Here is a 288,358-nt window from a genome sequence, read left to right on the forward strand (position 1 = left end):
GCCTAAAGGACACTTTAGTTAACACACGCCCTAAAGTGACAGTCCAAGCACAACAGACTACTGTCCTCAATGCGTGGGGTCTACCGGATATCACTGGACACTACAAATGTGGCAATTGTAGCGTCTGTCATCTTACAGACAACGCAAAAACTTTAGATCTAGAACCAGGCAAGGTATGGACCCTGAGAACACACACTAACTGCAACAGTACAAACGTAGTTTACAGGATTATCTGCCCCTGTAAACTTCAATATGTGGGCATGACGAGCAGAAAAATTAAACAGCGAATTTGTGAACATCGCAGCACTATCAGGTGCAAGAAATCAATGACGAAACTCACGGAACCCTTCCTTGTGAAGGGCCATACAACTAACGATCTGAGATGGACCGTCATTGAACAGATAAAGAAAGGAGAGAAAATGCAAGAACGATTGTTTGAAAAAGAACAACGCTGGGTGTATAGACTTTCCACTCACAGAAATGGATTGAATGATAACATTCCATGGAACTCTGTCCTTCCAAAATAGATTACCACTTATCTGGCTAATTGTTAACATCTTCTGTTTTGATTTACCCATGGGAACCTACCACCACTGCATTTGAGTGACTGTCCTGTTTGTCCGCTTTTTCCTTCTAATTATGAGTCCTTTTGTGCTGAATTAGGTTACTGGGTTACTATTACCATCACCTCATTTGAGTAATCAACTGGGATACCTGCCTTTGTTGTTCATTTCAATTTTCGATTTTATTTGCAGGTTTATTTGCTCGCTGTTCACCAACGCGCCCCATTTTTAATATATTCCTTTCATGTTACCGTGAGGTGAGCGTTAATTATTTACATCTCCCTCCCTTTCCCTATTGGTTTGATATCTGTAGTGTCCTTGGATACCAAGAGCGCTTCCCCTCTAATCACAGGGACTGATTGCGCGCTGTAACTACCATCACGCCCCCTTTTCCTAGTGAGCGTCTGCCATTGGCCCTTTCCCCGAGAGCTCGTCAGCATTGATTGGCTCCTTTCCCTCCCATGGCCATCAACCCGGATGTACTTTACTTCCGCATCGGCATACACTGTATCTCGTCCATTGACGGGATGCCGTTGCGGGTCGCGGTTTAGGCATAATAGCAGAGCCGTGTCTCCACGAAGTAAGTTCCTTCACTCTATGTGGGTGGGCACCACAGAGCTGGTCCCTTTGCCTTATGCTGCCCTACCTAACCACCTACCACGTATTTTTCATTTGTAGATTGTGGTAGGATTTTGCAACGTGACCTCGGCATCCTCGAGGCACGCTTCCATCGCAACGCTAGTAAGGCTGGCCCTTACGGCTTTTCTCACATCCTCAATTTCTCTCATGTTCTTCGCACGTATGTTCACGAGTGTGCTCTTTTATGTTGTTTAGTTTTGACTTATTCAGTTGTGATTACAGACACCCACGTCAGTACGAATCAGTTACAGGCAGAGTGTTTCTTATGTGGGACGAATGGCACCCGTGCGAGTCACTTGACCACTCGTCGCTTAAAATGTGCACCCCAGTATTTTTCTTGTGAGTGCACAAAATCACTTGTCTGTTTCATTGGGATAGATATAGTGATCACGGGTGAATGTAAGCCCAATATAGTGTTTGCGTTTTGTAAATCACAACGTAACACGATGATATCAATTCACTTAAGTTGATTAAATAGTATGACTGTATAGTTAGTCACCAGTACTCACGTTCTAATAATATTGGTTGACGACTGAGAGGAGCCTGAAACGAAAGTTGCTTACAGAACGGATCATGTTGTGTATATATTCTTTCCTTCTTTTTTCCCACAGGTACATTTCCTTAAGAAATTCAAGTAAGGATTACCCCACTGTAAGTACATGAGGGGATTTTTACTCTAACCAAGGGTAGGGTACACCTTAGCGTGTGTAGAACGCCCTGGTTAGGAACATCGGTCCGGACGAAAACCTGGATAGTTTTCCCTAAAGGTTGAAACATGTAGACCTACTTCACATTTTTTATTCACCTCACACTTTTTTGTCGATACCTCAGGTCAATCTAACCTCACATGGTATCCCCTGATCATTTTTAATATTGTTCAGTTGCTCCAGAATAAAAAACAAATTTTGATAGAGAGAATAATCTGACCAATTTTTAATTCACCTCCTGCACTTGCACCACAAAAAAAGAAAAAAATACCAGCTCCACTGTAATCAGGTGTCGCAGCACACCCGGATGGCACTCGGCTATCCGGGTGGGACCCCGATGATGAAGCATGTCACCAACTAGGTTGGTGAGTGAGGGGTCTTCTATAAGAAAGGAAAAATCTTCCCTTTCAGTGCACCTCTCTTTATCTCTGAGGTATTGAGTTACCTTTGAGGGTGTACTCCTCCTATTGTTTGTTTAGTTTGATCCAGGGGACTAGGAGTACCCCAAATCTGAAAACCCTTTCTCTCTCATTGTTTTACAAATTAAAACCACTCTATTTCTTTGTTGATGCAACAATCGTATTCACTACTCTTTTTTTATTTTATTTGTGCAACATTTAATCTCTGGGGCGCAAATTTTTGTTAATTTGGAATCGCTGCTGGCTCCGTGTTGGTGTTAGGAAAGGAACCGTACGCAGCACGATGGCTTCGGTTCAGTTAATCCCTTGGGGCATTTACTGAAATCGGGGCTCATGTTACACAGAGGAATGCAACCTTATGTGAAGGTGACCAGGTCATTAAATTAATCAGATAATTTAAGGAAGCCCTCGGCTCGCCTCACTGGCCAGGATACTTCTTTGGGCTGCTGGCTCGAGGCAAAGACAGCTGAAGCCCTAGTGCGTCTTGTGGGAGGTGCAACGTGATTCAGTGGTTAAAACTGGCTCAACATTTCAGCTGCTTATGCTCGTCCTGCGGTATGGATGGGTCCTTTTAGTTATGCATCGTGGGATCTGCATTTCAGCAGTCTATCTACGTCTTCCAGGAAAGCAAAGCATGTTTTAGTTGGTAATGGTTAGCTCAGCATTTCATCAATCATATGTACGTTTTACAAGAAGGAGGGTTTAACATGTTTGTTAATACTGGTTGGATCAGTATTTCAACATTCTTTGTATTTTGTTTTTATCCCCTGCCTCTCATATAAATAGAATGCAATATAAACCTCGCCTGTTTTTGCAGCGTGAATAAAAACCTGAGGTTAGGAAATATTAATAACGTGTGCAGTCAGAGCTTTGGTACATTTAAGTTGAGATCTGTACATTCTAAAGTACCTTGAGGCGTCCTCAGGGCCACAATAGCAGGTAGCCACATTGGCCTCAGAGTATACACACAAGCCAAACATACAAACACAGCAGGGAAGTGAATCCCTACTACAAAAAAATAATAAACACGCAAGTCAGAAAATAGGGGTGTAGTGCAACATATAAGCAAGTCACTTAGGCGAGCATTGTAACATCGAGGCACGTCACAAAAGGGAGTACCTCACAATATCCACGTAAATAACAATTGGGGGGTTAGTTGTGAAATATGGCCAGGTCATAACAGGAGTGCTAAACAATATGCTGGCAACCTCAAAAGAAGATCTTTATAACACGCAAGCAGAGCACAAAACTAGCTGTTTCATAGCTCAAGAGAAAACCTCAAAAGCGGCACATTCTATATAAGGGCACTGAAATGGGGTACATTCAAATATAGGGAAAGTCACAAAAGGGCCGCTTTATTGCTTACAGGAAGGGCATTATGGGGCAGGTGGCTGTCAAGCTGCAACTGTGGACCCATTTCATACGCACATTTTGCCTTTATGTACACAGTTTGGTTTCAAAATTCTGTCTCCTATGCTATCCCTTTGAGTGGTGCTGGGGGGTGGGGAGCACAAACCTTCCCTCTTCCTTTAACAGAGAGGTGGGTCAGTGCCTTTTAACAATTTTAAAATTAACAGCCTGGCTGCTCAGCACCACTTAGGAAGAAAGACCACAGCCCCGCCCCCACACATTTACATTTCCTTTAACTGCACTTGATAATTACCGAAGGCAAATCTCTCCAGAAAGCTGCATAAATAGGAGAGGGGAAGAAAGGTTGGTTCTGTGGGTGGGCTGGTTATGGGCCAAGCGGGCTAGTTTTTTGAAAGAGCACTTGCCACTTTCTGCCCCAAAGTAGCATTTCAGAATCCCCATCAAGTGGTTCTCACAAGGCCGCAGTGATAAAGCGTGTTGGGCATTACCTTTGGGGGATAGGGCCCCCAGCAGTAATAATGTTACTGCAATCAAGAGGTGAATTGAGAACTCGGGAGCAAATACATTTGGTAAAACATGCGCAAGAGATGTCGCTAGAGTAGGACAGCCGTATGGTGCTCACTGAGGGCCCCTCCTTGCCTCTGCTGTGGATGAACCCTTCCCATGTGCCCTGGTCTGAGCCATGATCTGGCCACAGCCTGCTGCGGCCCTGGTTTGATGGTTTGGAGCACATGCTCCTTCCTGTGAAACAATCGTGCATCCGTCAATGTTGAGAGGGCCTTTTCACAGAAAGAAGTTTACATGGGAAGGAAAGAGTGAGTGTGCATGACGAAAAGACTCACTGAAGAAGGTATTTTATGGTGTACTGGTTTGTAAAAATGTATTTGTACCTCACATACACTGTGCGTACACTTTCTATATGTCATGCATTATCAGTGCGGAAAGCAAGCAATAATAAAAGCAAAACGTTGCATAAACACCGGAAAAACACTGTTTCTGTTGTTTTTAATGGCGCGAAAATGGGTAATCACTGATAACCACTGTTTTTTAAGGTATTGAATTCACTGGAAAACACTGAAAAAACACCACCAGAATTTACCAAAAAGAGAAACTGAAAACAGGGAAGCCTACTTATACGGATATCCAGAGAGAGCGAGGATGAATGAGGTTGGGGGAAGATAACTTTATCTCCAGATGCAAAATTACCCAGTGTAGTTTCAATAAGGTGGCAAATGATATTCAGGAAATAGAACCCCTTCTACCCTAACACTACCCAATAATTTTATTTCATTTGGGGATGAGAGGGCCAGGAAGACAGGAAAATGTGTCTAACGTAGTCTGTGTGTCTTACTCTCTACAGGTGAGGGTGGGACGCGTATAACTGAGAGAGCAATCAGTGCACACAGTTGAGGAAGGGATAGCTGGGCAAAGGTTCCAGGAGGTTTTGCACTCACCAATTAATGGGAATTAGGTGCATAAATGTGAGTGTTGGCTTTGCTCCTGCAGGCGATAGGGTGCTATGTGTCCCTATTCAGGGGCTTGGTATGCAAACAGATGAGGGGGTGTTAGCACACAGGAGAAGAGATAAAGGGGTAGGTACAAATGGGATAGAGAGAGATTGGTGCATAAAGGTCAAAGAGCAGGTACCAAGTGCTAAAATGCCACACATAAGAAAATGTTAGGTATACAGAATTGATAGGGAACTACAGGTGTGCAGGTGAAAATGTGGTATGTACACACAGGGTGACCCCATAAATCTCACGCTGTCCAGTATATGTCTGAATAGCTGGGATGGTTCTGTGCATATAGGTGTGAGAGTCAAGGTGCACACAACTGAAAGCAATATAGGTGCAAGAAAGTGAAGGGTTACTGGGGGCACACAGAATTTATAGGTCCTGTGTGCATGCAGGTGATATGAATGTTTGCATACAGTTAAGAGGGGCAAGGTAAACATAGAGGATTTCTGTGCTCTGCTGCCTTTTGGCTAGGCTTGCGCTATAGAAATACCATATACATATACATACATCTTGTGTAGGTGCACACAAGCAAGATGTGGTAAGGTGCCCACAGGTGAGTGAATCATGTGTCCACCCACACAGGAGGTGGAGGCAAAACATTCACACAGGTGGCATGTGACTTAGTGAGGAAATGTGCTAAAGCACTAGGTACACACCAATGAGAAGTGTCTACATGTACACATTGGAGTGCACACAAGCATGAAGTGGCTACGTGCACACAGGTTTAAAATTCAAAAGGTGGTCTGTTGGGTGACACATATTAATAAGGTTCCAAGAGACAATTCAGTTTGAGGCGTGCACCATATATAAGGCAAACATAATTGGCCTTCATATGTCATGGGTGTACAAAGCAGGATTTTTATTATCTATATGAAATAAATTTAAATGGAATTAATCTAAATGCAACTTGATTTCAAAGTCTGTGATTATCCTAAAAATGTTGACTTGTGTTGGATTTTTCTGGTGTAAAAAATGAAATTTTTAGGATTCAAATATAGATAAATTCTACACCTATAAAGGGATTAAACTAAATGCTACTCCCAGAATAGGCACACAGATTTCCTGTGCATGGAGTCAGTTGTTAATGGGAGAAAAGCTAATACTGAAAATTGTGTGTGAGGCGAGTGACTGTGTTTTTTCGTGAGCATATTTGTCCATTTGGCTGAGTAGATGCATTCTGTGTGCAGATTGTCTCCTAGAAAGAAAGGTTTTATATGTGTAACTCAGAGTCAACCTTTGATCAATACTTATTTTATTATCACTTACCACCAGCATATTGGATTATATCTGGGCATCTACTGGTTTTGACTTGACATATGGAGTCTGCTTTGCTCTTTAAAACTGCATTTCGGTCGTTCAAGATAAGGCATATGATTCTGTACCTGAGCATTTGAAGCCTTGTGTCAAAGGAAGATGGCTGCAGCTGATATATGTTGGTTGTTTGTTCTATGCTGATGGCTTTTGTGGTTGTCCCCCTGGAACATCATCAAAGCAGTCTAGTCAATATGTGGCTGATAACTAAAGTACACTTTTTTGTACTTAGTATACTTTTGTTGTTTACTGCTATCACTTATTGTATAGGAATTTTACATTTCAGTGATGTCACTTTTGGTAATGACAACAGGGTCAATGATTGTGTGCCATTACTTCCTGTGACATTACTGGGGCGGGAAAGAGGTCTAGGAGCATGTGATGTCACTTCTTCTGGGACCTGTGCTCTCCAAAAACCAGGCAGTTCTAGCTGGACTGTTCCCATTGGGCGCAGGGTCAAGACTGATTTGCATGTGGCTGGGTTTAAACTGGAATGGCATGGGGAGCAAAAAAACGGTGGATTTAGACCCAGATCTTTGTAGTGGGGTGAATGTTTGATATTGATTAGCATTCTGTCCAACAATTGTTCTTTTTACTTTTGCTACCTGACATTTTGGTGAATCAATATCCATGCCAATGAATGATAGTTTTAAAAACATTTATGCCTCAATATTTTTGGCATGTGATAATATTGTTATGGATCTACAGGTATACAACCTTTTTCTGGGTTCTTCTCTGTCAGGTAAATGGGAGGCAGGAGTCTGAAAACATATACTGTCTAAAATACAGCCAGGGGTCCCCAAGTAACCCTCAGATAGACCAAGGAATAGTAAACCTGTGCATCTCCAACACCCTTGTGGTTCCAGTCATTACAAACACAAAATTAGTTACCTGGTAGGATAAGCAGGCAGCCTCCTAAATTGGAATGCTTGGTAAAAGACATTTACCTGTCAAGTAATATTACAGTGCGACCTATCTTTACTGGTTTCAAGTCCTAGACTTAGTAATGGTAGTAGTCATCCATTTTCCATGTTGAAATATGGACCACTTTGGGTGAAGCCAATCGCTGAGAAATTTACAGACTCTGATGATGAATAGTAACCTGTTCTGTAAAGTAGTGGAAGGCCTTTCGAGAGACTCAAGACATACGTTTACTGTGCATGAAAACATAGCAGTCAGAAATGTTGAAATAAGGAGCAGAGCAGCATAGGCTAATGCGCCTTGGGCATTTGACCTAACAATCTTCATGGTTCCATCAATAGTCAATAGGCCTGTCTCTTGTTCTGGTGCTGAAGCTGTGGAAGGTACTGAAATTGGTCTTGTTTCATCCCATTCTCTTCCTCTATTTTCTGCTCTTTATCAGTCACCAGCCCTATAATTTCAGGACAGATGATATGAAGGATGGACCTATAACCAAATCCATAAGTTTATCCCAAATGTTTGCATTCCATTCCTCAATAAGATTGTATTCTTGAATTTATTAAAGTAAACTAATACGCGGCAAAAAGCTTAGCTGCTATGCCTTTGGCCACGCTGGAACTGGGGACCATGCCACTCCTGACGATCATAAGACTGCTGGCAGGGACCATGCATATGGTGTGTCAGTAGTGTGCTTCTGCAAGTTACAGCAGCCTGATTAAGGACCTTAGTTAGAGTTTAATGTCGACAGACACTGTCACAAACATCTCCTGTCCAACGTATTACAAGTGAATTATAGTTTACGGCACTTAATACACCGGATGGGATATCCACCAGATTTTAACAGCGTATTCTATCTGCCAGACTCCTCATTAACCAATGCGCGAAACCAGACTTGGTTGTAGTGTCTCCCCCCCCCCCCCCCCCCGAACTCCTGGTGGTCCCTTGTGGTTTACAACTATTTGTTTTCAATCTTTTATGTAAGTGAATCACAAAAGAATAAACATTTTGACTAAATAATATTTGGAGTCCTTATCTTCTCAGTTTTATTGATCAATCTCTTATATAAATAATCTTCAATATTTCAATGTTTTATCTCTTGTAATCTTTCAAATCATAAATATAACATGATCCTCAAAAAATCCTCAATGCATTTCGGACCCCTGGTCCTTCTTCACGAGGTTATTTATGCTACAAAAGAATGCAATCAAATAGACACTTTTACACAAGTTGCAAGTTCAAAATAAACATTCATTCCTATATGTATATGTGACACCTAGCCATGTCTCAACACTCAACTCAAGTCTTCTCTTACTGCATGAACCTTTAAAGTTTGTGACCGGCTGGTATCCTTATCAATTGTATAATGGATTCGGCCAAAAAGACCTGCAAATCAGCGGAGTCAATTAATTTAAACATCCTAAGTACACGTCTATTTATATGTGCAGGGAATGGATTTGTAAGTGAATGCTCACTGGTTGCTTCTGGTGTACATATGGCACCCAATTGAATAAATCCCCAGTTCGTTAGTTAAAGACTCATACAGAGTCCATTTTGTATCCCCCATATGGTTCGATTTAGATGACCTGCGGGAACATTCATATGTGTTTACTCCTGAAATGAATGCTCCTCCAATGGGGAAGTGTCACATATACATATAGAAATTAATGTATATATAGAGCGTGCGACTTGCGAAAAAGGGTTATTCAATCACATTATTTTATTTTGTTTAGAGCATTGGCGGATATTTGGGTGCACCCGAGATCAGTGGATGCCACCAATCAATCAATCAATCAGGGGTTTATAAAGCGCGCTACTCACCTGTGAGGGTCTCAAGGCGCTGGCACCACCAGCACCCCACCAGCACCCTAAGCTTTTAAATTGTTGACTACATATATTCCAAAACAGGAGTGTATTGATTAGTTTACATTGACAAACTCCACATTAGGCCACAAGTTGTCTTTATAAACCGTGAGCAAAATACGCAATAGTATGGAAGATCATGTAGGTTGAAAACAAGGGGGCATATTTATAAGCCCCTAGCCCAGAGGTCTTCAAACCTTTTTTGCTCTGAGCCCCCCCCCCTCAGCAAAAGGTTTTGAGGTCTGGCCCCCTCCAAATCTTTATGGCAAGTATGGGGAAGTGGGAGGGACATGGCTGCGTGCAGGACTTATGAGATGATTTCAGGAGTAATTTTTCTATAGCTCATAAACTGCACCAAGTATGAGACTTATAAAACAGCAACTGCATCAAACAAAAACAAGTATTATCCCAAACATACTGCTCCCCATAATTGGGGTAGTGTGAGCCCCTCACTCTCCTGGACCCAATGCAACTACACCTGCTGCACTAATGATAACTGCAGTCCTGAGTAGCAGGCTATCTCCTCTCCATCTTTTATCTCTTACCCACCTGACGGACCATCACCTCGGTCCTAATGCTTGAAAGTAAAATAAGCTCCCATGCCCCTTTTTTAGAGGTAGACAGATATAATTGTGATGCAGTGGCTCCCTGAATCCCCTGGGAACCCAGTCCTGCTGCATCTGCTTCCTTAATGATATCCAGCAGTGGCCACTTATACACCTGGCAGCAGTACCTGCTGCACTGATGAATGGCCACTTATTCTGTCCCAGGGGCGGCTCCTCCATTAGGGCGGAGGAGAGTCACCACGCTGCTTTCTCGCAGTGCGAGAGGTAAAAACATAAAATGGGATAACTACCATTTTATGTTTCTGCTTCTTGCACTGCGAGAAAGCAGAAGGGTTTGGTTGGGGGTGGGTGGGTAGGTCTGCTCGAGGGCTGGGAAGGAGTGGCTTGCTCAATGCTGCGGGCCCTAACTGTTTGGTCGGCTCTCTGGGACCGTCCAAACCAGTCATGCGCACTCTCCCTTTTCTCCACGTAGGCTGCATGAAGCCTACATGGAGAAAATGGCCTCCCATAGACGCCTGGCTGGTCGGCGTCCCCACCAATCACAATGATGCCATTACAGCGTTGTGATTGGCTTATAGGAAGGGATGGAGGCTGCCTGCTTCCTGTTCCTGCGGGAGGCAGGAGAGCAAGAAAACGCGGAGCCTGGCCAGGAGCTGAGACGACGCGGGACCCGGGAATATAAATGTATTTTATTTTTTTAATTATCTCTCCCCCGCACGATCCCCCCCACCTGCGAGTCATTCTGGCCGCGACTGTTTTGTCTCATTCTTTGTGGCATCTCTCTGAAGAAGCTGTCTATGGCCATTTCCAACATACAAATGAGTCCCCATACAGTGCTCCCTATTCTGAGCCATTCTTGGACAATATCTATGAATCTCACTACTTTCCTCTGTCTCCTGGACCATTACTGCGAGGCCCCAGGGTTCAGGAGGATTAGGGCTCTGCATCTGAATGCAACCCTGCTGGCCTTCTACCTGCCACCCCATGGACTCAGCTTTTACACAAAAAACTGCCCTGACTGGTTAATGCTGACTTTGAGGGGCTTCTGCATGAAAGCAAAGGGTGTGGTGGTAGTGCGGAAAGTTATAAAAGAAAACAGCCTTCTTACCAGCTGTTAATTGATTGAGTCACTTAAAGCCAGGGCAACTGGAATTATGAGTTTCTGCAGCAGCAGTGTTTTCCACATAATTATAAATTTACCGCATTTGCTACATAATCCATAATCTGCTGCATAACCTGCAGATTTGAACAACAACAAACATTTTGTCTAGCTCAAATAGAACAAAAGTTACTTAAAACGTGGCAATGTTGTCCGGAGCAATGGAAGACCTTTTGCAAACATTCACTGATAATCTTGTAGTTGCTTACTGCTGTATTTGTGTGTTAAACTGGTACTAATGAGGTGAAATATTTTCCCTGACAGTTTTACCATGAGTTAAAATGACAGAATAATGAAGGAATGCTAACCACAAAATGTGCAGCATTGTGCCGCATAATTTACCTTTGAATGCTGCATAATTTAGTCAACACTGCCTCATAATGTGGCTCTCTCCTGCTGAATAGTTCCAGTGGGTCTGCTTAAAGCTTCATTGTAGCAAAGATGTATTCTTTTTGTGATGTAATGTAGGTGTGTTACCTGATATCTGGAATAATGGAGACACTTACAAAAGTTTTTGCATTAGATACAGTTTGATTACTTATTACTAATAAAACACATTTTGTAAGAACTTGTTTTACCTCTATCACTGCATCATTTTGCAGCAGCCTAGCTTAGACTATGTTTATACTATTTTAAAATAATGACTTACATATTCACAGTGCTTTCTGCTACAGACTGGGACCTCTTAGCACTATAAAGAGGGTTGCTAGAATTATGCTGCAGGAGAAGACCAAATTATGCAGCAGTGTTGACTAAATTATGCAGCAAGCAAAGGAGAATTATGCTGCATAATGCTGTATATTTTGTGATATGCAAAAGAAACAATTGATAGACGGAATGCTGGACAATGCAAACATTCACCCCCAGTCACAAGGATCTGGGTTTAATCCATCATTCTTTTGCTCACCACACCACCCCAGTTTGGACCCAGCCATATGCAAATCAGTCTAGACCCTGTTCCTTGTGGGAACAGTCCAGCCCAACTGCCAAGCCAGGTCCTCCCTGGACCGGAAACAAGCATCCTAGGACCGGTTTCGGGGTTTCACCCCTCTTCAGCCAGGATAGCTTGATTCCAGTGGTGTAGTTAGCACGGGACCCATGTCTGGGCACACCCTTCCCACTTAGGGCGACATATGTAAAAGAAATAATTGATGGACGGAATGCTGGACAATGCAAACATTCACCCCCAGTCACAAGGATCTGGGTTAAATCCATTATTCTTTTGCTCACCACACCATCCCAGTTTGGACCCAGTCATATGCAAATCATCATCATCATCTAACTTTATTTCGATCACAAAGATCTTGAAAAGTACACTGCACAGAAGGAATAAAAATACAAAATATAAAAAAAAACGATTTCATATTATTGTATTTGAAACGTAAGAACCATAAAATAGGTTAAAAAAACAGTGAGAGTAAAAACAGATAAAAAGTACATTGCTTCATACAGTACATTTAGCACGCTTAATCCACAGTGCATGCCAATATCTTGCAAGGCCGTAAACTAATACTCTGCGTGTATCAGTGCACAGTATTCTCAACACCTCGAGGTAGTGGCCAGGGCCAACCATTCTACATAATGGAATAATCAATTTTTTCCTCAAAGCGGTATAATATGGGCAAAAGAAAAGTAAATGCACAATAGATTCTGGACAAACTTTACACGTGGGGTAAAGATCATCATTATGTACATTACAGCGCCACTTAATATAAAATAGTTTTGAAGGTAGGGTCTTGTAGCGGAACTGTAAAAATTGTTTACGTGCCAGAGGGGGATCAATTTCATCAATGGTATCCTCGAAGCAAGAGACAAATTTAAAATTAAGGAAATCAAGAGTCAGGCTACCCTCAGATTTAGCCAGGTCCTTTTTGAGTTATTACTTCCCAGAACTGTGCTTTGAGCATGGCCCTCAGAATGAGAACCAGACTTTTCAGGTTTGACCAGAAAGCCTCTACCCCAAGCCTCCCCAATAGATCCCTCAGGGACCTAAACCAAAGAATCGAGGTTACCTGAGGGAGTTTCAGTAGGCCAGACGATGCCTCTGGAAAGGATGTGAGCTCTGCTACAGACCACAGCCTATACCAAAACATGAGTAGTTTGTAGTTCAGCTTATGGGCCAACTGTCTATGGGCGTGGTCCAAAAAGAGGGGGGTCAAAGGGGTTCTCGAGGGGAGGTCTACCAAGGATCCGAGAAAATGATTTTTAATAACAAATAACAGACAGACAATCTATATTGCCTGTGCCTCAAAGTTCTGCTCCATAAAGAGCCCCCCCTAGAACCTTGATGTTGTAGATTTCCAGAGCTGGGGCAACTTGCCTGGAAAGCGTTTTCATGAAAACTACTAATATGGGCAGTCTGTTGAATTAGTAACAATTTCACTTCCTCAATGTGGGCGGCCCAGTGAGTTGAGGAAGTCAGGCGAATACTTAGATAATCGAAAACATCAACTTGCTCGTTTGCTACTGCCAACGAGCACGGGTCTTTTGGAGGATTTAGCCACTCCCCTAGAGAAGATCATGTATTTATTTTTAGCCTTGTTTAACACCAGATCCTGCTCGTCGCAGATCCTTATAAAATCATTCAACAGTTGGTAAACCCTGTGGAGATTTAGAGATTAAAAGGGTATCGTAGGTGAAAAGAAGAGCAGGTGCTCTTGCGCTGATTTAAGGGGCATCACACCCGTCTCTATCTATAAATTCAACCACCCTGTTGATAAAAAGAGTAAAGAGAGTGGAAGCTAACACACATCCCTGTCTCACTCCGCGTTGGACTGGGAAGGTTTCCGTAACTTGTTTATTCTCCCCCCACCTCACCTGTGCTGTGTCAGATGAGTGTAGTCTAATTAAAACATCCAAAAGATTTTCCGGTAAACCCATCTCTTTTAAAAGTCTCCAATGGCTAGCTCGGGGGACTAGGTCAAACGCAGACCATAAATCAACAAAGGCCACGTAAAGCTTCCCTCCTTTAGCAGCAACTTCCTTCTAGTAGATACAGAGAAGGTGAAAGGCCTGGTCCAGAGTGCTAATTTTGGCTCGGAAGTCCGCTTGATAGTCACTCAGGATTCGAGTTTCTAAAATCCAGTCCAGTATCCTGCCTAAGATCTGTTTGCAAACGTTTTTCTGAAAGGTATCAATAAGGCTGATAGGCCTGTAGCTGGCCTGCTTTGTTCTATCTCCCTTCTTGTAGATGGGAACTATTTCAGCTATTTTCCACGAAGGGGGATTAGCGACACCAGACAAAATAAAGATAGTAAGCAAATGAATGTAGGAGTCCCAGAGAGTTATGTCCTCTCTGTACAAATCATTAGGAATTATGTCAGGAATGGGGGCACGTGCTGGGACACACAAGCGAAGTGCTGCTTGTGTTTCTTCAATAGAGAAGGCCAGATCATCGTCCGCCCCACCGGGAACCTCCCCCCCACCAGTCACTAGCTTCCTCTATTTCCGTGGGGCCTGAATTGTAAAGGGAACCGTAATGCACTATCCATTTCTCGGGCTTGACTGTAAATTCCAGGGCCGACTTATTACCCTTGAGCCAGTGCGCTGCTTTACTCCAAAACATCTTGGAGTCTTTGGCTGTCAACGCCCTCAGTAAGGAGGACCACAAGGAGCCCTCCCGCTTCTTCTTGACTGTCTCCATTACCTGCCTATACTTGGCTCTACAAGACGCTACCTCCAAGCGAGCTTTCAGTTTTAGTGCACGAACAAGCGCCTCCTTTGCATTTCTGCTGTCCCGCATATACAAAGCAACCTGGGGATCAGACCTCAAAAGTGTGTCATTCCCCCCTTTATTTTGGGTTTTACGTGGTTGGCTTAGCATACCCCTAATCTCATTGTAGGGGTATTAGGGGGGGTATTTGGCTAGCTCCTCTAGTTCCAACCGGACTTTGCTTTAACTGCATCAAGAGCCACTAGATGTAACTCCACCCAATCCCATCTGATTGATCTCTGATTATTCATACTAGAGAGGACACCCAGATCAGGATTGCTTCTAATGTCAGGTTCTTCAGTGCCCTGCTTGATAAGGGTAAGGGCAAGGGCATTATGATCACTGTCAGATCGTTTAACTACTATATGCAAATCAGTCTTGACCCTGTTCCTTGTGGGAACAGTCCAGCCCGAACTGCTAAGCCAGGTCCTCCCCAAACTCGAATGGCATGGTTAGCAAACAAATGATGGATTTAGGCCCAGGCCTCTATACAGGGGTGAATATATGACATTGTTCTGCATTCTATCCATCAATTGTTTTTTTTTGCATTTGTCACCCCGAGTGGGAAGGGTATGCCCAGACGTGTGTCCAGTGCTCTCCATGCCACTGGAGTCAAGCTATCCTGGCTGAAGAGGGGTGAAACCCCGAAACCGGTCCTAGGATGCTTGTTTCCAGTCCAGGGAGGACCTGACCTGGCAGTTCGGGCTGGACTGTTCCCAGTGGGTGCAGGGTCAAGACTGATTTGCATATGGCTGGGTTCAAACTGGAATGGCATGGTGAGCAACAAAATTATGGATTTAGGCCCAGACCTCTGTACTGGGGTGAATGTATGACATTGTTCTGCATTCTGTCCACCAATTGTTCTTTTTGCATATGTTGTGATAGCATTACTGCAATATTTTGTCATTTTTAACTTGTTAACACTGTCCTGGCATATATTGCCCCTCATAAATACTACTTTAACACCCACATATAGCAATAAGCAACAGAAAGGTGACCAGTCAACCTTTTCAAATGGCCTTTCACTGCAGAGTAACGTGTTGCTTCATTTTTAGTAACTTTTAAACTGTTTGAGCTAGAAACATTTTTGCTGCAAATTATGCAGCGAATGGTGGATTATGTGGCAAATGCAGGAAATCCATAACTATACACAAAAAGACAAAACCACACAACTGCATAATTCCAGTTGTGCTGACTGTAAATACAAAGGTCACTATTCCTCTGCACCAACTAGGGTTCAATTATGTGTCACTCAGCTTTAACACACACATACATCTGTAGTGATGGTAGTAACTAACTGAGGTTTCATAACCTAAAAGAGTCCATTTATCTCCAGTTAGTTTACCTTGCATTTATTTTTCAAGTAAGTTATTAATATGTTATTTTATACACACTTACATGACTGTGAAACCACAAAACACATACTTTTTTTTTTTTGAGCAACCTCTCTGACTCCTGCCCTCACATCACTCCGATCACACTTATCACTTCAAGGGTTCGGAGTAAATGAAGACAGCCTGGAAATGCAGCAAATAAATATCACTGCCCTTCCAGGCCATACTCATTTACATGTACTTGCAGAGGCATTTGCGCCCCCTGGGAACATATCCATGGCCCCCCAGGGGGGCGTGCCCCACAGTTTGAAGACCTCTGCCCTAGCGCCACCGGAGCATCACTTTTTTTGACACTCTGATGGCGCTTTATGCCTGCCCAAATTTACAAGGCCACGCAAAGCCACCCTGCATGGCTTTTCATGGCCTTGTAAATACAGCCCCTTTTCATGCATCACTTTGCATGAAAGAGACGTGCAATGGGTGTTGCTGTGGGCGTTCCACCCATTGCTTTTTGATGCTGCCCCAGATTTATAAGGATCTGTAAATCTGAGGCAGTGCCAAAACCTAATGCCATTGAAAAGCAGGAGTTAGAGTGGCGTAACGAGGAGAAATAAAACACTTTTATTTCTCCTCATTTTTTTGCTCTTTCTATGTGTGCTGAAAATCTCTTTTAATGCTTGTTTATGTGCAGAAAGTTGCCTCTTCCTGCACATAAACAATCATCCCTGCAACGCAGGCACCCTTGCACCATGGCACAAGGGTGTCTGCATTGGCGCTAGGCTGCTTTTTTAGCGCCGGAGCAAGGGAAAGCAGAGGGGCATCCTGTATTCTTGTGAATATGGCACATTCCTGCGTTTTTTTAATGATGCAGCTCTGCGCTGCTAAATTGCTTGCAGCGCCGTTTCTTTGTAAATATGCCCCACGATTTGCTAGATTTTCACCTGCCCTTACTAAATATAGGTTCTTATGAATCCCTGCCTTTGCAAGGGTTTATACTTCCTTAGCTAGAAAAAAGGCACATTTTTTTTTTTTACAGAGTTTTATATAGCGCGAACTTGACCCGAATCCAATCAGGTATCAGAGCGCTTTACATAGCACCAGTTACGTTACATGAGGACACAAATTCATTCTTTGTTAGGAACGGGGAGATTAAGTGATTTGCCCAGAATCACAGGATGTTCAGCGTCATTGCCGAGACTCGAGACCAGTGCCCCAGGTCCGAGGTCCAGCGCCCTAGCCGTTAGGCCAACTCCTCTCCACCACCTTGAAAAGGCACGCTGAAAATAGGATACATCTCACACGCTCAGTGCATCAAAACATGGATTTACCGCGCCTCTATATTTTATACTTCTTGGTGCAGAGAAGATGTTTTAATCGATACCAACATTCCATAATAAGCGTGAAAATTGTCAGCCATCTTGGACTTTGCACGTTATGGCGATTTTGCATTGGACCCCTTGCCTAGTGGGTTCTGTTGACATATTTAATGAGCCCTGCTCTAAATGCTCTGGGAATTCTGTGACTTCTGCTAACACTTATGCTTGATGGGCCCATGTACAGAAAATAATTATATAATAAATCTCCTTAATGCATGCATGTAATATTTATGAGAGCCTACATTAATAGGCTGTCTCTAAAGGGTCCACAGAGGACTGCTGGTGCTTACTAAGACATGCATTTCAAGGCCTTTGAAATGAACATTGTTTCTCTTGGTTATTCTTTTGTTTTTTCGTTTAAGAGTTTTGATAATAACCATATTTTTTTTTAATGTTAATGCTTTAATATTTGGAACTCAATTAAAATAGAAATGGCAATTAAATGAAAACATACATCTTGTGGCGGGATTTACACAAACACAAACGCAAATACAGCTTGTTGTGCCGGCGGTGGGCCTCCTGCTGCACGTTTTACTCACAACAACGAAGGAGCGCCACGCTTCTGGATTTCTAAGGCACCATTCGTAATTTCAGGTCAGATTGGAACACCTTTTTGTATCCATTACGTCATCAAATATAGTTCTCAACCTACCAAAGGTAGGTATAGTTCTCTTCGACCTCACCACATATTTTTCACAAATATCTTTTCAGAAAGCTAATCAAAAAATGGAATGTATTTTGAACAGAAAATGGTCAAATATAGAGGCAGATGAGGAGCACGTGTCGGACTAAACAATCGTGAAAATGGTGATAACCCCAAAAGAGTTGACAAGCTGGTGATGGTCTCACACAGAGGTGTGACTGAAGCATCTTTGACTTTAACTTGGGTCAATATAATTTTCGGATTGCATTACCAGCGGCTGTGGTTTGTTGGTGGTCAGTGTACTTCTGGTATTTTATTGGGCAGATTATGAAGATGTGACACTGACTGACATCACATGAGATTTGACCTTGATGACATCAAAGGAAATGTTACACATACACACACCCACTTCATCACCCAAATTGTTGACAGTACTCCCACTTCCTTGCTACTCAGTCACTGATCTAGTCAATTACAATTCTTTTCATCCTCGTCATCCAATCATGATACACACACAAATTGGTCTGTGCCCTCATTGGGTGAGTTCTGTCTAAAGTGGAATGAGATATAAAGCTGCAACAAGTAAGCATCCTGCAGACGTCCTTCACCCAGCCCAGTGTCAACGGCATCCTTATCCATTACATTCGGGTGAGTTTCGGGGCATATCATCAAGGCCAGGCGATAATTATCGCTCAGCGCTCTTAGCGTGAGGATAATTATCGCCGGCCAACGCTGAATTTTATCGCGGAGATAGCGTGCTATCAGCAACGCTTATCTCCAAAGCGATAACATTCAATGCGCAAGCTGCTAACTGTGCGATTATCGCTGGAAATCCAGCGATAATCGCACAACGTTTGGCGAAAGCTTGCTGATAGGGCAAGGCAGACTTAGCCAGGATATCCACCTTCCATAGGATATCATGGCTAAGTCAGTTGAAAAGCAGGCGTAAGGAAAGTAGCGATAACCGAGGTTATCGCTACTTTTCTTGTCGCTCTGCAGGTTAGCGTGTGGCTAGATAATAGGAGAAATGTCGCTTAGCGACATTTCTCCTGTTATCTTGGGGTGGAAAGCCCACTTTGCATCTCATTAGAGATGCGAAGATGGGTGTTGGGGGAAAGGGCGATAAGGCAAGGATCCACGCGATAGTGTGACCTTGCTGGTTAGGCGATAAAATTATCGCCGCTTTCCGTCCGAAAACGGACGCTAAAACAGCGATAATTTTATCACCTGTCCTTGATGATATGCCCCTTAGTTTCTTCTGCATCTCATATGCATCGTGAAGATACAAATTCACAGTCTCATTCCCTGTGCCTCTTATTTCCAAAAATGAATTAATCTCTCGGGATGTCACTTTCACTTCACTGCATCGAAGCTAGATGACCCTCGGTACTGAACGTTTCTTCGAGCACTTAATCACAGCAATATTTGTACTATCTTTAAGGCATCTCAAATAAAAGTCTTCTAGCACCTAAACAATCTTTGGGGTATTTTCACCAGCATATTAAGAACCAAGGTATCCAAGGTATCCAAGGCTTACTGAATACCAGACTCCTGTATTGAAATTAATACCGTCACCACAAGGTCACAATTTTGGACGTTGTGGTGGCGATAGGGGTTTTGCCTTATTTACAAGGCAGCATTAAGCCCCTTACGGTGGCTTAATGCTGCCTTGTATATAAGGCACCCTTTTAAGCTATACTTGGCGTGAAAGGGGAGGGCAATGGGTGTTGCGTTGGGCATAAATATGGGGCAGCGCCAATATTAAAACCAGGAAAAACATGGTCTGACCCTGGCAAAATGAGGAGAAATGTTTAATTTCTCCTCATTTTTGCTGTTTTCATGTGTGCTGCTTTTTGCAGCGCACATAGAAACAGCAAGATGCAATTGATTGTTTAAGTGCAGGAAGGTGTTCCTTCCTGCACATAAACAATCATTAAAAAAAATGACGTTTTGCAAATTCTATGTGTGCTGCATTAAGCAGGACACTTAGAAGTTACAAAATACAATTTAAAGATTGTTTATGAGCAGGATGAGACAGCTAAATTTAGAGCCAGCGCAAGGGGAAACGCAGGGCTGCACCATTTTGTTGTAAATATGGTGCAGCCCTGCGTTCCAGAAGTGGCAGGGCACGGCGTTAAGCCAAGAAGGCTAATGCCGCGTTCCGTCACTTCCATTGTAAATATGCCCCTAAATGTGTATTCATCACCTTCAAAGTTTCCAAGCAACTTCTAAGTGTCCTATCTAGAAACCTATTGAAACCCCACTACCAATGGTTTCTACTTACCTTGAGTTGAATCCCAGCAATCCTGGGCTGCTCTGTATGGGACGGATGCACCAACATTGATCCACACCCTTTTTGGGGTGATTCACTTTCTGTAATAATTCATTACTAACCCTCATTTCATCCCGTTCTACCCAATACGTTTGAGCCTCCACTCCTAAGCATTTTTGTATGTCCAGCCCAGCTGCAGGAAATCCTGTATTTACTTCAGAGCCACATCCTATTCCATCTGTTACTTGTACTCACCATTTCTATCTACTCCTTATTTTAAGCAAAAACGTGTTCTTCCATGTTCATTCCCTCATCTTCACCTACAACTGGCAATGCAGAGACACTTTGCTGTGATGTTTCTGGCTTCTGCAAACTATTCCATGATATTTCTGAGTTCTGAAAGTTACTTTGTGTTGTGTGCAGGCATTGGTGTGCTTGTGACTCATTCATAAACACTTGTGGAGACTGCAGCCGCCCCTTACATGTGGGTACCACTATCCACAGCTTGTTGTCCATTCATATTGTGAACATAGCACCCTACAGAATGAATTAAATGCTCGTACTGCCCACATGGCACCCAAAGCCTCCTTTCCAATGATGGAATATTGCATATCTGCCCCTTGAGCAGCCAGGAGGTAAAATCAAGAAACTCCTTATGCAATTCAATCTTCTGTTCATGTAATGCCCCAAAACCAAACTTGAAGGCACTGCAGCCACCCTCTATCTTGACCACTAAAGACAGCCACCTCAGAAATCGAGCATTGGTTAGACCAAGGTGGGGGTTCTTTGCTCCAAACTTCACCGGGCAACCACCATGCCCTGCAAACGTAATTCCTGTCATGAGCGACATATTTTCAAAGAAAGACATCAGGTTCTATCTGTGTTAGTGTGAAAACATGGAGCCTGGTTTGATGTCCTTATTTGTTTTTGTTGATTGGTTGATTCGAGTTGCATAACACGCCTTCTGTACTTCTGTGCCTTAGATATTATGGAGAACATAAGCAGGGATTATTGTAATGGTCCTTGAGACTAGTTACACCTTTGAACTCAATAAGGCTTTTGCAGATCCTTTCGATAAGTCCCAGTTTTCATCATTACTATATTGATAAACTCCATACGTGTCACTGCATCATGAGTTGGAGTCGGTATGATGTGTAATATAGAGAACATTAAAAGCAATAAATAATGGTGTGGCCACACACAAACAACAGTCATACAATAAAATGACAAGTGCCAACATTCCTCTTCAAGGTGGGAAACTCCTTCAGTGCAGGCCAGCAGAAACCAGCAGCACAAATGTAAGCCAATATCAGTGGACAATTGAACTTCATAGTACAAACAATTGTGTGGTCACAAACAGGCTCTCTACTGTTTCAGAGTGTTTGTACATGAGGGAGGTGAGTGAATAGTGTCCAGTTCATTACATGCTTCCAGTGGCAGCTGATTAACTTTAAAATTGTGGGGCGATGCAGACACGTTTTGGTGGGTTCATGGGTAGATTTCAAATACAAAGCAGAAGCTCAAATATGGGCATACTTTCACACACTCCCATTCTGGTACTGAACAATCATCCACAAAGGTGATACTACAAGCCATCTCCACCAAATGTACTGCTTTGGAAACAAAAATTGAAGAAGCTGGTAATGATATAGCTCTGTTGTGCCATGAACAGAATGTGTAACACCATGAATAAAGTCAACTTGGCTGAAAAGTGTCTGTCTGTTTTAGAGGACATGGTCAAGGACCTTCAGGCCACTGTCCTGAGCCTCTCAGGTATGTCTAAAATACTTGCAGAGTGGGTGGAGGATGCTGAGAGGAGGGCATGAGGCAACAATCTCAGATTGGTTTGCGTCACTCGAGGGGGCTGAAGGTGCTGAGCCAGAGCGGTTTCCTCAAAAGTGGCTGCACTGTAGGAACTCTCCAAGGCCTTATACGCATGCTTTGTGGTGAAGAAAGCACACTGGGCGTTGACACAATGCCCTCCCTTGGAATAACACTGAGGACAATGGAAGCATGACATTTTAATAATGAGGTCAGATAAATGATTTTGAGGCATGTCCTCATGCACTACTCCCCCGTTACTGCAGTACACCTTAATATGGTACAACAACAGAAGTCTTTTGAAAGTGTACAGTACAACGATGAGCCTCAAATGCATGCTGCTATTTCAAGCATGGGTGAAGGCGATTTGCATTTCCAGGTCTTCCTTCTTTGATGCCCCTGAGACTGCATGGAACTGAGTGGCCTAATGAATAAAACTGAAGACTGATTCCCAGCGAAATGTGATCACAACTCCCCACAGCCAATGGAAAAGAGACAAGGAGGGAATAAAAAATGTCACTCTGGGATAAGGAACTCCCAGCTTTGAGGCCAGGATCCAGACTAATCCTTTGCCTGACCATCCTAGTGATGCCTTGGACTTGGACTTCCCCTACTTGCATAATCACTGGGCCTTGGCCTTCAGGTGGTACTGTCCATCGCGTGTAATCACGCTGATGACTATTTCGTCCTTTTCTTTCCAGCTAGAGCGAGATGAGCCTGTACACCCATAGAATAATCCCACATCCTTGACCTTCTAACCTTGCTTTAGCAATGTTTATTATTTCAGATGATTACTAAGGCACATTTCTGTTGTCTACTTCACCATGCCATTGTCCTCCACCTCCAGTGTTCTCTGTTTTCTGACCCCTTCATGGGTGAGACCCGTTATTTGGGTATTTACGACAGATGATTCATTACCTGGAGAATGGAGTGGTAGGGTGGAGTTTGAGTGTTCTTTACTAATTTTGGCACTGTGCGATTACTAATGTCTCCTGCAACCAAAGAAGGCCAACTAGTGTCTTCCTTCCAGATGGCAACTGAGAATGATGTAATTATGTCACCTATGAATCCTATCATGGAATGCAAACAGGCTGCCTGATAAAGTGAACGGAAGGGAAATCTTGTGAAGCATCTTTCCCGATCCCTACTCTTCCAATAATCTCATCTCCTAGGCTCTCCCTTTGACTTCCTGGACAGATAAGGGTTTGTGCCTTCCATGCCACCTTCACCAGGGGTTGAGGGATATAGTTATTCAATTAAGGAAAACTTTCCTTTCATTCTCCACTGACCTTGGCAAGCTAATCAGGGCAGATACTTAATTGTCACTAGAATTCTGGGTGGCCTTACACTGACTTGCTCCAGCGTCTATATCTGACCACTTATTTTCTCCTCTTTTCTAGACACCTTGCGTTCTGCCCTGCTTCCAGCCCCCTCCGGTTTGCTAATTATAGGGTGTAGGTGTAATCGGATGAATGTGTGAACTCCTGACAGACAAATCTTCCAATGCACATCATGCACTGATTCCACTATACTCTATAATTTAGCTACTTGCCTGGTCCAGTTACACATGACGCCTCCACTACTCTACCTCACAAGACTACACTTACTTTGAACAGTGAAATCATTCTCACGACTTGAGCATTTTTCATACTGCTTTTCTATGGACATCTTTGATGCCATCCACCTTTTCACTACTCACCTAGAAATCACATTGGGACACATCAACAGTGTGGTAGGAAAATGTGGAGGTTAAACATCTGGTGGCTGATAAACAAAGCCTTTGTTAATCTGCCCCAAGCTGAGAGTGACTCCTGTTGGGACACATCTCGAGGATAAAGTTATACAGGCACACAGCAGTGGTGGTATATGGTTCAAATCTGTTTTATTGTTTTCACAGGGATGAGAAAAGTACACAACGTGTAGCGCTACAGCCAGAGGCCCAATCCGCTGGCGGGGGTCTGACAATGCAAGATTCAGAGTAGAAACAATTTTCTATATTGTTGTCAGGTGGTGCTGGTGTGGCATCATAGCTGGCACAAGATTAGTTAGGGGTTAAGAGGTTGATTGTTGAATCCAATGTTAATCCTACAGCTGTGCTGCTGCTTTCCTTCGTGGGACCAGCTTCAAAACAATGGGAATCTTGGGCTGCATGAATCCCTTGGGGTCTAGCTCCAGGGAGGCCTAAAAGAAAGAAAGGGTGAATTTGGAGAGGAGATACACTGCATGGGAATGATAGAAAGGGCTTTCCCTCACAACAAGAATGCACTGGCACACTCAGCATAACATCATAATGCTAATTACATTTTTCAGGCTTCCACTGACTTTTTAAATGTACATCATATGCATGGGTTTTCAACCTTAATATACACTCCACGATGTCGTAATACCAGGATATGGTGAACAAAATAAAATGGACCAAAATCTCATAAAGATAAATTTGCATAGGTAAATATAAGTTTATGTTATTTAACTCCATAAATGTGTACCTTGATGATATATATCTTCAGGGTACGTAAATGTGGAGTTGAAAAGAGTAAATCAATTCTTACCTCTAGGCATTTACCTTCTGGTTATTTTCACTACGATATTTTGGAGCACAATCTTTCTGTTTTTGATATTTCGACAATCAAGTGCTGGAGAGAGATCATTTGCTACAAAACTATGGGTTTCATTGAGGGTGCATTCTCACTTGGAAGGGGAGATTCCAGCTTATTGAAGTCTTTGCAGCTGAATGCTGGTCCTCGTGTCTACATACCCATATCACGTGTCCCATATTTGCCACTTATGTCTTATGTTTTTTCTTGTCTTCCAGTGATTATGTCTCGTTGTCCCAGATTTGGTGGATGTGTCTTCCTGAACCTGTATAAGTGCCTTGTTGAGGCGGGTACATTCTCTCTGTGTCCCACTATATACATCATCCAATGTCCCCAATACCCACATTTTTCTCTTCCACGTCTCATAGTCGCCAGACCCCAAGGTCATTGTCTTGCTGAATCCGGGCCTTCCTCTAAAGACTATAGTTTCCCACAATGTGTACATCTGTTATGCTGGACCTTCTTCTAGAGACCATAGTTTCCCGCAATGTGTACATCTGTTATGCCATTGCCCCCCTTTCCTTTATCTCTAGTGCAATTTTTGTTCTGGGTAACAGTTGTGGTGTTACTCATTCTGAGGGACCCTATAGCAACTTTCTTCTTCACTGACACTGTGCGCTGAAAGACAAGGGGCCCCCCACTGACTCCTCCTGACCACTTAATTCCACTTTATGAACTTTATTTTGTGATTTGTCACTTTGTTGCTTTTGGTTTAGCTGTATTCTGCATTTGTGGTAACCAGGTTAACGAACGGTAAAGGTTTGTGAACCTGAGATAAAGTTACCATTGTTTAGCAGTAGGACTGCAGTCCTCAACTTTACAATGCATCGCTTGTGACTGGGTAAGGATTATGGGGGCATATTATCAAGGAAAAGCGATAAACATCGCATTTCCCGCTTTGTGCGAATCTGTGTAACGCTGCGTATCGCAGGATTTAATCGCCGAGATATTGCGTTATTATCAACACATATCTCCATGGCGATAATAAATCCTGCGATAGCGGCGAATTCCACAGACATCGCTGGAAATCCAGCCTGGAAACGGAAGCGATAAGCCCCATCCTTGGTAGTAGGTAGATCTTGCCTCAGCCGTACAATCTACTTGCCGTTATAAGTATGGCTAAGTCAGTTTCAAACCAGGTGTTACAAACGTGCGATAAGCGCGGTTAACGCGGTTTGTTTTATCGCATCGCGGGTTTGCTCGAGGCTTGCTAATATTGCGCTGCCGTGTCAGCGTGGAATTCCATGGAGAAATGGAAAGGAACGCCTACTTTGCATGTCATTAGCGATATTCATCGCTGACATGCAAAGTGGAGTTAAAAGGGCTGTTTAGTCAAGGAAACACGCGTTAGCGTGTCCTTGATAATTGGGCGTGAACAATATCGCCGCTTTTCGGCTGAAAAGGGCTGATAAAGTGAAGGAATTCAGCTTGATAATATGCCCCAAGAATTAAACAAACATGCTTGTGAACAGTACATTAACCATTGCATTGCCTAACGGTGTGAATGCTCCACAGTGTTATATACAGGACTAATGTTAACACTGTATTGTCACTGCGTTAGTATTTTTAATGTGTTTCATGATTTGTGAGCATTTACCTGTTCTTACTGCACATACATTTATATAATAAGATATAACTAAAAATTATATATTTACAAAAACATTATCTGGATATTAATATCATTCATGCAACTGTGAGAATTGTGTTGCGCTACACCTAGTCGCAGCCCCACGCCACCTTGGAGTCAAGGCTTGATTGCCTGTCTACATCTACCTAGAGAGTGAAGGAGGCGATGGAGGCCAACTTTCTGCCACGGATCAAGTCCCTAGAGTTCTTGTTAGTGGGGAACACCACAACCATCACCTTTGAAGCATTGAGTAAAAGCCCGACACGCCCAGCCCGAAAACACAGTACAGTGATAGTTGATATCCTGCAATCGATACTGTTGCAGGTTGTTGTTAAAAAATCAATATTGTAGTCGAACACCCTTTTTGCAAGAGTAGGATAATATTGAGCAGGCGTAAGCTAGACAAGGATCATATCTGCCTTTTTTCTGGGTCATTTAAATCTAGACACATTCATAGCAAAGACTCTGCTTTACAGTTTTCTATTTCCACTCCTTTGTTAGGAGTAAAAGTGGAACACAAACATCACAGACGATAAGCCCTGCATGACCCATCCTTATAGATGTGTTACAATCACCCATATAGGTGGAGGATGCGAGTCCTGCTAACATCTGCAGAACCCTGTCCCTACAACCGGGAGGATCATGAGAACCAACCAGTTTTGGTGGAACGAAATGGGTTAACCTCACGAGTGATGAGTGACACTTGGCAGGGCTGCACTGGTCCCATTTGTTCTTTCAAGGGCCTGCTTGTCGTGCTGCCTGGTTGCACAGTGCTGTGTGAAAACTGCCCAGTGAAGTGAACGATTATCAGAACTGATTTCTCTGAGTGATTTATTTATCATAAGGCCCTGAAAGCAAAGATCGGGCACAGCTAACCTAACAGGTTACTTACAACACGAGTATGAGTAGTGATTTTTCATTAGTGATTGAAAAGGTTAGATATTAATTAATAAATTCCATTAATAGATATAAAAATGCATTTTTTTTTAATCATACTTCTCCCTTATTTGAGTAAATGGTTGTGTATTGTGACCTTGACAAAGGCCACGAAGGTGGAAGAAACATTGGTATGTGGGTGCTTGCCGTCTGACACTTTTACCTATTTGCACATGAGCACTTACACCTAATGAGATGCATTTTCAACAACCCATGTATATAGAAATATGAGACTTTTAGTTCTCATTTTTCTTTAATTTGGAAATATCTGACAGTGAAGCCGTGGTTGGTGTTATTCACACTGCATTTGGCAGCCACAGAGGTGTTTTGTGTTACTTACACTTGTTTGTTTAATACTTCAAGTCATGTAGCACGATCCAGGTCTCCTGGAGTCATTTATTTTCAAAAAGCAAAAACAGCGAGGCATTACTGCTCGAGCCCCTGCCTTCCCCAGCAGGAGTCCCCACATTGAGCGGCACGTTGCAGCCACACCTTTAGTTCTGGCTGTTCCGTCAACAAGATATAGGGTGAAATTATCACTGGCAGAACTAGTCGTACTTTAAAAAAAAAATTGTTAATCTCTGACAGGGTGATTTTTTATGGACACAGGGTCATGGAGGCTGAACCTATTGGCAGACATCTCCGTAGCCTCATAATGAACTTGAATTTGGACAAGATTACATTTTCTGTCCTAAGACTAAAAGTGAAGGGATACTGGGAATGAAATACATGAGAAGAAAGCCCCTGCCACCCAGACTGTTGCGGCACATTTGCTCTTTATTTACTGAGTCTTTATTTATTTACCACATGGGCCCAGACTGCAGTCTTTAAATCCATCCTCAGGTTGCCAACCTGCCAGTGCTTAATTTGTAAAATATGAAGTCCAGGTGCTCAAGTGTTTGTCAGAGGACACACCTACTTTCCCCCGGCTCCACCCACTTCCTCCACTGGCCCCACCCTCTTACTCTATTGGCTCCACCCACATCCTCAACTGGCACTGCTAAAAGTCAGATGTACTTTACACAGAAAGAAACATGCATAGAAAACATTCTTACTGACAGTCCAGTGCAAAAACAACTTGTGTCTGACAGTCGGGTACTAAAACAACGTTTACACAGGAAGGCCAGTGTAAAAACAAAATTTGCATGGACAGCCCCGTACAAAAACAAATTGTATATGATAGTCCAGTGCTAAAACAACATTTACACTGACTGTCCACTGCAAAATCAACTTGTGCACTGACAGCCCAATACAAAAACGTTCAAACATGAAGACCAGAGTAAAAACATCTGCACTTGCAGTCCATTGCAAAAACAACTTTAGTACTGACAGCCCAGTGTTAAAGCAACATTTTCACTTGCAGTTCAGTACTAAAACAACATTTATACAGAAACACCAGGGTAAAAACATTTATTTTCACTGCTGATCCAGTCCAAAAACAAAGGTTTTCACAGAAAGAGCAGTGTAAAAACAACATTGTCACTGACAGTCCAGTGCAAAAGAAACATGTGCATCGACTGTACATTGCGTAAACAAACACCTGCAGTAGTCTAAGCGTGGACACTCCTCTAACCAACTTCTATAAAAACAACATTGAGCCAGCATTTTTTTTTTACGTTTTAGCAGCAGTTGGCTTGTGCAAAAGTGCCATGAATCAGTGAAAATGGTGTTTTATCTGACCCCAGTGTTCAGTCTTTTCAGGAACAGCCTCAGTAACTACATTTTAAAGATACATACACATCGATGCCAACCTTCTCTCGAAACAGAATGTGAAAAATGTGCCTTAAATTACCTCATGATATCTGGGACCAATTACCGTTTTGAATATTAAAAACGATGAAGTAATAACATGTCAGTTCGGCAAGTTAAATGAGAACCAGGAGGTTCTCTTCTGCACCCACACGAGTTCATCAAATGAAAAGGCTTCCCCGTATTTTGTAAATTGTTTCCTACTTGAAAATAATGGCAGCTTTGCCTATACGGTGACGATTCTGGTAGAAATGCTGTTGTTACTGTATCTAAATATAATAGCAGCTTTCGTATTTCTTTTAGGTTTGTTTTACCTTTTCGCAAATGAAGACCCCATCAACTGTATTCTCTTTTAAACAGCTGGTTGGACCCAACTCTCCATTGCTCATTTTTATCGAATTGGTTGAAGATTGTTTTCTGGTTCTTAAATGAATGTGTGCAACAGTGAGTTTTAAAACTGTAGGTACTCAGGGCCTTCCAGGCTAAAGCACAATAAAAATATGTGCCCAAGATCACATACACACAGGTTTTCCCTGCAAAGGAATGGGGAGCTGCTCGGGGTATCTCGAGGTTACACCACAAGTGTGGCCTTTAACTCATCTAGCACCGCTAGCTTTAATCTCACAATGTCTGGACCCCCAAGCTGCGCGCACCTCAATGGGCACACATTTTGTATAAATGTCTGAAAGACGGACCTATGACATGGGACAGATTGACTGATGTGAAAAATTCTAGAACTGTCCTGTATTATAAAAAGTATGTAAAAAATGAAGCTCTATATATTTTGCGCAATTTTTGCTGCCACAGAATACATACATTCTTTGGTGGTCACCTTGCACAAACATTTTAAACGCAGAGAAAAATGGGACGCCGTGCAAATTCTTTTTTCAGTAACGTAGTGCAGAAAAAGATCAGAATAAAATCTGTATGCATGATGAGTAAGGTGTGATGCCGTCAACATAAATCATGCACTGTGGACTTGCTGTGCTTCTATAAAGACTACAAGTATTGTGCGTGTGAGGCAGCCCCCAATTTGTTTAAGACTAGGCCACGCAGCCGCGCTGCTAAAGTCTGGGGTTAAGTAAAGTTAAAGGCCCTGCATGGCCCCTGCCCTTCTTCCAGCCTTCTACTCCTGGCCTGGCCCAGACCGGGCAGAGGCATTATACTTGCACAAGCACACGGTGCCCGGCACCGGAGGCAGGATTGCTCAGGCCAGGTCTGGGAATCGTCACTCGGTATTTCACTCACTTCGGAGTTCATGCATATTAAGTGAACTGTTAAGTGAACAACCGAGTGACGAGTCCAAGGCCTGCCCTCAGCAATCATGCCTCCGGCATCAGGCACAGGGCACCTGACCACTACAATGCCACTGCCTGGCCCGGAGAAGGACAGACGGGAGAAGGCTGGAAGGAGGACAGGGGCCAGTGCCCTGCAGGGCTGCGCGGCCCGCTTTAACTTACTGAACCACGGACTTCATGTGAAACCGAAGCTACTGCCACCCGATGATGGTGACCGTCATGTCACGCCACCCACAAGGTCATGACCCCCCCAAAAAACAGCTTCGGTAATGTAATTTCTTATTATATTATTTAAGGCTGTTACTTACGGTTACTGCTCTGGTGGTGGGCGGCCGAGCATTGGCCTGCCTGCCTGCCTTTATATTCGATAGGCGGCCTAGGCCAGGCTGCAGCTGCTGCCTGCACTACGACGACGTCGGGGCCAGGCGGGCTAACCACCTCAACCCAGAACTGCCTCAACCACTGATGACTCGTGGCGGGGACCGGTGCGTGCGTGCGAGGCGTTTTGAAAAAAATCTAGCACGCTGCCTGCCACACAGCCTTACCTCCGCAGAACCAAAACCAGTCCCCTGTCTCTGCCCAATCAGTGTCCCGCCCACCGGAAAGGTCTGCCGCCTAACTAAAGAAAGCAATTTTAAAATATGGATTGTGATCATCACGTCACTCACAATCTGATCTGCATATTGGATTCATTCATGCAATAAGTAAGCGGACCAGTATGTGAGTCATTGAGGTAATTTAATTCTATATACTGTCATACACATTGCGATATGACGTGCAGAGTTGCAGACACGTAGTGTTATGTAGACCCGGCCCTGATAAATAAGTGCCGGTGCTAAGCACCGGCACAAATTAAGCCCTGCAACCTGCTCGTCCTTCCACCTCTGGTGCTTGAACCATCATGGCTGCCACATCCCATAGCTATTAGGATACTGGCTTATACATCATCACCAGCACCCACTGTGCCTTCTTTCCTTTACTCAATGTTCCAGGGCAGAAGCCTCAAGTCCATTTCCTTGCTCAGCCAACCAAGACAGGACCACTTTCATCATGTACACGGTGTGGAGAACATTCTGCAGTAGGACTTAGTTCATCAGACTGCGGCGTGGCGCTGTATAAAGTACTTATTTGTTTAGTTTCTCTAACCTTTTTCTTTCTCTAAGTACAATTAATTCCGAAGTGTGTATCTGTAGTTTATGTGTCTTAATTTGTGATTATGGGTTAGGTTAAAGGTATAATGGTAGGGTAATGTGTAGTTCCAGGCAGGAGCCTCTTTCCCACCACATTGCCCCACAGAGGTTCTGGAGTCCGGGACAATGCAAACACCCAACATCATGGTGGCAAACCCTGCCCCCCTTCCATGTAGGCATCTCACTACTGTTTCTTGCTACTACTGTTTCAGGTAATCTGTGCCTCTATGGATCAGACAACCTGAGTGAGGATGGTGAGTGAAGCCATGAGTTGCCCCCCTGTTTTGCACCAGGCACCCACAGTCTTGCTACAACTGAACAGTTGTTCATAGAGGCAGCTTTCCGGCCCTTTAGTAGGCTGCACTAAAAAGGTGCTAATCAAAACTTGCCTGTCTGAGCTCTGCTGGGTGAAAGCATTGCAGAATTCCCTTCCCATTACTTGCCAAATTCATATTGGGAGCTAAATGTAGCTCCTGGAAACCCACTTTTATCAACCTCATAGTGCACCAAGTGAGCATATGACACTCTTGGGTATCTTTGGAGGTTTTATAATATCCCGACGATGAGGTCAAATAATTAGTTTTTACCGTAGAAACTTCCATCTATATGAGCTTGAAAACACAAGATTTTCAGATAGTTATTAGGGAGGGGAGTAACTCAATATTCAAAGTATCCACTATCCAGATTGTCACAAGAAAACATTCTCCTGTAGGAGCAAGCCATGTGAGAGCATGCAACTAAACTGTATGTAAAGTATAAAACACTTGCGGGGCTTATATTATATAGCTACGGCACCTGACAACACCAGGATAACTAATGTGATCATAGGCAGGTTCAGCTCATGCATTTGAGGGGACTCATAATAATATATTGGCCAAAAAGCTAGCAGGGTAAGATTGATCAAGAATTGCAAATGTTGTATTATGTTCCATATTTCTCAGCACCATATGTAAATCACATTCTGCCTTATGAGCACAGTTTACCCTATTATATGCAAGTCACATGTTGTCCTAACAGTTCCAGTTCCCCATACCTCTGGAATTAAATGCATCATTTTCAAGACAGTTGTGAAAGGTCCTCAGTAGGTAAAGATCTTCTGTAATGCTCCACAGGATGTAAAATACCACGGCAATGTCAATTTCAACATTCCCATGATATGCAACAGTTTGTAGAAAGGTTTTGGATGATTGATGGGAAAATGGGTGGGTAACTGGAATGCCCATTCACTTTTCTGGCTGGGTACGAAGGGCTCAGTGCGGCAGGGTAACTTGCATTGGGAAACAGGAAGGAACAGAGTTGATGATAAGTGCCTCCAAGGTAGTCTTTACCAGGTTTCCTATGTGGGAGGTGTTGTGCCTTACATTGTTGCTCAAAATCACTACAGAGGCAAGAGCATGGGTAGTGGACTTGACAAAGACTGACAGTGAGCACTAAAGCAGCAACCCTGGCAATAACCAATAACATAAACAACAAACCTGCGCAGCATAAAGACCTGGGACCATAACAACCAACTGAACACATTTTAGACAGTAACCTTAGCAGAAACCCAATGGTTAGTGCAAGAAAGCCATTAAACTAGGGACCTTGATCTGCTAGGCAGTCCTTCCTGCAATGCCTGAGGCGAGCTGGAAATACATCTCAAGCCCACTGACCTCATTGGTGAAACTGAAGCAGATCTATAATCTAGTATTCCTCCCAAACATAGTGTATTAGGAAGCAATCCTGTGCAATTGTTCCTTGAGATGCAGTAGGCATGCACCAATGTGGAAACTTGGGGACTACGCCAGGTCTTCTCGTCGGACTTCCTAGTGCCCAGCAAGTCTGGCAGTGTCCTAGTAAAGCTCTGGAGTCCTGTGGTAATGTGTGGTTGCTATTAACTTCTTCATCTCTATCAATCCAAATGAACACTATCAACCTCCTTCCAAATTCTACCAATGTCTGTGCTCAGTAAGGCTGGTTTCCAATAGAGCACGACAGTTTCTCCCAGAGATGGTAGCTCATTTCTAGTTGTTGTGGGGACATGCCTCTGCAAACCAAGTTAAGTGCTCGATAATAATGAGGACGCTTTCACCCCCCCCCCGTGAAGTGACAATGACGTTAAGTCTATACAGACCACTGCTTTGCACTAGGACATCTCTCTGATGCAGCCTGTGCAGCTCTTGCAGTGCTCCCTGCCACAACTGGCTGGACAGATCCACTAGAATTATCTTGGATCAGGTGTGAGGTTTGAAGTCTCTAAGGTATTTGAGTTGGTAAAGGGCAGTCTAGTATTTTTGTCATATTTCCCTGGATTCACATTTCAGACATAAGAGATCTATGAGAGAATGAGGCTGGATGAATGCTGTGGTAAATAAAGAACCTTTACAAGGAAGGGCAGTTGGTTGGTCAGGACCCATGCAATATTCATGGTATTTTCTGTTTGAGTCCAATACTGCAGACAGTTTTGTGCATGGATATATTACAATCTTTTGTGCCTGATCTGTTCATTTAGCAGAAGGTCAATAAATCCAATGGATATTTTACATAAAGTCTATCACATATTTATCTATATACTTTTTAATAATGAAAGAATGATGTGTGTGAGCAGATGGATTAGTGATACCAGTATAGAGCTCTTACACAGACATAATAACCATCCCCCTAGAACCAAGCTAGTCTAGCTTTTGTTAAATATTTAGTGTGTGGAGAAACACAAATAAGACAAAAAACATCAGTGATTATAATGATTTTAGAGTGATTTGAGGTTACTTTCTAATAAGAGAGACTGCTATCTAATTAGGAAAACACACTCATGTTATCCTTAGGTTGTCTGCATATCAAATATAATGACCCACTTACCTGAGACTTAGGGCCTGATTTTGTATTTGGCGGGCGGAGTGCCATCCATAGGGGCAGCAGAGTACTTTACTCCACCACCCTGCCCAGACCACAGGCTACTAAATTTAGGGGCATATGTATCAAAGAATGGTTTTGCGATTCTCAAATAGCGATTTTTAGAGAATCGCTATTTGAGAATCGCAAAACGAGATGCAATTAAAAAATTAGCAAATAATTTGCGATTCCTTGGCATTCCTTAGTTGTGATTCGCAAATTGCGAGTTGTAATTAAGGAATGGCTTCCCATTCATTTCTATGGGCCAAGAGGCCCACAGGAATGAATGAGAATTACATGCGCAATTTGCGAGGACCCAATAGGTACTCGCAAATTGCACATGCAATTTCAAGGGTGTCAAAAGGACACCCTGTTGCACCCCTGAAATATGTATGTGTGCACATGTGGCACACATGTGCCTTAAGGGCATGTATGTGCGCCACATGGCACTTTAAAAAATGAAAAAAATTGCATTTTTCAAAGAAATCGCAAATTACCACCAACTTGAAGTTGGTGGTAATTTGCGATTTCTTATTCCAAAATCGCACAACTTGGGTGCTTTTCCGCATTTCATTTAAGGAATTGCAATTTGCAATTCCTTAAATGCAATTGCAAAATAGGGGATGGCAAATTTTGCTTTTCCCTATTTTGCAATGCCCTTTTGGGATGATACATCCCAAAAGTCCTTTTCACGTTGGCAAATGGGCCGATTCTGAGAATCGGCCCATTTGCGAATGGGAAAGGGACTTGATACATATGTCCCTTAGAGATCACCACTGGTCTATCGGTGATCTTGTTGGTGAAAAACAAATAACTAATGACCCACACACCAAGTGAGTTGTTCTGGTGTCTTTATTTTAGGTTTTCTGTTCACCACAAGTTTTGCCTGGCAGTGACCTTCAGAAAAAAGGACATAAAACCATCTGCCTGGAGGGTTAGGGAGGAAGACTTGATGCTCTAACTTCAACAGACAGCATTCCAACAGGCCGTCAGAGTAACCTTTCCATCGATGGAGCCAATGGGAGCACCTTTGATGGAAATCTGACAGTCTGCATGACTCTAAATAGAGTGGGCGGACGGAGAGTTTTGCAGACAAGTTAGCAACACATTTATGACAGAGAGCCCCGTTCGCCATACTGTAAACCAGGTCCTGACCAATGCAACTGTAAATGCACTAAAACATCATGTATGAAGGAAAATCTCCTTCCTGATTAAGAGAATAGAAAATGGCGGATATTTATACTCGTTTAATGGGATTTGCTCACACAGAAATTCTGCCAGAATGGAGAAATGTACATTTCAGCAAACCTAGTACTAGAATCAGGTTTGTGAGCATTCCTGGGAGGAAACAGCTTAAGTAGGTGAGCACCACTAGACCTGCAAGCTTGTGCATAGTCACCAACAGTTTGCCATTGTTATCCATCTCAAAAGCCATATAAAATTAGCCCTGTCAATTGCATGCATAATTATGTTTACAGGGAGGAAGATAGAGTGGAACACCCAGCCCTCCAAATTGCTGAGATTGCTGGGGAAGGGGTTCCTCCATGAGAAAAGTATTTTTGCTGTGGGGAAAAATTAATATTCTGGTGCAGTATCACTTTGGTGTCAGGTTTCTGCAAACTGAAATGCACACCAGTTAAATTGTTGACTTGTGAAGTGCCCTGTACACGTGAGCACTCAATGGAAACAGTGACAGCTTCCCAAAGGTGTTGTTAGCACTCGTACCATTTTTCATGACTTTCTAAGTAGGTGAAAATCCCACAGGAACAGATTTCTGCCTTCTTAAAACATTTGCGACTTGGACCAAAAGGCTGTAATTGCTCCAACTCACCACAAACAAAAGCTTATGGCTTAATTTCCTGTTCCACAAATCTAGAATTTTCAGTACAGATGTACATTCCTATTATTGGTAAGCCTGAGCACACATTTACCCCTTCAGACTAAAAAAAAAACTATGTTTGGGTCAGCAACACATATAATGCAGATATAAAAATATGGAATAAAGTCAGATTTACCCTGGAGCTGCACCATTCTCTGCATGTATAACTCTTTGTTTGCATTCTGGTTTCCTAGAGATGGCAAACAATGGAGTCATCCATGGAAATGTAAGCAAGATCAGGCAGGAGGTTTCTATGATACAAATATTTTCTTACAGTGTGGAGAACACTGGAATAGGAGGATAGGGCTAGCAACCCAAAGAAATGCATTCAATTGAGTGGTGGGCTTTGCCCCAACAACGGTTCATATGTTCAACCATTTTTGATACCATAAAAACAGGGCATCTAACTGGCTGAACTACCTTATGCCCCTACACACATACTCACTCATGTTTACATATTCATACGGAGAAAGTGCAAGTGTATCCATTATCACTTTAACAGATAGCACCCGAAACACATTACTTGCATAGCTAGCAATCGGGCGATTCACATCTTGACATTAGCTTAGGGTTTGGTCTCTCACCGGTGTCTCTTTGCACGGCTGGAAGGAGAAGTTCTGCAGCAGGATGGTCAAAGCGACCTTCATAGAGATCAGAGCCATTCTCATACCAATGCAGTTTCTGGGCCCTGCTCCAAAGGGAAGGAAGGTGTAAGGCTCCTGAGCCTCAATGTTCTCTTTAGAGAACCTAGAAATGAAGATGAAAAATGCCATTATCAAATGTATAGAGAACAAAGTACTTCAGTGGTCAGCAAATCTTCGCGGGCACTCCCTTGACGCATCCTCTACTACACAAAGTTGAAGGATATTGTGTTGCAATCCTCTTGTACACCTTAGCATGGGCGTGAAGATCTAACCAGTGTCACTAATCAAAGATATATGGGTTAATGTACCTGAGAAAGCCTTTAAGAAAATTAATTTGTCTCAAACTATGAAAAAGTAGGGCACTCCTCAGTGTGAACAGAGTTATTACGGACGTCCCAACACAGACCCCACATGAAAGGCACATCTGTACCCCACTGGGCAAAGCACTAGCAGATCAGCCAGCAATCGGCAGCTACTGTCATTAGGGACCCAGAGGTATGTGGCTGACTTTAGTAGACAGCAGAGCAGCAGTGTTAGTTTCCCTTAGGTGTAGTGCAAGTGACATCATGCACCCCTTCACACCCTAGTGACATCACAGGACATCTGAACCTGATTATATCACACAAAGTGAGTTTGGAAGGCAAACAGGTTCACTGTAATGTACTGAGTTATGCTTTTAGTTAATCAGGAACCTATTTGAGGAGACCGATTATCTTTAAAATGACCAATGTAGGCTGTAGGCGAATATATTTTTTAATGTGTTTAATTTTTCCTCATAGGGCGGATTAGAGGGAAACATCTTAGAAACAGCCTACATGTTAGTCAAGTTGTAAAGTTTACAAACAACAAAAACATTCTCAAGTCAAGAAATAAAATGCACATTTCTAACAGAAAGAGTTAAACTCAGGCGGCGGGTTGTGGAGTGTAGTGATATCGCTGTGATGTTAAAGTGCTTTAACTTACATATTTACAAGCATTTTATTGAGTAATTTTTTTTACATCACTGTGCAGTGTAGCTTACATAGAAACAATGAAGGATCTACTAAGTGCCTGCTAGGTCATGACATTAAAACATATTTGTTTGGTTGATTACAGTGCATTTGAGTCAATTTCCACCACTACAGAGCCCAGTTTTAAGATGATTCGTAAAGCTTTTTAACCAGCAGAGAGAAATGTTGATTGATCAGCAGGAAGCCTGGGGTCACTAGAAGAAGGACAGGGTTGCAAGCAGCAGCACAGGAGTAGAAGCTGCTATCTTGGTGACCCGTAATTGAACCAAATGGTAGGCAGGATAACACAAATCTCCCTGCTTACACAAACAAACATATGGTACCTAGAAACACAAACACACATATTTTCCCTAACGAGGATAAAACATCAGCACACAGGAGCAGGTGAACAAAGGCTGAGAAATCAACAGGGAATGGTACATAGTTTTTCTTTGCTCCACTTCACTCCTCCCTTCTCACTATATTCACCCACAATTTTCCTTCATCTCCCATCCTCTTGCAAAACGCCCATCGTTCCATATAGTACCATCCTCTCAACGCTCAAACTCTTGTCAGGCTATGGCCATCGTGTATCCGCGGACACTCCTCTGTTTTCTCTTGACTCAGTAGCTAATTTTATCAACCACAACTCTTCTTATCCTCTTTGTTCAACCAGGGCAGCATTTTACATTAGGCGTATATCTCCAGATGACACCAGGAAATAGTCTTGCATACCATGCTACTTCTTCCATAAAATTCCTTCATCTTTTAGGAGGCTTATTGGAATTTATTATCCTGCAACAAGGAAGTAGGATGGCAATCGCTGATGAATGCTCCTTCCATTGACTTAACCACAGAAGTATTTATATTGTTAAGAAACCATAGTCCAGGTTTATTAAGGGTATGTGCAGATGCTCAAGCAACACTAAGCGTCACAAAGTAGCGCAAACTCCAACGACGACTCAACTTTCACTTGGAAAAGCAATTTTGTGTTGAAAGTTAACTCAGGCACTGTGCCCAAACCCCTTTATGCCATGCCCTGCTAGTGTATGCAAGGGGGAGGGGTTGTTGTGCTGGTAGCGGGCTAGAACAAAAAAACGTAGGTTTCAATGCATAGCTAGGTTTATTAAATAGTATGATCTGGCTTTGCCACAATCCTAGTGACAAAGAAAGGCATGTAAAAGCAAGGGGGAAAGCAGGTATATCGCCTGATATCTGCATCTAACATTTGGCCCTTAACCGAAAGCAGACATCTTACATGTCCCACCTGTATGCTGGTGGGGATATATAGGAATTTGTAATGGAGGTAGTACCTCCAGATCAAAGCCCACACCAGTCAGTGCAAATTTGTCTTTGCACCACAGCGCAAGGTTCTGCATCATACATAACAGCCAGATTTAGCGTGAGTACCCATAACATCATCGTAACATAACTCCGATTAGATTGTGTGGTGCACTATTTTCTATCCTTCATGTAACGAAGCACTGCAATTTTTTGGGCAACAAGGGGCATATGTATCAACATCACCATTTGCGATTCTCAAATAGCGATTTTTAAGGAATCGCTATTTGAGAATTGCAAAACGGGATGTATTTAAAAAATTGCAAACTTTTTGCGATTTCTTAAAATTCCTTAATTGCGATTAGCAAATTGCGAAATCGCAATTAAGGAATACCTGCCCATTCATTTCTATGGGCCAGGAGACCCATAGGAATGAATGGGAAGTAATTCTCAAATAGCGAATCGCAATTTGCTAATCGCTATTTGAGAATAATTTCAAAGGTGCAAGGGTGTCAAGATGACACCCTGATACACCCCTGAAATTAGCATGTGTGGTCATATGGCGCACACACATGCCCTAAGGGCATGTATGTGCGTCACGTGGCACTTTGTAAAATTACAAAACATGCATTTTTAAAAGAAATCGCAAATTAACACCAACTAGTAGTTGGTGGTAATTTGCGATTTCTTAAGGATTAATCGCAATCCTTTGGTGAGTGTTACATTTCATTTAAGAAATCGCAATTTGCGATTTCTTAAATGCCTACGCAAACTTAAGAAATCGCTAAATTAGCGATTCCTTAAATTTGCGTTGGGATGTGGCTCATACATCCCGTTTTGCGAATTTTTAATCGCAAACGCTGTATTTTGCGAATCGCAGCGTTTGCGACTAAAAATTTGCTTGATACATATGCCCCCAAGTCCTTAAATAAGAGACAATAATCTAGGCCCACACCTCTTTCCATCCTGAAAAAATGGTTTACTAGCACCGAAAACAAACTTTAGAGTACTCCCACCTACACAAATGAGACCCAAGATATCCAATGCCATTTGATCACTGTACCACTCAGTGGCAGTGGCAGAACCGTGGGTGCCTCAATCACCTTTGGAAGTTTGCCGCCTTGCAAAGGTTTCAAGCGACATCTGACTGCCCTGACTACATACCAGTTCATACCTGTTGTTAAAAATGGGGTCTCTAGTATGCAGTGGATTACAACCTGCCCAAGTATGGACCCTAACTCTAGGCAGGGTAAGGGAGTCACAAAGCCAAGATTACCCCTGCTCATCCCCATGGTAGCTTGACATGAGTAGTCAGGCTTCTCTCAGAGGCAATGTGTAAAACATTTGCACATTCACACACTGTAACACAGTAGAAACACTACAAAAAAGAGTCCACACCAGTTTAGAAAAATTGCCAATCAGTGCTGCAGGGCCACAAGAAGCATTTGATTTACAGACCCTGGGCACACCTGGTGCACTTTAGTAGGGTTTTACTAGTATATCAAATATACCAATCATAGATAAACTAATACAATTTGCACAGTGAGCACTTTAGAACTGGTCAGCAGTGTTAAAGTGCCCAGAGTCCTAAAACCAGAAAAAAACGAAATGCAGCACACAGTAAAAAAACACAGGAAGTTAGAAGCAAAAACACTGGGGAAATAACGCCAAAGATGCAAGGTTTAACACCTGTCTACCAGTAGTCTTGTCTTATTGTCTGTTTCATCCTTGCAACCTCAGGACCCTTCTGAATGTCTTGTTAAATCAACCTCAATCTGCTACCCACAGTGGTGCATCCTGGTGCCAAATAGCTAGACTCTGGACAACAGTAAAGTGTGTTATTGAGTTAATGACCAGGTTTTAAGCTTCTCTCTGTACACAGATTCATAAGAGAGAGGAATGGCAAAAGTCTAAGGGAAGGATGTTCTAAAGCATAGGAGCCAGGAAGCTGAAATAGTGTCCCACTTGGAATCGTCTTGCTGAACCCAGAATCTTGGCCAGATTGCAATCAGATTACAGCTGGATAATAGCAGATGGGTTCATAGACGTCAATTGAATTACACAAATACCTGGGGCCTGTGTTGTGGAAGGCCATGTACACTGGGCGGAGAACCTTGAAACCTGCTTGATCTAGTGAAGCTCCACCAGATGACTAGTGATGGGGTGATTACAACAGATGTTGAGATAGCTGCTGCAGTCTGGAAATTTTGGGGGCACTTCAGGAGATATTTAGGTAGTCCAAAGTGCAATTAATTACTGTGGCCTAGGTAGGAAGTAATAAATTGTCAGGGACTCCGGTGCCCAAAGCTTTGCACAAAAGGCGGCAGCCGGAGCAATTAAAAGATGACAAGCTGAATACCAAGGTTTGTAGTCTTTAATCTACTACCAGACACTCCCTACCACTTTTTCTCTGACGGCTTTGCAGTCTTTCGGTTCCTCCATCTTTCCCTTTTACCCATTTGTGCGCCTTGTAAATACCTGATAGGGACCAATAGGTGCCAGTCCCCCAAAATAAGTGCTGGTTGTCCCCACCAGATACCACCAGCTCAAATTAAACACTGTGCCTAGTTTTCAAAAAGGCAATCACAATAGTGGGTGCAGATTTCACACAAGGTTTTGCGACTTACCTGTTATTTTGTGATGCACCCTATGTTCTACTAGAAACTTTTGTTTTTAAACAGCCTCGGTTCTGTTAATTAACAAGTGGTCCTTTAAAAAAATGTTGACCCTTTCAGGAGATGTCTCCTGACTCGATACACCCCGCTAGAATTCCCAAAGGAGAAGCGGCCCAACGACAACACCTTGTACTCATCTTAGGAAAATTAGGTCACTATCAAATTTATGTTCAGTGCATGCATCCTTCTGGTAACGATCAGTGTTAATTTTAGCCAGGCAAGCACAGCCAATTCTCGGGTTCATTAACTTGACTTACAATCTCCTATACTGTGCTGCAGCACATAATATAGCCTTACATCCCGCTGCGGAGTGATATACCAGTTGTTAAAGGCCCTGAAACCGAGTCATAGACCCCAGCAGCAGGCGGAGGGCTATAACGAGGGTGAGGGCCTTTAAACACCTGTACAGCCTGAGGCACAAGGGCTATAAGGCTATTAGAACATTTCACCCAATGTTCTGAATTAAAAAAAGAGAAACAAGAAGACAAACAATGGAATGTTGGTGCAGAAGGCTCATACTAGCCACTACAAGCCCGGAGCTACTCCATTGTCTTCAAAGGAGCTCTCAGCATTCCAGTGTTCTAATGATGGTTGAAGCAATATTTTTATTGGTGCTCCCTTTTGCACTTTGCTCTTAACAATTCTTCTTTACCCTCTGCAATTCTATCTTTCCCATTACTCCCCAGCCCCAAGGTTGGCGCTACCTTTCGGGCTTGAAAGCCTCAGGCTCTTCCCAGTAATCGGGGTCTCGGTGTAGTACATAGGCTGGGATTAATGTCACAGCGCCTTTTGGAATGGTTACTCCTTTGATCTCAATGGTGTTTTTGCAGACCCTTTCAATACGTCCTCCAGGGGGGTAGAGCCGCAGGTTTTCATTAATAACCATGTCGAGATACTCCATCTGCATTAGTGCATCATATGTGGGAGGAGCCTAGAAGTACATATAGAGAAAATGGTAAGTTATGGTGGTGCAATGTACAAACAATGTTTTGGCAACACTCAAAGTGTGTAATCCGAGTGAGCAAGCTAGGAGTCTTATTTTTATCCCATCATTACGTGTTTGTCATTTTGTTACATGTAATTAACTGTTTTTCATGTTTAAATGCTGTTTTCTGACACTTTTCTGGCAAATTTTCAGTACTCAGAGTCATTTTAGTCATTGTAAAGGCAAGTGCCACCAGTTTGTAATATGCTTCAAAAATTTCAAAAGGCAGTTGCCATAGTACTTCTGCTCTTCTGGTGAAGGATGCCGGGCCCCAGAATCACAAACGAATGGCAACACCAGAAGGAAGTGAGACTTTATAGTATGAAAAATGGTGGTGTGGCCGTATTTAAGTCTGCTTTGAGTGTTATTAATCCCAGTGAGGTGAGCTAGTAAGCAAGGTGTTACTTTTAGATTTGCTGTCTAGCATATGTACTTTTTAAATTCATACACAATATATAAGGGATAATGTCCTCCCTGCTGTTCATTGTAAGGATTTTGCAAGTCACAGAGGAGTTCCATAACCATATAGAGGACCGAGGCCGAAGGCTGAGTTTCTTCATAAGGTTATGGAATTCCAAGGTGACTTGCAATGTCCTTGTCATGTACAACAGGGCATACTTTATCCCATATAATATATGGTTACACCGTTACCTTTCCCACAAACCACTTAAAACCTTGGTTCTAAGTTATGAAAGTGAAAGCATGTTAGCAAAAATGAAGAGTAGAAATAGAACTTCTAGCACAAAATTAAACAGATCAAGAACCTGTTAGATCTTTGATGAACAAAGATATTAGACACAAGTCAATAAAAGTCAGTTTAAAAAAAATGCCACAGTAGCTTAGAATGTGTAGAAACTTACAGAAAGTTTCTAACATTTCTATAATTATCTAAGGAATGCAAAAAATAAACGTTCTTCCTGCTAGTCACTGTAAGCTAGAAATAGCTGAAGAAGAAAAGCAATGTTCCTTGTTGTTGCTTTAAACAGATGCTCCATGACCTGCTCTGACTTTCATCTGCGCTGCTGGCTCTAGTAGCAGGCATTGTGACGTCAGAACTCGACTGCAGTAACTTATTACAGTCGAGTTCCGACATTCTTTTCTTTATAATCGGCAACTGGGTGCATCACAAGTCGCCCATTACAAAGAAATTAGAGACAGACATTTATACTGGGATTGCAGAATCCTATGTACTATAAAGAAATCAGAGACATGTTTGTACAGGGAGTGCAGAATCCCATGTATTATATATGGGATAAAGTACCCCCTGCTGGACATTATAAGGCTATTTTAACTCACTGAGGAGCTCCATAGCCATAGAGAGGAACAAGGCGAAAGGCTGAGTTCCTTTATAAGGTTATAGAACTCTGAGGTGGCTTGCATGCAATATCCTTATCATGTAAGACAGGGGGTACTTTATCCCACATAATAGATGTTCACACTATCACCTTTCCCACAAACCACTTATATCCTTGGCGCATAGCTCTTTCATAGAAAGAGCGAGCATGTTTGCAAACATGAGGAATAAAAATAAAACCTGTAATGCAAAATTAAACAAATCAAAAACCTGTTACATATTTGTTGCAAGCAGATATTAGAAACAGTTCAATAGAAGTCTGTAAAAATAAAAGCTGTGGTAGTTCTAAATATGTCAAGATATGCAGAAAGATTCTGCCTTTTCTCCAACTATCTAATGAATGCAAAAAATAAACATGTTCTCTCTGCTTGTAAGCTAAAACAAATAGAGCAGAAGAGAGAAAAGCAAAATTCCATTGTTTTTTAGTTTAAACAGCTGTTTCGGCTATGCTCCTTGACTTGATCTGCCTTTCACCCCAGCTGCTGGCTCTGGCAGCAGCCACTGTGATGTTGGAAATCGACTGTACTAACTTATAACAGTGGAGTTATAACTATAACTTCTTTTCTTTATAATCGGCGACTGGGTGCGTCACAAGTCGGTGTTTATAAATAAATTAGAGACTGGTATTTATACATGGATTACAGAATCCTATGTAATATAAAATAATATTACACAGAGAGAGGCTTTAGATTAGCTATTTCTTGCTTGGAGCGTCATTTGTGTTTAGGAACAGCCCACAGAATAACAGACAGTGGGCAAAGAGTCAGGCCTCTTCGACCACTGGTGCTGCTGTCATTCACATTTTGATTCAGCCCACTGGACAGCCATTGGGTGTGAGAAGTGTCAAGCACTGGGAGTTAGTGCATTTAGCTACTTTGGGCCCGATTCCTATTTCGGCTGCAAGGGCTTCGAACGATGGTCGGAGCCCTTCCGACCGAATCGGAACGTGTCGGCCTGATTCCTTTCAGACCGAGTCATTCCGATGGGCTCGGTCGGAAAGGAATCTGACTCGGATTTCCGGATGGCTGATGACAGGCTCGGAAATCCCCCAGTACTCCCCCGGCCGCATTTTTACGACTGAGGGAGTACAATGGCAGTTTTTCACTGCCTTTTCGTGCCGGTCTTTCCGGCACGAAAAGGCAGTCGGAAACTGTCTTTGGGGCCCCCCAATAGGGCCCTCGTGGGTGCGAGGCTGCCGAAAGGCGGCCTGGGGGCACCTACGATGCCCCTCTGTGGATCCCTGCACCCGGTGGCAGGCACCTTGGGGTGCCGGCCACAGGGTGCAGGGATGAACTGCACCCCTGCTTTTCACAATGCAAGCATGCATTCCGCTCGGAATGCATGCTCCCATTCTGAAGTATACGAGTGCGACCGAACCCGTACTTGCAGGGCCGTAACCGACGACAGCAGGTCGGTCGGTTATGGCTCCTGACCGATGTTGGACGGACCTGAGTCCGTCCGACATCGTAATCGGCCCCTTTGTGTGAAGGTGCATTGGGAGATGCAGTTTCGACAGGCAAGGAAGTCTGTCTCTGGCCATCACCTCTGCACATTCCACACATGTCCTCCAGGCTGGAGCACAACAAGCACAAATGGAGGGCGAAAGCACCACAGCGATGGTGCTCAGCACTGGAACAACAGCCCTTAGCAATCTCTGGTACTGAGCACCGCCCGGCGTGTAGTTTCATCACTGCCCGGCTTCTGAGATTGCCTTAAGACTTTCTTCCGGCAACCTATGAGGTTGATTTTTTAGCTTGATTATACTTTAGGGAGACTATATTTGTGCCCCACCCATGAACTGAATGTTAATTAACATCTTCTGTCGCAGTTTAACATTGTCCAGCCCTGCAGCAGCCGGCAGAACACTCTGTGTTTCCTTGCAGAGGCCTGGGCCAACACTACACTCTCTCGGAGATAGGGCCTGCCCTGGGCTCACGCAGACCATCATTTCCACGGGCATGGGTTCTTCTGAGGGGCAGCAGCACACTTGGCAGATCTATGTAGGCTCTGGAGTCGCCTGCAATCCTTCTAACCAAGCACAGATGGCAGGATAAGCCTTGCTGTAGTCTCCCACACCACCACAGGTGTGACTGATTCTGTTGACAGGTGCCTGCGGTGGCGGGTTATGGGTAAACCATATTTTGAGGACTACTAATGTGAGACCATAGGCCATGTCCTGGCCAATATTAGTCAGGCTGCATCCTTCCTGAACATCACACCCTGCCACTCGCTTCGCAGGCCAGGAGTAGAAGGGCACCCCATCAGACCTCTTCATCCCCATGTGTCGCAAGCATCTAACTGGCTAGTGATGCCACGTCGAGCTGTCATTGTTTCTCAGAAAGCCGCGCAGTGGCAAAGCCCATAGGTCTGGCTTTTATGTTTAATGCATGCAGAGGCATGCACAAACACTGCGTGCATTAACACCTGAAAGCCAGACCTACTAGCTTTGGTAATGCTGGTTAACTTAGTATGCTGTTTCAATGATTTGAAAGAATAAGTACAAAAGTATACCTACAAGGGAGAGACCTACTAACCCCCAGCCCGCACTAAAGTGCAGGCTGGGCACCAGACTTTAAAAAAACAGATGAAACAAAAGTATCAGTTACGGTTTGCAATGATACAATGAATGAAAAGGAGTTTGATGAACTGCAAGTACCATAGTGCCAAGCATTAAACCAATCTCCCAGTTGAGGGCACACACTTATAAAATGAATGCATTGAAAACTGAGAGATATTGAGCGCCTTCACAACATTATTTTTTACGGTTGTATATTTATACGCATTGTTTATAAAAAACATTTTTAATTATGAACCTTAATGAGGTTAGTTCTGGAGCGTGTATTCACTAACATTATCTTGAATAAAGTGTGATGTATGATAGCTCAGCGAGACAATTGTTTTCTCCAGGTGCTTCTATGTAACCTCCAAGTCCGAGATAAAAACCCCAAAAAGACTGTCGCAATCCTTTATCCTTTCACAATCTCTCAATGGAGAAGTACTGATTTTGCAACAGTACAGCTGTTATGTTCAGTGTTACAACACAGTGCTAGGAAGTGCTCTATTAATATAACACTTGGCATTATTTAAGCAAAAGACTGTACATTTCTTTATGTATTCTACAACATGGACAGGTAGGCAGGAAATGTTGAGGGCACAGGTGCAGTACAAATCTGTATTGGATTTACTTTTAGGGCCCTATCTATATTATGAACTTTTTTGGCATTAAGGATCCTAAAAATCTGCTTTTTAATACAGTCTATATTAAATAGGTAAATAAAAGAAATATATCCCATGTAATATGTTTGAAGACAAATCCTACCAACATGTCCCCAGCGAGATTTCCGACATTGTTTTAGCACACTAATTCTCTTGCTTAACATGAATTTGTTGAAGTTCCTGAAAAAAGGTTACGTTTAGATCACCAGCATGATTTAGAGAACTGTGGTAAGGGACAATCTGCCAAACGTAGGGGGATATTTACAAGCAAGTGGCGGAGAGAGGCGTTAGCCTTCCTGGCTTAAAGCCTCACTCCGCCACTTCTGAAACGCAAGGCTGCAACATATTCACAACAAATGGTGTAGCCTTGCGATTCCCCCTGCGATGGTGCTACACTTAGCAGTGTAAGGCCAATGCAGGCACCCTTGCACCATAGTGCAAGGGTGTCTATGTTCAGGCGAGGATTGTTTATGTGTAGGAAGGTTTCCCTTCCTGCACATAAACAATCCTTAAATGCCATTTTGTCACTTTCTTGTGTGCTGCTTAATGCAGGACACATGAAAGTCAGTCAGTCAGTCAATTGCTTTATTTCTCTAATTTGTTTGCCCTGCCTCCTATGTACGCCACCCTTGTACATAGGGGGCAGCGTAAAAAAACAATGGGTGTTGTGGTGGAATGCCCACTGCAACACCCACTGCCCACCCCTTTCACGCTAACCAGAGCTTGAAAGGGGGACTTATTTACAAGGAAGCTTTAAGCCACATTAAGTGTCTTAATACTGCCTTGTTAATAAGGCTAAGCCTCTATTGCCACCACAACGTCAGTAAAAGTGACGTTGTGGTGGTGATAGGGGCTTGTACATATACCCCGTAGTGTCACTCCCGTTTGCACTTCCCATTTACACCTGTGTCAGTATAGCCACCCACTTTAACGCACGCCAGATGAAAGGCATACATCAACTGGTGGAAACAACTCCGCATTCGATTTCTCCTCCACCAAGGTCCTATTCTGAGGCAGCCAGACATAGACTGGAACATCTGCCAATTCTAGGATCACTCGTTTACGACCATGAAAGATTTACATGGAAATGGTGGGAAACTTACTGCGTTGCGTGAAACTTTAGTAAATCAGAGCTTAAACTTCTAGCACTCGCAGAGATTGTAACTCTGCCAGACTGAACATCTGCAGACCAAACTCAAAGTCAGGCAGGAAACATGAGGAAGACATAGCTACTGAGGTGGAGTTTTGCTGGGCTTCCCTCTTCTTCGCTGTGCCATCATCCAACGGGCACCTGGCTCTGATATGCAGCTGGCCAGTGAAGGCCGGTGGTCAAGCTCATTACTGCTGAGAGCATGGAAGCATATAAAGAAACAACACTGTTTCAAAATCTTAATTCAGTCGTAAAACATTCATACATCCCATTGAAATTCAATATTTGGAAGGGACACTCTAAACACGCCCCTTTCAAATATGTAATCGAAAACACAAATTGCGATTCTGTAACGTGTTACTGAATTGCATTTTGTGTTTCGTACATATGTAAAAACATTTTACATGCTTTTACCTATTTTAACTGTTCAGTCTCCTCCATCAAATTCTCTGTTCAATTCTCAGTGCTAATACTGTGATATGCCACCGTATGGTGAGATGGGGGCTTGGTAAACTTTGTTCTTAGTAAAATCAGAATCTACTCTATATATTCACAATGTTTTCTTATATGCTTATAGCTTGGAAATTGTCATAGATCATTCCTTTCCACATAGCTGCAGGTGTACACTGTACCTCTAAATTGCTCACAGAATTTCGCTTTTTATTCGATAATTCTTTTTTTCTTCTCTATCAATGTCCAGATTTACAGTCGCTACTTAATTGGACACTAACGAAGGGCCATAGATAGTTTTCACCCCATCACCAGGAGTACTGTACAGCTCTTTATTGCATAGGGCTAGTCACACACTCCTTGCTTATGAGGCAGGAACTTGACTTACCTTGTTTGGAAGCACCTTATCAATCTCTTCTTGTAACTTCTTCTGGATCTCTGGATAGGTTGCCAGGTGCCATGACAGGAAGTTAAGCGAAGTGCTGCTGGTCTCATATCCAGCAAATATAAAGATGATGGCCTGAGCCATTATCTCTGAATCTGTAAGCGCTGAGAAGACCAAAACATAGGTTAAAGGAGATGATTAAGTAATAATTTAAAATTGATGGGCAGGACAATGCCAGATGCATAACTTTGTGTAATAGTCGTGGAGGGTGACCTGTTGGGAAACATTCCTCCACCTGCCAAATAAACAAACTTAAAACATGTTAAATAATAAACACTCTGAAAAATTGTCTAGGAGCTCCTTTGAACAGATGAGCCTCAATCCAAGCATGGCACTAAGGCCTCGGTTGTTGTTCAATCACATCGAAGCAGCTTCCCACAAAAGCATCATGATTGGCTGATTATTATGAGCTCTATTGTGCTCCTAGAGACTAATTGTAAAGAGGGATCCCTTTTCGAAACAGCACATCAACAGGATGCAAATCTCGATGGTTTGGTTCCACATGAATCTCAGGACGTTTAATGGTCTTCACCTTCCTCCCGGCATCTCCCCAAAGGTTGCCAACAACTTAAGGGCTCACATTTAAAATCCTTCAGCCATTCCACTAACAATATATTTATGGCATGACTTACTTGACTAATAATATGGCTTGAAGTGGACCCTCATGCACATTACTTTTAAATGGCCCAATAAGGGTTTGTTTACTACTGTGAAGTGCCTGGAGGGGCGCTGTTGTACTTTTTTAATCTGTGAACCAAAAATGTGGAATTCAAAAGTTCATATCAAATTATCACATTCTCACCAATACTTGCAAATATGACGTTTGGAGTAGTTTAAAGAGTCCATCACCTCTATCTTCCGGCGCATTGTATAGCTGTGTAATACAAATTGAGAATCCTCTGGACAGATCATCTCACCAAGGAAAAAATATTGAGTGGTTCATCCAAAGGCTTTTTATTTTCTCAGATGACCCAGTATTCTTCTGATTGCGAAAAGAACAGTGCCACTTTGAGGAATCTCGCTTGCATAGTTCTTAACTCCTAGTATTTCCCATTAAATTCTTATTGGCGCTTGAACCAGGGTATGCTGTCTGTCCTGAAGCGAACCAATTCTTAGGAAGGCTTTGAATTATAATGGAAAGGAGCGGAGTAATATTACATAATATAAACAAATAAATGTTGTAGTACAACAAATGAATTTATATTATTTGTTTTTATTTCTCATTCTTTATATTTCTTAATATTGTTCCTTCCTGATTTTTTCAATTATTCAATCATTAAATAGTATTCCAATCAACTAATACATTGGTTTTCATCTAAACCTATACATGTACAACTGTTACATTAATTCCAACTAACAATATTCAAAATTTCAAACAATATAATAAATCCGTTGAGTGAATATTGCTCAATGTACATAGCCATACAGCCGACGCGTTTCGTCCTGTCTAGGACATCATCAGGGCTGTAATGAAGGAGAAAAGAAAAAAGAATATCGTATCACTCTCCATTATTCCATGTATGATTCTTACTAAGTACCCATACAAGGAAGAAATGTATCCCTAGTATACAGAATGTACCTATTGAACAATACAATCATTAAAATAAAAATCAAAAATATCCATTTATGATCGAACAGTGTTAACAATTATTTTCCATTCTAGTGATGAGCTAATCGCTACTTTGACCCCTGATTTTCCAGTTGTGCCCTTGGTCCCACCCATGGCCGTATTATTCCTTTCACGTGTTCCATTACAGAGAGGATAACCCACAACATCCTGCCTATAATATAACTGTTTACAAAATCAACATTCATTTAAGAACTCACAATTTATTATCAAACTTAAAGATATAAGCTCCAATTCAATTTAATATTTTCCAAAAATTGACCCTTTTGTCATAAAACCACTCTACCTCTCCCCTCCTGCTAATAATATCCAAAAGCTTGCATTTCTCTAATAATTATTTCTCACCTTCATATTACATGGAACAATCCTTGCACAACTATGCTTTCCTTTACTTTAATTCACCTCTTAGTTTTCCGTTGCTTTGTTTAATGTCACCCAATTTTTTTTTTATCCCAATCAATCCTTCTGTACACGATTGATTAATCTAAAATATATAACAAAAGATACATTAGTAATAACAATCCTTTCCATCCTTCCATTAGTAAGTTGACACGTCCAATTTCCTTATCGTACCTATAATCTTATGTCCTCACAACTCCCACATCTGATCCAATGATCCCGCTCAGTTGCTTATAATCGCCATTATCCGTTTGAAACCTCCAAGCTTCCATCAATATTATTGCAAATTCAACTTGTTTGTTATCCTCCTGTTCACTGACTATTTAACTGTGTAGAACAGTGGAGCTGGGTTTAAACAGCGATTCTGAGCTCCACTATTTTTTGGAATAAAATAATTCCAGTGGTATCCTCTGCAGTCAATTTTTGGAAAATATAAAATTGAATTGGAGCTTATATCTTTAAGTTTGATAATAAATTGTGAGTTCTTAAATGAATGTTGATTTTGTAAACAGTTATATTATAGGCAGGATGTTGTAGGTTATCCTCTCTGTAATGGAACACATGAAAGGAATAATATGGCCATGGGTGGGACCAAGGGCACAACTGGAAAATCAGGGGTCAAAGTAGCGATTAGCTCATCACTAGAATGGAAAATAATTGTTAACACTGTTCGATCATAAATGGATATTTTTGATTTTTATTTTAATGATTGTATTGTTCAGTAGGTATATTCTGTATACTAGGGATACATTTCTTCCTTGTATAGGTACTTAGTAAGAATCATACATGGAATAATGGAGAGTGATACGATATTCTTTTTTCTTTTCTCCTTCATTACAGCCCTGATGATGTCCTAGACAGGACGAAACGCATCGGCTGTATGGCTATGTACATTGAGCAATATTCACTCAACGGATTTATTATATTGTTTGAAATTTTGAATATTGTAAGTTGGAATTAATGTAACAGTTGTACATGTATAGGTTTAGATGAAAACCAATGTATTAGTTGATTGGAATACTATTTAATGATTGAATAATTGAAAAAATCAGGAAGGAACAATATTAAGAAATATAAAGAATGAGAAATAAAAACAAATAATATAAATTCATTTGTTGTACTACAACATTTATTTGTTTATATTATGTAATATTACTCCGCTCCTTTCCATTATAATTCAAAAGTTTTGTATTCAGGTGGCTTTAACGGTGGGCCACTAGGAAGTGAGCAGGAGACTATTAATTGCAAGTTAATAACTATCTACTAGATATTACTCTCTGGTGCACACATAGTTGTAACCCTCATCGTTACATTCGTTATATCCAATTCTTAGGAAGGGGTGTTTCTTTTTTTAGTGTTCATACAACTGTTGAACCTTTAACAGCCTAAGAATCTACTGGGTTTGAGAGTCAGGTCTATCAAGTGCTTTAAGTGGGATAAAAAAAACTGGGGGGGTCTCTCAAGACGGCGTGTCCGATGCAATTAAGGGCGTGGCTTAAAACAGTAAGCTAATTATCTGTGATTAATAAAGCGTGCCGCCCACCTGGGATTTTGCTGCTTCTGTCCCTGCATTCAAATATATAATACAACAAATTGCATAAGATAAGTAAGCAACAACTATGGCCTAGTTGAATATAATATTGAAAATGCTTCATTTCTACATGATGAGAATGTGGAAGAACTATAATGAGTCTACCTCAAAGGCAGTGAAGGATGCCACTGTTGCAGAGTAAAGATTTTTTTTTTCATTCTGAAGGTGAGGGCAAAAATAGAGAGCCTGATAAGGACTATGGGTGTAAATAAATGAACCCACGTCCATGATCGCATACTGGCAGGAAAACTCCAACTGACTCAAATTGGTTGAGGAGCGCTCCTTATAATAGCGCACTCGAACGTGGAACACCCAAATTAAACATTATTGAATGAATACCAGGCTATGCACACAGATGCACATAAGATCAACAGTAGTATGCACTTACAAAGAAACAACGGCACACAACAAGTTACCCGGCCACTCTAACATAGGAGAGACAGTAACATCATAATAATGACAAACCACGCGCGCATGCAAGCCTGCACGTGTTACCAATCTAAGGGGGATATTCTCAAGGACTTATCTCTGATCTATCTCCACCTTAACGCATCAAAAGTGAAGATAGATTTAACACCCATTCACAAGCTGGTGCAAACTGCAGACATCGCCAGTATTCCCGCGATAACTGCCCCAAAATTTATCTCCACGGTGGACACCACCAACTAACCCTAATGAGATGCAGAGTAAGCGTTCCTGTGCAAAAACAGACGTAAAAACCACAACACCACTTTCACAACGAACTGCCAGATCTGTGATGCGAAGCAAAAATAGGCGATAAGCCGCGGTAGCAGCAGGGAATTAACACCTGCCTTTTGCTGGTGTTAAGCAGGACGACTACCTACAGCATAAAAGGGAGCCCAGCAAAGAGCCACACCGGAAGACCCACAGATGCCATAGAGACAATGATCATGCAACGCGGATACCCATGAGTGCCACAACACCCACCGCAACCACCCCAGGCTCGCCACCGCCCCCCCCCCTCCCTGGGAACACCACAGAGGCAGCGTACACAAAGACAGTGGATCCACCTGAAACGCTCCTGCCGCCAAGATCCAACGCCAGAGGAGGACATTGCCCACTACAGGCCAAAAAGGACAACCATTCCCCGCATCCTGACCCAAATCCCCCACCTCCTGACGGTAAGAACCCAGCGTTCAACCAACATCCCTCCGCAGACAAAGCTGCCGGCTGTGCAGCACATGCCGGCCTCTGGTACCATCCAACCAACAACTGCCAGAGTCGGAGGAGTCACACAGCCAGCCACATCATCCAAGGTCATCAAACCTGTCCTGGATGCCAACATCAGCCTGGTACCCCAGCACCCCCACATCACCCACACTGCGCAGGAGCAGCTGGAGACCAAGCAAGGCCCCTACACCATAGCTGGATTCCCTCACGTGTCAGGGACAATCAAGTGCACACATGTACCCCTCGTGCCCCCTGCCCACACTGCACACAACTACCACAACAGAAAGCACACGCATACCATGAATGTGCCGGCAATAGTGGACTGCCCAGGACTCCTCAACAATGTCGTGGCCAACTCCCCAGGCAGACTGCATGAACCTCACATCTCCCGACAGTCCATCATCACCCAGCACTCCCAGGATGGCACACACGTAAATGCTGTGCCCGTTGGTAAGTCCTAAATAAACACACCACACACCTCCAGCCCACAGTAATGCAACTCACAACACTGCCAATGGGCATGCAGCACAACTACATTCAACATGACACACAATATGCCAACCGACCAGACACGACAACACAACTCCTTCGGGAATCCGGCCTTGCCATGCCCACAACCCAGCCACGGCATAGCACCACAGACACACAATAGCAGGATGTGAGGAGAGGCATGGAGCAGGCATGTGCGAGAGCGGCAAGTGACTAAGGAATGTGAACCTTCCCAATGCCAGGTGTGCCATGGAGGTGCCAGACAGACCACAGAGAGCAAACCACGGAAATGGCCATGTGGAGATCAACTGCTGGTGCTTGGAGTGTACTGGCCAGTGGACGCTACCATGTCCCCACAGGCTGTGGGGCAGAATGCGGAAATGTCGCACATTACGTTCGCCCCTGCATGCGCGTGCGTAAAGTGTTGGACCTGCATACGCCAGGCCTGCGTAGGGGGGTGAACAAAAAGCCCATCACACTGGTCATGGTTCTCATTCGGAATAGACAACGCCAGGACGGCGCCTCTCAGCTCACCACGAGTCCTGCGCTGAGCGCGGTGGGGCCTGCGTCTCTGTGCGACTGCTGCACCCCGGGCCGCTGGTCCCCAGACCCGTCATGCCTGCCCCAGCACACCTACGAGGCTCCGCTCACCTGCCTACACCAGCGTTTGTCAAAGAGGGCCCACTACGTGCCAGTGCAATTTCCAAGCACCAGACCCGTGGCCTCCGCAGACCATCGCTGCCCCCCCCGACGCTGGCCCACATTACTCCTTTCTCATTGACATACTTCACCGGTATCCGCTTTGGCCCAGTAGGTCCCACATGTGGAACTATGTCCTGAGTCCTGAATGGCACTGACTCCAAGTCCGTGGCAGCGGCCACAGCACCAGACTCCCTTCGATCAGTGAGGCATAATTGCACATCGCAGGCCTGCGACACGTGGTGCCACTAACCCTGTTCAACGCAAGCCGGCGACATGTGGTGCCACTAACCCTGTTCAACGCAAGCCGGCGTCACGTGGATGAGGGCTCATGCCTACCCTGAGGATCAGTAGATCCCACATCCAGCACATAGTCGTGAATCATGAATGGCAGAGTCCACACCAGTGAACGCACGGAGAGGAGTAAGAGGAAGATGCGGATCAGTCCGAACGAAAGCCGGATCAGAGTCATGGAGGTGATCGAACACTATCAACAACTGACCTGGTGCCATCAACCCTGTTCACCGCAAGTCTGCGTCCCGTGGTGCCAGTGAATCTGAACTACGCAGGCCGGTGGGGCCATCCAACCTAAGACGGAGACACTCGGTGAATGGCCCGTGCGGACCACTGCCTCAGGCCTACACTGTGGTCCAGTAGGTCACACATGTGGAACTGTGTCTTGGGTAAGATGTGGAGGAGTCTACACTATTGAACACGCCACATCGCAGGCGGCATCCCCTAACAGCACTAGTGCCACTAACTCTGTGCGCAATGAGTCATGGGCACCATATGGTTGGACCTTGGTGGAGTCAGAGTCCATGGCCTGGTGGTTTTCTGTATCTTCATCTGGCTGGATCGGATATGGACAGCACCAATAACCTCTGTTGTCTCCCGACGACGGACACAATGGAACCTTTCTGGTAAACTAGCAGTCATACGCTTGATAAGTACTGTACAGACACAACATATATGCAATACTGAAAAGCTTATTAATGGTAACATGTTCTGTTAATGACAAAATGCTAATAAAAATATTTACTGTCTGGCTGGATCGGACTTGGTGTCCGACATGTGTCAGTTCCATTCATCTCCACCATATTGCCCAGTGTGGTCCTGCCCTCTGCATCATGCCGTGGGGGCACACCTTCCTTTTTTTCTTTTTATTTGAAATCCATAGCAGCGAAATGCATAATACATAATTGAAAACATACATCAAAACATCAATCATTAATAAACTAAAACACAAAGAGGACCATAACAGCATATAGACTGTATTCCATATTGTACACATTGAAAAACTTAGCACGCTACATCTCGAAAGACGGGGCCTCTTGATGTAACCAAAGTGACACTATCGCTAATCGAGCCACCGCTGTAGCCATAAAAATGAAATAACGATATTTATACAATAGATTCCCCTGGCGGAGTTCTTCCCCAATTCCAAGCAACATCATAGATTGAGAGATTTTAACATGAACCCCCGTAATTTCTGTCAAAAACCTCTCTATAGATCGTATCAGAGAGTCCAATGCAGTACAGGCAAAAAACACATGCAAAATATCTGCACTATCTATTCCACAATGAAAACATTTCCCCTCATGCTGACCCCCCCACTTCATCATCTTAACAGGGGTACACCTTCCACTGTCCACCGAGGCACCCCGCGACAAGCCCCTTTCTCATCTACGGAAACCTGCTCTGCACTCGTGACCCTGCCCCAGTTCTCCGCAAGTCAGCGGCCCGTTGCGGTAGGCCTGTGCAGGACGCTGTGCATCCGGGGCCACTAACTCTGTGCAGCACAAGTCATGGGGCCTTTATGGTTGAATGGTTGTGTCCTTTACGATGTACACTGTTGTCAATTTCTGACTGCACCAGGCAGCCCTTGCCAGCTGGTGTGCACACACCCCACACACATCCAACACAGGTGTCACTCGGTATGTGTGCCTGCTAATAAATGTGGCCGTGCGCACGTGCCCGTAGCCATTCACACCATCTGAGCAGGTGTGTCCTTGTGGTCACTGTGTCAGCATGATGGGCACGGGCCCTGCAACATCACAGTGTGCTGTCTTCAGCCAACGTTACCATGTCACCCCAGCGTTGGCAGTGACCCTGGACATGTAGCCCCGCACGCACCCCCCTGCATGCACAAGCGGTAAGTGTGTCTCTGTGTTGGGGTGTTGTCGCCACCAGGGCCACAATAGTCGATGCTGCAATGTGTCATGCACCAGGAGGGGGGGGGCCCACACGTACAGGGTCATGTAGGAGCGCAAGACCGCTCGGGGTCTTGGCACATGCATGCAGAGTGTTATTTGTATCAGTCCTGTGGATGCATGAGTCAGTTGCCTGGCCTCATTCGCAGTGCGATCACAGCCAGCCATGGGCTGTACACCTGTGCCCGCCCTGTCCGGACCATTGGCCTACACTCACGTGGCCGCACACCTTCAAAGGTCAGCGTCACAGTGTTGTTGGCATGCCACTGGACATGCGCGGACAAGCATTACAATGGTGTGCCGTAGGTGTGCTCTTGATGCAACCGTGCAGCGCACACAAGTGTGGGGGCTAGTGGGAGGGAGGAGCAGCTGTGTGGCAATGCAACACAGTGAGGCCGCTCATGTGTCACGTGCTGGGTATATCATTAAGGATTCCCAGGGTCACAGACATCCCACCACACCCACGACAGGCCTCTGTACATCTCCTGTATGCATGCAGATGCTGAAGTTACTGTAGGGATGAAAGGTCCTTTGTCTGAACTATCAGGCGGTAGTACATCTGCAGCTCCGAGCAGGAACTTGCATGTGGCCAGCACCCCTGACAGATACAATAGCATTTGCTTGCGACTCCCATACTACGCACTGCCCGACGTGAGACCAACGTGTACACATCTCACACGCAAAAGTCCTTGGTCGTAGTTAGCATGTGTGAAATGGCCTTCACACGTACTCCCACCCCACCCCAGGCCTGCACCCATTGCACACAGACACTGCTCATTGCACCGAGCTGTACCATTTCATCCACAGGACTGGCGCAGGGCAAGCCAGTGCCGCTTCAAGCAGAGCCACTGACGCAATGGCAAACCATGCCGGACACATGCTCGACTCCGGTCACGTGGACCTGTACCATACATGTCTGCTGCATGTACTGGGGGTACTGCCGTTGGCAGTGCTGCGGATCAGTTACTGGCTGAGCTTCCACCTTGCGGATGTCACCTGCGTTCAGCCTGTGTTGCATTGTAGCACGTGCATATTCGAGTGGTCTATGGATGTCTGCCTCCCTAACGTAACGGTAGCCGACCTGGATTACGACATGTGTGTATGCCCCCTGTTGGCCCACGACCAGGAGTATCACTGTGATGCCCGTTTATGGCATGCATGGATGTTTCGCATGCAGGCTGGAAACTGGACCTGGGAGATTGCACGAGTCGTCGTGTACAGTGAGCACATTGAGCAACTACCCGATTGGGCTTTGGTGCACACTGGGTCCAGTGGTTGGAGTCAGCACATCTGTCCGGGTCAGCTGATGGATTACGTTGACGACATGTCTGATGTGGTGGACAACGATCGCTCATTGGAGATGTTGGCCTAAGTAGCTGCACTCGCGTTCATGGACTAGTGACAAGGTACCTGCAGACACAACTGGATGTAACCCCTTGCACGTGTCACGACGCCTGGTTGCATGTTGGAAATCTGGTCACATGTCCCAAGACGACAGTAGACATGGCTGCATTGGCCTGGACTCATGATCCAGGCGCGGACAACCAACGCACTGACTTGTGTTGGTGATGGACTCCCCTGAGGTGGACATGGGCGCTTTCCTATGTTCCTCATTCAAACATGCTGCTGCATTGGTCTGCATATCATGGCACTTCTCTTGGCCGTACTGACACGCACTTGTTGATAAAGTTTCCGCACTTTCACTTGTCTCTAACTGTGTTGTGTCTTGATTTGTATGCCAATGTGTGTGTCACGTACTCTCTGGCTCCCTGCCATATGTGCATTATTTGCTACCCCATCAGGACTGTGGGTGTGTTCTTGTGCATTATCATGTCACTGTTTCGTGCTTAGCCAGATGCGTATGGCCGTTTACCGGCCACAGGCGGGTGCCCTTGTGTCCTGTGTTCGGTTGTGCAAATGTTGGTGTTTGTACCACATTGTGTTTGATGTTGGGGTGCTCTGCTTCCTATGTGTGTGTGCTGCATTGTGTGTGAGATGTCCCTTCAGCTCTGATTTGGCTCACCCTTCTCCCTTTCAGGCAGTGTGGTTTTCACTTCTGTGCTTGTTCAGTGGTGTAATATTGCCGGGTTGTGTGACTTGTGCTCCTGGTTGGTGTTGTTACTCTTGGGCATGGTTCATCTGCAGTTGTGCTGTGCTTAATTGTGCATGTGTGCCATTGTGCCCATCTCCCCCTGCCCCTGCTAGTCCCTGCTGGTTCCTCTCCCTGTTGCTGTTGTTTGGGCAGTTTCCGGTCCCGAGTCCTGCCACCATCTCCAGACTGATGTGGTGGACACCATTTCCTCCATGTCACCCAGCTCCTGGTGTGGCGCGGGACTCACACCTCCGGTGTGCATTGCTGCCTTCTTGTTGGCGGGTTTCTGCTTGTTTCTGCCCTTCGCATCATTCCGGATGTTCTGGTTTTCTTCCATTATCCTCCTCCGCTCTCAGGCTGCATTCACCTTGTCCAAGATGGCCTGCCATGTACAATGTTTTGTTGCCAATGGGGCTTGTGGGGTTGTCTGCTGACTTGGGTTGCCTCTATTGTGCTTGGCTGTTGTTTTCTGTTTGGTTTGTCCTTCTTTTTCAGGCTTTTGTTGTGCTTATTCCTGCCTTCCATGTGTGTCGCGGGCCTGGCGGTGTTTATCCCTGCTTTCCTCATCGCGAATGGGCGCATCGCACGTTTTTGTGGTTTGTGTTTTTATCTCCGTCAAGATGATTGTATCGCGGACAATGGCCGCAGTTTCGGCAGACTATTGCATGGTATTGCCTTGTTGTGAATTCCACGTTGACACTGGGTTATTTTCCCACGATAGGTTGCGATCTGTAAAGTTGCATTAGCATTTTTTGGTGATGTTTAGCGCACGTTCTTGTGAATATCCCCCTAACAGTATTTCAATTTATATGCTAATCGATCAAAATCTACTCAAACAAAAATAATACAGTTAAGAAATAAAGAACGTAAACGGTCCAAATCAAAAGAATTAAAAAGACAAACATGCATTAAAAAAAGGCACAAAACTAAAGAAAAATGGACATAATGATCAAAGTTAAATAGAAAACAAAAACGCCCCACAGGAATGTATTGTTTCTTCTGATTTTCCTCTGAATGGGGAAGGCATTACTGAAACCAAGTAAAGCACTGCCCGAGTGTTAGGTCGACGGTCTTTTGAAATTGTAAGTAGCAGCTGGCAGACAGAGGCCAACAAAGACATGAATGAGGTATACTTATGCGTTTTGGAATGCCCATCAGATGAGTTGAGGTAGAATTGACTTAACTTCCATGCTCACTTTTTCAACTATAGAAATTAATAATTTGATGTTCAAAGGACTTTCTTATGTAAAGTTACTGTTGACATACACATTCTTCACTTCTACTCCCCATTTCTGTAATCTGTCTGAGCATGGATCCTCAAACTGTTTCCTCACCAAAGGGAACGTTGAGGGATTTAAGGAAAAAAACATCTGACTGGGCTTGTTCACAAGTCATCCAAACTGCAGATGTCGAAATGCTATGAGGCAGATTTACAAAGATATATCACACAATGCACCAGAGGGAGGGAGCAGGGCAGTGCCATATCTGCTAAGATATGGCACTGTTTGTCACTGTTCAGCTCCAGCCCTCGTGCAGGCACACAATCAAGTGCACGCACACACCTTTACACCATAGCTCAAAGGAATGTGAGTTATGTCTAGCATAGGTTTTGTACTGGAAGGTGCCATTCCCCCTCTAACATACTAAGCTGAGAACAATTTAAAAAGTTTTCCCAGTTTAAATATGTGCTATGCAATGAAGCACACATGCAAGTCCGAAATGTTTGGAGAAATAAACGCATTTCTCCAAGTTAAGGCTAATCTCAAAGAGGCATTATTATTTGGCGGAAAACCCTGTCTGCTATTGTTAGTAAATTGGACTTTGTGCAAGAAACCGTGGGTTGGCGAATGAGAATGCCCATGTACCGCTCTTGGAATGCCCCCTTGATCAAAGTAACTGGAGATGATGGTGGTTTAGGATAGGGTTGTCTGCTAAGAACTGTTGGCAAAATTCATGTTCACTCACATTTTATTTTTGCACAACATTTCTTTAAAATATTTCCATATTAAATAATCTCTTTTAAAAGCATATTTTCCAGGTACATTTGCAAAGCGCTATTAGTTTTCAAAGGCATTTGTAAATTGGCTGAATTATACTCATTCTTCCATGCAGCAAACTTGACAGATGCATTTTATCTGCTATTACCTTTGTATTCATGACTGTCCCCACTGGAGTTGGTGTCGTTTCCCACTTTCTGGGAATCAACCATCAGCTGCATAAAATCCACCCGGTCCTGGAACCACAAAAGGAGATCCAAGTAAGAGACATCTTGGGCTGTCAGCACAGTAGCTGACAGTCTTGATTGTTTAAGGCATTGATCTGAAAAAGTACAGGTGAGCTTTGGAAGTCAACGCTAAATGATAATCTTGTATACTTGGCAGGTGCAGCCAGCCAGCTACATATTTCTTGCAGCATAAATACTGTGAAGCCTCTACCCAGTAGGGGCTTCAGTATATTCAGTAAATATTCATATCAATCACTATTTAGATCAATTGCATTGAAGTTTATCTTATGAATATTCATTATGAAAATCTTGAGTATTGATATGTAGTTGGAGATCATGGACTATCAGCAGATACATATGTTAGGGTAACCTAGTTTACCAAGTGCAGAACAGTATTTAAAATTCGCTATCTTTTTCTGAGGATCCCTAAACGTCTGTGCTTCTAACAGATACACTCTCCCGGTTGTGCCTGAGAGCGCTCAGACAGAGCTGAGGGTGGTGTGCTGTGGAGCAAGCTTAGTTTAGTTTAGTTGTGGGTCTAAAAGCCAATTAGAATCCACTTCTACTACAAAATGTACAGCAGCTATGGGTTCTATACCCGCACATACACTATTGTTTATATAGTGTTAATCAAGAATTGCTTTTTGTATAGAATGATGGAAGCTGCTATGTCCAATGTAGCCTATATCTTTGTAGGCTACTAGAATGATCGAAAGACCCCTAACCCCCAAAAGCTAGAGGGGGAACCACAAAGGATATAAACTAAACCAAATATTTGGGTGGCACCACTCCCAAGTTTGTATGTTCAATAACAGTGCCAAGATCTGTGAGCAATAACTGCTTCTCAGATACTGATTTTGAGTATATGCATAACATATTTCCGAGCATATTTACAAATGCGAGAATAACACAACATATAGCGTTCATGCTTGCCATTTTTCTGAATTTACAACAAATTATTTACAATATCGATAGCACATGTATTTCATCACCCTAAAGGTGGAACTTTTTCTTCATCGAAGCTGCTGTCATGCTATCAATGGATGCGCCTTTCTAGTGCCAACGTTGTACAACATGCCCCAAGTGGCAACAAGCTTGCATGACGTTTGGGGTGAGTACTAAAGTGCTCCTCCACTTTTATACATCAAAGAGATATATGAAAAGCCTAGAAAGTGCACTCTGTGACACATCTCCTGCTGTTACTACAGTGCCCTGATAACTGCCAGTCAAAAAGGTGATACAATGAAAATAAGGCTTGGGCATGTGGCTAGAGTCAATTCTTTGGGTCTTGTATATAATAATCGGTGCAACTCTTGAATCAAATCATGTTTCAGCTGTCTGCTCCCTCTGTACTTGAGATATAGATCCTCCTCAATTTTGTACAGTAAAGTTATCCTAAGCCGAAAAATCCCCTCCTGCTGCCTTCTCCTCTTCCACTACAGCGCCAAAGTCCTCACCTTCTTCCAAGACCCACAGCATTAGTCACTGTTCATGGCAATATCACAAATGTAAACACTGACACTGACCTATCATGCATAAGTGCTAGACCAATTATGTATTGGAAGAGGTTGTGGTCTGTTCCTGAATTAGCTGATTACAGAGCAGAATTTTCTGAGATTTGGCCTATTCTTAAACATAAAACTATTCCATGGCTTCAGTATATTAGTAGAGTTAGTGCCCGGCTCGGTTTCTCTGGACTAGGGGACACTCCTGAGATCTGTTGCACTGGGATATCTAAGAATACACTCCTCTCTCAGTTACGCTCGTTAAACCATCAAGCATTAATGAGCTCTATATCGTTGGGTAGGTTGACCTCTGAGTTCCTCTCTGTAAAACCAGAACCTAAGGCTGAGGAATTCATGGATCTAATTGAACCCCCAGCTGCTCGAAAGCTGTATATTCAGCTAAGTCATGGTACCCTTCCTATAGGGTCTTTTACCTCCAAATGGTCCAAGTCTAGTATTGATACTTGCCCTGTATGCATCCATACAACCGAGAACATCTTTCATGTATTGTTTTTTTGCCCTGCCTATTCTGCAATTAGGAAACGTTGGCTGATTCCCATCTGCAAGAACTTGGGATTTTTGCATTTCACACAGGCTGGCAGAATATTGATCTATGACACCTATCCTCCTATTGTGTTTGCGGTTTCTCGCTATTTGCTTTATATGTGGCGTTTGAGGCAGAACCTTTTAAGATAATTCTTGTGATTAATGTTATTTTTAATGTTATGTGTTGTATTAACCTATAGGTGAACTTTTCCTTTCTTTTGTTTTGTTGATACAGTTTATATGTACTTTTTATGGTCTGTTGACCGAAATAAAGTTATTACAACAACAACAGCAATATCCAAACTGCATATTTTGGCTTTTTATGCTGGATCACATTATCCTATTCTCTGTGCAGATCATGCATTTGCCTGAATAGACTAAGACACAATTTGCAAGTTTCTAAAGAAAGAATTGAATTGAATTTGCAAGTGAGTGACACTGCTAATGCACGCCTCATAGATCCTGATATCAAAATATGCATACTCCAGTTGATGCCTTCCCAAGTTGATCAATTACTGGGGATTCCCACTGCTAACTTTGAATGCTGGTGCAGCTTTAGTGTTCTGGCAATATGAAGAAGAGTGTTTCATGAAGCTTGGCATGACCAATGCTTTGAACATCCAAAACTCACTCCTCTCCGCACTTGCACAAATTATAGCACCTCGTCCAATATGCAGGGGCGTAGCTTAAAAGCAGGTGGTTGCAATAAAAACATTATCCACCTGATAGTTGAATTTGGGATTCTTACATGGTCTGGCAGTGTCTCTGTTGGATTTCCTTTTTCATTAGCAGCATTGTTGGGAATGCAGGGATGGAAGTCTGCTGTCCCTCTCAAGCCGCCATCTTGTTTTAAAAAGTGACCTGCCTCATAATAATTAAAGATGAAGGAGGTTTTCTGACCCTCTACGAGTATACATTTTGTGAAACTACTGACTAGCATACCAGGCTCATCACAGAAGGTAGGGCAGCATGGTGACTAGTTGGAAATGCACATCATGGCTTGCGAACTGCCTGTAATGCATCGGGTTCTTTCTTCTTTGAAAGAACATGAGCCTATACATGCATATAGTGCTTCAGGGTCTCTCAGCCAGCTCATAGCCAGTTTAATGAGCAAGACTACTCAAAAGTGTAAAGATAAAGCAACACAAGTCACTGTCCACTTGTAGAATACCACCACCCCTCCAGGCATAGCAAAGGTACTGAATGTGTTGTATTAATACAAGAACCGAGGACTTAGCTCCAATTTAATTTTAAATGTATGCGGATTTGGGTCATTTCTTGGGTCAATTGCTCCATTTATTTCCATAAATGGTATTAAATATATAAGGTTATCACACACGTCTAAGATCTTTGAATTGAAAACTATATCACACTTTCTCTAATGTACCACAAATATTTGGACTGAAATTTCTAAGCCCTCCTTGAGAGCAATATAATGAGTGACGTATAAAGAGCATTACAATATTAGATACCACACTTCTTGAAGCAATTTATTCGTTTCTTCATTATTTGTTTATTGCAGAACAACTGAAGCCCTCACTTAAGAGTTGCTGATAACTATAGTGGTAATTCCAAGCTTGATAATACAGGAGCGGCTCCTCCATTTGAGCAGAGGAGCGTCGTCCCACAAGCCCCAAAGCTGAAAAATAAAATGGAAATAAAGTGTATTTATTACCATTTTCTTTTTTAGCAACCCATCTCGAACTAAGGAGCCGATTATGATGACGGTGGGATGGCCAACGACAGCCCATCTGTGGCGGTCCCACCACCATCAGACCCATCAAATCTGCCGGCCATATTTCAATGGCGGGCAGATGGTTGGCAGCCGGCAAGACCAACTGCACACACTCGACGGGCTCCTTGAGCCTGCCGGTGCATCGGAGGGGGATCAAATCCCTACAATGGTGGCAGTGCCTACCTGGCACTGCTGTAGGGATTATGATGTCCCTTTTTGCCTGCCTTTTCATGGCGTTTAACCCGCCATGAAAAGGCAGGCAGAAAAGGACTTTGGGAGCCCCCCTTCCCCTCTGGCCTTCTGATATGGGCACTAGGGGGCACTTATGGTGCCCCCTACATATCTCTGCACCATGTGGCAGGCACAGCGTGGTGCTTGCCACTTAGTGCAGGGATATGTGAAGTGTTCCTATTTTGCATTGCAGCGGGTGCAGCAGCCAGCAGCACCCGCTGCAATGCAAAGTATAGGCATTGCGAATGCTGTGGTGGCGGTCGCCTCATAATGCCTATGTCGGGACCGCCGACACCCTATCAGGAGGCCCTGATTCCTGATAGGGTTATGTCCGCCCGCCATTCTAATCAGCCCCTTAGTATTAGGACGAGGTGGGATAGCGTTGCCGGGAGGCAGCAGCAAGGAGCTGTGCACTTTAAAATGCTCATGTCTCTTTGGCCGGCCAACTTGGAATGGCCAGCCAGATATGCGCATTTTAAAGTTCTCTAACCTAGCTGTCTTAGACTGCTGGGTTAGAGAAAGCATGGCCTCCAGTGCTCTTAGGAGCGCTGAGAGAGTCCACTCTATCCAATCCTAACGCTGCTCTCATGCTGTGAGAGCAGCACCAGGATTGTGTAGTTCAGTTTCCTGCTTCTGGAGATTACTGAAGACACCTAAGGTAGGAGGATGTCACGCTACAAAGGTAAGTCAATTTATTTATTTATTTGTGTGTCCCCCCACCTCGCCCCATCACCCTCTGTACGAGCCAGTGCCACGGCCGTTATACCATTATAATAAGGCATTGCATCTTTCCTATGTTCTTTTCCAATAGCCTTTAACATACATTAAACATTGCCAGTAATTAGTGTGCATTGTCATTGTAATTACTTCCGGGATTCCTAGACATTTTCACAATTCCCCTGCTGCACTTTCATCAAATCCCACTGATAGATCAAGGGCAAGATGTATCATACATTCATGCAACACACCAAGAAACCTTGCTGCGTTGCGTGCAAAGGGAGAGGGCAGGAATGCAACATACTTACCATTATGTGACACATTCCTGTCCTCTCTTTGCACTGGAGAACAATGTGCTGATTGCGCCAATGCAGGCACCCTTGTGCCTGTGTTGTAGGCAGGATTGTTTTTGTGCACGAAGGGAAATGTTCCTGCACAAAAACATTTTTCAGAGCCATTTTCCTCTTTCTAAGTGTGCTTCAGACTACAGCACACTTAGAAAGAGAAAACAACAAGAGGAAATAAAAATAATTGTCCTTATTGCGCCTCCACTGGGAAGGCATAGAATTTTGACGCATTCTGAGGTTTACCATTGTTGGAAAATCAGGGAATGCATCAAAATCCATGGATGGATGCGTGGGAACACCCACGCTCCATCCATGGCATGCCTTTCCATGGCAGAATAACGCAGGGCAACGACTTGAGCTGCCTTGCGTTACTTCATATTTGCCAAGCAATGCAGGGCCACGCAAGGTGGCCTTGAGTTGCTTGGAGAATGTGTCTTAGGGTTGCGTTGCCCTTACAACATCCTGTGTGACTCAAGGGTAATGCAATCCCTGATTAAATCTGGACCCAAGTATGTACATTTATTCATTATATCTTAAAAATGCATTTGCATAGAACATTAGCCCCCTGAAACCAAACCTATCTGCATAGCCAATGCAACACCCCAATAACATATAGCCAAAATGTTGTAGCTACCTTGGCCCTGATTCTAAGTATGCCACTTTTTGGTCTGTGGATATCAGAGGTCAAGAGGTCCCAATTCAGGTTTGACTAATTTAGCTGCCTGCATCTGTATTTTTACACTTTGCACTTTATCAATCAGGAGCTCTGCTCCCTAGAGGCCATCTTGTTTGTGCCTCACGTGAGCTACAGGTAGCATTCTAGCTTTTGACTCTGCGTCACACCTCGGCTCACTATTTAACGAACCGAGAGCGGACGCGCAGCGCCGGTAGGCTCCTGCCAATCTATTTTCTGATTGCCACGCTGAATCTGTTTAGTGTTTTTAAAATTGCTTACTTGGAATATATGTACTGTCTGGTTTGCACTGAATTTGAATTTGACTAATTTAGCTGCCCGCATCTGTATTTTTACACTTTGCACTTTATCAATCAGGAGCTCTGCTCCCTAGAGGCCATCTTGTTTGTGCCTCAAGTTAGCTACAGGTAGCATTCTAGCTTTTGATGCTGCGTCACGCCTTGGCTCACTATTTCATGAACCGAGAGTGGACGCACCGATGGTGTGCCGAAGCCGCACCAAAGGCAAGCCCGTCTGCGCCTGTCCGTGACCTACCGGGACCAGGGGCCATAACTCCTGGCCAAACTAACTTTGGGAGGAATACTTACACTGCTAAACGCCTGTATGAGCTCTGTCCGGTCCTTTCTTCCAACTGTAGAACGCTTAATTTAGATGAAGATTCTTTGGACTGCATTGATTGCAATCTTTCCTTTACCTACCTTAGGGAAAACTATGAGACCAGCAGAAACACTTGTCATAAACAAAGTTTTAAAGAGATTCTCACCTCTGCTGCGCCATGCGTGAAAACTATAGCTAAAAGCTTACTTCCAAATCATCAGGATTTTACTTTTTATAACAGTAACTGTCGCTCGCTACCTAAACATAAGGAGAGCATTTTTGATCTTCTGTCTAGCAACCAACCAGATGTGGTACAGAAACCTGGCTACAAGACAGCTCAGGCTCTGATGTGGCAGCAGCACTTTCACCCAATTATTCCATTATCAGGAAGGACAGAAAGCAGAAAATAGGGGGTGGCATAGCGATTATTTATAAAAGCACCCTTGACTGCAGAACTGACGATTTCTTGGCCACTGACTGTGAAGCCCTATTATTCAAAATTATGCTTACACCTAAGTTCACTCTTTCTGGCATACTGCTTTACCGTCCCCCGGGCCCATCTGGGTCCTGGGTGGCATCCTTCCCTGACTCAGTAATCCCTCACATCCTGAAAGCAGCCAATTTTACCATCTTGGGTGATCTAAATTTACATCTAAACACCCCAAATGCTCTAAAAGTATGTGACTTATTGCTGACTTAGAAGCACTGAACGTTCAGCTCTGCAACTCAGGTACGACCCATGTGGCGGGCCATTTGCTTGATCCCTACTTCTCCAATTTGTCTGGTCTCAGCTGCCCCCCAGCTCTTCCCTAATGCTGGTACGATCATTTCACTGGAAGTCTAACCTTGTGCCCCTATAGTCTCTATGTGGCTTTTAATGGACAGAGGTAGGATTGCCATTAACAACAGATCTCGGCTCCTTTCAAACCTGGATCTTAATGGCACTCAACACCTGCCTCCCCCTGACTAATACATGCTCTAACAATCACCGTCCACCAGCCCCTTGGTTCACTAATAGACTCAAGGCTGGAAAATCCAAATGTAAAACCCTTGAAAGACACTGGAGGAAAGAATACCAGTTAGCTGCTAAAGTGACATATAAAAAAGTCTTAAAGGAATATCATACTCTATGTAGAGCTGCACGAGCCGAGTTTTTCTCAGATAAAATTTCTCAAGCACAAAACTGTTCCAAAACCCTCTTCAAGGTGGTAAAAGAGTAATCTGGTTCGGAAACTCAAACTACTCCACCTGCTCTCACTGGTACTCAATGGGAAGAACTCGCCCTGTATTTCGAGGACAAAGTCAGTAAAATACATTCTGCATTATCTAGCTCTAAACTACAAAGCCTTCCAGTTGATCCTGGGTTCTCCACCAATTCTACCAGTGTTGATAGGACTGAGACCTTTATTGACACTAAACCAGCCATCAAACTGGAAGCCTGGTTCCTTTTGCATTACAGTTCATTTAATCATCTTTTGACAAAAATTAAATCTGGATCTCCCCGTGATATACTCCCAATTGCTGTGAAGAAACAGCTTGACGCTCCTATCCTTGCCATAATTATGAACCTCTTGAATACCTCCCTGCAGGAGGGCCTAGTTCCATTGGAATGGAACATGCAATGGTGCTCCCTCTCCTAAAGAAAGCCAACGCCGACATGTCTAAGTTAGCTAATTTCCGTCCCATCTCGTTACTCCCGGCGTTCTCTAAAATCCTTGAAAAACATGTCAATACTCAGCTGACTTCTTTTGTTGAGTCCCAGAAATGTCTTCACGCTTCTCAACCTGGATTTAGAGCTGGTTTCTCTACAGAATCAACGCTCCTTGGAGTCACTGAAAGGTTGAGGCACCGACTGGATGAGGGAGACACAGCGGCTCTTGTCCTGTTGGACCTCAGCGCTGCGTTTGACACGGTGTCCCATGTTACCTTGCTGAAAGCCCTGAAGTCACTGGGCCTTGAGGGTTCGCCCTACAATGGCTTTGTTCTTTTCTAACCAATCGAACTTTCCAGGTCTTTTCTACAGAGGCCAGTTCCAAGTCCTATGCTTTACCTTATGGTGTACCTCAGGGCTCGGTCCTGAGCCCACTGTTGTTCAATATTTATGTCCGACCGTTGGCTGATGTTGCTGGGGAAGCAGGGTTGTCTCTTTTTTCCTATGCCGATGACACCCAGATCATCTTCTCCCTCTCCTCGTCTAAGGGATCGGAGATCTCGGCCCTCCAGTTGGGTTTGAGCAAAATCGCATCTTGGATGCAGCACAATTTATCATCCCCAAAATTAAATTGTCGCGTATGCGCGGACATTCTTTTTCTTATCTTGATCCCACTCTATGTAATTCTATGCCGCTAACTTTACGCGAGGAAACCACATATGGCAGATTCGGTAAAAATCTAAAGACTTGGCTGTTTAAATCTCTAATTTCCTAGTCTGCTCTCTCCTCCTACTGGTTGGCACTGGGAAACCTTTTGGGGTAGCTGAGCGCCTTACAAATTCAGTTTATTTATAATAATAATAATAATAATAATAATAATAATGAAAAAGAGGCTATTCTGAGTTTTCTCCCTAGAATGGGAATGACTGCATGAACCTAGAAATACCAGGGGCAGCATGTATGGACCTTTTTTAAGATCCCAAACGACCTATTTCGCAGAATCAGGATAATTGCTACCGGGAAAAAGGCTTTTCCTAAGTACCAAACCCTATATTGCGAGTCAGTAACCTATTACCGAATCGCAAAATGGGTTAGGGATTCTGTATTAGGAAGGGGAATGTTGAGGGCATCCCTTCTTAATACTGAATTGCAGCGGTAAGTAAGAATGTTTTGTGACCGAAATGCGAATATAGCATGCTACAACGCATGCAATTACATCGCGTTACTTAAAAACGCGGTCGTTAGAACTACAGCGTTGTTACAACGCGATGCCATTACTACGCAAGTCATTACATCGACTTGCAGTTGATGCTGCTCTAACATTAGATAATATAATTTACTATTCCAACTCCAGCCTACGCAACAGTAGGGAAGGTGTTGGGATAGTAAATTATACTATTCCTTATGTTAGAGCGCCATCTAGTGCAAGTCGATGTAATGACTTGGGTAGTAATGGCATCGCGTTGTAACAATGCGGTCATTGTAACGACCGCGTTGTAAAGGTATTGTGGTCTAATGACTGGATTGTAAAAGTTGTTTTCCCCGAAATGCAGTCGCAAAATATTTGCATTTTACCACTTACTTCAAGTAGGTGGTAATCGATTCACAAATGGCAAGGGGTGCCATAGGGACCCCTGCCCCTTTGGGAATGGTAGCAAAAACGTTTTTTCAGAGCCAGCAGTGGTCCCATGGATCACTTCTTGCTCTTAAAAAATGAAAAGCAAACTTTTCATTTTTCTTTTTTATGTTTAAAACGTTTTATTGAGACAAAAACAAACCATGGGGGAGGGGGATAGGAGGTCAGGATACATGGGATACAGTCAAAGAAAAAGAGTGCAACTCCAGAGGGTTGGCAATAGGTAGCGCAGTGAGTCAGGGGGAAAAACACAGTAAATGAAGGCTAGAAATGCAAGCTATGGAATCCCCCCCCGCGTATCCGACACCCCAAATCTCAGCAATGAAAGCCATCAGCAACTCAACAGAACACAATCCCCCCCCTCATCCCCCATCCTCCCAGTAACGAACCCCCCCCCCCCCCCCGTCCTATGGTCCCGCACCAGAGTAATCCTCACCAGGAAGCCCCGCACCCCCCCTCCCCCCTCCCCGGGAGGTCCCCGTCTCGCATGTAAACTAGTCCGCCGGGGTCACCGGCGGCGTCAGCCTGAGAAGCCTAAGATACCTCGGGCAGGTGAGCTCCCGGAATTCAGTGGACAGCAGCGCTAGAAAGGGTTGCCACAGCTCTTCAAATTGGTCTATCTCCCCCGCAACCGTAAGCGACAGCTTCTCCATCCCCAGCACATGCCAAAGCCTATGCAACCAACCGGTGATGGAGGGGACGGTGGCTGTGCGCCAGTGGATTAGAATGTTCTGAACCGCAGACCCCAGCGCAATTGCGATCTGCCTACCCCTACGGGACTTCAGTGGGTACATTAGGTCATTGGGGAGGCCCAACAGGACATACGCCGGGAGTCGCGGCAGCTCTATCCCAAAGTGCTTATCCACCTCGTCCAAAACTTCCTTCCAGTAGGCGGTCAGCACTGGGCAATCCCAAAGAATGTGTGAAAGGGTACCTTCCTGCCCGCAGCTCCGCCAGCACCCCCTGTCAGTGTGTTTATGCATTTCATACAGTCTCTCCGGGGTGTAGTACCAGTATGTGGACACCTTAGTAAAGGTCTCCGTAAGGCCCGTGTGATATGCAGAGTGCCGCGCCCGATACGCAATTTTGTCCCATTCCTTGTGGCTGAGTGTCCTACCCAATTCCCTGTGCCAGCTCTCCCTCCCCGGGTTGTAATAGTGAAACGGCGGGGGTTGTAGGTATTTATACAAATCGGTAATTAGCTTAGCGTCGGAGGTCCGAGTAGCCAACCACCTCTCATACGGTGTAATTGGACGGGCGGCGGTGGCACGCACCTGGGGCTGGAGGGCCCAATGCTGAACCTGCATGTAGCGCAATCTGTCCAGCCCCGTCAGGCCGAACTCCTGGCAGAGTTGCTGAAAAGGAACCACGCCTTCCGGGCCATAGATCTGGAAGAGTGCCCTGCAGCCCGCCTGCACCCAGTGGGAGAAAACCCCCGGCTCCATCCCTGGGGAGAAGTCCGGGTTGCCCACAATGGGCGTGAGCGGCGAAGGGAAGGTGGTAAGGCCCCGGGCCTCACAGACCGCGTCCCACACACGCAGGGGGACCCGCGTAACAAAGGAAGCGTAAAGATTAGGGGGGCGATGCGCGCGGCGCAGGAATGGAACCTCTTGTAAGGTGCGGCCCGCCACTGCCTGGTCTTGGAAGAGCCAATGTTTGTCGGACTCCCACCTGCTCCACTCCACCAGATAGCGTAGTTGTGCCGCCTGAAAGTACTTACGGAGGTCTGGAATGCCGAGACCCCCCGCCTCCGGGGCAAGCGTGGAGAGGACCCTCTTCATGCGTGGCCTGCGGCCCTGCCAGACAAAGCGGGAGATGTCAGCCTGCATTTGTCGTATCCAGCCCACCGGGGGTTGGAGCGGGAGGGCCCGGAAAAGATATAGTATCTGGGGCAACACCGTCATCTTGACCGCCGCGATTCGCCCCAGCCAGGACAGCAGGCCTTTGTTCCAGCGGCCAAGCTCATCCTTGATCTTCCTGCTGAGGGAGGCATAATTGGCCGTAACCATCTCCGGCAATGTAGGCGCCAGTAGGATCCCCAGGTACGGCACCGTGGACGAGGACCACTGCATGGGGAAGAGCCGCTGAAGATCCCTCCTGGTATCCGCAGCCAGGGACACGTCTAACGCCATCGACTTGCTCATATTCATTTTGAAGCCGGCCACCCCCGCAAAGGCGTCCAGCTCCCGGAGGCAAGCAGGCAGCGACCTCCTAGGGTCGTCCAAGGTCAACAGGACATCATCCGCGTAGAGACTGACGGTGTGGACGTACTGGCCCATCCGGACCCCGACAGCATCCGGATTATTACGAATCCTCTGAGCAAACGGCTCCATGTAGAGGGCAAACAAGAGCGGCGAAAGAGGGCAGCCCTGCCGCGTGCCGCGCTCGATGGCAAAGCCACCGGAGCTACACCCGTTGACCCGCACCGACGCTGAGGGATGCTTATAGCAGTTAAATACCATGGTGCGGAACTTATCGCCGATTCCCAATTTCTTGAGGACCAACTCAAGATACGGCCAGTGGACTCTGTCGAAGGCCTTCTCCGCATCTACGGACAGCAACATCCGCTCCCCCGAGATCCTTGAGGCCTTCTCCAGAACATGCGTCACCCGCTTGGTGTTGTCAACCGTCTGTCTGCCGGGCACAAAACCAGCCTGGTCCGCCTCCACCAGACCGGGGAGGTGTGGACTCAGCCTGGACGCGAGAATCCCCGTGTACAACTTGAGGTCGACATTTAAGAGCGAGATGGGTCGGTACGAGCCGCAGAGGGCCCGGTCCTTCCCAGGTTTCGGGATTACCGCGACCGTCGCCCTCAGGAGATCCGGAGGGATGGCTCCCGGTTCGGAGAAAGAGTTAAATAGCCGAGTAAGGACAGGGGCCACGACCGTGCAAAAAGTCTTGTAGAATAGCGACGTGTACCCGTCCGGGCCCGGGGCCTTGCCATGTTTCAGCCGCGCGATAGCTGAAATCACTTCCTCAACATGGATGTCCCGCTCCAGGTGGTCCGCCTGAGCCGGATCCAGTACCGGGAGGGTCACCGACTCCAAATAGCCGTCAGCATCCCGTGGCGAGGAGGGCTCCTCAGCATACAGCGCCTCGTAGAAGCCGCGGAAAGATTCCGCTACCTCCGCGTCCCCGGAGACAACCCCCCCGTCCGTGCCCACCAATTCTTTCACAACGCTACGCTGTTGCGCGACCCGGAGCCGGTGTGCTAGGAGCTTGCCACATCTGTCCCCCCCAGTGTAGTAGGCATGTTTCAAGCGTAGGGCGGCATACTCCGCCCTGTCAAGATCCAGAGCCGACAGGAGCTTCCTCGCTGCCTTCAACTGCCTCCACACCCTCGGCGCCCCCGTGCGGCGGTGGACCTGCTCAAGCTCCCGGACCTGAGCTGTCAGCTCATCCCTCTTCAGTTGCCGCTCCTTATTTTCAGCTGCAGAGATAGAGATAAATTCCCCCCGGAGGACTGCCTTCAACGCCGCCCACTGTGTCGCCTGCGAGGTGTCAGTGTTGCTATTGTGGGTGAGATAGTCCTGTATGACCTCCCCGATGCGTTGCACCACCGACTTCTTGTGTAGAAGGGTATCCCGGAGGCGCCACACCCCCCGAGAGGGGGAGGCCGCCGGCCACTGAAAAACGCCTGTGACTGGGGAGTGGTCAGACAGGGTCAGGACCCCGATGTCCGCCGCCGTGGCAGCGGCACGCATCGGTCCACTCACCAGGAGGTAGTCCAGCCGTGAGTAGGTTCGGTGTGCGTGCGAGAAATAAGAGTAGTCCCTATCCGTGGGGTGCATGGAGCGCCAGAGGTTGTGCAAGTCCATTTCCGCAATCCGGGCCCTCCCAGCCTGGGACAGTTCCCCCGTCTGCGGGAAGCGCTGCGCCGATCTGTCCATCACAGAATCGAAGACAATGTTAAGGTCCCCCCCCAAGATAATGTGACGGTCGGGGGAAGCAGTGACATCCACCAGCGCGGAGTCTAGGAAGCGCTCTTGGTGATCGTTTGGGCTATAAACGGAGCCGACCGTAAATGCTATGCCCCCCAGGCGCATGCGATACGCAAGGAGCCTCCCCTTCTGTTCAGCACACTTATGCAAAACCTCCCCCCGAAAGGAGCTCGCTAGGAGAATGGCTACCCCCGCCGTCTTGTTCGCTGCCGAGGAAAAGAACTGGGTAGGGAACTTAGCAGAACGCATCCTATGGCAATCTCGGGGCAATAAGTGTGTCTCCTGCAAAAGGCAAATGTCCGCCTGCGTCCCCTCCAGCAACGATAGGATCGCTCTGCGCTTCACCGGGTTATTCAGACCCTGAACATTAAGGGTCACTACCTTTAGGCCCGGCATTCCTCGCGGGGATCGGGGGCGCCATGCAATGGGCAGGGAATCAGCGGGTGGGGCGCGCGGGGCCGCCGCGCAGGACAAGCCGAAACAAAGCGGGCATAGACAACATCGGACGGGACCTTCCCAACCCCAAAACAACCCCCTCCCCCACCCCAAACACAACCCTGGCAACTAGCCACCCACAAACTCAAACACCCCATTGTCTCAGTCAAGCCCCAAGACGGGCAAGTCCGTAGAAAGGAACGAAGTGGACGTCCAGCCACTCACCTCCATCCACCCCCCCCCCAACCCCCCCGCCCCGTACCAAGCATGTCAAGAAGCTAAAGACTTCTCCCCCCGGAGTGTGTGTTAGGCCGTCAAGGCCACGCCAGAGGAGCCGGTCGAGTCCCCGGCCGCCGCCCTCAGAGCGTCGGCCATGTCCGCCCTGATGGTAGGGGAGTCCGGACGCCCCACGCTGGCCGCTGAGCGCCGCCTCGTTGACCTCCGCCGGTTCCGTCTCTCCGAGGACCTCCACGACGGCGTAGCTCCTTCTTCCTCCGCCGCCGTGAGCCCCAGGACGCCACAAATGTCTTGCAAGGAGCGTAGCTGGTGTAACACCCCATTCCACCGAAAAATCAGGCGGAAGGGGTGACCCCAAGAGTACGGCGTCTCGTGTTCGCGCAAAAAGTCAGTGGCAATCCTAAAGGACCTGCGTTTCTGCAGCGTGATGGAGGAGAGGTCCTGGTAAAGCGCCACCGGCCGATCCCGGAAAGTCAGGGGCTGTTTCCTGCGGGCCTCAGCCATGATGCGTTCCTTCAGTGGAAAGTCGGGCAGGAAGGCCAGGATGTCCGGTGGAGGTGCCGATGACTGGCGCTGCCGGCCGACCCTATGCGCCCTATCAATGCTGATGGGAAAGTCCGCAGCTTCCCCCAGGATCTCTCGGAACAGGGCCTGCAGGTAGCCCCTCAGATCGGACCCCTCATCCGCAGTCGGCACACCACGCACTCGGATGTTGTTCCTCCGAGATCTGTTCTCAAGGTCCTCAGAGTGGGCCTGGAGCTCCACACACTGCTCCCGGAGGCGGAGAACGCCCTGCTGTAGGTGGACTATCTCCTCCGCTCGATGTTGGCCCTCCGTCTCCACCGCTTCAACACGTTCGCCAAGGCCCTCCACCTCCCTGCGCACTTCTCGGACCTCGCTGGCCACCTCCCGCTTCAGTGTCTGGAAGTCCTCCCTGAGGGAGCTAAACAGTTCCTCCATAAAGGCCCTCGTGACGGGTGGCTCCCCCCCAGTCACATCCGCCGGAGCCCGGGAGGACCCCGGCGAGGGCTGCGCCCTGTCCCGCAGTTGCTGGGCCCTGCCAAGCATGTCCGGCAGGGTACGGTCCCCTTTCTTCGGGCCGCCTCTTCCAGACATCGCTAGCTCCGCAGTCGAGCACAGATCCAGGCGCCCCAGGGGTGCTCAGCCGCCGGCAAGCACTCGACGAGGGTATCCCCCACGAGCGAGGTCACTGCGTCACAGGTGACAAAATGGCGACCCAGTCCGGTCACCGTCGGCCGCGGGAGCCCGTGCGAGACAACCAAGGGGGCCGCAGTGGGGGGGTCTCATCAGCATATCCCTCCGAGAGTCAGCCCAGCAGCAGCGGGGGTCACTTGCATCCAGCAGCCAGGACTCCGGCGAAGGCTGCCACCACTGCTCCTTCGGGGACAAGATGGCGGCAGGGCGGAGCAGGCCAAAATGACCAGGCCCGACGACACCACCGGGGCCCCTGAAGCACCCCACAGTCAAATAAGTTCCTCCACCGGCCCCAGTCCGTCACGCACAGGGGCCCAGATGGTCCAACCCCGTCAGGGAGTCCGCTGTACCTCGGCTAGGGGTTAGGGGCCCCCGCAGTGCGAGGTGTCGCCGTCACAAGTCTGAGTGCCGGGGCGCCCGTCCCAAGCCTTCCGCACCGTCGGGTCCTCTCCCGCAAGGCTCCTTCAATCTCCGTCGAGCGGCGGGCCAGATCCCCTCCAAATCGCAACTTTCAGCACCAGGCCCAGCCGAGGTGCCCGGACAGCACTCCAATGCGCTCCGCCCCTCGGGCTCGCCGTCGTCCCTTGAACTCGATCGAACTTTTGGGGGGGTTCCCCCGAGGCGATCCGAACCAAAACAGCACCAATATGCACCCCTGATGCTCCGCCACTCCCCTCTCCCGCGCTGAGCCTCAGCAGGGGGGAGAAAAGCGTAAGAAAAGGGCTCAAGCTTGGCCGGGCCGGAGGAGCCACGGGAGGAAGCGTCCGCTCACCCCGCCATCTTGGCCACGCCCCCCATTTTTCTTTTTTAAACACATCTCATTTTCCTTTAGGGAAAATGGATAGAATTTAAAAAAAATTATTGCTATACTTAAAAGCAATCACGGACATGGTGGTCTACTGACCCCAGCAGGCCACCATCCCTGTGATGTTAGCGATTCCCAATTGGGCGCAAATTGCGACCTACCTCATTAATATGAGCTATAACATAAATGAGGTAGGTCGATTTGCGACCCACTAGGAATTGCTATATTAAACTCATGAAGTTTCATACATTAGGAATCGCGATTACCTATTTGTGATTCACAGAAAATTGCAATTAGAAAATCACTATTTCCAAAATTGATACATTTGGCCCCAGGTCCTTTAACAAGCATTTTTTCCATATTGCATGGAGAAAACCACTGGCATTTTCCACCTGTTTGCAGCAGGTGGAAAATGTCACCGGGAGCGTCGGTGTGGGGTTTTGGGAGTGGGGTTTAGGGCAGGATTTGATCTGTCATGGTAAGCAATGTCTACTCCTTCCCATGAGGGTGCCAGGCTGTGCTGCTGTCTGTGGCCAGTGCAGCATTTAAGTGAGGTCTGATGTCTTCGAACCTGCCCTCTTTGTGGACCTGTAACTGTAGACATAGCCCTCAAAGCATTCTGATTGGCCTGACAGCTCCCAACGTTACCTGGTTGTTCATAGTCTGAGATGTAGACCTTGGTGGGATGATGTGACCTCTCGCATCCCTTTATGTAACACCGCATCCTGTGGCACTTTTATGCATTACTAGTGCTTATCAGTCCCCATTTATTTTTTAGGACTTATGTCCTTCTCTTATATAGGGGCCAAGTGACAGGAGAAACAGATCATAAGGGAGGGTGTCGGACACATTAATAGTTTTTTATCAAATGTCCTCTGTGTTTAGGTTTTTAGGATTTGAACACAGTTTGGCCATACCAATGCAACAAAAAACGACTGCACATTATCACCTTCAGTGATCACACTCAATGTACCAGTGCCACAAGAGTTGTCAGGAGATGGAAAGAGCATTTTATTCGACATATAACCCCAAAAGTGTGTCTATTTTATGTTGGCAGTCACAGTTTTGAAGCTTTGCACACTCACCTCGTGGCTGCCTTTTTCCGCTTCGCCTTGATGCTGGTGACGGCACTGCTCAAAAACTCCATGGTGTCTCTTGGGAAAAAACTCAGGCCCATTTTTTCCGCAATTGGGACAAGGAAAGGTAAAGCCACTGAAAACCAATATAAAATAATGATGCCTAGTTCAGTAACAAGTAACATGGAGGCTGTAGTATTGTTTTCTTGGAAAATGCCTGCCCTGTGCACCCTAAGACTGTGCCCGTTACTGCTCTGTAAGCAAACCCCTTTGACTAACCATCACACGTTGTGCCCAAGTCTGCGGGCAATTATTTTATTGTTACTATTCCACAAACATGCAGTATTTCAATAAGTGGGGCTTCTGGTAGTAGCGGCTGATGTCTGCGCTGAGTGGCGAGGTGGAGGAGAGGGTGTGGGAGGGGGAGACTAAGACTAAGTAACAAAATAAAAAAAAACTCACCTGTTTGTCCTGCCGCATCAACGTTCTTCTCCTCATGAGTACAGACTCACAGAATCCCCGGCAGCCAATCCTGATGCTGCTCTCATTCATGAGAGCAGTATCAGGATTGTCAACAATTATAGAACAAAGCAGCTAGGTTAAAAGTGAATGCACTGCCTAGACATGTCACTATACAGTAGTGAGGGTATTGCCCACCTCAGATGGCCAGCTGCCTAAAAGACCATAAATTAAACATATATTCACAAATGTATGAGAGGCAACACAAAGCTGGATTCACTGTGTTAATACAGTTTGAAGCTGATTGGAGAGTCCACACAAAGCTTGTAAGATTCAAGTGTTCTTTAATCCACAATTCGTATCAGTATCGGGATTGGCCTGAGCGCTGAGGATTTGTGCTCCCAGGGAGACTGGGAGCCTGTGACTGCTGTCTCCAACCCAACGATACAGCTGGGATTGTTGAGAGCTTCAGTGCACATGACGCTTTGGCCGGCCTGAGACAGCCGGCCAAACTGCAATGCACGCTGATCACAGTGCCCAACACTCTCCCTCCGTGACTGCATCCCATCCCTGCGATGGCCACGCCCCCGAAACTCACTGGGGAGGGAAAAATATAATGATAATAAACCTGGTTTAATATCATTGTATTTTTCAATTTTTGACACTGCTGGTGGGGGGAGGGGCCGGGACGTACCTCTGCCTTAGCGGCTTCCGGACATAAAATGCAAGTACCTCTTAACTCCAAAATATCTTGGGTGGGCGCATCATCTTCTGTTCATTTGCTTCTCATGCCCAGATAATAAAATTATGAGTATATATGTTGACTTTCCTTAAAAACAGTATACAGTGGAAGTGATGAGTGTTGCTAGACTCACTGCTTCCTTTAACTGAATGACAGGTCTATCTTGTCGTGAGTCTGACGTTTCTAATTTGTTTTCAAGCAGCAGGTATTTTTTATGGAAAGCATGCCACTCAATTGGTGATTCAATGTCAGGAGGAGGGTGATATGACCAATATAGACACCACAGTGGCCACTATATAGGGCACTTAATTTCCAAAGGGCAAAAACATAAAAATAACATATTTATCTAATGGAGCAAAGCCACATTTCTTGGAAATACCCTACACAGTTTGGATTTTGACAGCATTGGCATTTATGCAACCTTGCACATGAACATCAAAACGCAAGTGTACAGTGGAGGCCTAGATCAGAGATAGCTTGTAATGAAAAATTCTCCAATTTCTGAAGAAAATGTTAAATCACTCATATAGTACATATGAATTTAATCATATTGATGAAACAACAGAATTTTTTTAATACTCGGGCCAGCAGTTCGGAAGAGAAGAAAACTGAGAAAATTGGAAACACCGGAAACCAGGAATATTAGTAGAAAATGATAGGTTTAAAATTTAGAATTAGAAAGAGAAATAAGGTTAAGAAAGACTCAACAAGTTTGAAATTAATAAAAATGTAAGCTTGATTTTAGCTCCAAAAACGGTGTAAAGAAGTAGGAGAAATGCAAAAAAATGCTTTTTTAGCAAAAAGTGGCAGTGTAGCAGGAAGATACAAGAATATTGAGCTATGAAATGTTTCTTATGGAAAAACAAGGCACGCATTTTGGGAACTCACACAAACTGCATGTTGTAGTACGTTTAGTAGTCTTACAGTACTACTACTCATGTACTACAAACTGCTAGTCACAAACCTACGAGCCGCGACCTCCGCTTCTCCTATCATTTCTATGCAGCGTCCTCTGGCAAAGGGGAAGACATATCCTCACGCATAAGCCTAGGATTTTGATGTACATGCCAAAAGAATTGGCTGGAAAAAGGTGGACACTTACTAAATTGGAGGAGTTTAGGGATAAGTAAGAAGGGTTTTAAGAAAAGGTAAGGAGTGGTTGAGGAGGGACGTACAAATACATATACTTATCCACAAAAGAGTATAACTTTTAATTAAATTTACGAAATAATATTCAAATAGGAAAATACCAGTGAGGGTGTTTTTTAAAAATTCTGTTCAAAACTAGCATTTATAAATTAAATTAATATATAGTAATTTTTTATTCAATGAACATTTAAGTCGATGAATGAACGTACTATAACATTCATTTTATTCGTTTTATGTTAAGATTCATTGTTTTAAATATTTCATAATAATATTTTTTCAATAATTTAATAAACTTTATTATTTCCTCCATACTGTAGGAAAATCTCAGTTTCTGTGTTAAAAGTTACTAGTAGTAACTTTATACTTGTTAATTCTGTCTTAGATAGCGCCACTCCCAGACCGAGTCAGTGGAGATATTTAAGTCTACACTAACGTGTAACTCTACACTCAGAAATAGTGAATAGTGAAAAACTGCAGACTTACATGTAGGTGTAGAAGTAGATTTACACTTGAGTAAATCTGCACATGTAAATTTGCCTATGTGACTGGGCCCTATGAGGTTGAAACACCTGATTCAGGTGAAAATGCTTGCTTCCATTTGAATTAGAAATATGAGTTAGCAGAAACTTCCCTGTCACTTTTTGTTTGTGAACAGGAGGCGCAATTGTGAGGGCAAATATGTTCAGAGTGGGGACAAAACCTGGAAATCACTGTGCAAACACTGATTTTCAAAGTTATGCCTCATTCCCTTCATCAGAACTTGAATTCAGTACACTCTTGCACTTGATAATGACCAGATAAAGGATTTCAGACCCATTTACTGAGGGCCCTGTAAAACGGAAGTAAGAACCTTGTCAAGAAATAAGGACATATCAATGTTTCTCGTGAAGGACAGAAGCAGAGTTCATATTGAACATAATCTAAAACTCCAGGATCTGACGGCTGTGCAATTATTCTGAGATTAAGAGGAAAGTCATACAAGAACTCAGAAGCCATATTCTGACTATGGCGGTCGGATCACCACAGAACCACTGCTACTGCCAGGGATCCGCAATCCCTGGCAGTCTTGCAGCAGTGTGAGGCTGGTAATATGCTGTAGGTACCCCCGGGGTACCGCCAAGCATATTACTAATTTTCTCACCGCCACACTTTTCATATTGGTGAGAACGCCATGAAAAGTGTAACGGTGAGGAAACAAAGGGATTACAACAGATCCCCCTGTTGCCTCCGCTCCATATTGTGCCCCCCTGTATGCATGCACCCCAGTTCCTGCAGGGTATGGACTTAACAGTCCATGCCCTGCAGGGACTTCCTTTGATACTCCCATTGCGGTGCTTATTTCAGAGGCACCACCGTGGGACTTTTGCGCTCTCGGAACGGGGGGACCTGCTCTGATACCGCCAAAGTTAAACAAAGGCCCATAAATTGTTTGTATAAATATTGTTAATATTTTTTAATACAGTGAGTTTTTAAATTTAATGTAATAGTGTTTTGTCATTTTTAGGACCGCAGCAGGTTGTGGGGCTTATAGTGGTACAGGGTGGGAAGTAAATTAATTGTAATTAATTAATCATTCATTTTTAATTAATATGAATTAGTTAATTGATACTTAATTGTGTAATTAATGTTTTTTAAATGTAAGTTTTAAGGGTGGGTTGTTGGTTTTGAAGAGGCATAGGGTGGGAAGTAAATTAATTATAACGAATTAATACCACCATTTTTATTATTATTAATTATTGAATTGATAATTATTTATGTTAATTATATGATTACATTTGGTTTTTAATTTAAGTTTTAGGTGTGGGCTTTGGGTTTTGTAAAGATATAGGATGGGAATAAATTATTTATAATTAATAAATTAATAATTCATATTTAATTAATATTACTTCTGGAACTTCATCAGGGCATGAAATAGTCTCTGGCAAGTATTTTCTGGTTTATATAAGACCTCTGATGATACGTATCAGGGTATTAAATAAAGTACTTCCGGAACTTCTTTGGCACTAGCCACTTACTACAAACTGGATTGATGAACTGTTGTGGTGATTTTTGAATTTACACCTCATGGATGGACGTTAGATGATTACAGAAATACTTGCCTGCGACAATTTCATGCCCTGATAAAGTTCCAGAAGTAATTGGAATGAAACTCATTGGCTGGATTTTATCTTGGTCTTACTGAAGAGAGATAATAAAGGAGACACTTGAATGTATATTGGAGCTTGACTATTCCCTGGTGCACCTTTTTATGTGCTATAATCCTCGATCTTCTGGACAGTGGCACCGAAAAGCGCAGGTGCCGGAAGAATATTGCACGACACACTAGATATTATTTACGAGATGATTGAGGTGCGGGCCTTTTAGTCCACAGTTATTTCTATTTTTTTTTTCTATTCAAATTTATATTATTACGTTTTTGTCTAGTTAAAATTATATTTCTAATTAGTAAGCTTTTTAATATGTAATATATTTTATGACATTTAATTTTTTATATTGTTTCTTTTTCATTTGTAGTTATATTGGTCTGTTTTTTAAATGTTTTATTTTATTGGTTATTGGGTATATGTATGTGTATGTATGCATATATGTGTATGTATATATATATTCACTGAAAAAACCATAGGTTTCACACATGTTATAGTTAGCTGGACATTTCACTCGTAAAAAACCATTGAAATTCCCCCGTTATAGTTAGTTCAGCTAAATATAACTCGCGCGACTGCAATCCACTGCTGATGACGTCACATATTACATCACTCATGACATGGTCAGTAACATCACTCATGACATCACTGATGACATCTCAAATGACATCACTGATGACATCACTGATGACATCACTGATGACATCATCCAGTGAATATGTGTCTTTCTGAAAAATAAATATTTTTTATATATGTATATCTAAAGGTTAATGGAAGAATAAATGGGTAAATAAGTGTCTAAATGGATGTTTTTTTTGGTAAAATTAATTGTATAACTGACTTATTAACAGTATCTTAGTGAATACAGTGATGTAATATGTGACATCATCAGCAGTGGATTGCGGTCGCGCGAGTTATATTTAGCTGAACTAACTATAATGGGGGAATTTCAATGGTTTTTTTACGAGTGAAATGTCCAGCTAACTATAACATGTGTGAAACCTATGGTTTTTTCAGTGAATTTGCAAGGTTTTTAAAATGCTAATTCCTAACTATAACGTGTGTGAAACCTATGTTTTTTTAAGTGAATTTGCAAGGTTTTTTAAATGCTAATTTATGTATGTAATATTATATTTTTACTATATTTATTTTACAATTAACTACCTATGTATATAGTTGTAGATTGACTGTATCCTATAATATGGAATGGCTCGTTTAAAATGTTTTTTTTTTTTTTAAGGGGTTTTCACTGTGCGCACCCCGCGATTTTTTGAAAAAAAAATAAAATGTTTTTTTCACCCTTCTGGGTCCTTCAGGGACCTCCTGACAAAGGCTAGGGGGTCAGGAACTCTCTACCCTGCCCCCTTTTCACGTTCTCCACCTTTGTTTTTCACTGCCACACACAAAATGGCGTCCGACACTTCCTGATTTCGACCGATTTGAACGTTGACTGACATCTAACCACCAATCAGAATTACGCTCGCGCACGGCACGGTGCGCGCACGGTGCGCGCACGGTCCGCGCATATAGATATTTATGTACTTTTAACTGCAATTTTCTCAGACACTACTGAACAGATTGACACCATATATGCAAAAGGCACATCCCTGACCTGAGGACTACCTCTTTGCCAAATTTCAAGTAATTCTGTTCAGCCGTTCGGGCTGTACCTTCGACTAAAGGTCCGATGGGAAAATGCATGGGGAAAACGCGTTTTGGGACCCCCCTTTTTTCTCAGCCCCCGCTTGACGAATCACCCCGAGACTTTCAGGGTAGGAGTTGAGCGGAGCGCCCCATTAGTTTTGAAAATTTCGCGAGGATTCGTCAACCGGCGCCAAAGTTATTCAAAATAGAATTTTCAGATTTCCTATAGGAACTCGGTCCTAACTATAACTATCTACTGGCGACTGCCAGTAGATAATATAAATATATATATGAATATATATATATATGTTGTCATATTATATTTAAAAAAATATTAATTAACATATAAATTAAAATGATTAGTTTAATATTTTAAAATAATTTATCTATAACTAAATGTGTATATTAATATATGTATTTAATTTATAAAAATAAGTATCAGTTATATATTTTCTTAAATTAATAAAATAATTGTAATTTTTATTATATCACTGTTACTTTAAAAATATAATGTTTAATATTTATGTTATATATATATATATATATATATATATATATATAAATATATATATATATATATATATATATAAACAAACAATATTTTGGACAACGATATTAGTGACATCGATATTTTCTTTCCGATAGTTTTGTCATTTATTTTAGCAGTATAGGATGCCAATGTTTTTGTAGCTGATATTCTGTCAGTGAACCAAAAATTGCAAGACCGATACATTTCGGAAGGTCAAACCTGTCAATATTATTTGTGGAAAAAAATAGCTGGTAAATTCTAGGATATGCAGGGTTTGGTACGGAAAGCACCATAATCTGCATGCAGTGCCCCAATTCAGGGACAAATCTTGCTGTAGGTGATGGTTATAGCACAGAATAAATTCCACACATCTCAGCGATAATTACCGCATATAGAACATCACCACTTGTAATGATACTCTATATAATAATGTAAGAAACAAGTCCAAAATGACTACTGCATTCCATTTCATGCGTCAAGATGGATTCTTCCTTTCAGGAATTGTGGGACCAGTCCATGTAAAACTTTACGGACTACTCACAGTGGCACAAACTGCAATGGGCAGCCAATGTAACAAAACAGAAGGCAGGAGTTCTACAACCAACCATTCCAGATTCCATAGGTTTGAGAATGAAAATGGTATGTCAATGTAGGCTAATATACAGTGCAATAGTTGATTGTAATAAAGCCTCAGTTGCCAAGGGGGCAAAGGAAAGATTTAACAACAATAGCCTAGCACTTAGTTTCCCATTCTAATGGGTGGAGCTGCTACAGGAGGTTAGAATGTACAAACATCTTCTCAATAGAGAAAGGATAACAAAAGATCCCTCCCAAATACGATGTCTCTTACTCTGAGAATTATATCACTCACAGTCGTAGAGCCTATGCTTGCTGCCATGGGAGAGGGGCAACATTTTAGATCAGTCTTCATTCTACACTCAGCACAGCACAGCCTTGGTCAACCTTTCTTGGCAGGGCTTTCCAGAAATCTTGCTGCACTATGAATTTGCTTGCTGGCTCCTAATTGTGCTTTCAGATTTTGCATTGTAATGTAACAGACTCAGGAGCATATTTATGAAGAAGTCACACAGTGCAGTGCGCCACCCTGCTATTCTGTGTTGCATAACAGCGAAAGAGCAGGAATGTGCCTTTTCCAGGTGCTGGAGTACAATGTGCTGCTGCCTAGCGCCAACGCAGGCCCTCTTGCTCCATGGTGCAAGGGTGCCTGCATTGTAAGGAGAATTGTTTTTGTGCAGGAAGGGATACCTTCCTGTACACAAAAAATTCCCGGGGCATTTACCTCTTTCTATGTGTGCTGCAAAATGAAGCAAACATAGAAAGATGAAAAAACGAACAGAAATAAAAATATTTCTCCTCAATACGCGACCCTGGGAAGGTGTAGCATTGTGGCGCATTCCAAGATCTGCCAGTAATAGTAAATCTGGGAATGTGTCATAATACATGGGTGTTGGGAGGGAACGCCCACGAACCACCCATGGAACGCCTCCCTGGGGCAGAGTAACACATAGGTGCCAATTACGATCCTGGAAAAACCGGGTACGAACCATCGGTCGGAGAGTTTTCTCCGTCCGACTCGTACCCGGTTGTAAAACTTTACAAACATGGAAGTACAATTCGCACGGAAACACCATTTCCGTACGAATCGTAAAAAACACCGACCGACGAAAATATACATACGAATGTGATCCGGGAATGCTCCGACGTGACGTCGGGACGCTTTCAGGCTGCGTTTCTCGACCCAGGAAGTACGATTCGAACCGACAGCAGTCCGGACGGCAATATTTTCACGGCACCCAAAAAGTGCCGGAAAAGCGAAGTACGCCGCGTAAACGACCAGATCAGGGGGCCCGGTACGTGCCGTACCCCCCCCCCCCAGCCCCCGTGAGTACGCACCGAACCCCCCCGTGTATGTACACCCGTGTACGTACGAGTCGAACCCCCCGTGTATGTACACCCGTGTACGTACGAGTCGAACCCCCGTGTATGTACACCCGTGTACGTACGAGTCGAACCCCCCCGTGTATGTACACCCGTGTACGTACGAGTCGAACCCCCCGTGTATGTACACCCGTGTACGTACGAGTCGAACCCCCCCGTGCATGTACACCCGTGTACGTACGAGTCGAACCCCCGTGGTGGGGGTACGCACCGTACATACACGGGTGGGGGTTCGACTCGTACACGGGTGTACATACATGGGGGGGTTCGACTCGTACGTACCCGGGTGTACATACACGGGGGTTTCGACTCGTACGCGGGTGTACATACACGGGGGGTTCGACTCGTACGCGGGTGTACATACACGGGTAGGGTTCGACTCGTACGCGGGTGTACATACATGGGTGGGGGTTCGACTCGTACGTACACGGGTGTACATACACGGGTGGGGGTTCGACTCGTACGTACACGGGTGTACATACACGGGGGGGTTCGACTCGTACGCGGGTGTACATACACGGGGGGTTCGGCACGTACTCACGGGGGCTAGGGGGGGTTCGGCGCGTATGCGGGCACATGTCTCCATGGTTGCCATGGGAGTTCGGTCCGTACGGTGCTTTTTCCATATGGTTGTAACATCGGACGCACGGGATGGATCGTACTTGCGCGCTCAGACTTCACTTTTCACATTTGTACGTAATATCGTCCGGGGATGTGTCAGACACTTTTTCCGACCCGAGGACGTGTGGGGAAATTTTCCGAATGCGATTCGTATGGACTTTTTCCCATACGAATCGTACTTGGCAGTTTGTACGCTACTTGTACGATTCGTACGGTAAAAAGACCGGATACGAGTCGTACGGTGAAAAAATTTCCAGGATCGTAATCGGCACCATAGTAGTGAAATGCACTGCGTTGCGTTACTCTGGATTTGTCAAGCAACCCAGGGTCACGCAAGGGGGCCTTGCCGGCTTGATAAATCGCATCTTAGGGGTTGCGTCGCTTTTGCACCATGCTGTGTTGTGCAAAAGTGATGCAACACCTTGATAAATATGGCCTACAATTGGGGAAGAAGCTTGGTGTAGACCACAAAAAATGTTTTAAAAAAATTTATCAAGGAGTCTGAACCTAATAAAAATAATGTAGTTACTACAATCACATCCTACTTCTGCATTTGTATTATTTGCCTAAAAGGTTGTGTCTCTCAAGAATCCCTGACCTGTAAATATCTCCCTTATCTATGAACATCAGAGACGCAGCCAGTTTTTCAGAAGCACGTGTACTCCCTAACTAGGCTTTTTACACCAGTTGACTACTAATGTCCAGGAGATCACAAGACTGAGTAGACACTTCAGTAACAGGATGGAGCTCTGCAAACCTCCCAAATCATAAAATCTAATTTTCAGATATTGAGAAAAAGATAGATCATAAAAACTGAAGATAATTGTCTGAACCAGCTCTAAAATATGGCCTGTGTAAGAGATGACCATCATTGAAAGGATTTCCCCACAATATTTGCCTTATTTGTTGTACTGGATTTAGAACTCTGTGCAGTGGAACTTGGTTAAACAGGAGTAAAGTGCCTGTTTTCCCCTTTTAAACATGGCCATATTGGCATATCTCTGATTGACATATTTAACCTGCCTACAAGTACACGGTGTAGAAAATGCACATAGGGCCTGAAAGTTAAATGCCACTTGTGGACAGCACCACAGAGTGAGCCTGTAAAACATTGCTTTAAGCCTACTACATGCAGCCTGACTGACTCATAAAACCTGTTGTCAAACCTCTCAAAATAAACTATTTTAACAGGCTGGAAATCCTCCTTTTACATATTAATATCACTCCCTAAGTACATCTAGTTGCCCACAAGATTGAGTGCCTGATATTTAAAAGTGGAACGTGTGTGAAATTAGAGTTGGCATGTTCTTCCAGTGGCTGGCCCACAAAAAATAAATTTTCACTGGTAGGGCTGTAGCTGAATACTAGACAATGTCAGAGTACAGATTATGAACATTAATCTGAAAACATTTGACTGGAAATTGCTAGAATAGTTATTCAAAGAATATATTTCTTATTGATTAAAAATCCAATTAATCAGTGAAGTTAGATTTGTAATAAATATTTCGGAAAAGCAACTTTTAAAACATTACCTTTTCCCTAGTTAAATCTCATAGAGGCTAAAGTGAATTAGCCTGCCAGCCTCCGCACACCCAGTTCATGAACTTAATGAGGTGTGAAAACTGTTTCCAGAACAATGACTTAGACCTGGTGGCAGGATGGGCTGGGTGTAGGGATGTGATCCCTCACAACTCGGAAGGGCAGTTGGGGTCGGCCCAGGAACTTCATTTTCTTCAAACAGCAGAAATTAAATATCATGCTACAAAAATATCTTAGCAAAATTATTGATGAGTTAAGTATTTACGAGTTTGTATAGATTTGTTCTTTTTAACTCCACATCTATGCACCTTGAATATATATATTGTCAAGATAAATACATGTAGAGTTAAGTATACTAATCCTATGCTTAGATATATTTATTATCTGTATAGATGTTTTGTTTTTCCATATTACAAAAGAACCACCAGCATAGACTACAGCACCAGGGGTGCACCAACACAGACAGTGTAAAGGTGAACGCCCTATGCAAATGTTTTCTAAAACCAAAGAGAGGAGAGCAAAGGTTCTTTGAGGATAGGATCCGTGATGGAGAATATTGATTCTTTCCTACCTGAAATCAGTATAAACAGGTTAAGAAAGCCAATTTTCAGCACTTTCTTGATGTGTATGACGAAAGGGTCATTGGGGTTGTTTAGCGAGTCAATATTCACACTGAAGGCGGTGCTTGTGATTACATCCAAGCTGTATGCTCCAAAGACGCTGAGAAGAGAATGGGAGAATTCAATGGATTTCCAAACTGTTTTAATGATGACAAATCATGCATGGATTTTGGGGTTCTACAGAGCATAAGATATGTCATTCACTGTAGAAATAAATAATATTTCAGGATGAGTTAATAAAAGCACTAGATATGCTGTTCTATGTGAACCTGAAATGAATAGTATTGCTTTGCCTACATAGACAAAATCATTAGCGTCACCTCAACATCCTGTGATTCTGGGTACATAACTTAATCTCCCTGTGCATAAAATATAAGAAAATGGTTCTGATTTGTATAATGCACTCTTGTTCCCACATTACATCTCTCTAATGCCCTTGAGCAAAGTTTGCACTATATAACACTGCAAAAAAGAAAAGAAAACAAGCGAGGAGCTTTCCCCCTCACTAATCCCATACAAACCCGACTTAACCAAGTGTTGCTCCATAGGCATACTCACTCCTTCATATTCACAGGTTCATCTTTTTCTATTTTCTTTTCGAAATTCTGCCTCAAAACGTCCCCACATTGTTTAATGATAGGAAACATCTGAAATGACAGGAATGCCAGGGTGTAAGTGCTTTATCAGTCCACTATGTCCCATTTTTGCCAGGTAAATATTGTTAATGATGGCAAGTATGCACACAACAAGTATTTCTAGTCTAGAATATTAACACGTTTCATTTTGTTTACACACATCAAGTCTGGTAGCTTTTAGGAGGGAAATACTTTAAAGCAGTTATTTTTTTTAAAGAGGGCAATTTGATTTAGCTGGCATACAAAGGAGGGTACTTCTGCTTGCGTGGAGGAGAAAATAGTGCAATGCTCTAGAAAAGTTACTGACAAAGTGGTGAGTCTGAACTGTGCAACTGCTGTTTGTTATTCTGGTATGGAGTTAGGTGTGCAAAAGTAAAAATCTTAGATGATTTGGGAAAAAGGAGCATTTGCCCTCTCAGCAGTACACTTTGCTTCTGAGGTAAAAAGAGTCACATCTCCAAAAAACAAGGCGAGAAAAATGCTGGCCATCAGAGGAAGTTGATAGCTGGCATATCTTGAAGGATGGGACTTCACAAAGAAAAGACTTGCAGAGACAGTTTAGATGAATCTGAACTTCAAAAACAGAACTAAATTGCCTTTTCTCACTAGGAACAATTTGAGCAACAGTGTTTGTGTGTGGGTGGGTTTGTGTCAAGGTTTTTGGGGTAGTGCAAAGACATGTAGATAAAGGAGCTCTACAGGAATCAAAGATGGAAAAGGGATGTTTGAATCCTTGGCAAAAAAGTGGAATCTGAGGACATCTGGAAACACAAACGTAGGACACCCTACTAGGAAATATTAGCTGTAATAAGGACTCCACTATGACCTAATTCACTGGATGGAATGTGTCTCTCATGCACTGGAGTCTAGAAATCCATTAAAATCATATTAAATTACAGTGAAAAGAAAATCAGGTAGCATACATTATAAAAGGAAACACAGATTAACATTACTGTCACAATGCTGATTTTAACAAAGATTATTCAAAGAAACACAGCTTTGCTTCAGTGAAAAGGCCCTTGAATGCATTACATTTTATTGGCTTTTCTTAACTGTTTAGGTCTAATTTACAGCTTTAGCACTCTGTTGTCAAATAATTTTTGTGACCAGTACCTTATGTACTGTGGGCTCTGGGTTGTTCCCCTACGCACAACTTCACTGGAATACATGTGTCTCTATTAAAGTAGGTGGTGGCTTATTTGTTGGGTTAAATATGTATCAATATTTGTTTTAGATAACTCAGAACTTTACCCAGTACTCTTAAGTAAATCATTTGGCCATGATTATGTAAAGAACCAATGGTGCCTTTTTTTGTCAAAAAATTACAAAAGAATTGTTGATCAGCTTAGGAATGCAACTTTTGGGAAAAATATGGGGCATGTATCAGTTTAAAAATGTTATCAAGGTAAAGGGTCATGAGTACTCCTTTGATGAGAAGCTCTTTAATTAAATGAACTTAGGAAAGCATACTTAAATTAGTGGGGATGAAGTATCCAGTTAGAACCATCAGTGAAGCTGAAGTCCCGACGACCTTCAGATCCAAGTTGACTGAATCTACTGCAGCAACAGCGTTTTCATCCTCAACATTGGAGGGAGCTAATGTCAAAAACCCCTCTCCTTGTTTGAAATGGAGTTTAATACAGCAGAGGTTGCTTTGAATGATAAAGTATCTGCCAATCATACACTGTAGAGTGCCTTGTGGTATCTTTCCATAAAGTCATGGGGGCTTTTTTTCTGCAGTGAATGACATCCTGCATAATGTCTTGATTGGTGGTCGGGATGGAGCGATCAGTGTTGTACTCAGTTAGTAACACCCCACTCAGGGAGAGGGGATTACTCTGGCTTTGGTATTGTCAAAGCATTGTTGTTGAATCTATAATTAAATAAAAGCCCCATTCTTCTCCCTTCTCGAGGCATATACTCTTTCAAGAGGAAAAGCAGTTTCATGTGAGACTTAATTAAGTCAGTCTCCTCAAGAATACGCCCCAGTGAAATGAAAAATAACTTACAGCTTTGTTCCAGAAAGCAGCCAGAAGGTCAAATGTTGAAATTTCCCGGAGTACAAGTTTCAGGAGGTAAAAATTAACAACCGCCTCCTAATTATGGCAATTCCACTCTGGAGCTAAAGGACCCATCCAGTTGTACACCACAATATTCCCCCCTGAATACTGCAATTCCTCAATCTCAGACACAGATTCATTCTGTGCTTAGTACAGAGTTTAACCTGGAGACCACCATTTTTACCCAAAATAAGGTAGAGGAAAGAGCAGCAAATCTCACTGATCCAACTACTGTGATTGGAACTCATGAATTAACAGTTGACTCTTCTAAACAAATATTTGAGTCCATTGGTTTCATCTAAGCAAATATTGTAAGCAGAGCAGCACCTCGTGATTTATACCCTCTGTTTCAGCCTCACAATCGTGCTTTGATGTCCAACTAAGAAGGTAGCATTCACAACTCTGATTATTCAATAAGTAAGTCGGGGAAGGAGGAAAACAATAATACAATCTGATAGCGCTTTTGTGTGCATGGAAGTGCATGATGCTGATCTTAAGTTTGAGGCTTCACAGTTTGAAGGATCTTTTAACTCTGATGGCTGACATTATAAGATGCATCCAAAAAATTACAAATATCTATTTTTATCAAAGGGCAAGAAATTATGTCTCTGCAAGGCTTACGCACTGCACAGATTCTCAATACAATTGCAAACAAACTCCAAAAGATCAAGCAGGCACACTCAATCCACAACATGTATTAAGGAGCAGTTAGAAAGACTGAATCAGACATTTGTCTTGTTTTCTAAATGAATGGAGAAACTCTAGTAGTGGGTCTCTGACCCAGAGGATAGTCCAAATCAGCAGCAAATCTCTATTTAGAACTATGAGTAATACACCATAGAATAGGGTGGTTTTCGAGATAGGATTTAAGATTCAGTCTTGAGGTGAAACAGGTTTAGACAAATTATGCCTCAATTTCAAGCCTTAGGTATTAAAGCTGCCTTGTTTCAGCAATCAAGTTCAGTTGATTTATGATGATGAATTGCAGTCATTTACCAACTTAAGTCTACACAGCAACCTTTGTAGGAACTAAGGGGCTTATTAATATGGCGGGCGGACCTGAGTCCGCCTGCCATCCGCACTGTGTTGGGACTGGCAGCCAGACAGGCGGCAGTCCCGCACCGCAAATTAAGATGCGACCACCACCTTGGCGGTCACATTCCGCATTTTAACATTGCGGCGGGTGCTGCTTATAGCAGCACCCGTCGCGATGTTAAAATCGCATGCCTGGCATTTCACTGCACTACATGGCAGGCACCACATGGTGCCTGCCACTTGGTGCAGAAAAATGTAGGGGGTAGCCCCCCAGGTGCACCCCCAATGGGGCCCCACAACGGGCCCCAAAAGCCAATCCCAGCCAGGCCTTTAACCATCGACATCCTAATATGGCTGTAGAATCGTAACAATTGCCTGCCAGCGGAAAAGCGGCAGACGGACTTTCCGTCCGCTGCGATACCCACCTCCATCGTAATATGGCGGTGGGTAATTCTCCTTACGACGGCGTAATGATTGCCACCGCCGGCCCAGCAGTGGCGGTCGTTACGCCATCGTAATGAGCCCCTATGTTCCAAAAAATCATATACTATTTTTTTTTGTTTTTATGAGTAGAAAAATCACAGGTAATGTGTTCTCTATATGATCAATATGATTGCCATATGATCTATAGTGGGAGTAAGGATCCCCCAATGCATGGTGGGGAGGAGGGTTGCAGGTGAATGAATGAACACTGGGCTAGATAAAAAGTACATGATTCTGTTTTGGCATCCAGCACCTTAGGAAGAAATTAGACACATTATTCTGGAGTAATTAATTTAAATAGGACTTTGCAATAATACATTTTAGTGTTAGATTGTGGCACTTTTGTTTCTGTCAAGATAATGTGGGCTTGATACTGACTGTTTACAATTTAAGCATTTTACTATTTGATTTATGCACTTTATTATCTGTTTAACTTAATTTGATACAGCGAAATGACAGGAAAGAATTTAGAACATGTATGGTTTAAGAATTGCTTCCTTTAGCAATGGTCTTAATAATGGATCAAAGTGTTTGGATGTTGAAGCCCGGTTTCTATTGAAAAATCTCACATTTATCCTTGGACAAGAAACTCATATTCCTTATAACAGATTGTAGAATTTCAATATAATAAAATCTTGGTAACCTGCTGTTTATGTGGGTGTGGACTACCACCCACCATATTTTGAGATCTCCGTTGGCCCTGCGGAGATCTTTGTGCCTTCATAGGAGCCGCTGTCATGTCGACTCCTCTGAAGGCACTGATAGTTTGGTGAGTACATGCCATGTTTCAGGCAGTAGCTCAGCAAAATATTTGTTTTTCAAAAACAAAATCACTAAGTGGCAGTTTGTTTTTGAAAAACAAGAAGGGAGTTTTTTCCCCAGAGTGTGGGGGAACACTATAATTTATTTCAGTTTGGTTCACAGAACATCAGACCATACACTTTAAAGAGTGCAGATGGTCTGATGCACCTACACCGATGATCCCAACTCTGTTGTGTCGTTGGCGGAGAGATTCCAACAGTTGGGTCATTAGGGAGCACTGCCATCAGGACATGATGGCCTGTTCGATTCAAAATACAACAGGTGGACAATCAGTTTGGCAGACAAGGTACTCCGCCACATTTGTGGTGGAGTACCATGCCCCCAAACTCTAAATCAGGCCCTGATTCCGAAGATTGAGATGAAGCAGTTTATTCTCCTAAACCTGAGCTCTAGAACTGTAAAATTGGCAGGAAGATAGTGAAGATCAATTGATTTGGGTAAACTGAATTTGCTCCTCAAAACAGTTAGTTTTGGTAAATATGTATGCTCAAATAATATTTCCCTTTTTATTAATCTTTTCTTACTGTTTATGCTGCAAAAAGTGGAAATTATCTTTGGGGGGAATACAACTTTTTTTCAGAGTCTATCTCCAGGCTCTTCAAGTCAAAAGACAAAGCAAAATAAATCAAAACTGGCAAATAATTCTTCACTCCTATTTGAGCGATTATGATCAGTTGGATGCCTTGACAATTAAATTCCCAGACAAAATGAAATATACATGCACTTCTTTAATATATAAGTCCCTTCCCAGTCTTTAGAATGTTTATTCAAGTGGATCCTCTGATCACTTTGCCATAGAACTACACTTTTGTTATCCATTGAAATGTCATCCGCCCATAAGACAGATTTTTAATAAATTGTTACAGGGGATTGAAATGTGGTTACAAAAGACAAATAGTTTTATAAGAGAATTTTTAGTTAGGGATGAAGGGACTGCTTTTTTTTCTATCATCTAGGGTGCCGTCAAAGGTCTCATAAAGCCCCAATAACCACTTATGATCAAGCTGGCAGGCTAAAAATGTGAAAATACAAATTGGATTTGCAAGCTCAGGTACATCGCTTATATGAAAACATTGTTTTACATAATGCTCCATAAAATAGGGCAATTTGGGAAATGAAAAACATGTTCTCTAATAATATTATTAAATGCAATATATTTGAGTGATGGGATGTGTCTCCAGAGAAGTTATGAAGAGAGTGAATATTCTGGTATATGGCGACCTTGGTCAGCAAGGGAGAAAGTTATGTGGAATGTCTTTAAATAAATCAGAAGTCTCCATACTAAGATCAGAACTCTTGAAATCAATGAAATAATTAAATGACCGTTTTGATCATTATAATTTTTTTTATAATAACTATCTTTTTATTGATCCTTAGTATTCAGAATTATTTCTCACTTCATTACTCATTGCTACTTTACATACCGAGGCAACATTTTAGTTGACTTCCCCCTCTAAACAGGAAGAAGTTTTGGAGATGATTTAGTGTATGTCAAATACGAAAGCTAGTACAGAGGATGAGTACCCAATCAAATTGTATTAAACATTTAAGAGGATTTTAAGTAATATGCAAAAGAAACAATTGATGGACGTAATGTTGGACAATGCAAACATTCACCCCCAGTCACAAGGATCTGAGTTAAATCCATCATTCTTTTGCTCACCACACCACCCCAGTTTGGTCCCAGCCATATGCAAATCAGTCTTGAACCTGTTCCTTGTGAGACCAGTCCAGCCCGAACTGCCAAGCCAGGTCCTCCCTGGACCGGAAACAAGCATCCTGAGACCGGTTTCGGGCTTTCAGCCCTCCTCAGCCAGGAAAGCTTGACTCCAGTGGCATGGAGAGCACGGGACCCACGTCTGGGCATCCCACAAGGAACAGGTTCAAGACTGATTTGTATATGGCTAGGTCCAAACTGGGGTGGCATGGTGAGCATAAAGTAGCAGACTGATTGATCCATATAAATAAAACTATTTTATTGCAGAGCATTGCATTTTCATACTAATTATTTAATTGATTTGTTAAATATTTTGTTTTCTTAAGAAATTTCAAGCTGTGGTAATGGTTCTTGACACCACAAAACCTTTTGATCTTGTGAACTGGAAAAGACTCTTAAAGATCATAGGTGCATTTGTTGTTCCTTCCCAGCCCACATGTCCTTATAAAAAATAAAGTTTCCCAAGCCAGCATGATTTTAAAATTAGGAGAAATCAGCTCCTTCAAGGTGAATCAGACAGTGATATAGGAATGCCCATTGCCACTTGTTTTATTTGCTTTTTTTTATAGTATCCTCAAACCCGCATTTCAAAATGACACAAACATATGGCCTGATTACAATGGCGGAAGGCCCGCCACCGACAGCCGGTCGGTGGCGGACCCTCTGCCATCGTACATCGCTTTTCCACCCGCCATATCATGGTGGCGGGGGAAGTGTTGGGTAAGCGTGGCGGTCAGAAAGAATGAACGCCATTGTTCCAACGGGTGTTCCTTTTCCGAACGCCTGTCAGAACAGCAACACTGCCCAGCATTGCGGCGGTGCCTGCAGGATCATGATATTTCTTTCCGCCCGCCTGTTCATGGCGGTTAACCCGCAAGGAACATGTTGGCAGAAAGGGAACTTGGAAGCCCATAGCGGGACTCCCTTCAGCCCGGGCACATTCTCTTGGGGGTTGGTGGGCACCTACGGTGCCCCCTACATTTCCATGCACCATGTGACTGCTTAGTGCATGTAAATGTAAACAGTGCCCTATTTCCATTGCAGTGAGTGCTGCAGCTAGCAGCACCCGTCGCAATGTAAAGTATGGCCAGTGCGACTGCCGCGGTGGCGTTTGCATCGTAATGCGGTAGGTGGGTAGGCTGCCTCGTAGGCAGCCGATCCCACTACTGAAGCAATTGCGGTCTGACGAAAAGCCGACCGCCATTGTAATGATCCCCATAGTTCCTATAATACATAATATATCAAAGAACAAGCTTTATGCAGATAATGTGTTTCTATTTTTGAAACTCGAAAGAATCAATTTTATTCATGTGCTTAAGGTTTTTCATGTTTCAAGAATTAGGCAGTTATAAATTAATCAGCTAGAGACAGATACTGTTCATTTTAATTGCTCCTCCAAAGTCATTCTTGATTCAGAAAGCACATAATGCTAATCACAAATGCTACGTAATGATATATGTTTCTTCAGATATAGCAGATTCATATTACCTAAATTGTGTCATTTTTTATTAAAAACAGGTTCAGTCCAAATTTCAGCGATAATGTCCCCCACTTTAAGATTTATGGGACAAGGAGCTTCAATCAAAATTGTGGTTTTACCATTTTTTTATTAGGTGTTATAAGGTGCTCCTTGTATGTTAGACAAATGTTTTTTAAAAAATCGAAGGAATGTTTCCATCTGCCATTTGGGGAAATAAATCTTCCAGTATAAAATACTCTGCTATAGTAGATTTGGTAATATGTTAAAATTTCCAGAGTCACTTTAAAAAGCTTGTTATTACAATGGTTCCTAAAAAGCAATGAACCTTTAAATATTTTTCTATTGCATATGTTAATTCTACATCTGGGTTAGAAGTTAATAGTGAATGAGCAGTATTTTCTCTCCAAAATTAAAGTATTCGAATGGCAAGATTGTGGTTTTTATAAACTACCGTATTTTATATTAAACAATGATTAGAAGACATGTTCCTTCATAGAACCATAGACTAGTTCCCTCATAGAACCATACACAAGAGGTCGTAAGATCTGGTCATGTGGTTGTATAATCGTATTCATAATTTTTTGTCTAAAATAGACTTTAATAATTTAAATGTGGGTGAAGATTTGGCCCTCAATGTAATAGAAAATAATAGTATAGGATCAGGTGACTCCTAAAAAAAACCCTGGAGTTCCTTTTTAAAAATCATACAGAAATGGGAAATTGAAACGCATGTTATTATGACATTCAACATGTGGAAAAAGATCAATGAGCTGAACTTCTCCATAGTGCGTGGAGCTAACTTTTGCAGAGTGCAGTTCTATGCTAAATGATTGATTTGTCAAATGCCTCCTTTTTTAAACAAGATTCATCAAAGTACTAACCCCCAGTGTTTGAGAATCTCTTCTGGAGAAATAGAAAACTGGCCTCATACAGTATGATCTTGTTCTTTGCTTGCACAATTCTGAGAAGATATGTTTCGGTATTTTGAAATCAATCCTCGTACTTCAAGAGATCCTAAGATAGCTTTACTTGTATGCACATCACAGTGAATATGTCTATCAAATAGAGGATCAAGACAATTTATATTTCAATGTTAATAGCCAGATGTTTGATCATTCAAAAATGGGAAACACATTTCAAATTTTTTTCAGAGTGGTTAGGAAAGATATACAGTTCAGGCAAAGCCTGTTTTGGCTAGAATTGGAACCAGTAACAAAATTGATAAGATGCGGGAACAATTTCTGTAATCCCAATTGTAACATTTCATTGATATCTACTATCTAAGTGTGATGCGTTTTATTGTTTTTGAGTAGCCTATTCTTCATCAATTGTGTGAATCATATTTCTGTCTCCTCTCTGTCAAAAAAAAAATAACGAAAGAGAGAAAGAAAGGAAGGAATGAATTTTACATAGTTTACTTACCTCTAACTTTAAGACAGCAGTGCATTAAACTGATCAAATTTAAATGTTGATGCTGCAAACTTTGTGGAGCAAATCCAGAATTAACATCTCAATTGTTATGTATCTTACCTGCACTCCTGAATGAGTGCAAAAGGTTTCTAAAACCTACGCTTCGAAATCGTGAGCTCTTAAGGGTTGAGCAAGGGACCCAGCACTGTCTGATTGGTTAGTAAAATGATATGATTTATACACATATTGTCAATCACAATTGAGTCCACAAAGTAAAAAATGCATTCTTGCACATGTCAGGTAGCTGTTACACAAAATTAAATTTTTTTTGTTCTTGAGCATTTAGATTACATCTAAAATCTGTCCCAGCAGGGCAATAGTACCATATTACACTTATTAAGTTGAATGTTCACTATAAACATTTGGCTGGGTCGTGGAGCTTGGCTAATTATCATTTTACTTCCTGCAATAAGGGCAGCCCTGACTCAAATCATTCGATGTTTGAATTGTGTTGAACTGTGCTAATGGTACATTGTCTTAAGTGAGTTTTATTTTAATGATTTTAATGATTAATATACAATAAATATATTTGTTGTTATTATTATTATTGTAAATGTGAGAATTGATAAAGTTTTCTGTGAATACCTAAATTCTTTCCTATAAACTAAGATTGATCATAAGGCCTGTGTTAATTTGGAATAGGAGATTAAAATGAACGCATTAAAATGGTGATTAGGGTTATTTATTGTTCCCAGAAAGAGGTAGGCAGGTGTATTCATCAAGTTATCTAGTATCTCCTTCAGAAGATCTGGAGTTCAATGGTGCTTCCTCCTTCAATATGTAGGCTACAGCTCCATTCGGCCTCAGACTCTTAGAGTGGTAGACAGCCAAAGCGAAGATTTGGTCCAAAGGTCACACACTCAGTGTGAATTACACCAATGCAACACAGCCAATCACCATGCTTTCAGTTAGTGTATACATATGAAAGCATGGCACCAGAAAAGAAGAATGCCAGGAATATCTGAATCAGCTTGAGTTGAGAACTGGAGGAGCCAGGATAGAGGTGTGTGAGCTCGATTTGATGCAGCCCAGTGGTGAAGGAGAGCCATAGCAGAGTAGGAGCTGAGACTTGTACAGACACCATCAGCTTGGCATAGCAGGATATATATGTGTGTGTGTGTAAGTTGTGTGAGCGAGTGTGGATTCTCTATGTGTCCCTTTCTGGCACCTGACATCTGGTTGTCCATCTGGCATCCGGGGATCATCTAAACCACAATACAGGCCATTCCTTGTATGTATGTTATATATGTCTGAGTAGGCATGGATCTGGTAGTTGTATTGCACAAACATAGATGAAATGAGGAGAAGTGATGTACAGGGTCAACGGCAAAGATACAGTCCAGGTAATTGGCGGGTAGCTGGTTTCTGAGAACAGAAGTTGACTATGTACTGCTATACAATGTCACAATCAAGTGTTCTTTTAAAGAGGTGTATCCTCACTTGTAGTAATGGTGGCCACTTGTTAGTGTCCAACCGTTGCATAAAGATTTTTCATGGATTAAAGATTTTGCTTGAAATTATTTACACTTTGGTGGACTAGTCATGGCCACATCTCTTCCAATGGTGCACATTTAGATAGCTCACATTCCTAGCCATAATGTGGTCAATTCGGACATAACAATGGCTATTCGTCATATATTTGTCATCTTCCTTGCATTTGAGGTGTCCAGTTCTGAAGGAATGAAAGGCATGAAATAATGTGGCCATTCTTGGCATATTGTGGACATCATTAGCTTATTCGTGGCAACCCCTGGCATAGGAGTACTGGCCACTCCTGGCACTTTTGGAATCATATGCATAATATGAGTTTCTCTGCTCTAATTGTGCCACCATTGGAGCAATAGGGGATACTCTTGGCATCATGTTGGCTATTTTTATATGTAACATATTCATCCTTGGCATTGTAGTGTTCAGCCCTAGCAGAGTCATGATTCTGCCATTTAGCTCTGGTTTACAAACTGTTGACATCCTTGTCATTTTTGTGTCCACTGCTGACCTAATGGTGTCTACATTGAAACGTTATTGGCATACTTTGCTTAACTAGTGACATACTTGCCATACGAAGTAATACATAAGCATGTGAATCAGAGCTTTCTATGTGAAGTCATTGTACATGTAGGTTTATGATGGAAAGAAGCTGATGTTAAAAACATGTTTATTATAAAAGGAAACTAGTATGTTAAGGCAAAAAGTGTATTTTTTCAGAAACTAACTTTATTTAGTTCATTGAATGGGTTTATTTTCAGAAACCTAAAATCTGCTGCTGAGAGACAAAACTGTTGAATTTCTAAAATATATTTACAGCTGATAGTTGCATGATAATTAATCCTGGTTTGAGGAGATCTACCACTGCTGATATTTCCTTCTTGCCTTGTGGCAGTGCTGCTATGTGATTATTCTTGAAGACGCATTCCACATTAACCAATCTCGGAGAGGAGACGGAGAGGAGACGTGGCCCAACAACCAGAGCTGCCGACTTTGGAACTGGGACAAAATTATATGTCCCCCTTTGCAATAGTTAGTCTGTATTTAAGTCTTCCAAACTGTTGTTTTCACATCCATTCACACACATTCATACCAAACTATAAGTCCTGTTTTTTGTAAAAAGTATCTCCTCCTTTATTAATTTTTTTTGTTTCTTTATAAGACAATAAAATACATTCAAAACATGAGCAATATTGTACCACGTTTGTCCCTGGCGTTGGCCTCAACATCTAGTGATCATGAGCAGCTCACTTAATCATTCGATGCCTTATAAAAATTTGACCATGTGTAAATCACTTAGGGTCTGATTATGATGCGTTTAGGAAATCTTCCCGACCGAATTGGTTTGGATATGGTTTCCGACCCACTCGGATCGGGAGAGTCTGACCGGCCGAGTACGATGCATCCGGATGCTTCCAGACACGATTTGGTTGGACTCCCATTGACTTCAATGGGAGCATATGTTACTACCCTTATCATAATCAGGCCCTCGGTTGGAAAGACCTGTTCCCGATCCAATTCAGAAAGAGCTAATGCCGTTAGGAGGCCTTCCTAACCGCATTGTAATCGGGCCCTAGGTGGGAATGCTTTCCTAACTGCATCATAATCGGGCCCTAAGTTTCTCTTTGCCTTAATAAAATTATCTGACCTTATGTTATAGACTGTTATGCTCATGTAAAGTGCTCTATGCCCTTGGGCACGGGATGAGGGACCGAAAGCTGGCAGCACTCGCTTTGGTTAGCAACAGGAGATTTACTTACTAAGGTTAAAATTGCTCACATGATGCTTCGACACCGTAACTGTGTATTCTACTATGCTGTCTGAGACTGTATGACATTATGCCACGTATGCTTATGATATTGTATCATGTTTCGTTGTTTATTTGATTGGTTGTGTAAAATCAATAAAAAACAGATATAAAAAAAAAAAAAAAAAAGTGCTCTATGCCCTTGGACCAAGTTTGCCCTAAATAAGAAACAAAACTACAAACTCCAAAGCTTTACTGCTGATGCACTGGGATGGTCATTGCTGTTAATCCTAATGAAGTGGCCATCATTTTAATCTTGCCTGGTGATGGTTAATATGATAAAACTAACATCACAAATAATACATGCTAGTAGTGATGACCATTAAACATAATGAGCTCCTACTATAGAAAAATTTGGAGAACCTTTACTTAGGACCTTCTGGTTTTATGAACTTCATTTTTTTAGCTACTGTAATTTCCAAAATGTAAAAAGGTTCCTATAGGTTGCCAGTGAGATAGCTGTGACTGGATATTGAGTTCATTGAGAGCAATTCCTTGTGTCACGCAGTATCTGAGTTCCACATCCTCTCCTGATTCCTTAGCAAGCCTTGACTGTGCCACTAGCTACCCTGGAAAAGTCAACTGTTCATTTGGAGTAACTTGGTTAAACAGTCATGCTGTTGTAGTATAGTGGTCCTGGAAAACCCATGATAAACAATGTATGCATCACGGATACCGCCCAGTGACCACTCACGGTGCCTGGAACTAGTAACATGGCCTTACAGATGTGCGACCATGGCAGAGTTCATAATCTTGTATTTTCAATTTGAATTTTCTTCTGGGGGCTTGGATCTGCACATAAATAATCATAATTGAATATATCTCGAATCAGTGCATAATCAATAATGACTTAATGCGAGGGGGAAAGATAGATGTTCCTAAAATTTGTTTGAAAGGAAAGTCACTATTCCACCAAAAGCACACATATTTAACTCTGAATAAATTCCTTCCAGTGTTTTCCTAAATACCTTTCTGTATAGACACACTATTGCTTCTCCTTAAAACCCTTGGCAAATATACAACATGCTTGCCAAAATAAGTCAAAACACCAAACCAAGGGCCTCGTTACGATGGCGGGCGGACATGGGTCCGCCCGCCATCGTTGCGGTGGTAGGGCCCGCCCGCCAGTCATGTAGCGGTCCCACCACTGCAATTATTGGCCGGCACATCCCGGCTATTTAATATTTCGGACGGTGCTGCTGGCTGCAGCACCGTACGCAATGTTTAACACTACTGTGCATTTCCATGCACTACGTGGCAGGCACCATGCGGTGCCTGCCAGGCAGTGCAGGGAAATACAGGGGCTACCATGGGTACCCCCCAGTGCAGGAACACCTCCCCCAGTACAAGGGGGGCCCGCAACGGGCCCCAAAACCCAATCCCCGCCAGCCTTTCCACGGTGGTTCTACCGCCATGAAAAGGCTGGCCGACTCCAGCATTGTAATGTGGCGGGCGGTGTCTGCTAGGCACCGCCACCATTTCCCCAGTCTTGTCCGCTCCGCCAGGCAATCCTAACGATTGCCTGTGGCGGAAGTGTGGCGGTGGTCTTTGCCTCCGCCACGCTTGCGGAATGATTCCCCCGCCATCCTAATGTGGCGGGGGAAATTGGCATTCCAATGGCGGAGGGTCCTCCACCGCACAGCTGGCGGTGGCGGTCCCTCTGCCATCGTAATGAGCCCCGAAGTTTTGCAATGCATAGTCACGATTGGTGAAGAGGGGCTACTGAGTGCTTTTAGATGTCCAGGCAAATTGAACCAATGTTAATACAAAAATCCAAATCTGTCTAAAACTGGTATTTTTATACAAATTATTTTGATGTCTTTTGAGTGTAGCCTCAAAAGACATTTGAGGGTAGCCAACGTTATAAAAATCAAATTCTATTTTTTCACTGTGGAGGTCATATGAAATATGGATGGATTTAAAAAAAATAGAAGTGCAGTCGGGAAAAGAGAATAAATCACCTCTTTCAATTTTCCACTTGTGAATGTTGGGGAAAGCACCGTACGAATCCTCTTCCATTGTTCATCCTTGGCAATAGTGAGTGCAGATTCCAGGGGTCCATTTAAGCCAAAGTTCTAAATGAAAACAAAATATAAATTCCAGTATATATTTAATATGGTTAAGATTAGTCATTTGCTAAAGTTCTAACACAATGCTGAATTTTAGAAATCCCTACAAAATAGCTGAATATAACTATTGAGATATATTTAATAGGGTTTGGTTATGCAAGTAACAAGCATTTTGGACACAGAGGCTCAGATTACCAAAGATTTTATTTACTTTACTTATTTTACACAGACCTGATGGACAATTCGTTTGGTATTCACAAAGCAATAAGAATATTTATTTGTGTTGCTTATAAAAAAGAAAAATAGCGCAATGCAGTGCGTTGCACCTGCCTTGCATTACTCTGCCTCATGGAGGCATTCTATACAGTCGCCGCATAATGAGCGCAAGGTAAGTGGTTTTTTGAATTCTTTTATTTTTCCTCGTCATTGTCTGTCGACTCACAACACGCCCCGTCCCACCCCACTGCCCCTCCGCACTTACCTTCACCGACCATGACTGAATCCATGGGTGGTGAATGGGTGTTCCTGTGCATCAACCTATGGATTTTGATGCAAACCCATATTTATAAAGAGTTGCAGACATGGGTTTGCACCAAAAAAGTGCACCTGCCTTTCTGCCCATAACAAAAGGAAAATGCCTCCAAGGATATTTTTTGTACAAGAAGGTACCCCTTTCTGCAGAAAACTATCCTGACCGTAAAGCAGGCCCTGGACTGTAATTACAAAAGTGCACCAGCTCAGAGAGAGAGCAGAACTGTGCCATCTCTGTGTGGCATTGAATGAAATGGTAGTACATCCTTGACCCCCCCAAGCAGACTCACATCACCCTCCAGCTCAGGACCCTCCACTGGCTCTCCCACCAAAAAAGATGCCAATTCAAATTCAAGATACTGATGCACGCCTTCATGGCTCTCCACAACCAACCAAGGGCCAGCATACATCAACCATCGCCTGAACTTCCACCAACCCTCCACATACCTACGCTCTGCCTCCCTCACCCTGGCTCACACTCCCCACATCTGCTGAAGCAACAGTGGAGGATGCTCCTTCTCCCACCTGAAGACTTGTCTGAATATTTTGCGAAGCCTGGGGCAAAAACTAAGGGGTTTATTAGCATGGCGGTCGGAAAATCACTCCGACCGCCCTGGTAGCGGGAAAACACCACCCGCTAGGACCACGGGAAAACCCCCGGTCCAATTATTATCCTCCGCAGTGGAAATCCGACCGCGGCGGTTGGATAGCAGCGGTTAACATTGTGGCGGGCGGTGCTGCCAGCAGCACCGCCACGATGTCCAAACAAGCATGCCCTGCATGTCCCTGCACTGTGTTGCAGGCACTGCAGAGTGCCTGCCACCTGGTACAGGGACATGTCCAGTGCACCCAAACACCCCCCCAACACATTGGGGGTCCGCAATGGACCCCCGGAGACATTCTCCGCATGCCTTTCCATGGCGGTTCCACCGCGGTGGAAAGCTGGATACCTCCGGCATCATAATCGTGCCGGCAGTGCTTGGCCCTGATCTGCCACAATTGTAGCGATCCAACTCCGCACGCCAGGCAAGTGGGCGGACTGCAACCGGTGGAAAAGTGGCGGGCGGAAAATCACACCGCTGCGGTCACGACCGCAATGCTAATCAGACCGGCAGTGTTCAGGGCTTCGATGGCGGGTGAATGTCCACTGAAGTAGTTCTGAGCATTTGTGACTACACGCTTTCGGGTGTTGTATCTCTTTATAACTTCATAGTTTTTTCCGACTTTCTACCACTGTTTGGTGACAATCTCGAGTGTCTTATTTAATGTTCACGTCTATGTGCACGCTGGTATTCACTTGTTTGGCCCTTACGAACACCCGATGTTTTTTAATGATTGAGGTTTCTTTCGACTTTTTTTCACTATGGACTTTCTAATTATTCTATAAGTAGTGCAGTAAGGTTTGCTACGGTGATTAAATAACAAAGTATTGATGATGTTCATTTAGGTTTGGTATTTAACTGTATAATTTGGTGATGCATCCATAAGCTCCTTGGGTATAGCTTGTGTATTTGTTTCTTTTAGGAAATGCCCCTGAAGAAGGGCTAGACCCTAAATGCATTGGGGAGTCTATGCTACTTGACATTCTGACTACAACATGATTGTGAAGTTATTTGAAATATGAAGAAGAAATATCGATAATTAATTAATTAAATCTTCCAACTGAAGTCTACATTCAATGGAATCTTTTGAGTACGTGATCTACAGGTTTTAAGCGCATTGATCGCTAATACAGAGTGCTTGTGTGAGCTCGTACTTTCCCTGTAGGAGGGCGTTACTGATTGACTATATATTTCACACCTCAGCGGATCAGGAGGTGGTACTCACTAGCACCTAAACAAACCATATGTTATAATTTTTGCTGACATTGGTTACATGTTGGAGTGCGACCGCTCCCCACTTATTTGTATTGTGTGAGAGTGTTGCCATATCAGTGATTGGTAATTTGTGGTTCTTGAAAGCTTGGCTGGAGTAAATTTCAGTCAGTTTCATCAGCAGTAGTAGTTTTAGAACTATGAGTTTCTTACTCTTATGTGGATCTGTGTTTTGTCTTGGCATGCCCCTCCCCAATGTCAAATTTTACATAACTAAACCTGTTTTGTAGTAATTATTCCCATTTTCCAACTACTCCCTCCTGTCCCTCCTGCATTTACCATTCCATCGTATGCCAGAAGCATAGATCTCCAGCCACAGGTTTGTAAATTACATTTTGGAGGATATAAAGGAGTACTACTTTATATATTCCAAAATAGTTTTTGTGCATAGAGCTTCTTAAGTTTTTCCACAAACAACTATCTAATGAGCCATGTTCATTTGCCAAACACACACACACGACACACACACACACACACACACACACACACACACACACACACATATATATATATATATATATATTCACTGAAAAAACCATAGGTTACACACATGTTATTGTTAGCAGGACATTTCACTCTTGAAAAACCAATGAAATTCCCCCGTTATAGTTAGTGCAGGCAACTATAACTCACGCGACCGCAATCCTCTGCTGATGATGTCAAATATTACATCACTGTATTTAGACACTTATTTACCCATGTCTTCTTCCATTAATTTTTAGCTATACATATATTACAAATATTTTTTTTTCAGAAAGACACATATGTCATCAGTGATGTAATATTTGACATCATCAGCAGAGGATTGCGGTCGCGTGAGTTATAGTTGCCTGCACTAACTATAACGGGGGAATTTCATTGCTTTTTCACGAGTGAAATGTCCTGCTAACTATAACATGTGTGAAACCTATGGTTTTTTCAGTGAATTTGCAAGGTTTTTTAAATGCTAATTCCTAACTATAACGTGTGTGAAACCTATGGTTTTTTCAGTGAATTTGTACGGTTTTTTAAATGCAAATTTTTTTTTGAGATTTTTGGTAAAAAATAATATCCAACCTATGTATAAAATAATATATGTACTATATCCTGCATTATGGAATGGTTAATTTTTTAAAAATTAATGTTTACATACAGTTGTACATCACAGTTATTATCTTCTACAACTCTTGAAACTTGTATTTTTTTTTTTTATGCATTTTTTGCCGTGCGCGTACGGTAAGCTAACGCTACGCGCTCCGTACGTCATAAGTACGGTGCGCTTACGTGATACGATGCGCGTACGGTAAGCTGACGCTACACGCTCCGTACGTCATAAGTACGGTGCGCTTATGTGATACGTACGTGACGTATGCGTACACGCATGCGCGTTGCGCAGAAGCAACGTCGCGGTTACGCTGGGGCGTGTAATGCGCATGCGCGAGTGCGTCCTACGTACGCGCTCCGTAAGCGCTCCGTAAGCGTCACGTTTGCACATGCGTACTTGTTTACGAGCGCGTACCGTAAGCTTACGGAGCGCGCACGGTAGGTCATGTGATCCACAAAGAACACTTTTCATTAGTTGAAACTACTTTCAGTTCCAGAAACTTCCCACACCACACCCATTCCCCTCATTACTGCTTGAGATCCCCTAGGAGAAGGAGCTGAATTGACATTGAGATACAATGGCAGAGCAGCAGACCTCTTCTGAGAGTGAGCCTAGCAGCACCATCATCAGACAGAGAAGGAGGAAACAAAAGGATTCTTTTGTGTGGGAGTATTTTACTTTTCCAGAGGGGCAGAAAAAGGTCAATGCTCCATTGGTCACTTGCAGACTTTGTGAGCGTGTTTTATCTAGAGGAGATCCAAGGAAGAAGTATTCCTTTGGAAATCACTCTATGATGAGACACCTTAGGGATAAACATCCCAGGACCTTTGCTCGACATACTGAAGAAAACTCTTCAGTAAGTCACCGGAGCCCAACCTCAGAAGCTCATCCGAGTACATCATCGGCAGCTCAGCTGAGCCCTTCCTCTGAGGTGGGAGCATCACCTTCTTCAGCTCCTCTGGACATTAACCCTCGATTTCGGAGGGTTTCAATGAGGTGTACAACGTGTTGTGGTCTTATTGTTTTTGGGGAGACCAGTGTTTCCCTTATTAACAATAAGATAGACCAGCACGTTTGTAGACGTTCATAATATTCCCATTCTTTCTTTCCTCTATCCCTGTATTAACCCAACGGCTCTTTTAAGAGCCAACCTTACCTCACAATTTTTTTTTTTTCTTTTTTGAAAATGTTTTTTTGCCGTGCGCGTACGGTACGCGTAATCGCGGAATAGTTACACGAAGTTCGCGGAATTTTTCTCGCTGAATTTTTCCGTTTACGCGTGCGTGTACGCTACGCGCATTCCGCGATTTTTCGCAAAAAATTTTAAATTAATTTTTGCCCTTGGGGGTCCTTCTGGGACCCCCTGCCAAAGGCTAGGGGGTCAGGAACTGTCCACCCTGCCCCCTTTTCACGTTTTCCACCTTTGTTTTTTACCCCCTCAGACTGCGAGAGACAAAATGGCGGCCGACACTTCCTGGTTTCGACCGATTCGAATGTTTACTAAGATCTAACAACCAATCAGAATCGCGCTCGTGCACGGCGGCGTGCGCCTACGGTAAGCTTATGGTACGTGCTCGGAGCGCGCCTATAGATATTTATATTGATTTAAATGCTATTTTCTCAGGAAATACTGAACAGATTTACATGAGACCTTCAAAAGGCACATCCCTGACCTGAGGGCTACCTCTCTGCCAAATTTCAAGTAATTCTGTTCAGCCGTTCGGGCTGTAGCTGTGTCTAAAGGTCCTATGGAAAAATGCATGGGCAAAACGCGTTTTGGGACCCCCCTTTTTTCTCAGCCCCTGCTTGACGAATCACCCCGAGACTTTCAAGGTAGGAGCTGAGCGGAGCGCCCCATTAGTTTTGAAAATTTCGCGAGGATTCGTCAACCGGCGCCAAAGTTATTCAAAATAGAATTTTCAGATTTCCTATGGAAACACGGTCCTAACTATAACTATCTACTGGCGACCGCCAGTAGATAATATATATATATATATATATAGAGAGAGAGAGAGAGAGAGAGAGAGGGAGAGAGGGAGGGAGATACGGAGATACTTGCATTAAACAGAGCAGAACCCAAATGGAAAGGACAAAAGCCACATTTTTAAAGAGCAGGATGAAGGTATAAGTCTCTTGGAAGCAGGGAGCTCTATCCACAACTGCATGTAACTGACTCTTACCATATTGGACCCATCAGAGACAGTCAGTTTATCTATCAAATAATGTTGAGTTACTAAAAGTTCAGCACTGTGTGAACAGTAATCCTAAATTGCACACAAGCCGGTAAAGATAACCACTATAATTCTTTTAGAACAATTGGGATGTGACTGAATGTATCTACTCCCTCTACTAGTACATACATGCCAACATTTTATGGAACAAATCTCTTAAATAAGATCAGTAAGGCTTTTACACAGCTCACGCCTACAACCATTGGCCGGCAGCAATTGTCATGCAAATAGCAGTACACAGCCTTATGCCTACAACCCTGGGGCTGGATGCCAACATTTTAGAACAGGAAAGTGGGAGACTTTTAAAACATAATCGGGAGAATGTATTTCTCTCATTGACTGCTATTGCAGCGGAGCCAATTTGAAGCTGAAGGCAGCTAAAATAAAGTTATTTTTTGCTTCAAAAATCAAAGCATCCCACCTGAATTAGGTCAATTGGCATGTTGTCTTGTCATGATCTTCATGAAACACTGACTTCAAAGGGGAAGAGTGGATTTAGACAATCCTGCCAAAATTCAGTTTCCAGAATCAAAGAGATTCAAAGCAAGCTTAAAGGCGATTATGATATTGGTGGTACCGGCACCGACATGCAATCGTGTCGGTTCCACCAACATCTCTAACCCCGGTCAGACCACAGCATTAGCATGCAGTCGGTCAGACCGCATTGGCCCATGGACCGACCGACAGCTTCCGATGGGTCAAGGAGCACGTCGGGCGGTCGGTCCGATCGCGTTCCCCACCATGGAGGAAGTGCTGTGGGGTTTACGATCCACCGTTCCGCCAGCTGTTTCACATTGGTTCTTCAGACGTGAAAAGGCTGGCGGAATGACTGTGGTGCTCCACTAAACTTCTCTGCATCTTGGGCAGGCACCGCATGGTGCCTGCCACGGGGTGCAGGGATATTTGAAACATGCCTTTTTGCATTGGGGCTTGTGCAGTGGCCCTTTTCTGGGCCGCAGCACAAGCCTGAATACAAATAGACATGTTTCCGACCGCCTCCACCGAGGTTGGATCCTAATTTGGCGGGCAGGACCACCGACTACCTGTCGGTTGGTCCCGTTCCCACAACGATGGCCATCATAATCGGCTCCTTAGTTGACACAGTAAGTGGTAAGTTTAGTAGACAAACACACCACATTATAGTATGTGTCAGTCTCCCATAAACCTCAATTAATTATGAAATCAATAGAAAGAATGGCGAATAAGGACCCAAGGGATTCAATGAAATAATTATCAATCTTATTACACTTACTCGGCGATTGGTAAAGTAAGTGTAGCACTCTTTCACCATTATGGTTTTAATAATCACGGGGTCCATGATGCTAAGCACAGGGACTGTGCCGTCATACGTCCTACAAAACAAGAATAAAAATATTAATTTAAACACCATTCAAATAGGCAATAATACAAAATCAGGAGGACAGCTTTCTTTCTAAGTGGATGCAAAGTGTATTATTATTATTATTATTATTATTACTATTATTTTTATTATTAATATTATTATATTTGAATTCCATCGGAAGAGCAACCTTCTGCAGCTGTATTTACCAGTTACCTCTATTTGCAAACTGAAGGTAATACTCTGACCATTTCTATAATGTCAAAAATAATTTTTAATATTTAGAAGTACCCTAAAGAATTCACACCATTGGGAACTGAGGGGTTCTAAAGTATATGACAAAACTGGGTCATGGCTTAATCTAAACTGTGGAAATTGTGATATTGGAGTGAGGCAAACATATCCTCAAACTGAGATTAATTTTACAGAACGGTCACATAAATAAAATAAAAAACAGATCTATCAACAGCATTATCCAGAAAATCCTTCTTCTATGTTATAGAATTTCCACCCTCTCTCCACTCATGAAGCAAAACCCACAACCTTATTAACCTTTTGAATACACTGTTTTGATTTTGTATCATACATTGCCAGAATTGCAATCGATTTTACATTAATGTTATCTTTTTTTTTAACTTCCATCTTCGTAGAGTATAATTAATATCAATAAATGAGCAAACTAAGTGAACCATTTCAAATATTATTGGCTTACTCATTCATGGTCCATTTTTTATTGTTAGCAGACAGGTGAGACATTATACTTTTCTATATGATATAGAGCCTGGGAACAAGTCTTGACCCTTTTATTGGTACAAAGTCTTGAGATTACCATACATCAACTTTTAGCATATGTTTTTTAAAATATCATTACCTGTGCTCCAGTGAGCTAGAAAGGTTATCAGTATTTTTTTTTTTGTGTGGGGTATTGAGCATGTAAGCCACAATCATGCATGACTGCAGTACAGTGTCTACCATTGTTATTACAACAACAGTGATTCCCTAAGATTTACTTTGCATGAACTTAATTTTGTACAAAGAACATGTAACATCCTTGTCTTTTTTTTTTTTTTTTAAATGTAAATTTTATTTATAGGTTATTGTAAGTAACAAACAAATTTTACATCTACACAAAGCAGAACAAGGGAATAGAGTATAGAGTAGTTCATATTACAAGCGTCTGTACCAAGAGCAGATCAACCAGTGCAAGGCTCAGCAAGTGTCTCAGCAGGCATTTAAACAGTATACAGTAGTATGAATCTTACTTTCATTGCTAAGTTTAAAACAATTTCATCCTGTAGCTTCACCCCAGCGGGGCCTCATGTGATGGTTTCCCGCCCGCTCCGGATGACGCAGACCCCTCCAACATGGCGGGATCTGAGCAGGAAATGGACTGTGCGGTCTAGTTGCTCAGAACGGAACTCAGAAGCCGGTAACTGAGAGTCCCGCAGGAGGGGCTAAAAGCGTGATACGGGAGCTGAGCAGGCGTGCAGAGGAGGAACCGGAGAGGAGGACAACGCGGACCAAGAAGGCGAGGAGAGAAGCCATGTACCGAAGACCACGGAAGAGGAGGGAGCACTACAGTTGCGGGACCTGTTCCAATTGGAGGAGAAGACCGAGAAAGACAACCGCTCTAGGAGCAGCGCCCTGGAGTCCGGTACTCCAGCAGGGAAAGTGGAGGCTGCGACTCCCCTCCCCGCAGCCCAGGAGGGCCGTGGGTTCAGACAAGTGCTGGGCTCCTTTTGGTTTCGGGGTTGGTGGGAGGGAATACGGGGCACGGCACGCTAGTACACAGATACCTTCCCTCACTTAGACACCCCACAAGGAGGATCCGGTGGCAGCAGCACAATACCTACCCTCTTTCCTAATCTACGGAGAGAGACCTGACACTCCTTCTGTTCTTGTTTTCTTCCGGTTCCCTGCTTGAGGAGACAGACACCTACACTACTGAACCCGACCAGACCCGGATCAACCCCACAACTAATATGACCCGAAGCAAACAGGAAGGATCCAGTGAGAGCCAAAAGGCATTCAAGGAACAAAGCCTACGTTCTGTTGTGTTCTTCTTTCTTTTTGTCCTTACCCTTGCTCTGAGCTGACAAAAGGAAGTTTGTCAAAGACGCATGAGAACTGCTGAGCATAAGAATCTAAAAACCGAAGCCCCTTTATTTTTTTTCCAAACCCAAGAGTCCTGTGCATTCTTTCACGAGTAAGGGACGGGAAAACGCTCCCGAACGAGGGGTACGGGTATACCTCACCTGGGCATCAATAGCATGAACCAGTGTCACCCTCTGTCCTCTTTCCCCTGACACACTTGACTCTCTTGTGGCTAGGTAGCTCTGGCAAAGGCTCCAAAAACTCTTGGGGTGACTCTGTGGGCGGAACAGCTCACTGTATACTTCTGACTGTGTATTGCAGTATAACATGTCCTTAGACCACTCAGCAATTGTGGGGCCGGGCCCCTAGCCCTCTCATTGCCACTCTGCGCTTCGCCATGAGCAAACCCATATCCACTAATTTACTCAAATCCTTCTGCAGCAGTATAGAATGTCCCAAGAGTGCCAGTAATGGGTTAATAGGGAGGGGGTGCCTATGATGTTGCTTAACTTCAGGAAAATCAGTCTCCAGAAGTTAGCTATGACTGGGAATGACCAGGCTCGGTGCATGAATCCCACTGGGTCAGGGTTGCATCTTTCACACTCAGCGGTGTCTCTAAGGTCATATCTATGTAGTCGGGCTGGGGTGTAGTAAGTTCTATTTAGGAATTTGAATTGTATAAGTCTGTGTCTACCATTGAGGGAAATGCGCCTCGTGGATTCACAGCAATACCGCCATGTGGTATCATCAAGGAACGTGTCTAGGTCACTCTGCCACTCCAGTATAGCCTTAGTGTGGGTGTTTTTGCGTTCATCTTGTACTAAACCATAAATGATAGATACTGTCTTATTAGGAGAGTCTGCGCATAGTATGTGAGATAGGGGGGCAAACTCAGGTGTGTCCTCACTGAGCAACCCATGAAGGAAATGTCGCACTCTGAAGAATTGAAACCTCGTCAGCGGGTAAGTAGTATGACCCTCTGCTTCTACTTCGGTCGAATTATGAGCTGTGCCAGCCGTAAATAGATCCCCAATTGTGGTTATATTGATTGTACCCATTGTCCTCACTACCTCTTTTTCCCTGCAGGTTGGCAACCATTGACACCATTCCAGAGGTGTCAAGGGGGAATACAAGATAGCTCACGCCTGCCTTTTCAGCAGATAATGCCACACATGCACTGTAGCATTGATCGTGTCTAAGATCCCAGCGCTTCTAGATGGATTGCGAAACAATGACACCACTAGGGGGTCAGGGGCAGCCGCCACTTTTTTGATTTGTACGTGTGGGAGAGCTGTATTCTGGTGAACCCAATAGTGAGCGTGTGAACACTGCACAACTCTGTAATAGAGTTCTAGATCAGGAGCTCCCAATCCCCCCATGGTATAAGGGAGAGTGAGAATATTCCACTCAGTTCTGGATTGCTTACCAGGCCAGCCTCACCAGATTAGATGTAACTTGCTTGAAGAAATGCATGGGGAGAACCATCGGAATATTGAGGAACAGGAAAAGGAATCTAGGAAATACCACCATCTTCATCAGAGAGATTCAGCCTAATAGCGACAGGGGCAAGCAAATCCAGCGTTCTACCTCCTTCTCCAGCTTGGTAATTGCCCTGCCTTAATACCCTTGAAAAACCATCTCAGGGTTTGTGTGGACCTGTATACCAAGATAACAAACTGAGTCTGTGGACCATGAGAGGGGGAAGTCTAGCTCAATAGGCTCCATAGCTGGAGTGAGTGGAAATATTGTGTACTTATTCCAATTTATCTTAAGGCCCGAAAACTCCCCGTATCACACCACTTCTCTTAGCACTGGGGATAATTTGGCTTCTGGGTCTCTAATGTATTAGAGTGTATCGTCTGCATATGTGGAAACAATTAGGTTATAGCCCGGGAAATGGATCCCTCTATGCCCGTGGTATTCCCTAAGTGCATACGCCAGCGGCTCTGCTACAATTGACTATAAGAGAGGCTGGGTGCCTCTGGTAATCTTGATCGGCACAGTCACCAAGTTTCCCACCCTGATCCTGGCAGAAGGGGAATTATATAGCACTCCTACGAGTTGTAAGAAGACCTCCCCAACACCCATTCTTCTCAAAATAGTGGACATGAAGGCTCATTCGAGAGTGTCAAAGGCCTACTCTGCATCAAGGAAGACTGCTGCAGCCTTGATATCTGGCTTTGTATGTTGAAGGGTACCAAATACAGTTTGTAGGTTATATGTCAGATTTCGCACAGAACAAATCCTGCCTGCTCCGCTCCAACCAACTTGGGCACCAAAGGCAAGCATTCTGGCAAAAAGCTTGGTATCAACATTAAGTAGGGACAACGGTCTATATGAGGAGCATTCGTTAGGCAGTTTGCCTGGTTTAAGCAGAGTAGCTGTCAATGCCTCTCACATAGACAAAGGCATCTCGCCAGTCTCACCCATTTCCATAAACAGAGTGATTAGTTGTGGGACCAGGAGTTCCTTGAATTCTTTGTAAAATGCAACAGTTATACCATCTAGCCCTGGTGCGCTACCAGAGCGCATTATCTTCAACGCAGTGAGAACTTCCCAATCGTCTGCCAGCCATGGTAATTTAATATGCTCAATATAGCTTAGAATGGCTGCGGCATCGTCCGATGTTCTGGTGCGGTACAGTTCCGAATAACACTGACTAAATCTATCTGCTATAGAGGTGGGCCATTTCAATACCTCACCAGATTCAGTATATAATTCTGTAATCTGAGCCACCTCCCTTCTGCTGCGTGCCGGTGAGGCCAAGGTTGCACCGGGGCGCTCGCCTTTGCATTATGTTTTGGCAACAGCATATTTTCCCATATGTTTGATCTTGTTATCTGCAATTTCATGGTATTCTTCGTGTGTCTCCCTCAGCTCCTCTGTAGTATGATCATCGCCCCCTGCTCTAGCTACACTCTCGAGCTCAGCCAGTCTACCCTCAAGTAATTTCAGCCTTTCTCTGAGGAAGAGGATGGCTCCCGAGTGTTTAGAGATGGCAATCCCTTGTACATAAACTTTAAAGGTTTCCCAAACCGTAGCAAATCGACTGACCGATCCTATGTTGATATTGAAGAAAAATTCTATGGCTTCCGTGATTTCGGACTCAAAAACATTATCTAATAGTGAATATGGTGGAAATCGCCAGATGAATGGAGCTGTTCTTTTCTGCGGGCATTCTATATCCAGCTGTATAGGAGCATGATCTGAGTACGAGCGAGAGTGAACTCCACAATATAGAAAATGCATGCACAGGGTTCTAGAGGAGAACTAATAATCTATTCTTGTGTGTAAATTATAAGGATCCGGATAGTGAGTGAAGCCCCCCACACCTGGAGAACATGTGCACCATATATCTACCATGGCTCATTGAGTAATACCGTCTATGATAGATTTTGCGGCCACTGACGGCCATCTGGAGGGACAACCAGAGCGATCCAACGTCAGGTAAAGTATACAATTGAAATCTCCACCCCAAAGTTGCCGGAGTAAGGAGCCCCCTGTATACGTCCCAGGAGCTCTCTGTAGAATTGTGGATTGTCAAAGTTGGGGCCGTAGATATATCCAGTCCTCGAGCCTTACGCCTAGAGATCGCATACCTACCCCCGTATCAGTGTCAATGGCCTCTAATGTGATACCCGATTTTGGGTTAACCCAGGTTAGAACTCCTCTTGCGTGTGTGCAAAATCCAGCATCATGGAATGGACCATGTAATCTTTTGGGAGTAAGTAATTTGCTGTCTAGGTGCAAATGTGTCTCCTGTAAGATAGCGACATCTACGCTGTGCCTGGTGAGGTACGTTAGCACCTTATGTAGCTTTCTAAAATCATTGAGTCCCCTAACGTTCCTTGTTAGAAATCGCACCTTGCTATCCTGGTTCAGAGCTACAACTGGATAACATTTCTGTATAGACCCTTATTATGACTGTTTTACTCTCCTTTGGATATATCAGTAGGTAAACGCTTTTGATGTGATAAGTAAACGTACAATACACTCTGTGTCCAAAATAATAGACCCCAAAATCCCCCTCCCTCCTCCCATGCCATGCAATCCCCAACTTATCATGGTCAAAAAGCCCCCTACCCCCCTTTCAAAACTTAACTGGAATGGTGCCATAGAGTGAGTGACACATAGGGGCGGATGTTACCACAGTGCCGCCTAGTATCTCTACGTAGTAGAGGTCTAAAAATGCCATGAAAACTTAGAATATACACCCAGAGAGTGTAGAGTACAATGAGTTATTATACTAGTATCAAGACCCTCTGCACCCACCCATGTGAAGCCCATAAAAACTTTTAACTGGACAATAGGAGAACTCATCAATTACAAAGTCACAATGGATATGACAGCGTCTATCAAATGCAGTACTTTATGTTCGATTTGTAATGTCCCCGTGCTCTCCCAGGGGTCGGAGACCAAATCCTTTCAGTATGGCAGCATGTATGTTAAGGACTCACATCACCTACCACTTGAAAGGACTCACCAGAAATTATGCATAACACAGTATTAGTCTTGCTCCTCCATGCTGCCTCCAGCAGCCTCAGAAAGTTTCTCCGTTTCGCCGCTCCTCCTGTCTAGCTTAGCGTAGTCCTTGAGGGCCGCCTCCAAGGACCTGGGGTCAAAGAAAATCCTTGACTTGCCACTGAAATTCACCCTCAGCCTGGCGGGATAGAGCATTGCATATTCAAGGTTGTAGTCACGGAGCTTGCGTTTCAGAGGGGCGAATTGACACCTGGCCTGCACCTTAGAAGTGAAGTCCAGAAACAACGAAATCGAGGAGCCCTCGAACTGCAGCTCTCCCTTCTCTCTGGCCTGCCTCAGTGCGGCATCTCTGTCTCTATAATTCAATAGCTTAGCAATGATCTGGCGAGGCGCAGCACTCAGCACCGGTCTAGGGCCCAGTGACCGATGAGCTTGCTCAACTACAAACATGAGGGAGAAGACATCTCAGCCTAGCAGTGATACCAGTAGTTTTTCCACAAACAATTCCATGTTGCCCGTGGAGGAAGTTTCTGGGAGACCAATGATGCAGATGTTACTTCTTCTTGACCTGGCTTCCAAGTCTTCTGCCCTGTCCTGCAGGGCAGCGAAGATCTTCGCCATCTTCTTTTGAGCCATGCCTGTCTCCGTGTAAGACTCTTCGATCTCCATCACGAGGCATTCCGCCATGTTTAATCGTTCGGCATGCTTATCAATTCTCTCCGAAATGCAGTCCATACGATAAGCTAATAAATCAATTTTTGCCATCTATGGTGGACAGACTTTTCTGCATTGCAGACAGGATTTGGCGCTGCTCAAACTGAGGCTTAGATTGTGTCTTATCAGCCTTACCCATTTCCGCAGGAGATGCAGGGCCCAACCATGGTGTTACTCAATATCCGTGTCTTCAAAGTATCTTAGTACCACCGAGTCTAGCAGTGTTGGGGACATCAGCCCGCACTGCAGCTGAAACACAGGGGCAGCTTCTAATATGAATTGCTGAGTTCAAGCTGTTAATCCCCGGGCGCTCCGCGCAGGGCTCCCAATTGCAGCGGAAGAGTTAGTAGCAGGCACTTGCTGTCAACACAAACACCGTGTTAAGGCCTAACTGCATGCACCCACCACTAAACATTGGTGAATGACCAACCTGCCCGTGAGGATATAGGGGTGTTCCGTACAAGTGTGGCCCCTGTATGTTCGTGGTGCAAACTTGTGGCACCTCTGCTGGCCAGGTATCAGTACTGTTCTAGATTCAGTGTCTCAGATAGGTTGCAGGACTAGTCAGCCACTGCTGTAGGCATCCAGTTCAAACTGTGCTGATGTGTATGTGGCCTCCTGTCCCCAGTCGCCCTTCGCCTGCCACCTAGGACCATGGTCACTCTGCCCCAGCAGTTTGCAGTCAGCGCAGCAGAAGAATTAGGCCTCAACAGGTGTGAATATATGGCCAGACCCACCGCACACTTCTGGTTGGCAGCTGGCCGAGTCCAGCCAATTCAGGTGAGCGAGCGCTAAAATGTGAATGAGGGGGAGGCAGGCCCAGGTAGCACATCCCCTGATTCCAGGAGGCCGTATTCGAGCGCAGGGCACTCTTCGGCGCAGGGAGTGCAAGTTCTATGCTGTCATCAGGCTGCACGCCGTCGTGGTCACCGCTCTATATGGAGGGCAGGGTGGTGACAGGTCAGGGAGGATGGCCAGTCAGGAGCTCATCCCCTCTCACCTTGACTGTGTTCAGGTCCTCACGGAGCCCCCAGGATCTGCGGAGGTCTCGTCCCACCACTTGTAAAAGCTCTACCGGGGCAGGTGAGTGACGACCTTCGTGCCCACAGGCAGGTGAATGAGTCCGACCAGCGTTTTCCTGGCCACTAGACAGCAGCCGTGTAGCAAAGGCTCGTCTCAGCCCCATAACCCAACCGGCAGCACGCCTGCTAGGCCGTACTCCACAGCTCCCACAAAGATTTAGTGAAAGCGGGCGACGGCAGACCAGGCACGCCAGGCAGTCGAGCGAGGACCGCCTCTCTCACCAGTAGACTGGAACTCCGTCTGGCACCGTTGGTATCGCCAGCCGCTACTCCGCCAATCCTGCTGCAGGTCGTGGACCCTAGGCCCAGCAGGCCGCTCGCTTCCTCGTCACCTCTGCTCATCTTTGGGCATCTGTTTGAGATGTAAAGAGTGTCGATCAATTGCATTTCGACTGGGCTTCACATCTTAAGCCTCTTTTCGAGTCAATTGTTGGTCTGGGTTAAGGATTCCTTAAGGATATTAATTATGGCTTGGGGAGCGCGACCAAGACGCGGCCATCTTGCGCTCAGGCGAACTCCGCCCCCCCATCCTTGGTTATTTAGGAACTCTTATTCCCCATCAACAGTTATTATGGTAGTACTTTTATTTACATTGAATTGCATTAGCTCGTTACTATTGTACATTCCAGAATCAATTATATATTTTTCTTCAAAAAATATAAAACCTTCTTTGTACTATCAGCAAATCTGCTGGAGCAAAACAGTTAGAAGCTGAAATTTGGAATTAGGATTATGAAAAACAACACTTTCGAATTACAATTTTATATCTACACCCTTCAAAGCAATTTTATATCCCAAGTTTCCGCAATGTGTGTTACTTACTCAGTGCAAACTCTTCCAGTACCCAAAATGATATTTTGAAAAATCCTGATACCGCTGATGTTCAAAACAAATCTTACACAGGAGTGTGAATCTCAAATTTTCCAACTAAAAAAAGAGTGGGTGGGTGAGATGACCAAGATCTGGGATGGACTTTTTTTCAAGAGGAACAGAGTCACTACTGATTTGCATTAGGTAGGCCTCTGTAAAGAGTAGCACAGTGGAAGGAAAAAGATGGTTTGGAATGCTACCCAGAGCGATTGCCCCTGCTAAAGTAACACCCCTGCCTGTTGTAACTGGGCCTGGTAGTTCTCCTTGGGAACTTGTGACTAAAGTTATGTACAACACAATGGCCTATCATGCCTAGAGTCCCAGCCCTGGGATCACTTATTTAAATGTAATTTCACTGGAACACACTTTTTTGTCTCTGCAACAAAAGCCTTGTTGGCAGAGCTCCTACTGCAGCTGGAGCAAAGTCTCAAAGGGCACATGGATCAACGCCTTCATCCCCGCCCACTCCATCTCCTCCAACAACCTAGTCCAGAATGGCAGGAACTTCAACAATTGGATCACCAACTGCAGTGACAGTGTAGTTCCTATCGGCAACAAAACCCACAAAAGGTCCACTAAGCAGGCTAGCTGGTACACTGAATACCTCAGAACTGCTAAACGATGTTGTATACAACTGGAAAGGAGATGGCGCACCGCTAGGACATGACCAATAAGATTGCCTACAAGACAGCCCTCAATGTCTACCACAGACATTTGAGAGAATCAAAGAAAAATGTCTTAGCTTCACACATCGAATCAAGCTCCAATAACAGCAAAGAACTCTTCAACATCGTCCAAGAACTCTCCAGCCCCTCAGCTGCAGCAAACAACATTCCCTCCTTCACCTCTGAACCCAAGGAAATAATCTGTGGAGTACCCCAAAAATCCTCACTCAGCCACACTCTTCAACACTTATATTGCACCTCTGGCCAGCATTGCCAAAACCTATGGACTCAACATCATATTCTATACCGATGAGCCACAACTCGTCCTCTCCCTTTCTGAAGACACCACCTTCACCAAGACCAACTTGCTCAACTGCATAACAGACATCGCCCAGTGGATGAAGGGAAACTTCCTGAAGCTCAACACGGACAAGACAGAGGTACTGATTTTCAGAAACAAAAGCTCCCCATGGGAAGCATCCTGGTGGCGCTCAGAACTCGGACCTACTCCTACTCCCAATGACCATGCAAAGAACCTAGGCATCATTCTGGACAACACGCTAGCCATAACAAGTCAGGTCAACTTGGTCTCCTCCTCCTACTTCTTCATCCTCTGCATGACACGTTAGATATACAAATGGCTACCTCAAAGCTCCAGACGCACCATCACCCAGGCCCTCGTCTCCAGCTGACTGGATTACGGCAACGCTCTCTACGCAGTATCGCACCTCACTCCCCCCAACGACTAAAGACTATACAGAATGCTGCAGCCAGACTTGTCCTGGATCTCCCTAGATGAAGCCACATCACCCTCTACCTCAGGGAACTTCACTGGCTCCCGGTACAGAAAATATGCTATTTCAAACTCCTGACCCATGCATACAAGGCCCTGCACAACTACGGACCGGACTACTTGAACCACCGCCTGAGCTTCCATCAGCCCACCCGACATCTCCACTCTGCATCCCTTTCTCTAACCCTCACCCCCTGCATCCAACGTAGCAGATGCGGAGGTCGCTCTTTCTCCTGCTTAGCAGAGAAGATATGAATTGAGCTACCCTTCCATCTTCGCACCTCCCCATCATTTCCAGAGTTCCCAAAGTCCCCGAAGACCTGGCTATTCAGCTAATCAACTGGACCCTGTCAGCGCCTGGATACCCTCACGGGTGACTATAGCGCTCTATAAATCTAATAATTGATTGAGTTGTTCAATCAGTGTTTGTGAGTAGGGCTATGAGGTTCAAGTCCTCACCTTTTACAAATCTTTTTATCAAGTGACTGTCATCCCTATGTACTAAGCTCGAGTCATAAATAGAGGTGCGTGCAGAAGCAACGCTCAGCTAGAGTTGAACCTGGGGTCTGGCTTGACTCCAAGAGTCCATGCATGAGCTGAGCAATGAAAATATTTGACATGTATTTCGTCCTTTGGCTCGGGTCTTTAACGCTGGAGAGTGCATCTAATGGCCGGACGAAGACTATAGTAAATCAATTATTTGAAACACATTCTGGACTTATGTGCTCATATGTGATAATAAAGAAAATAGAGGCTTTGTGAAATAAAATATTTGCCTAGGATCACACAATTTGGAAAAGCAGGGAAGCCAGTATTGATTTCAGGTAGCACATTCTGAAATGTAGCCACCAGATGGGTATCTCTGTTTCTCACTCTCTTCCTTTTACATAAGAGGTCACTATTTTGTCTTTTATTCTTGGCTCACAACGAGACACAAATGACAAAAAGATAGCAGACTAGACTCAATGCCCACAGCCCTAAATACCAAGCCAAGAATGCATATATTCGGGGTGTGTCTACCAATAGAAAAGATAGGAGAGGTGGAAGTGGAGATTTACACCCATTGGTTTGTGAACCGAATTTTGCAGTATGTCAGTTGTACTATTGTAGTCACACTAAATGTACTACACAATGGTGTTTTTGAATAGGCCCCTCTGTGTTTCAAGTCTCTCCCACAGACAGATTTTAGCTGCCTTATGTTGAAGACCTATTGCGGACAATACCACTAATTAGAGTGGGCTTTGGGACAGGATGTAGCTTATTGTTTGTTGACTGTTTTGTAAATGTCATGTCTGGAGCATTTGATTCAGAGTTTCCTGTGTGAAATATTGAATGTCATGTTAATTTAAAGACAATTTAAGTCAGTATTTGCTGTTCCTTCAATATTTAAAATTTTGTATTTTACTTTTTTTAAACAATGCTGAACAAACAAACATTTGCAAAGCCAATAGCTTTGCCCCAGCGGCGGCTCCTCCGCTAAGGCGGAGGAGCGTCACCCCACTGTTCAATAGGAAAAATAAAATGATAATAACACAACAATATTATCATTTTATTTTTCCTACTTCAGTGGCTCATTTTCATGCGGGCGAGGCTGGCCGAAGTAGGGGGGAGGAGTGGTGGCACTCTCTAAGTGCTCATGATGGTTTGGCCCGCCGTCTTGGGCCGGCCAAACCATCATGCACATTTTGCATGTTCCCCACCAGACTGTAATGAACAGCATGGTGGGGAACATGCACAGACTCCCAGTCCCCGTATGACTGCCGAACCACAGTGCTCAGACCAATCACTACACTGCTGTCATGGTGACAGCAGCATCGTGATTGGCTTAGGGGATCCTGGGAGCCCGGGTGCTTCATGATGCCAGGACCTAAGACAGGAAGAAGATGAAGAGGACAGAGGAGAGGCGGAGTACGGCCGTAGCCAGGTAAGTGTTTTTTTCGCATTCCTCCGCCGCCTTCCTTGCCCTACCCCCACCGATCGGTAGCAGCGGCTACTGCTTAGCACTCATGTTATGACAACATGTTTACTTGAATATTTACTGATATCCAGAAACACATGTCTAGAAATTTACAGCACTAACCTGCACCAACTTTGGTGGAATACTCCAGTAAATATTCAAGTAAGCATGTAACATGAACTGCATTTACCATAATGCTAAGGGGCAAACTGTGATGGGAGGTGAAGCAGTGTGCTCCCAACCCTTTCTGTTTGAAAAGACTCCCTTGAGCCATTGAGCTGGCGAGCTTGTGGAGATGCACCTGTGCACCTGTGAGAGGTACTGAGACCTGAAAGGATTGTGGCAGCCTGCTCAGCAACCCCAGATTAAATTCGTTTTTATCTCTACTGATGACGGATAATATCCAGAAACACGTGTCTAGAGATTTACAGCACTAACCTGCACCAACTTTGGTGGAATACGCCAGTAAATATTTAGGTAAGCCTGTACCATGAACTGCATTTACCATAATGCTAAGGGGTGAACTGTGCTGGGAGGTTAAGCAGTGTGCTCCCAGCCCTTTCTGTTTGAAAAGGCTCCCTTGAGCCATTGAGCTACGAGCTTGTGGAGATGCACCTGTGCGAGGTACTGAGACCTATATCCCATAAACCCACAACCCGCTACGGAACTAAAAACATAAATTTCAAATTTTAAAAAATCAATAACTTCTATAAATAATCAATACATTTTGGTGCCGATTCCGATCCTGTAAAACCTGGGTACGAACCGTCGTACGGAGCGTTTTCTCCGTCCGACTCGTACCCGGGAAAACCACCTTACAAACCCGCAAGTACGATTCGTACAGAAATACCATTTCCGTACGAATCGTACAAAACACCGACCGGCTAAAATATACCCACAATTCAGATCCGGGACACCGCGTACGTGACATCCGGATGGAGTCAGGCAGCGTTTTACGAACCAGCAAGTACGATTCGTGCCTGCGTCACTCCGCACGTAGCATTTTTTACGAGAGCCAAAAACTGCCGGGAAATTGAGGAGGACGCGAGGAAGGAGCACCTGTACGCGACGGACAGCCATGGACCATCCTACGTGTCATCCCGGCCCTAATAGCCTACGATCTGGTGCACAGGAACCGACGCAGACGCCGCAGAAGGTCAGAACAACACCCAGGGGCAAAGGTGGGGGGCAGGGGCAGGAAACATAACCCCCACCCAAAGCAAAATGTATACATGCCCTGTATATACCGTACCTCCAGGGACTGGTCACTCCGGGGGGGGGGGCGTGTCCACCAAGGCCTGCGTCCCGCCACAACGGAAGTGGACGTGGACGCGTCCCGTCACCACAACAATTGTGGTACGCACCGTACCCACGCCTTAAGAGCGTGGGTACAGGTTGTACCACGCCTACCCCTACGTCACCCCAACATTGGGGGTACTGCCCGTACCCAGGCCTTAAGAGCGTGGGTACGGGTCGTACCACGCCTACCCCTACGTCACCCCAACAATGGTGGTACGGCCCGTACCCAAGTTCTGTAGGCCTGGGTACGGGCCGTACCCCTACGGCACCCCAACAATGGTGGTACGGCCCGTACCCACGCTCTTCAGGCCTGGTTACGGGCCGTACCACCATTCTTGGGGTGACACAGGGGTACGCGTGGTGCGACCGTACCCACGCTCTGAAGGCCTGGGTACGGGCCGTACCCCTACGTCACCCCAACAATGGTGGTATGGCCCGTACCCAGGCCTGAAGAGCGTGGGTACGGGTCGCACCACGCGTACCCCTACGTCACCCCAAGAATGGTGGTATGGCCTGTACCCAGGCCTGAAGAGCGTGGGTACGGGCCGTACCACCATTGTTGGGGTGACGTAGGGGTAGGCGTGGTACGGTCCGTACCCATGCTCTTAAGGCCTGGGTACGGGCCGTACCCCTACGTCACCCCAACATTGGGGGTACGGCCCTTACCCAGGCCTGAAGAGCGTGTTGTTGTGCTACGATCCACATCAGTGGACAGAGACATAGGGGTGGGTGCCTATCACTCCCAGCAGTGCCCAGACATATGAGGGGTGGGTGCCTATCACTCCCAGCAGTGCCCAGACATATGAGGGGTGGGTGCAGAGGACTCCCAGCAGTGCCCAGACATATGAGGGGTGGGTACCTATCACTCTCAGCAGTGCCCAGACATATGAGGGGTGGGTGCCTATCACTCCCAGCAGTGCCCAGACATATGAGGGGTGGGTGCAGAGGACCACCAGCAGTGCCCAGACATATGAGGGGCGGGTGCCTATCACTCCCAGCAGTGCCCAGACATGTGAGGGGTGGGTGCAGAGGACCCCCAGCAGTGCCCAGACATATGAGGGGTGGGTGCCTATCACTCCCAGCAGTGCCCAGACATATGAGGGGTGGGTGCCTATCACTCTCAGCAGTGCCCAGACATATGAGGGGTTGGTGCCTATCACTCTCAGCAGTGCCCAGACATATGAGGGGTGGGTGCAGAGGACCCCCAGCAGTGCCCAGACATATGAGGGGTGGGTGCAGAGGACCCCCAGCAGTGCCCAGACATATGAGGGGTGGGTGCAGAGGACTCCCAGCAGTGCCCAGACAAATGAGGGGTGGGTGCAGAGGCCTCCCAGGTGGACAGAGACATGGGGGTGTGTACATCATCCTCCCATTAGCAAAACTCCATGGGTGCATGAAGGCATCCACAATGTGCGACTATGTTGATAGTGCCATGACAACACATCACTGACAGCAGTGTCCCAATCCCATGAGGATGGATGTCCTTCCCCACTGCATGACACACCACATGTGGGTGTGATGACAAATTACACATGCATACCCACCCCTGGCGGTGGCAGCACAATACACACACTGAGATCATGCAACAAGACTGTATCCTCATGTTAAACCCCACTCAACTAAGAGAGTCTAAGGGAACACACACGGTCACCCACATTCCAGGACTGATAGGAATGTACAGGTGCTGGGGCTGCCAACAAGTTGTTGCCTCCCATGGAGGGAAAAGGGTGGAGTACCCACAGATACAATTCCCACAATTGTCAGACAGGTGCCCAAATACCCTGCAGAACAAATAACACATGTGTGCTAGGCTGGGAGTACACACATGCATAGTGCGGAAAAGGGACCATGTCCACCTTAAGCCATGGCAACATACTCCATACACAAGTACAGTGACTACCAAGGATGGCACAGACGATGCAGGCGGAGACATTGCTGAGCAGGCATGGGCAAAGTTGAAGGGATCCCTCACACAGCAAGGAAAAGTAGACACAGGTCAGCACAACAATTGGGAAACACCCTGCAGGGAAGAAGTCAGGTGCCACAGAGGAAGGAACACTCCTTGGGACAATGTCACCATACAGTAAGAGCTTACATGACCAAAGATTATTTGCAGAGACCTTGTGATGGCACGCAGATACCAGGGTCCTCCCCATGAGCAGCACACTACAACATTTCCCAGACACCTAACACATTATCACCACCCCAACTCAGGGAGCAGCAGCACCAACAGCAATACCAGAAAAGCATTCGTGTGCAAATGAAAAACAAAATGCTTTATTTAGCATAAAAAAAGATTGGATTTGAAATGTACACTATATAGAAGGCCCATAGGCCAGTCCATATGCGAATTACGGGGGGGGACACATTGGGACGCGTCTCCCCTAGCTTGCCTGCACAGTTCAGAGTTCCTTTTCATCCACGGGGGGGGGGGCATCATGTGGGGGGGAAGGACCAGGCACCGCAGGGACAGGAGGAGCAAGGGTAGGTGTTGTGGGTGCAGGGACGGACGACTCCACCACAGGGGGTGGGGCAGCACCAAAGGTGGTGGTTAGGATGGTGCTGCATACGGTTGCAAGGTCTCCCAGCATCTCCCCTGCACCCGAAGGAACCACAGGCCCCAAGGAGGGGGGGGGGGTTGGAGGGATGGGTTGCAGTGCTACTGGGGGAGGTTGTGGATGGGGGGGACTCAACTCCCCTGCCTGAGGACTTCCTCGACCGCTTGCGGGGTGGTGTCACACTGGGGCTGAGGGATTGACTGGCCATGAAGGACTCTTTGCCCGACTGTTGGGCAGGGGAGCTAAGGGGAGTGGTTTTGGAGGAAGTGGGTCGTGAGGACTGTGGACTCCCACTGTGGCTGCGTGGCTGCCGTTTGCCCCCGACCCAGTGGGTGTGCCTACTTCCCCCTGTGTGTGCGTGACTGGAGGTGTGCGCTTGGCCTTCCCTGTTGGTGTGCTGCCTGTGTCTGGTGGGGTGCGTGCATGGGGATGTCTGGGTGTGCTTGGGACAGGCATGGGAGTGGGAAGTGTGGATGGTGCAGGGGTAGGGGGGGACGGAGCGCTGCAGGAGACCCACTGCTGCCGTCAGTGACGAGTCCATGGACCTCAGCAACATCCGTTGGTCAGACATCGCTGCTGACATGCCCTCCATGTACGACACCATCTGTGTCAGCAATCTGGTGTGGCCATGGAGGACATTAAGCAGCGATGTCTGACCAACCTGCAACTGCCGCAGGATGTCCACAGACTCGGCATTGACGGCAGCAGGGGAGACAGGGGCAGGGGGTGCGGTGTCTGGCACGAAGGAGACATGTGGTCGCCTAGCACGGACAGAAGGGACCCGAGCAAGTGGGAGGGCGGTGATGGGAATGGAGGGCACGGCGAGAGATGTACTGCTGCTTTCAGCTGTGGGAGCAGCCTCCGCCCCCTCTGGGAGCTCAGCCTTGGACCCGTCAGCGTCATAGTCGGTGTAGGGACTGGACAGGTCCTTCGCCTGACTCCCCTCGCCCTCCGTGCCACTTGCTGCGCCAAACTCCCCAGCACTGGTGGCACCGGTGCTGGATCCCTCCTCCACGTCCGTGCCGGTGTCTCCCTCGGGGTCCCCCGACGATGCTGTGGGCAAGGTGAAGAGACAGGAAATAATCAGACACCTGTATACATATGACACATGAGTCCAAACTACATAGGTCACAGTGCATAGCATGAAAAGCATCATGAGTAACATCTACAATACTACGCACATATGTAGGCCCTGCACTACACAGTTGGTTGACTCACCATGCCACTTTGAAACAATGGAGAGCATGACACAACAGCAAAGAACTTGATATCGAATTATACAGAGAAGCTAGTGTCTGTGGACAGTCTAGCACAGCATCTGGACCACACACCGTTGCCAAAAATGGATGAGCAGGAACCATGTCTTTTAACTTTTGACACATGCTGCAAAGCACAAACATTAAACCCTGCACAACATGACTGGGTCAATACCATTAAATCCTAATAGCACTCTAACTACCCCTCGTGGGGCTGACCACACATATTATTGACAAACAACCATCATCAGATAGTTGTACACAGACACACAGACACTGGCCAGTGTGAGGATGCACAAGCCACATTGGGTCACCCTGTACAGTGTACACATGTAGCACTCTTTACGTAAATACAAATGAGGCCAGGGTACAATGCCACAGAGGCCAACCTATGCTGGAGACACAGAGAATGTCCACAGTGTTGGATGACACACATGATTCCTAGGAAAAGGTGTCTCAGGGGACTGTAGTGGCCACACTGCTCCATGGTCCTGGATAGATCTGACTGCAACAGGAGCAACCGTCCCCGCACTATGCATATCTCCCCCTCATGCACATCATGTCTGAGGCCACAACATCGGTCATGCATGCTGCAAGGCAGTTCATTTTAAGCCTCACACTCCTATGTTGAGACTCTGCATCAGTGCCAACAATCATGGACCCCCAAATGACTGAACTTGACAGGGCACAGGCAAGGTCCCAACACATGTCACAGACCACCCCCACACATGATGCTGCAAGCATTGGGCACTTGGATTAACTGCCAGCCAAGATTACCTTGTGCAAGAGTGACTACACACAGACCAGGGAACACATGTCAAGGAGGGGAAGGGAGGAAGAACAGGACCGGTTGACTTTGGGGAACAGGATATGCACTGCACATATAAACCCTGGCAGTGTATCCAGGCGACTGAGCACTTCCAAAAGCTGGTGACACACAACAAACACACATGTACCTACCCCCTTCCTGCTGCTGCTTCTCCTGTAACCGCCTATCCATGTCAGGGAAGACCACCGCTAGGACACGCTTCATTTGGTGGGTCCGCCGTGTTTGCGTGGAGGTGAGTCCCCCAGCAGGACCCGGGCGATCCTCCTGGTCCAGCACCGGATTTCCTGCCAGCGTTTCCTCACCTGGGCCAGGCGCCGACTGCGACCCTCCACGGACCTCACGGCCCTGACGGCCCGCTTCCATATCTCCGTCGAGGCGTAGGCGGCTACCTGTGAGGATGACAAAGTGAGAAAACATCAATACACCTGCTCCATGTCACAGAGACACACATTAGAACAATTGGGCTTGTTTGAACAGGGCATAGTATGCAGCCAACTCATTGCACCTTTGTCATAGGGACATTATCCTCTGGGGAAGGCCAAATGCACTACGTGGCATTTAAAGTACACAGGTGGCATGAGGGGTGCAACAGAATCAATGATCATGGCTCACACTGTGCATCACAAGCAACACCAGGATTATGGACAGCACCTCAAAGCAGTCACATGCCCCAGGCCACTGACCCAACCTCAGCGGAGTACACAGACACACACAGGCACAGGACAATCACCTGCCATTGGCAACTGCGGGTACAAACATCACTCTGCACATGTGCCACTTGACTGGGGGGAGTCACAGGTGTGGGGCTAGCTCAGCACGTCAGACACACAGCACGGCTCCCTGCTCACATCAGATGGGTAGGGCATATGCATCCTCCATGCAGCTGGGGTGCAACACTCCACATAGACACTCACCCACATGACAGGGGACTTACACACACACCGATGTCCAGGGGCTGTACACATCATTTGGACACTATCACCACAGGTACATTCAACTCACACACATCTGTGGGTACAGTCACCTGTCACACTGGGGGGACAACAGAATCACATCAGGACTATAGAAACAACATTCAAAAGAGGATTAGCCAGGCTGAATGTGGCATGCACCATGCAGTGATTGTCACAGTAAGCACAATGCAAGTGAGGAGTGCAGATATGAACCTCATCAGGCTCTGCATGGAAGATATAAGGCATTCCCCCCCCCCCCCCGGGACCCACCATGAACAACATTGCATGTCTGTCACACCTGGACACAATGCCAGAAGTGACAGACACAAAAAAGGGGCACAGTCACAGCTAGTGGAGTCAGCACTCACCTGCTCCCCTGGTCTCCCATACAGGCAGGGGTACTGTGGGAGGATGACGTCCAGCAACGCCTCATTCTCCTCTTGGGTGAAAGGCTGGGCCCTCTCCACAGACCTGGACATGGTGCCAGAGGAATCACAAGCAGCAGCAGTGGTGTGGAATGAAAGGTTGTGCAGGCAAGTGCTCTCTCATGGGTCCTGGCTGCCTTATATCTCCCTTGCTGGGCTGTTTCATTTACAGGAGTACAGAGTGATTGGTCAATCTCATTTGCATCCTATGTTTCCTCCAATCCCTTTAAACCTACCCCACCACTTTGCAACATAGTATATTGTCTCCAATCGACTTTTGCTGGCTACCTGATGCAAAATTTTGAACTGGAAACTCGGTCTCCATGACAACCAGCATGCATTTAGGCCCTTATACTTGTGCCTCATGTGTCCCCTATGGAATTTCACCATCCACACACAGGTACGGTGCGTTCCACACGTACCCCTGGGGCACCACTACTCCAGTGATACGGTCCGTACACGCGTGTGTAGGACCCGTATCACTTTGGTAGTGTTGCCGTAGGCGTACGCCATTGTGATACGGGCTGTACACGCGTGTGTAGGGCCCATAGCACTATGGCGTACGCCTACGGCAACACTACCATAGTGCAACAGGCCCTACACATGCGGGTACGGCCCGTAGCACTAGGGTAGTGTTGACGTAGGCGTACGCCATAGTGCTACGGGCCGTACATACGTGGGTACGAGCCGTATCTCTATGGCATACGCCTACGCCAACACTACCCTAGTGCTACGGGCCGTACCCGCGTGTGTAGGGCCTGTAGCACTATGGTAGTGTTGCCGTAGGCGTACGCCATAGTGCTACGGGCTGTACATACGCGGGTACGAGCCGTATCTCTATGGCTTATGCCTACACCAACACTACCCTAGTGCTATGGGCCGTTCCCACGTGTGTAGGGCCCGTAGCACTATGGTAGTGTTGCCGTAGGCGTACGCCATAGAGATACGGGCCGTACATACGCGGGTACGAGCCGTATCTCTATGGCGTACGCCTACACCAACACTACCATGGGGATAGGACCAGTGTGTACACGTACGTGTGTATGGTCCTTGCACACATGCGTACTCCTACCCAAACCCCATATTGTGATACGACCGTACACACGTCCTCAGAGCGTGTGTACGGTGCATTTCACAGCTTACACTGGTGATAGGAGGCGCACAGGAAAGGAATGGAGGTGTATGACTCGCACAAGGATGGACATCAAGTCATTGTCAGTGCAGTGCATCATTTGTAGGGCCTAGGTGTGTCAGGCAGTGACGTGGCACATGTCTCCTCATGTTTTAACCCAATAGTTGTGTGATGACCTATGTACACGTCATGTGTGATGGGGCACCATGTTGCGCACTTCCCCTTCACACCTTTTACATGTGTGCATGTAGTTCAAACTTGTCAAGCACTGCATCACTGGCATGGCACAGTCCCCAACACCCGCAACTGTCCCCTGATGCCAGGTACACGGATGATGACACTTGACATCTCACTACCAGCGTGCCACGATGTAACTATGTCATGTGTGTGTCATGAGTTCCCATGATCTTGCTGTTGGTGTTCCGTCAACAGCATCTGCTGTAGCTGCATCCAACATGTGTCTGTGTGTAGATGCCCATGTCACACTATTACGCACACCAGGACACATGTGGAATAACACGTGACGTGTGTCTGTATGCATCTAACAGGGACTTGCGAGCTTAGGACATATCTGCGTAGTCTCAATGTCTGTGTGATCATATTTGACATGTACCCCTTCATGGTAAAGTGTGTGGTCTGTCCTTTTTCCATGACATGTGACCTGTGCGTCTAGCTTGCCGGCAGCTGTCTGTATGAGATGACATCCTTAAAATGCACATGTGTGGATGTATGTCACTCCTGTAATGTGTCTGGCTGTTCACTCACACTGGCCCACAGCTACTTTCATGGCATGTCATGTAGACCCTGACAATCCATGTTTGTAGCTGGCTCTTGGTAGGAGTATCACCTGGCTGGCATACATGTGCAGGATGTATTGCACAGACCAGACTCTGTATGTGGCATATGTGTATTAGCTGTTGAACATGTGCTCAGTTCATTGACATTTGTGTAGTAATGTACTCAATCTTCGTTATTCCTTCCAATTTTCTGCAGGGCACCGCCTCTCCCCCGACCAATGCCAGACATGGCTGCCATGAGGGAACGTGACTGCATACGCCGCTACAGATTCCCCCAATGGTTAATTGTGGACCTGACAAACAGGCTGGCACCACACCTCCAACCGCGACACAGTTATCCGACTGCGCTGACCCCCAAGATGAAGGTGATGTCAGCCCTACATTTCTTTGCCACCGGTACGTTTCAATTGACCACAGCTGATGTGGGTGGCATGTCTCAGACCATGTTCAGCCGTGTCCTGCATGATGTTTTAGAAGCCATGTTGGAGCACCTGGATGAATTCATCCATTTTCCAACTCGTGAGCAGTTGACAGGTATCAAGGGTGAGTTCTATGCCCTGGGAGGGATGCCCCATGTAATTGGGTCCATTGATGGGACACATGTGGCTTTGGTATCACCACAGGCACAGGAGGTAGCCTTCCGTAACAGTAAACATTACCACTCCATTAATGCCCTTGTGGTGTGTCTTGCTAACATGGTGATTTCCCATGTCTGTGCACGTTTTCCAGAGTCAGCACACTATGCCTACATCATGAGGCGTAGCAGGGTGCCAGAAATGATGCTGCAGCTGCACAACGAACGAGAATGTCTTGTTGGTGAGTAGATTGTCCAGTATTCAGCGGTATCTTTACATGATGTTTCCATGTAGGGGACTCTGGCTATCCCAACATGCCATGGCTGGTGACGCCTCTACGCAAGCCGAGAACAGCTGCAGATCACCGTTACAACAACGCCCATGGGCAGACCAGGCGAGTGATTGAGAGGACGTTTGGCCTCCTGAAGAGCCGATTCCGGTGCCTTCACAAGACCGGCGGGTCCCTCCCATATGCACCGGTGAAGGTCTGCAAAATCTTCCTCATGTGCTGCATGCTGCACAACATGGCAGTGGAGAAAGCTGTGCCACTCATCCTGGATCCCGATGAGCAGGAACATCCACCCGTGGAGGATGACGGCCTTGGTCACGAGGCAAGTGAGGAGGAGGAGGAGGAGGACATCCGGCGTCAGCTCATACGCAACTTCTTCTCATAATGGTGAGTCCCTGGGTCTGAGTGTGCACGCTTGGAGCCTTGTGTGGCATGTGTTGCAATGTGTGTGTCCAGCTGACTGTATGCTAAGTGACTTTGAGGTGTGTGCTGATGTGTCACTCGAGTGCTGATGTCATGCCACACATTTTAGCTGACACACTCAATTTTTCAACTAGCATGGTGTCAACCTTATTCATGTAGAGTACATGACCATGCATGCGGATGACTATGTTTTTCCTGACTTCTTGTGAGTCTCTCATCCCCAGGTAGTTGCACATGCTGTCTGCTCGTGGCATCGTTGTGCTCCTGCTATTCCTCAGGAGTAATGCAACGTGTGCTGAATCAGCGTTACATGCACGGACATGGTGAAAATTCTCCTTTGGGTAAGGATTGCAGCAGGGCTTTTTGGGTGTGGTAGTTGTTTGTAATGTGTGGGCACTGCTCCTGTGCAGGTTTTGTTACTATGCATACATGTCGACTCACCATGGGGCACATGACATGTGGCATGACTCACATGAATTGATAGTCACACTTCGTGACAGTCATCTGTTATGGAATTGTGGTTTGTGATGAAGGCATCAATGTGTGTACAACTTCCCTCGGAAACATACGGGAGGCTACGGGTGGACATATTGCAGGACATCCCCATATGATGCTCAATGGGGAATTGCAGCCTCTCCGTGTGCAGCAGGGGATGATTGGCTCAACCCCTTCACTTGTGTGCCAGTACAATGGATTTACAGCATCTGTGGTGCAAAGGGGGTGTCCGGTGTAGGCCCCACATGTTAATCCAATAGACCTGTGAGTCTGTTAATGTTGATGCTTTTGCATAGGTGTGAGCCTGAGTTATAAAGGTGTTCCTCAGCCTCCAAGTTGCCTCATCTCTATCAATGCAGGTCTCTTGCCACTGTGCATGCGGCATCTCTGGCATGGTTGTCAAGGATTGTGCATATGAGTCTATGTGTAGATTAGCAACCTGCATGCTGTTATTCATGTATTTGATTCTCTATTGTGCATGATGTCCATGGCTGTGTATGTGTTTTGGCATGTTAGTCCCCCCCATGGGCCGTCAACACCTTCTGGGGTGTGCTTCCTGTGCGCAGCTCGGCCTTCAGTTTCATGATCCGGTGTCTGTCATCTTTGGTGATTGTGCATCCTTTGTCTCTGGGTGTGCCATTGCAAACCGGTAACTCCTTCCTTGACATACACCTGTTGCAGTAGTCCTTTCTGACATCCTAGTCTTTGTGTGGATATTGTGGCATAATTCCAAGGACATGCGGCCTGCTGTTGCAGCCACTGCAGCAAGGGCACATGTAGTTTCCAGATTTGGCAACACACACACATCAAAGGTGCTCCTCCCTTCCTCCCTCAACACATTCATTTGGCTTTCTTCAGCTTGTCTGTGCCACAGTTGCGGCCATGCGGTACCAAAGGCTGGACCGTCTGCACATGCAACGTGCACATTGCACGACCCTCAGGTCCTTGCATGACCCACATCACACTACAGTGTGATGTTGCAGCCACCCTCCAAGCAATGTCCATCCACACATCTCCCGCCTGCTCTCAGGCATGCACTGAGCACACACACAACACCTTTGCATGATGAGTGTGCAACTCCGACTGCCTACACAGCACTGCCACACCTTCCAGGACCTGTCACACCCACCAGGTCATGTCCCTCCTACTCCCCACCGGATCTGTACCCCTGCAAGGCCATGGGAGTGGAACTCAAGGCTTCGGCATGTAGTATGCTTTCGTCGTGAGGCACATGGCACAGGTATCATCTTTCAGCGTGTCAATCTACAATGTGTCCAGGACCCCCCTATCCACCATCACATGCGCACACGACCTCATCATCAACTCGTATGCCATTGACAGCCAGGCGCTCCTCACCCTCACCAAGGACGCAGACATTTCCAGTTCCAATATTCATGACTGCATGGGATCCATGGATGAATGGCAGAGCAGCAGCCACCTGAGGCTGGACTTGAACAGGACTGAGGTCAACATCTGAGGATTGTCCCCTTACAGCTGGCTCAACTGCTTGTGTCCCACCCACAGAAGCCCCGCACAGGCACCCAGTGTCCACGCACACAAGATATTGTGCATCATGGATTGCTTGCTCTAATTTGCCATGGTAATCACCAGCATCTGTACCTCACACTGCAACACCCTCAGCATTATGCACATGATCCCCAGATAGATCCACTCCAAGGTAAGACGGACCATCCCCCAGGTCCACGACAACATCCGTGTCAAATACTGCCCTGCCCTCTACGTAGCAGCCACATCCAAAATCCAGGGACACTTGTCCACATCCAGGCTGCATCTGCACACCTCAGCGTCAACATCTCGCGCCCCAGCCACATCACCGCCCAGCAGAGATAGCTGCAATGGATCACAGTGTGCTGCAGGATGACCTTCAGACTCCTCACCCACACTCAGGAGGCAGGCCACAACCCTGACCCAAAACCAACCTTGTACCACTGTCATCCGAGACCCCGTAGTGCCATCTCCGTGCATCCAACCTTGACCTGGCCACTATTCTTCTGATCCACCATACTCCTGCATGCAGGACATAGTTCTACCACCTGGGAACACATACCTGGGACTCCCTCCCTGGGAACCTCCAAATGAGGCATGACCTCTACGCCTTAATGTTACTCTTCCAATACGTGTGTCCTCACAGTTTCCCTAGCACCCCCTCCGCAGCTTGAGGCCATCACAGGTGAGTATTGTGCTCCATGTCTGCATTGAATGATACATTGTGACCCATGTGTGTCCTGTACCAGACTCCGATCCCAGGGTATGGATGTGTGGAGTTAGTTCAACACTCAGGCATAGTTTGACATTTACACACACATATGTTGGTGAATAATGCCAAATGACAGCAACATCTCATGACAAAATAAAGTATTTATTTTTGGTGTGGTAAGTCTTTTGGTGGATGAAGTAAGGTGCTCTACCGGGTGCATTGAATCCAAAGTTCACACGGGTAGATGGCATTCTTGTCAGTTGGAGTCATCAGAGTCCAGACCACAGTGTTGGTCATCATTGGTCAGACTGTGACCAGCAAGTCCATGTGGCAGAGAATGTCATTGGGTGAGGTGGTGCTGTTGGGCCAGAGGGCCAGGTGCCAAGCCAGGTGACCTGGGAGATGTGGATGGTCCGCTGACTCTCACGGTCTTTTCCGTGGATGACCCACCTTCCTGGGGGGACCCTCAGATGTAGGCCTTGACGATGCTTGTGATGCTCCGTCGGACGAATCCTCCTCCTCCTCCCTCCCTGTGGCTGGTGGTGGTCTTCGCCTGGTGGCACAGGGAGGGTTGCCCATGTTGTCGGCGATCCGACAGAGTGAACAGCTCATGTCCGTTTGCACCGCCAGGAGCTCAGCCAGTCTTGCCTCCATCCGTCCTTGGTGTTGTTGTTGACTGGCATGTTGCTCGGCCTGCAGGTTCTTCATCTCGTCGAGGGTCCCCTTGAGGTCTGTGAGGCTCGACACAACCGGGCTGATGCCCCTGGTGTCACGCCGGTATGTGTCCAGGATGTGGCGCATGTGTGCCATACCGGTTCCCTCAGCTGGCCGGTCAGGTTCTCGCCTCCGCCTGCCTCTACTCCCACCACCCCTGCCCACACGAGCCTCGCCTGCCGTTGTGGGCACATCAGGTCTACGGGACCCCTAAGGGATGGCATTAGCGTGGTCGTCTGCCTCCTCCTGGGTGCCCGGAGAACCTTGTCCCTCCTGGTCAGACTGGCTGCGTTGTTCAGTGCGAGCAGGGTTCCTGGGTGTCTCCTGGGATGTGGCAGGAATGGGGGTGGGGAGTGGCACAGATGTACCTGACGCAGGTGCTGCAGGGGCTTGGGCACCAGAGGGGCCAGGTTGGTCGGGGTCATCCACGGAGTAGGGAGAGTCGCCGCTGCCGGTGGGATCATCTTCACGCTGAGCCTGGGACTGTGATTTTTCCCCCCCATTGTTGGGGGGAGGTCGATGACGTTGCCCTGTGTGTGAGAGAGAGACAATGTTAATGCTGTTTCATGCCACATCAATGTTTCATACATATTCAAGTAGTCACAGTTCCTCCAGGTGGTTGGATGTGCCTAGCATTCCTCTCAATGTACACTTAGGGATGGGTATGTTGCGGGGGACAGATTGGTATGTGCTCCTGAGTGTTTGCCAGTAGATTTTTGGCTGGGATGCTTATTTGGCTATGGATTGGTCTTGTTGTGTCACATGTCCATTGTGAGAGTGGGTAAATACGTTGCCTGCCCCGGGGGGGTGTGCTTGTGTGAGGGGAGGGGGTGTGTGTGACCAGGCCTGCTGTTGTGTGTAGTGTGATTTGTCATTGGGTCTCCCAGGTGATGTGTCTGTCCCCTCATGGTGCATGCTGGCATGACAGTGTGTGTGAGTTCCTGTGCTGGGTACGTGAGCTAGTGGAGTTGTTGTTTGAGTGTACAGTGGTCACAGGAGGGCCTTGTGCTGCCTACAGCAGGGCCAAGTGTCAGCTACCTTGTCATTACTTTGCCAGTCCCTGTGCATTAGGCATGGTGCATGGGTATGTACCTAGGCCATATGGGCTGTGGGCATTGGTGTCTGGTTCTGAGTTGCACAATGTGTTGTGTGAGCCCCACCCTCCCGGCATCCCGGACATCCAGTCTTGGGGGGTTTGTGGTTGGTGTCGCCTGGGACATGGCATTGCCTTTATTTGTGAATGGGGCATGGAGACGTTAGTGGCATGAGCGTGGTTTTTGGGTGTGCTTGTGTGCGGTGAGGGCTTGGGGGTAGTTGCGTGCATTTGGTGTATTTGTGGTGTGGATGCCATTCCCCCCATGTTACGTGAGTTGTTTGTGTACTCACCAGGCTCTGCGACTCCTTCGACTCCGTGTACTCCCACCGGCGGAAGCGTGGCCATCACCTTCTCCTCCTAGGGATGGCAATGTATGGGTCTGCGGGGCAGCCCACCTCCAGTGATGTTACTCTGGGCGTATTCCTCATTCATTTTCCTCTTTACTGCCCTGCGCAGATCGTACCACCTGGCTTGGCATTCATGCCTGGTCCTTCGGATGGGCGCAACAGCATTCACCTTATCGGCGATCCTCTGCCACAGGCTGGTTTTTTGGGCTATGCTGGTCTGTCTGACCAATGTTCCAAACAGCTGTGGCTCGACTCTGATGACTTCGTTGACAAGGAGCTCCAGCTCCGCCGTTGTGAACTTTGGATTCTTGTCTGTGGGCATGGTGTGGCGTGTGGGTGTGGATGTTTGTGGGTGTGAATGTGACGGTGTGTGTGTGAAGGTGAAGAGGGGGTGTTTGTGAAGGAGGTTGTGTGAAGGTGTGTAACTTAAGGTGTAGTTAAGGTGTAAGGTGCAGTTGTTTGTCTGTGGTGTCTGTGAGCAGTGGGTCTGTTGCAATGGCTCATGTGTTGTGTGTGTGGGCCCTTTTTATTGGTCCATTTGTGGGTGTGGCTGTGTTTGAATTTGTGGTGGGTGTGTTATAAGAGGTGGTTGTGATTTGGTCCTGTTTGCCTGTTTGGATGTGCCAGGTCAGTCATAGAGATGTATTTTGTCATGTTGACGTGTTTTGTGGTGTTGTGCGAGTCGAATTGACCCTCCTTGTGCTGTTTTACAGTGCCCTGGTTCTGTACGAGTCTTTTTCGCGTAGGTACGGTCCGTACATACGCGATGCTGGGTGAGGGTGCTGGGGTACGGTGTTGATGTACGGTGCGTACAGATGCGGGGCTGTGCTACGGTGTTGGGGTGCAGCGCGTACAGGTGCTGGCTGTGCTACGGTGTTGGGGTGCGGCTTGTACAGGTGCGGGCTGTGCTACGGTGTTGGGGTACGGTGCGTACAGGTACGGGGCTGGGCTACGGTGTTGGGGTACGGTGCGTACAGGTACGGGGCTGGGCTACGATGTTGGGGTACGGTGCGTACAGGTACGGGGCTGGGGTACGGTGTTGGGGTACGGTGCGTACAGGTACGGGGCTGGGAGACGGGCCTGGGGTGCGACGCGTACAGGTGGGGGGCTGGGGTACGGTCCTGGGGTACGGGGCGTACAGGTGCGGGGCTGGGAGACGGGCCTGGGGTGCGGAGCGTACAGGTGCAGGCTGTGCTACGGTGTTGGGGTACGGTGCGTACAGGTGCGGGGTTGTGCTACGGTGTTGGGGTACGGTGCGTACAGGTACGGGGCTGGGCTACGGTGTTGGGGTAAGGTGCGTACAGGTACGGGGCTGGGCTACAGTGTTGGGGTACGGTGCGTATGGGTACGGGGCTGGGAGACGGGCCTGGGGTGCGGCACGTACAGGTGGGGGGCTGGGGTACGGTCCTGAGGTACGGGGCGTACAGGTGCGGGGCTGGGAGACGGGCCTGGGGTGCGGCCCGTACAGGTGCGGGGCTGTGCTACGGTGTTGGGGTACGGTGCATAGGGGGGTACGGTGCTGACATACGAGGGTACGGTGCTGACATGTGTGGGGTGGGGGGGCTGTACGACTCGTATTCGGGCACAAGTTTACCCGTGTACATGTAGGCTACAGCGTTCGCTCCGTACGGGGCCTTTTACATGCGGTTGTGTATTCGGACAGGCGGTACGGATCGTACTTGTGCGCTCGGACTTCTGTTTTACGATTTGCACGTAAAAATGTCCGGCTCCCTATCGGACACTTTTGCCGACGCTATTCGGACGTAAATATTTACGGCTCCCTCTCGGACCATTTTCCTGACGCAATTCGTATGTATTTTTCACGTACGAATCGTACTTCGCAGTTTGTACGGTACTTGTACGATTCGTACGTGAAAATATACGGATACGATTCGTACGCTATTTTTTTTTCCCTGATCGGAATCGGCACCCTAATATAATTAAATTACTTCCCACCCTATTCCCCTACGAACCCACAACCCGCTACAGAACATAAAACGCAAAATAAAAAAAATAAAAATAATAACTACTATAAATAATCAATACATTTAATATAATTAAATTACTTCCCACCCTATTCCCCTATAAACCCACAACCCGCTACGGAACTAAAAACGCAAAATTAAATACATTTTGTTTTTATAACTACTAAAATTTTAACACATATAATAAAAATACAAACAATTCTTATACAAAAAAAAAACATCACACACATAAAATATATACTAAAATAAATAACATTAATAAAAAATCGATATTTTTAACAACTATATCTTTACAAACGATATCAAACACCTCGATATTTTTTAAATCGATAATACTTACCTAAAATCAATATTCTTGACCACAAGAATTTTTCTGTCAATATTCTTGACCCACGATATTTTTACCACGATATTTATGCAATTCGATATTTCTTCCTCGATATTCTTTCTCTGCACCGCCAGGTAACAGTTGTTCCCTGGCGGTGCCGCAACTGCGCCACAATGAAATATACTGAGCGGTCCCACTCAGCATATTACGAGTTTTTCCCCCGCCGGCATTTCATGGTGGGAGTCCTGTCATGAAATGGCTGGTGGTGGAGAAATGAAGTGGGTTCTACAGGGCCCCCAAGTGCCCTCTGCATGTAGATACATTCAGGGGAGCACAACATGTGCCCCCCTATCTATATCCCCACAAAGTTCCAGCACAGCATGGACATTACCATCCATGCCATGCTGGAACTTTTCTGCTGTTCCCATTGTGGAGCCTGTTTTAGGCACCGCCTTGGGAAAGGCAAAGGAGTTGAACTTGTGTTACACAAGTTCAACTCGTTATACTGCTGGCAGTCCTTGCGCGGGTTCGGCGCAGCAGAGGCGGTTTTGCACCACTGCGCAAAACTCATATTTAGGCCCTGAGTTTCTTCCAGCATGGCATAGTCCTTCAGCTCCATGGAGAGAGTTAGAGTTAAAAGAAAGAGGGTGTGAGTCAAGGTGGTTGGCGTGGGTTTGAAATGTAGTGAAAGCTTAGGCAGCAAGACAGGTGCAGATGGCTGAGAATAAAGAGTTAGAAATACAATCAGAATTAGAAATAGGTAAAGTGATAGATAAAGGTGGATGCCCATCAGTAGTAGAGGGTAGAACCCAAAGGTTATCGCAAGCCAGGTCACAGCGAAAGAAAAACTACAGAATGGAAAATTTGAGGATGGCAGGGCAAGCAAAGTTGTCAAGGAATTTGTAAAAGCATGAAAGGAGTGGTTGGGTGACCAAGTGAAATAAGATGAGATAGATAAAGACACAGAAGTGAAGCAGGAAATAATACTAAGGCATGGAGGATAAGACAAAGAGGAAGAGCAGAAAATAACATTAAGGAATTAAAAGGATGAAACAAATTGATCTGGGATTTGCAAAGATGATATGATCGTGATTAGCGAGAATTGGGAATTAGTGGGTTTTGGGAAGAGGAAAGTTATAGGTGCCTAGAACTAGGAGTGAGGCAGCGGAAAGGTTGAAAAATGCGAAGCATCAAATGATCATCAAGTCTGTCAGACCAGTTACTGACAAACTGTAAGAAAAGAGAGCAATTCAGGGTCCCGAATGAAATAAACAATACACAAAGATAATTACTAAGGACAATAAGTGAAGAACTTCTCGTACTAAATGGTGATGATTTCATGATTTCGGTTAAGTTATTTGAAGGCAAACAAGTTGTCCAAATGTGATAACAAGAGGAGAAAATGTCCACAGGAAGATGTCTGCTATGGCTCATAATGTAATATTTTACTCAATCATTCCACCATATCAGTGTTAAACAGTTCTAGGGTCCTAATTTGAATCAAGTCAGGGTCCATTTCTCCTCTGCTCCATTTGTAGAAGAGCACCAATTAGCAAATGTTGAGCATGAATAGTTAAACAGAAACATACTTGGATTAGATTTAACTGTAATACAGTTTCAATCTAAAATTTAGGACTGACTTCTAGCTTAAACATTTTTTATTGTGTCCACAAAATCCATTTAGAAGGCATTTGGCTTATCATTTCAAATGTCACACGAATTATTCAGTTCACTCATTTTACTGTAACCAGTACATCAAATAAAACAGTAAAGAGTTGTTTTGAAGTCTTCTGTGGGCTAAAATTCTTAACATAATAGTAAAATGGTTGTGGTGAGTAGCAGTTGAGCTATTGTCCTCTGAAAGCTCAAGCTTTGGACTGCACTGGTCTGATTATTCTATCTGCACCATATGAGCGTCACATGCTTGGACATGTGTGTACTGTAAATGGAGATCTTACCCCCATATTTTGCCATACTTCTTAAAACAGTTCATATCGAATTGCAAAATACCCTGTAAAGGAAGGAAAACAGGTTAAATTAAAAACAATTAAAGACTAATGCTACAAAATGAAGTGTACTTAATCAAAGAACCTTCATTCTGCCAATTATCTGCACTTAATGTGCAGGATACCTCCATCATGGAGGAAGCGGTAAGAGTCTGGGTGCCTCGACTGTAACACAATAGATTCTCATTCACATCAAAGGTCCTGCAAGGGCCCGCATGTCAGTGCCAATGATGGACATAACATTCACCACACTAACTGGCTCAGGCTTGGTGTTTTAGGCTTATAAGAAATTGTTACCAGGTTCTTTACTTCAATTGTTTCAGTGGAAGCAAATCAAAACTACAACACTGAAAAAGCAGTACGTTCTCAAGGGAAAGTCAATGACTAGGCACATGGTGCCCTAGGGTGACTAGAGGCATGCCCAGAGACATGCAGCTGGAAATTCACATAAAAGAAAAGGTGAAGGTCAAGCAAGAGAAAATGAAGAGGTGTTATGATGACAGAGGGTGTAAAAAGTGTGTGAATGTGTGTGACTGCTGAAGAGAAAACAAATTACAAAGAACAAAGGCAGTTTTTGGGTATGATGGGCCTGTACAAGTAGTGGACCTCACTAAAGGATCTGTGGAACTGAGTGATTATAGGTGGTGTTCTAAGAGGAATATGGTTGTGCTAAAGAAGGAGCAGGTCAAGTCTTTTGAGTTGTTTGAAGCAGTTGGAATGACACAATGGAAATTGGTGACTTGACAGTGATCTAAATCCTGTGGTGGGATCAGGACAAGGTGGTGGGTATGGTGAAAATCTAGTTTTTGAAGACCCCACGGAAATGCCAGTGCTGAAGATGAGGTGAGTGAAGATGAATCTATTTCTTTACAGTAGAATCTTGAGGTGGAGGATGGAAGAGATTCAGGAGGAAGAGATATACTCATTGTAGGAGACCATAGAGATGATCAGTTTCAGAGATTATGAGTGACACCAATATAAAAAAAAAAAGATGAAAGATATGCTATATCTTGTGTGGCATATCAATTTTCACATTGTCTTCATGTATACATTTTGTTCAGCTGCTATTGTTTGGGCATGCTTAGCTTTGAAATGTAATGTCATTTGTTTATTGTAATTGTTTACATTTGTTTGGAACATTTGTGATTTACTAGGTTCTATGGGTGACTGATGTTGATTGGATTCTGGATCATTGTTGCTGTCAAGACAAGGCTCCTGTATGTCTGGAATAAATCCTACTTTCATCTTCTAAAAATAGCTACTGTTCCATTAACAGAAAGTTACCAGTGCAGGTATTTAGGTCCCTACACCTGGCTTATGAAATCACTGAATGTAATAAGACACTCGCCCTCATGCAACAGCTTTTCTACACCCAATGATGCTAGAATCATAATGCATTTATCTCCCTTTCACATTGATGACAATAGTTGTACTTCACTTGGAGCATCTTTGTATTCAAGCAGTGCATTGCACACTTCGGGTTCTAGACCGTACTTCTGGAGCAATCCTATAAAAATGTATATGTATACTATTGAGATGTTCAAAGCTCTCCTTTGATGGGGTAACATCACACCTAGTGAATGCTACAACCTAGAGTTCCAGTATTTACCAGATAAGATATTACCGCACAAAAACACCACAGCGCTCGTAATAAGTTGTGTGCTGTGCCTTGCTCAACAGTTCGAGCAGATTGTTTCAGAGACTATATGCATATAGGCATCATGTGCACATGTGTAGTGGACACAAGGCACATCTACAATATGAACACACACACAGGGCCTGATACACAAAGGAAACTTTTGAGTAATGTACAATTTTGCGTAAGTTTACTACTTTTGGGTATTCACAACCTCCGAGTGTAAATTTACTGCAAAGGTTTAAGTTACATGTCTCCACCCTGGGAGTAGAGCAATTGACTTAATCTATTGTGGGTGGGTGACTTCTCTCACTAAAACCCTCCCTGATGTTCCTAAAACCCCTATCAGTCCTCCCTAATCCTTTTATGCATTTTAAAAAAGTCACAGAAAATCAGCAAAATATTATACAAGAGAAACCAGAGAGGAAAGAATTTTCTTAACTCACATTCCTTAATTCAAGAAAGTTTCCAATGAATGGCAGGGGCTTAGGCCCAGGAATGTCCAGCTTCTTAAATATTCCATGTGTCCAAGTTCCGTATCTAGGGAGTAAAACAGAGTATTTAGGGGCTACATACGAAAGACTACTGCTCACCTCAAATAAAGCATAAATATGAGGCAACTCACATAGAAGAACAAATTAAAATCTGAAGAGGGTTAGAGTTTCTATTTGAAGACCTTTTTTTGTTTTGCCAATAACGTTGGTGTTGTTTAATGAATCTGCACAAAGCTTTCCAAAAAGGTTAATCCACCTCGGCTCCTCCAAGGAGAGTTTTTCACTGATCCGTCAAGCAGGGACCAAGAAAAAGTGGGGAGTTCCTAAAATGTTGATTTCCCTTGTTAATTTCCTAAGGAAATTAATGCTTTTGGATGGAGAAAAAATGGCTGAATGGAAATCAAGGGCCTGGTTCACAAAGGTACACTTGGACCAAAAATCTAAGTTTACCATCTTCGGTATTCACAAAGATAAGTTATGAGTAGAATTTTAACAACTGCAGAATCTCATGCTCGAGTTAGGAGATGCTACTCTGCACCCGGAGTGGGGATCACACTCCGGGTGCGGAGTGAGATCTCCGGAATCAGGTACTTGGTCACTGAGTCCTGAAAAAAACCTGAAAAAGTCCATAAGTAAGGGGAAAGGGTGGGCACACCTCGACTGCCAGGGCCATGTGGTGGGGTGCAAAAAAGGACCGCACACTGCCACCCTTAAGGTAAAATTGAAGAAAACAAATTGTTGTCAGTACTGCGGTATCCAGCCAGGCCAGCTTCTGTGGTAATGTAGTAGCAGTACTGGTATCACAGTACTGATTTTTTTTTTTATTAGGAGGAACCACAGAAGCAAGATTACCACAATTACAGCAGTATAAAGTCAAAGATTTATATTTAATATTTTTGCAACTTTATATAGTGTGGACATGGGGCGAAGGCATCAGAGTACTTTACAAAAAGCAGGATATAAGGGTTACAGCGGGTTACATTACTGGTAATTAAACTCAAATGATTACTTCAGTGGATATGTGCAGGAGTAACCATAAGAAACAGCTACAGCAACTGGGCAGTAGAAATGCACAGGTACAGCATCAATTTAGATGGTGGGGTCAACTAACGAAGGCAGGTCAGAACGCTGCAAAGCGAGTACATAAGTTTTGTCGAGGGTCAATAAACCAAGATGTCTGTCAAAAAGTAGGAGCTTGAGGTACTTTTTGAAGGTTACTAGGCAGGTGGGAGGGGGCAAAGAATTACAGATTTTAGTGGCACTTCCAGAGAAGTCATGTATCATTCTCGACTGAAGGTGGGGGGTTCCGGTAGCAGGGCTTGGGCATTTCTGGAACCCCTTTTTGCTCCAGAGATGTTCAGTTTCTCGCATGATTAGGAGAGTGAGAAGGAGTGCAGCTCTCTGTGGGTAACACAAGCAATATTGAATTGGGCCTGCGCTTCAATGGGGAGTCAGTCGAGGGTTAGCAGGGCTTTGGAAATGTGGTTAAATCTCTTGAGACCTAAAATGATGCGTGCTGGAGCATGCAGAGTTGCTCTTAGAGGGCCTAGGTGAACTTTGTTAATGCCTGTGAGAAGGGCAATTCCATAGTGTAGACTAGAGAGAATGAGTGACCACCCCACTGGTTTGAGGTCTTGTCCCAGAATCAATTGTCTGATGCCCCACAGCTGCTTAAGTTGGAGTCATGCGCTGTTGGCCATGGCTGAGATGTGGTTGTGAAGATTGAGATGATTATCAAGGATGATGCTGAGTGATCTGGCAAGGTTAGCCATCTACGCATATACTGGCATTTTTGCTTTCGAAGGTGAGATGAAAACAAACTCTGTTTTACATGGGTTGAGTTTTAAATGGTGTTTGAACATCCAATTTTGAATATTTAAGAGAGTTTTGAAAGCAGGGCAAAGGCTTCCAGGAAAGAGATTTTCAAATATATTTGGGTGTCGTCAGCATGGATGTGGAAGAGAATCCCAGAGTTTCTGAGAATCACACATAGAAGTTCTAGGTAGATGTTAAAGAAGGTTGGTGAAAGGATCGAACCTTGGGGGACCCCTTAGTGAAAGCTGACTTTTCTCGAGAGTGAGTTGCCCATTTTTACAATTTGGGAATGGTTGCATAGGTATGAGGAGAACCAGTTGAAAACAGTGCCTCCACAGCTTATGCAAAGTTCAAGAGTATGAAGGAGGTCCAGATGTTTGATAGTGTTGAACGCAGGGGATAAATCCAGGAGGACCAGCAGGCAGGAATTGCTGGAGTCGAGGATTTTGAGGGAGCTATTGACTATTTGGAGGATCGCAGTTTCTGTACTGTGACGCTGGTGGAAACCTGATTGGTGAGCGTCTAGGAGGTTGGTTGTTCGAATGTGTGAGGCTAGTTGGGACACTAGACAACTTTCAATCACTTTGCCTAAAAACAATGTGGAGATTAGGCGGTATTTGTTCAGGTTCTCTGGATCAACAGATTTTTTTTTCAAGAGGGGTGATTTGACCCATTTTTAGTCGTTCTGGGAAGAGGCCCTGTTTGAGAGAGGAGTTCCCCAAAGTGGTTTATATGGGGAGAAGGTGTGGCAAGAGATTGCTACTAGAACCTGGGATAGGCATCCTGTTGGTGGTTTAAGGGTTTTACTTTGGAGATTGTTCATTTAAGGCCTGTCCGAAAAATAGAGAGAAGTATGACCAGGATTGTAGTGCCTTGCATGGTAGAGTCTCAACCATTTTGAGGGAGTCATTTTTGGGCAGCGGGATATGGATGTCTCTAACTTTTTTTGATCAAATTCACAAAGATGTTCCAACTGACCACTGATGACTTAGGAGCCGAAGTGGTGGAGGGGTTAGTAGTCCGTGCAATGACCTCAAACAGGCGCTTTGGTCAATTCTTTGCTGAATTCACAAGGGTTCTGATATGGGAGCATTAGGTCTGAGGATTCGGCCCTTGTAATGTTTTCTCGCATTGCAGAACTTAGTCAAAAACTTAGGTGAGATGGCGCTTTTCTCCATCCTTTCCCACATTTTCTGATTAGCTTTCTTTATTCATAAAGCTTTTTAGAGAACCAGGCCCTGGAGGGTTTAGGTCTGGATAACTTGCATTTCAGGGGTGCACATTTGTCGATAAGGGATTCCATACAGGAGTTGTACTTGTTGGTGACCTTGTTAATGTCCCTATGAGGTGTAATCTAAATTTGGGTAGAAAGGGCTATGACAGCCATGAAATACCTTTGAAGATCTTTCTATAAAAACTTTTGTGACCCTGCATGGCTTGAAACTTAGACTCCTAATTTCTGACGTTGACTAGGACTGCTGCCTTGTCTTTCGTAAATTCTGACCTTGAGAGCCCCTGTCTTGAACAGTTCCCTTATATTCACACAGGTCCCTACTCATTATTTCTTCTCTTTGCGTCCTGAAGACGGTGGTACCCCAATTTGGGGGTTGTCTCACAGAAACGCACGTCGGCGCTTTGAACGGGGCTCCCCTCCCTTTTGATCGAACTTTAGCCAAAACAAAACTATGTTTCTAAAATCATAATATTACTATTATGTATTAATCTGAATATCTACAATATTGTCCGTTTGAACTTTAGGCCGGTGGGGCCCTAATGTACATTCAGTTTACCTCTTGGTGCAAGTGTGACGTATGTATCTGTGGTGCGGTATGAATTTGGTTTGAGTCTGAATGAAGGTGTTGATTGATTGATTGGTGACTGGGATCTTGTTTTTCTTAGTATTGGATATTGCATGCAGCGATTTGTTAGTTATCTTTATGTATTAGTATTTATCAATTGTCAATTTATGTCTTCTTGGAACTGTTCTTCTTGCTTAACAAAAATATGAATAATACATATATTTATTTTATTGAAAAGAATCAATAAAAAATCAATATTATTTTCTATTTTGGTCTAGATAATAATTTTTTTCTCGGTCCAGTCAGAGTGTCATTAGTTGAATATATGATACACTGTACATACTGAAACATAAGGGGTAGAGTAAATTTTTTGTGTCTAATTTGTTTCTCCCCTGATTCTTTACCTTTATGAAATGAAATGAAATTTTGTACTTGTATAGCGCACTGCTGCCCCAGCGATGGGGCATCCTGGCGCTGTACTCATATCGCTGTGGAACCCTTCCTGGCTTTCCCTGTGAAATGTCCACTCCTGGGCACCCCCAAGGTGAAGCCAGGCATCCCCAGCGCTGTTGGGGCCGTTGTGGAGATTAAGCAAGCTATTGCCCAGAGTTGCAGAGTGGGACCCATGATTAGAGTAGGCACCGAGGCAAGAATTATCAGGTCCGAGGAAATTGAGCCCAAGACCCGCCGAGGTGGGAATTGAACCCTGGTCCCAGGCCAGATCTCTGCATCAGGGTCTGCCGCTCTAACCATTGAGCCACACTTCTCCAGGGGAACTAGGGGTTCCCCTTTTGATGTATTGGCAGCCATGGATTCTGAATGAAGGTTGGATGTGTCCCTGAACCATATTTTCTCCTCCTTGGGTTGCCCGCATGTTTTGGTACGAGAGCCAGTGAGGGAGAATAGAATCGGCATGTGATCGGACCAGTCGACTGCGATGGGGTAATATGTCTTTAGGTTGGGGTAGTTGGATATTATTATATATAATCCATAATGGCACCTTTGAGATGTGTAGGTTTATGGCAGTGTTGTTGGAGATCATTGGCATTGAGAAAGGAGGTAAAAGTGGCCACATAGCTTTTGCCCACACCTCTGCAGTGGATGTTGAAGTACAAAGGAAGATATTCGTTATCTGAACTGATGAGTTGCTTAGTGAAGAAATCCATGTATTCCTTGATGAAGGTGTTGTTTAGACCCAGTGGGTGGTAAATCACATTCAATCTGAGGTTGGAGGTAGTGGAAATGGACAGTTCCAACGACATGCATTTGAAGGACTAAAATAGAGTCGCAGGGAGGATTCAGCATCTCAGGGAGTTTCGGTGAATGAGTGCGAGACCTCCACCGTGTCTATCTTCCCAGTTGCAACTTAAAATGGAGTTGTTGTGAAGAAGAAGGAGGTATAGAGCGTGGTTAGATGAGATACTGAAAGTGGTTGGTGCTTCGTCATGCACCATTCAAGCTGCACTCTGAGTCACCCTGGTCAACAGACAGATGTCTATTTTTTGATCCAAGTAATCCATCTTTATTCCATAACATTCAAAGATTTTGTCAGATTAACAACAGAGGCAATGTGATTCCAAGCTTTAGATGCTAAAAGACCTGGTCAATTTTCTTCTGACAGGTCCAAGGTGGGATTCCTCATTGGTTCCCTAACTGGTGTACCATTGGCCGTTGCAACTCCAATGTGTGTCGCTGCAGACCCTTGCCTGAAAATCGATGCTAATCTTTTGGCAAACTTCGAGGAGATGTTTGAGCGAGCTGATTGAGAACCTTCTGCTGAGGATGCCTTGTGTGAAATATCACACAAAATGTCAATGTACTACCCTATTGTATTCAGTTTTGTGAGTTTGCTGCTGAAACCACTTTGGTGGAATACAGTCGTATTCTGAAGAGGCCTAAAGGAGGAATTAAATAATCAACTAGCAAGAGGTCCTGGAGCTTCTTCATTCACTGAACTCTTGGATCATGTTCTCCTGATAGAACACGGACTTAAGGAGAGGAGAAGGAAAAAGCATAAAGATCAGAGGTTCTTGTCTACTCCTCCTCCCTGAGTCTTAAGATGAGCTGAGTCTACTGACTCTTTGCCTGAAGAACCAATGCAGTTTGGATATACTAGAGGCCTCTTGTACAACAGTAAAAAGGATAGAAGACTTAAGGGAGACTTATGCCTCGATTGCACAAGCTCAAGTCATCTGCTGCAAGACTACCCTGTTCGACCATCCATGCCTCAAGGAAACACCTTTATAAGAGAGAAAAGGGAAGAAGATTTTGCTTTCCCTAAAGATTTCACTTCCTCCAATGGGTCCAGTTCACGCTTGTTTGTGTAGTATTTAACTCTTCAAATGTATCCCGGTCAGTCTATCTCTGTTCCAGCTCTTCTTTGATTCCAGGGCTTCTGGAATGTATATGGATTTGAATTGTACCCATGATCTCCATATTCCGGTCATGTTGATGGTTCTCCTTTGACGTTGGGTCTCGTTACCTCCATCACTGTTCCCCTTTAAGTCTTGTCGCCCCTCCAGTCCTAAAATGGCAATCAAGTGTTTGAGAGTTTGCAGCTACCTTTTAAAGCTGCTCCGCAGCTAATATAGTTTGGGTTTTTATCTTCTTTTCATTTTTTTCTCATCATGGCTGCCTTACCTTTGTTTCTCCTTGTTTTTCCCAGTCCATCATGGCTGTGATGTTTGATCTCATTTCCTTTTTCTGTTCTTTGGCTATATAAGGACTACAGTCTGGTTGGAGGGTGTGTTGCAACAGAGCCCTGTTCCTTTACTTGTTTTCTCGCTCCCTCTACTTGCTCATCCCGGCTGTTCGCTCCAGAAGAATTCCAGTGGCGAATTACTGATTCTTCATTTTCTTCAGTCCTTTAAAGTCTTCGTGCAGCAAGGAGGTTTTTTTTACAGCTTTGGCATTTTCCTTCTGAGATGGCAGCAGCTTATTGATGGCACTTGCCTACCACATATTCCTGTACATAATGGCTTCAGAAAACAGTTGTCTTTACTTTGGGCAGCGGAAAACCTGTTTCCGTATGGCTGACAAGCATTCTGCCAGAATAGAGTGAGATGTAGGCGATGTTCATCAGAGCAGTGACAAACAGAGCAATAGAGTGCCAAGGAGGGCAGTGATGGACAGGGCAGTGAAAGGCAGTGAAGTGAGAGTGGGGCCATGAAGGGTGAAAGGCTGAGGATGTGCAACAGGGCAGTGAAAAACAGGGCAGTGAAAGACAATGGAGTGGGAGGCATGGCAGTGATGAGTGTGGGAGTGAAGGGAACAGTGTAAGATTCAGAGGATGTGCAGCAGATCAGTGATGAACAGGGCAGAGATGGGCAGGGCAGTGAAAGGCAGTGGAATGAGAGGCATGGCAGTGATGAGTAAGGAATAAAGGGTGAAATACAGGGGATGTTCAGCAAGGCAGTGATGAAATGGGCAGTAAAGGGTAGTGGAGTGCGAAGCAGGGCAGTTATAGATAGTGCCATGTAAGGCAGTGATGGGTAGGGGAGTGAATGAAGAGTCGTGTAAGGCATGGAGAGTGTCTTGTGTTACTGAGTGGCAGTGAAATTGAAGGCGAGGGAATGCTTTGCATAACATTGAGGCTCAGAAGAGTGAGAAGCAGGGGAGTGCAGGATATCAAGTGGTAGGGATATGATTGGCAGGGGAGAGCAAAACATGGGTGTGAAAAACAGGGGAGTGACAGTGAGGATGGGAAGAGGCAGAGGTGTGAAATACAATGCTGGAGGGCGATAAAACAAACTCCACATCAAAAGATGGTGTGACGGTAGACAATGCAGGGCAGTGGGGAGCATAAGTAGCATTTGCAGTGCCAGCGGCAGAAGAGATGGAGGCTGTGAGACAGATGAGAAGTGAAGCACCATAGGTAGGAGAGCATTAGGGAAAGAGGTGGCTGAGACCTGTTAAAGAGGCAGCATTGAGGTTGGCAGGGTGGAAGTGACAGGAGTGGCAGAAGAAGAGCAGGAGCAAGAGGACGGAGAGCCATGTTAGGAGTGTAAAAGGAAGGGAGGGTGAAGCAGCAGAGAGACAGAGATGGCAGGTATGGGAGATACAGGGATAGGCGTGAGGTTGGAATGTAGCAAGAGGGAAGGCATAAGTGGACTAAACAGAGGTAGGATATTGACATAGTTTAAGAATGTGAATAGGTCAGGAGAATGGCAGGGGCAGGGTAGAACACATCGGGGGAAGGGGAAGCAGGAGAGGCCCAGTGAATGGGGGACAGGATTGAAAGTTTGATATCAAAGGACAGTGGCTGAAGAGTTAGGTGTTGTAGAAATCGATGTGGGAAGCAGTGATCAGACAATCGGGGCAGGATTTGCTATTCCATGGGTGGTACAGCAGGTGTTGTGTGGGACACCCAGATGTGAGAGATGAAGTGGGCACAGAAAGATGAAGTGGACACAGAAAGTTGTTTCTAAAAAGTTGCCTCCTGACAAAACAAAAGGTTGTTCCCATGAGGCACAGGGTCAGACTGATTTGCATATGGCCATGTCTGAACTGGGGTGGCAGAGTGGGCTAAAGAACGGTGATGGATTAAACCCAGATCAGTTGACTGGGGGTGAGTGCTTGCAATGTTCAACACTCCGTCATCATTTCCTTTGGTTTTTGCTTTGTTCGCCATAAGTTGGCAGGGTATGCTCAGACGCGAGTCCCTTGCTCACTTTGCCACTGGATTCAAGCAAGTCTGGCTGAAGACGGCTGAAATGCCAGAAACCGGTCCTAGGAAGCTTGTTTCCGGTCCAGGGAAGACAGTGCTTGGCAGTTCGAGCTGGACTGTTCCCATGAGGCACAGGGTCAGACTGATTTGCATATGGCCATGTCTGAACTGGGGTGGCAGAGTGGGCTAAAGAACGGTGATGGATTAAACCCAGATCAGTTGACTGGGGGTGAGTGCTTGCAATGTTCAACACTCCGTCCATCATTTCCTTTGGTTTTTGCTTAAAGGTACATAGACATCGTAATACAAATACACAGAACCCAACAAGCTTCCAGCCTAAACCGTGGGATCTGGGATATGTAGCAAGAAAGCATGACTACAGCTAGAGTTCCAAGTTCTGTATTAAGAAGCTTTATCACTACACAAAGGAACCCTTCTTTTCAAATGTAGAATAAAAATACATTGAGAAAAAAACAAGAAGGTTCTAAACTCATGACATGAGGTTTGCATGCAGCCAGGGCCAGATTGGGAACTGAAAGCAGCCCTGGCAAAATTGCTCAACCCAGCCCTGCTCTCTTCCTCCTACGTTTTGCATCTCTCTTCTCTCTCTTTCCTTTCTCTCGCTCCTCAAGGGCCCCCTCCATGCACAGTGTTGACATCAATGATTCAGATGTCGCAGTAATTGTATCAATGATGTCATAGAACAGGTCATTAATGACGTAATGTGGGAGATAATTAGCAGTGCATGGCGAGGGTGCGAGTTATAGTTACTTGAGATAACTGTAACTGGTGAATTTCAGTGGTTTTGTTAGTTTAAAACAGTATGTTTTAACTGACATTATCACCTAAATATAATGTCACTTTACCTTTGTTTTTTAAATGAATTTGTACTTTTTTTTATCATAAAGTAAGATGTTCATCGTCATCTATACACACACACACACACACACACACACACACACACACACACACACACACACACACACACAGAACGATTGTTAATGTATAGTTATAGTTAGGTCTCTAATATCATAGGAAAGGCATTTTTGTTTTCTTAATACAATTGGTGCTGGGTGAAGAATGTGCACAAAACATTCTAAAAAAAAAATCAATCCCTTTGGCATATTCATAAAAAGCTTTACACTGATGCTGCACGTGGGGACCAGAAAAAGGAGTGTCCCAAAAGTGTGATTTTCCATGCTAATTCCAATAGGAAACTTTGTTTTTTGATACAGGAAAATTGGCTGTGTGATTTTTGTCATTTGATGTAAATCTAGTCAGCAGTTTTCAAGAAATTTGCGTTTAAAGAGGGGTTTGGGTTGGCTGATGAAGGAGATGAAAAGTTAGAGATAGCTGGACATTTGGTACTGTAGGCGTATCAATTTTTTTTTAAATGTGTTCCTTTGATTGGAAGCGGGAGCTTCTGCTCCAGTCCGTCATATCAGTACTGTGGTACCGAATGATCATATTGGCTGGTCAAAACATTGAAGAAAATTATGCAGTTGCCATTACAGTACCCAGGGACTCATTCCATTATTCCTGAAAAAAAAATAAAGACAACACAAGTGGGGGAAGGTAATCACACCCACAGCTTCCAGGGCCATGTGGGGAGTCCTTATGGGACCATCTTTTAAGTTAAAATCTTGAATAAAATACTTATTTTTGGATGTTAGTACTGCGGTACCTGCACCCGGTACTGTGGTACCCATTGAGTCCGCCCCTATGATACTGCACTACTGATACCAGTTGTGTGTTGAAGGAAAAACATTTTTTTTTAAGTAGAAGTGTTTGGCCATAGACCAGACCCTGCATCCAACCACTATTGTAAAGGCTGCAGGATGTGAGCAGTGGAGGTTGGCCACCTGCAGTGGGTTGGGTACCGGGCCAAGCCTGTGCTGGGTATGACAGAAAGCAGTGTGCAGAGGGGTTTTGGCTGTCCGTGTGGAGTATCTTGTAGGTTTTCAACTGGGTTTTGGCCAAAGGGCTGGCATACAGCCAGGCCCTGCACAAACTTTACACGGGTGGCATACCCTCACTGCCATAGCCTGCGCCATTCACAGTGGGCGTTTGACCATCTGAGGAGAGTTGGACATAGGTCGCTAGCATATGTTGAACACAGGGCCTGGCACAGTGGATTGGGTGACTGCCCAGGGGGTTGGGGGCTGGTTTACTGAGGCAGCTGGGTGTTTACCCAACTTAGAATATGATAAAAAATACCACAAAAAATCACAGAAACAAAACCATGAGACGTTATAGCTGAGTATAGTAATAAGAGCTTAACATGATTTTTTTTAATTAATTGAAAAACTACAGGTTAAGAACTAACATTTAAAAATTTAAAAAAACACCAAAATTCTCAAGTTATAGTTTAGTGACCTAGCTATAACTTGCACACCATCGTGCACTGTTATAAATTCAGATATTAGATCACTCATGACATGTTAAATGACATCATTGATGGCATCACTGATATCTCAAATGACATTGTTAATGACATCACAGATGACATCAACAATGACATAATCCAATGATTGTGACAGTGTGCGATAGGCATTCCACTGTGTAATGGAAGTAATACAGCAACTTAAACCTGCACCTAATTTTCTAACATTGGACAAGTGATAATGGATGTAACCTTTGGCAACATGCAGTATACATAGTATACCTGTTGACTCACCAACATTTGGTGTTTGTTACCCTCTTTTTACTGTTATTTAGCTGACCAGCAAACAACATGCCTGGATAGATTTTAATGGGGTCTCCCACTTTTTAAACCTTGAACACCCTCCAAAAGGTGTTTGTTCTCTATTCCCCGTAAGATATTTGGGTTATTAGTTGCAAAGGATGTGAGTACCTCAGAAGTAATAGGCCCACAATTGCCTCTTTAGTAGGAACCAAGTACTCCATTGTAGTGCTTGACTATCTCAGGGCTGCGAAGCAAAGCAGTCCAATACCTACTCAGGGGAAGTGGTGTAGGTTAGCAATCTTACTTCACACTACACAACAACAATACTCAATAATTTATTGTCCAGTCACTGCTTTTTCTTTTAAAAAGGAAACATACTTTTATACATACACACACACACTACTAAATATCATGCATTAATTTACAAAGATATACATTCAGGTAGATAGTGACACCCTCATATCATATTAGACCCATGGTGGGTTACTGAACCCTATAATAACAGTATCCAGAGGGTGTTCCAGGGCTCTATAAGAACATTAACTCACTTTCCTTCTGTCCCTACCACTTAAAATATCCTCCAACAAATGTGTCACCCGAGTCCTTCCCTGGAGAGTGGTGGCCTGGCAAGCCCAATGGGTCAACTGTGTCCCTCTATACAGGTCGGTAAGATGTAATGAACAGACAACCGCACACTAGTTTTTAGTCTTGGGCACCCAATTGAGTATAAATCTTGAAAGGTGAGGTCAGCACCCCTATTCCACCTGCTGAAACTCCCATTCAACATACCAGGGGAAAAGTCTGGAATACCAAGAACTGGGGTGTGCGGGGACAGGTACAACTTAAACTGACACATATGGGTGGCCTGTCTCCAATGGTCTGAGTTGACAAGGTAGAGGACAACAAAGTGCTGACAGAGGGGAAGCTGTGGAGTGGTAATCATGGCAAGTGTTTAAGTGGGAGTTTACATGAAAGCTGTTCCAATCGGACCTAGAGCTTAGGGGGATCAGAGATCCAGTCCAGCGCCAGAACAAACTGGGCGACCATGATATAACGAGCTACATTTGGGACCCCAAACCTGCCCTTCCACGAAGTATGGTTCAGAGCTGCCTTAGCCACCTTAGGGGGCTTATCGTTCCATATAAAGGACCACAGCTTCCTCTGAATCAGGGGAACCCCAATCTTTTGGCATCCGAAGTGGGAGAACCCTAATAATGTAGAGAAGTCGTTTTTTAAAGTACACTTTGAGGCAGTTGACTGTGCCCATTCAAGAGATCTCTATCCAATCCCAACTATAGAGGTCCTTGAAAAGAATGTCCAAAAGAGGAGTAATAATAAAAAGAATGACATACAAAGGGTCTTCCGGAATAGACACCCCTAAAAACTGAAAGTCAGTAGGGGCCTATGCAAAACCTCTGGACTCAACTCATTGTTCCATAATAGATGACATGGAACCCACCCCCATACAGGTCGATTTCCTATAATTAATTTGGAATCCACAAACTTCACGAGGAGGCATATCATCAACGAGGTGATAAAAAAGTATCGCCGCTTTTGCATCCGTTTTCGGGTGAAAAGCAGCGATAATTTTATAGCCAAATCAACAAGGTCACGCTATCGCGTGAAACATGGCATTAGCGCCTGAATTCTGAACGCCCAGCTTTGCATCTCTAATGAGATGCAAAGTGGGCATTCCTGCCCTGACATGACTGGAGAAATGTCGCTAAGCGACATTTCTCCTATCATCAAGCCCCACGCTAAGAAGCATAGTGGCAAGAAAAGTAGTGATAACCCCTGTTATCGCTACTTTCCTTACGCCTGCTTCTAGACTGACTTAGCCATGATATCCTATGGAAGGTGGATATCATGGCTAAGTTTGCCTTGCCCTATCATCAAGCTGACGCCAAACTTTGTGAGATTATCGCTGGATTTCCAGCGATAATCTCACGTTTGGCAGTTAGCGCTAGGATTTTTATCGCTTTTGAGATAAGCGTTGCTAATAGCACGCTATCTAAGCAATAAAAATCCATGTTAGCCTGCGATAATTATCCTAGCGCTAAGTGCGCTTAGCGATAATGATCGCCGATCCTTGATGACATGCCACTAAATGCACTCAGAGTAGTCTCAAGTGCATCAGAGGAAGTAACATGGTCAGTCAGGAAACAGTGTGTCTTCTGTGAACATTGTAATCTTTAGTTGTGTTTCACCCATAGAGAGCCCCCATATATCGGGGTTCACATGAACCTTCCAAGGGGTTCAACACAGTGGGTAAACAATGCCGGGGACAAGGGACACTTCTGACGGGTGTCCCTGCATAGCAATATTGGACAGAACAGAATATCTCAAGTCTTAATCCTATACGATGATATCACAAAATTCGCCAAAATATAAGACCGCAATCGTGGACTTAACCTTGCCAGGTACAGAACCTTGGTCAGAAATGACCAGTCCACCCAGTGGAATGCTTTCTCTGCACATAAGTACAGGAGAAGCATCTGCACCCCGTCTCTCATGGCCCATTCAATAGCAATAATCGCTAGTCAGATTTTGTCTCCAGTCTATCTATTCCAAATGAAACCACTCTGAAGTGAGGATGTGAGGGTGGGCCAGACCCCGGCCAAGCAATTCACCAAAATCTTAGTAAATATTTTGAGGTCACTGTTCAGAAGTGCAATTGGTCTATACGACCCATGTTCATCCAGTATCATAGAGATCGTAGACTCCATCTTAGTTGGAGTAACTGAGCCAGTGGTGAGGAAAGAATTAAAGACCTTTAACAGATTCAGTTGAGGGTCCAACAACTCCTTGAAGAACTTGTAAAAAGAATTGGGGAACCCATTGGGTCCCAGAGCTGTATTATTCGGCAGGGACTTAATGGTGGCCCTCACCTCCTCCTCCCCCGTAATGAGGGAATCCAGCTCCTTTCCAATTTCACCAGGAACATCGGGAATTCGGAGGGGTGCTAAATAATCATCCTGCTTAACTGAATCTAATGTTTCCCCTCAGTACAGTTTCCTGTAAAAGGAGAAAAAGGCATTGCAAACATTCATATCGGGAAACAAATATGAGCTCTCCTCTGCAGTGATCACCTTTATGTAGTTCTTGGCCCAGCCTTGCATAATCCTGTAAGCCACGAAAACAATGGGGTGACCCTGTGTCCCTCAGAACCTGGGCATATATTAAAGAAAAAACAATGGTTCTGTCGGGTATGCCTAGCTCATTTCTTGTACACGTAAATCAATTATCTTATTTCTTATATGTAATCCTCACATGTAACACCAAAACCAATTTAATCATAAGGAACTCACGGTAAAGAACCGTTGGATGGATAAACAGTTGTTTTATATAAATTGCATCATTTATCAGTTACCCATACTTGAATAAAGGGCTATCAACAAAAGTGGAGTTTCAAGGTGAACAGTGATCAAGTGACATATCGTGCTCAGTGATACAGTTGAGTGCGTAATATGTACAATGTGATTAAGGTATGTACAAGGGAAGGGGAAGGGCAGACTGAGAACAATGACTCTGCTGTTAATCCAAATTTAATTTCTCATGCAGAGCCTTGAACTGGACTGCTTTGATTAGTTTCCTATAGGCAAGACGCATGGTTGTTTGTTTATGTTCCTTGTCTAATTTAGGGATTGCATCTTCTAGTTCCATCAGTTGGAGCCTAAGGAAAGAGAAAAAGGCAGTGGTATGTGTTATAAACTCTACCCATATCACTGCCTTGGTAGCGTCCCAAATCAAATTGTGACCCAAGAGAGATAATCAGAAAACTTCTCAGAGAAATAACGTTAAAGCACCTCTCTAATGTTGGAATGGAGCACCAGATTGCAAAAAATGATCTCGTTCATTTTCCAAGGGTGATACGGTCACGGCAGCCACGGTGGCAGGTTAAAAAGCGACAGACAACGTGACGGGTGCGTGATCTGACAAAACTTGGGACCCAATAGTTGCATCCTCCACTCTAGACAACAGGGTGGTAGGGGTAAAAAAGAAATCATTACAGGAATAAGATTTATGAACATTCAAAAAGTTAGAATAATCCAGATCCTGAGGTGACGATGGTGCAAAACGTCCACTAAATTCAAGTCGGTCATGCCATGAGACAAAGATGCAGAGGATGGGACACCCCCCATAAGGAGGGCGATTGATCTAAGGTTGGGTCTAAGGTTGCAATATAATCCCCTCCTAGTATAATATAAATGGCCAGGAGCAGTTGCCATGGCCGGGAACAAATCAGAAAAGAAGGGAGCCTTGTGGTCATTGGGGCCATAAATGGAAGCTATGGTGTAGCTGGTAATATTGTCAGAAGCGTGAATCATTACCCATCTGCCTTCACTAGCCCTACGCGAAGAGGTCACCCTTAGATGTACGACCAACCGAATGAGAATCGTCACCCTCTTGGTTTTATTAAAAGCAGAAGAATTAAATTGACAGGGAAAAGGTGTGACTTGAGCCTGGAGACATTGTTTGCCAGCAGGTGAGTGTCCTGGAGCAGGACTACATCAGCACCCCCAGAGGATAGCCAGCAGAATAAAGCTTTACGCTTACAAGCGGAGTTAAGGTCCTGGACATTGACAGACCATAAAATTTAGCATAGGATAAACTGCCATGAAGGGGAAAAAAAACAAAGAAACACTGTAGATGGGCACCCATGTGGGAAAATGCCTCAGGACCCAGATCATTATCTTCCACCCGGTGGATTGCACACAATGAACAAAAAAAAACAAATAATAAAAACAATAACAAAAAAAGGACAATACCAACATGAAAAAAACATCAACAACTTTTCAACCAACTGGAACCAAGCCATTTCTCCCTCAGCCCTCATCAGCATAACCCATAAAAAAGCAAAAATGAATATGAAAACCAAATTGACGAATAACGAAGCATAATAAAACACACTCAAAAACCACCACGATGCTTCCCTACCACAACCCCTCTAAAGAGGCAAACCGTCTAAGGGAAGAAAAAGTGAGGAGCTAGCCCCCAATGGTATCCGGCGCCACATCCCATCCATTCTGAAAAATAAAGCTGTAATAATGGAGGAGCAGATGAACATACCCACACATATCTATATATATATTTTTTTAGAGTTTTTATAGCGCAAACTAGACCCGAGGATATCAGGTATCAGAGCGCTTTACATGAGCACCAGTTTTGTTACTGATGGACACATTCATTTGTGTTAGGCACGGGGATATTACATGATTTGAACAGAATCACAGGATGTTGAGCGCCGTAGCCGAGACTCAAACCCGGTTCCCTAGTTTCGAGGTCGACCACTTTAGCTGTAAGGTTACATCTTCTCCCCTATGTAAATAAGAGGGGGAAATGGGGGACAACATAATTAATTAGGTTATATCAACTTCGTACTACATTCTGCACCAGAAGAATTTGTCATCAAAGTTCCTTTGTGTCCATCAACAATGCATTGCTCATATTTTTGTGATACTTCTTGCTCATGTTGCTTTAATCTCAGAGAACGTTGCGTCTTCCACGCAGAGTGGGTCAGCTCCTGAGATCCAGTGATATCTCCCTTTGCAGACACCGTTCTCAACAGCCACAGGGCTTCATCCACAGAAGAGAGCGCTGTGGGCTTGTCCTGGTAGCGAAAAAGGATCCCAGAGGGGAATCCACAACAATGAGAAATGTTAAGGCTCTGGAGGTGGTCCATTACAGGCTTAAATGACTTGCGCTTCATCAAGTTGTATGTTGATATGTCCTGTTAAAGGTGCAACATTGAGCCTTGGGAGACCAGCGTTTCTTTGTCCAGAACTGCCTTCAAAATGTCCTCCTTAATACGGAAAACATTTACTCGGCCCAGAACACATGGGGTGAGTTTATTGCAAATTTAGTAAGCATTTGTAACCCTGTGAACACAGTCAAGTTCAATCTGTTCCTGCGATGCAACCAGCAGGGAGCGGAAAAGACCCAAGACATATCTCTACAGCTCCAAAGCAGCCACAGACGCCAATACCCCTTGAAAGTGGACAATATTTCTGTGGAACCTGTTTTTATTCTCGTCTATTTTATCTTGCAGTAGTTAATAGCGTCATTCAGGCTCATGGACCCTAGTATTAGGAACATCTGATTCGTACTTCTCGTCTGGCATCATTGTCTTGAGGTTGTCCACCCTATGCTCAAACTTCGGCAAGTTCTGATCCAGTTGTATTGACTGCACTGAGGAACTCTTTTTGTTTCCCCCCTAAGCCCTTAAGGAATTCTTTAAGCATTTTGCAAATGTCAGCCTTGGTCTCCAAAGCTGCCCGTCTGGCATGGCTGATTGAGAAGGAGCCACCATTGTTATCTCCACCACATCCGGGGCACTAGACTTGGAGGTGTGCTGGAGAAGCACAGCAATGCTTGTGCCTTTGGGTAGTTTTAACCTCTTAGCAGACATCGATGCACATGCCCAGCAGCTGCAAAGAAAGAAGGCGGGTGGGGAGGGGGAACCCACTGGGTTAGTGGTACCCCCATGGCACACCCAGGAGAATCAAAGTACCATCCACCATAACTGTGTAGGATGCCAGTGTGACAGAGACAAACCCTCGATGACCCAGGGTCCTCTGTCCATATCCTCCAACCAAGACGAACTTCAACCACCCAGACGCAAGCCAGTCGACCTCTTCACTATCAAAAATGTCCTCCACCATTGAGTCCAGGAGTGGTAGCTGCATCCCAAGCATCAAAATGTGCTTGAAATGTTAGTCCGACCTCCAAAGCCCTTCCATGCAGTACACGTTGTGTTCCCAGCAAATGCTCCTCACTAATTCCAAAAAGTGCTGCACACCAGCCAGGGCTGGCACTTTAAAATTGTACCAGAGCTCTCATATGCCAAAAATCTTGGGAGGGTCATTTCCAGAATGCCAAAGGTCGTTTGGGCCTGAATCAAAAGGGGATCCAAGTCAGCCAGGAGTGCCTCTCACAAGTCCACAAGCCTACCATTTAAATCCCGCTTTCCCTATGCAAGCAGGACATCGATGCTTCATGTATTAAACAAAGAGTAACTTTATCCTGAAAATGTACAAGCTGCAAGGCAAGTTGCTTAAAGGCATCTGGGCCATGTCTAAATGTTTTAATAGGCCCTGCACCCGAAGAAGCAAAAGGGAAGGAGGGAGGGCCGCACCCTCAGCGCCTACAGAAGTAGGCTCACACAATGCGGGACACGGTAAGGAGCCCCCTTCCGCTCCTGCACTTAACCGTGGCCTGCAATGTCTGGGAAGAGGGGTGAGGAATCAAGGGTGTCCAGTGATGACCCTGCCAGCACCTCAGCAGTTCGCCTTAGGCACAGTGGCTGCATGCCAAATCCGTCCTCCGGCCGAACGTGCCGCCGACATCGTGCTACAACAAACACTCCATGACCCATAAATAGCGTGAAAGACCAATTTATTAGGACATGGTTGCGCATCAACAACTTTATTAACCATTAACATCAACTTTATAGCTAAGGCACAATCTCGAACATCATCCGTCCACTCACTTCTCACACCAACTTTCAACCCCAAATGTCATTTCTCATTCCATCCTCCCATAACAAGGTAGCGCTCCCGGCTTTTCCTCCTACCGACCGTTCTTCTTCCCCCCAAGAGTGTGGAAGAGCCTGCATGTGACTTTCCACCTCCAAGACTTCCACCCCACCTGCTAACCCTGCAACCCGTCCTAATTTTGGCAGAAGAAACACTGTAACATTAAAACAAGTCCCCCACCCCTTGACCACTTCAGATTATAGGGTGGATGGGCAGACACATTCAATGGCTTCCCTTTCTAATAAACTCTACCCTGGTGATGCACAGTGTCCGGAAGAGGCAGGTCGCGCCTCTCCAGACTCTTAAATTCAAATTAATTGACCCGTCCCTTCCCTCCTGAGCTACCTATCTTCACCCATGTCCTGTTTGGACACGAACTCCCCCAGGGAAAGACTAGTCTGTGTCCTTCTTTCCCTGGGGGCCGTCATCGTGCTACAACAAACACTCCATGATCCATGAATAGTGTGAAAGGCCAATTTATTAGAATATAGTTGTGCATCAACAACTTTATTAACCATTGACCTAAACGTTATAGGCAAAATACCTCAACATCACATGTCCACTCACTTCTCACACCAACTTTCAACCCCAAACGTAATTTCTCATTACAGCCTTCCCATACAGCAATTTTAAAAAATTTGGTGTGACTGATTGCTTATTGTTTATTTTAAATCTGCACTCACCCACGGCCTGACGTGGACACAGCGACCTCCAGCTCAGCTGACACTCGCTGCCGCTGGTTGTGGTGGGACACGCCCACTCGCGCTGGCCACGCCCCCCCCCCATCACCCAGGATATAACATGCTTCACTACCGGAAGCGCAGCGGACGAGCGCAGCGGGCGCGCCGATTGCGCGCCGAAGGCGCGCTTAAGGCAAGCTCGTCTGCGCTCGTCCGCGTCGAGACCGGGGCGAGGCTCATTCCCCCGGCCCCGGAGAGGCCAGCTACCGCCCAAAACGTAAGCACATACAAATATACTGCCAACCAACTCTGTGCAATAAATATGTCTACAGATGCACCTCATTGTGTACCTCATTTATTATACTCTAACCCTAGTATCGGTCCTCACAAATGTTCTCTTTGCACCGCTACTACCCTCCCTATTATTTCCTCCCCTCATGTTCTAGCAGCACTTACCAACGTGCGTTCAGTTTCCAAGCACAAATTCGAAATCCTAGAACTTATAGAGACTCACAATTTAGATCTGTTATTCATCACTGAAACCTGGGGTGACGACTCTTCAGGCCCAGACTTCAAAGCAGCCATCCCGGAAAACTATTGCGTCTATAAGCTTGACAGAACTAATAAAAAGGGTGGTGGAATAGCCATTATCTACAAAAATCTTTACAAAGTTAAAGCAACCGAAGCCAATCACACCGAGTGCGAGGCATTTTCCTTCACCATTAGTCTATCAGTTAAACAATCACTTACAGGTATTCTACTCTACCGCCCCCCAGGGTCCAGACCCAAATTCCTCAATAACTTAAACAACCTAATTGAAGCCTCAGCAGGAGCCCCTCACTTTATCATACTGGGCGACTTCAATTTCCATCTGGAATCCATCTCTGACCCTGATACCCTGGCACTAATTAACGACGTAGCAGCGGCCGGCCTTCATCAAATAGTTAATCAGCCAACTCACAAAGCGGGACACACTCTAGATGGGTTATTTACCAGCAACCCTCATATTTCTGTTTCCAAAGTGATTCCGCTTATATGGACTGACCACGCGGCTGTCATTTTTTCTATAAAATTAACTTCCCCTCCATCCTCGTCCACTTCTTTTTCTCCTATCACTTACCGAAACTGGAAAAATGTCAACCCTTCCCTTCTCGCGGCTTCACTGTCTGATAATATCATCATCACTGACAATGATCCCTCACTAGCCTCCATCAATTATCTCAACAGTCTAAATACGGCTTGTCACAACGCAGCTCCTCTAAAAACCTTTAACCGTAACAGAAAATGCCCCTCGGCTCCCTGGTTTACGGAATCTCTGCGATTGCAGAGACAACACTGCAGAAATTTGGAAAGGCACTGGCGCCGTCATTACAACCTTACTGACAAATTAGTGTACAAATGCGCCCTCTCCAAATACAAAGAGCTGATAGCTGCCGAAAAATCTCTCTATTTCACTTCCCAAATCAACCTAGCCAAAAATTCATCAAAAAAACTGTTTCAGGTAGTTACCCACCTCTCCAACCCTTCTGCCTCTCACTTCGAAGGAACCCAATCACTTTGTGATTCCCTTGCTAATTTTTTCACAGACAAAGTTATGGCCATCTTTTCAGCCTTCACTCACGCTTCTTCCACAACCACCATGAGTTCACCCTCAAATATCCACACACCTAGCTTCCCGGTTTTTGAAGCTGTTACGGAGGAACAAGTCCATCGACTTGTCTTGGCTACCAAATCAGGATCACCCCTAGATCCCTGCCCCCCTGCTATCCTCAATTTAATTCCGGAAGCTGTTTCGCCTGCCTTGACAAACATTTGTAACGCTATGTTTACGACGGGCATCTATCCGTCAGTCTGGAAAAAGGCCATTATCAAACCGCTACTTAAAAAGCCCACCCTTGATCCCCTCCTTCCTGCTAGCTACCGACCCATTGCATGTCTTCCATTCCCTGCAAAAATTTTTGAAAATATCATGAACACTCAACTATCAAAATTCATTGATAACAACAACCTACTGGACGACACCCAATTTGGGTTTCGACAGGGTCATGGTACAGAGACTGCATTATTAAAAGCTGCAGATGAAATTAGGATGATACTTGACACTGGAGGAGCGGCTGTACTAATTCTATTGGATCTTTCTGCAGCTTTCGACACGGTCAATCATGCAATTTTGATTGACCGTGTCTCAGCCTTTGGAATTCAAAATAAAGCTAAACAACTTCTTACAGCTTTCCTTGCCGATCGTTCGCAAAAAGTAAAAATGGGCCATTTCATCTCCCACTCCTTCACCCTCCCATGTGGTGTTCCACAAGGATCATCGCTAAGTCCGACACTATTTAACATTTATGTTTCGGACTTGGCAAGGGTAATAAAATCTTACGGAATCGCCCTTACCACATACGCGGACGACACTCAACTCGTGTTGTCGATACATAACGACGGCCAAGCGGTTGCTGCAAATTTTCAAGAGGGTATGCGGGCCATCAGTTCCTGGATGTCATCAAACTCTCTCAAATTAAATTCTGATAAAACAGAGGTGATGACATTCGGGAAACTGCAGCCTGTCTGGTCCCCTCAATGGTGGCCACCGGAGATGGGACCCCCCCCTGAACCAGTTACTAAGGTTCGCAACCTTGGGGTTATTTTTGACAACAAACTGACGTTTGTCCACCACGTCAACTCTGTGGTTTCCTCATCCTTCTTCATTTTAAAAATGATCAAAAAGTTATTGCCATACCTCCCACCTTCAGCTGGCAAAACTTTAATCAGTATCTTGGTTTTTTCGAAAACGGATTACTGCAATGCCCTCTTGATGAATGCCCAGGAAAAGGTCCTAAACAGACTACAATTAGTTCAAAATGCGTCAGCCCGAATTTTACTGGGAATCCCGAAGTTTAAATCTATTATACCACACATCAGACATCTACACTGGCTCCCAGTCAGAAGCCGGACAAAGTTTAAGGCACTATGCATCGCGTACAAAGCAGTTAATAATGTTGGCCCACAGTTTCTCAGAAGTGCTTTTCGCCCTCTTGAACACTCCAGAACACTCCGTTCCTCTTCAGCTCACCTACTCAAAGTGGCACGAACCAGGAAGGTCAATTGGGGTGACAGATGCTTTACGGTCTCCACAGCAAAAATTTGGAACACACTGCCTAGTCATGTCAAAACTGCTCCCACCCTCTTGAGTTTTAGGAAGAAACTGAAAACCTGGCTTTTTTCACCTTGATTTACTTGCTGTTAGCACCATTTCCGTCCCTTGAGCGCCGAGACACCTTTGGGTAGTTGCGCGCTTTAAAAATTGCACAAACATAAACATAAACAAGGTAATGTCCTTGGCTTTTCCTCCTGGGCACCATTCTTCCCCCCAAGGGTGTGGATGAGCCTACATGTGACTTTCCACCCCCAAGACTTATGCCACCCAGAATAAACCCCGTAGGGTGTTTTTCTACCCCCCCCCACTTTCCACTCAACCAAACTTCGTTCATTAGTGATCTCTCTTGCGCCATATGTTATCATGCCACAGTCAACTCAGTGTCCCTCAGCTCCATCTTGTAAAATGCATTCCCCCTTCTTGACAAATGTACTACATCGTCATGAAACAAGCATGCTTCCTCCTCACGAATTCCCCCAGCAGAGATCACCGTAATCCGCAATCCTGCACAAAAAATTCTCATTGCCCTGTTTACTTTTCTGCGAGCTTTGTCTATTACTCCATGCCGTATTGCTCCCCGCCAGCTGCAACGTGGCACAAATTCCGTCCATATGATGCAAGTCCCGGAAAAATTCTGCTTGATGGCATCAAGATCCCTCTGCATGTGCTGCAAGAGTGTCAAACCAGATAATCTCACCGAATCGTTTTCCCCCACATGATTTAGCAACATGTCCAGGCAACCCCTTTACAGCCCCAGCTTTGTCAATCAGGGTAGCAAACTTCCCCATCGCATTCCACTCTCCCCCACCATAACACTTTGTGCTGGCTGCTGTGCAGTCCTAGGGTTCCTGCCGTATATTTGCTGGTCCGTATACTTTACTGCCCAATGAACCAAAGAATGTCCCATAATCCAGGTCACCGTCTTGGCCGTTGGACCGCTCACACAGCATGCGTTAGAAAGAGAAACAGCGTTAGCCTGCATCTCCAGATTCATTCTCCTCTCACCCCGTGCCCCCTTCACCTGTATAGCCAGGCCCTCTTTGCAATCATTTTCCGACATAATACTTGCAACAACAGGACTGCCACCTACCAATCCTACGTATACGCTCCCAACCCCACCCCAGGCTTGCATCCTCTGTCGCTGCCCATATCCTGAAAGAATTGGTTTTGAAAGCCACCGGATCTCTACCCAAATGGCAAAGCCCCATGCGTATCACTGCCACTAGCTGGGACGCCAACGTTGGCCTCCCGCCTTGGTGACAAAATATTTCCTTGATCCTACAAGTCAAAAAACGCTGCCATTCCTGCACCGGGCACACTGTTGCCCTTCACTCAACCAAACCCACTTCCCCCTGCCCTGTTGATTGATTTTGGAACGACACAACCATATCCCCAAATGCCCCGGATTCATGCGCACATCATCTAGCAGTAAACCTGTTGTCCTTGCTGACCCCAATAGTTCTGAAAATTAAAAGGCCCCAAAATAACATCCACACCATGAAAAGCCTGAAAGTAGCTAACTCAAACTCACCATAACAACATTCGGATAGGACCGCTAGCAGTTCCCCCAACAAATCAAAAGCGATGGCCTCCCTTGGTGCCATCCTTCTCCCACTCCTTTGTTTGCTCCAACCCTTCAACATCTGACCTAAGATCTCGTCCCGGCAGGGACAGTTTTCCCCCGATCATGGTGGGTGACAAATCCTTGTCAATACAGAAAAGTACAAAACGTAACACTCTCCTTCTTATCTCCTCTGGATCCCGATCCCATCCCTGTGGTACATTTCCCTCAAAGGCCCAGAAACCGGTCCACGCCAGCCCGTAACTCCTCTTTGTGGATGCCGCTAAAACTCCCTCCACCAGGCTGATGACCCTCATTCGCCCATCTGCCAGACCTTGACCGGTAGCGGCATCTTGACTGCGTCCGCTCCAGGTGCCAGTGGGCAAAAACACTGCCACTGTGAATGAGATAAAGCATCCGCAATGTCATTTTGAGCTCTCGGGACATGAAGCACCCTGAACACAAAATTCTAACATAAAAACGTCAGCATAAAGTGTCGCAACAGTCGCAGCACCCGTAAGTCCCTGGCCCTCTGTCTGTTAACAAGCTTGATCACACACACACACACGTTATCTACATGAAAAAATACTGTTTTGTTCACCAACTCACCTTCCCACAGATGTAGCACCACTAACAAGGGAAAGAATTCCAAGAAGGTGATGCTGCACCCTTGACATACCCAATGCTCTGGCCAACACTCGGCGACTGACGACCATTCCAGAAAAGACCAAAACCGTGAGCGCCCGCCATGTCCGAGAATATCTACATTTGCCAAACTGAGTTATTACCCAAAAAGTTTATGGGCACTCCATTAAAATCAGTCAAGAACGTCCTCCATACTCCCAAATCCGCCCTGACTGCCATAGAAATCCTGACCCTATGGTGCGGCAAATTCATTCCAGACATGAGCATGCCCAGTTGCCAGCAAAAAGTTTGCCTTGCTCGCACCACTCAGCATGAAAAATTTAGGGATCACAGAAGTTTCTGCACCTTGCGCAGCTCAATCTTTCTTTCCCCCATCACCTCCAGTAAAAACACCTGCATCTCATTCACCTTGGCCTGTGGTAACCTTGCCACCATCGAAACTGTGTACAAATCAATGCTCAGGAATGTTAACACCACCCGTGGACCCTCCGTCTTTTCTGGTGCCAACGGAACCCCAAAAACTTCTGCCATCTTTTGGAAATGCTGCAGAGCCTTCAAGCAATCACCCGAGTACTTTCTGCCCACAAACAAAAAACCGTCTAGACAGCGTGACACCGCCCTGTGGCCACTGGATTTTGTGAAAACCCACTGCAAGAAAGTACTGAAGGCTTCGAACAGCACACCCGAGATAGCACAACCTATCGGCAAAACATTGTCCACATAGATGGAACCACCAAACTGCATGCACAACAATTGAAAATCCTCGGCGTTTATGGGGAGCAGCCAAAATGCCGACTTGATGTAACACTTTGTCAACTCAGCCCACTGACCACAGCTCCTCCCCAGGGCCACTGCATCATCTACTGACGCATACAACACCCTGGAATCCACTTCTGTAATGTAATCATAATAGATGATAAATGAGCTAAAATTCCCCTTTTGTCTTCTTCGGCCACCCCAAGTGGTGAAACAACCATCGGCAACTCTCTATAAGTACCTGCTATTCCACCCTCTGCCACCTCCTTGGCCAATCTGTGTGCTACAACATCTGAAAATTCCTTGGCTGAACACAAATTGTCAGCTCACCTCTGCATCCTAGGGACCTGATACCCAATCCGAAAACCCTCTGTAAAGCCCCATTCCAGCTGCAATGCATCCACCTTTTGCGGATACATCACCATCCAAGGCTACAATGCTTTCAGCTTAATGGGAGTAGTTGCCTTTTCTCCCAGGGTTCCCTTGTTAACCCCTCACCCTGGACCCCTTCTATTGTTCTGCTGGGCTGGCCAGGGTGAAACACTGAGTGATGGGGTGTCGTCCCCCATATTTTGAGCACTCATGTTTGAATTTGCATGGGTGCCAGGAACAGTAGTCCTTGTTATAATTCCAAAAAGAACAATTGATGGACAGAATGCAGAACAATTTCATACATTCACCCCAGTACAGAGATCTGGGCCTAAATCAATTGTTTTTTTGCTCATCATGCCATTCCAGTTTGGACCCTGCCATATGCAAATCAGTCTTGACCCTGCGCCCAATGGGAACAGTCCAGCCCGAACTGCCAGGTCAGGTCCTCCCTGGACTGAAAACAAGCATCCTAGGACCGGTTTCGGGCTTTCAGTCCTCATCAAACAGGATAGCTTGACTCCAGTGGCATGGAGAGCACGGGACCCACGTCTGGGCATACCCGGTGACAGATGCAAAAACAACAATTGATGGACAGAATGCAGAACAATGTCATACATTCACCTCAGTACAGAGATCTGGGTCTGAATCCATCGTTTTTTTGCTCACCATGCCATTCCAGTTTGGACCCAGCCATATGCAAATCAATCTTGACTCTGCGCCCAACGAGAACAGTCCAGCCCGAACTGCCAGGCCAGGTCCTCTCTGGACTGGAAACAAGCATCCTAGGACCGGTTTCAGGCTTTCAGCCCTCATCAGCCAGGATAGCTTGACTCCAGTGACATGGAGAGCACATGACCCACATCTGGGCATACCCGGTAACATATGCAAAAACAATTGATGGACAGAATGCAGAACAATGTCATACATTCACCCCAGTACAGAGATCTGGGCCTAAATCCATTGTTTTTTTTGCTCACCATGCCATTCCAGTTTGGACTCAGCCATATGCAAATCAGTGTTGACCCGGCGCCCAATGGGAACAGTCCAGCCCGAACTGCCAGGCCAGGTCCTCCCTGGACTGGAAACAAGCATCCTAGGACCGGTTTCGGGCTTTCAGCCCTCATCAGCCAGGATAGCTTGATTCCAGTGGCATGGAGAGCAAGGGACTCACGTCTGAGCATACCCTCCCAACTCGGGGTGACAAATGCAAAAACAAGAATTGATGGACAGCATGCAGAACAATGTCATACATTCACCCCAGTACAGAGATCTGGGCCTAAATCCATCGGTTTTCTGCTCGCCATTCCAGTTTGGACCCAGTCATATGCAAATCAGTCTTGACTCTGCGCCACTGGAGTCAAGCTATCCTGGCTGATGAGGGCATCCATTCATGTTTAACTTGTAGCAAACGGGGATCTCTTCAGGGGCTGTGGGAGACAGAAGAGGGCAACTCAGCGATGCCTTTACGGAGGTCAATGGTTTGTGATGTGAATTCCGCTAGATCGGCGTGTTTCGTTTCTGAACGAACATCTATGTTAAACATGAATAGGCTTCAGGATTGCTTCTCCGCTCATTTGCTAAAAACCATGACTTCAATAAAGGGCTCTTACCCTCTTTTCTCAATTTGTTCCACTGTTAAAAGCATCCAAAAAAGAAGGAAAGTCTTTGGCTGAAAATGTCTCTTTGGACCAGGGCCGGCTTTAGCACTTTCGGCACCCGGTGCGAGAATCATTTTTTGGCGGCCCAAACCCCATAACCACCTCCTCGGATTTTCCCACTACCACCGGTCATAAGTGCACCTCATCCCTCCTATCCAAAGTTATTGTTAAACACAGAGACCCCCTAAGTTTGGTGCCCCCTCCACAGGTCAGCACCCAGTGCAGCCGCACCAGTCACACTGCCCTAAAGCCGGCCCTGCTTTGGACACACTCTCCTGCAACCGCAACCGCAAACCCGACCGGAAGGTATTGGAGTGCTTTACTGAGCAGTTCTCCAGTTCCAAAGTGCCAGCTCGCTGTGCTTTGCTCCTCGGCTCAGATTACCTGTAGAGGGTGTGCTTTCACCCCTAGCTTGACGTTGCTCTCGCTCATTTGCTTTTCTTCCCCTGGCCGCCACATCGCTCTGTCTATCGTTTGCTTCCCTATGCCCTCCATGTCCCTTCCCCCACTGCACCATCATGTTTGCTTCCACGCACCCGCACCATCACTTTTGCTTCCCCACACCCTCCCCGTCTGTGTTCCTTCTGCTACCTTCTGTTTGCAACCCCCCCACACACAAACATTTAAACAAGCATTTGAAATGCAATAGGTCTCGCATTTGCAAGAATTGAAGCTATTGGCATTGTAAATGACAATGACTTTTATTTATGTTTTAAAAACCAAAACATTAATAAAAGGCATTGTAATTTGCAATGGCAATAGTTCAAACTTGGTTAATGCGAGACCTCTTGCATTGCAGATGCTTGTTAGTTACTGTTCTAACATAGGGGACAATCATATTAGACTGATAAACAAATAAAAGTGAAGAAGAAAACTGCTCGTCAGTACACTCACAAAGAAAAATGTGAGCAGTTCAGCAGCACTTGGCAGTTGCTGGGCCCTTGTAAATAAATAAATAAATGACAAGAAGTACGACGTGGAACCGTATGAGCAGGAAATAAAAATACAGAAAGGAAATAAATAAAAGCCGCTGGGAGCAGAATGGGTAGCACCAGGGATGGAGACGAAGGAATGAAAGAAGAGCAGAGGGGAAAAAAAGCAGAACACCTGCACTCTAAAGGAGTGCTAAATTTAAAATTAAAGAAATTAGTCTCACTCAAGTATCCAGTAGAAGGATGACATTCATACATTTACAACGCTGTGAGACCAAAATGATTAGGGAGTAAAAACATAAAAATTGGGACTAAAACCATTGAAGAGCAGACAACTGAGATAGACAACAAAGCCAACCAATCAAGGGCGAGGGAAAGACCCTAAGCCCACTCTATCTATCTATATGTGATTTACTGGGAACAACAGGTATGGCCAACAGAGAGCTCTAAAACTGTCTGTACCCAAGATCTAAAGCCTTCGAATAAATAATAAACTCTTTTTAGCCTTTTGAACAAAGCTACAGAGAAACGATTGAGCTCTACTCACAGGTACAGAAGGCTTAGGCACACAATGAGCAGCGTCCAGGTTTCTACGGAGAAAAACGAAAGGACGGTCATCTCGTTTCCGTGCAGTGGGTCTTCGCAGCTCTAGTGTCACACCCTCTGTGTGTCTCTCTCATATCAGACTCGCCCAGGTCACGTGGTTGCGGAGGTTGGGCTGCCGCATATACATTACCACCATCCGTTAATATGATTGGCTGAGCTGTGATTCACGTGATTGTTTCTGCTCAATGCATTCTAAGAAGTTTGCATTGCTTTCATATCTATTCCTCGGAGACAAAGTGCAGAATTTTCTGACTGAACGGCAGTGAACAATGACGTTGACCTGCCAAGGTCATGTTACAGAGTGACACGGTTCACAGTAAACAAGGCGAGATGTATGACCCAACATTTCCCGTTCCTTGGCCATACAGGCGTGGGTTTACCTAGCAGATTTAAACAGTGTCTTTTTCCTATACTTAATGTAAATTCACTACTTTTTTTTTTGCAAGGACAGAGATTGTGGAGTACGCCTGAGAAACCGTGACAGCTGCAGCAGGCTCGCTTGAGTCCACTTGGGAAACATTTAAAGTTCCTTTTTATGACAACCTGAAAAGCATATTTACGGATAGAAAAAATTCTTGTAAGAGTGCTGGTTTTTGAGTATTTCTCCATGGGGAGAATGTTTTCCCTGTGGAGAAACTGCCCCCTACATAATGCGCTCACTCGTGCAATGGCTTTGTTTCCATCAACACTTACCTCAACACTTACCTCCACAGTCACAGATACTTCAATCAGAGTAGGAATGCAGATTTTACCCAATGAAAACATACTGCAGAGCTGGAAACACAATAACGTATCAGAAGAAAGGCTCTGACATCAAATTAAAACTGGCCCCATTAGCGAAGACCCATTTAAGCAAAATGGGGCAGATTGGATATTGTAAAAACACATGGTATAAGTGTTTTGCAGGGTATGGAATACTGCATGTATTGAGCTTGCTGCAGGCAATATTTGGATATAAACAGTAAAAACCGGCTCATAGACCAGAAAACAGGCCCACAAACAGACACAAAAACAACGCAAAAAATGACCTGTCAGACCAGCTCGTCGGGCACTTACTTGCCTGAATGCCTTAAAAGGCCAGCCCGAACCTGTGAACATCCTAAAACAGATATTAATCTTGAAACTTGAATGTACATACATTGCATATTGCATTCCCCTTGTGTCAGGCAGGGAACAAAAGTCAGGCGAATTACTCAAAACAAATAGAACGTTCAGAGGAGTGACACATTCAGTCTTTATAAGGCAAACACCAGGAAGGTACTTAGCACACTTTCCCTTCTAGGGCAACCCGTAACAATCTGGTCATGTCCCAAGAAACATCATGGGCACCAGAGGTAGGGCTGGGAAGCCAGGACCACCAGTCGGTCAGTCCTCCCTCTAACCAACCCCATTTCCAAATAACCACTCTGGAGGAGGGATTGATAATAAAATCAAGGACAATGAAGCATTTGAGCATCATTTTTTTAGCATAAATTAACAAAGAGGATCTCCTCGGGGCAACTCAGCCTTTTATACCCCCGTCCCCCTCTGTCCAATTCTTTTAACCATTTCCGGTCAGTTGCCCACCACCAGTTGCCAGTCTTGCGAGGAAGCAAAGGATGCTGGGAAACCCCACATGGGAGAGGCACATTAGCCCAGTCCAAGCCACAATGGAATGGCCTTTAGCCCTGGATCGACTAAAGACCCGCCTTCGCTACTGGCGGATGGGGGTGGTGGGGGGTGGATTTGGGGGGCTTGATTCAAACCTATCACTTCTACTGGTATTCCTTTCACTTTCCGATATCAAAAAACAGATTTCCTCCTGTCTCTGACAGAAGTAAGTTTATGAGCATTTCAGAGTGCCATAGTTCACTAGAAAAGTTTGAATGCCCAAAAGCCAATACATTTGTGATCACTAACTGACTGTGGGGCATATTGTCAAGCACGGCATTAAAATTATATCCGCAATGCGGCGATAATGTCAGGCTGCCCCGGGCCCACGCAGGGGGCCCTCCTAAGAGGGCGGCCAGCCTTAGTGCCACAGGATGGTACTGTCGCCAGCATTGTAGTGGTCAGGGGACCCAGGGGGTCCCCTCGGTGCAGCATCACTTCCGGCAGGAGGGGGGGCGGGGGAAAGGTATTTATACCTTTCCCGCCATCTGAGCGACCTCTTTTGCTGACCGACGGTGCCCCTCCTGCTGGTCTGCCCGGACGCTGTTCTCCCTTCATGCTGATCGTTGTTTGTAGGTGACTGTGGCCCACCCTACGATTTGGCTGCCCTCTACGGTGAGTGTCTCCCCGGTCTCCCCCCTTGCCCCGGGGGTATATTTTGTCACGGAGAGGAAGGTTGGAGGGGTCACTTCCCCTCCCCCCCAAAGGCTCAGGCCATCGGTCGAAGCCTCCTGGTTGGGGGCCTAGGGCCTCGCCTGCAGCGTCCTCCGGCCCGGTCCTTCGTCCTTTTAACAAGCCCTCCCCTCCTTGTTTTTCAACCCTTGCCACCCCCCCGCTCACCTCCTTTCACCCCTTCCTGGGTCCGGGGCCTTGCTGCCCCCTCTGCCGCTATTGCACTCACGCGGGGACCCCTCCACCCAGCCCCACTCACCTCCTTGATTGCCAGGCGGCATTGGCGGTGTCGCGCAGGGCCGCCGGACAGCCTCCGCCGGCCCGGGTTCGCTGTGCAGCTGGGGGCCTCTCCTGGGCGGCCCGGTGGTGCTGGCCCTCCCTTGCGGGCCTTTTCCAGCGTGGGGCGTCGGCTGTGGGCCCGGGCGTCCTCCACTGCGCCGCGGGCTTGCCTTGGGCCCGCCGCCCCCGCTGCCTCCAGGACTCGGATTTTGCTGGGCCGTGCATCCCGGCCCCGCCCCCCCCCGCCCTGCTGGGCATGTGCGCGGGGGGACACCTAGTCGTTGCCGGTTTCTATTCATCCTTTCCTTCCGTGCTCCGCGCCATCCGGGCGTCACGAGGTCGCCTGACGCCCCGGCCTGGTCCTGCCGCGGGCCTTGCGGGCACCTGCCATTTAGGCACCCTCATCTTCCACCCCCTGCTAGTGGCCACGCTTCGCGCATGTGCTTTTCTCGGCGCATCGCTTCTCCCCCAACGCGCCTTAGCCAATTTTAACCCCCTCCATCCCTGTTTTCTTTCCTCCGCCTTGCGTGTCGCGCCGTTCATGCCACCAGGTCGCTACACGCACTCTCCCCCCGGCCTTTCTTCATTCTGCCCGGCGCTGCGGCCACCTCGCGCCTTCCTGGGGCAACCAGTTCTTTCTGCACTTGCTTGACATTCCGCGTGCTCTCGCCTTTGGGGGACTTTCATGCATGCTGAGTCCTATGGCATTTATTTGTGCTACTTGCTTGTTTCTTTATCCAGATTTAGGAATGTTCTTATGTATTTGTATTTTCTCGTGCCGTACATCAAGGTTTGCCCAGGCAGGGTTCTTACATGCATAATTTCCTATCCCCAGTTTAGCTCACTTTCTGCCTGCCTACCGGTAATACAATTTCAGGCTGTTTTCTTTACAGTATGTATGTAAAGCGCTCTTATACACACGGGTCAAGTTCGCACTGTTTAATACTTAAAAAATATATTTATATATGTGAGTTTAGCCTTCATGCATAGCTTGTAGCCCAATTTTTCCCCTCCTTTTAGCAGTTTGCTTCGACCACCCACTACCGGCACATGTTGAACAGGGGCCATGCGCTTTTTCGGCCTCCTATGCCCAGGCCCTTCCGGGTGGAGACGGGTGGGGCCACGTGTAATTATAAGTTGTGTTCAGGAGAGGGCGGATGGGGGGGGAAGGTTTTTCTCATGTTTATCTCGTTTGTCCCTATGCAGGAACAGCGCCGAACACCACCCAACTCACCTGGGAACTACCAGTAACATCGACAGCTACAAGGGGCAGAGCACACTAGGTCCAGTGTGCGGTGGGCTGGGGCAACAAGGCAATGAGGCTAACGCTTGTTTTCTATTTTCAGAAGTTAATTGAACGGACATTCAAGCGGAAATAAGATAGGGCCAGATGCGGAACATTGGATCAGGTACAGACAGGTGGTGCTGCAGGGAGGGTGTGTGTCAGACACGGACCGGGAAGGGTCGCAGAATTTTCAGTGTCCAGCAAGGAAGGTCTCTGGACACTAAGGGGGACTATGCTAACTTGTCTTTTATCTCTCACTTAGAATTTCGCAGTTTTCTGTCTTGGTCCGCACACAATCATTCTGATGTCTTCTCTGAATTGAGGGACACGGGATCCAACGATCGGTCATGGAGAGACAAGGGTCACCACCCCTTTTCACACAGACTTCGCAGGTGGACGATTCGTTGCCGAAGGCCACGCAGGAAGCACAATGGGCAGCGTTTATTCAGATGGCCAAGGGGAAGGGCCTGTCTTGGGCCACGGGAATCCTGAAGGCCGTAGAATCGGAGGACTCTGGCGTCGTCTGCAAGCCACCCCCTCCTGAGCTGGACCTCAACACTGAGGCCGGGCCATCGAGAGCTTCGCTGCGGGTCCGTAAGCCAACATCAAAGGACTTCCCGGCAGACCCGCTGCCAGCCAAATCCAGGGCCCTGCACGCGCAGAAGGAGATAGGGTCCCAGCAAGCTACCCCTCAGCCCTTGGGGCCAGCGACCCCACAAGACAATCCGGCTGCATCTATGTACGCTACACGAGAGGACCTTGGTAAGCTCACTGACACGCTCAAGAACTTCATGGCAGAGCTAAGAGGGGGACAGCTGAGCCCCTGCCCCCCACCTTTGAACAACAGCACTCCTGCAGGAGGGGGAGGGGCGCAGGCAGCTGCAAGGGTGTGGGTTAGCCAGATGGATCTTCAGCAAACCCTGCTGGGGGCGCATGCCCCCGCCAACCCTGGGGGGTCGTCTGGAGTGTCGGCCACGCTTGCGCCAAGCAAGGCTCTTGAGGGAGCGGGTGATGTTTCCCTTTCAGCGACACCCGCCACCCTCCCAGCGCCTCCTAACAGACAAAAGGCACCAGTTCCAACGGGCACTGCATCAGTTAGCTCCCCGCCTTCTGCCAGTGTGCTTGTTAGCTCCCCTGCAAGTGCTAGTCAGGCCGCGCTAGGAACGCCAGCTTCCCCGGCCACCACGCTGCCGTTGGGGGTCCCCCCTGTTCAGCAGACCGCGCCCCCCGCTCCAGTCCAGCTCGTCGCAGCAGCTCCTTTACTGTCCGGTCACTGCTCCTTGGCCTGGCAGGTCCCCTTAGCGGCCAAGGAGGTTATCTGGAGGCGTGAGCTGATAGATATCTTCTCTCTGCTCTTGTTGGCTCAGGATGGGGTAGATGCCAGAAAAGCGGGAGTCAAGGAGGACGACAAGAAGGTTAAGTACCAGCCGTGGCCAGAAAAGACCGTAGAGAATTGGCTAGATGCGTTTGCCATCTTGTCCGCAGTCATCCTTGAGAAACATCCAGAGAAGGTGCAGGGGCTGATTCAATACGGGGCTTTAATCCGCACTGAGGCGGTGAAGTGGGAGGGACAGGGCTGGGTTACCTATGACAGGGAGTTTAGAAAACGGATGTCCTTGTGTCCGGAGATGCGGTGGGATCAGAAAGAAGTACAGCTTTGGCTGGATCACATGGGATCACGCACGCTGCTAGGCGCAGGGGCACAGACTAAAAGTCAGGTTACCAAGGAAGCTAGCAGTACTACCTCTCACCCAGAGACACAGGGGGACAAACAGTCCTTTCGGGGGGGAGGAACAGGTGGAGAGGGGGCCATAGAGGGGGTTTCAGAAGGTCGCCACCAGGGACCTGCCGTTTATTCAACACGGGGTCCTGCTCTTGGGGTAAAACATGCACATTTTTACACGCATGCAACAAATGTGGGGGGCCACACCCAGCGTGTTCTTGCCACTCACAACAAGGAGGCACCACCAAGGGCAAGCAAGACTCTGCTAGTTAGTGTGGGCATCTCAGGTCCCTCCCCCTCCCCCTTCCCCTCCCTCGAAGTAGCAAGTTCTGGGTCCACACAGTTTTGCCCTTGCAACACACCACCTTTTCACACGGGGGACCGACACCAGGTAGATAGGGGCACGATTAAGGGTCCCTCGCCAGTCTGTTTGTCAAACCTCTTACCTCTCCTCAGATAGTACCCCCTCACACAGGACAGTCAGTTGCTTCTACCTGGATTTTGCGAGGGCTTCAGAATCACTTTTGTGGGACCCTAAGGGGCAAGGGAGGCCGATAACCCCAGGTCAGCCAAAGAACTACCGGAAGTTGTTTGGGCCAAAGTAGAGAAGGAGAGGACACTTGGGAGAGTGGCGGGCCCTTTCATGCGCCTGCCCCTGGAGAATTTTGTGGTTTCCCCTCTGGGGGTGGTGCCCAAGAAGGAGCCCGGGTCTTTCCGCCTTATACACCACCTCTCTTACCCGGAAGCGGGCTCGGTCAACCATGGGCTGGAGGTAGGCGCTTGTTCTGTCACGTATTGTACACTGGACGTGGCTTTGGACCTAGTCAGGAGGGCGGGCAAGGGCGCATGGTTAGCCAAAGCGGACATCGAATCGGCGTTTCGCTTGCTACCAGTGCATCCAAGCAGCCAACACCTGCTAGGTTTCAAGCTAAAAGGCAGGTACTTTTATGACCGGTGCATGCCCATGGGTTGTGCAGTCTCTTGTGCTTACTTCGAAGCATTCAGTAGCTTCCTCCAGTGGGCCCTTCAGACATGCTATGGAGTCGTAGGGGTGACCCACTATCTAGACGATTTCCTATTCATTGGGACTGATGGGTCGCAGGACTGCAGCAATGCCCTTAAGAATTTTGAACGGCTGGCCAGCCATTTGGGTGTCCCCCTGGTGCCAGGGAAGACGGAAGGTCCAGCGCAAGTTCTAACCTTTTTAGGGATTGAACTTGACACCTTAGCAGGGGAATCCAGGCTCCCAGCTGACAAGGTCCAGGACCTTGCACAGCACATCCAGTCAGCCTTGGGGGAGGAGAAAGTCACGTTGGGCTTCTTGCAGAGCCTGCTGGGCAAGCTCAACTTCGCTGCCAGGATAATACCAGCGGGGAGGGTTTTTGCACAGAGGATTGCTAGGGCAACGGCTAAGGTCAAGAGGAAGCATCACTTAGTCAGGCTAAGCAAGGGGTTGAAGGAAGACCTGGGCATGTGGGCAAGCTTCTTGGAAAGATTTAATGGCGCAGTCTTATGGAGGGCACCTTGGGCGGGATCCCCGGAACTCGCCTTGTTCATGGATGCGTCTGGCAGGGAAGGCTTTGGGGTCATCCTGGACACAGAGTGGTGCGCGCAGAGTTGGCCCAATGTCTGGCGCAGGAAGAAGATCACGGCCAACATTACAGTACTGGAATTGTTGCCAATAGTGGTGGCCTTCCACTTATGGCCCTCTGTTCTGTCTGCATGTAGAGTCCTTTTCTGGTCCGACAACCTGGCGGTGGTCCAGGCTATCAATTCTCAGTCTGCATCCTGCCCGCTTGTATTGTGTTTACTGAGGGAACTGGTGAGGGTGTGTCTGGTGAACAACATTGAGTGTAGGGCGCGACATATTCAGGGGGTGCAGAACATAGCGGCTGATGCTCTCTCTCGTTTTCAGTGGCACAGGTTCCGGGAGGCGTGGCCGAGAGCGAGGGAGGAGATGACCCCTTTTCCAGCACATCTATGGTTCCTACTGAATCTGTCAGGTGCTTGAGGGGGATGGGCGAGCTGTCCTTAGCACCTCGGACTGTCAAGCGGTACAGGGCGTGTGTGAACAATTTCTGTTCCGTAACTGGTGCATGGGAAGAAGGGAGGTCATCCCTGGAGAGCAGGACCCAGGACTTCATTTTGTGGGCAAAAGACCAAGGGAAGAGCCAACCGTGGATTGGGGGACACCTGTCGGCGATCAGCCAACAAGCAAGATTAAGGGGGCAGGAAGATCCCACAAAGTCCTTCTTGATCCGGGCGGCGCTCAAAGGCTGGGCCAGGAGTGAGCCTCGTGCACCTGACAACAGGGCAGCCATAGATTTCGTAATGCTGCAAGGGATGCTGGATTGGGTTGGCAAAGCGACCCACTCTGCTTTTGAGGCAGCCCTCTTCGTGGCTACCTTTAACCTGGCCTTCTTTGGGGCTTTTAGAATGGGGGAACTTGTAGCGAGATCTAGACAAGACACGTCGGGGTGGCGTTGAACTGTCAGGACACGGTGTTGGCAGGTGGTTCCCTCACCATTAGACTACGTAGATCCAAAACGGACAAGGCAGGGGTAGGGAAGCTGATCATGCTCAACAAACTAGAGATCGCTAAGTATTGTCCGGTGCGCCTAGTCGCGTCCTACCTTGCGTTGCGGCCCACAACAGGAGGTTACCTGCTAGTGCACGCTGACATTTCTCCCTTGACCAAATACCAGGTACAGCGCGTAATGGCGGTGTGTTTAGAGCTGTCAGGCAAAAAGATCCAGGGCACACGATTCTGCAGTCACTCATTCCGTATAGGGGCAGCGATCACAGCTTTCCAGGCGGGTTTGCTGGAGGAAAGCATCAAACTGGTGGGGCATTGGGAGTCCAATTCTTAGAAGAAATACATTCGCCCATAAGGGGCCCCATGCAAACACGGAACGAGGAAGGGAGTTAGTTGTGTCAAATAAGGTTACGACTTTATGTCGGTGTTTTACTTTTGGTGTGCTTGTGTGCAAGTGTAATGGCGTTTGCAGTGCTCTGTGTAATAGATTGATTTTCAAACTTCCTCATCTTTATTTGCTAGGGAAGACGGTCTGGGTGATGGGCCATTCGGGAGTCCAGAGGGTGTCTCAGTGGGCGGATATCAGAAAATGGCGGCACGGGTTTACAGCCACGAGGATAATATGGATTGGGACACCAGACATGCGTTGGAATAGCCTGATGAAGAGAGTCCTTCAGAGATTAGTGGAGGGTGTCCCACCGCCCGATTTATTAGTGATACACCTAGGGGGGAATGATCTGGTTCGCCTTAGGAGAAGGGACCTGCTTCACGAGATGAGGGCCACCATGTGCGAGCTGAGCAACAAGCTGGGGATCTGTGAATTATGGTGGTCGGAAATCACACCTAGGCAGGTATGGCGGGGCGCGCGTTCCAGGGATGCCATGGAGACCTCGCGCAGAAGGGTGAACAGCGCTATGCGGAAGTTCACGGAGCAAAGGGGTTTTGGGTTTATCCGCCATGGGCTGCTACACGCTAAATGCACAGGGTGCTTCGAGTCAGATGGGATTCACCTGTCCAGAGTGGGCATGATCTTATTCTTGTTGGATCTGGGGGAGGCCTTGGAAACAGCAGGGTGTAAGTAGGTAGCGCTATATGGTGGGGGGCCCTGGGGTGACGGGGGCCACACCAGGGCTGTGGCGGAGTTACAGGGCGATCCAAAGGCTGTAAGGTACAGATGGGTACCCTCTACAGGAGCAGAGTAAGGGTGCTAAAGCCATTTATCCCCAAATTTCCCGCCGTCCGAGCGACCTCTTTTGCTGACCGACGGTGCCCCTCCTGCTGGTCTGCCCGGACGCTGTTTACCCTCCCCACCGCTTTCCCGGCGTACGGGCGGGGGGGGGTGTTTCAACTAAAACCTTGTTATTTTTTGTTGCAGGCGGAGTTACAGGACGATCCAAAGGCTGTAAGGTACAGATGGGTACCCTCTACAGGAGCACAGTAAGGGTGCTAAAGCCAATTATCCCCAGGGAGGTCCTCGCGTGGGATCCTGGAGGAGCGACGGTGCCCCGTTAGTCCTACGGGAGGTTGTGCACCTGAGCAACCGGGGGTTGCCTGCAATGCTCCGCCCCCCCCCGTAGCTGGGAGTGGCGTGAGTAAGGGGCGGACTGGCGGCCCGCCAGAGGGAGGGGCTGACCCCTCCGCCAAATGGACAAACACCGGTTGGTCACGGCCACCGGGTTTTATGACTCATCAGGGGGGCAGGCGCCCGTAAGTTAACCCACCATGTTGACATATTGTTATGTTAATAAACCTGCAGCAAGTTTCTCCACCAAAATTGTGTTGTGTGTTATTACATGTTTTGATGTGGGAGGGCTGGGGATTGTGCCGATATTGGCACTATAGGCTTGATAATAATATTCCGCAGAGAATTCCAATAGAAGCCCATGTTGACACCAGAACATGGGCTTCTATGGGAATTCTCAAGGGCATATCATCAAGCCCATTATCGCCGCTTTAGCTGCAGTTTTCTGCCACTAAGGCGGCGATAATTTTAACCCCGTTTCTTGATAATATGCCCCTGTGTTCGTTATACTAAACAAGTTGAATTCCAATAAAATTAATGGCTTGTTATGCACCAGTAACACTAACTGACAGCAATCCTAATATTCACAAACATCTAAAATAAGATAAGAAGAAAGCAAAAATAATAGCAAACATGTATTCTTCAAAGAAAGGGGTTGGTGTCTCAGAGTGCATAAGGCGCCTTTCATGGTTCTAGGTAGGTTATCATGTGTCCGGGGTTTAGGATTAACGATACCGCTCTCTCAATGTGGGAATTTCTTGCTACCTAGGGGCTACAGAAGCTCTGGGTCAGTGGCACCACACTCAAAGGGAACCAACCTGGATGGTGAAACGAGAAGAACAGACCCCGGCTCCCTGAAATCGATTGAAAGCCGAAGGAATAAATGGCTTCTCGCAGACCACACAGCCCTCTCTCGATTCGGCTGCCTTTGAAATCAAGCAGCTTCTAGGCCACCGCATTGCAGAGTACACAAAGAACATAAAATAACAAACCTTGGTGCTTTAAGTGGTTTGCTCACAAGGTAGTCATCGTTCAGTTATCTACAATTTGAAGCAGTAGTTTTCTAGGACAGCCACTTCCCTGTCTTTGGTGATGGGTAGATAGTGTTTCAAGGAGCTGTGTCTTGGAACTACTTGGGCCAGTTGGAGGCTTCTGCTCAAGCAAAGTCACCTGCAGGGAAGGCTTGAATATCTTCAGCTGTGTCCATCAAAGAAGTGATTAACACTTAGCTCCAGACCCTTGAAGCACCAACATTGATGGAGACCACGGAGCTCATAGTCCCAAGGCGGGAAACAACCTTTACAACACATTCATTACATTGCGCTACCTTTAAAACGCAGTCATTACATTGCAACATCCTTTACATCGCATGTCATTACAACGTAGCCATTACATCGCATGTCATTACAACGTATACCATTACAACGCATAGTACCCCCACACTATCCAACACTTACCCTACTGTTGCACTCACTGGAGTTAGAATAGTAATTTTTACCCCTACACTATCCAACACTTACCTTAAATGCGATGTAATTGTATGCATTGTAATGGTATAATGCGATGTAATGGAATGCGTTGTAAAGGTAGTTTCTAAAAATGCGATGTAATGGCATGCTATGTAAAATAATACGTTGTAATGGATGTTGCGATGTAAAAACTGCATTGTAAAGGCATGCGTTGTAAATGTTTGCATTGTAACGTCATACATTCGCTAAAAACTGTTCGCCAATTTGAAGGGAAGTCCCATCATCCATGTCCACATTCAACAAGTTGGTCATGAGCTGCCAATCACATTCAAAGGGTCCAACCAGTAATGCTGGGACACTGTTTCCCTAGGATTCTGGGAAGGGCTTCTCTCCAGAATGTAATGCAGTGATAACTGCCTTCTTGCAGATGCTCTGAAGTAAAACCTTGAGTTTTGCCTAAGAAGAAAATTACAGCTGTGGGAGAAGTGGGTGATGGGGCTGTCGTCTATGACCAACATTCATCCTCTATTGTGCAAATCATGTCAACAAAATAAAACTTTTCAAATGGCCATAGGTGACACTAACAACAAGTGCAGCAGTAGTGTTCATGAAGGCTATATGATGAGCAAACTTTCAGATGGCCGCAATATTGCAAAAAAAAGTATGTGCACACCGTTTGCGAATATACAAAACATCAAACATAAAAAAATAATGAGCATGAATGGGCTCCCATCTGCCCAAGGCAACTGGCTTTATTTAAAAAAAGAGAGGTGAGTAGACTGCTCCCATTGGTGAAAACAATGCTCCCTAAAACCTATGCATAAGCTGCAAGCAAACAGGGTATGTGTAAGATGGAGTAAAGGAGTGCTCCCCCATTTAGACACAAGGGTAAGGCGAACAATTTAGAGTATCCCTTCTCTCGGTACAGTAAAAGGGTGCCCCATAGAAATTTCCATTTGCAGTTCTTGAGGTACCTGTTAGATCTGGCATCCTTGGGGTGATTTACCGCTAACATTTTGTCTTCAGACCTCCTGTTTTTACTGACTTTGTTTTTTCTGGCCTAAGGACTCTGCATACTTTACCACTGCTAACCAGTGCTAAAGTGCTTGTGCTCCCTGCTGAAAACATAGCAACATTGGCTTGTCCCCAATTGGCATATTTAATTTACTTATACACCCCTAGTGCACTACATGTGCCCAGAGCCTGTAAATTAAATGCTACTAGTAAACGTGCAGAGATTATGCCACCCACTTAAGTAGTACTCTAAACATGTCTCTGCCATGGCAGCCTGTGTGTGTGCAGTTTTAAACTGCCATTTGAACCTGGCAAACTGTTTGCCAGGCCTAAACCTTCCTTTTTCATACATATAAGTCACCCCTAAGGTAGACACTGACAGCCCCAAAGGCAGGGTGCAGTGTATTTAAAAAGTTGGACATGTTCTTTTATGTTTTACATGTCCTTGTAGTAAATAACTCTTAAATTTGTTTTTCACTACTGCAAGGCCTACATCTCCCAATACAATACAAGACATTTGTAAAGTGCACAACTGCCTCCAAAGTGACGTCCCGGCGCTAGCGGTAGAGCAGAGTTTTGAGATTCTTTCTGAAAGCAAATTTGGAGGGACTACATCGCAAGCTTAGAGGAAGAGCATTCTACAGCTTAGAAGGAAAAAACAAAAGATCAACAGCCTCTACTGGCCCTACGAATCCTAGGCAGTTGGAAAAGTTTGTGGTTGATGGATCTCAGAAATCCGACTTTGCGATAAGGCTTCCATAGGATAGCATTGGAATTACCTTGTTACATTTTATAAGTGTAATTTCCAAATGGGAATAGGTAACCAGTTCATGTTTGGTGTAGTAGCAACCACAATTTAAAATCCTAACTTATGGTGAAGTTGGATTTTAAATTGCAAATCTTAAAATGCCATGTGACTCTCTGGGTCACATGACTGGGTGTGAGTGACAGTTGGGCTTTGTGTATTCCTCCTAGACAGCCACACACAATGGGGAGCTTAGGTGTGACTGGATGGTCCATCATTTGCAGGATGAAAGGGAGGAGCTGGGCCCATTACCACTCATACTTGAATAAGCTGTGTCCTGTATCCACACAAAGGGCTTCACACTCCGTGTAGTTAGTCTGGAGCCAGGGACAGGAAGGCAGGGCACCTGTGCACTTCAAAGGCACACCTCTAGAAGCTTCTCCCCACTTCAAAGGCACAACTGTTTATAAATACTGGACCTCAGACACTAACTATTCAGTACACCTCTGGACCTGTGGAGACTCTGCTAGGAAGAAGGACTGCTGTGCTACTACAAGGACTGCTGCTTTAAAGGAACTGCTGCCCTGCTGTGCTGACCTGCTGCCTGCTGCCCTCTTGCCTGGGGAAGAAGAGCTGGACCTACAACTTCATCTTGAACCCAGGACCCCAGAGTGACTCCAAGGGCCTAGCCTCACGGACATAAAACACTCCCCAACATCCTGGACAATTGGTGTGGCGCAAGGGTGCTGAAATCAAGCTTTTGGGCTCTTAACGACCGCAAACAACCATTTTTGCACCGAGACCTTGATACTGCACTGCAGCATCGACCGCTCGCAGGGACTGCCAACGCGAAGCTCCAGCAACGCCCACCCAAGACACTGGCTTACTCTTTTTGCTTCATCAGCACCCTCCTGTGACACACTCCCTGCACCTTGCTGCCCTCTTCAACAAGAACGAGACTCTTGGCATGAACTTGAAAAGGTAAAACTTCAGCCAGACTAACCTGGGACTGTATCCGACCTGCGCTCCATTGTGGTCGGCCTAAACTCTTGACTTTGCCCCGGTCTAGTGTGACCATATATCCCAAACTGGTGCTTTGTGCTTTTTGGCGCATTTTTCACAAAATTCTTTAAAAATTCATTTCTACGGGTCTACTGATTGGATTTTTGTCATTTTGGTCTTGTTTTATTTATGTTGCTCTATTTTTCTAAGCTGGTGTGGGATCCCTTTTGTGTGGGGGTTTCACTGTTTTACTGTTTACTGAAGTGTTGCACAAACACTTTATACATTGCTTCCAAGTTAAGCCTTACTGCTCTGTGCCAAGCTACGAGGGGGTTGAGCACAGGTTAATTTGGGGTTTGCTTGAGCCTTACCCCGACAAGGATTGTGGTTGCTGCTTGACATGGGCTCACACCCCAGTAAACCAGCAATCCAATATCTCACATTGGTGGCAGCAGTGGGATTAGGACTTGTGTTTGTGCAGTGCCATACAGTGATTTGGTGTACACTACCATCCCATATCAAAGACCAATTTGAGTTTAATTTCTTCCTGATTGTCCTTTTTGTTTTTTCTTAATTCTCTCTCTGACGTCTGTGCCTGAATCCACCTCTACAAGTATGTAGTTTGAACTGGCTAACATAGAGTCCTGCCCTGTTTCAGCTCAATGAGTTCTGCAAGGAGAGGAGATTGCCAGCTAAGAGCACTACCAGGAAGGTGGAGCTCCAAAAGGCGCAGAGGACCTAGGAAGAAGCTCACCAGTCACTGGTTGAAGCCACAGGAGAGAATAATGGAATGGAAGAACCTGAAGAGGACCTTCCTGTGGTACCACCTGCAGTTTAGGGGGTGACTTTACCCCTGAAGTGGAGCTTCCTACCAGAGCAGTGTCTCTTACCACAGCCTGTGCCCAGAGGGAATTCAAGCTTCAAATAGCCCAGTTGAGAATGGAGGAAAGGAAACTGGCTATAGATGAAAGTAAACTGGCCATGGGGGGGAGAATTACATTGGAGGGTTTGACTCATGAAGGAGCCTTAAGGAGGTTGTCATAAAGGCCAGACAGACAGAGTCCAGCAGTGATGATGGCAGCATTTCTACAGAGCTCTCCAGAGACAAGAGGGTCTATATTCCCAAAGGTCTAGTGCCTTACTTTGTTGTAGGAGACAACATCGACAAGTGGTTTGAGGCTTATGAGATTGGAGGGCAAGCATATTCCTAGCAAAGGGAGGGACACCCTACTGGCCATAGAGACGGGGATGACGTATCCCTCCATGAAGGAAGCCATTGTGAGAAAGTATGGCCTTATCCCAGAGAAGTATAGGCAGAAGTTTAGGGTCAGCCAGAAACTGCCCCAGCAGACCTAGGAGGATTGTGTGGATTCCTTTTGCAAGGCACTGGATGGTTGGGTGAAGGGCAGGGAAGTAAAGGACTATCAGGGGCTGTACAATTTGATTGCAAAACAGCACATTTTCATTCTTTGTTTTGCAGGTGTACTCCAACACCTGATTTATAGTAAGCTTACTGAGCCCAGGATGCCTGCTAAGGAGGCAGAGCGCTGGACCAGCACCAAGGTTCACAAAAAGGTATCTGGGGGGATCACCACAAGGGTGGACAGGGTTCCCACCAGAAGAAGGAGAGGGGAGACAGAAATAAAACTTATCTAAAAGCCCCCAAAATAGTTCCATGGGTCAGGATTACCATCCCCCAACTGACGAAAATGGTTTGCAGATAGTAAGTCATTAGGCAAGGCACCCCCTAGTGTAATGAGTTCCAACTGGAAGGGCACTTCAAGGGGGGTGCCAAATGTCCCAAGCGGGAACGGCCCCTCACCGGTGGGCAGTCACGGGGGTTGGCTAGTGTAGTGCTTGGGAAAGAGATTGTTTCAGTTAGTGGGGGGGGTTGAAGTGTAGAGGTTACCCTAGTGTCCCTGGGTGCAGAGAACTCACATGCCCGTTTTGGTGCCGCAGTTTCTGCCATCGTGAAGGGGGGAGTGGGACCAGGATTCAGAGTCCCAGGCTCCCTTGCGGCCTGTACTCGCCGCCACTGATGCCAGTAATCTGCACCTGGAGGCGCTATTTAATCTTCGGCGGGCTCCCGCAGCACGAGACGCGCGCGGGCGTGCCCGGGCCATGCCCGGGCAAAGCCCAGGCCAAGGGCAGGCCCGTTTGCGCCCATAAGCGGCCGACAGAGGCCTGGCTGGCAACCCCTCTTTCGCGTTGAAGCCAACATGGGTAAGCGCAAACTTCCTTGTTCTAATGATTTGTTAAAGACGAAAGCAAAGGTACCTCACAATTCTGCCACCTTTATGTCCTACCTAACAACTGGGGGCTATAACAACTGAGATTCATAATGGAGAAGCGCAGTTGGGTATGGGAATTGAGACAGTCTCTAGCAATACCCCGCCGTTGGCAGCTCCGTGTAGCTTAACCTCAGGAATAGATGCCGCTGCTGCCGCTGCTGACCCTGTAACGGGGGCTTGTGACTCTATTCGGGAAAATGAAATTATGTGGAACTCACATCAGGAACAACAACCTGGAGTTGGGGGAAGCCCAGATATGAATACACTTATGGAATCGATCACATCCCCTACTAAGAAAAGGAGGAAGAAAGGTGTAAAGGCACGATCGAACAAAAAGGAACTGGCAACTCAGGAGGAGTTTGGAAGTCATCTGACTATGCAGGAGCGGCTGCTCTCCTATCCTAATACTACAGCCACGGACTTAATTTTAACTCACATTGACATTCTTTTTGGGACACTTAGGGAAGAGTTAATCAATTGTGTGAAATTTGGGGTAGATGTTACAATGAAGAAGCTGTCCTGCTTAGAGAGAAAATTGGATGGTGTGACAGGTTTTAATGCTACCCCAGGGAGATTGGTGGAAATGTAATGTGTAGTAAATCATCCAGAATTAATAATACACAACACACAGATAAGGTGACACCTTTGGAGGGAGATTGTCCTAGTACTTCTTATTCAGGGCCCAGGAAGTCCAATAAGCTTACCACAGGAATTAAAGTAGATGGCAGTCAGCTGGATAGTAAAGGAACAAAATGGAGGCCTGAAACCAGGCTTATGGCCGGTTCTGGCAAATTACAAGGGTCTGCTAACCAAGTAAGGCTTCATTTACCTCCTGAGGCCACGCCATTGGTGACAGTTTTAATAGAGGTACCCCCTCTCAAGGAAAATGTTATGGAATCAACCGAAGAGCTTATTCGTAAAGTCAAATTTTTGTGTACAACACACTCAGAGGGAGGGTTAAAGCATCCTCACATATCTTAATGGCTAGGCGGGTAGGATGGGTTGGTCACCGTCCCAAACAAAAAGAGGGAGATTGTGTTGTTATTAATTTTGATCAGATAGATGTAGCGGGCTGTTTTTTTCAGGGGAACCAACACTGTGGTCAAGGGGGAATCACTGCATTTTACCTTTGGGTTTCTTTTACCCGCCAGAAATGGCTGTGTGGGCAAATAACCCAATTGCCCTCTTAAGACAAACACCAGGAGAAGGAAGTAATGAGCTTGGTGCTAGAACTAAGCCCAGTGGTGGTCATCTTTCTCAGATGAGGATGAGTGGGCATCTCATAGCCCACTCACCTTTGGTGGATGCCGCAAGAGAAAGCGCCGTTGACAGTAGGTTGGAATTAGTAAATAGATTCACCCCGTTGAGTCAGTTGGATAGTAATGACTGACTCACCATCTGTTCCCCATACAAAGGCAGGAGGTTGATAGTCGCAGGGAGCACAGAAATAATCCGACCTGGGGAGATGGGTCAAGTAGGGTAGGGCGAGTCAAAATACTTAGCTGGAATATCTCAGGGCTAAGAAATAAAATGGATGATTCTATGTGGAATGGTTTATTAAGGGAGCACGATGTGATTGGGCTTCAAGAATCATGGGAAACCGGTAATATTCTTTGGCTGGATGGTTACACACTTATTTTGAACCTACAAGGCCACCTATAGCTTGTATACCAAAAGGTGGTTTAATAACCCTCATTTCAATAAAGGTCTCAAGTAACCATCGTAAATTGGATTCTGGGTCAATAAATTGTCTAGCAGTTGAAATCAGGCCTATTAACTCAGACAAGGTACTAATTGTTAATTTTTATAATTAATTTGACAGAATCTCTGCCATCGAGCAACTTTATAATCTTAATTGTTTTTTGGAGTCTTATAAGGAGAAACAAGTCACACCTTATTCGGTTAATATTTTAGGAGATTTTAATATACATTTATGTTTAAAGAACTGCCATGTTACTGATAGCTTAGGGCCTGGCAAGAATTCAGAGACACATTTCGAACACTCACAACAAGGGGAACTCTTAGAGGACACCCTCGCGGAATTTGGTCTTCTGTATCCCAATGATTTGTGTGGGAAGGATGACATCCCATCTTTTAAAGGAAGAGGAATGAACTCCACCATTGATTATATTTTTATTAATACTGCTCTGGAAACATTCTTCATCGCACGTATTATCCTCGCCCTCACTTATACTCCTGGGGTAGGGCACTGACAGCGCTGTGCGTCAGGGGATGTGGGGAGGAGGGGACCTTTATGCACATTCTGTGGGATTGTCGTGAAATAGCCCGCTTCTGGCAGGGAATCACGGACATTATGACCGAGGTGGTGGGAGAGCCTGTCCCATTAGAGCTGAAATGGTTTCTATTAATGATTAGTGGTGATGCTGACTGGTCCAGATATGTGGGAATATGGCTGGCTCTGTCAGCGGGTATAGCAAAGCATGATATTGCCAGGAGCTTGGGGGCATCTACACCCCCCCAGGTGGAGGAGTGGAATTAAGATCTAGATTGGTGCCAGAGGGCCAAAGAAACAGTGTATAAAAGTAGGGGATGTGTCAAAAAGTGGGAAAAAGTGTGGATGCCGTGGCGAAAGTATAGAGGGCTGGGTGCAGGGGATTAGAGGGGCGCCAGATGATAGCAACACTGCTCGTTTCACTCATGAAGATAATGTCATTGATTCTCTGTGTTTAATACCTGATGTACTAATGGAAATCCTTATGTATGATATGGTCTTTCGAAGCTTTGTTAGTAAAAATAATTTAAAAAAATAAAATACCGCTCTGGAACCCTATAGCATAAAGGGTATGTGGACACAGTTTAGAGATCACAACCCTGTACATCTGATAGTGAGTGAGTGAGAGGTATGTGCCGATTTTTTCTCATGCACAGACATAAAGGCTAATGAGTTGATTATTCGCATAGCGGAGGAGAGTGTGTTATATCATCCCGCAGTATTTACCGTTTATAGGTGACTGTTCCTCGGGTGGAAGCTCAACCCCCAGTTTTGTGAGTGGTCTGCGACGCATTTTTGACATTCACCAATTCTGGTGCTCTAAGCATGGTTTTGTTGGGTGCACGCATTGCGTCTTGCATTTTTGAGTCACGCTGGCAGTCTGAATGGTAGCCATTTCTTTTGTCACAAGCTTTTTACTGTCCCTTTAACACGGATTGGACCTACATTTTGATCCTTATTATCATTTTCCACCTTTTTGGATGGCCTTGCGGTGCACTATATAAAAATCTTTTTCATAGCAGAATAGAAACTCAGCATGCTCTGTATAATTAATGGGATAGATGTGTATCACCCAGAATAAGTGCGTGAACACTAGTTATCAAAAAACCTTTTTGGATATTGGCAACGTAGAGTTCAGTTTGTAATTGTTTGTGTTGTTTATGTTTCATATATATGTATTTTTGTATGTCCTTGTGCTTATGAAGTTTATAATGATTTATGTTCAAAGATCGGTCCCATGGCATATGTATGTTTTGAATTAACTGTGACAATATATTCGCGTAGGATTGTACACTGATGATAGGGTAATTGATTTTTCCCTATGATAAAATAAAAATAAGATATTAATTCCTCTGTACCTACTTTTTTTGCATTTAATGTTGTTCTATACCCAGGTATTGGAGGGTAATTTGGGTAAACTCCTTGCTTGTTGCTATATTATACATCTGATATTGGCAGGGGGAATTAGGTTCAACCCTGAGACCAACAAATGTGTCTCTACCTTAGCCATTAAAGCAAAAGATCGGGGTCGTAGACTTAAGTGGTGTAAGGTCATTCCGGACGAGTTTTGTAATGATCTAGTCACCAAAGTGGGATTGAAGATGGATCTCTGTCTTGATGATAGGATAAGGGATATCAAGAGTCTCACCGCTTATGTAGAAATATGTAATCAGGTAGCTAGAGCCCTTAAATATATGTGTAGGAAATTCCCCAATAGAGGAGGGAGGTGGTTTGACCACAATTGTACAGTCGCTCATCAGAAGCTGTTGGTTGCTTTAAAAAACAAACCACAAGATAAACTTTTTAAAGCTATCCTCAGAAAAAACTATAAACTGGCGGTACACACACGTAAATTGGAAATCAAACATGAGGCATGGAACGACTTACTGTTCATTGATGTAATGAGGAATAGCGCTAAGTTTTGGAATGTTGTAAATAAACCGTTTTTCTAAGATAATAATGGTAGCCCACTGGAATGTAATATTCCGGAAGAGGAGTGGTTTAACCATTTCAAACATATATATGGTGATCAGGGGGCCCATGAACCCTCAGGTACATCATATGTAGTTGAGGATTATATTTTGGTCTTTACCGATAAAGAAGTAGCGGTGGCTATCGATCAAATGTCAAGTAATAAAGATCCGGGACCGGATGGTGTTACGGCTGACCTTTTTAAAATCAACGTAATATTGTGGTCCAAATTATTAGCCAAAGTTTTTAATATGGACTGTAAATTTGGCCTGCCTCAATCATGGTCCCTTTCAGTTATAATACCGGTTTTTAAAAAGGGGAATAGAGGAGACCCATGATGCTATAGGCCAATCTCACTGATAGATTCTGGCTAAATGACACTAATATTCTCTCAAATTCACAGTATGGGTTTAGGAAAGGGAGAGGCACTACGGACCAGTGTTTAAATGTGCTTTTACTGGCCAGGAAGTATACGATCGCGAAGAAAGGGACTCTTCATTTGGCATTTATGGATCTCTCCTCGGCCTTAGACCGAGTAAATAGATCCAAGTTATGGCAATTGTTATTAAAATTAGGTCTGGACAAGAATATTGTAAATTTTCTGGCTGATTTACATCGGGACCTAACAGCCACAGTGTGATTTGATCAAAACAGCAACCTTACGCAAGGCATCCGTATTATAAAAGGAGTCAGACAGGGATGCATTTTAGCCCCACTTGTATTCACTTTATATATAAATAATCTTTAATCAGTTTTAGTGGGAGCTAGTAAGGGCATCCCACATGTGGGGGAGCGGTTAATTCCGGCTCTCCTATATGCGGATGAAGCTGCCATACTAGCTTGAAAAGCGATTGGCATCAGCATCTTTTAACTACCTTTGCCGATGTTATGAAAGCATTGGACCTAGACGTGAATTTTTCTAAATCTCATACAATGATTATGGGTCTAAAGCCCAGAAAACTTAAAATTGTGAAGGAAATGTGATATCAAGGGTGACATCATTCACATACCTAGGTGTTTCATTTGATGAAAGAGGTACGTGGGTACCACAAATGAAAGCAAAAAGAAACGTAATGGCCAGATCTACCCTGGCGGTCCTTGACTTTGCACGTAGGTTAGGGGCAAAGCAAATGCATGCAATGTTAAATATATATAGGGCCAAATGCATTGCCATATCAAATTATGGCTCTGACATATGGGGATACAGGGAAGTCAGGGATATCCAAATAGTGGAAAATAAATTCCTAAGAAATTTGCTATCTGTGCTACGATCAACATCTTATATAATCCACCAAGAAACCGGTATAGGTTTCGTGTCAGATCTAATTGGAATGGCACCTTTACTTAAATGGATAGGAATTTGGATAAACCTGGAGCTAGGAATAAATCGTGATTGCCTAGCACTTGATCGAGCAAGTACCTTCCCCTGGTTGAGCTAAGTGAAAAGGCTTGCCATTCAATTAGAAAGGCCAGAGTTATTTAACTCACCAGAGAAACTTTTAAAGGCAGATATGCTGTGTGCTAAAAATACTTACTTGCATTCGACACAGAAGGAAAGAGAGGCCAGGGAATTGATAAAGCCATTGGTACGGGCACATCAATTGTTATCAACTTCATGCGCAATTGAACCCTATTTAAACATAGTAACTGATCAGCATAACCGTTTCCTTTTAGTGAGGTTTAGATTTAATCAATTGCACTTACTTCTCTCTGAACCAAAGGGATGAAAAAAGATTGAGGACCTGGGTGCTTGCACATGTGATCATTTTTCTACCCAGGACTCATTGCACTTTGTTTTATTCTACGAGCATTTTTTGCACATTCGTAAATGGTTCATTTTACCTATTTTAAGGGGCAAAGGATTTTTACAGGCTAAACCTGCTTGGATACATCTACAAATGTTGACTAATGTCTAGGAATTTTTTACTGTAGCCAGCTTTTTGACTGCAGCGGTCAGAATAAAGAAAAAGAGAAGGATAGTTATGAATTAGAACATTTTTTCATTTAAAAAAAAGTTTTAATCAATTATAATATTAATTTTTTTTGTATATGGATGATTATGATGTATGTTTATTGTATCTTGTTGGCGCTTGTGCTACTCTAGTGTTTTAAATGTTTTTATGTAGTGTGTTTTTATGGTTTTAATTAACTGAATAAAGTGAATTTGACTGACTGACACTAGGAAATACCAGCAATGAGTCAGCATCAATGGGCAGAGGGTGGAGGCTCTGAGAGACACTGAAGCCAGCATGACAACCGTCAGATGTCATCTGGATACCTCAGATCAGGTAGTCCCTAATGTGTTCAATCAAGTTGTTGCTGCTGACCACCATCAGAGTCACTACCCAGTGGCTCTATTTCCCTTCTAAGTGGAGGGGTCTCTGGTTCCTTGAGGGTAGCTGTGAATCGTTCATGCCTGTGCATAGTCTGCTTGACAATGACCTAGAGCACACCATCTGGAAGGAGGTGGAGCTCGGGTCCCACTCAGAGATGTTAGTGTTGCCTGGCTACTTGGTGCATGGATGCCTGAGAGGGTACTCCAGAGTTCTTGGAGCCTGGAAGAACGGCCATAGGGGCCTGCCATAAAGAGGGAGGGTAAGGGGCATGGGGAACCCACTCTTGAAACTCCCACAGTCCGGAAGGAGTGTGAACCTGAGGGGATGCCCCAGAGCTTACAGGGGAGGATGTTGCTGCCCTGGGAAACCTACCTGAGCTGGCCACTCGCAGCAGCAAAGGGGCCCCTCCAGAGAGGTGTTCTGCAAGGCGCAGATGGAGTGCCCTACACTTGTGGGCCTACAGCAGCAAACCGAGGCCCAGGCAGCTGGTGACACCTCTCGTGATCACCTAATCTACTGGGAGAATGGTCTCCTGTATAGTGAGCCTAGGGTTCGTGGCACTACTGCTACAGAGCCTTCCTACTGGAGCTGGCTCGTGATGTACCCCCGGCCAGTCATTTGGGGCAGGACAAGGCCTTTGACAAGCTTGTCACCAACTGTTATTGGCCTCCAATGAGGAGGGTCTCAGATGTTTTCTGCAGGTCCTGTCCTACCTGCCAGGCCAGTGGCAAGTCAGGAGGGAAGTGCAAGGCTTCCCTGCAGCCATTTCCTGCTGTTGGCACCCCCTTTGAAAGGGTGGGCATTGACATTGTCGGGCCTCTGGACCCCATGACAGCCATGGGCAACAGATTCATCCTGGTCTTGTTGGACCATGCCACCCGGGTGATGGAGCCTGCGGAGCCTAGGGCCCTGCAAGACCATTGGCCTGGGCCTTATAAGGGGAAAGTGCGCAAGAGTCAGGTCTCCTACCTGGTGAACCTCAAACCTACCAGGAAATATTTCAGGGTTTTGCACATCAGTCCCCTCAAACCCCACTCTGACAGGTCTGAGTTAACCATGCTGTGGTCGCGGATAGTGGAGAAAGTGAGTGAACCTCTCCCTGACCTCCTTTTTTTCCAAGGAGAAGGATGGGTCAGTGGAGGGTGTAAGCTAGACGCTAGAACAACAGAGAGACTCCCACCAGTTGTTGGGGAAGTTTGCCTCTTTATTGTCCCTTATGACAGGACTCACTACATGGTGTACCCATAATATTGACACTGGGGATAGCACACCGGTGAAGAGTAAAATTTACCAGTTGTCTGATGAGGTGAGAGTCAGCATTAAAGAGGAGGTCTCCAAGATGCTGAAGTTATGGATTATTGAGCCCTCAAAAAGCCCTTTCTCAAGCCCAGTGGTGCTGGTCACCAATGCTGCCCTTTCAGGTGCCACTCCAGAACTAAGGTTCTATGTGGATTACCGGGGGCTCAACGCGTTCACCAAGACTGATGCACACAGCATCCCCAGAGCTGATAAGCTCATAGACCGGTTGGGAGCTGCCTAGTTCCTTAGCACGTCTGATCTAACGTCTGGGTACTGGAAGATCGCCTTAACCAAGGCAGAGGAAGAGAGGTCTGCATTCTCTATGGCAGAAGGACAGTTCCAGGTAATGTCCTTTGGGTTGAAGAATTCCCCTGCCACCTTCCGAAGGTTGGTCAAACAGGTTCTGGCTGGGTTGAAGAACTTTAGTGCTGCCTATCTAGTCGACATTGCAGTCTTCAGTTGTAGATGGGAGGACCATTTGTGGCACCTCAGAGAAGTGCTTTAGGGTCTGCAGAGGGCAGACCTGACTATCAAGACATTTGTGTGGTAAATAGGGCAGGGTTCCGCTTTCTATTTGGGTCACCAAGTGGGAGGAAACAAGGTGCGGTCCCAACCATTTTGGCTTGAGAAACCTCCAAGATCCAGACAGAAGTAGGAGCCTTCCTATGACTCACTGGTTATTACAGGAGAGTTGTCAAGGGGTATGGCACCAATGTTGCACTTTGACAGAGCTGAGTTCCAAGAAGCAGCCATTTCAGGTGTTCTGGACAGAGGAGTGCCAAAAAGCTTTTGACACCCTTAAGAAGGCCCTGTGCACTGATAGTCGGCATTCTGGGAAATTCTTATGCCCTGAAGAAGCGGATGCAAGTCCCTGAAACATGTGTTGGCAACTTCAGTGTTTGTTTAACTTCAGGACGTATGTACATATCATGTTGATATGATTCACATATTTTGTGTATGAGAACTACTTGTTTCACATTTTTCAAACACAACTTTGTATGATGAAAACAAATTTGGTTGGACTGTTGATTTGTGTGTAACTTTTGACTTCCACAACCCATGTTATCTTGTTAAAGTATATATCAGAAGCATAACTGACACAGTGGGTGAGCGCGCAGGGCCTTAAACTCAGACTATCCATAGTGTTTTATAAGGTTCGGATTAAATGTTATTGTTGAACCATACTTTGCCTCATGAATGGCTCTCTCCAAGGTGAAGAAAACGACCTGGTAAAAGCGTTTCTTGAAGAAAAATTATTTTCTGCAAGCTGTTTTTTCCTTTATGTCCTTAAAGGTTTTCACTCCCTTAACCCTTTAATTAATCCAGTTGCCTTTTTTTCTTTAAAAGGGGGAGTGCACTCCTCACCTTTAACACCATCCCAATCACCCCCTCCCCTGCCTTAGTGGTGCTCCATCTTTTGCTTGACCCCTTCCTAAATAGCTCCTCCACCCCATCCACACCTCCCTCACCCTCCTTTTCCACCCCAGTTTCCCGTCTTAGCTCTGTCTCATCTTTGCTCTTCCTGTGCTTTTTTTTAACCACCTGGTTGCAGTGACATAAAAGAAGGACTACCCTACCCCCTTTTTTCTTAAAAAAACAAACTTTAAGTCTTATAGTATTAGCAATTTTAGTAATATGTTTTTTCAGAACCTGAGATTCAATCCTGGGCCCAGTATACCTTTGGCAAGATAATTTATTTTCATAGAATAGATATGTATTCATTGTGGCATTTCCCCAAATGAAAGTTTAGTCAGCCTGATTTCATCATGCTGACTTCAGTTTGGAAATTCATCACAATGACGAAATACCTGTCCTGAAAGGGAGTGAGGATGAGACATAATGATGTAGCGAGGAAAAGAAGACCAGGAATAATGACAATAACTTTAGGTAGGTTATGTTAGGATATTAAAGTATACAATTTAAAATACGTATCCCGTTTCTTAGTGCTGTTTTGAGAATGTTATTCAGGGTTTGGAGTTCCACTGTGTCCATAAACTCATCCTGGGAGACTGATTGTTACCATGAAACACTTCCTGTGCAATATTGCTCAGTGGGTTGTGTGTAGTTTGCAGTCCAACTGGATTTCTAATTTGTATTGGCGTATTAACTAAGTCCCTGTGTCAGGGTGCTAGAAAACGGATCCCTGTGGCTCTGGGGAGGGTGGGGACGAGGAAGAACGTATCAGGTCCCAATATCTTTCACATGGGGAAAAAAGAAATGAAAAGGTAACGAGCAATTGCATTGGTCAGGAGCAAATATGCACATGTATAATTGTTCATGTGAAAATGGAATTCACAAAGGGACTTCAATAATACTGAAGGGAACAGTTGCAACTGTGCAGGTGTGCCCCTGGAAATGTTTGCAAATTCCAAACAAATCGGAAATCTCCTCCAACTATAGGCATACAACTATGAGAAACAATGTAGAATTTGGATTGTGAATTGGGACAGGAGCACCATTGTTAAATTTCACACAAATCATTAGGTTGCCTGCATTCTACTTGATTATCAATAAAGGAAGAAATACCCTCTTATAATTCACTAGGTAGATACAAGCTGCCAATTGACAATTAAGTCCTGACTTTGGAGTAGGTGTATACTTGTTAGGATTCACACACATTTTGGTACTGATTGTAAAGATTCAGTTCTGATTTCACAAGGTTTCCAAACAATCTCAGAGCCATTAAACTTCGTATGAAATCATCACTGAATATATAAGACTTGACAGCCTTTGGGCACATCATACTGTAAGTGCAATGGAAAAAAGAAACACAAACTTCTCTGTAAGTTCTACTAGGATTCTTATCTCATCAAAGCCTACAAGATCCCAAAAATGGCCTTGCATCGGTTTACTGAAACCACCAATAAGAAGTTAAAAGAGACAGGTGATTGGTAACTGGCAATGAAAAAAGAGTTTACAAAATTCAGCAGTCGACAAGGCTTATCTGGCAAGGATCATGATTTTGTAAAGACTGTACCTTCCTTTTTTTTTAAACAGTCAGAAGAGATGTAAAGAGGGGTAGAGAGAGATGATCCTTTGAATTATTTAAAGAAATTATGCTCTAAATTGTTAGATGCACCATTACTAGGCAAGTGATCTCAGTAATGAGTCAAAAAATGGCAGGCCAAGGAGAATTCTAATTCTGTTGTTGGAATAGACTGAATTAATGCTGGTAAAATAAAGGGGTCAGTTAGAATGGCGGGTGGATCGCCCCTGCCTGTATGGCGGTGGCGATCCGCCCGACATTCTCTCCCGCCCGCATGCCATTTCCCCCCGCCATATTACTATGGTGGGGGGACCCCGGCGGACGGAAAGACCGTCCGCCGGTTTTCCGCCCGGTCGATGAGTCGACTGGGCGGAAAAGGTTTTAATATGGTGGCGGTGTCTGTTAGACACTGCCATCCATATTACGATACATGCAGGGAATTGCCTTTCCGTGGCGGCGAAAGGCATGCAGTTGTTGCCATTGGGGGCCCGTAGCGGGCCCCCAGGAATTCTGGAGGGTGGGGGGTGCACATGGGGGGTACTTATGGTACCCCCCTGCATTTGCATGCACAACATGGCAGGCACCGCGTGGTGCCTGCCACGTTGTGCATGCAAATGCACAACATGCATTTTTGGCATTGCGGCGGGTGGTGCTGGAAGAACCGCCCGCCGCAATGCTAAAAATGCAGGATGTGCCCACCAGTGTGGCGGGCGCATCCTAATCTCCCCAACGAGACCGCCGTACTTATGGCGGGCGGTCCCTTTTTACGTCAGGATGGCGGGCGGACAAAGTCTGCCCGCCATCCTAATGATGCCCAAAGTGTCTAGAGAATTCAATTGAAGTAGTCACAAGTTTACAGTTCTTAAGACTCAACTAGGCCTATAACAGCTGGAAAGCCAGACCTTCTTTATATGAATTATAGATTAAGGGGCCGATTCCGATGTCGGGACGGACTCCAGTCAGGAACTGAAACCGTACGACCTCTTGTCGTCGGTTCCAGACCTGCAAGTATTGCCGCAATCCTATACTTAAAATGGAATGCATGCTCGCATCGTTAAGTGCAGAGGTGCAGTTTGTTCCGGCACCCCAAGGTGCCCCCTAGGACGCTATTCAGCAGCCTTGCACCCATGGGGACCATGCTGGGGGCCCCCAAAGACAATTTCCCACTGCCTTTCTGTGTCAGAAAGGCCGGCACAGAAAGGAAATGTAAAACTGCCATTGTACTCTCTCGGCTGGAAAGAGCCGGCCGGGGGAGGACTGAAGGGTTTCCGGATGGTGGACAGGCTATCCAGCCATTTTATCGTGATGCGGTCTTTAGCGTGGAGGAGACCCAGTACAGAGAATTTCCTACTTAGGGGCCGATTACGATCTCGCTCAAAAGGGCTCCAAACGCGATCCGGCTGGAAAAAGTACGAGCCGTACGCGTGTTTTCCATCCTACTCGTACAGCTGTACGAGCGAGCAAGTACGATGCGAGCAACGCGAAATTAGCCGACCGATTCGTTTCCGGGTCCGAACCGCTACGTACGTCTCGTCCGTAAGCAAACCTTGCCGTGCAATGGAGGTGATTTACAACCGAGCCAATACGATGCATGATTCGGACAGCCGGATTGAGTCGGAGCCTCCAACACGTAAACGCTCCAGGAAGCGGTCTTTGGGGGTCCGCGCTGGACCCCCCATTCACCCGTAGCCTTACGAGTCGATCAAAGGGGGGGGCCCAAGGGACCCCCCTACACATGCATGTGCGGTGCAGGTGGCACAGACGGGTCCCCACTACAGGGGGCGCCTTTGTGCGCAATGTACCTTTTTCATCAATGAGAGTCTATGTACGCGTCATACAACAGGCTCCCATTGACTTCAATGGGGCTCCGAACGACCCGTGTCGGTCAGCGCTTGTTCGTATCGTACTCGGGTGCTCAGAGCCCCGGAGCACGAGTCGGTTAGAAAACCCTCCGTATCCGAGCCGGACGGAGCCTTTTTCCAGCGAGATCGTAATTGGCCACTTAGTTATTTACCTTCTGGGGTTGGCACCAGGCCCAGCAGCCCCGCTTGTGGGATAAGCTGTAGCTCCCATCCCGCTGCCATTTTAAGGCCTTCCATCACAGTACGGTGCTATCGTGTGTAGACAAAATATTGAGTTGGAAATTTTGAACTACAGAAATATCGAGTCCTTAATATCGTCAGTGAGAAATATCGACAGCAAGAATATCGTGGTGAAGAATATTGATTTGAAGGTAAGAAATATCGTTAAAAAATATAGAAGTCAATAATATCGTTTGCACAAATATAGTTGTTTAAAATATCGCTTTTTAAATTAGTGTTATGTATTTTAGTATATATTTTAAATGAATGTGATGCATAGTTCTGTAGCGGGTTGTGGGTTTATAGGGCAATAGGGGGGGAAGTAATTTAATTATAATAAATGAATTATATTTTTTATTTATTCATATTTATGTAATTGAAATTTTATAGTGTTAACTGTGGGAAGAAATGTATTTTTAATTATTTAATAATTAGTTGTTAATTATTTTTAATTAATTAATTGAAAATTAAATAGGAACATGTAATTCATTTCAGGTGCAGGTTGTGGTGTTTACAGGGGTAAAGGATGGGAAGTAATTTATTTTTAATTAATTAATATTTAGTTGTTAATATCAATTAATTAATTGAAAATTAAATATGGAAATTGTGTATTTATTTTCAGGTGAGGGTTGTGGGGTTTATAGGGGTAAAGGATGGGAAGTAATGTATTTTAATTAAATAATAATAATTTGTTAATTATTATTAATTAATTAATTGAAAATTAAGGTGCTGATTCCAATCCTGTCAAACCCGGGTGCGATTTGTCGTATGGAGCGTATTCTCCGTTCGACTCGTACCCGGGAAATCCACTGTACAATCCAGCAAGTACGATTCGTACAGAAATACCATTTCCGTACGAAACGTACAAAACACTGTACGGCTAAAAAATACTAGGCCTAGGCTAAATTTCCGTTCCGCTCGCGGAAATTGCGATAATTTGACATTTTCGCGTTCCGCGGAGAGCGCGAAAATGTCAAAATTTCCACATTCCGCAGCTTAGCGATAATTTGTTTCTTGCTCGCGCTGTAAAATAATACATTCTCATGCGCGCGCAATCGCCTTACCTGAATCCCCGCGTTCGCCGACAAGTTTTCCCGATCCGGTCGCGTTCTCCACGAGATGTTGGATTGATGGTAGCCATTTGCGCTGTCTCGCGACAGTTCGCGCCCGCAGTAATGTCATTGGTCGCGCGATCACGTCTTTCTTCTCGCGATCATGCACCGCGAGAAGAGTGAAAACAAGATGGCCGTGCCCGCGAGCAACCGCATGGGTAAGTTGGCGAGCCGCGACCACGCAGAAAATACCGCGAACGGGCGGGAAAAAAACTTCCGCATCTTCGCGATATTTCCGCGTGTTTGCGGAGATTTTGAACATTTTCGCGATAATTTGCGAAAGTCACTTTCGCAAATTCCGCCCACCCCTAAAAAATACCAACGAGTCTGATCCGGGACAGCGCGTACGTGACGTCCGTACGGAGTCAGACAGCGTTTTACGGACCAGCAAGTACGATTCGTCCCTACGTCACTCCGCACAGCTTTTTTTTTATGGCAGCCAAAAACTCCCGGAAAACTGAGTCTGATGCGAAAACGGAGCCCCGGTACGCGACGGACAGCCATGGACCCCATCCTACGTGTCATCCCGGCCCTCTTAGTCTACGACCTGGTGCACCAAAATGCCGCGCACGCCGCAGAAGGTGAGAACAACACCCAGGGGCCAAGGGGGGGTGAGGGGCAGGAAACATACTCCCTACCCAAATTAAAACCTGCAATATTGAGGACATACATTACCTCCAGGGTCTGGTCACTTCGGGGGCGTGTCCACCAATCCCTGCGTCCAGCAACAACGGAAGTGGACGTGTACGCGTACCCCTACAGCAACACTACAATAGTGATACGCACCGTACTCACACATCCATAGCGTGGGTACGGTCGGTTTCAATATTGTAGTGGGGCCGTAGGAGTACGCGTGGTATGGACCGTACACACGCTCTCAGAGAGTGTGTACGGTCCGTACCACTATAGTGGTGGTGCCGTAGGGGTACGTGTGTTACGGACCGTACACACGCTCTGAGAGCGTGTGTACGGTCCGTACCACTATAGTGGTGGTGCCGTAGTAGTACGCGTGGTACGGACCGTACACACGCTCTCAGAGCATGTGTACGGTCCGTAACACGCGTACTCCTACGGCACCACTACTATAGTGGTACGGCCCGTAAACACGCTCTGAGAGCGTGTGTACGGTCCGTAACACGCGTACTCCTACTGCACCACTACAATAGTGATACGGACCGTACACACGCTCTGAGAGCGTTGTACGGGCTGTACCACTATAGTGGTGGTGCCGTAGGGGTACGTGTGTTACGGACTGTACACACGCTCTCAGAGCGTGTGTACTATGGCACCACTACTATAGTGATACGGACGTACACACACATTCATAGCGTGGGTACGGGCCGTATCACTATTGGATTGGGGCCGTAGGGGTACGCATGTTACGGACCGTACACACCCTCTGAATGCGGGGGTGCGGTCCGTATCACACGTACCCCTACGGCACCAGTACTTTCGGGATACAAGGCATACACACGCCACGAAGGTTGGCTTACGGCCTGGTGCAGCATATCACCATTATATTGGTGTGTGTGGAGGCCCATGACAGCAGTGTACTGCACCAAGGGGGTGGGTGGGTGGGTGTGTGGCTGCGTAGGATTCCCAGCAGTGGACAGAGACATGGGTGTGGGTGCATATCACTACCAGCAGTGGACAGACATATGTGAGTGGGTGCAGAGGACTCCCAGCACTGGCCTGCAATATGAGGGGTGGGTGCAGAGGACTCCCAGCAGTGGACAGACATGTGAGGGGTGGGTGTATATGACTCCCAGCAGTGGGCTGCAATATGAGGGGTGGGTGCAGAGGACTCCCAGCAGTGGACAGACATATGTGGGTGGGTGCACATCACTACCAGCAGTGGTCTGCAATATGAGGGGTGGGTGCAGAGGACTCCCAGCAGTGGACAGACATATGTGGGTGGGTGCACATCACTACCAGCAGTGGCCTGCAATATGAGGGGTGGGTGCAGAGGAATCCCAGCAGTGGACAGACATATGTGGGTGGGTGCACATCACTACCAGCAGTGGCCTGCACTATGAGGGGTGGGTGCAGAGGACTCCCAGCAGTGGACAGACATGTGAGGGGTGGGTGTATATGACTCCCAGCAGTGGGCTGCAATATGAGGGGTGGGTGCAGAGGACTCCCAGCAGTGGACAGACATGTGAGGGGTGGGTGTATATGACTCCCAGCAGTGTCCTGCAATATGAGGGGTGGGTGCAGATGACTCCCAGCAGTGGACAGACATATGTGGGTGGGTGCACATCACTACCAGCAGTGGCCTGCAATATGAGGGGTGGGTGCAGAGGACTCCCAGCAGTGGACAGACATATGTGGGTGGGTGCACATCACTACCAGCAGTGGCCTGCAATATGAGGGGTGGGTGCAGAGGAATCCCAGCAGTGGACAGACATATGTGGGTGGGTGAACATCACTACCAGCAGTGGCCTGCACTATGAGGGGTGGGTGCAGAGGACTCCCAGCAGTGGACAGACATGTGAGGGGTGGGTGTATATGACTCCCAGCAGTGGGCTGCAATAAACCAAAATAACACACACCACCAATGATTTTTTCCAGAGACCTTGTGATGGCACGCAGATACCATGGTCAACCTCATGACCATCAGACTAGAACATGTCTCAGAACCATAACACATTACCACAACACCAACTCCTGGAGCCTCAGCATCAACATCAATACCTGAAATGCAATAGTGTTCAAAGTAAAAATAAAATGCTTTATTCAGCATGAAAAAAACACTATATACAAAGGCCAATGGCCAGTCCATAATAGAAGTCCTTGGGGGGACACATGGGCACACGTCTCCCCTAGCTTGCCTGCACAGTGGAACCCTCTGGTTCGTCGACCAGGGGGGGGGGGCATCATGTGGGGAAGGACCAGGCACCGCAGGGACAGGAGGGGGAAGGGTAGGAGTGGTGGGTGCAGGGGTGGACGTGTCCACCACAGGGGGTGGGGCAGCGCCAAAGGTGGAGGTGAGCTCGGCGCTGCACACTTCTGCCAGGGTGTCCAGAGTAACCCCTGCACCGGAAGAAACCCCAGGGCCAACGGAGGGGGGGGGGGGCGGAGGGATGGGGTGCAGCGCTCTTGGGGGAGGGGGTGGACATGGGGGTGGACTCAACTCCCCTGCCCGGGGACTTCCTCGCCCGCTTGCAGGGTAGTGTCACAGTGGGGGTGAGGTCCCGCTCAGCCATGTAGACCTCTGTGGGTGACAGTGTGGCAGGGGAGCCAAGGGGAGTGCTTTTGGAGGGACTGGGTTGTGAGACCTGCGGACTCAGACTGTGGCTGCGTGTATGGCTTTTTGCCCCAGACCCAGTGGGTGTGCCTATATCCCCCTGAGTGTGCGTGCCAGGATGTGTGCGCTTGCCCTTACTTGGTGGTGTGCTGCCTGTGTCTGGTGGGGTGCGTGATTGGGAAAGTCTGGGTGTGCATGGGGCAGGTATGGGAGAGGGAAGTTTGGATGGGGCTGGGGTAGGGGGGGGACGAAGCGCTGCAGGAGAGACACTGCTGCTGTCAGGGAAGAGTCCATGGACTGCAGAAACCGGCGTTGGTCAGACATCGTTGCTGACATGCCCTCCATGAACGACACCATCTGTGTCAGCAGTGTGGTGTGGCCATGGAGGACATGCAGCATCGATGACTTCCCATTCTGCAACTGCCGCTGTATGTCCACAGACTCTGCACTGAGGGCAGCAGGGGGCAGGGGGTGCGGTGCCTGGCACGAAGGAGACATGGTGGTGCTCTGCACGGACAGAAGGGACCGGAGCAACTGGGAGGGCGGTAATGGGAATGGAGGAGGCGGCGACAGATGTTGGGCTGCTGCCAGGTGTTGTAGCAACCTCCGCCCTCTCGATGAGGTCAGCCTCGGACCCGTCTGCGTCGAAGTTGGTCTCGCCACCAGACTGGTCCTCTGACTGACTCCCCTCTCCCTCCGTGCCACTGGCTCCTGCAGACTCGCCAGCACTGGTGGCACTAGTGCTGGGTCCCTCCTCCAGGTCCGTGCAGGTGTCTCCCTCGGTTTCCAATGATGATGTTGTGGGCAAGGTGAAGATACAGAAAAACATCAGTCACCTGTATACATCTGACACATGAGTACAAAACCAATAGGTCACAGTGCATATCAGGCAATGCATCATGAGTAACAGCTAGATTACTCCGCACATATGTAAGCCCTGTACTCCCCAGTTGGTAGACCCACCATGCCACTTGGACACAAGGAAAAATAGGACACACCAGCCCAAAACTTGAATGAGAAACATACTGAGAAGCTAGTGTCTGGGAACAGGTGAGCACAGCAATACAATGAAGTCATGCCACCTCTTGTTTACCCTGAAAGAAACAGGAGTGGTGCACCCAAGGCAAACTAACAGACCTCAATACTAAAGGTAACCCCACACTCAGAGACCTGTAAGTACTTTGGAACACAAAACAAAAATAATTTTTGTCCCTTGGGAATAACAATACTTTACAAAATCGACATGTTTAGAATGTGGGAATGTGCCATTTTGTGAACAGAACACACATGTGCCTGTATAAAAGATGTCTCCCAAGGAGGTGCACACAAAACTACATTTACCCAGTCATTGAAGAAACTGGCAGCCTTATTTAAAGAAGCCACTGTCCAAAAGAAATGGTTTTGCAGAAAGTACATATACATGGGCCCACGGCGGTCTTGATGACTTATGAAATGAAATTTTGTACTTGTATAGCGCACTGCTGCCCCAGCAACTGGGCGTCCTGGCGCTTGTACTCATACCGCTGTGGAACCCGTCCTGTCTTTCCCTGTGAAATGTCAACTCCTGGGCACCCCCAAGGTGAAGCCAGGCATCCCCAGCGCTGTTGGGGCCGCTGTGGAGATTAAGCAAGCTATTGCCCATAGTTGCAAAGTGGGACCCATGATTAGAGTAGGCACCGAGGCGAGAATTATCAGGTCTGAGGAAATTGAGCCCAAGACCCGCCGAGGTGGGAATTAAACCCTGGTCCCGGGCCAGATCTCTGCATCAGGGTCTGCCGCTCTAACCATTGAGCCACACTTCTCCACTTGACACTCGCAAGTTGGTATCACCAACAACCAAGGACTTACCCAAATTCCACAACACTCTGGGAACATGTATATGTATAATCTGCAAAACAGTCTTATAAGAACAGTGGCTTCTTTTAAAAAGTGCCAGCGTGTTCCCTGAAAGTGTAAAGGTGGTTTGTTGTGCACTTCCTTGGGAGACATCTGTCATGCAGGCACAATATTGTACTTAACAACAAAGCATCAAACTAAAGCAAAGAAAACATGAAGACATGTTGACAAGTGTTGTGAGTGCCAAGGTACAATACTTTTTGACTGAAAACTTGAATTATGTCAGTTGTCACATGGCCATCCGTTACCTGATGACACACTTGGCAACACATCTGACCCACTGCCTGTCATGTGGAGTGGCACACATGTCCAAACCCAGGACAATACATAAGCTAATGGGCCTGCAATTGTATTGTAAAAAGGCATACCTGCACTGAGGAGACACCCTCATGGCAAGCCAGAATGTCCACACAGATGTCAGCACACAAAGACCAAATTACGTGGCATCTGGACCACACACTGGTGCAAAAAATGTATGAGCAGGAATCATGTATTTAAACAATTGACACATGCTGCAAAGCACAAACATTATACCCTGCACAACATGACTGGGTCACTGCACGTTGAGTCTCTATCCAGCCAGTTATCACTCACAGGTCAGACCTGGCAAGGAGACATAAGGTTTGGCCATGTAGGCCTCGCCCGCACAAACCCCCCATACCTGAGACTGTTGCAGGGATTCTGCTTATGCGCAGAACTATGCGCAGGAACCCAGGCCCTCAGTGAATTGCGGTGTACCAAAAACTCACCTCAGAACCCAGAACCCCCTATCCGGCCAGCATCAGTGTCCCATTCGTTATCCGAGGTTTAGCTCGGCGGTCCCAATGTATAGACAACCCAGAACAAGCGACTTAATATATTTCTTAGGAATGGTGGGAATCAGAAACACCTTTTCGTAATTATTCTCGTACCAGTCCACAACAGAATAAACAGAGACACGGGAAAAGTTTAAAGAGTTTATTTTATAAACCTCGTGTCCTAATATGCAGCAGTTTGGCTAACATTAGCAGACAAAGGATTAAAATCAAAACCATCAGTATAGTTACAATACCATAGAAAATGAAAGGAGCAATCATACTAAAATGACAGTGGCTCTAGGCCACCTTCCTTTCTCTAACCCACTAATAGTATTATTAGACTAATAAAAGGTCTCTAGGGTTGAATGGGGAACCCCATACCGTATAGATCAGCTCAGAGAGTTCACATCACAGGATCAGCTATGCTCTGCTCCTAGGAACGCTCTTCTTCCGAATGTAATGAAAACATGTAACACTGCAATATTAAAAGCATTCGACTTTCAGGTATTTGCAGCTGCGTGCGTGTTATGGCTAAACTAGTGGGCCGATCAACCTGAACTCAACAACATGCACCGTCTAGCGATCCAGACTGTTTCTGTTACACTGTGTACAGACGAAGGTCGGTATTCACTGTTCAAGATGTTAACAACAGACAGTTCTCATGTGAAGCAAAGTCGAGTAAGCATTTCTCAATTCTAATAACCTGTGACTACAGTGTCGTGTGCAAAAGCGGGAAGATGGCTTTCTAACATTTAACGCGGTTATGCAAACTTAGCGTTGTACATAGGTAGATAACGATCATCACTACACCCCCGCATGATCGGACCACTAACCACTAGGGGCGCATTTGCAAGAACGCAGAGTTCAAGTTCGATAGAACAGAACCAAGGGCATGAACTATAAGTCCATCTAAGGGAAGTGAAAAAGTTCGAAAGAAAAAAATCAATGGAAAAAGTTAAAACGCAGAAAAAAAAAACATGTAGTAGACCAAAAATCGATGACGAACTGAGGACTGAAAGAAAGCTCAAAAGTCAATCCATCAATGTATAGGCACAATAAGTTGCAACTGCTTCCAAGAGGAAATCATTGGAACGTTCCGCAAAATTATCTGCCATCCAGTTCAGGACGGGGAAAGAACAGACATGTTCTTCAACCACCGGAGCCTCCAACACCTGGCGAGGACAACCGGGGTGCACCTCAAGGTAACTGTTCGTTAAGAAGTCAATCGCCACCGCTCCGATGTCCCAATTCCCAAGAACTCCATGCGCTGCAGCACAGGCCATAATCCCGACACCAGAACAGTCCAACTCGTGGGCCACTAAGGGGCCCATAAGCCGATCATAATCCGGATCAGGAGACACCGGGTTTGACAGACACAAATCCAGAGCCCATTGGAATGGACAATCTAGGCAATGAAAGACAGGCTGCACACAAGTAAAGTAGGCAAACCGAAAGGACAATCCATAGGCTACGCTCAGAGTCGCCAGTGGTAAGGCGCCATAGAATTCAATCATCTGGTTACGAAGATGGTGCAGCCGGGACATGTTGTCATGCCACGCAAGTTGTGCATCCATAACGCAAGGCACAGATCAACAACAGTATTCCAGTTATGAGGGTGAGAAGTAAAGGGAGACCTCCGAAGACACTGGAAAAATAGAATGAAAAAAGGCCGGGATCACTCCAAAAATAGTTTGAAAAGAGGTCACGAGGCCGGAGCCCACGATTTAAAAAAAATGAGCCATGCCACTTGTGGATGAGGCATTAAAGATAGTCTGTATCAAGGTCCCAAAATTAAGTGGGAGATCAGTATTCAAAAGCGCTTGCACCTCAGTGCGCGTGTTAGCTACGTGAAGGACAAATGTTTCCCGGGACGAATTCAAAGCGACTTCTTTTTGAGACAATAGAGCCCTTATTCTGCTCATCTTGTTGAACTCTGCTTTCAAGGTTGGAATCGAAGGCCATATGGAGACATCCAGCCGGCCATGCGGGGGTGGGAAAAGGACATTATTACAGCAAACTACCCTCTGTGATACAGTCACGATGTAGGGAATCGCCACTAACATCCCACAGCAAGCTTCATTATTTAACAGCAAATAACTACCGTTAGCAAGCAGCGTAAAAGATGGAGTAATAACTGGCACCGGAATCCCTTTCAGGACGCAAGCTAAATTAGGGGCATGCACATTACAAGCACCATGCAATTGAATGTGCCTACACACAACAGAGTGATCCGGTGCGGAAGTGCACTCTTCACCTTTCAAGTAAACCTCCTTGCCGTCCCTCACACATCTGTATGTGAAAGGGAGCGACCAGACTTCATGCAGGAAGGCAGTACCCAACTGTTCGTACCTGCCTAGGGCATAATGTTTCATGCACGAACTAAACTTAAACAGGGGAAACGGTAACGTGATCAACCCATGTACTAGCCACACGGCAGAATTCAATTCAGCAACAGAGAAAGGCAAAGGTTCTAATTTTTCAATGTGTAGCAATGAATATGTAGCATCTTTCATGGACATGAATTGCTGTTTCACAGTCAAATTAAAGGGAAGGAATAAAGATGAAGTATTCATGTAATCCCATGGGACTTTCCCTGCCTTCAATGTTTGCAATGTCAATGCAAACTGCATAATAGATCGCAATTGGTTTTGACCATGATACAATACAGATAAATCATCCTGCACAATGTCTACCACAGATGAAACAATATTATCTAAAGTATAGATTCTGGAAGACAGGGTGTTAATGCTATTATCTATAACAGCCAATACTTTTTCCATATTGGCTTGATCAATAGCACGTAATCTGGAAGCAGCCTCAATTTGTGACAACTTCCAAACTTCGTTATAAACAGCATACACCCATCGCTTGGGTCTGCCGACTGCAGGACCCTTAACAAAATCATTCAAATCTATTTTGTCATTTAATCGCGCTAAATGGAGTTTAACAGACGCTAAAGTGGAATGTTGCAGCCAAGACTGGCATAACTTTCCTACTGAGTAGGTAGTTACAGTGTGAGAGGATTCAAAACGGGGGTCCACACGAACCTGTGTATACCCCTGCTTCAAATCCAGAAACCTATGTTGACAGGAGTCCGAACTCGTTTGCCACACCTTCGGATTCAATTTAGAAATATTGAAGGACGTGTTGGAAACCTGTGTCTGCAACATATCAAGGGATAGATCAGTATGATTACCCCAATTGGGATAAGCACCCATATCCGGCATGGAGGGAGAATTTAATTTTTTAGACGTAGCCAATCCAAAACAGGTTGTCTGAAAAATCGAGGAATTTAAAAATAACATATGATTCGGGATGAGACAGGCACGATGCAATGCCTCCGTCCCCTGTACTTGCCATCGTTTGGAGCCCCAAACCAATTTAAGATCGACTGTAGCCTTCCACAGATCATACCCGCCAATTGCCAACTCATCCATAAAGGACTTGGAATACAATAATTTGGTGTGTGTCAGTCTGACTTTAGAAGCAGCCTCAGGAGCAACCTTAAAATAAAAGGACGCTGGATGGGCTACACTAAAATCAGAAAAATAAGTGAATTTTTCCACTAACGTGGTAGATCTGCCCATCCTAGGGGCGGGGCAGTGTTCCCATTGTGTAAAATTTACAAAATTTCTAAATGTATTTGCTTTGTGTAGGAAATGCGTGCCATAATGCTGATAACAAAATTGTTCATCATAATTAGCAGTATCTAAATACAAATCCTCAGCATCAAATGCAGCATAATATTTCAAATCAGAAAACAGCGCTTCTATGGCGTGAACATCCCAATGATCTGAGTGAATGTTCTGCCTAACGACATCACCCATAGAAACACGAAATACATTTGGCCCATTAATCACTTCAGTGGGGCCATGAATTTGAAATTTAACGGCATCCCAAGCGATCCCATCACGTACAGGCCAGGCAGTAATGTTCACAAAAGTCTGGTCCCTCTTCATAATGTGTGATGAGGAGTGGGGGGCCAAAGTTCCAACAATGAGTCGTATTGTAGACCGTTCATTCAGGTTCATTCAGGTAGTGTCCATTGATAAGTCTAAAAAACACTACCACAAAGCCAATGGACATAAACAAAATTACACATATAAGCACCAAGTCCAAGGGGGAATTAAAAAATGTCTTTTGAACCAGGCCACAAAAATCGAAACTTTGGACGGGGCAAAAGAAGTCTCTGAACGAGAATCAAAAGAGTCTTGTGAGAGGGCAACTGTGGTGGACTGTAAAACAGGAAAGGTAACATCCGCAGGATAAGCATACTCAACTTCTTCAAGCATGCCACTAGGTGTTTGTGGCAACAAGGGACCAGTAACGGCATGCATCTCAATGGCAACATCAGGCACTATGTCAGAAGCTCGGGCCACAACAGAATTTCTCAGCATCGAAGGGCATGAAACTGCCGGAGTCATACTAAGAAGAATCGGCCACTCGTTGTAGTTTGACATTGTCAATCGAAATGTACCTGTTATCCTTTCGACCAGGAAGAGGAGGTAAAATTACAGTTCTTGTACCCTGTACTCCAAGCACTGGAACCGGAGCACGATAAGAGGGGCCGAACTCCTTCTTGCTCTCCACCTTCTCACGGACCAGATCACCAACTCGGGGTAGCCAGCCGACTACCGGAATCTGAACTTCAGTTTCAGATGAGGAGGGCACGTGTTCCTTCGCTAGACTGTTTCTGGCTTCTTGTAGAGTCTGCAATACAGCACATTGTTCATCTACATCAAAGGGTGCGGCTGACGCCGCCATGTCTAGACCATCAAGGTCTGGAACAAACATTCGAACCCCAAAGAGCATCATGTATGGGGTCCGCCCACCCAGAGACCTTCTAGGGAGATTATTAAGTGCACGTTGCACGTCATACAATTGGGCAAGCCAGTTCCGACCAGTACCAAAAACTCGGGCTGTCAAAGATTGCTTTAATTCACGGTTCATTCGCTCCACTACACTATTGCCCTCAGGCGGGTATGGAGACGAAAATTTGATCTGGACCCCCAAATTTCTCATGACCTCTTTGTACGCCTTTGAGGCGAACGCTGGGCCCTGATCAGAATGAAAGGTACCACACGCAAAACTTCCAACAAAGACACGCAAATCCTTTATGACAGTGCGAGAATCAGCACTCCTTTGTGGCCACACCCACAGAAAACGTGTGCACGAATCCACTGCAACCAAGATGTATTTGAAAGCAGTATCAGAGGTAAAAGGACCGCAGTGATCTAAATAAACACAACCCAATGGTTTACTAGATATGTACAACTGAGTTTGTGGTGGGCACGCCGCAGAAGAAGGTTTAATCTGCTGGCAAATGTCACAATTAAGAACATAAGCCCTGGCCTGTTTGTACAAACCGCACCACCAGTTGTAGTAGCAAAGATACAGTAGCCGCAACGCCGGCATGCGCGAACGCCATGCCCTCGTGGGCCGCTAATATCAAAGACGGTCTGCAGTCCGCGTTGGGAATCAATCTGTCACCAACGTCATTAATCCTTACTAATGGGACTTTATCAGGACTTAAGCGATAATGGTAACGAGCAGGGAAACCTTTCGGTGGCTTCGTTCCCTGTTCTGTAGCAGCAATAGCTGCCAAGATGTCATCATCGATCTTACTTTTGGATCTTGTAACTGCTGCTACTAAGTATGTTGCCACTGCTGTTTTCGCTGCCTCGTCAGCTAAGCTGTTGCCGACAGCATGGACACCAACGCGTTGGTGACCAAGAGTGTGAATTACATTCACGAGGGGCAGACGTTCTTTAAGATCTGCCACTCGAACCTAAAGCAATTTATGCTTAATAGTGCTACCTTTGGAATCATGGTACCCATTCTGAGACCAAAAATGCAGATTGTCGTTGTAAGATTGAACACAATAAAAGGAGTCACTCACTATAAGAGTAGTGACTCGGGGATCAGCAAACTCCAGTGCAAGCACCAGAGCACGAAGCTCCGCCAACTGAGCGGTACAATCACCCAATGACTGAGTGTGCACGACATCGGACAGGAATTCACCATTTACGAAAGTACCGACTACAATTGCGCAAGCCGCTGAATAGGCATGCTTTGATCCAGTTGCGGGTTGCGCAGACCCATCAGTGTATATGACACAATGGTGATCCTCGAGCGGGCGCAGGGACAGAGGAGCCGGATGAACGAATTCATACTGCAAAAACTCCTGAGTCTGAAGTGCCGCGTCAAAGATAAAAGTGACATCCGGCGAGGTCAAGGAAGTGGCCCATTGTATCCACCTTGGATGCAAAGCTTTAGAATTCGCTACACTCGCTTTCGTCACTGCCTCTAGAGCAGGATAGGGTGTTACCACCAACATGCGTTTCCCTTGCGACAGCGCTCGTTCTTTCAGAATCGCCATCTGCACTGCTGTCAGAACTTTCTCGACAGCGGAAAAACGCAGTTCAGCTGAAGTGTACAAGTGAGATTTGTAAGCAATGGGGACGGTGTCGCTCTCATTGAACGTTAAGTATGTGAAACCAACTGCGCCGGGCATTATTCTTATGACCAGGTTAGTGTGGTTATCACGTGTCAGTAAATACTTAGAAGCAAGAAGATCAGCTTGCAATAGCTGCAATATAGCTGAATGCTCAGGCAGCCAACAGGATTTGGAAAAAGTTGATTGTACCAAGGCGTAAAGCGGCTTGATACGCTGGGCATAATCCGGGATGTAAGTTCGACCGAAATTCAGAAAACCCAGCAGGGATTGCAATTTCTTCAGTGAAGTAGGAGCACAAAGGCATGCGCACTTTTCTAGAAAGTGCGGAGCCAATCCTCGACCTTCATTGTTGAGTTCGTACCCCAAGAACAACACTGTATACTCTGCTATGTACGACTTCGCAAAATTGAATTTGTAACCGAAGTCTGCAAACAAAACAATAATGCGATCAACACGCCGAAGAAGCGGGTCTAACTCGACATCCGTGAGATAAATGTCATCCACGTACGAGTACGCATCCGGGTCTATACCCTCTAAGAGGAAGACCACGCGAGCGGCAAAGACTCCTGGGCTGTTCTTGTAGCCCATTGGTAATCTTTTGAATTGTTTTTGTTTGCCACCAGAGGTGAAAGCCGTCCACTCATTACTAAGAGAGGACAGGTTATGGCTGTAAAAGCCATTGGAAATGTCAAGTGTGGTTTTAAACCTTTTTCTCACAAGACTATCGACGAGAGCCGAACTGTGGGTGTTCTGTACTGCACAGGTCCGGCAATGAGAGTTAAGGTGCCGGTAATCCAAAACTAGGCGGTACGACCCGTCAGGCTTCGTCACAGTAAATAAGGGATTATTCATAGGTGACACACACATTTCGATTACTCCCTGATATTCCAATTGTTCAAGGATCGATGCTACGTGAGATCTAGCTTCACGACGCATGGGGTATTGGGGTTGTGGCTGGGGCGTAGTCCGCAACGGAATCTCATGGCCGGGGGACAATTTATCCCAGCCCACTTGAGTCCGATATAACGCAGGCGCTTGCACCTGAGCCCATTCCCCGGCATACTTATCAGCTAGGACCTTAGGCACTGTGTGCGCAAAGGACGGGAGGATTACTTCCTCCCCTCTAGGAGCAGCCAAAACGAAAGCTGGGGGCCAATCTGCCTCCGCCAACAGAATATCATAGGTAGTGGTCAGATTATCCCCAAAAAAAACTTGAATTGTACGTTGTATGTCACCTTCAATGTAAATGACTATATTATAAAGTCTATCAGGGGGAGACACACGAGTGTCAGCAGTTTCAATATTCGCGAATATATCAGTTGCTGTCGCCACCAGATATGGACGCAGTGCTTGTCGCACTACTGTAACTTCCGCCACGCTGTCCAGCAGCGTTAGCGCCCATGTTAGGTTCTGAAGCTGCGTCCGTACCATCTGAGGCATACCTCGCTGTCAGGGCAGCAACTTTCTTCTTCTGAAACGGGGGTCTTTGACGTGCAGAGTCTTCTTGCTTGCCTTTGCCGTCAGTCTGTCGGGATTGCTCACGTGCTTGCGGGGCACCCCGACTTTTCCCAGCGCCTCCGCCACCGGATTGTGAAGCCGATGTTTCCTGTGAAGAACGAGGAGAACGTTGGTCAGAAACCTGAAATCGATCAGGTGACTTTATAGTAGCACGATCACGCAGATCATAAGTGCGCTCACTACTTGACTGAACTGGAGAGGCAGGATGGGACCCCTGTTTCTGCTGCTGCTTCTCCTTCTTTTTCGCCCTCCAACTTTGTTTCGGAAAGTTAGGGCGTTCGTCCTTACCAGACGAATTTGCCTTTGTCTGCTGAGAATCAGGATTTTTCACAGTCGGCTTAACCCCTAAAGCGCTACGACCAACTTGTTTATAGGCCATCGCGATAATTTTCGCAAATTCCCTCGGCTTGTGGTCTTCGTCCACCGCGTCTAATTTATTAAGCACCTGGAACTGCATAGCATCCCCTTTGAGGTTGCCCAATATCATGGTAGCAACCACATCAAAGACACCGACAAGCCGCATACCCAATTCAATAGCAGCCTCCGCACCATGATTCTCCTGAACACGTTTTATAACGGAGGGCAGTACCGACAGAGACGGAGTGCCATAGCACTTCGAGTATGTCGCTGCAAAGACCTTACCCCAGTTTTCACAATCAGCCATATCTGGGACCAAGTCTTTAGGCAAGGCAATGGTAAGGATCCTGTGCTTCTCCACAGGAGATGCACGCGGATAAACCGCTTCTATTTGATCAAATTTCTCAGCAAGCCAATAAGGGAAATCATCCCTATTTTGGGGTCGCTTGCCCACTACCGAATTGACCATAACAGGACTAATAACCACCGCGTGGTGGTCCGTCGGTTGTCCCGCAACAGCAGTAGCAACCACCTGCACGTTGCGCGACACGTACTGCACTAGAGCCCTATGTACTGTAATCAGGGCTGTGTGCAGTACACGCAACTGATCCACCGTTACCTGCAGGTAGCGGGGATGAGGCGTATATCCGGCTAACACCGGCCATGTGGCCCCTGGGATTGACAAAGGGCCCATTCTCGCCGGAGTAACCGCATGGGGAAGGGCGCCATTAAACCAAATGTTATGCTGCCTGGCAGAAATAGGAATTTCTTGAGTCCTATATGGCGTATAGTTGGCTGGTAGCACTTTAGGAGTATAACTGTGGTATGTATCATCGTCCTCACTCACCGCCGGCAGAGTAACCCAAGAGTAGAACAACTCAAACGGGAACAACGCATCGGCACCTACTACAAAAATCACAGCCATACCATCGTCTGACACCCCATAATTCGCCAGATGATGTTTCCAGGGTGCTCGGCTACGAGCCGCAATCTCGACCGCCATTAGGACCCCAACAAGAAATCTACTATATATAGTAGCACTAGGGTTCAGATTAAATAACCTTTTTAATGATCAAGCTTGAATGAACCTATTTAGTCGAAACACAGGTAGGTTAAACCGTCACTCCCGTTAACCGGAAACCAGAGTGAGGGTGTTGTGGACTAATACAAGCACTACTAAGGCTTCTCAAATCAATAGACCAAACATTAGGTGCGCCATGTTGCAGGGATTCTGCTTATGCGCAGAACTATGCGCAGGAACCCAGGCCCTCAGTGAATTGCGGTGTACCAAAAACTCACCTCAGAACCCAGAACCCCCTATCCGGCCAGCATCAGTGCCCCATTCGTTATCCGAGGTTTAGCTCGGCGGTCCCAATGTATAGACAACCCAGAACAAGCGACTTAGTATATTTCTCAGGAATGGTGGGAATCAGAAACACCTTTTCATAATTATTCTCGTACCAGTCCACAACAGAATAAACAGAGACACGGGAAAAGTTTAAAGAGTTTATTTTATAAACCTCGTGTCCTAATATGCAGCAGTTTGGCTAACATTAGCAGACAAATGATTAAAATCAAAACCATCAGCATAGTTACAATACCATAGAAAATGAAAGGAGCAATCATACTAAAATGACAGTGGCTCTAGGTCACCTTCCTTTCTCTAACCCACTAATAGTATTATTAGACTAATAAAAGGTCTCTAGGCTTGAATGGGGAACCCCATACCGTATAGATCAGCTCAGAGAGTTCACATCACAGGATCAGCTATCCTCTGCTCCTAGGAACGCTCTTCTTCCGAATGTAATGAAAACATGTAACACTGCAATATTAAAAGCATTCGACTTTCAGGTATTTGCAGCTGCGTGCGTGTTATGGCTAAACTAGTGGGCCGATCAACCTGAACTCAACAACATGCACCGTCTAGCGATCCAGACTGTTTCTGTTACACTGTGTACAGACCAAGGTCGCTATTCACTGTTCAAGATGTTAAAAACAGACAGTTCTCATGTGAAGCAAAGTCGAGTAAGCATTTCTCAATTCTAATCACATGTGACTACAGTGTCGTGTGCAAAAGCAGCAAAAGCGGCAAGATGGCTTTCTAACATTTAACGCGGTTATGCTAACTTAGCGTTGTACATAGGTAGATAACGATCATCACCACAAGACAATGTGATTGAGACAGATCAAGAAGTGACACCTCTTAATCAGGGTTTACTAAAATGTTCTGCAAGAATTCCCAAATGTACTCCACATCACCTCGTGAGGCTGGCAACACATATTTGTGACAAACAACCATCAACAGATAGTTGTGAATAGACACACAGGCACTGCCCAGTGTGAGTATGCACAAGCCAAATGGGGTCTCCCTGTCCAGTGGACACATGTAGCACACTTTGGATAAATACAAATGAGGCCAGGGAACAATGCCACAGAGGCCAACCTATGCTGAACACACAGAGAATGGGCACAGTGTTGGATGACACATATGATTACGAGGCAAGGGTGTCTCAGGGGACTGTAGTGGGCACACTGCTCCTTGTTCCTGGAATGGTCTGACTGTAACCTGAGCAACGGTCCTGGCACTATGCATATCTCCCACTCATGCACATCATGTCTGAGGCCACAACATTGGTCATGCATGCTGCAAGTGTGTCCATTTGAAACCTCACACTCCTATGTTGAGACTCATCATCAGTGCCAACAAATATGGCCCCCCAACATAGTGAACAGGTCAGGGCACAGGCAAGGTGCCAACACATGTCACAGACCACCCTCACACATGATGCATAAAGCAATGTGCACTTGGATTAACTGGCAGCCTAGATGACCATGTGCAATTGTGAGCACACACAGACCAGGGGACACATGTCAAGGAGGGGAAGGGATGATTAAGAGCACCAGTTGACTTTGGGGAACAGAATATGCACTGCACATATAAACCCTGGCAGTGTATCCAGGTTACAGAGCACTTCCAAAAGCTGGTGACACACAACACAACAAACCGACATGTACCTACCCCCTCCTTGCTGCTGTCCCTCCTGTAACTGCCTATCTAGGTCCGGGAAGACCACCGCCAGGACACGCGTCATGTGGGGGGGTCAGGCGTCGGCGCCCGCCGTGGGGGCGTGGAGATGAGAGCCCCAGCTGGGACCCGGGTGATCCGCCGGGTCCAGCACCGGATGTCCTGCCACCGTTTTCTGACTTGGGCTAGGCGCTGACTGCGATCCCCCGCCGATCTCACGGCCCTGACGATCCGCTTCCAGATGACCCCCTTCTCGTAGGCAGTTACCTGTGAGGATGACAAAGTGAGACAACATCACTACACCTGCTCCATGTCACAGAGACACACATTAGAACATCTTTGATATGTTGAACAGGGCATAGGATGCTGCCCAGGAATTGATTCTTTCTCATATGGCCATTGGCCTCTGTGGAAGCCCCAATGCACTACATGGCAATGAAAGTACACAGGTGGCAGGAGGGGTGCGACACACTCCCTGATCATGGCACAAACTGTGCATCACATGCAACACCTGGCTGATGGACAGCACCTCAAAGCAGTTACATGCCCCAGGCCACTGATGCAACCTCAGCAGAGTACACAGACACACACAGGTACCGATCAATCACCTACCATTGGCAACAGCAGATACAAACCTCACTCTGCACATGTGCCACTTGCCTGTGCGGTGTCACAGGTGTTGGGCTAGCTCAGCAAGTCAGACACACAGCACGGCTTACTTCTCACATCAGATGGGTAGAGCTGTTCCCTCCTCCATGCAGCTGTGGAGCAACACTTCACATAGACACTCACCCACATGACAAGGAACATTCACACACATCAATGTCCAGGAGGGCGTACACATCACTTGGACACTCTCACCACAGGTCCACTCAACTCCTACACATCTGTGGGTACAGTCACCTGTCACCCCGGGGGGACCACTGAATCACCTCAGGACTATAGCCAAAACATGCCACCAAGGATTTGCCAGGCTGAGTGTGTCATGCACCATGCAGTGAAAGTCACAGTAAGCACAATGCAAGTGAGGAGTGCACACCGAAAATACATCATGCTCTGCATGAGAGACATAAGCCTTTCCCCCCCTGGGACCCACTCTAAACAACATTGCATGTCTGTCACACCTGGACACAATGCCAGAAGTGACAGTCACAAAAAAGGTGCACAGTCAAAGTTAGTGGAGTCAGCACTCACCTGCTCCCCTGGTCTCCCATACAGCCTGGGGTACTGTGGGAGGAGCACATTCAGCAAAGCCTCATTCTCCTCAAGTGTGAATGGCTGTGAGGGTCTGGACTTTTAAGAGTCCAGAGGTGTCAGGGAAACAACACCCGAAGACCCCTGAGTTCCTCCTGTCCCGGTGCACAAATAAACAGAGACACGGGCTTCTCGATGGTGGCGTCAAAGACCAAGGTTTATTTACTGCAGGGACACAGAAATCATAGGAACCACACAAAGGCAGAATCTACGAGACTGTTCAAATTGCATTAAGTGGGTCGCTTCTTAAATACAAGAAAAATGTCTTGGGGCAACACTACACGAATATTTCTCATGCCCAACCCGGTATCCCAAAACAGACAATAAATAAATATCAAACAATGATTAGTTGTAGGTTTTCGGTATTCGATCAAACTCTCTTGTCAGTTCTTCATTCTCTACTTGATCCTCCCCATCATAAAAATCGTAACCTCCCCATTGTAAAAGCCCAGAAGGAGAGGAGCAGAGCCAGGTGCAAAGGATTGAAAAGTAGGATAAGAGATGTTTATGGATCATAAACGGGCAGGGCTATCGTCTTCGGCCTCCCGGTCAGGACAATGGACACGAGAACCAGTGTAGCAGGATAGGCCTCAGGCAAGGGAAGCAGCTTGATTCTGCCTAGTCATGTAGCGTCAGCCTTTCTCGGGGCTTGAGCTACGTGTCCTTAACAAGGTGACTCTGCCGGGGTCATCGTCCGTTCATTGACTATGTGAGGGCAAGAAACAAAATGGATTCCGTAACTAAAATGGATGCCATGACTTTACAACCGAATGCCCTATTTCTCAGAGAATTCATGCTAGTGGCGTAGCGAAAACACTGTCATGTATATAATGGATCATTTGCGGTTCATTGGTACCAAAATCGTGTCAGTACTATGATACCGAATACTCGGGTTCAGATCGCTACGGAACCTCAGACCGTCCTTTTGCCCTTACATAGGCAATAGCTTACTCTATGTCAGAGTCCATTTCTATGTTCATTAGGTCACTGATATGTTGTTGCAGCATTACTCTATCCCGTGGCGCATCTCTGAAAACAGGTGGTCTTCTTACGCATGATGAAATACAAACGCTACATAAGGCAGGGCCACACTGAATAATGAGACAGCACGAAAATAAAAATACCAACGCAACACCAATGACCATTAGAACCTTCCATCCCCACGCAGATAACAGATTCCAGAACCATCCCATTAGTGACCAGTCACCTTCCTCCACGTGAATGGAGTCAGAGATTTTGTGCAACTTAGAGATGGCCTTGTATACTGTTGGCGCATTATCTGAGATAAAAACGCAGCAACTTGATTGGATCATCTTGCATACCCCACCTCGATCTGCAAGTAACACGTCAAGGACCATACGGTTCTGCAACGTCATGAGACGATCCGCTTGAAGCTCAGCCGTTAGGTTACTAAGGGCACCCGCAGTTTCGGTAATGGTGGATTCGACTACTCGTGTTAGTTGACGCAGGTTTCTACTGTTGACCATAGGCCCCCAGAACGGGAGGTAACCTTTGAAAAAGTCTCCTGCTTCTTGGCCAGCAGTATCTTCTTTACTGAATACACCTCTCACAACTCTAGTTTTGTGATAGTCCGGTGCAGCAGTGTATGTCGGAGGTAACAGTTGAGCGATATAACATGAGCCTGAGAAGTCAGCGGGCAGCCATGTATATGCTCTGTCTTGACAAACAAAATAGGTACCCTTAGCGGCTAAAAATGCAGGGGAAGATTGTGACGGGAACACGTATGTTTCAATACAGTCACTCTTCCCTAGTCGAGCTTTCGGATTCCTCCCATTTCCTTGCAAGCAGACTTGACCTTGGTGAGGTACGACCCAGATCGGGGTCGAGCTTTTGCGTTTGTTCTCACCCAGAGTAATGCCATATTCTGTAACGTTCCACCCCATGTAAACTCGCAACTCATCCTTGGGAATAAACGGAGTGTCATTGACGTCTCTAACCATGTCAGTGATTCCCTTTACCAAGGCTCTGTTAGCGGAGTTATACCTAGTGGAACGCGGGGGACGTGGAGGATAGGTCTCTAGAGCATAGGCGAACATGGTCTGAAATGCCCAGAATGATCCATTATAACTAAAAGGCAAAACTAGATAGGGAATGCCCTTATCCATGGTATGTGGTATCAAGCCACATACCCAACAGTTCGTTGTGTTCACCACTAGTTGATGTTGGTGCAAGAGCTGAATGAAAGTATTTATTTATAAACTCAGAGCGTCGGGCTTGCTCGTGTGCAGGAAAAGGATGGAAAGAATGAATAGAACCAATAGTCGGGGAAACAGAAATATGGGGAGATACTGTAGACGTAACAGGTGCAAAGATCAATTGAATACCAAAAATAATTCCGCCTACCAGAGTTATAAAAACAATCAGAAGTGTCAGGGCACATTGCATTAGGAAACATTTACTATACAATATGTCATATAATTTTGTCTTGTGCACATTTATGACATTAACCCGTCGTAATTCAGGAAGCTCCATCTTCTACAACCGTTCGCAACGGATGGTTTGTACCTGTTAAAAACTTGCCTCTGTTTATCCTGGGAGTTCCCAAGTCAAACAGAAGAAACCGACCTAATGTCTGATTCCCTGCAAATTAAAACAAAGCACACGTTACGACCCTACGGTAACCCAGACGGCAAGGTAAGGGGATAGCAAAAAAACAAAAAAATAAAAAACAAACTTCCTGACTGCACGGGATGCAACAAGATTAACACAGTTTTCAATCGGAAAGGTAATTATGTAATGTCATTAGTTCAAAACATGAGAACGTAGATTATATCTGTACTTTCCAGGTCTTGTTTGGTCTTGAAATAGCTGGTCTACAGGTGCAGAAATGTTCGACTCCACAGGTGACAAATGTTCACTTTGTACAATACTCGGTTCAGGATTCAAAAGAGCGGTTCCCGCTGAAGTGTCAAAGTTCTGTGTTTCCGTTTGTGGGTGGTCCGTTAGGTACTCTGCATCACTGAAAGGGATGTGCCTAGGAACAGGTTCTGTCTCGGATACACCAAATCCCTGTCTAACCCAGTTGTCGTAGGGGAGTGGGAGAGGGACACGTTTCGTATGGCTAGCGTGTACCCAATTCTTTTTGCCAGCTAGTCGTACAGCAGTTCTTGTTGTGAGGAGGACCTGAAACGGACCCACGAATCTTGGCTGGAGGTTCCGAGTACGTTCAAAGTTCTGAACTACCACTTGGTCGCCTGGTTTCAACGTGTGGCCTGGACTCTCCGGCAGTTTAGGCAAGGATTCAAATACCTGTTGACGAATAAGGCTCAATTTAGCAGTCAGATCATGAAGGTAATCAATCAACATTGGGTATTCAATCTGTTTGAATTCCTTTGGCCTAGGGACTCCCCAAACATTAGCAGGACGACCGAACACAATCTCATATGGGCTAAGCCCTACTCGAGAGTGTACAGTCGCTCTGGTGGACAGTAAAGCTAAAGGCAGTGTGTCTGGCCAAGAGAGACCAGTGGAAGCTTGAATTTTCGCAAGTTTCAGCTTCAGGGTGCCATTGTACCCTTCAACCAAACCTGCTGACTGTGGGTGATTCGCACTGTGGAATTTCTGTACAATTCCCAGACCTGCACACACACTCTTCATAACTTTCCCTACAAACTCACTTCCATTGTCTGACCAAACAATCCGTGGCATACCATACCTAGGGAAGTACTCTTTGAGGAGGATTTTGGCAGTGGACATAGCAGTATTATCCTTTAATGGGTATGCCTCTACCCATCTTGAAAAGGCACAGACTACCACCAGGACATATTTAAGATTATTACATCTGTCCATATGGATATAATCCAACTGAATCACTTCAAAGGGACAAGAAGGGGGAGCAAAATGACCAGTTGGGGTTGGGGTTCCCTTGCCAGGATTATGCATCAGGCATACCATGCAATTTTTCACCACTCTTTCCGCACACTTAGTAATTCCATCGTTTTTCCATACTGGAGCTAACATTTTACGGATCCCTTTCGAACTGATGTGCGCCGCTCCATGCGCCATCGTGACTACCGCAAGCACATACGCATCGGGTAACATCCAACGCTGCTGTTCAGACAGATCAATCCAACATCCACTCGAATCCAATTTACCCGTTTTCTCCCTCCATGCATTCTTCTCATTTTCAGTTGCTTCATTCTGGATTGTCTTCACACTGTCAATCGTATTCTCACACATCCCTGATTCAGCAATCCATCTTGCAGATGTTGCAACGTACATTCGACTCGTCATGTTCTTGGCCGTTTCTTTAGCGACCTCATCAGCAAACGCATTCCCACGGCCAACATCATCCGTAATCTTTCGATGTGCACTGCACTTCACAATCGCAACTTCATTCGGTAGGGTCAGGGATTCCAATAGATCACTGACTAACTGTCCATGTTGGATCTTAGTTCCATGGGACGTGAGAAAACCTCTTTCTTTCCAGAGACGTCCAAAGCTATGTGCAACGCCGAAGGCGTATTGGCTATCAGTAAACACATTCACTCTCTTTCCCTCAGCTAAAACACACGCTCTTGTCAATGCAATTAATTCTGCAGCCTGGGCAGAATTCTGACTCACTCTTGCGGTCTCCACAATCGTACTCAAAGTCGTAACTGCATACGCGGCCGTCACATCACCATTCTGTAATTTAAAGCAGGACCCATCGACATATAAAATGCCGTCTGGATCTAGTAATGGAGTGTCTTTTAAATCGATCCGCCCTTTTGTCTCTTCCTCAGTTCTGAAACAACAATCATGGGGCTCTGAATTACTCGACTCCTCAGTAGTCGGCAACAGCGTTGCTGGGTTCAATATGTTGCATCGCTTGATCTGAATGTGACTCGCCAATAGTGTCAGCTCGTAGCCCGATAATCTAGCACTGGTGAGGTGCTGAGTTTTCGTTCAGTTCATGAGTGTATCCACAGCATGTGGAACCATGACTACTAACATGTTGTTCATGACTAGTCCAGCAGACTGTCGGATAGACACTGCGGCTGCTGCCGTGGCTCTCAAACAACTTGGCAATGCTCTGGCTACCAGATCTAATGTGGATGAGAAATACGCACAAGGCCGCTGTTTGTCGCCAAATTGTTGTGTTAATACACTTAATGCACAACCTTCTCTTTCATGGACATATAGTGTAAATGGCTTACTGTAGTCAGGAGTAACCAACACAGGAGCTGAACACAGCGCATCACGTAAATCGGAAAAGCTCTGTTGACATTCATCAGACCATGGCAAAGGGCTCGGAACACCTTTTCCAGTCAGGGCTACCAATGGTTTTGCCATGAGAGAAAAATTTGGGATCCATTGCCTACAGTATGACGTAATACCCAAAAACGCACGCACTTCTCTCTGTGTGCTTGGTACAGTCATTTGTGAAATTGCTTTGATTCTCTCTGGGGTCAACCTTCTTCCCTCCTTTGACAAAAGATGACCTAAGTAGGTCACTTCTTGGCAACAATACTGCAGTTTAGAAGGTGACACCTTGTGATGTAAGTCTGACAAATGACGTAATAAAGAAATTGTAGCTGTTTTGCAAGTTTCCTTGTCATCGGCAGCTAGTAAAAGATCATCTACATATTGGATCAGAGCAACACCAGGAGGAAGTACAAGAGCATCTAATTGACTTTTTAATGCTTGGCTGTAAATTGAAGGGCTCTCACAATAGCCTTGTGGAGCGCGCTTGAATCTGAAACTGCGACCTCCTAGGGAGAAACCAAAAATGTCTCTACTTTCCTCTGCTATCGGAATGCTGAAAAATGCATTTTTCAAATCGATCACCGTAAACCATGATGCCGATGCAGGAATCAACGTCAATAATGCAGTGATATCTGGTACCACTGGGAACTGCGGAATCACAATTTTATTCACCTCTCTGAGGTCGATCACAAATCTGTAGATTGGAGGTTTGGAAGGGTCAGTACGTTTCAAAATCGGCAGTACAGGACTATTGCAGACATTTCCTCTTGTTTCCTCTATCACATCTTTCTGTATTAAGTCTTTTACAATCAGTAAGAGTGCTTGTTCACCTTCATTCGAAATCCGATACTGTGGGATTCGTGGGAATTTAACATTCGCTTTTAGACTTACCACATACGGGGGAATTTCCAAGAGGCCTACATCATTAGGACCAGTTGCCCAAAGAGTATCAGGGAGAGAACGCAGCTCCGGTGGGAGCTTATCCATTGACATGTACATCGGAGAGATGACTCCTTTGCCTAATGTGAGCTGTACTCCCGAAGGAGAACAGTACAATGTCGCATGCAGGCGTTTTAACAGGTCTAAACCAAGCAGATTCTCATTACAACCGGTTGTTAGGATGAGGGGTGCTTCTAGCTCGTATGGCCCAACAGAGATAGATAAAGGACTAGACACAGGATTGTGAACAGGGGCGCCTGAGAAACCTACTGAAGTGTTCGTTAAGCCAGACAAAGGTGCGCCAGGGAGTTTCGCACGCATGATTGAACTTTTTGCCGCACCAGTATCCAACAGAAATGGTTCGACCACGCCTGATGTAACTACTGAGACATAAGGTCCACTCTGATCAACTGGAACTGATACTACTCCCTCTCTCTGCCTGTGGCTGTCCTAGTACTCGTTTCTCTGAATCTCTTCATTATGATCGTGGTAATCCTCAACATGATACTGTGAAGATCTACTTGGCTGTGCAGGTTGTACGTTTCGCTGATCGAGACAATTTGATGGGCGATCGGCCTGTAGTATCATAGTACCACGTCCTCTACCTCTAGGAGCTTGCATAGACCCAACGCTACCTCTCTGAGCTGGGACACCACTGGTCTGTGCGTGCAGTACTGGACACTCGTTCTTATAATGACCCTCCTTTTTACAATAAGCACACTGATTCCATGCTAACTGTTGTCGAGGGAATCCATAATTAAATCTTTGGGACGTCCCTTGTTGGAATTGTGACTGTTGCTGAAACTGGGGTCGCTGCTGTGAATCTAACTGATTCGAGCGAGGCGGATATGCCTGCTGCAATAGTACTTTAGTCTTTAAATCTTTTGTTTTCTTTTCTGACTTTTCCTTCTCTTCTTTCTCTCTATTCTCATAATACTGAGCAGTTGCCAGTATCTGTGCTGTCGTCGACACTGCCCATGCACTTTCTGAATCCTTTAACTTATTACTAAGCTCAGGTAGTAAATTAAACACGAACTTGTCGACAAACAACCTCTGACCTCCCTCGGTACTCATATCTTGCCCACTGTGGTCTACGAAGGTCTCTTCAAATCTAGTGAAGAAGTCAGAGACGCTTTCGTCCTTCTTTTGTTTGCATGCTGATAGTTTATCCCAATTTACTCGTAACGCTGGCATCAGCGTTTTCATCAGATTAATTATTCTGCCAGGTAAGTCAGCAATCAGAGGTTCAGGTTTAGCTCCGCCAACTTGCTGTGCGTCTGCCGCTACGATAGCTGGCCAATCACCTCCTAAGGCGACTGGGTGGTTCTCTTGCCGAATCTTGGCCCATACAGGTTGTGGCACTACATTACCAAATAGCATTTCAATGTCTGCCAAATTCATGATACACGCTTGGACTGTTTGCGTTAACTCTTTATAATAACCAGCAGGATTTTTACGCGGGTCTGGCAACGCTTGTTTTACTGCTAATACTTCCGCTCGTTTCCAAGGGATGTGTATCCACACTCTCTGGAATTGTGCTGGAGCAGCTACAATATTATTAGCCCCATCAGCGGCAACTGCTTCGCGCCATATGGGCGGAACTTCCCTCATCGGATACTGACCTCGTCTTTTTCTAGTTATCGGTGAACCATCATGGTCCCTTGGCATTCGAAGAGGAGAATCATCCCTATACGCTAAAATCAATTCTATCGCTTTCCCTATTTCTGAACCTATCACCATTCCTGCGGAGAATTTCTGCTGAATATTTATCAAATCAGAGGGGACAGTATCTAAGTCATCATCTTCCCATTCTTCACGCACAAGAGAACACATCACGTCAAAAACATATCGTTGAGTTGGTTCATTCCATTGCATAAATGTGTCTAACACCCTTTGTACATCATATTTCGCAGCTTTCGACATCCACTAAGAGCTGTCGAATCTAACGTGTCTCGTTCCTGGGGACCAGGAAGCTGGCTACGTCTCTGTATAGAGTCAGAAACGGGGGTCCCAATTAAAGACCTGTAGAGAGGAGTTAAGATATTAGTTACAGAGTCGGTTATTTTCCGACGAACGGAAAGCGGAGTCAGAATGACAGGGCTTGGGGACAGGGCAACTGGAGCAGATGAAGTGGTAAGGGTGGGAGTAGTAGGTAAAGCAGTTTGCGAAACGACAGGCAAAGGCGGAATAGGCGACCCAGGAAGAGGGGGCGCCGTGGGATCATTAATCACGGGAAAGACAGGAGCTGGATTCAAAGGAAGTGGAGTGCCAGCACCTATTCCAGGCTGACCAGCAGCTGGCTGTACAACAGGTGGTAACTGTGGTGCTGTAATACCCTGTGCATACGGTGGAGGTGAACTCAACAGGTAAGACAACAGAGGATCCTTTTCAAGGTCCTCTATCGGCTTAGCAGGACAAGATGGCAGCACAGGGTAGCATTTATCAATCGCTAAATTATATTTTCTATTCGCCATCTCTATTGCTTTTTCGGTCTCGTTGACATGCAGCTGCCTAGCAGACTCCATTAAGGTCAACCCTTTCTCTTTCTGTTCTTTCTTTGTTTTCCTAATTTCTCTCTGTTTGGCTTCTTTACGCCATACGCGAAAAGAATCAAACATTGCCGGCCGGGCTTTTCTCTTAAACAACTTCATTTCCAGATTGTCTAGGATTTCACTTTCGAAGCTACCATGCGGTGGCCAACTAAGGACACCATCCTTTTTGGTATAACGGACCCATACTTCATTATACGTAATAGGACCCACACCATGTTTACAGTAGAGCTCATATGTAGGAGTCCCAATCGGAGGAACCGAACACGAATCCTCCAACCGTGAATCCCCGTTGCACCGTAATAAGGACAAGAAACAATTGTTACCTTTAGTCATGACTAACGAAGACAAATTCCAACCAAAATGCGCAGAGAACTTAGGCCTACCACAATGAACCAATACCAAAAACAAAGATTATCTTAATAAGTGCAACCAATGATAATCTACGAATTCAAAACAAACGTATCCAAATAACCAAACTGAGCACGACCCACTTAATACTTAACTGAAATGTGGAAGACGTCACCAAGGAGAACCCGTCTACGTCTCGCCGTACTAAGGTCTGCACCTCGGGTCCAAGACAGGGCGACAGTCAAGGCAGCGGTCCTCTGTAGCCGTCTGGGAACGGGAACCCTCGTGGAAGAGATCGTCGGGCCACTTTTACGACATGCAGGGATCGATGAAGCGGGGTACCTCCCTCCGGAATCTTCACACGAAACTCCTCGAACTTTTCAGGCTTTGGACCGGTACCGAATGACGTCGCCCCACGTTGGGCGCCAATTTGAGGTTCTGGACTTTTAAGAGTCCAGAGGTGTCAGGGAAACAACACCCGAAGACCCCTGAGTTCCTCCTGTCCCGGTGCACAAATAAACAGAGACACGGGCTTCTCGATGGTGGCGTCAAAGACCAAGGTTTATTTACTGCAGGGACACAGAAATCATAGGAACCACACAAAGGCAGAATCTACGAGACTGTTCAAATTGCATTAAGTGGGTCGCTTCTTAAATACAAGAAAAATGTCTTGGGGCAACATTACACGAATATTTCTCATGCCCAACCCGGTATCCCAAAACAGACAATAAATAAATATCAAACAATGATTAGTTGTAGGTTTTCGGTATTCGATCAAACTCTCTTGTCAGTTCTTCATTCTCTACTTGATCCTCCCCATCATAAAAATCGTAACCTCCCCATTGTAAAAGCCCAGAAGGAGAGGAGCAGAGCCAGGTGCAAAGGATTGAAAAGTAGGATAAGAGATGTTTATGGATCATAAACGGGCAGGGCTATCGTCTTCGGCCTCCCGGTCAGGACAATGGACACGAGAACCAGTGTAGCAGGATAGGCCTCAGGCAAGGGAGGCAGCTTGATTCTGCCTAGTCATGTAGCGTCAGCCTTTCTCGGGGCTTGAGCTACGTGTCCTTAACAAGGTGACTCTGCCGGGGTCATCGTCCGTTTATTGACTATGTGAGGGCAAGAAACAAAATGGATTCCGTAACTAAAATGGATGCCATGACTTTACAACAGAATGCCCTATTTCTCAGAGAATTCATGCTAGTGGCGTAGCGAAAACACTGTCATGTATATAATGGATCATTTGCGGTTCATTGGTACCAAAATCGTGTCAGTACTATGATACCGAATACTCGGGTTCAGATCGCTACGGAACCTCAGCTGGGCCCTCTCCACAGCCCGTGACATGGTGCCAGAGGAAGCACAGACAGAAGCAGTGTGGTCGACAGGAAAGTTGTGCAGGCAAGTGCCCTCTCATGGGTTCTGGCTGACTTATATCTGTCATGCTGGGGGCTTTCATTTACAGGAGTACAGAGTGATTGGTCAGACTCATTTGCATCCTACGTTTCCTCCAATCCCTTTAAACTTACACCAATGACATGAAATTGCATGGTTCAAATTTTGAGCATCAGAGCAAGGCAAACACCACTTTGCAACATTTGCAACATTGTAATTTACGTAGTGTTATGGACCCTGTTACTACTCTAGTGATACAACCGTACCCACGCAATGGATGTGTGAGTACGGTGCGTATCACTATTGTAGTGGTGCCGTAGGGGTACGCGTGGTACGGACCGTACACACCCTCTCAGAGCGTGTGTACGGTCTGTTCCACGCGTACTCCTACGGCACCACTACTCTAGTGATACGGACCGTACCCACGCAATGGATGTGTGAGTACGGTGCGTATCACTATTGTAGTGGTGCCGTAGGGATACGCGTGGTACGGACCGTACACACGCTCTGAGAGCGTGTGTACGGTCCGTTCCACGCGTACTCTTACGGCACCACTACTCTAGTGATACGGGCCGTACGCACGCTCTCAGAGCGGGTGTATGGGGCGTTTCACACGCTTACACTGGTGATAGGAGGCGCACACAAAAGGAATGGAGTTCTCCGACTCGCACAAGGCTGTACATCAAGTCATTGTAATTGTAGACTCTCATGTGCAGGGCCTAGGTGTGTCAGGCAGTGATATTGCACATGTCTTCTCATGTAGTTGCACAATTGATGTGTGATGACCTGTGTACACATGTCATGTGTGATGGGGCACTATGTGGCACACTTCCCCTTCACAGTTTGCACATGTGTGCCTGTAGTACAAACGTGTCAAGCACACCATCACTGGTATGACACAGTCACCACCACCCGCAACTGTCCCCTGATGCCAGGGACAGGGACACTAACAACTGACATTTCACGATCAGCGTGCCCCGATGTGACTATGTAATGTGTGCGTCATCTGTTCCCATGAGCTTGCTGTTAGTGTTCGGTCGACTACATCTGCTGTTGCTGCATCCAAGAAGAAGAAGAAGGAGAAGTGTGGCTCAATGGTTAGAGCGGCAGACCCTGATGCAGAGGTCTAGCCCGGGACCAGGGTTCAATTCCCCGCCTCGGCGGGTCTTGGGCTCAAAAATTCCACGGACCCGATAATTCTCGCCTTGGTGCCATTCTAATCATAGAGTCCCACTCTGCAACTCTGGGCAATAGCTTGCTTAATCTCCACAACGGCCCCCACAATGCTAAGGATGCCTGGCCTCCACCTTGGGGGTGCCCAGGAGTGGACGCCTCACAGGGAAAGCCAGGATGGGTTCCACAGCGGTATTCGTACAAGCGCCTTGAGACCCTTGCGGGTGAGTAGTGCGCTATACAAGTATCAATTTACATTACATCCAACATGTGTCTGTGTGGAGATGGGCATGGCACACATCTACGCATACCATGCCACATGTGGATTCCCACGTAAGCAGGGTCTGTATGCATCGGACATCATATTTTCACATGAGGACATATCTGCGTCGTCTCAATGTCTGTGTTTTCTGTTTTCACATGTACCCCTTCATTGCAATGTGTTTGATCTGTACATTTGACATTCCATGTGACCAGTGCGTCTAGCTTGCCGTCAGCTGTCTGTATGAGATGGCATCCTTTAAATGCAGCTATGTGGATGTATGTCACTCCTGTGATGTCTCTGGCTGTTCACTCAGACTGGCCCCCAGGTCGTTTCAAGGCATGTCATGTAGACTTGCCAATCAACGGGTGTATCTTGCTTTTTGTAGGAGTATCACCAAGCTGGCATATGTGTCCTGGATGTATTGTTCAAATTTTGAGCATCAGAGCAAGGCAAACACCACTTTGCAACATTTGCAACATTGTAATTTACGTAGTGTTATGGACCCTGTTACTACTCTAGTGATACGACCGTACCCACGCAATGGATGTGTGAGTACGGTGCGTATCACTATTGTAGTGGTGCCGTAGGGGTACGCGTGGTACGGACCGTACACACCCTCTCAGAGCGTGTGTACGGTCTGTTCCACGCGTACTCCTACGGCACCACTACTCTAGTGATACGGACCGTACCCACGCAATGGATGTGTGAGTACGGTGCGTATCACTATTGTAGTGGTGCCGTAGGGATACACGTGGTACGGACCGTACACACGCTCTGAGAGCGTGTGTACGGTCCGTTCCACGCGTACTCTTACGGCACCACTACTCTAGTGATACGGGCCGTACGCACGCTCTCAGAGCGGGTGTATGGGGCGTTTCACACGCTTACACTGGTGATAGGAGGCGCACACAAAAGGAATGGAGGTCTCCGACTCGCACAAGGCTGTACATCAAGTCATTGTAATTGTAGACTCTCATGTGCAGGGCCTAGGTGTGTCAGGCAGTGATATTGCACATGTCTTCTCATGTAGTTGCACAATTGATGTGTGATGACCTGTGTACACATGTCATGTGTGATGGGGCACTATGTGGCACACTTCCCCTTCACAGTTTGCACATGTGTGCCTGTAGTACAAACGTGTCAAGCACACCATCACTGGTATGGCACAGTCACCACCACCCGCAACTGTCCCCTGATGCCAGGGACAGGGACACTAACAACTGACATTTCACGATCAGCGTGCCCCGATGTGACTATGTAATGTGTGCGTCATCTGTTCCCATGAGCTTGCTGTTAGTGTTCGGTCGACTACATCTGCTGTTGCTGCATCCAAGAAGAAGAAGAAGGAGAAGTGTGGCTCAATGTTTTTTTTTTTTTTTTTTTTTTTTTTTTTATAAAACCTTTATTGACCAAGTGCAAAGCATACACAGCTTCTTGCCTACAACCATGTCACCTGGCCGGCAGCAACAACAAGCAGCGCAATAGACAAAAAGCATTTGTCAAACAGGAGTAAGGCAGGCTCGCAGCATGTCGCCAACAACCTATATCTACCAGCCGTTGGATAGTACGATAGAGCTGGTGAGTCAGGTAAATAATGGCAATGATAACAGCAAGAAGCACACAATCAATTACCCTGCTAGGTTCCGTTTTCCATTTTATCAAAACCAACTTTCAACTTCAATGAGAACTGTACACCCCCAGTGTGTGTCCACCATACGTAGTATGTGGTGTGAGAAACTAGTTAGCGCAGAGCCATGGTATAAGGCGTACCCATGGTCGGGTACGAATCAACTGTGGGGGTATGTCGCTCTGCCCGTAACTGTTCTAGCCAGTGACCTGGGGGGAAAACATCCTTGATGCAGTGTAGTGAACATGAACTGGTGCTACATACGACACAACCTCTCAACCTGCGCTGCGGCGGGGAAAGCTCGGTGGCATCTCAAGCTGGGGAAGTGGCATCCCGCCCCCTCCCATCCATGTAGTGGGCGCAGAAAAATCCGCGCACCCCCGCAAGCATTTACTCGGTCCAGGCAAGCGGGAAGCGCCTCGGACACCCAACCCGATGGGGGGGGGGAAAACAGGAGGGCGAGAAAGAGGGTCAAGGCAAGCAATCCGTCGTAACGGTCTATGGGGTAGAGACTGCACAGGGCGCGGCCGAGGGGTCGACTCTTCCAGCACCCTCCATCCCGCCCCCACCGGCATCTCCCTCCTCGGCGACCCGCAGGAGATAAGCGACGAGAGGTCCCCAGAGGTCCCTAGGCCGCGATATCAGCATATTGCTGAAGCCTTTCCTGCCATGTAGACATGGTGCTCAGCCAATCCTTGAATTTAGGCGCCCGTCCACGTCCCCATCTACACGCCACGTGACGTTTGGCCAGCAGAAGTCCCAGAGCAAAGAATTTCCGATGCGTCTTGAGCACCGGGTGCGACCGGCCCAACAGAGCGAGCTCAGGGCAAGGCGCGGTGGGCACCTCGACCATTACGGACAGGGCCGAGAAGACCTCCTTCCAATAAGCGGCTACAGCCGGGCATAGCCAGGCCAGATGGAGAAAACCAGCGCCCAACCTCCTGCATCTCACACAGCGGTCATCATCTCGCAGTCCGATTCGACACAGTTTGGCGGGGGTATAGTAAAGGCGGTGCAAATATTTAAAGTGGACTAATCTGAGTCGCGCATTCCCGGTGACCGCGGTGGCATGCGAGCAGCTCTCCTCCCACTGTTCGTCCGACATCGGGTTCCCCAGGTCATTATCCCAGTCCGTCCGCGCCCTAAGAGAGGGGGGGGACGGAGCCGATTGCACGTGGGCATACAACATGGAGACCACATGCTTCGGGGTGTCCGTTTGTAACATAGCATGTAGAGGCGCCAAGACCTCAGGCTCGTCCGGGAAATTAGGCGTGACCGCCTTTATGTTCTGTCGCAGTCGGACATAAAGGAACGTCTCCATCACCGACGGGGACACCTCGCCAAAGAAGTGCGCCGCCGAGCGGAAACTCCCCTCGTGATATAGGTCACCCCACGTGCAGATCGCGAACTTTGTAAGCATTTTGCGACCGAGCCCCTCACGTGCAACACTCAGTCGAGGATCGTGTGCTATGACCATACGGGGAGAATATAGAAAGGGGGTCCCCATGCGCTCCGCTATGCGCCTCCAGGCCCGTACCGTACAGTCAACCGTAGTGGGGTCACGTTCTCCCAAACGGACCTCCGAATAGAGATAACCGGAAGGTTGCTCAGGGCGCATGTACCCATCCTCCACCGCCAGGTGCGCCATAAAGGGTGGGGGGTGAAGCCAGTAGGCCGCAAAGTGCCCCTGGGCACAGTCATAGTAGCGCTGGAAATTAGGCACCTCAAACCCACCTTGGTGGTAAGGCAACATAAGGGTGCGCAGCCCAATCCTCGCCTGCCTCCCGCCCCAAACCAGACGAGACATTTGGGAGTTAAGAGCTCGGAAGAAGTGGGGACCCGGGCTATAGGGGATGTTGGTGAAAAGGTATAATAATTTGGGGAGAACCACCATCTTGATCAGGGAAACACGCCCCGCCATGGACAGCGGGAGATGAATCCATTTAGTGACATTCTCGGTAATTTTGTCTAGTGCCGTCCCATAATTAGCCCGGATTAGAGCCTCTCGGTCTCTGGTCACCCTGATGCCCAGGTATTTAACCTCCTCCGACTCCCACTGCAATGGGTAGTCCAGGGGGAACGGTAGAGTTTTGTCTGTCAAGGGGAATAGGGCTGATTTCGCCCAATTGATCTGAATCCCAGATATTGCTCCGAATTTCGTGATTTCACGTAACAGAGGATTCAGGTTTTCCTGCGGCTTATGCACATAGAGCGTGATGTCATCTGCATATAATGCGACCAGCAGTTGACGCTCTGGGTAGACAAGAGAGCGATGATTGTGATGCTGCCTAAGTTTAGCCGCGAGGGGCTCGATCGCGACCGCGAACAGCACTGGGGAGAGGGGGCACCCCTGTCTGGTACCTCTGCGGATGGCAAAGGGGGCAGATCGGGCACCATTTAGTAAGACCGCGGCTTGGGGCCGGGTATACAACAACTTGATCCAGTTCAAAAAGCTGAAGGGGATGCCCATGCGCTCCAGCAGCGCCAAAAGGTAGTCCCACTCCAGGGAATCAAATGCCTTAGTGGCGTCGAGGAAAATGGCAGCCGCCTCGCACTGTGGATTAATATCCTGCAGCACAGCTTGCAACGTACGCAGATTATGGGCAGTCGCACGGTTAGGGACAAATCCGGCCTGATCCGGAAGGACCAGGCGCTCCATCAGTAAATTAAGGCGTGTAGCCAGTACCTTCGCCAAAATTTTACTGTCCACGTTCAGTAGCGATAGAGGTCTGTACGAATCACATTGGTCCGGCGGCTTCCCGGGCTTCAACAAGGACGTGATAAGGGCTTCGCGCATCGTAGCCGGTAGAGAGCCCTCCTCCAGCGCAGTATAATATACCTGTTTCAGCACCGGGGCCAGTGTGTGGATGAAAGTTTTGTAGAACTCGATCGGTATACCGTCCGAGCCCGGCGCCTTGCCCGATGACATGGACATTATGGCGTCTTTTATTTCATCTAATTCGATTTCGTGGTGGAGAAATTCCTGCTGTGTTGGTCCCAGCCATGCTATGGCCGTGTCGTCAAGATAATCATGTAGGTTAATCGGTGACGACCGATGTGTGGTGTAGAGTCTAGTATAATGGTCAGTGAGGACCCGAAGCTGATCCGGGAGGTTGCGCTGCGGGATCTCCCGCTCGTCGAGTAGGGAGGCTACGAAATTTCGGTATCTAGGGGGGCGGATAGCCGAGGCCAATGCCCTACCCGGTCTGTCTCCCTCTCCATACATCCTCGCCACAAATGGTGTCCCCAAAAACCTACTCTCCCTATCCGCCGCTTCCGTGTATTCATTCATCGTTTCTCGGAGCTGTGCGGTCACCGCAGTCCCCCGCGGGAGCCGCGTCAGCTCGTCCTCCAAGCGACGTATCTCGAGCTCGAGTCTGCGTAGGTCCCCTCGCAGGGACTTGAGGACCCCACCTCCCTTAGCTATGCACCAGCCTCTCACAGTAACCTTGAAGGCTTCCCAAACCGTGGCAATACTGGACACGGAGTCCACATTGCGGTCAAAAAACTCCGGTATGTCTTGCTCCAGTTCCGCCCTAAAGACCGAGTCCAGGAGATGAGCCGGGTTGAGGCGCCAACCAAGAAAGGGGGAAACTGCCACGGGAACGCGCAGCGAAAGGAGGACCGGGGAGTGATCAGAAAGCGTACGGGCGAGGTGTTGTGTACAACCGATCCAGGAAGAGAGACCCGCCGTGAGAAAGATATAATCTATGCGGGCCCACGTGGAGTGAACCGCCGAGTAATGTGTACCTTGTCCGAGCGAGGGGTGCGAGTACCGCCACGCGTCTATCAAGTGGTGTTCGTCAATAATGGTTGATAATGTGCGTTGGGTCTGCGTGTAGTGCGACGCTTGAGGGTGTGATCTGTCCGCTGTGGGCCGAATCGCAGTGTTGAAATCGCCTCCCATTACGACATGTGCCACTCCCAATGTTTGAATCTTTCCCCACAGTGTGAGAAACGGGGCCGGGTCGTCTGTGTTGGGGCCATAGTAACAGGCAAAGAGTATCGTGTGTGAGTGCAGTGTCCCCCAGACCAGACAGTACCTTCCACCCGAGTCCGCCTCAGTCCCCTCAGGTACAAACCCCACTCCCCTTCGCACCAGAATCGTAACCCCTCTAGCGTAATTAGAGTAGGATGAAAATACCCTACAGGTAGCCCAGCGGGATGCAAATAAGGGGGACCCACCCCGTAAGAGATGCGTCTCCTGCAGCATGGCAATGGAAACCCCTTGCCTGTCCAGATATCCCAGGACCTGTCTCTTCTTTCTCGGGTTGTTCAACCCCCGTACATTCCAGGATATAAATTGCAGTTGTATAGAGGGCTGCGAATCAGCTACGTCACCCATTCACCCAGACCCAAGCATTTACAGTTGAGAGCCATAGCATACGAGGTCGTGTAGCACTCAAATTCACCAACATGATAAACTCCCACAACAACTGTCCCCTCCCCCCGACTCCCGGTAACTGGCAGTGCCACATCTGAGATCTCAGCAACTAGCCGGAGTCGGTTCCCTCCCACACCGGCAAACCCCCCTAGCCGGGTACCTAGCTCCCTCCCCGTCCCCCCCTCCACAAACAAAACCATCCCTAAGAACATGAGGGAAACAACTGACGCCCTCCCCACACTGCGGAAGGGGGAATATAGGGGTTCGCCCAGTAGGGGACGGTACCTAGGGGTGCCAAACCTGCCCTCCCCCTCTCTACTTTCACCCACTGGGAACCAGGTATGTTCCTGGTAACACAATGTGGGACAGAGGCGGGTGACCAGGCACAAGTAATGGAATAGTTCAGTTCAGCTCAACACCTGACCTGTTCATCGGGAGTGTCTCACCAGAATGTGTGTCTGATAGTCCAGAAATGTGCAGCAGCAGCGGCCTCTCGCGGCCCGCATGGCGTCCCAGCACAATCAGTCCTGCTGCTCCATTGGCGACGGTGCCCTCGAACGTCCCCCCCCCGCCGCCTCCGCGGCCACGTCTTTTTTATAGGATTTGAGGAAGTCTTCTGCCTGTTGTGGGGTTTGAAATAAATGCTGTCGGCCCTGGCAAGATATTTTGAGCCTCGCCGGGTAGAGCATGGCGTAGGGCAGCTCCAGGGACTGTAGTTTCTTTTTCACCCCGGTGAATTTGCGACGAGCTTCCTGGACCGAGGCGGTGAAGTCAGGAAAAAAGGATAACGTGGCATTACCATACACCACCGTGCCAATCTCACGCGCTCGCCTCAGCACCGCGTCCCGGTCCCTGTAGTTAAGGAAGCGCACCACGATGGGTCGCGGCGGGGCTCCCGGCGGAGGCTTGGCAGCCAAGGATCTATGGGCTCGTTCCACTATAAGAGATGAGGAGAAGGAGTCTTTCCCGAACAGTTCAACTACAAGGCGCTCCATGAAAATTTCCATTTTCCCCGTATTGGTGGACTCAGCCAGACCCAGTACGCGGACGTTGTTGCGACGGGACCTCGCTTCCAAATCCTCGTTTTTGTCCGCAATGATCTTAAGGAGCCGATCCATCTGGGTCACCTGCCTGGCCGCAGAAGAGGCCCCGTCCTCCAGGGTAGAGATCCGCTCCTCCGTTTCTGTAATGCGAGTGTCATGGTGCTCCAGCCTGGTGACCACACTGTCCAGCCTGGTATTAATGCTGTCCACCTTGGCGTCTATGGATGTCAGACTGTGCCGCATACCCATTAGTAGAGCCTTCCAGTCTTCGTCGGGTGCCCACGCAGCGGGCGTCTCGCTCCCCGCCACTGGCACTGTCGCGGATTTCTTCGCGGCCTCGAACGGCAGCGTGGACTGTTTAGCATCCTTGCGACCCATGTTCAGGACCGTCCCTTCCAGCGTCCGGCCCCCTCCGGCTGACCGGTCGACCAGAGGAGCACCCCCGGCCGACGCAGCAGCCGAGCAGTCCGCAGTCCGCAGGCACAGTCTTCAACTGGCAAATGGCGATTCAGCGCAGCCCCCCCCAACCGAGGGTCCGCAAGCAGGGAGACTCAGGCAGCACACAGCGGGTCAACCCCAGGGCGAGCGCCGCAGTCGCGAGCCCCGGTCTAGGCTCTCAGCATATGGGCTCTTCACTTCCTCCGGCCGGCTCCCGCTCCGCCCCAGTCGCTCCACAGCTCCTGCACTCCCCCACGTCCAGCGCCGATCCCCACCGCACCCCACCGACAGAGAGAGGACCAGCGGGGGGGGGGGGGGGGGGGGGCCCAGCCGATCCGCCCGCCAAGGATGGGGTCGTGTCCCTGATGCACCGCTCGCCCGCGGTATTGCCACGGAATCACTGGGACACTCGTGGTGGGTAGGTATGTGTAGACTGGGCTTCCTCCGCCGAGCCCTGACAGGCCGCACCGCGCGGGGAGCTCTCACCGTCTTCCACGTGGCCCGCAGTCCGCAGCCACTCGCTCCACCGGGGACAGAGAAAGGCAGGTCGTCAGCCGTCTGGGGGCCGCACCCCACCAGGCCACCCACCCAGGGAAGCCACCGGACCGGTGGGATCGTCGCCGGGCCCCGGCCCCGTCCTACCAGAGTCGCCGGAAAGAGGCCGCTCACTCCGCCGCCAGTCACGCCGGCTCCTCCGCTCAAGCACCAGGGGGTCACCTCACGACCGGGGCACAGCAGGCTCCAGCGCTCCCATCCGATTCCTCCGGTGCAGCTCTCTCCCCCAGGGGGGCGCCCCCGCAGCAGCGCAAGGCCCCAGAAGCCTCGGAGTTTCCTGGCCGGCGACTCCGCCTCCCCGCCAGCGTCGAGACTGCAAGTAGCTCCGCTCGGGAAGAGCCGCCGACGATATCTCCGCCGTTCGGGAGGGCTTCCGCACTCAACGGGCACCGCCGTAATCAGCAGGCATTCCGGCGTCCAGTCAGAGCATCTGTGTGTAGGATAGTGCGGTCAGGATAGCTGCAGGATCGGAAGAGTGCCCGGTCGGGCGAGAGCCTTGCTAATGCGCGGCCATCTTGGTTTGGCGCCACCTAGCGCCCCCAAGTGTGGCTCAATGGTTAGAGCGGCAGACCCTGATGCAGAGGTCTAGCCCGGGACCAGGGTTCAATTCCCCGCCTCGGCGGGTCTTGGGCTCAAAAATTCCACGGACCTGATAATTCTCGCCTTGGTGCCATTCCAATCATAGAGTCCCACTCTGCAACTCTGGGCAATAGCTTGCTTAATCTCCACAACGGCCCCCACAACGCTAAGGATGCCTGGCCTCCACCTTGGGGGTGCCCAGGAGTGGACGCCTCACAGGGAAAGCCAGGATGGGTTCCACAGCGGTATTCGTACAAGCGCCTTGAGACCCTTGCGGGTGAGTAGTGCGCTATACAAGTATCAATTTACATTACATCCAACATGTGTCTGTGTGGAGATGGGCATGGCACACATCTACGCATACCATGCCACATGTGGATTCCCACGTAAGCAGGGTCTGTATGCATCGGACATCATATTTTCACATGAGGACATATCTGCGTCGTCTCAATGTCTGTATTTTCTGTTTTCACATGTACCCCTTCATTGCAATGTGTTTGATCTGTACATTTGACATTCCATGTGACCAGTGCGTCTAGCTTGCCGTCAGCTGTCTGTATGAGATGGCATCCTTTAAATGCAGCTATGTGGATGTATGTCACTCCTGTGATGTCTCTGGCTGTTCACTCAGACTGGCCCCCAGGTCGTTTCAAGGCATGTCATGTAGACTTGCCAATCAACGGGTGTATCTTGCTTTTTGTAGGAGTATCACCAAGCTGGCATATGTGTCCTGGATGTATTGTTCAATTTTGAGCATCAGAGCAAGGCAAACACCACTTTGCAACATTTGCAACATTGTAATTTACGTAGTGTTATGGACCCTGTTACTACTCTAGTGATACGACCGTACCCACGCAATGGATGTGTGAGTACGGTGCGTATCACTATTGTAGTGGTGCCGTAGGGGTACGCGTGGTACGGACCGTACACACCCTCTCAGAGCGTGTGTACGGTCTGTTCCACGCGTACTCCTACGGCACCACTACTCTAGTGATACGGACCGTACCCACGCAATGGATGTGTGAGTACGGTGCGTATCACTATTGTAGTGGTGCCGTAGGGATACGCGTGGTACGGACCGTACACACGCTCTGAGAGCGTGTGTACGGTCCGTTCCACGCGTACTCTTACGGCACCACTACTCTAGTGATACGGGCCGTACGCACGCTCTCAGAGCGGGTGTATGGGGCGTTTCACACGCTTACACTGGTGATAGGAGGCGCACACAAAAGGAATGGAGGTCTCCGACTCGCACAAGGCTGTACATCAAGTCATTGTAATTGTAGACTCTCATGTGCAGGGCCTAGGTGTGTCAGGCAGTGATATTGCACATGTCTTCTCATGTAGTTGCACAATTGATGTGTGATGACCTGTGTACACATGTCATGTGTGATGGGGCACTATGTGGCACACTTCCCCTTCACAGTTTGCACATGTGTGCCTGTAGTACAAACGTGTCAAGCACACCATCACTGGTATGGCACAGTCACCACCACCCGCAACTGTCCCCTGATGCCAGGGACAGGGACACTAACAACTGACATTTCACGATCAGCGTGCCCCGATGTGACTATGTAATGTGTGCGTCATCTGTTCCCATGAGCTTGCTGTTAGTGTTCGGTCGACTACATCTGCTGTTGCTGCATCCAAGAAGAAGAAGAAGGAGAAGTGTGGCTCAATGGTTAGAGCGGCAGACCCTGATGCAGAGGTCTAGCCCGGGACCAGGGTTCAATTCCCCGCCTCGGCGGGTCTTGGGCTCAAAAATTCCACGGACCTGATAATTCTCGCCTTGGTGCCATTCCAATCATAGAGTCCCACTCTGCAACTCTGGGCAATAGCTTGCTTAATCTCCACAACGGCCCCCACAACGCTAAGGATGCCTGGCCTCCACCTTGGGGGTGCCCAGGAGTGGACGCCTCACAGGGAAAGCCAGGATGGGTTCCACAGCGGTATTCGTACAAGCGCCTTGAGACCCTTGCGGGTGAGTAGTGCGCTATACAAGTATCAATTTACATTACATCCAACATGTGTCTGTGTGGAGATGGGCATGGCACACATCTACGCATACCATGCCACATGTGGATTCCCACGTAAGCAGGGTCTGTATGCATCCGACATCATATTTTCACATGAGGACATATCTGCGTCGTCTCAATGTCTGTGTTTTCTGTTTTCACATGTACCCCTTCATTGCAATGTGTTTGATCTGTACATTTGACATTCCATGTGACCAGTGCGTCTAGCTTGCCGTCAGCTGTCTGTATGAGATGGCATCCTTTAAATGCAGCTATGTGGATGTATGTCACTCCTGTGATGTCTCTGGCTGTTCACTCAGACTGGCCCCCAGGTCGTTTCAAGGCATGTCATGTAGACTTGCCAATCAACGGGTGTATCCTACTTTTTGTAGGAGTATCACCAAGCTGGCATATGTGTCCTGGATGTATTGCACAGACCAGACTCTGTATTTATCTGATGTGTAGTAGCAGTTTAGCATGTGCTCTGTTCATTGACATTGATGATGTTATGCTCTAAATCTTCGTTATTCAATAAAATTTGTCTGCAGGGCACCGCCTGTCCCCCAACCAATGCCAGACTTGGGTGCCATGAGGGAACGTGCCTGCATCCGATGTTACAGATTCACTCCAAAGTTGATTGAGGACTTGACCGACAAGCTGGCAACACACCTCCAACCGCGACACAGGTATCCTACTGCGCTGACCCCCAAGATGAAGGTGATGGCAGCCCTACATTTTTTTGCCACAGGTACGTTTCAATTCACCATAGCTGATGTTGGTGGCATGTCACAAACAATGTTCAGCCGTGTCCTGCGTGATGTTTTGGCAGCAATGTTGGAGCACCTTGATGAATTCATCCATTTTCCTACTCCTGAGGAGTTGACAGGTGTCAAGGGTGATTTCTATGCCCTGGGAGGGATGCCCCATGTCATTGGGTCCATTGATGGGACACATGTAGCTTTGGTACCACCACAGGCACAGGAGGTAGCCTATCGCAACTGTAAACATTACCACTCTATAAATGCCCTTGTGGTGTGTCTTGCTAACATGCTGATTTCCCATGTCTGTGCACGTTTTCCAGGGTCAGCACACGATGCCTACATCATGAGGCGTAGCAGGGTGCCACAAATGATGCTGCAGCTGCACAACGAATGAGCATGTCTTGTTGGTGGGTATACTCTGTTTGTCCTGTGTGTTGCGGTATATTTGGCTCTTACGGCATCTCCTGACCCACTTATTTACATGATGTTTCCATGTGGGGGACTCTGGATATCCCAACATGCCGTGGCTGATGACACCTCTCCGCAACCCAAGATCAGCTGCAGATCACCGGTACAACAATGCACACGGGCAGACCAGGCGAGTGATTGAGAGGACGTTTGGCCTCCTGAAGAGCCGATTCCGGTACCTTCACAAGACAGGCGGGTCCCTCCCATATGCACCGGCGAAGGTCTGCAAAATCTTCCTCATGTGCTGCATGCTGCACAACATGGCAGTGGAGAAGGCAGTGCCACTCATCCTGGATCAGGATGAGCAGGAACATCCACCCGTGGAGGATGAGGGGCTTGGTCACGAGGCAAGTGAGGAGGAGGAGGAGGAGGATATCCGGAGTCAGCTTATACGCAACTTCTTCTCATAATGGTGAGTCACTGGGTCTGAGTGTGCACGCTTGTATCCTTGGGTGGCATGTGTTGCAATGTGTGTGTCCAGCTGACTGTATGCTAAGTGACTTAGATGTGTGTTCTGATGTGTCACTCGAGTGAGGATGTCATTCCACACATTTTAGCAGAGACACTTCTTTTAAATTAGCATGGAGACAACATTGTTCATGTTTAGTAAATGACCATGTATGCAGAGAAAAATCTTTTTGCTGACTTCTTGTGTGTCTGTCATTCCCAGGTTCTTGCGCATGTTGTCTGCTCGTGTCATCGTTGTCCTCCTGCTACTCCTCATGAGTATTGCAACGTGTGCTGAATCAGCGTTCCATGCACGGACATGGTGAAATGTCATTTTGGGTAAGGATTGCAGCAAGGCATTTTGGGGGTGGTACGTGTTTGGAATGTGTGGGGACTGCTCCGCTGCATGTTGTGTTACCATGCATACATGTCGACTCACCATGGGGCACATAACATGTAGCATGACTCCCATGAATTGATAGTCACCCTTCGTGACAGTCATCTGTAATGGATTTTGGATTCTGGTGAAGGCATCAATGTGTGTAAAACTTCCCTCTGAAACATACGAGATGCTAAGGGTGGACATAGTGTGGGACATCCCCATAACAGGCTCAATGGGGAATTGCAGCCTCTCCGTGTGCAGCAGGAGGTGTTTGGCTCATCCCCTTAACTTGTGTGCCAGTTCATTTGGATTTACAACACCCGTGTTGTGAAGGGGGTGTCCAGCGTAGGTCCCACATGTTCAGTCAATTGACCTGTGAGTCTGTTCACATTGATGCATTTCCCTTAGTGTGAGTTTGAATAATAAAGGTGTTCCTCACCCTCCAAAGTGCCTCATCTCTGTCAATAAATGTCTCTTGCCACTTTGAATGTGTCAGCTCTGGCATAGTTGTCAAAGATTGTGCATATGAGTGTATGTGTAGTTCGTCAACATGCATGCAGTTCTTCATGGCTAATGATCTCTATTGTGCATGAAGTCCATGGTTGTGTATGTTTTTGGGCAGGTTGCTCCCCCCAACGGGCCGTCCATGCCTGCTGAGGGTGTGTCTCCTGTGCGCAGCTCGGCCTTCTGTTTCCTGATCCTGTGTCAGTCATCTTTGGTGATTGCTCATCCATTTTCTCTGGGTGAGCCATGAGTAACCTGACACTTCTTCCTTTACGTACGCCTGTTGCAGTTGTACTTTCTGACCTCCTTGTCTTTGTGTGCTACTTTCGGCCTAGTTTCCAATACATGCCGCCTGCTGCCGCGGCCCCTGCAAAAAGGGCCCACCAAGTTCCCGGATTCTGCAACCCACACGCCTCCAAGATGCTCCTCCCTTCCTCCCTCCACCCATTCATTAGGCTGGCATCAGCTTGTCTGTGCCACTGTTGCGGCCACGCAGTGGCAAAGGCAGGACCGTCAGCGCATGCAATGTGCACATTTCACGACCCTCATGTCCTTGCATGACCCACATCACAAAACAGTCTTATGTTGCAGCCACCCTCCAAGCAATGTCCACCGAAAATTAACCGCATGCTCTCAGGCATACCCTAAGCGCACACACCACACCTTCGCATGTTGAGTGTGCAACTCCAACTGCCTACACAGCGCTGCCCCGCCTTCCAGGCCCTGTCACACCAACCAGGTCATTTCCCTCCTACTCCACACCGGCTCCGTTCAACAGCACGCCATTGGACTCTGTTACCTCTTCAACACAACAGGCCCACACATCACCTTCATGATAGTGGCGTAGATAAATGCATCCTCAGCACACAACTTCTTCATTGCCATCTCAGACGGATACAAGAGCACCCGCAGGGACGGCACTAACAATCCCAGGGGATGAATTGATATCTATTCCCAAGTACGCACTCAGGGTCACAAATCCGGTTTGGCACAAACCCCCTGCAAACCCTCAGAGTAAAACTCATCTACAGATCTACAGGCCTACAACCAAAATTCTGCAAAGCCATCAACAGGTCCATCTTCACGCACGCCCTCACATCCACAGGATACATGTGGCTGTGGGCCCGGAACTTCTGGCTGGATGAGAACCACCAATGTAACAAGGGGAACCCCTGCAAAATAAATGTAGGTAGAAACTCAGGGGAAAATACAAAATTTATATAGAAAGAAGTTTCTCTACCTGTATCTTTCAAAATGTACAGCGTATCATCTTATTTGTATACCGACACTTAAGCTAAACCAACGAACACACAATCAAAAAACGTTCAGCATATAGCTAAAGGAGGATTCATTAATATTTTATTTTTCACTTTTGTCAAAATTTGAAAAAATAATAATAAATTCAATGCGTTGGCTAATTTACAGTTTGTGAGAAATGCATCAAGTAACAGTATATATACATAAAAATAGGTCAGGCTTAAAGAAAGGCCCCAGACATAATCAAGCACACACAAGCTCACTGACTCATACCGATATCATACCACACCATAAATACAAACATCACACGTCTACAGGTGAAGGATCTAAATAATCCTAAAAAAGGCCCTACAAACACAGTAGTCAATATGTAAACAGCATCATACAAGTATTCAATACTGTGCTAAATAGTACATATTCAAATTTGAGGAATTGAACTTGGGTGGGCCTCATGGAATGCGCCGACGCGCGTTTCGGTGAACGCACCGAGATGTAGGTGCCACCTTCCTCAGGGCGAACAAGTACCATATAAAGTAGTTTGGGTGTTATGCTGGGACCTAACGAAAGTAAAATAACATATGGGCAATTACATATCAGCATTAAATCCAATCAAAGGTCGATATCTCAATAACATCATTTCTCATAATGAAAGCATATCATACAATGGTCTTTAGTCATAAGTGTCAAAACAAGCATGGCAAAGGCAATTTATCAAGGTTAAGAAAAATGTTAAAACACGAGAACACTAGAAAATCCTGTTCAGGTACCAGTATCAGTTCAAAAGTAAACATAAATGAAACGGAAATAAAATAAAAAATAAAAAATGAATAAAAGTGAAAATGAAAGACTGAGAAAGAAAAGTATACTTTAATAATATATATGATAGATGACAGATTTCATCCACAGAATGGATCAAGAAAATTCGCAAGGAAACGAGACAGAGCCTCCTAAGGGCTCTGTGACAACAAATGTGCAACATAGTGACAATTCCGCTCACCTGTATAAACTATGTAGAAAGCGTTCAAGGCAAACTAAGGACACAGGCGGGATCACCCTGGCCTCAGACAGGAGGTCGATGTGCTACGTTAATTGAATCTGCTGGATACATAAACATCAAGATGGATTCAGACTTAAATGAAAAAACAGAGGTCTAGCATAAACGCTATGGATAAAATTAGCTCATGCGAAGAAAAAACAGGCACGGAAGATGTGGTAGAATAATTCTACGTAATCCAAATATAAACATAAACATAGTTCAAGATAAATATCGGAACTCTAAAATTAGGAGGAAACAAACATTCTGCTGTGTAGCGCGTTCTATATCAAATTTCGCTAAGGACACAGCACTGCAAATAGACACGAAAAATCACCTATTAGAGGAGTTGTAGATTCGGGGTCTAGGTTTAGACTTTCGAAGATAAGATTTCAGAGGCGTAATTAATTTCAGTCCTGGGTAGAGCTAAACACCAAGAAAAAAGATAAAAAGAATCTAGACAAAAAAAGTAAGATTCATGTAAAGTTAATTTAGTGAGGTATGCTGAACGGAGAAGGAATAAAGACCAGCAAACCGTACCTGACTAAACAGAACTTTATGTGTCAGTGGTAAGTTGATTCGAAGGCACAATCTAGAGGTCCGCGTAAGCACTTGTCGTAGCGGTCCTTTAGCGTAACTAAAAAAATATTCATGAAACAAATAAATATTATATACTGATATCTGTTCCTTATGCGCAAGAAAGAAAGCGTACTAAACGCTATGGAGAGGAAAAGACAGCGTCTAATTTATGTACCTGATCAAACGCGAACAATGAAAAAAGCCACCAGTCAGGGGGACTCCGAGAGAAGAATATCCTCAGGTGGAGAGGTAGCGAACCGATCCAGAGAACACACGAGAGGTGTTCAAGGCCGTTTAAATGGGCCAATGGACGATCACGTCATAGAGGGAGGGGGCGTGTCCTTGCTAAAAGGATTCTAGAAAAGGCAAATACACAACTTTTAAAGGGGAAAGCATTCCCGAAAGTTAATTAGCGGAATAGCGGCAGCGTTTTTAGAAAAAACATTTCTGCGGGTTCTTTTCTTGAAGAGGTAGACTGGAACATGCAACATATCGCGTATAGCCTAAGGGTGGCCTCCAACAATCTAGCCATATTGTATAATTACGAAAGTGATGGAATCGAAAAACATATAATTATCTAATGCTATCACAAATTTTGAAATATTGGGGGGGGGGGGAAAGAAAAAGAAAAAGAAAAAAGAAAAAGAAAAAGAATGAAACTTAACCGTACTCATGGTTGATAAAGAGTGCACAAGAACTGTAGATGCTGGAACTCAAAGAATGGCATTTTCCCATGGTAGAGATTCATTCAATCCCTTGTCCTTAGATTTAAGAACAAATATCCAGTATACTTCTCGCTTCCGGCTTATGTTGTTGCTGTCAAATCCTCTTTGTTGGCGAATTTTCTCCAAAATCATCCAACGAAGGACAGCTTCAGAGTGTCCCCTTTCTGTCCAATGGTCTACTAGAGGGGCTCCATGTTTAGATCGTCTGATGTTTGACTTGTGTTCACCTATCCCTACCCTTACTTCTCTGGCAGTTTCGCCTACATAGGTAAGCAAACAAGGACATTGGATCGCATAAATGCAGTTGGATGTCCTGCAGTTGGTCATGTCTTTCATGTTGACATTGTAATCATTTATGCAAATATTGTTGCCAACTATGGCATTGGCACATGCGTGGCATGTACCACACTTGTGATTGCCGTTGACGGGGACAGTCCCCTCAATAGACTTTTGCAACCAGCCCTTAGGCTCAGGTTGTTTGGCTCTGACTATCCAATTTCTAAAATTTTTGTTTCTGCGGAATGCAAACAGAGGTTTGGGAATGTGGGCTGTTTCCGAATCTAGATTTAACAAGTGCCATTGTGAATTTACAATTTGTCTGATTTTATTATTCATCACAGAATGTTTCGTGACACAGACTAACTTGTATGGCTGATTCTGTTTCTTGGGTTGAAACATGGAGTAGCGGTTGTAGAAACGGGCTCTCTTAAGAGCATTCCTTACCATTCTGTGGGGGTATCCTCTTTGAATGAATTTTTCTTTCATGGTTTCAGCATGGCGGAGTTAGTCATTGATGGTAGTGCAATTTCTGCGCAAGCGTAGGAATTGGCTGAATGGTATTCCATCCTTCCGGCTCCTCGGGTGGAAACTATCGAAATGGAGGAGTGTGTTCCTGGCTGTGGGTTTAGTGTATAGGGAAAAACAAAGTTTGGATTCCCGATGTTCAACCCAGATGTCAAGGAATTCTAATTTGGTGGTACTCGTATGTGCAGTAAATCGAAGGTTGACGTCAGTGGCATTAATCCATTCGATGTATTCATCCAGGGACATTTGGTCACCGGTCCAAATGAAAAAAATATCGTCGATGTACCGGGACCAAAGACGGACATTTTCAAAAAAGGGAGCAATTTCATTGTAGATGTTGCATTACTCGAAATACCCCATATACAGGCAGGCAACACTGGGGGCACAGGCAGCCCCCATGCTGACTCCCTGAACCTGTTGGTAATAGTTCCCATCATATTCAAATAAATTTTCCTCTAGGACTATTTCCAGGAAGCGAACTAGAAATCTGCCATTGTGTAAGGTTTGATTATTTTCAATAATACTGGTCACGACCCTACAGGCTTCTGTTTGGGGGATATTCGAGTACAAAGATTCAACGTCTAGGGTAACCAGGATTTCCTGTTGAGGATTGTATTGCAAACCTTCTAACTTTGAGATAAAATGTCCTGTGTCCTTCACATAAGAGTGTAAGGATTCCACCATGGGTTGTAAAAATTTATCGATGTATTTCGATAACGGTTCCGTGGCAGAGCCAATGGTGGAGACAATAGGCCTCAAAGGAGGATTGGCCTGATCTTTGTGTGTTTTAGGAATCCCGTAGATAATAGGGATACGAGTGTGTGTAGGAGTAAGAAATTGAGCTTCTTGAGTACAAATTTCTTCTCTATCAATAGCTTGTTCGACTTCATACAGGATCCTGCGTTTAACCCTAGGTTCTGGATTGGACATGATTTTAAGATAGTGTCTGGGGGATCCAAGGAGGTCCAGCATTTTCTCTTTGTAATCTCGCTGTCAAAAATGACAATGCCACCCCCCTTGTCACAGGGTTTGACCGTAAGGTCGTAGTTGTTTCTGAGGGATTTAAAGGCAGTATTTTCTTCTTTAGAGATATTGTAAATAGGGGTAGGGACAGTGTGCCTAGAATCCAAAGTTCACAGGGGGAGATGGGATCCTTGGCATTTGAAGGCATCAGAGTCCAGACCACAGTGTTTGTCATCATTGGTCAGACTGTGACCAGCAAGTCCATGTGGTAAAGAATGTCAGTGAATGAGATGCTGCTGTGGCACATTAAGGCCAGGTGCCAGGCCAGGTGACCTGGGAGATGTGGATGGTCCGCTGCCTCTCACGGTCTTTTCCGTGGACGACCCACCTTCCTCGCGGGACCCTCATATGCAGGCCTTGACGATGTTTGGGACGCTCCGTCGGACGAATCATCCTCCTCCCTTCCTGTGGCTGGTGGTGGTCTTCGCCTGGTGGCACAGGGAGGGCTGGCCATGTTGTCGGCGATCCGACGGAGTGAACGGCTTATGTCCGTTTGCACCGCCAGGAGCTCAGCCAGTCTTGCCTCCATCCGTCCTTGGTGTTCTTGTTGACTGGCTTGTTGCTCGGCCTGCTGGTTCTTAATCTCTGTGAGGGTCTCTACTACCTGGCTGATGGCCCTGGTGTCACGCCGGTATGCGTCCATGATGTTGCGTATGTGTGACATACCGGTCCCTTCAGCTGGCTGGTCAGGTTCTCGCTCTGCCTGCCTCCACTCCCACCACTCCTGCCCACACGAGCCTGGCCTGCCATTGTGGGCACATCGGGTCTACGGGACCCCTGAGGGATGGCAGTTGCGGGGTTGTCTGCCTCCTCCTGGGTGCCCGGCGAACCTTGTCCCTCCAGGTCAGACTGGTTCAGTAGTTCAGTGCGGGCAGGGCTCCTGGGTGTCTCCTGGGATGTGGCAGGAATGGGGGTGGTGGTTGGCACAGATGTACCTGAAGCAGGTGCTGCAGGGGCTTGGACACCTGAGGGTCCAGTTGGGTTGGGGTCATCGGCGGAGTGTTGAGAGGCGTCGCTGCCAGTGGGATCAGGTTCCTCCCGAGCCTGGGACTGTGATTCTTCCCCCCCATTGTTGGGGGGAGATCCATGACGTTGCCCTGTGTGTGTGTGAGAGACAATGTTAATGCTGTTTCATGCGACATCCATGTGTCATATATATTCAAGTTGTCACAGGTAGTTGTATGTGCCTAGCATTCCCCTCAATGTTCACTTGTGGATGGGTATGTTGAAGGGGACAGATTGATATGTTCTCCTGAGTGTTTGACATGTAGATTTTTGGCTTGGGTGCTTCTTTGGCTATGGATTGATCTTGTTGTGTCACATGTCCATTGTGAGAGTGGGTAAATCCATTGCCTGCCCCAGGGGGTGTGGGCTTGTGTAAGGGGTGTGTGTGACAGGGCCTGCTGGTGGGTGTAGTGTGATTTGGCAGTGGGTCTCCCAGCACAGCAGGGCCAAGTGTCAGCTACCTTGTCAGTACTTAGCCAGTCCCTGTGCATTGAGCATGGTTCATGGGTATGTACCTGGGCCATATGGGCTGAGGGCAATGGTGTCTGATTCTGAGTTGAACAATGTGTTTTGTGAGCCCCACCCTCCCAGCATCCTGGACATCCATTCTTGGGTTTGTGGTTCGTGTAGCCTGGGACATGGCATGGCCTTGCTTTGTGAATGGGGCATACACATGTCAGTGGCATGAGCATTGTTTTTGAGTGTGGTTGTGTCCGGTGAGGGCTTGGGGGTAGTTGCGTGAATTTGGTGTAGTTGGGGTGTGGATGCCATTACCCCCATGTTACGTAATTTGTTTGTGTACTCACCAGGCTCTGCAACTCCTTCGACTCCGTGTACTCCCACCGGCGGAAGCAGGGCCATCACCTTCTCCTCCCAGGGATGGTAATGTACCGGTCTGCGGGGCAGCCCACCACCAGTGATGTTGCTCTGGGCGTAGTCCTCGTTCATTTAGCGCTTGACTGCCCTCCGCAGATCGTACCACCTGGCTTGGCAGTCATTCCTGGTCCTTCTGATGGGCGCAACAGCATTCACCCTATCGACGATCCTCTGCCACAGGCGTGATTTTTCGGCTATGCTGGTCTTTCTGACCAATGTTCCAAAGAGCTGTGGCTCGACTCTGATGACTTTGTTGACAAGGATGTCCAGCTCCTCCCTTGTGAACTTTGGATTCTTGTCTGTGGGCATGGTGTGGGGTGAGGGTGTGGATGGTTGTGGGTGTGTGGGTGTGAATGTGAAGGTGTGTGTGGGAATGTGAAGAGGGGGTATGTGTGAAGGTGTGTGTGTGAAGGTGTATATGTTAAGGTGTATGGGTGCAGTTGTTGGGGTATGCTCTGTAGCTGCAGTGAGTCTGTTGCAAAGGCTCATGGTTTGTGTGTGTGGGCCCTTTTTATTGGTCTATTTGTGGGTGTGCCTGAGTTTGAAATTTTGGTGGGTGTGTTATAAGAGGTGGTTGTGAGTTTGGGCCTCTGTTTGCCTGTTTGGATGTGCCAGGTCAGTCATTTTGATGTTTTTTCTACTGTAGACATGTTTTGTGGTGTTGTGCGAGTCGAATTGACCCTCCTTGTGCTGGTTTACAGTGTCCTGGTTCAGTACGAGTTGTTTTCACGTATGTAAGGTGCGTACATACGCGATGTTGTTGTACCGTGCTCACATACACAATGTTGTTGTAAGGTCCGTACATACGCGATGCTGGGGGACGGGGCTGGGGTACGGTGCGTACAAGTACGGGGCTGGGGTACGGTGCATACAAGTATGGGGATGGGGTACGGTGCATACAAGTACGGGGCTGGGGGACGGTGCGTCCAAGTACGGGGCTAGGGTATGGTGCTGGTGTACGGTGCGTACAAGGACGGGGCTGGGTTACGGTGCGTACAAGTACGGGGCTGGGGTACAGTGCGTACAAGGACGGGGCTGGGGTACGGTGCGTACAAGGACGGGGCTGGGGTACGGTGCGTACAAGTACGGGGCTGGGGTACGGTGCTGGGGTACGGTGCGTACAAGTACGGGGCTGGGGTACGGTGCGTACAAGGACGGGGCTGGGGTACGGCACGTACAGGTGCTGGTGTATGGTGCGTCCAAGTACGGTGCTGGGGTACGGTGCGTCCAAGTACGGGGCTGGGGTACGGTGCGGACATGGGGGGGTGTACGGTGCTGGCATACGGGGGTACGTACGGACATACGTGGGGCAGAGGGGGGCTGTACGACTCGTATCCTGGGCACAAGTTTACCCGGGATACGAGTGTTACGGAGTTCGCTACGTACAGGACGTTTTACATACACTTGTGTATTCAGAAGGGTGGTACGGATCGTACTTGTGCGCTCGGACTTCAGTTTTACGATTTGTACGTGAAACTGTCCGGGTACGTCTCATAGAAGTTTTCCCGATACGATTCGTATGTATTTTTCACGTACGAATCGTACTTCACCAGTGGGACGGAACTTGTACGAATCGTACGTAAAAAAATACGGATACGAGTCGTACAGGAATTTTTTTTACCCGATCGGAATCGGCACCTAAACGTGAAAATTGTTTAATTAATTGTGGGTTTGGGTTGGGGGGTTTCTAAGGGTAAAGGGTGGGAAGTAATTTATTTTTTAATTAATGAATAATTAGTTGTTAATTATTTTTAATCAGTTAATTGAAAATTAAACATGGAAATTGTGTAATTATTTTTAGGTTTGCATTGTGGGGTTTATGGGGGTAAAGGGTGGGAAAGTCATTATTTTTAATTAATTAATAAATAGTTGTTAATTAATATTATTTCATTAATTGAAAATTAAATATGGGAATTTTGTAATTAATATTAGGTGTTGGTTGTGGGGTTTATTGGGGTAAAGGGTGGGAAGTAAATTCATTTTTTATGTTTTAATTTGTTTTTTAATTAATAATATGTATTTAATTGATAATTAATTATGTTAATTATGGAAGTACATTTTATTTTTAATTTAGTTGTGGGTTGGGAATTGTGTGGTGTTATAGGGTAGGATGTAAATAAAATAAATGTATGTAATATTGTTTTTGTTTATAAATAATTTCCAACTAAAAATATTTGTTTGTTTGACAAATATGTTTATATTTTATTTAATATAATATTTGTGGGTATTTGTGATATGTATATACCATTATAATATGTTTTTTTAATTTATAATATTAAATATATTTGTATTTTAATTTTTAACATAGTTCTATATATTTTTTATTTATTTTGTATTTTAAATATGTGTTGTTGTTTATTTTTTGTTTGTTTTTAATTTTGAATTGACTGTAGTGGGAATAGGCATTTTCATCCCTCTGCAATCCAACACTTTTCCTACTGTTACACTCACTGGAGTGGGAATCGTAATTTTTACCTCTCCGCTATCCAACACTTTCCCTACTATTGCACTGACTGGAGCGGAAAAAGTAATTTTTACCCTTCCGGTATCCACCACTTTGTCTACTGTTGCACTCACTGGAGTGGGAATAGTAATTTTTACCCCTCCGCTATCCAACACTTTTCTTACTGTTACACTCACTGAGTGGGAATAGTAATTTTTACCTCTCCACTATCCAACACTTTCCCTACTGTTTCACTGACTGGAGTGGGAAAAGTAATTTTACCTCTCCGCTATCTAACACTTTCCCTACTGTTGCAGTCACTGGAGTGGGAATAGTAATTTTGACCCCTCCGTTATCCAACACTTTCCCCACTGTTGCACTCATTGGAGTGGGAATAGTAATGTTTACCCCTCTGCTATGCAACACTTTCCCTACTGTTGCACTGACTGGAGTTGGCATGTTACATTTTATTCCTTCGCTATCCAACACTTTCCCAAACTGTTGCACTCACTGGAGTGGGAATAGTAGTTTTTACCCCACCGCTTTCCAACACTTTCCCTACTGTTGCATTGACTGGAGTGGGAAATTTAAGTTGAAATATTTTTAAATAGTTTCATGTTTTAATCAGTAATAGAATTTTTTTAAACATAAATGTTATGTTATTGGTATGTACATATATATATATATATTTATTTGTAACATTTTTATATATTTTTAAAATTATAAAATACATTTAAATTAATAGTTTATTAATTTTTTTTACAACAAATATATATAATAATTATTACATATGTATTTAACTTTTTGGGGGAAGTTCATTTGTTATTTCTGTTAAAAGGAATATTAAATCTATTTTTTTTTTTTAATTAAGTTAATTATTTATTATATTTAATATTTATTATTTTATTTTATATATATGTAAAAAATGATATTTTTTACATCTATGTTTATGTCATTGATATTTTCCCCCCGATATTTTTGTACTTACCTTTATAAATATAGGATGTTGATATTCTTGACACCTATATTTATGACTCAAAATTGTGGTATGAGGATATTTTGGGTGTCGATGTTTTGTCAGTGAACCGGGTACTATAAATGGGCAGTGCCACACCACACGAATAAATTATGCAGCAGGGCTTCCGCACCTACTGCACCTATCAGATCTTTGTTCATAAATCTAATCTAGTGTTTTTGGTGGTGAGAGATAGTTTGGTGGATAAAATTGTATTGGTTTATTTTAAACATTAGTTTAAACTGAGCATTCGAGCTGACCGATTGTACCCCAACATGAATTTTCTTCCACTGTTGGGCCGACAGAGGTTCTCCAAGAAACTTCCCCCACTGAACACATGCCTTTGGTATCAGCATAGGTCTTTCTTCATGAAGTGCTCAGTACATATTGGATACCAGCCTGCGCCCACTCGCAAGGGACAGAAGCGATGTCAATGTATGGGAAGTTCCGGTTCTTCTGGAAAACAAGGCCATATTTATCTGGCTGCCGCAGACAGCTTCATATACTGTCAGTAATGTCCTTTATCTAAGGTGAAGGAGTCAAAGGCATCGCCTTGGGTTATAAATCGTCCCCCTAGGTATAGGTCACTAAGCTCATCACAGCCGCCCTCCCTTTATTTTTGTAAAGACATCCCCTCGGCAACTTGTGTGAAGGGTTTTAGGTATCAGATCGACATGTCTTGTGCATATGGTACACACTGTAATACCCTCTTGACCATCATTTCCCAAACCTGACACACCTGCCTCACTATGCATGGAGTATTTGGTGGCACCCATCTCCGCTCCATAAGTATAGTGGGCAAGGACTGGTTCCCATGGGATCCTTTTAGTAACTTCTTCTCCCAATTATCATCTGGATCCATTCAGTGGATGGCATGCTGCAGATGGGCTGCCATATAGTAAAGCTAAATATGGGGAATCTCAATGCCTCCCCTTTCCCAAGTTTGTCACAGCATAGGTAGTTAGCTCTTTTTCTCTTGTTAGCCCATAGGAGGCTCAGTAGCAGGCAATCTAGTTCCAGGAAATAGTGGGTAGGAATGTCATATAGCGTGTTTTGTAACATATGGCAGTGAAGGAGTACTACCATTTTTACAATTGCGGCATTACAAAGACACATTGGCTGGATGCACAAAATAGCTGTTAGCCACATAGTCAAACAACAGCAGCAAGAAGAAGGCATGGGGAACAAAGAAAATATGCAAGCCTATGGCAAAGGCACACTGGCTAGAAGCACAAAATGGCTACCAGCCAATGCTACATGGCCAAACAACAACAGCAAGCAAGGATGAATGGGGAACAAGGAACACACAAAAGCCTATGGCAAAGGCACATAGGCTGGATGCACCAAATGGCTGCCTGCCAGTGCCAAATAGTAAAAAAACAACAGTGAGCAAGGAGGCATGGGGAACAAAGAACACATGCAAGCCTATGGAAAAGGCACACTGGCTGGATGTACAAAATGGCTGCCAAACTGTGCCACATGGTTAAAGAACAACAGTGAGCAAGGAGGCATGGGGGCAAAGAATAAATGCAAGCCTATGGCAAAGGTACATCGGCTAGATGCACAAAACTGCTGCCAGCCTGTGCCACATGGTCAAACAACAACAACAGCGAGCATGGAGGCATGGGGAACAAAGAACACATGCAGGCCTATGCAAAGGCACATGGGCTTGCAGCACAAAATGTCTGCCAGCCAGTGCCACATGGTCAAACAACAACAGTGAGCAAGAAGGCATGAGAACAAAGAACAAATAGAAGTCTATGGCAAAGGCACACTGGCTGGATGCACAAAATAGCTACCAGCTAGTGCCACATGGTCAACCAACAACAGTGAGCAAGGAGGCATGGGAAACAAAGAACACGTGCAAGCCTATGGCAAAGGCACACTGGCTGGATGCAAAACAAGGCTGCCAGCCAGTGCCACATGGTCAAACAACAACAGCAAGCAAGGAGGTAGGAGGAACAAAGAACACATGCAAGCCTATGGCAAAGGCACATTGGCTAAACACACAAAATATCTGTCAGCCAGTACCACACAGTCAAACAACAACAGTAAGCACAGAGGCATGGGGAACAAAGAACACATGCAAGCCTATGGCAAAAAACACACTGGCTGGATGTACAAAATGACTGCCAGCCACATGGCCAAACAACAACAGTGACCAAAGAAGCATGGTTTGATTTTATTTGATTTATATTTGTAAAGTGTGGCGTATAACCTAAGGTGTCTTGGTGCTGTGTCTGCACTTCTTACTAACTGGAAAAGACAGTACAAAAATAGTTTAAGAAGGTGAAGCAGAAAGGCAAGTTTTTAAATGCTTTCTTAAGATCATCAGATTAGCCTGTGATCTTAAGTGAAAAGGCATCTGGTTCCAAAGAATGGAAGTAGCATGACCAAAACTTCTGCCTCTCCAGGAGGCTTTACGGATCTTGGGACCTGCCATAGTTTTAGAGTGGGTAGGACCCAGGCTTCTTCTAGGAATGTGCCATGACATTTTTCCCTCAGATAGGCTGGGCCCATTTCACTCTGGGCTTTGTGCACCATACAGAGAGATTTGATCGGCAACCAGTGTAGCTTCTTGAGCACCTTAGTCACTGATTAATTTTTCTACAAAATTGTCAAGAGTCGAGCAGCTGCATTTTGCAGTCTCTGATTCTTTTTTATAAACCCTTGTTGCATCCCTAAATAGATGGCATCGCAATAGTCTAAGTGTGAGAGTACAATTGAGACCACCACTGTTGGCTGAAGATCGGGCGGGTAAAGGTAACACCTTTTTTAATATTTTCAGCTGATAGAACCAAGAAGAGATCAACTGGTTGATCTGCTCTTTAAAAGTGACTTTCAAGTAGAAAATCACTCCTAGATTTCTTCATTTGGATACAGGGGTGGGTAATGGGCCAACATTTTCCGGCCATCACGAAGGATTCCAAAAAGAAATATCCACCCCAACGAGGAGCACCTCCATTTTATTGGAGTTCAGCTATAAGCATTGACTATCCATCCAACTGACTATGGCTGGCATGCACTTTCCGAATCTCATGGCTACCTTGTCTATATTAGTGTGAAAGGAGATTACAAGTTGTGTATCATCTGTTTATGATTCTGTATTGAAACCAAAAGATCTAACTAGAGTGGCTAAAGGGGCAAAATAGATGTTGAAAAGAGTGGGGCTTAATGAAGATCCCTGTGGGACCCCAAACTGCAGAGAAAAACTGTTGGAAAGGAAATCCCCACATGAGATGGATTGCATTCTGTTTCTCAGAAGAGAGGCCAGGAGATCAAGTCATTGTCCTTAATACCTATCTCTATGTGACGCTATCTCAAAACCTTGTGACTTACGGTGTCAAAGGCTGCAGATAGGTCCAAAGGGACCACAGCAGCCTTCCCTCTCCATCCAGTATTCCCCGCATTTCCTCAGTTACCACCACTAGGGTGGATTCTGTACTGTGGGACTACCTGAAACCAAATTGTGATCCATCCAGGATCCCATTCTGCTCCAGAACATTAGAGAGAGCCACATTGAGGTGTTTTTCGAAAATGTTTGCTAGAACTGGGCGTCTGTGAATTGGACAACAGTTTTTCAGTACACTAGGGTCACAGGTGTCTTTTTTAGTAAAGGAAAGGTTGAGACTCTTTTTCAGTCTGTGAGAAATACACTTGTGATCAAGATAATATTGAACATATTTGTGAGTGTGAGGGCTAAGCTATAGGCCATGTCATGGAAAATATTTACTGGACAAGGATCTGTTGGGGCCACAGATTTGGTGAGTTTGTTCATCTGAACCACCTCATCTACTGTCAGGGGGGAAGTTACTTAAGGTTGAGATTTATCAGTGGGAACCACAGTTCACAAGCTTAGGGCGTTTTCCAGTGTTAGAAACACTATAGACATCTTCCACCTTGTTCTTGAAAATGTTTGCTAGATTGTTTCAGAAGATTTGAGTAGGGGTCTAAAGGTGTGCAATCGGGGGACAAGAGACCGGATTGACTGTTTTAAAAAGTTCCTTAGGGGAATTACTAGCAGTTTTAATCTTATCTGTAAAGAATTTTTTCTTATCAACTGTTATTTCAGATTTATATTCTGATAAAAGCTCCTTATATTTTACTTTCTCCTCCTCTAGATAACTAACCCTCCATCTTTTTTCTTGTCTCCTGCACAGACTCTTTAGCTTCTTAAGCCAGGGGAGTATCATCCTGCTGTAGGAAGAGTTCTGTTTAAGAGGTGCCAGCACTTTTGATGCTTCTTCAATCCAAATGGAGAATTTATGTGCTGATGCATTAACCTCCCCAAATATTTCCGGGGAGATAAGTCCAGAGTCGCTGCTAGCTCATGTCTATCCAATTTATTCCAGGCTCAAAATGTTTTATCTAATCCCCTGCCCATCCTCTTCTGCTTGCAGGAAGGAACCTGAATGGTAAAATTGATCAGTGAGTGGTCTGACCATGTGATCGACAGGATACTATCAATTGAAAGTTCTGGAAAATTAGAGATGATTACATAAAAAGTATGTCCAGAACTGTGCATTGGAGTTGTGATTAGTAGCTTAAGACCTAGGTTTGACATACCATCGATTAATTGCCTTGCATCATTATTGTTCACCTCCTCCAAGTGAAAATTAATTTCACCTAAGATGGTGAATGAATTCAATTATCTAGCAGCTCCTCTATGGTTTCCAGGAATTTTACTTTGGGGCCTGGTGGTCGGTAAACCAGGAAGCCGTGAAACCTAGTATGGTCATCTAATTTGCCATTAAACATGATAGCCTCTACCTCAGCTAAATCAAAAGGTTCCCATTTAATACCAAGGTTATGTTTATAGATAAGAACCAAGACCACCACGTTTCTCTACCCCGTCCAACATAGAAGCTACATATCCTGGTGGAAGAGCGGCTCCTATGTCCAGGTCCGGTGATTTATCAGCCAATGTTTCTGTTAAAAAACAAATATCTCAGCTGTACTCGTTCAGATATTGAAAGATCTCATACTTATGTTTTATCGCTGAACTTGTGTTCAGCAGAATGCAGCTTAATTTAGCAGCAATACTAGCAGCTTTCTAGGGAAAGCAATCGAGCTTGGAGGGAGAGAATTTCCCACAAGCTCCCTCGAGTGAGCAAGAGAGCTTACAGTAAGTGCAACAATAGTTAAAATCTGTCAGGTTAAAATTAAAAAGCTTACAGGTAGGGTCCTTACCTCCAGGTGCAAGCTGTAGAAGAAGGTCTATGGAATCGATAAAAAATTGATCTGGGGTTCTGGCGCTGGCCAATGTCTGGAAGTGGTTAGGCTTGCCTTTGGAGTGCCTTTGGCACGCCTGCTGCACGGATGCAGTCTGTGCTTGAATTTGAGTTCTGTCCTGGGGCGTGGCCGGGTTGTTAACCCAATGCCAGCAGCTTGAGTCAGCACTAGCTGGAAACTGTGATTTGGCAAATGAAAACACAAATCCGGAGTCCAGCAACCCTAATCACTAGTTCAAGCTCCCTTGAACTACGGAAACCTACTGGTATATTAAAGCTAACTAAAACAAAAGTGAAGAATAGAAATAATAACATTTAAATAAACAGGTAGCGACTGTATCACTCCAGATATTTGGAGCCAGAAATCTCCATATAAGTCTGTCAACGGTTAGCATACAAGTAAATTAAAATCGAGCAGCAGTAATTCAGTAGAGTGCTTTTCCAATTAAGAAAGCTGTGCAGCTGCTGCCTGGACAGGGTGTGTGCTTGAATTTGAGTTTTGGCATGGGGCATGGCCGATTTGTTAACCAAAGCCAGCAATGGGAGTCAGCGCTAGCTGGAAACTGCGAGTGGGCAAATGAAAACACACACCTGGGGTCCAGCAACCCCGATCACCTGTTCAAGCTCCCTTGAACACCGGTGACCTACTGGTAAATCAAAAATAACTAAATCAAAAGCAAAGAAGGGAAATAATATAATTAAAATAAACAGGCAGTGCCTGTATTATGCCACATATTTGGAGCCAGGTATCTCCATAAAAGTACAACAATTTTTGGCATTCAAGGAAATTAAAATCGAGCCTCAGTTATTCAGTAGAGTGCTTTTCCAAATAAGCAAGATGTGCAGCCGCTGCATGGAAGTGGTCGGTGCTTGAATTTGTGTTCCGGCATGGGGCGTGGCCAGGTTGTTAACCAATGCCAGCAGCACAAGTCGGTGCCAGCTGAAAACTGTAATTGGGCAAATGAAAACACAAACCTGGGGCCCAGCAACCCCGATCACCGGTTCATGCTCCCTTGAACTCTGGTGACCTACTGGTAAATCAAAACTAACTAAAACAAAAGTGAAAAAGGGAAATAATAAAATTAAAATATACTGGCAGCACCTGGATCATGACGCATATTTGGAACAAGGCTTCTCCCTAAAAATCCAACTACAGTTGGCATACAAGAAAATTAAAATCGAGCAGAGGTAGTTCAGTAGAGTGCTTTTCCAATCAAGCAAGCTGTACAGCCGCATGGGGAACAAAGAGAACACATTCAGGCCTATGTAGACACACTCCACAAAATGGACCTTGGCCACATGGCATGCAGATCACAAACAAATGGTTGCCTATGGCAAGCACACTCACAAGACAAAGGAGGCATGATAACACTGACGAAAACATTACCATTAATTAAGCAATGCCAAAAATGAAAATTAACTGAGCTATTAAGCAATACACATGCTCCCAACGCATCAAATAAAACCCCATGTATATACTTTTTGTACACAAAAAAAGTGAAATGCAAAAAAAACTCCACCACATTCTTAATTTAATCCAATACCATTTCAACCCGAAATTATGTTTTAAAATAACATTTGCCACAGAAACAGCTGTTTCATTCACCCTTGACTAGCACTGGCCTAGGCCTATTGACTGGATGGTCCCTTGGCAGACTATGCCACATAGTAAAATAAATAAATATTGCAAATTTAACAAACATGAGGAAAATGTACTGAACTGTGCAACATTGTTCCTTTACAAAAGAAGAAAAATGAATTGCTAAAATATAACTAGGCCCCTACTGAAACTGCAGGCCACCCACCTCAATAAATTAAAAAATTGGAATAAAAATACAACTAAATACTGGTGCATGCCCTCTGTCAAACACAAAAAAACATTATACAAGAGTTTTTGAACTTACTTGTGAAATCTCAAACACAAAGTCCTTAAATCCATTGGTAAATATAAGCAGACAAACAGTGTGATCCTCCCAGCTCCAAATACAAATGAAAATTGACCAGGAGATGGACAATGCACTGGGAGGAGCCTGCTGGACAGGAACAGGAAGTTGGATTCTCTGAGGTACTTCTTTCCTGTTGAATAAAAAAGTACAACAAAAGGCTTCTCACACAAAAAACAACTTGAAGGGTCAACTGGAGCAGAAAATCCACTTGTTACCCTCTTAATTTAGATTTAGCTGCTTCTGAAGCACAAAAGCCACTCGAGTGATGTGTTTGCGAGTGGCACTACATTGGCACTGTCAGAGCCGGAAGCCGTGCGAGCGGGTGCAAAGTCTCGCACGCGTGAAGTCTCACGCGTGCTTCCTAACTGACCAAGAATATTTTGGCGCTTGCGAGTGACCGATACAAATCTCGAGTGTGTGAATGGCAACAAAGACTCCGCTTTACACGTGGAACGTGGAATCCAGGAACTCCGGGGCAGAGTGCCAGAATTCAGAAAATTCTGTGAGCGGAGTGGAGTTTACCGCCCAGGCATACTTTTCAATATCAATGTATGTGAGGTGCAACTATGTATAAAATGAGAAGCATTGTAACTATCAACAGTGTTTCAGTTAATACATTGAAAATAATAATTTCTCGCCAATTAATGAAAGAGTTTGAGGAATTTGTTAAAAATGGCCTCTCTAGTAGGTCAAAGTACTCAATGAGTGTAATTCAACAATATGCTTACCACAATTTGCCTTTAACATGTTTCTAACTATTATTTTGGTGGTTATAGAGGACAGAATATTCCTCAAATCTTATGTTGGTGTTTGTTTTCTAAATTTCTCTGATTTGACCACTCAATTGTCAAAGAGGCTTTTTAGGTTTCACTACTTTAAAAAATATTCTTAGTAAAACATTCATATCTCACTTTATTGTTTTTTATTAAGAGTGGTAAAAAAAACACAAAAACACTTTACAGATTGTTTTACAAGGTACTCTGACTTCATCAATAAGCTTGGCTAAATATATTTTTGAATCATTCAATTGAAATTACTTAAAATAACTTTCAAGGAATAGTACTTATAAAAGTAGAGTAGCAATGAGTTCCATTTGGTGTGTAAATGTGTAGCCACTTTCAAATATTGGTGAAGGAGTATTTTTAGTAAGTAGGGAGCAATTGTTGTGATGTAAATATCATCTTGTCATGCGTGAGCAAAAATAATGATAAGAGCATATGGAATTTAACTTATTTAACTAAGATATGGGGCAACCTTAAGCCCCCAATAGCACCCATGAGGCTGGAGGCACTTAATCATGTGGTCTTAGATGTAGGGTTACCTTCTCGCAGAATGAATGTAGTGTCCAGGTCACAGTAGTGTATGAAGTGAGCCTATCCACCTATTGGTCTCCTTAACTACAGGTCTACGTGTAACTTGATAACAGCCTAACTGTAGATTCTTCCCTACAACGGGAGGCCAATTTCCTTGACTTTCTCGACAGGCCCTAGCTCCCACTGTGCACAGGTGGATAGTGTGATTGCCCAGGGGATAGATGGACATGCCTGAAGTCTTCCTTGGCAAGAATATCCTGAGTTAAGAAAAAGCGGTGTGCAAACCTGAAGCCTCTGGAGATAGTGAAGCACCTCCAGAGGTGGGTTCTACTGGGATTCCTCTTCGCAGGACCCCCAGTGTGGTAAATGGAGCATTCAGCACTAGGTTATCACTAAGATAATTGAACAGTAGGCCAATACTGAAAAAATGCAGCATTTGCAGGTGTTCTCTCGTGGTTTGTTTGCAGAGTTAGGATCCTTGTCAACGAAAAAACGAATTCACATCCTTATCACTCAGTTATCTGAAGAAGTGTTAAGATTTGACAGCATACATACATTCCTAATGCTCAATTCACAAAGCCAGGATTTTGAAAAGCAATAATCTACTCATATAAGCTTGGATTGGATTTGTAACTTTTGCTGGATTGAGAAAGAATCTCAGTTCTCCTGAAAATCTACAACCAATGTAAATTTCCAGAATTAATCAAATTCGCATTTTCACACAGATTTTCTACATATAGATTGGAAGTGGGAATTTGAATAAATAGCTCTTTTTCTAGTACAGGTAAAGCATCTTTTTATTCTGGTGAAAAGACTTTGCCTACAAGCCCAAAAAATGCAGGATTATTTCCTTGGCATTCCTATTTAGAATAAGGCACCTGCTCAACCCCTTCACCGGAGTAGATGAGTGTAAAATTCAAGGGAAGAAAACTGACTGCAAGAGATATTTGAATAGCTGGAAATTTCTAGGTCTTTTTACACCCACTTCTGCAGGTTGTTTCACCCTGAAACATCCTGTGTCCCATCCCTAACTCTCAATTTATGTGGGTGGGATAGCTTCCAAACTGTAAGATTTTTCGCTGTCATAAGTGCCCTTGACGATTGTTAAATTCCTCGAATCCTGTCTCTGAATTTACATTCACAATCTTTTTAGAATCTAAGTACTGTAAAGAACATCACACAAGACTTCATAGGATTGCTCCAACAATGACTCTAAAAATGTAAAGTGTAAGGCCATTTTTTTATGTCCTCTGCAATATAACATTACTGCAAAAACATGTATTTGAATGCTTTAAAACTGCCTATATCATACCAGTTAATTATCCTTTTTCACCAATGGCAGGTTGAAGAGTATTCAAAGCGGGGATTAATATAGCGATTACCTCAGTTTTACAACTCAGTCATTTATGGTCACAGGTTAGTATATCACAAAGAGCACAGGAGGTGTCATTGAACTACTCAGTTCAAAGTACAAATGGTCAACATCAGTTGCAGCAGGTTTTGGTATGGAGATAGTATTCTTTCATGCTATACTGTATATCACACCATCAATACATTTTCTCCTATGCAGTGATAGTTTATCTTTATTATAGGTCCATTTCAAGGCACAGCACTCATTTACTTTTTGATTTACAGATTCCTATAACATGACAAGAGAAAAAGACTCAAAGGTCTTCGAGGCTCCCCTGTATCGTCTCCTTCTTTCCCTTTCTTGATACTCCACTCTTATTTGCCTTAAAATTAATGGACTTTCTGAAATTGTTCCCCACAATGCTTGTGATTATACTTTATGCTGTTTTTGTCCTAATCAACAGTTCATACATTAGCCTGGCTTTCATTGCGAGACTGGTTCCTGTGCTTCTTATATATATATATATATTAGTTTGAGAAGAATGTAATATTTTAATAGACCACCATTATCATTTGGATAAAGATTCCTTTTATTTCAGCTCCCATCTCTTGGGACTAGCCTCCATGTCACATTAGAGGTATTTAGACAAAATATTGAGTTTAAAATATTGGGAGACATAGGGGCCCATTAGCATGGCGGGCGGATTGCCACCGCATGACTGGCGGTGGCGATCCGCCCGCTAAAACACCCCGCCAGACAGCCATTTACCCCCCGCCACATTAGCCTGGCGGGGCGTACCACGGCGGACTGAAAAACCGTCCACTGCTTTTCCGCTGGTAGGCAATCGTCCCGATTGCCTGCCGGGCGGAAAAGGCCCACAATACGGTGGCGGTGCCTTGCAGGCACCGCCATCCATATTATGATGATGGCGGTGGAATGCCTTTCCATTGCGGAGACTCCGCCATGGAAAGGCATGCAGAGTTTACTTTGGGGGCCCGTTGCGGGCCCCCGGGAGGTGGGGAGGTGGAGGGCTGCACTTGGGGGGCACCCATGGTACCCCCTACATTGGCATTCACAAGGTGGCAGGCACCACGCGGTGCCTGTCACATTGTGCATGTCAATGCACAATATGCATTTTCAACATTGTGGCGGGTGCTGCTTACAGCACCGCCCGCCACAATGTTGAATATGCGGGATGCGACCACCAGGGTGGCGGTCGCATCCTAATTGGCAATGCGGGACCGCTGCACCACTGGTGGCTGGTCCCAGCACTGCTAGGATGGCGGGCAGACTGAAGTCCGCCCGCCATCCTAATTGGGGGCCATAATCTCTGGAAATTAAATATCATGACACACAAATATCATGATGCACTAATATCGCTGACAAAAATATCATTTTTGGAGGGAAGTAATATCGTTTAAAAAAGACAATGTTTTTATTATTGTTTTCAGTAATACAGTTGTTAAAATATTGTTTTTTAATTATTTTAAAGTGTTTTAGTTATTATATGTTTAAAATATAGCTTGTAATTTTAAGTGATTTTAAATGTTGTATTTAATTAAATGTTCTATTTAATTATTAATAGTAATTTATAGTGTCATAGTGATTTGTTGGGTATGCAGGGATACAGGTTAATTATTCAACAATGAATTGTGGATTAATTATTTAATAGATTTTTAATTATGTTATTTATGGAATGCTTACTTATTTTCCTTATATTTTAGTTGGGTGCTGCTAAATTTGTAGGGGTCTAGGGTAGGAAGTTAATTAAGTAATAAGTAATTACTAATTCTTTATTAATTGTTAATTAGTTATTTTGTTGATATTTAGTTATGTAAAATATAGAATACTGATTTATTTTATTTATAGTTCATTTGCAGGATGCTAGGTTTGTAGGGGTCAATAGAGTGAAGTTAAGTATTAATTATTAACAGTTAAGGGCCCGATTCCGATCTCGTTCGGAAAGCATACCGACCGAACCGGTTCTGGCATGCTTTCCATATGACTCAGATCGGAGGAGTCCGACCGACATTTGTATGCATCGGGATACGATTCGGTCAGACTCCCATTGACTTTAATGGTAGCCTGTGGTCCGAACGTGAACACAGGCTCCCATTGAAGAAAGGGGTGGTTGGAGAAAACCGTGCATCCTGTGGCGGGCACCCCATGGTGCCTACCACACTATGCATGGTTGGGAAGAGGGGACCCATGGGTACCCCCATGGGCCTGATTTGGAGGGCCCCGGGTGAAGTGGGGCCTGCTATGGGCCCCTAAAGACCGATTCCAACAAACTGAATCGGAAAGGCTGTCTGAATCGGTCATCGTACTCGCTCGCTCGGAAACCGAGGCCATAGAGCTGTACAAATAGGCTCTGGAAAGGCTTGACCTGTCTGAATGCCTTTCAGAACTGATTCGGACAGCCCTAACAGTTTCCAGGCATCGTACTTGGTCATTCGGAAGTGTGTCCGAATCGGTCGGAAACAAAGGCTCTGGATTGGATGCGGCAAACCTGAATCGTATTCGGAGCCCTTCCGAATGACATCTGAATCGGCCCCTAAGTATTAATTGTTAATTAAATATTTAATTGATTTTAGACATGTAAATTATGAAATACCTATTTCTTTTAGTTGTATTTTGGGTGTGGGCTACTAGGTTTGTAGGGGTATAGGGTGGGAGGTTAATTAATTAGTAATTGAATAACAATTATTTATTCATTGATAGTTATTTTATTGAATAACAATTATGTAAATTGATTAATTGTTTATAGCTTTTTTAAATATATATTATATATCTTTCGGGTTAATTATTAATTTTATATTAAGAGTTTAATATTTTTGCTACATACCTGGGGATACTCATGTAAGGTGTTTGGAAGTGACGTCATTTCTCTATTCTTAATAAGACTGGAGCGTGAATAGTAAATGTTACCTCCCATAAATCCAACACTTTCCCTACTATTGTGCTGTTTGGATTGTGAATAGTTAATTCTACCCCTTGGAAATCCAAAGTTATCCCTACTGTTGCCCTGTTTCGAGAGTAAATACTAAATGTAACCCATCTGAGAGTCCAACACTTTTCCGACTGTTGTGTTGTTTGAAGTGGCAATAGAAAAATATACCCCTCCAAAGTTCAACACTTTTCCTACTTTTGCATTGTTTGGCGTGGGAATAGTAAATTTAACCCCTTTGAAGTCCAATGATTTCCATACTGTTGTACAGAATGGAGTGGGAATACTAAATATTACTCCTCTGATGTTCAACACTTTCCCTACTGTTGCACTGTTTGGAGTGGGATCAATAAATGTAATCCCTCCAAAATCCAACGGTTTCCCTGCTGTTGTAATCACTGGAGTGGGAATAGTAAAGTTTACCCCGAAGTCCAACACTTTCCCTACTGTTTAGACTGGAGTGGGAATAGTAAGTTTCACTCGTCTATAGTCCAAAGTCCAGCAGACAGAAAAATGTAACCCCTCCGAATTCCAACACTTTCTCTACATCTGTTTAGACTGGAGTGGGAATAGTAAGTTTCACTCCTCCGAAGTCCAGCGCATACCATGCTGTTGCTTAGACTGGAGTGAAATAGTACATTTAATCCCTCCGAAGTACAACCCTTTCCCTACTGTATCACTGACTGGAGCAGGAAAACTAGATCCAACACCTCTGAAGTCCAACATGTTCACTACTATTGTGGTAAACGGAGTAGGAATAGAAAATTTGAAACCCTCCAAATTCCAGTGCTTTCTGTACTGTTACTATATTTAATATTCTTAGAGTCCATGAGTTTTCATAATATTGGTTAAATAGATTGTATACCATAAATTGTTTTTTTTTATATTATATACTATTTGCAGATTTATTGTAATGTTTATAGTAGTTTTAGCAAATGCATTTTTCGGAGTTTGAAATGTCATTTTATTTAGTACCTAATTTAATTATATTTTTTGTAATTGAATTGTTTTTTTTGATGGTTTTATTTTGTATGTAACATATATATTTAATATATTCATAAATAAATTTCAATAAAACAAATTAATATATTGTAAAATAAATATTGTTATTAATCACGTTACACTATATATAGTATCTACTATATATATATATATATGTATATATATATATATATATATTATCTACTGGCGGTCGCCAGTAGATAGTTATAGTTAGGACCGTGTTTCCATAGGAAATCCGCAACATTCTATTTGGAATAACTTTGGTGCCGGTTGACGAATCCTCGCAAAATTTTCAAAATAGGTGGGGCGCTCCGCTTCGCTCCTACCCTGAAAGTGTCAGGGGGATTCGTCAAGCGGGGGCTGAGAAAAAAGGGGGGTCCCAAAACGCGTTTTCCCCATGCAATTTTCCATAGGGACCTTTAGTCCAAGGTACAGCCCGAACGGCTGAACAGAATTACTTGAAATTTGGCAGAGAGGTAGTCCTCAGCTCAGGGAAGTGCCTTTTGCAGGTCTGGTGTCAATCTGTTCAGTAGTTCCTGAGAAAATCAAAAGTAAAATCATATATATATGTGGGCGGAGCCTAACCACACATCTCATCCTGAGATCTGATTGGCTGTCAGCACTTCATCCATGAAGTGTTGGCAGCCATCTTGGGACCAATATACATGATAGCACCTCATTAAAAAGCATTGCAGTTAATAGAAGGTTTTAAGACTTTAGTTACATTATAAATCATTTGTTGATAGTACCATACTCATTTTAGGAATTGTGGTATGTTCTAAGGTGATTTCACCATGTGAAAAAGCCTACTGCTGGGATATCATGATTGAGAGAAAAATATTTTCTCATGCTTTTCCCACAGAGGTTTGGAAGGTGATCTATAAGCTAAACTGAGAGCTTATTTTCTGTAAATTCACATTATCTTTCTCAGTCATGTGAGAATGAAGTCTGACATTCTCAGTAAAACATGTACATCCAACAAGGGCAGAGACTGTCAGTTGATTCCTTTGTGTTCTACTGCAGCTTCCCAGAGTGTTCCAAAGAACAACTAGAGCGCTAACAGTCCTACTTATGATACACGTATGGCACACCTGAAGCCATCTTGCTTGGATTAAAGTGGTAACTCTTAAAACATTTAATTTAAAAAGGAACAAAATGATGGGGTTCATTTTTCCATAACAAGTATGATTAGTGCTGCAGAAAGAAAAACTAGGGCACATTTTGACTTCTGAAATCCTCTTTTATTTCATTAAAAAATTCTGACATGCAGACTGAAACATGCACTTTCAATACCAGCAGCAGTTTTCCCTGGTGAGCAGTAGCTTTACTACAGTGATCTAATGAGCAAAAAGAGTGCTAACATTCTGAATTTATGGCAAATATGTGACACATCTGAATGCCTTCTTGATGGAATCAAAGTAAAAAACTGAAAGTATTTCCTACTGAGGAGACTGCAGTAAATGAGGAAATTAGGAAACTTCATAACAAATAAGTCTCCCAAGATGGCCACCAGAGACAAAAGAGCCCAAATGTAGCCCAAATATCACCCAGATGTAGCCCAAGTATAGCCCAATGACAGAATGTCCCAGAGTGTTCTTAAAAACAACTAGAGCGCTTACTGTCTTTATTATGACAAAAGTATGGCACACCTGAAGCCATCTTGATTGGAATAAACTGGTAACACTTAAAACATTTAATTTAAAAAGGAACACAATGAGGGGGTTCATTTTGCCATAGAAATTATGATTAATGCTGAAGAAAGAAAATGAGGGCACATTTTGAGTGACTTCTCAAATCCTCTTCTATTTCATTAAAAAATCCTGACATGCAGACTGAAACATGCACTTTTAATACCAGGAGCAGACTTCCATGGTGAACAGTAGTTTTACTACAGTGATCTAATGAGCAACTAGAGTGCTAACTTTCAGAATTTATGGCAAATGTGTGACATATCTGAATACCTTCATGATGGAATCAAAGTAAAAAACTGAAAGCATTTCCTACTGAGGAGACTGCAGTACATGAGGAAATTAGGAAACTTCATAACAAATAAATCTCCCAAGATGGCCACCGGAGACAAAAGAGCCCAAATGTAGCCCAAAATCACCCAGATGTAGCCCAAATATAGCCCAATGACAGAAGTGTGCAAAACACTTATTATTTTGTGTTTTTGCAGTGTTATATAGTGCAGACTTGTCAGGTATTGGAGTGCTTTACATGACTATTGGTTACATCACACAAGAACAAATTCATTTTCGTTGTAGACATGGGGAGACTAAGTGATTTGACCAGAATCACAGAATGTCGAGCTGAAGCAGAAACTCCAACCTGGTTCCCCAGTTGCAAAGTCTGCAGTTCTGGAAGTAACACCACATCCTCTCCCCTAATTGCAACATTTAATCAAGTGGTCAACTGAATAAAAAAACATAAAGATAACAAATAATTTAAAAGTGCTTTGTCGCTATTTGAAAACTCAGAAAATATGTCCTTATTTTAGTCTTTTAGAGCACTAACCATAATTTTAATGCCAATAAGACCCCCTCATATATGTAATTTCTAAAGGAAATGCTCTAGGTATTACAGTTTTGATTACATCAAGATGACGTCAGGCCTTCCACACTTTTGTAATAAATATAGAATGTTAGCAATCTAGTTGTTCATTAGGATACTGTTGAGAGGCAGAGGCCAGGGGCACGGACTCTGAAAATTGAAGGCAGGTAGGAGGGTGCAAAGGCAACAGTTTAAGCACACTGAGCAGGCAGGAAGGGCCGTGGCAGCACAACAGACTATGGAGGGCAGTGGAAAGGGGGGCAGGGGCAACAAACCAACAATACAGGACTTGCAAGAGAGGCTGTGGCAATGTAATAGACCATTGTGGGCAGAAGGAAGAGGCAATGGTAGTACAACCATACATGCCAACAGACCCGATTCAGCCAGGAAACGTCCAATGTTTTTAAGCTCAAATGGGCTTTATTTGATCTGTCTCCTGTCTACAATCTCCTCTTTTTCAATGTAACTCAAAGGGGAAAATCAATACCCCAGTTTTTTTTCAAAATCTCCCTCTTACCAAGTTCAAAATGTTCGCAAGTATGGTACATTGGATCATGGAAGGAAATGGGGTAGGGACATGGACTTGGATAACAGAGGACAGGAGGGACATGGAGAGGTGCACCAAACTGACCCTGTAGGGCAGGCATCAGGGTTTGTAGCAGCACAATACACCACACAGGGCATGCGGGACGGGAGTGCAGCACAACAATCCATAGAAAGCAAGAGGGAGGGGACAGGACCATTCACATGGACAACAGAGAACAGAGGGGCAAGAGGCAATGGTAGCTAGCTGACCATAATGGACAGACAGGAGAGAAAGCTGCAGCATAACAGACCATAAAGGGCAGGAGGGACGGATCAGGGGCATTACAATGGAACAGACAAGCCAGGAGGGAGGGAGTAGGGGTCTGCACATGTAAACAGAGGGCTGGGGGAAAGGGGGCAGGGCAGGAGCAGCAAGATAGCCATGGAGGTCAGGCAGGATGGGCACTAGAAGCAAGACACACCGTGAAGAGCAACAGTGAGACTGTGATGGCATACACACAGACCATGGAGGGAAGGTGGGAGGGGGTCAGGGGCAGCTAACTGACCACACAGGGAAGGTGGGAGGGGCCATGGCAGCACAGAAGACCATGCATGGCAAGTGGGAGGGTTAGTGGCAGCACAATGGCTATGATGGGCAAGAAGGAGGGTGCAGGGGCATGCACAAAGGACGATGGAGGATAGAAGGGAGGGTCAGGACCTGTGCACAGACAAGAAAGTTCAGGGGAAGGGGCCTCACAACAGACCGCACGGGGCAGGCAGGAGGAGCAGTTGCAGCACAACAGACCAGTGAGGGCAGAAGGGTGTGGCAGTACAATGGACCATGTAGGACAGGAGGAAGAGGATAGGGGCATTGCATGTGGACAGGCAGGGTGGAGGTGGCAGGGACAGGTTACAGTCATCTGACAATGCTAGGCAGGTGGGAGGGGAGTGGCAGCTCAACAGAACACTCAGAGTAGATAGGAGTGGCAGGTCCATGGAACATGGTGGGCAAAAAGGATGGAGCAGGGGCATGCACAAAGACATCGGAGGGCAGGGGGAAGGAGAATAGGGGCAGCAAGCTAAGCACAGAGTTTAAGCAGGAGGTCAATGATGGGGCATAGAATTGGGCAATGGAGGGCAGGAGGAGTGGACTGGTACATCATACTAAATTGAGGGCAGTGGCAGCACATCAGACCATGCATGGAAGGAGGGAGGAGGCTAGTCCATGGATTCACACAACAGAGGATAGGGAGGAGGGGGATGGGGCAGCAAGCTAACTGTTCAGAGAAGGCGGGTATTAGGAACTTTATTGTTTTTAAAACGTGTGTCTGTGCGAACTACTTAAAATATGAACAAGTATGCAGCATAATCTCACTTTTATTTAGGAAGAAGAGGACGTTTGTGACTGTGACTCCGGGCTCACTTGGCAGAAACACCCCCTGACCCTCCACCCCCTATCGCAAAATGTAATGCCCGTGAAAAGGGTAGGTGAACACAGTGTTATATAGAACATAGTCCTGAGAGCACGATTGAAAATGAAAACTAGATATAGTGTATGGTATAAACTATGCACCAAAAAGTGTGATATAAGATGAACCGGGCGTGAAATATAATATGCAATACATTGTGCGCAATGACAGATTCATTGGAGAGCGCGAGATAGCACAGGCGCTAGCGCGTGCTATGCGATATGCGCCTTGGAGTGTAATATGCACAGGGCAGTGTTGTGTAACCTAACTAGTCTCTAAAGTTGTAATATAAAATATGTGCTGGGGAGTGTAACGTTGCATATGCACTGTGACAAAGATATGGATCCCAGATTGTAATATGTATGGCATAGCACTGTGCGTTATAACATAGGCATCGAGGAAGGCATGTTAGATGGGGCAATATAACCCGTGCGAAGACAAGTGTGGCATGACATATTCACGGGGTGGTGTTACAGTGCACATGGGCTAGAGAGTGTCATAGCATATGCACTAGCTGGTGGAATACAACACAGAGGTGTGTGGCATTCGGCAGGCAATAGTGGGTGTAACACAGCATTGGGCTCTGCCAGGAGCGCGCTGTGACTCTCAAGTGATGTTCGTCTCCTTTCCAGAGAGTAAAATAAAAAGTATTTCACATTCGGCAGTGGATGTGTGTTTTATTAACCGTGAGGGGGGTTTCTTGCATAGTTTTGGTCGAATTTTTGTCGAATCCCCTTTGAATGGCTTGGTGTGCATGTGCATTAAATGTGCCCGTCAATAGCTACCCATGTTTGTATAAATAAACAACAAGGGTGTCTACCGGGATTAGGCACGGTAGGGCATCAGACATGTCAGAGCTTCACTAGTGGTGTAAATACATTCCACGTGGATTCATTGTATGCATAGTCGCCTTTTAATGAATATCACGCAAATCGTCATGGTGATACGTACGTACGGTTTGTCCAGCATGTCCTAGGTGTGTCTATAAATATATATTTTTTTAAAATAATAAAAAACAGTGGCCGGCCCTGGGGATTGGGGTCAAAAAAATATAATTAGGAGACAGGCCCTGGGGGATGGGGTCATCAGGGCCAATAAATTAGAATAAGAAGGGGAACCACACAGCTCCCCTTCTTAAAAAATTAAAATAAATAAAAGACTGGCATCGTGCCGGAGGCCACACCCCCTCCTTGCAGCACTCTGCAAACGCACCCCCTGGCGAGTTGTAAGTTGGGGAATTAATTCCTCTTCAATACTGAGGGTCCCTGAGGGCCAACTAGCCCAACAGGCATCTCCAGTACACGCCAGTGAGCTGCGCTGCAGACAGGTGTTCTGAGGCCAAGCCCCTTTTTACACCTCTCTGCAACGCAGCTCTGTGGCGCTTACTGGAGGTACCTAGTGATCTAGTTTGACCCTAGGGACCCTTAGGATTCAAGGGGACTTAATCTCTCATCTTAGAACAGCCACAGGGCGCGTTTACACAGTGGTGAAGGGAGGGGACGGGGCCTGAGGTGACGTGTGCAAACACGCACTATGGCACGTTTTAAATTGGGGATATAATTTCCCTTAAATACTGAGGGCCCCTAGGGGCTAACTAGCCCACCAAGTGCTTCCAGTAAGCGCCACTGAGCTGCATTGCAGAGAGGTGGTCCAGGCCGTGCCACCTTTTTCACCTCTCTGCAATGCAGCTCTGTGGCACTTACTGGAGGTACCTAGTGGGCTAGTTGGACCCTAGGGACCCTCAGGATTCAAATGAACTTAATCTCCCAACTAAAAACGGACACAGGGCGTGTTTACACAGTGGTGAAGGGAGGGGACGGGGCCTGAGTTAACGTGTGCAAAAACGCCCTGTGGCCTGTTTTAAGAGGTAGTTTTAATCCCCCTGCCCTATTATATACTAGGGGCTTACAGAGGAGGTCATGCTAATCGCAGGGGGACCCCAAAGCATAATGTTCCCTAGTGTATGTAGGTGTTTTCACTGTATTCTAAGTGTCTTTTAACATAGCGCTGGCTCTAGGACTGGTTAGTCAGACTCAGTTACCACCAGTATCCGTCTGAAAAAGATGAGGGTACAGGATGATTTTGCAACAAGGATTCTTTCTGCTCCTCTTTTTGTTCTTTCTGCACGCTATCCTTCTTCCTGCACTTTTCTTCGTCTTTGAGGACTTCTGTTGCTTCTTTCTGCACTTCTGTTTTTTTCTTTATGTGCATTTTTTCTTCTTTCTTCACATGTCCTATCTCTGTAGGCATAGTTAGAAATTAGCATTTAAAAAACCTTTGAAATTCACAGAAAAAAACATAGGTTTCAGGCACGTTATAGTTAGGAATTAGCATTTAAAAAACCTCAGAAATTCACGGAAAAAACCATAGGTTTCAGGGGTGTTATAGTTAACTGGCCTTTTCACTTATACAAAACCATTGAAATTCCCCCGTTATAGTTAGTTCAGCTAACTATAACTCGCGGGCCCGCAATGCACTGCTGATGACGTCACATATTACATCACTCATGACATGGTCAGTGACATCACTATTGACATCACTGATGACATCTCAAATGACATCACTGATGACATCACTGATGACATCATCCTTGTGATAGAGTGGCAGACCTCCTCTCACCCTAATATAACCTTTGATACACACATTCAAAAATAGAGACTAAAATTTTCAAAACAATGGACATACCAATACCAGTCACAACAACCTCTTCAGTAATTCTAAGATCCACATACACATCCACTCATTCACCAACAGTCCAATACAGTCACTCATACATGTACTCACTCATCATATGTACTCATATACCTATACATCCTGTTACACAATGCCACTCATCCATAGAGTTACTCACACACATAGTCACTCATGCTACTAAAGAATCAAACATACATTTACTTGCATAAACAGTTATACACACACCACCACACTTACTTCTAGGGAAACTTACACATAGTCTTTTAAACAATCACTTATAGAAACACATACTTATTCATACAGGAACTCTTTCAATCTCTCACTCTCACATATACTCACTTATATACACCAATAGTCACATATACTAGTTTAAAACATATGTAGTTACTCATAAAGACACTACTGAGACAGTCATTCACTCACTAACACACCCATACACACACTCATCCACCCATACAGTCCTGCACACATGCTGTCTTCAACACATACAAACAGTGAGTCACTCATTCATGCACCTATGCACTACGTAATACCCCCCACCGAACCATGCAGACACTCAGACTGATACTCAAAAAACCAACTAATAACCTATATAGACACCCATGTAGCTACTCACCAACCCATGCAGCCACTTATACACAAAGTGAGAGACTGATACAGATATTTACATGTTTAAACATTACTCACTAAGCCATGTATTCACTATGATACACTTAATCAGTCAGTTACACAATCAATTTTTCAAAAACAAATCATCCATTTAGACACTTATATACCCATTTATTCTTCCATCGACCTTGAGATATACATATATAAAACATATTTAATTTTCAGAAAAACACACATTCACTGGATGATGTCATCAGTAATGTCATCAGTGATGTCATGAGTGATGTCACTGACCATGTCATGAGTGATGTAATATGTGACGTCATCAGCAGTGCATTGCGGGCTCGTGAGTTATAGTTAGCTGAACTAACTATAACGGGGGAATTTCAATGGTTTTGTGCAAGTGAAAAGTCCAGCTAACTATAACACCCCTGAAACCTATGGTTTTTTCAGTGAATATATATATATATATATATATATATATATATATATATATATATATATAATATATCATGTAGACTCGTCTCTATCTTCCTGTGGTGGAAAAGACGAAGCGAACCCAAAACTTGCAGTGCTTCTTTTTCTTTATTATGTGCCCAGCACCACCGCCATTACGCGTTTCGATCCACACGGGACCTTGATCACATGACGTATATTATATGATATATATATATATGAATATATATATATATATGTTCTCTTGCGGGTATCAGAAATAATGCCCTTATATATATATATATATATATAATCCAAACCACAAGTTCCGTTAATAGGATCGGTCTGTCGCGGGCGGTCCGAGCCAGGAAACCGGATTTCCTAATATTTGAAAAGCACCTACTCCCGTCGTGACGAAAATAAACTCGGACTCCAAAGTTGCATGCAGATTCTTTAATATCCAAGTGCAAAACGACGCGTTTCACCTTTACGGCTTGATCACGCTCGAAAATGCAACAAACCACCATGTTTAAATACATAAGTTCATTAAAAGACGGACTTTCACATAACATCAGGGTAGGTGTCACTTAGGCGGCCATCTTGTAACGTTATCTCAATACAGTTATTCCACTTAAATAGTATCGTACATAACACAGTATAAGGCCAATACATAATGAAATCCTAAGAAATAAAATGCTTCATTATAGTAGCAATTGCAGAAAGTTGTAGATAATATCGCAAAATATTTAGCGATAGCGTAAATTTCATTCTTGTGTCCAATCCAATGACCCAAGTGGGCGTGAACACACAGTCCCTGCTAACATATTGCGGAAATACACAAATCCTAATAGGAACCTCTGTGCCTCCATATGATTGGTAAAAAACGGGACTTCCCTTCACGCATATCGTTAGAACCCATCCTGTGTCCAAGTGCGAAGGCCCACAAATAGGAATACCTCCCTTTGTCAATTCAATAAAGTTTCATGCTCCTGTAATGCCCAAGTGGGCTTAAAGGCATACTATCTGGCCCCTTACGTTCCAATCAGAACAAAACATGTTACTAGATTAAAGCCCTAATTAATACATACAGATACTAAACAATTGATACATATGATCATTACAGTGAATATGACTTCCTTCCTCACTGTTCATGTGACACCGTCTGAAATACAAACAAATATAAAGTTTAAAATGAGTCTAAAACAGCTTAAACAGACCATCATTCTTCTTTTATTCTTGCAGATGTATGGCTAATTCCTCGCTCATATTTAGACCTTTAGGTGCGAGGCTTTCAAAATCCACAATGTAACGAGATTCTAATTTCCTCAACAGTAGTTCCCTGTTACCTCCTCTTATTCCCAAGTCAACAGAATCAATTACCACCATACGCATCTTGGTTTCATCTTGAAAGTGCTGGTCAAAAAAATGCCTGGCTATAGGGTACACTCTGTTGTTATTACATATGGCACGTAAATGCTCCAACACACGTTTTTTTGCTGCATGTTTAGTACTGCCAATGTACCATTTGGCACATGGGCAAATAAGCACATACACGCAATGAGTGGTGTTACATGTAAGATTCTTTTTGATGATAAATTCTCTTTTAGAGTTGGGTACTTGTAACTTGACACAATCAGTGCTGTTTCTGCAAGCTTTACATTTCCGGCAACACTTAAAGCCCCCATAGTTGATCTTAAAATCACCCTCATTGTTAGTGATGTAATTATGGCTTAATTCATCTGCCAGACAACGACTCTTTCTGAACGTGATCTGTGGGTTGCTACTCAGATCTTTTTTAAGGTGTTCATCCGTAAGTAGCACATGCCAATGTTTTCTGAATACCTTGCGTATCTCAGTGGCTTGTCCTGAGAAAGTGGTGATAAATCTAATTTTTTCTTCTTTTGTTTCTTTCTGTTTGGGATAGATGAGTTCATTGCGGGTTTTTGTCTCCACCCTGGAAATAGCATCTTTCACAATCTTGGCACTATAACCCCTCTACCTGAACCTCTGGCACATAATTGCCATCTCTTTTTCATATGCCACCTTAGTACTACAGTTCCTTTTGGCCCGTAGCAATTCCCCATACGGGATGCTTCGGACCAAATTCCCTGGATGGCTGCTGTTAGCATTCAAAATGCTATTACCTGCCATTTCCTTGCGGAATAATCTGGAAGTCAGTTGGTCGTTTACGACCTCTAGGCGGACATCCAGGAATTCCATAGAGTTCCTACTGATGTTCTCAGTGAACTGTAGATTACAAGTGTTCAGATTCAGTTTGTCAATAAAGATTCGATCAGAATCTTCATCTCCACACCAGATGAAAAAAATATCATCAATATATCGCAGCCACAGGGCAACGTTGTTAAATTCCTGCATGTAAGCCACCACCTGCTCCTCCCACCAGCCCATGAACAAGTTCGCGTAGCTGGGGGCGAAGCAGGTGCCCATCGCTGTGCCCTGTGACTGCTTATAGATGGTGTCATTGAAAATGAAAAAATTATTTTTGAGACAGATCTCAATCATTTCCAATATCATTTAAGAGTGGTGTAATAGTGAAATGGATCTGGTTTTGAAAAAGTGCCGGATTGCTAGTAACCCCTGTTCATGTTGGATGCTAGTATATAAGCTACTAACATCCAAAGAGACCAGAGTATAATCCGCCTCCCAATGTATGCCATCAATAATGGTCAAAAAGTGCATTGTGTCCCTTAGATATGAGGGTAGGGCAACCACATAAGGTCTGAGAAAATAATCAATAAACCTTGAAGTGTTCTCATATAATGACCCAATCGAGGACACTATTGGTCGTCTTGGTGGGTTTTGCATATCCTTATGTATCTTAGGCAATAGATACAAAATAGGTATTCTAGGGTGTGCGCAATACAGGTAACTAAATTCTTCTTGTTCTAACAATCCCCTGTCCTGCCACCCAACCAGGATCTCTCTATATGCAATCTTCGATTTTAGTACTTCTGCCATGTCCGTCTTACAATAACACTTCACATCCTGCAGCTGTCTCAATCCTTCCAACAGGTATTTTTGTCTGTCCAAAACAACCACATTGCCACCCTTATCTGACTGGCGGATCACAATATATATATATATATTCACTTAAAAAACCATAGGTTTCACACAGGTTATAGTTAGCTGGACATTTCACTCGTGAAAAACCATTGAAATTCCCCCGTTATAATTAGTGCAGGCAACTATAACTCACGCGACCGCAATCCTCTGCTGATGACGTCAGATATTACATCACTGTATTTAGACACTTATTTACCCATGTCTTCTTCCATTAATTTTTAGCTATACATATATTACAAATATTTATTTTTCAGAAAGACACATATGTCAACTATAACGGGGGAATTTCAATGGTTTTTCACGAGTGAAATGTCCAGCTAACTATAACATGTGTGAAACCTATGGTTTTTTAAGTGAATTTGCAAGGCTTTTTAAATGCAAATTCCTAACTATAACGTGTGTGAAACCTATGTTTTTTTCAGTGAATTTGTACGGTTTTTTAAATGCTAAGTTATGTTTTTGTTTTTTTTTTAAGCTTTTTCACCGTGCGCGTACCGTACGCGCACGGTGAGCTGCGCGTACCGTACGCGCGCTTTGGGCACGCGGTGCGCTTCGCGCACCACGCACCCACATTACGCAGTTTGCGGAATTTTTCCGTATCTACCATATGCGCACGCTACGCGTACTCCGCGATTTTTCGCAAAAAATTTAAAGGAAATTTTGGCCCTTGGGGGTCCTTCTGGGACCCCCTGACAAAGGCTAGGGGGTCAGGAACTGTCCACCCTGCCCCCTTTTCACGTTCTCCACCTTTGTTTTTCACCCCCTCAGACTGCGAGAGACAAAATGGCGGCCGACACTTCCTGGTTTCGACCGATTCGAATGTTTACTAAGATCTAACAACCAATCAGAATCGCGCTCGCGCACGGCAGCGTGCGCGTACGGTAAGTTTTACCGTATGCGCACGGTGCGCGCTTATAGATATATATATTGATTTAAATGCTATTTTCTCAGGAACTACTGAACAGATTTACACCAGACCTGCAAAAGGCACATCCCTGACCTGAGGACTACCTCTCTGCCAAATTTCAAGTAATTCTGTTCAGCTGTTCGGGCTGTAGCTTGGACTAAAGGTCCTATGGAAAAATGCATGGGGAAAACGCGTTTTGGGACCCCCCCTTTTTCTCAGCCCCGCTAGACGAATCCCCCCGAGACTTTCAGGGAAGGAGCGGAGCGGAGCGCCCCACCTATTTTGAAAATGTTGCGAGGATTCGTCAATCGGCGCCAAAGTTATTCCAAATAGAATGTTGCGGATTTCCTATGGAAACACGATCCTAACTATAACTATCTACTGGCGACCGCCAGTAGATATATATATATATATATATATATATATATATATATATATATATATATATATATATATATATATATATATATATATATATATATATATATATATATATATATATGAGATTCCAAATTCCTGTTATGCCCGGGATCCCCCAAGGAAGCAGGTACGGACCACAGCGTGTTCTTTCTTCAAGTGCAGTTTATTGTATTCAAGTTATCAGCATTCTTTAAAAAATCAGCATTACGTGTTTCGACAGTGAAACACTGTCTTGATCACATCAAATATATATATGTTTGGACAAGTCTTGTTGTCTTACGGAAGAAGCATCAGACTTGAACTTAGAGGATGCTAATCTTATCTTAGATTTACATCAAATGGAGGAGGATATGAATGATTTTTCCTCCAGAGAAAAAAGCAGAATGCTGACGACTTTGGGTTTTCGGCCAGATGCCACCTACCACACAGGGTTAAGAACCAAAATCAACTTTCAATCCTAATGTCCCATATGATAACATTGAAGCTTTTAATAATGTCATGGTACGAGAAATCATCAAAATGAGGGAACAATGTCCTACATCAAAACATGACAATGTAACCAGGTTCCAAAGAAATGCCTTCAAGACATTAATGGATGATGAAACCATAATTATAAAACCCTCTGATAAGGGTGGAAATGTCATCATTATGGATGTGGAACATTACAACCAAGAGGCATTAAGACAACTGAGTGATATTTCTTGTTATGAAGAAATCAGTTGGGACACATATAGGACATCAATTCTCAAGTATCATGACTTATTGAAAGGATGGTGGGAGGTGGGAATGTTGGATAAGGCGGAATATCTGTTTCTGAAAACTGACAATCCACGTATCCCTTGCTTTTATTCACTCCCGAAAATACACAAACATCCGACTAGACCACCAGGGAGACCAATAGTATCCTCCAATGGAGGATTGCTAGAAAATACCTAAATTTTTCTAGACTTATTCTT

At 45.6% G+C, this 288,358-nt stretch overlaps 1 pseudogene across 1 annotated transcript; it reads right to left on the reverse strand.

The window, feature by feature from the left end:
* Positions 1-24,056: 24,056 nt before the first annotated feature.
* LOC146796554 (cytochrome P450 3A5-like) lies at positions 24,057-176,412 on the reverse strand (annotated as a pseudogene). Its single transcript, XR_014969636.1, has 13 exons — positions 176,261-176,412; positions 147,407-147,500; positions 145,277-145,329; positions 112,856-112,955; positions 105,776-105,889; positions 91,379-91,467; positions 90,772-90,920; positions 79,424-79,550; positions 61,968-62,055; positions 49,468-49,628; positions 42,629-42,855; positions 36,920-37,082; positions 24,057-24,372 (listed from the first exon to the last, which is right to left on the reverse strand). The product of XR_014969636.1 is annotated as a cytochrome P450 3A5-like (transcript).
* Positions 176,413-288,358: the final 111,946 nt, after the last annotated feature.

This window comes from Triturus cristatus, chromosome 10 (assembly GCF_964204655.1).
Source record: "Triturus cristatus chromosome 10, aTriCri1.1, whole genome shotgun sequence".
Lineage (NCBI taxonomy): Eukaryota > Metazoa > Chordata > Amphibia > Caudata > Salamandridae > Triturus > Triturus cristatus.